At 40.5% G+C, this 288358-nt stretch overlaps 4 protein-coding genes and 2 long non-coding RNA genes across 15 annotated transcripts; 5 read left to right on the top strand and 1 right to left on the bottom strand.

The window, feature by feature from the left end:
- The first annotated feature begins 33861 nt into the window (after positions 1 to 33861).
- KPNA3 (karyopherin subunit alpha 3) lies at positions 33862 to 137010 on the top strand. The gene is made up of 17 exons (XM_058686075.1): positions 33862 to 34033; positions 84967 to 85011; positions 102715 to 102804; positions 102994 to 103023; positions 103110 to 103162; positions 103295 to 103390; positions 106297 to 106382; positions 109650 to 109736; positions 110100 to 110269; positions 111593 to 111637; positions 125584 to 125715; positions 126914 to 127042; positions 129370 to 129474; positions 129571 to 129642; positions 129794 to 129956; positions 131814 to 131908; positions 133629 to 137010. Exons 1-17 carry the CDS (start codon positions 33965 to 33967, stop codon positions 133725 to 133727), a joined length of 1566 nt encoding a protein of 521 aa, XP_058542058.1. The 5' UTR covers positions 33862 to 33964; the 3' UTR covers positions 133728 to 137010.
- A 6553-nt stretch (positions 137011 to 143563) lies between these two features.
- Positions 143564 to 177605, top strand: EBPL (EBP like). Its single transcript, XM_058686088.1, has 4 exons — positions 143564 to 143773; positions 169529 to 169598; positions 175329 to 175467; positions 176970 to 177605. Exons 1-4 carry the CDS (start codon positions 143603 to 143605, stop codon positions 177208 to 177210), a joined length of 621 nt encoding a protein of 206 aa, XP_058542071.1. The 5' UTR covers positions 143564 to 143602; the 3' UTR covers positions 177211 to 177605.
- On the bottom strand, positions 169074 to 210641 carry ARL11 (ADP ribosylation factor like GTPase 11). Of its 3 annotated transcripts, XM_058686119.1 has the most exons (4): positions 210260 to 210641; positions 187923 to 188036; positions 183440 to 183609; positions 169074 to 169675 (listed from the first exon to the last, which is right to left on the bottom strand). In XM_058686119.1, exons 1-4 carry the CDS (start codon positions 210441 to 210443, stop codon positions 169664 to 169666), a joined length of 480 nt encoding a protein of 159 aa, XP_058542102.1. In that variant the 5' UTR covers positions 210444 to 210641; the 3' UTR covers positions 169074 to 169663. The 3 variants fall into 3 exon arrangements, with proteins under 3 accessions (XP_058542102.1, XP_058542092.1, XP_058542084.1); XM_058686109.1 differs by lacking the exon at positions 169074 to 169675 and having other exon boundaries at positions 183425 to 183609; positions 210260 to 210637; XM_058686101.1 differs by lacking the exons at positions 169074 to 169675; positions 183440 to 183609; positions 187923 to 188036 and adding an exon at positions 208055 to 209457 and having other exon boundaries at positions 210260 to 210561.
- Positions 181191 to 183296, top strand: LOC131486029 (uncharacterized). The gene is made up of 2 exons (XR_009249145.1): positions 181191 to 182487; positions 182715 to 183296. It is a non-coding gene; the product is annotated as an uncharacterized LOC131486029 (long non-coding RNA).
- Positions 187892 to 202299, top strand: LOC131486035 (uncharacterized). 2 transcript variants are annotated; one of them, XR_009249154.1, is made up of 4 exons: positions 187892 to 188030; positions 188241 to 188461; positions 199579 to 199613; positions 200033 to 202299. It is a non-coding gene; the product is annotated as an uncharacterized LOC131486035 (long non-coding RNA). The 2 variants fall into 2 exon arrangements; XR_009249150.1 differs by lacking the exon at positions 187892 to 188030 and having other exon boundaries at positions 188032 to 188461.
- An 11625-nt stretch (positions 210642 to 222266) lies between the features above and the next one.
- RCBTB1 (RCC1 and BTB domain containing protein 1) lies at positions 222267 to 286570 on the top strand. 7 transcript variants are annotated; one of them, XM_058686054.1, is made up of 13 exons: positions 222267 to 222375; positions 250440 to 250515; positions 250629 to 250798; positions 251391 to 251541; positions 261531 to 261697; positions 264940 to 265098; positions 267753 to 267860; positions 268948 to 269090; positions 270053 to 270243; positions 274815 to 274941; positions 277175 to 277326; positions 277872 to 278002; positions 284213 to 286570. In XM_058686054.1, exons 3-13 carry the CDS (start codon positions 250673 to 250675, stop codon positions 284351 to 284353), a joined length of 1596 nt encoding a protein of 531 aa, XP_058542037.1. In that variant the 5' UTR covers positions 222267 to 222375; positions 250440 to 250515; positions 250629 to 250672; the 3' UTR covers positions 284354 to 286570. The 7 variants fall into 7 exon arrangements, with proteins under 7 accessions (XP_058542037.1, XP_058542030.1, XP_058542003.1 ...); XM_058686047.1 differs by having other exon boundaries at positions 222268 to 222375; positions 250632 to 250798; XM_058686020.1 differs by lacking the exon at positions 222267 to 222375 and adding an exon at positions 232936 to 233082 and having other exon boundaries at positions 250632 to 250798.
- The last annotated feature ends 1788 nt before the right edge of the window (positions 286571 to 288358 follow it).

The following is a 288358-nucleotide window of genomic DNA, read 5'->3' as shown; positions in this document are numbered from 1 at the left end:
AGAATCTGAAGCAGGCTCCAGGCTCTGAGCTGTCAGCACAGAGCCTGACATGGGGCTCGAACTCACTAACTGTGAGATCATGACCTGAGCCAAAGTTGGATGCTTAACTGACTGAGCCATCCAGGCGCCCCCCACCCCCGAATTATTTTAATGTGGTATATTATGTTGGCCAATTTTTTTATGTTGAACCATCCTTGCATTCTAGGAATAAATCCCACTCTGGCCATGAATAAGCTGCTGAACTTGGTTTGCAAATATTTTGTTGAGGGTTTTTGCATCAATATTCATAAGGGATATTAGTCCGTAGTTTCTTTCTTGTTGTGTCTTTGTCTGACTTTAGTATCAGCGTAAGGCTGGCTTCAGAGAATAAGCTAGGAAGTGTTCCTTCCCTCCTTTCAATTTTTTGGAAAAGTTTGAGAAGGATTGAGTTAGTTCTTCTTTAAATGTTTGGTAAAATTCATCAGCGAAGCCATCAGGCCCTGGGCTTTCTTTATCAGATTTTTTTCATTACTGATTTAATCTTCTTACCATTTAGAGGTCTATTCAGATTTTCTCTTTCTTCATGATTTAGCCTTAGTAGGTTTTGTTTTCCTAAGAAGTTATCCATCTTATCTAAGTTATCCAATTTGTTGGTGTACAATTATTCATAGTATTCTCTTATAACCCTTTTTATTTCTGTAGAATGAGTAATAATGTTCCCACTTTCATTTCTGATTTTGGTAATTCAAGTCTTTTTTTATTCGCCCACTTAGCTAAAGGTATATCAACTTTGTTGATCTTTGCAAAGAACCAACTTTTGGTTTAATTGATTTTCTTTTTTCTATTTCATTTATCTCTGCTATGATCTTTATTATCTCTCCCTTTCTGCTGGTTTTGGGTTTAGTTTGTTGCTTTTCTATTTCCTTAAGTTGTTGATTTAGATCCTTCTTGTTTCCTAAGTAAGCATTTATAGCTATAAATTTCCCTCTTATCACAGCTTTCATTGTATGCCATACATTTTGGCATGTTGTGTTTTAGTTTTCATCCATTTCTAAGTATTTCCTGATTCTTCTTGTGCTCTCTTCTTTGATTTATTGGTCATTTAAAAATGTGTTGTTTAATTTCTGTAAATTTGTGAATTTTCCAATTTTCCTTCTGTTATTGACTTCTAACTTCATCCCATTGTAGTCAGAGGAGATACTTTGTATGATATCTGTCTTTTACAATCTATTGAGATTTAATGTGTAGCCTAAAATACGGCATGGCTGTGGGGACCCACTGAGCTATTCAGACATGTGTGAAAACCTGGAAGTCCTCGTGAGTTGCCTATGTTTGGGCAGCCTTTAAAGAATTGGGACAGCTGGACAATTCTAAGGTCCATTCTCCCAAGCAACTCAAAATCCCCAAGAGGATTAATTCCCCAGTGCCCAGAGCAGCAGCTGGCTTAATAGTACAGCCTTGGATTCGTTCTCCTTCCTTCTTGCCTTTACCCAGACACTAGTCCCATTCCTTGGGGTAATTTCCTAAATAAATACCAATAAGTTCTGTTTCTTTTTTTTTTTTTATGTTTATTTATTTTTGAGAGAGAGAAAAACACAGAGAGAAAGAGGGCATGAGGCGGGAGGGGCAGAGAGAGAGGGAGACACAGCATCTGAAGCAGGCTCCAGGTTCTATGTTGTCAGCACAGAGCCTGATGCAGGGCTGGAACTCACAAACCATTAAGATCATGACCTGAGCTGAAGTCTGATGCTTAACCAACTGAGCCACCCAGGTGCCCTCAGTAAGTTCTGTTTCAAAGTCCAACCAGGGAAGCAGAAAGTACTGAGTATTTTATTTTATTTTACTTTACTTTATTTTATTGAAAACAATTTTTTAATATTTATTTATTTTTGAGAAAGGGACAGAATGCAAGAAGGGAGGAACAGAGAGAGAGGGAGACAGAATCCAAAGCAGGTTCCAGGCTCTGAGCTGTCAGCACAGAGCCCGACACTGGGCTGAAACTCACAAACTGTGAGATCATGACCTGAGCCAAAGTTGGACCCTTAACCAACTGAGCCACCCAGGTGCCCTGAAAGCACTTAGTATTTTAAACAGAGGGACTGTATTCAGAGGAATGGTTATATGTGTGATAGAAGAAGCTGAGAAGCCGACAGGGGGCAGAGAGACCAGTCAGAAGCCATGACCTCAAGGCAGGAGGGACTAAGGACAGAGGTGATGCCAGTAAGGCCTGGAGGATGGAAGAATCACAGTGGACCTGTCCAGCAAGAGCGGTAACCATAGAGGAGACGTCTCTGCTGCTGGAGGTGCTGACCTCCACTCTCTGGTTGGCGGAACCCAGCCCAAAGCCAGCCGATATGGGAGCCTGGGAAATACAGCCCGCAGGGATCAGTTCACTGCAGCAGGGCAGAGAGCAGGGACAGGGTAAGGAAGGGATACAGGACAAACTGGTCTGGACTGACACAAAGGAACAGGCAGGAGATTAGGAAGCAAAAGAGACTGAGACTGAATGGCCAGAGAAGTCTAATGGATCAGAGAGCCTGAGTAACTGACCCAGAATTACTTAGTCAGTGGCAGATAGGATGAGAATCTAAAGTTCTTACTTTTTGGGGCGCCTGGGTGGCGCAGTCGGTTAAGCGTCCGACTTCAGCCAGGTCACGATCTTGCGGTCCGTGAGTTCGAGCCCCGCGTCAGGCTCTGGGCTGATGGCTCAGAGCCTGGAGCCTGTTTCCGATTCTGTGTCTCCCTCTCTCTCTGCCCCTCCCCCGTTCATGCTCTGTCTCTCTCTGTCCCAAAAATAAATAAAAAATGTTGAAAAAATAAAAAAATAAAAAAAATAAAGTTCTTACTTTTTACACTTAAGAAGTATACTTCTTACACTTGAGTGAACTCAAGAACATAATACTGAATATTAATGTTCATAAACTAAACACAGAATTGATTTTATATTAATGAGAAACTCTTGACCTTGGGCACAGTCTCACAGGAGGTTACAATGGATGCTTCAAGCTACAGTATGTAGGGCCCTCCTTCGTGGCTCAGGGTAGGAAATCAGTATAATTTCAGGGAAACAGGGAAGGTTGTTAATACCTTCTAAAGTCTTTTGTTATCTATTGTTTGCTGCCTACTATTCTACCTTCAAAGTATTTTTTTTCTAAAATGTTTTGACTCCTATTTATGCAAATGCTACAGGGAAGGATAATACATTGACATTTTCTAAAAGTTATCTAACACAACTGTTTGTACATAGAAAGCCCTATGGAATAATTAGTGAGTGAACAAATTGTTAAGAGTTCCAGTTTACATCTTGGTGATGAGGTCATACAATAATGGTCCCATGGAGGATGTCTTATGAGACATGGAGAGCTCCAGAATAGTGAGGGACAGTTTGAGGAAGAAGTAGGAGGTACCATCACCTAGTAAAAAGGTGAAGACAAGATACTCTGGGGGTCTGAAATCTAATGTTACTCTTCGATTTTTTTCCTAGTGATAACAGCAACATTTTCTATTGCAATACAACTTTTCTAGGTGCTGCAGACACCCAGGAAGAAGAAGGAGAAGGAATTCATAGATAGAATTCCCAGGCATGAGGAAACTCCCTCCAGTACAGAAGGGAGCAAGAAGTGATGTGAGGAGGCAGTAAGAGACCAAAAGCAGAAGCAGTGAATATCTCAGTCCTACTGACTACTACCAAGGAGAAAAAAATCTTCAACGAGTAGTGGATTGAGTCTGGACAGATTGCAAAGAAACACAGGATTCGGAGGCAGAGGCTTCAGGGAATTTGGGGTAAATGACTTATTTTCCTGATTATGAACTTAAAAATAAGGGTGATGATGAAGAGGAGGAGGAGGAGGAGTTATGTGGATTCAAATCCCCATCCTAATTTTTGGGTTATGTGGATTCAAATCCCCATCCTAATTTTTCTCATCATTAGTTTCCAGTTCAGAATTCCAATTTCCAGTACGGAAACTCACTTTTCTTTGAAGTGTCCTTTCCAAGGGCTACCCTTTGCTGAAATGTGTCTTAGAGTCAACTTGCTGCAAGTAAAGCCTTTTTGTCCTTGGTCCCCAACCCCAGGACTGATGCTGGGGGATTAGGACCATGACACCACTGAGGATACCCACTTTCCCACAGAAAGCTAGAAGTGTTTGGCTAATATTTGGATATTATTTTCATGTCATTTGGTAAGGACTAAAAGGACGTGTGGTTGAGTAAATAAATGGGGGAGAATAGACAAATCTCCTATGTAGAATTCCAACTGATTTATGTAGGTATCCACTCAAGAATGTGGAACATAATTAAGTGTGGGCTGTGCATAGTGACTTTTTTCCAGAGTACATAGAGAAAGTATGGGTGGGAGGGAATAACTTTACTGTGGAGAAACCTGACAAATACCACCTCAGCCAGATGACCAAGGTCAACATCAGTAGTCAAAAATGATGTTGGTAGGGGTGCCTGGCTGGCTCAGTAAGTAGAGCATACAACACTTGATCTTGGGGTTGGGGATTCAAGCCCCATGTTGGGAATAAAAATTACTTAAAAATACTTAAAAATAAAATATTTTTTAACTGATGTTGACAGTATGTACATTTGATATGATGTGATGAAAATAACATTTTGTATCTGTGATCTTACTCCCCAAAACCCACTACCCCACTCTAATTATGAGAAAAATACCCAATCCCAATAGAAGGCCATTCTACAAAATACCTGACCAATACTAATGAGCAAAACTGTCAAGGCCATCAAAATCAAGGAAAGTCTACGAAACTGTCACAGCCAAGAAGAACTTGAGAAGACATGATTACTAAGTGTAGTGTGGTATTCTAGACAGGATCCTGGAATAGAAAAAGGATATTAGGTAAAAAAAAACTAAGGAAATTTGAATAAGGTATAGACTTTAGTTAATAATGTATCAATTTTGATTCATTAAATGTAACAAATGTACAATACTAATGCAAGATGTTAGCTCTAGGGCAAAGTAGGTGGGGAATATATGCAAACCCTGTAATATCTTTGCAATTTTTCTTTAAATATATATTTGCCTAAAAATAAAGGCTTATTTTTTTTAAGTTTATTAAGAAGAGGGGCACCTGGGTGGCTTAGTCAGTTAAGCATCTGACTCTTGATTGCAACTCAGGTCATGATCTCACAGTTTGTGAGGTCGAGCCCTGCATGGGGCTCCACACTGGGCATGGAGGCTGCTTGAGATTCTCATCCTCTCCCTCTGCCCTGCTCGTGTTTCTTTTTTTTCTCTCTCTCTCTCTTTCTGAAAAAAGAAAAAGAAAAAAGAAAACTTAATTGAGAAGAAAAACAAAACAAGCAAGAATAAATAGAAGAGATACCCCAGTGCGGTATACAATTAATTGACGAAGTGTAGAGAAGATAATTGTTCTGGAAGTTCAGTGGAGGGAGAGAAATGATTTCAGACTATAGCTGCTAACAAATGCTTTATGGTAACAGTGGGATGTGAAATGTCTCTTAAAGATTGAGAGGACGTTTACAAGTACAAATTAGACCAACTTTACCTAATGAGTAGAGTTGACCCGTGAACAACAGAGGTTTCAACTGTGCAGGTCCATTTATATATGGATTACTGTACAGTACTAGAAATGTATTTTCTCTTCCTTATGATTTTCATTCTTTTTTTTTTTTTTTACATTTATTCATTTTTGAGAGAGAGAGAGACAGACCACAAGTGGGGAGGGGCAGAAGGGAGGGAGACACAGAATCTGAAGCAGGCTCCAGGCTCTGAGCTGTCAGCACAGAGCCCGACATGGGGCTGGAACTCACAAACAGTGAGATCATGACCTGAGCCTAAGTCGGACACTTAACCGACTGAGCCACCCAGGTGCCCCTTCCTTATGATTTTCTTAAAAACATATTCTTTTCTCTAGCTTAGTTTATTGTAAGAATACAGTCTATAATATGTATAACATACAAAATATGTGTTAATTGACTATGTTATCGGTAAGACTTCAAGTCAACAGTAGGCTACTAGTAGTTAAGTGTTTGGGGAGTCAAAACTTACATGCGGATTTTCGACTGAGCTGGGGGGTCAGTGCCCCTAACCCCCACATTGTTCAAGGGTCAACTATAATTGTAATGTCTTGATTAAGTAATCGATGAATTGTTCTCTAAGTCCAAAATGAAACTGAAAATTATGGATATCAGTTGGTAATACATAAGTGCTGGTGGTACACTATATATCTTAAGGTCAGCCTCTGAATGCAAAAGGAATTTCCTTATTCGTGTCGTTTCTTAAACGTTTTTTTGAATCAAAAAATTTTCTTTTAACAAGACAAATAAGAACATGTGAAAAACCCTTTGATCAGCCTCTACCTAGACTACTCCATAAGCAGAATAGTAATATTTATTTCTTCAAATAGTGACAAGTAATGACATTAATTCAGAATAATTACAAGAGAAAATCTGAAAGCCCCAAGAGCTTGCATATCTTTGCATCTGAGGTAGCTGGCATCATACTCACCTCTCCTGGTTCAAGTCTAATCTTTATGCCCCCTTTTTCTCAATCACTTTTACCACCCCTGCCTCCATCTGCTCGTTAGGAACCAAAACAGATGTGAACAGGTAGGCGCCTGGATGGCTCAGTCAGTTCAGCGGTGGACTCTTTGTTTCAGCTCAGGTAATGATCTCACGGTTTGGTTTATGAGTTTAAGCCCTACCTTGGGCTCGGTGCTGACGGTGCGGAGCCTGCTTGGGATTCTGTCTCTCTCTGCTCCTCCCCTCATCTCTCTCAAAGTAAATAAAGAAACTCAAAAGAAAACGGATATGAACAGGTCTGGAGAACTGTAGGAAAATGTATGCAGCACTCTAGCAATACATTTAAAAATACAGAGGAAATTGAAGCCTTCCTAATAAACTATAATTTACCAAAACTGATCCAAGAAAAGGAAGAAAATCTGAACAGATCAATACCCATAGAAGAGATTAGAAGAGTAATTTAAATATAACCTTTGAAAAAACAGCAGGCTCAGGTGGCTCTGTGACTATGTTCTATCTCCCCTTTAAAGCTACTTGCAGTAGCCAGTTAGGGGGCTGTTGATTACCAGTCTGCCAAGAGATAAGGAGCTTACCCTAGAACATAAATCAACATATTGCTTCCTTCAGAAAGTCTTGCTTAAAAAAAAGAAAAAAAAAAAAAAAACTCAGCTGATTTTATTACTGCTGTCCTGAACTGACCCCTTTGGATTTAGTAAGTCAACCTGAGGGTCCTAGGAAATACCAGAGAAGAGAATCTTTGGAGGAACGTGAACTTTTCATGTACTGGGATACATATTTTCAAATGAATATTTGAGTATTAAATATGTTGTGGTCCTATTTTATCCTAAGCCGATGGGATAGATATATATAGCAGTTGGTTGTGTATTACTGTTATAGGTTGGTGGGAAGGATGTATATTTTTTAACACTGTGAATTTAGACATCCAAAATCAAGCACTGTAGGATATATACTTTCAGAAAATTTTCTTGTGTAAATGTACAAATGTGGATATGAGGCAGAGTTAGGATCCCCCAAATTAAATACTATACAAGCTATTTTATAGTCCGCTTTTTTTTCACTTAAAAACTGTGAATAATTTTCCATATCAAAATTGATCTACATCACGTATAATAACTGAATTATATTCCATTGGATGGAGGTACTATAATTTTTTAATCAGTTCCATGTTAATGAATAATTTGACTGTCTTCAATGTAAGTTAATTTCATTATTTTGAGAGAGAGAGAGAGGAAAAAAAAACAAGCATGAGCCGGGGAGGGGCAGAGAGAGAGGGAGAGAATTTCAAGCAGGCTCCACACTGTCAGCACAGAGCCCGACTCTGGGCTTGAATTCATGAACCAGGAGATCATGACCTGAGTGGAAACCGAGAGTCCGACATTTTACTGACTGAGCCACCCAGGCGCCCCAGAATAGTTTCGATTTTAAAATATTGTAAATATCATAATAGAGAACAACCATGTGCCCATTCCTTGTACTACCACCCTCATAATCTCTTCTAGAACTGTCGCAATGTCTTGATAAATAATGTCATTTTGTCTGGCAAAAAAAAAAAAGAAAGAAACAAAGTCAGCTGAACTAAATGTATATTTAATGACAAAGTTGATTAACATTGTCATGCCTGCAGATCACATTTTGAGTAGCATTGCTTCGATAAGTGGATAATCTCTATGTTATGTAGACTATTTTAGCTCATTAAGACCAAAAAAAAAAAAATCTTAAAAATCCTTTAAACATTTTGTGAGGTTATCATAAGCTTAAAATCCAATCATGGGTGTCACAAAAACAAATAAGCAAAAAGAACAAAAGAAAGGGTAACAGAGAAAAGGAAGAGAGAAACTGCAAGTCTGGAGATCTAGAAGAGAAGGAGACAGAGCCCTGACTCTAGGAGATTCCCTTCTCGTGGAAGGAGATTGCCGGAAGAGTAAAAAGAAAGCACTAGCAAGTCTAAGGGGATAAAATAGGGCACGTGGTGGAGAGGTACGGGAATGGAGATCTGCTTTAACTGCTCAAGAGAAGCTTTTGTGATTCTCTGCAAATTTACCCCCTCTTGTCATCCCCTTGCTATCCCACAGCTCAGCACTGACCTCTCAGATCTCGTTACTGAGGTCCTTTGGCACAAGGACAGGATTATCCCTTTTCCTGTCACAGGATAGGTGTTCAAAAAATGCTTATTGAATTGCACAAAGGCTCTCATCTGGTCCTAACGATAACACTGAAGTGGCCATTAGCATCTCCTGTTTTACCAAGGAGGACGCTGCTTCAGAGTGTATGAATTCCTAAGGCAGTTCCACTAATATGGGAGCTGGGGTGCTAACGTGGGTCTTTCCCACACTGAAACGCCATCTCCAGAAATGCTGCTGATAGGGGAAGCAAATCTAAGGAGGGACGAAGTCAAAGGCAGGTCATAAGCAATCAGTGGCTTTAACCATTGAATACCTTTCCCTCCTTTTTACTTGACCTCTTTTTCCATTCAAATCTCTCCATTGGAAGCCAATGGCAAGCCTGGTCTTTATATGGTTAAAGCAATTCTAGAATGAACAACCAGAAAAGAAAGAACTAGAGGGGAGATTTCTTCCCAAATGAGATTTGTATTAGAACTAAATCCCAAATTCAGGCTGACCTGATACCGTGGGTCAGCTAGGATGTTCCCTGGAGAATACAGCAAACGCGTCTCTATGTCCCACTCCCCACCAAGATAGCAGATACTGGTGATGAGGTGTCACGGATCCCAGGATCCAGTGCCTCCCAAACTCTCCTCACTTGTGCCTGGGCCCTGAACTTTTGAGTCTTCTCCCCACCCCTACCAGGAAGAGACCTACAGCCACTGTTGAACAGGTGCACAGAGCGGACACAACTGTTCAAGACCACAGAGGAGACTCCTGGGACAGCCTCCACAGCCAGAAGGAAACTGCCCTGGGCTTTCTAAACAAGCACATCCTCACATCTAGTAATGGTGTCATAGCTAGGGTGGACTCTTCTAAGTGTCAGGAAACGTAAGTACTTCAGAAGTTCTTTTAAGTACAATTGTCTCTGGGCGTCTGTTGGCACCTTTTCCACTCCCCTCTTCCCCAGCCCCCTCCAGCTTCAAAGCCTTCCCTGGGAGACAAATGTATTCCTCTAAAAGCACTCCCTTCTTCAATTCTTAACTACAAGTCCTCTTTGGAAAGCCAAGATCAAGCAGTTAGATAGTATTGATTTTCTAGGTACTTTCTTTAGTTTTTCTTAGTTAATTTTTTTGAATAGATGATTTAGGTACATTCTGAAAAGCACAAACCGACTAAAAGGTATATAGTGAAATATGTCTCCTTTTTTTTTTAATTTTTTTTTTTAACGTTTATTTATTTTTGAGACAGAGACAGAGCATGAACAGGGGAGGGGCAGAGAGAGAGGGAGACACAGAATCTGAAACAGGCTCCAGGCTCTGAGCTGTCAGCACAGAGCCCGACGCTCGAACTCACGGACCGTGAGATCATGACCTGAGCCGAAGTCGGACGCTTAACCGACCAAGCCACCCAGGCGCCCCTGTCTCCCTTTTATCTTGATACGAATCTGCTACAGATTCAGAAATGTCCTATGCATATTCAAGCTCTCTTTTTCTTCTTTTATGCATATGGTAACATAATAAATACTCTGTTTTTCATCTAAGTATCTAGGAGATGAGTCTATGTATGTTCAGGTGGATCTTTCCAAAGGTTTTTGTGGCTGGAGAGCGTTGCATTTTGCGGATGGACTATTTGGGGTTGAGGTCTAGGCCTTGTGTCAAACCATGACTTCAGATAATATATCCCACTGCCTTATATAGTCTTAGGATAGATTTACGCCTGAGACCTTAGGACAGGGGCACCTGGGTGGCTCAGTTGGTTGAGCGACCAACTTCAGCTCAGGTCGTGATCTCGCAGTTTGTGAGTTCGAGCCCCCCGTCGGGCTCTGTGATGACAGCTCAGAGCCTGGAGCCTGCTTCGGATTCTGTGTCTCCCTCTCTCTACCCCTCCCCTGCTCATGTTCTGTGCCTGTCTCTCAATAATAAATAAATGTTGAAGAAAAAAAATTTTTTAAAATAACTTAGGACAAAAATGCTTAACTGAAGACATCTAATCAAACAATTGTTTGATTATGAGACGCTCAAGAAGACAGTTCTGGTGAAAGAATATGCTCTCCTAGCATTTTATTTTATTATTTTAGAGAGAGAGCACGTGCACGCACACATGCACATGTGTGAGCGGGGGAGGGGCAGAGGGCGAGAGACAATCCTAAGCAGGCTCCATGATGGGCGTGAAGCCCAACTCAGGGCTCAGTCCCACCAACCGTGAGATCATGGCCTAAGCTGAAATCAAGAGTGGGATACTCAACCGAGACACCCGGTGCCCCTCTTCTAGCATTTTATATGCACCTTCATTAGGCTAAGGGGCAGGGCCCCCACCTCCTTGGTTTTGGAGCCTATAGGCATTTATGCCCAGGGAAATGGGGCAAGCTGTCCAAGTGGGGAATTAAATGTGTTCCACTGAAGCAGAGATTTGTCTCAATTTTTACCTGTGTCAAGGTACTAATTGTTTTTATTTATGATGAATTTCCTTTAAACTGTTGTCCATGTGTTCCCTCGTGGAGAGGCAGAGGAAGTCAAGGGTTAGGGAAAATGGGATCAGATGAATATGTGAGGAGGAAGACTCCCAGGTAGGAAGGCTGCCAGCGCTAAGCTGAAGGGGGATGGGAAGGGGGGGTGGAGCAGATACTAAGTGCAGGCAGATTCCAGATGGTGTAGCAAGGGGCCCAGACAGGTACGGCCACACCCCCACCCTAAGGCAGCTGTTCCGCCTCACCTGTCCTCCCGCCCCCAAGCTGCCCTACCTCCCCTTTGCCCCCAGGACTGCCAGTTCCCGGGACTGAAGGCCATCTCTCTGACTCCTGAGGGAACACCCTGGTTTTCTAATGCCTAGGATGGCCTGACCGTGACCCTGAAGAATGGAGAGACCAGGCTGGATGCTCCTCACTCTGGGCCAAGTTGGAGGGGACCATGCTGTTACATGTAAAACCCACAGGAAATACCTTATCATACTGTCTGTGAATCACTTTAAGATAAAGCAGCCTAGGGAGTCAGCTGTATATGCTTGTTGGTTTGGGTCTGTATCCTAGGGATGGTTAACTACTGTCCTGGATCCAGTGGTCATCTGTCTTCTTTGCCCCATCTGCAGTATCTAAGGAAGTTGCTCACCCCTCCTCCTTGGAACACTTTCAGGACCTCAGGCTCCCCAGGGGCTCCTGCTGCCTTCATGCTACTGTTTCTCAGCCTCCTTTGCTGGCTCCTGTTCATCTCTCTGACCTTTAGATATCTAAGGGACCCAGGATCACTCCTTGAACCTCATCTGCTTTCTGTGTCTTCTCATTCGGTTGTTTCACTGCTCTCAATCCCGTCTCCACACTGATGACTCCCAGATTTATCTGTCCAGGCAGGACCTCTTCTCTGAACTTGAAACCCTTCTACTCGCCCACCTAACAGCTCCAGTATCTCACTGGCCTCTCCAAACCAACACCATTTGCCCCTCAAAAGCTGTTTCTCTCACTTTCTTTTCCATTTCATTAAATGGCAACTCCTTTCTAGAAGTTGTGGCTTTGACAAAAAATAATAAAAGATAAGACAAAACAACACGACCCTGGAGAGCCATCCTTCCCTCTCATCTGCCACACTTCCCATCTCTCTCTCAGCCTGAAAAACACTCATCACAGTGACCTATGAGGCTAGCGGCTGGGTATGTGACTGAATTTAGTCCTGATCCAGACTTGGTGCTGAAGCAATGGGGAGTTAGGGGCTTATGTCCCCCCCACAAACTTCTCACTTTGGAGGCTACAAATATTTGCGGCTAGAGTCTAACAATGGAAGGACTGTGGGCTTAGGTCAGTTGCAATTAGTTTTATTCCCTTGCAATTCATTGTTTCAACAGCTGTTTACTGAGGAGTTACTCTGTGCTAGACCCTGTTCTAGGTGTGTGGGACACAGATGCAACAAAATAGACAAAAGCCTCTGCTCTCTTGGAACTTACATTCCAGATGGCAAACAAAATATCATCCAGTAAGTTACATAGTATTTGAGGTTTTAAGGTTCTGCACAGAAAACTAAGGCAGGGGAGAAGGATAGAGAATATTTGGGAGGGAAGGGGGTTCTGTGTTCAGTGTTGGATAGGACTTCCAGGGGTTGTGTCATTGAGCAAGTGACATTTGAATGAAGATGACATGAGGAGTGTGCCAGCAAATGACCCAGACTGTGTGCCACTGTGTGCCAGGCATGGGGTAATGATGTACCCTACTCCCTCGGGCCCTGCAAGAGTTGTCTGCTGTGATCCTAATAGAGGTGCAGAGGAGGAGGGTGTGCCTGGAATGGGATGAATGATGGCAATAGGAGGAATGGGATCAGAAGGGGAGACAGTCTGACTCTGGTCACTGAAAAGGTTTACAAACTGTAGCAATACATACTCCCAGCACCCAGATTCTGGTCTCGAAAATTCAATCTGTCACTAAAGGGAAGCAGGGCTTCTTTGCATAATCGCTGATCCCAGAGCTGGGGCAAGAAATGGACATTTCATCATACTAGAAAGCAAAAGAAGCTTTCAAAGACTATGGGTCATGTCCAAAAGATTAGGTTAGGAACCAATGTAAAGAGACTTCCAAAGTTCAAGGATGGAATAGTTTGAGTCTCTGCAGTGGATTGAAATACATCAAATATGTTAAAATCCTTGAGTTTATAATTATACCAAGGGAAAAAAAAAACTCTCATAGGTCACCTTTACAGGTTGCTAGGGAACCAACTCCTTACTCTGAAAATGGATTTAAAAAGGGAAAGAAGCGAGCATTTGTCTTGTCTTTTCTATATGAACTGTATCTCAGGATAGCTAAATTGTTGTTGAGGAAAAGTTCTTCTTTTAGAAACATTCCAGCTAACAGATGAAGGAGGAGTGGGAGAACTAGGGTACCATGATTTTATAATCCTTAATAAAATAATAGATCTATGATGATTGTCAATGGTTATTAAAAATTATCAAGGGAGAGGCGCCTGGGTGGCTTGGTCGGTTAAGCGTCCGACTTCGGCTCAGGTAATGATCTCACGGTCCGTGAGTTCGAGCCCCGCGTCGGGCTCTGTGCTGACAGCTCAGAGCCTGGAGCCTGTTCCAGATTCTGTGTCTCCCTCTCTCTCTGCCCCTCCCCTGTTCATGCTCTGTCTCTCTCTGTCTCAAAAATAAATAAACGTTAAAAAAAAATTTTTTTTTTTTAATTATCAAGGGAAAAGCTCATGGGGAAATGTTATAAAAAATCTTATTTTTTTTTAATTTTTAAACTACTTTAAATTATTTTTATTGTTTAATTTTATTTTTATTTCTTTACATTTTAATTTTTAATTTTAGCTTATGGGAAACTTTTAAAATGAATGGATCAGGCCATCACTGTCTAAATCCACTAATCAAATCTCAACATCCCCAAAGAAGAGACCACTAGACATCATGCGCTCATGATGTGATGCGAGAGGAAGTTCACAAGCCATCTGTGAAGTATCCTTGTCAAACAATGCAACCTGGATTAATCGAAATCTAAATGATACTTTTTAGGAAATACAGGTCTTAGGGAAATATGCTGGATGATGCCACACAGATGCAATAGCAAAACGCAGAATGTGGGAAACTCTATGGGGCAAATGACCCAGTTTCTCCAACAAATACATTATAAGGGGAAAAGAAAAGGCAGGGGAGCCCTTAAATTAAAAGAGACCTAGAAGATACAGTAACCAGCTGCAAGGTGTGGATCATGTTGGAATACTAACTAAAAAAAGAAAAGAAAGAAAGAAAGAAACTGTGAGAAAATTGAGGAAAGTTGAACACTGATTGACTATTTGACAATATTAATTCATGACTGTTGAAGTTCGGTGATGGTCTATTGCACTATTTTCTCCATTTTGTGTGTGCTTGAAATGTTCCATAATATAAAGCTTAAAAACAGAGTGTGGGGAGGGAGGGATACTCACGTACATAGGAGTCATTAAGAAAGATTTTCTATGATAAATGGGAATAGTAATCACTATTTTCTAAGTACAGGGCCAACAGGTAAGTCACTCTTTGCTGTTTCTTCTTTAGTAACCAATACTGTAATCAGTAACTTACTGTAGACCCTAAAGGACTATTTCAGGGAAGATATGCTGCTCTTCATGAACAAAAGGGCTTAGCTCCAATGTGATTAGTCCTGCAGGCAGGCTTTTTTCAGCTACTTTAGCAATGACCAGGGCCAGTGCTTGGCTGGACGATGAAACCATGAGAGAGGTATAGAATGCTTCTGTACCACCTTCGTACTGCCTCTCTCAGGTCTTCCTGCCTCTTCCATACTCCTTTGCCACAAAGGAGCAGGGCTACTTTGTCCAGTTGAGCAGGCTGTACACTGCACAACTCTAGGGAAATACAGAGCCTGTGTGAATGGTACCCCTTGGACTTAGGCAGCATGGAAACCCTTAGCAGCAGCCTAGTCACTTCATGTCATCTCTGAGTTTGGGACTCCTTAGCCTTAACCAGGGCTATTTCCTCAGGACCCTACTTTCAGTCTCTGCTAAGGTCAATGAGTAATAATGGTGTAAATCATATTAGATTTTTTTTTTTTTAATGTAGGCTTCACGCCCAGCACAGAGGCCAAGGTAGGGCTTGAACTCACAACCGTGAGACCAAGACCTAAGCTGAGATTGAGTCTGACACTTAACTGACTGAGCCACCCAGACACCCCCATATGAGCTTTTTAAGTTGGTATTTTTCTAGTATGTCTACCGATATCTTTCTCCCACCTATAAAATTCCCATATGCACTAGTCAAGATAGGCTGAAAGCTCCCAGATCTTAGTAGTTGAACAAAATGGGTTTTGTTTCTTGCTTCCATCATAGTCCAGTATGAAGGTAGGGGAGAAAGGGATCTGCCTCTTCCTCTTTCAGGCTCCATCATCAGCCATCACCTCCTTCCCTGAGTCTACTGCAAGAGAAGAAAGTGTGACAAGGCATCTCCATCCAAATGGCCTCTGACCGGAGGTGACACATATCCCTTTGACTCACAATCCATCAGCAAGAACATGTGGAGGAACAGAGTGCCAAGGAAGGTGGTGCTGATGTGTCAGAATAACCAGCTAGTCTCAGCTATACCATGGGAGGTGGCCGTGCGTTATTCCAGTTAAATTAACCAGCCTCCACTGCAGGATGCTGACACTGACAGGAGGAGTTCCTGGCCCCCCAGAGAGGTGAGGGAGAGGGAGATTTCTGCTGGGACACCCTTCTGGTGCTTTTATAACTCTGCGGCTACGCTTCGTACTCCACCTGCTAGTGGTAATTGCTCTTTCAGAACAGGAAAACTTGGACAGGGAGGTATTTGGTTCATTCCTTTCCCTAGCTAGAGGCTCAGAGGTTTTTAATTTGAGGAAGGAGGTCCATGATACACTTCAACAGATTGGTGATTCCCTGAAAACCATATGTAAAATTTGTGTCAATGTACGATTTTCTGAGAAAAGTGTCCATGGTTTGGCACATTTAATGAATATTCTTCCTAAAAACTCACAAAGGAAAAAAATTAAAAAATATATACCAAAATTAAAATGCACAAAGAGGTCTGCATTACTTAGTGTTCTCCAGAGAAACAGAACCAATAGGATGTATGTGTATATCTGTGCACACACACACACACACACGCACACACACACACAGAGGGGGAGAGAGAGAGAGAGAGAGAGAGCGAGAGAGAGCACGCTTACAGAATTGGCTCACATAGGCCCGGAATCTGGCTGTCTGGAGACCCAGGAAGAGCCAATGCTGAAATTCAAGTCCAAAGGTTGTTTGGCTGGACAATTCCCTCTTGCTTAGGGGAGGTCAGTCTTTTGTTCTATTCAGGCCTTCAACTGATTGGATGAGGCTCACACACATTATGGAGGGCAATCTGTTTTACTCAAAGTCCACCTATTTAAATGTTAATCTCATTCAAAAGCACCCTCCCAGAAACATCCAGAATAACGTTTGAGCACCTATCTGGGCACCATGACCCAGCCAGTTTGATGAATAAAATTAACCATCACAGGAGTCTTGACCCCCTCCCCCACCACCAAAAGAGGTAGAGACTAGTAACTATATTCTAGTATATTCTAAGAAATTTCCACCATCCTCCTTCCTTCTCTATAGTCAAGCTTCCATGATCACCCAGTTTCTGTGCCTGGCCCTAGAATAGCTTACTTATTTTGGTGACATGTAGAAAATCTGCCTAACAACTCCCTTCTAGCAACTTCCATCTATTCCACACTGAAAGAATTGGGGCAGGCATTCCCAGTCCAGTTTTTTTTTTTAAATTTTTTTTTTTTTTAATGTTTTTAATTTATTTTTGGGACAGAGAGAGACAGAGCATGAACGGGGGAGGGGCAGAGAGAGAGGGAGACACAGAATCGGAAACAGGCTCCAGGCTCCGAGCCATCAGCCCAGAGCCTGACGCGGGGCTCGAACTCACGGACCGCGAGATCGTGACCTGGCTGAAGTCGGACGCTTAACCGACTGCGCCACCCAGGCGCCCCCCCAGTCCAGTTTTAGTAAATGTTAAATAATGTTAAAGAAAGCGTTCGTTTTCTCCTGGAAAAAAGGAAGTTTTGACAAAATCTCCGGAAATGTTGCTTAATGCAAAAATATTTTGGCCTTCCCACCCGGGTATGCCAATGATAGTATGTGATTGCCTAAGGTGTGTCTCTTTAATGTTTCTATCTTCCATCCTTGCCTCTAGTTGTTTGTCTTGAATAAACCCTCCCGCCAGATGAAGTCCTTGAAATCGCAGATTATACTTTATCCCTTTGCCATTCTCTACAGTGTTGAAAATGCTGCTGGTGCAGGCAGGAACGCTGATTAACTGGTGGCGTTGTCACATTCTGTTTTGTTTGACTCCACTAATATTAAGCCACCAGCCAGCCCTCGTATTAAAAATAGCCCAGATTTATCTTTCAAGGTTGTCACCTAGCTTTGACATCTCTACCTTGCTTTTCCAGACAGAGCTTCACATAAAGAAAACTGAGGTGCAGGGTTGGGGCAAGAAACGTCTTCCTTTGTGGCTGTTTCTTCGCATAGGTAAAGTCTGGTGGTTTAATGCAGGTATTCTCTCCCATCCTCCTTACCCTAACTTCATTTTCATCTGAAAGAGTGCAATGAGCTCTGTCTGTGAGGAAAGGGCGCTTAGTGCCCGGTGGATTGGTGTGTATTCTCCGGTGCGCCTACTTGTCCTAGAGTGCACAGTGGCTAAGACTTCCCTTCCTTGCCCTGAGAAAGAAAGGATGCTCTGTTCTATGAAGTCCCGAGGGGCCTCGATGGGTCAACACTGCTCTATTAATACAGAATGGGATGACTCACCAGCTGTTGTTTCATTGCTTTCAGCAGACACATTGAAACATTTGCAAAATAGCAAAGGCTTCTGGATGGGAGGGGCCGTGGCTCACAATCCAGACCACCCAGCAGGCACCTCAGGTAATGGGCTTGCACCTGACCCAGGTAGAAATTCAATAACACATCAAGGGGTTGGCATGATCAGTCTGTGCCATTTGGGAAACCACAACACCCTCGTTTTCCTTCCCTATCACTTCCTTTTCCTCATTATTTTCCCCCTCCTCTTGTACAACCATAGATCTCTCTAAAAACCTATTCAGAAGGAGCTGTTAGATTAAATAAAGTAAAAACAAATCCAGTTAAAAGATAGCAAACGTTGCCTTGATATAAAATTTGCCTTGTAGAGCCCACAGCATGACCTACTTATGTGTTTGATTTTCATAGGCTCATAGAACATTGTCCACGAAGGTGGGAGCAGCACCCTCCTTAAGTTTTAAGCGCATACAAACCACTGGGGACCCTGGTGGAGGCGGGGATCCTGGGGAAGGGCCCAAGAATCTGCATTTTGGAAAAGCAATAAGGGGATGGGCCACTCTCTGAGCAGCAAGTGTCTAGATTCAATGTTGTTCAACCATTTCCATTTCAAAACATATTTGTAAATTTGCCCAAGTTATATAGAAAATACAGTCTGAACAGATGATCAAAGTGGCAAAATTGTTCTCCTTAAAACTGCATTCCTTAATAAATACTTTGTTACAGAAAAGATGTGAAAATAGAGCATTGTACAGTATCCATTTAAAAAACATGATTCTCCTCTCCTTCCTACTGACATATGGTCCAACCTTGATCACTACTTTTGCTGATTTTCTACAGGACACCTACTCTCTATTTGGATCCAGTGTACTAACCTATAATTACCTCTCCTATGAAATGTGTTAACTGGGAGTGAAGTTTCTAGAAGGCAACTTGGCCCTGTGGCAGGGAGGGTCTGAATTGGCCTCTGCCGATTAGGAACTGAGAGACCTTGGACAAGTTGCTTAACCTCTCTCATCCTTAGTTTCTGCACCTAAAAGAGTGGGGTGGAGGAGGCCCCCCCCCCCAATTTTTTTTAATTTTTAAGTGGGAAAATAGGACTATGTAACTTACAGGATTATTGTAAGCTTTAAACAAGATAATGTATGCAAATTACTTACTACATTCATAAAGTAACATACATAAGCCATGTGAAGTGCTCCATAAACCAAGCTTCAAAACAAACAAAACCCTGAAATTTACATTCAGAATTGCTAAAATGTTTTCCAGTAAACCATTTTGAAAGGAAATCTTTCCAAAACATTTCTCACCCACACCTTGTGTAATGGTGTGTACCTAATCCAGTTTAGGTCTTTCCTCATGACTCAGGGTCCTTGTTTTGAACATGAGTGACTGCACTGTCCTGGAACACAAGATGACCTCAGTCAGGGGGATGATGATCTCTGGGGTTTCTAATATCCATCCCCCCGCCCCACCCCCCCCTCCCCCCCCCAGCACTCCCACAGCCTCTGTGCACACTTCCATAATAGCACTTACCACACAGAGGCAAAAATATCTGTTTACCTCCTTTCCCAGGGCAGGGGCCAGGTCCTGAGTAAGTGTTTGCTGTTGAATAAAGATCTCCCCAGGCCCCACTTAAAGGGTTGGGTGTCAGGAACTCAGAAGCAAGGCTTGTGTTCCTTCATTCAGACACTTTAAAATGCCTCTGTATCCTCAGCCAAGGGCTAAAAGCTCGGCTCTATTTTATCTCTTAGAGATAGCCAAGGACAGAAATTGCGTTCCTCCTTAGAACCATGCAATGGTTTTCAATTACTACTGGGGCAAGAGGTTATTTACCCTTCTGGTCAATTGTAGCCCATTCCTTCTTCTTTGGTGCTCTGTTCTGCTTTCATTGGCAGCAAGTACATGGGAGCCAGACAGCCCTGAGTTCAAACTGTGATCTACAATTTGATAGCTGTTTTAATTTGGCTGAGGCACTTCAATTCTCTGCTCAGTTTCCAAATCTGTAAAATGGGGTAATAACACTCAGCATGCAGATTTGCTATGTGTATGGAAATGACAGCAGAGGTATTTCAAGATGTCCTCTTAGGGAAGAGTTTTGATAACATGTGCTTTGATAATTGCACTGGGGTTAGGGGCAGGGGTGGGACTCTAAGAAGCTTCTCTGAGCAGTATTAGATGGCCGTGAACCTGACTTGCAGGGAGCATGACCTATTAACAATCAGGCAGCTTTCTTTGCAGAGCACAGAGGTGAGCAGATACCAAGCTGCTCTGTATGACTGAGACTGGTGGTTACTTTTCAACAACCATTCTCTCCCCATACTTCACCCTTGTGTCCAGAACCCACTTTCCAAATCTATAGAATAAAGAATATTAGCTTTTATTATTAAGGTACAAGTTTGTAACTCAATCCTGGTGGATGAATTTAAAGGTAAATCTTCTGAAATATTTCTGGGAAACGTTTTCATTTCTGATGTTGGGGGGGAGGCAGTTGGGTGGGCAGGGAATGAGGAGAAATGCTCCTCTTTTTATCTTTAATTATAATTGTCTGCAGATAATATTCCTGGAGCTATGGCAGCCATCATGTGACCATGAGGGACAACTCTGACAATGAAAAACCTACAGGCTATGGATGGCAAAGAGGAAAGGCAGAAAGAAAGTGCCTGACTTGGGTGCTTGATGCCACTGTTGTGCCTCTGAATTAACCAAGCCTGAAAATGATACCTCCAGAGATAATAAACACTATTGTTTAAGCCATATTTAGTTACATATTCTGTTACCTGTTTCCTTATTGTATATTCAGCATAAAATTAGGGAGGCTAAACCTTGGAGGTGGGAGGAGGAGGAGGCTTGATGATAGCACAGCAAAAGAGGACATTAGACAAAAGCCACTTCTGTCGAGGATTTTAACTTTTATTGGATGGGCAGCGTAAGCCTCTGCTCCACTCTGGGAAGCTCCAGTAAATTCCACAGTGCTTACAAATACTTTTGGGGCTAGTGGATCGTTCTAGGGGATTTGAACAAAGGTTGAGATCTACATCCAGAATGATGCCTGATGAAAACAGAGACAGACCTGGGAGTAGCAGTACTTCTACGTTATGTAAAGGTTAGAGATCATACGTGTCAGGCATGTACAATGGTGCTTAGAATGTAGGACACATGCAATAAATGATAAATGCTATTATTATTTTATGTCACCAGTATTATTATCTCAGCTCCTGATTGGTAGCCAGCAAGGAGGTAGAAATTAGATGCTTATGGGTAAGCCTGTACTTGGGGGCAGACCCAGCAGTAGGCTTTGAGAAGATGTTCTGTGATGAAGGCTGTAGGAAGACAGCATGGGGCCAAGCATCACTTGGCTGCAGGCCTGGAAGGTGGGCAGTTGGCACCAGGGGCATCTAGCAGAGCTATGATGATCCTGCAGATGGAGCAAATGTTTGGACCAGGGGCTGGAGGGAGAGGGAAATGGGAATTTGTTCCATGGGCATAGAGTTTCAGTTATGCGAGATGAAGACGTTCAGGAGATCTGTTGTACAGCAATGTGCATATAACACTACTGTGCTATAGACTTAAAAATGGCTAAGATGGTAATTTTATGTTTTTTGTTTCTTACTACGAATTACTAGGACTAAGGCCTGCAATCATAACAGGCTCAACAGGAGCCTGACTTGTTTGGGTGGGCCTTCCTGAATTTTCCCTGATTAGAAAAGGATAGGTCCCAGATCCAGATTGAGACTGGTTCTCCACCTTCCATGTATAAGTCAAGTTTTAAACATACTGTGTATATGTGTGTGTGTGTGAGTCTCGAGAGTAGTATACATCCTGTGTGTGTGTGTACACATCTACACATAAAATCTCCTCTTTCTGTTTATGTGTGTACGTGTATCTCCTCATCTTACTTACCCTCTCATGAAGTGCCTTGAGTGCCAACCTAATTTACCCTGACAGCAAAACCAGGGTCTTGCTTTGATCAGTGAGGTGTGACAGGATGGGCCATTGTGTATGTTTCCACCTGCTTCCTTGCTCTTTTCCATTCTGGCCATAGGAATGGAGTGTTTCCAATAGGAGCTACCCCTGCAGGCTTGGTCCCAGAATGTGAAAACACATGGGGAGCAGAAGCAGAGCCTTCACTGATGTGGTGGCGAACATGTAATAGCAGAGTGAAGGACATTGGTTGTTAGAAGCCAACTCACTCAAGGAGTCATGTGTCACTGTGGTAAAACTGACTAATAAATCTGGGCAATCACCCATTGCCAATGCACAGAATCAGGGGAAATCGTAAGTCATTGTTGTTTTAAGCTACTACATTTTAGGGTCTTTGTAAGATAATAATAGATAGCTCGGGCATCCTGTAAGGAAAGAATGTCAACCTGAACCAAGGCAAAGTCAGATGAGAGGAGAAGATGAACTGAGAAGTATTAAAGAGGTGGTTTAGAACTCTTTCAGTCACTAATGGTAGAACTTAACCACAAAGTGGAATTTATTGGGTTCAGGTCCTGAAAAGGATTCAGAACTAAAATGATGTCACAGGGTTCAGTTTCTCTGTATCTCTTGGCTCTACCTTCCCTTAGTTGAGTGATTCCCTGGACTCTGCACAGAGGATTCCAGTGACCTTGGGTATAGTACCTCTCGGTTTATGTCTTCCCTATTTCAAGTCCAGTAGAAGAATCTTCTTTCCTGATCATGCTACAAAAGTTTTGAGATCCACTTTGAATAGACTGGCTTAGGTCATAGGTCCACCCCCAAGAAAATCCCTTTGGATGAGTGGAAATGGTGGGGGCTAGAGAAGAGAGTATATTGGTTATGGCTCCTTCTGTTAAAACTCAGGTTTTAATTTAAAAAAAAATTTTTTTTTTTAGAGACAGAGAATGAGTGAGGGAGAGGGGCCAAGGGAGAGAGAGAGAATCTTAAGCAGACTCCACACTCAGCACAGAGCCAGATGTGGACTCAATCCCATGACCCTGGGATCATGACCTGAGCTGAAATCAAAGAGTCAGATGCTTAACCGACTGAGTCACCCAGGCACCCTTCAAACAGTTTTTTAAGAGGGGAATTTATTCATTCATATAACTAAAAAGAGAGATAGAAAAATTCAGGGACTGTTTCAACTTCAGGTGCAGTTTAATTTAGAGCTAAAAGAACATCACCAGAATTCACCTCTTGACTTTTCAAAATTACCACCAGTCGAGACACTTGTTACTGGGGATTTTGAAAGCCAAGGAAAGGTGGGTTTGATGATCACAGGTTTCAATGGGTTTGAGGATAACAGGTTCCAATCAAATATATGGGGTTCTTCCTTTTAATCACTTTCTGCAAACCAACACAGCTATGATCTTGGTCTTGGTGTATGGTCATAGGTTAACGTGTAGTGAAGAGTTGGTGTTTAAGTTCATCATTGTTCCAACTGTCTGCAGAGACAAGATTGTAAAATGAATTCAGATTGCTTGAGTTTGGATCCTGACTCCCACACTGATTAGCTGTGTCACCTTGGGCAAGTCATTTAACCACTCAGTGTCTCAGTTCACTCATCTGTGAAATGGGAAATGGCATTATCTACATACCTTAAAGGGTTGTTATTAATAACACACGCAAATCACTTATAAGAGTGTTTAGAGCATGCGAAGTGCTTGATAAATGTTCATTATTATTCTCATTTCTACTGTAAACAAATGACCACTAATGTAGACTTTTTTTCAGAATTATGACCATTTTAGATGGCAGGTGTTGACCTGGTTTAGATTTATCTCTTGGCAGTGAGTGACTGGAACTCTACCTGCTCATATTATGCGTCAGAAAACATCCTGACAGAATTTTGCTATGTATTTACACTGGCCCCAGCCATCGTCCCATCAATTACTGGACTGTAGATACCTTCCAAGAGAGATACCTCCCCTTTATTTGTACCTCTTTGGTATGGAAGGAAACCTTTCAAACCTAAGTAAAGTTCAATTAAAGGCCTAAAAGGGGACAAAATAAAGGTTTTTTAAAACTACATTTTGCAATCCAGCGCTGAATAGTAAGGGCAGAATATTGTCCTCTATCTTTTTACCATCTTATTACATCATCTTGATTTTTTTTTTGAGAAGCTTAGAAAATGGACATTTCAAAGTAAGTGTGATATTAGCAATTCATAGGTTACTCAGCTTCTCCTGGCTATTTTTGTTTGGGTTGTTTTGTGTAGTTGCCGTTGATAGAACAATTGTTCTTGAGTCTGGAATTATCTTGGCTCTGGCTGCCTGCATTCCTAACTGCAATGTGTCCCTCTGTGAGAGTAGCAGGGATTAAGCTCTGTGGGCACATTATCCACAGCTTTCTCTCTCTGTTTTGGATGTTGTTACATAAGGCTTCATATTGACCTGAAAGGGGGAGGGGAGAGTAGATAGGGCTGGGGAGACACTTAGATGACTTGAACTACTTCTTTAAATATATATTCAAGTTTATTTATTTTGAGACAGACAGACAGACAGACAGAGAGAGAGAGAGAGCACAAGTGGGGTATGGGCAGAGAGAGAGGGAGAGAGAATTCCAAGCACGCTCTGCACCATCAGTGCAGAACCCGATGCAGAGCTCTAACCCATGAACCGCGAGATCATGACCTGAGCTGAGATCAAGAGTCAGACACTTAATGGACTGAGCCACCCAGGCGCCCCCAACAACTTGGAATACTCTCAAAAGTGTTGGGACATGTAACTTCCATGGGTTTTATCTCTAGGCTAAAGAGTGGTGGGGAGGGGTATGTGCATTTCACCTGATTGTTCTCCAAGTGAGCTTTAGTTAGCCAACAGATTTCTTGTACAAATACAAACATTTGCTGGACATATTCTTGAATCAAATTTCAGGGATGGCTTGGGAATCAGAAACCTCCTGGGTCATACTTTATAGATCTAAATAGCTACCTGAGTCTAAGGTTTCTCCAGGGAAATTCAAGTTGTTTTTTGCCTACAGAAGTTTGATGTCCTAGATGAAGAAATAAAATAATGTTAAGTGTCCTATGATGCTCTGAATTTAATTCAATTTAATATTTTTGGGTAGCCAGCAAGATTTATTGAGTATTCAGAGTATGAAGAAAATATTGATGTCTAATTTGAGTCTCAAAAGCTTGTATTTTGGATCCCTAAATTAATTGTAATACTTAATTATAATAATTATAATAGTTCATTAATTATAATGGTTTTATTAAGCAATTAAAATGTGCTGGGCATTGTACTGCTTACTTTAATGGTGTAGGTATTTGTATCTCTGCTTTATAATTTAACTAACTGAAACTTTGAAAGTTTAAGAAACTCTCCTGTGGTTACAAGTCTAGTGAAATATGGGAATCTGTCTGTTGTTAATCTATGTTCTTTTTTTTGGGGGGGGAGGGAGGGGGAGAGAGAATAAGCAGTGGAGCAGGGCAGAGAGAGAGATGGAGAGAAAGAAACAGAGAGAATCCCAAGCAGGCTCCATGCTCAGCACAGAGCCACAACCCTGGGATCAAGACTTGAGCCAAATTAAGAGTCAGATGCTCAACCAACTGAGCCACCTAAATCTGCCCCTAGATCCGTGTTCTTTCTAAGGCAGTGCTGTCCCATAGAACTTTCTGTGATGATGTTCTATATCTCTGTGGTCCAATGTGACAGCCACATTGTGGCTATTGAGCGTTTGAAGTGAGACTAGTGTAACTGAGGAAATCAATTTTTTATTTTATTCAATTTTAATTAAAACTAAACTTTATTTATTTATTTTAAAGGTTTATTTATTTGTTTTGAGAGAGTGTGTGTGCAAGCGGAGGAAGGGCAGAGAGAGTGAGGGAGACAGAGAATCCCAAGCAGGCTCTCCTCAGCACGGAGCCTGATGCAGGGCTCATTCCCATGACCGCAAGATCACCACCTGAGCTGATATCAAGAGCCGACCGCTTAATCTACTGAGCTACCCAGGGATGCCTAAAATTAAACTTTAGTAGCCACATGTAGTGGCTGCACCAGACATCACATTGGTCTATAAATACTTGAACTACTCTGATCTCATGTGTGGTCCATTTAGATATCAAAGACATCAAATGTAAAGATGTAGTTGGAGAAAAAAAAAATGTCATGGAAATCAAAGTCATTTATTATTATTATTTAAAAATTTTTTATTTGGGTAGAGTTGACCAAAGCAAAGTCACTTAAATTGCAGAATTCAAAGGGATGTGGACCTCAAAGTTAAATGACTCATACAATTTAGGTAGGAAAAACTTCTTTTGGAAAATTTCTATCGTGCTCACTTCAGCAGCGCATATACCAAAATTGGAAAATTTCTATTGTACGTTTTAGTTGGTGATTATTAATATATTGGCAATGTTGATTATAAGGGGCAGAGCAATTTGAAAAAAGGAAAAATTTGTTCCTGGAACTGTACTCTTACTGCAAGATTCAGTTCTCTAGGCATTTTCCAATCTAGGGAATCACAAATTCCCCGAGTAGCAGGGACACAGGAATATGTTTATAATCAAACTAATTAACAAAACTGTTTTGATTTCTACTTTCAGGCGTCTCCTGCCTCCAGTCATCTGGTTTTTCATAAATGGCTTTAGAGCTGAATATTTACAAACTGGAGCCTTTAATGTTCAATATTCATAAACAGACTATACCTCCAACAAACAGTGATATGAAAACAAAACATAAATGCCTACTTAATAGAACTCTAGATGATAGCCCTTCCTTGTCTGACCTCTGGCTTTATGGTTTGTCAGGCTAGGCTGTCTCCCAGACTGGCTAATTTGACTGTAAAGTCTCTTTTCAGTAGAGACCAGTTTTCTTGCACTAGTTTAATTCTTTCTTTCTTAGTCACCAGTCTACCTAAACTTTTCTTCTTTCTCTTTCAATTGATTACAACTTCACTGTCCTGTGGAAATCTCTTTGTTTACTGCTGTGGAAATCCAGGGGGGCCAGAACCGGGAACATGGCTCTCAGCAATGCTGGGTCCTGCAGCAGACGGGTAAACTGACCAGACCTTGCAGATGCCCTAACCTGAGGTTGGAACTACTCCTGCCCCCATCTCTCTGTGTGCTTACCCTCAGAAAAACAGATTACAGATGTGGACACCAGAATCAGATTGCCTGGACCCGATCTCCTCCTGGCCAAGCAAAGGTTACTTAACATTTTTTGGCCTCACACTCTTCATCTATAAAACAGGATAAAAATAGTTTCTATCTGACAATAGTGTTGTGAGAATTAAATGAAAATAATCTGAGTAAGGGCTTAGCATGGTTCCTGGAACATGTGTCCACTCAATGATTATTGATTGTTATAATTATTGGTTATCATTATTCTTTAATGACCGTAATCCCCTTCCTTAAGGTAATGTGACTTTTTTATAACATGAAGAAATAAACTCTTCATTTTTATTACACCAAAGGTTTTATGGATTCCCCTCTAGTTGGTCAGTTTCATGTTTTTTCTCTACTCAAGTTTATGTACTTTTTCATCCATCCAACCTTCATTGAAGCCCCATGATGTGCCAGGTACCATCTTAGAGATGGGGACAGAATGTTGAGGGAGACACATTTCCTCCAGGTGCTCATGTTTACTGGAGAAGATAACACAGAAGCAGATCCCAAATGTGGTATTCATTCAAAGAAGTCACTTTCCAGTAAGTATTGTTTTATCAAAACAACTTCCAGCAGGGATTGGCGCAATTGTTCTTTGTTTTCTGGTGGAGGGAGGGGCTGATGGATGTTAATAATAGGCCAGATATACCAGACATTCCATCCACTGGAGTTCCAGTGGTTTAATAAAGTCACTCATACCCTGACGTGAATGAACTATTTCTTATCTGAGATGATAACTGAGAAAGTGATAATTGTGGCTCGGGGGTGATTTGGTGGCCTAAAGCATTTGAGAGAGAGCAGAGGTGGTGTGCTGAGCAGAGTGGGAGCCTCCAGAAAATCAGAAAGCCTATGAAGAACTGGCTACCCATGGAAAAAGTCAGAACACTCAGCTCCTAGTCCCTCTGCCAATTATGATTATTTACCATCTCTGGATTTCTCATTTGTGAAATAATGAGAAATAGAAATGATGCTGCTAGTCTGGATAGATGATCTCACAGACTCAGAACTATGCCTGTACGAGGACCCTAGAGATCATCCAGTCCAACCTGTTTTTTAATTTTTTAAAAGTTTATTTATTTATTTTGAGAGAGTGCCCAAGTGGGGAAGGAGGAGAGAAAGAGAGAGAGAGAGAGAGAGAGAGAGAGAGAGAGAGAGAGAGAGAGAGAGAGAAAGAGAGAGAAAGAGAGAGAGAGGGGGAGGGAGAGAAAGAGCATGCATGTGTGAGCAGGGGAAGAGAGAATCCCCTCCCACCATCAGTGCAGAGCCAGACAAAGGGCTCAAACTCAGGAACCTTGAGGTCATCACCTGAGCCGAAATCAAGAGTAGGATGCTTAACTGATTGAGCCATCCAGGTCCCCCCAATCTGCTTCTCTTACAGGTAAAGAACTTGTGACTTAAGAGACGTCAAATAACTTGCTCAAGGACACACAGCTTGTTATTTAGAGAATCAGCAAGTCATTAAACTTCCAAGACAGTGCTCATCTCTAGGGTATCATTTGGTTCTATAGGTAGGATACTGTAAACTTATAACTAAGGGCCAGGATCATGACCTTGAGACATGATGAGGTACTTACGTATATTCTGAATCGTTGGGTTACGCTTTTTATAATTACCATATGCTCACTACAATGTTAACATTAAGTTTATTTTATTATATTCTGATGATTTGAGAATGATATTGGAAGTATAGTGTGTCTGTCTTAGGCCTATGGGCCCATTACTATAAAATGAAGTCACTACATTTTCATGTATGAGTGCTCACTGGCCAGACACTAGCCCCCCTCTAGTTGTCCCGGTTGTTTCTGAGAGTTTCTCAAGTTCTTCCTCTCTGACTTCTCAATGTACTGCCACAGTGCTGTGTCTGCTGCTACTGACTTTTGAACCAGAGCCTCAGGCTCCACCTGCCCCAGAAAGAGACGGAGATGATCATTTCAACCATGCAGTGTTCTCAGGGGGATTAGAGATGATTTATGAACATGCCTAGCATGTAGTAGGTGTTCAGTAAATGTAAACTCTTGTTATTATTTTAGATTTCGCTACCACCAGAGTTTTCAAGACCACTGCTAGATGGTTGGGTTGATGAATTTCAATGTCATTTTCTTCAATTTTCTGTATTTGCTCTTTGCTTTAGGTGCTCTTACAGAGTAGTGAAATAGTCACGTGATTATGAGGGAAGGAAGGAGATCATTCACTCATTCATTTACTCGTTTAAAAACATGCATGAAATTCAATTATTCTAGGCTGGGGGACACAGATATGTACAAGCTATTTCAAGGGTTTACAGGTGATTGAGAGAGATAAGACTCTACACAAATCACAGCAATGCAAAACGGCCGGTAAATTCTTCTTTCAGAGAGGAAGAGATCACTCCTGGCTGGAAAGATAGTAACAACTAACATTAATGTAACAATTTTAAAGCACTTCCACATGCATTTTAGAACTTGATTCTCACAAAAACCCTGTGATTCAGAACCCTCATTTGCAGATGAGAAGACAGTTCAGGGAAAATAGAGTGACTTACCTATGCTTGCTCTGGTATGAAGTCAGCCCTAGGGCCTGACTGTTCAGATTCTGAAGATCCCTCCACTGTATCATCCTAGGAAAGCTTCACGGAGAAGGTGACTTTGTGGACTGAGTATTTAAAGGCGGACCAATTTTGACAGGTGGAGACAAGGCAAGGGCTTTCTAGGTTAAATCAAACAGCACAGATATGAAGGTGGGAAAGGTTGAGACATACTTTGGAAAGTGTGAGTAGAATATGTTAGCTGAACCATTAGCTGTTTGTAGGGGAGTCAGAGATTTAAAAAACAAAAAGTGCACTGCACTGTGGCTGGATGACACAATCTGAATCAGCAGACTGAGGAGTTTAGAAATGATTTGACAGAAGTGATGGAGGGGAAGGAGTGTGCTGAATACAGAAAGAATTAAGAAGATCTGGAGAGGTGAGTCAGATTATTGTGGAGAGGATGGAGGGGGCAGGGGGCCAATTAGGAGGCGTTAAGGTAGGCTTATGGGAGGCAAGGCAAGAAGAGCCAGATCCAAGAAGCATTGACTAGTGTATTAACATGATGACTAGGTGTGGGAGTTGAGAGAGACGCAGGGAGGAAAGATGCCTCTTAGCTTTGAATGGAGTCCCTGGAAGAAGGTGATACCTTTATCAGTGGTGGCGTATTTGCAGAAGGAGCTGACTTAGAAGGGAAAACCATGAGCTCCCTTTTGGATTAGCTGTGCTTGTGTTGCAGTCTGTGTATCGCCACCTGACCGTCCACTGAGAAGGTGGGTGGTGAGTCAGAGGAAGAAGGAGAGTGTGAGTGACCACCCAGGCAGAGGGCTCTTCCTTCCTGAGTCTGCTCTGCTCCGCCCTCCCCCCCCCCCCCCCTTATTGTGTCTGATGACAACAATGCCTGCTATGTGGTAAACACTCAAAATGCCTTTGGAAAATAAAATCATTTAAAAGAAGACTTGTCAGGAAAAGTTTTAGGGCAACGGAGAAAACTAGAGTGAAGGAAGAGAGGAGACAGTGCTAGCGAGGGGAAGCACCAAATTTGAGTCACTGGCTCTAGTAATTTCCCAGAGATTAAGTGCTCCAAGGCCTGGTGGGAGCTGTAAGTGGTAAACACCTGGTGGAATTAAGAATATGGAGAGATTCTGGGGCCAGAGCATTGATGTTTAAGTTGCTACGGATAATGGCAAAGAGTAGAAATGACTGAGTTAGACCCAGGCAAGAGAAGCCTCTGCTCTGGACTCTGTCTTTTAGAGGACCTCACTCTGGCTCTCTTCTGCACCCCTCCTTCCACTACCTCGTCCATGGGGCCAAGGGGTCATGCTCACTGGAACCTGTGCTTCTAGATCCAGCCCTGGGTAACAGGTCCCTGGGATTCCCTGCTCAAATGGCCAAACCTGCTTCCAGGGCCTCCCCAGGCCTCTATCCTGGGTCTGCCTTCATGTGGGTACACAATGCCACTACTTTGCACACTCCAGGCCTGAGCAATAGCCAAGGGCCATCTCTCTAGGTAGGTAGGGGGGTGTAAATAAAGCTTTGGGGGTGAGTGGCAGAACTTGAACTTTGTGGGTAGGGGTATGCACAAATGTTCTTAAGGTCTACTCCAGTGTAGGATGGAGCCAGGACATGGAAAAGAAGGGAAACAAAAATGGGGTGGGGGGCTGGCTTCCAGCCAGCCTTGCACCACCACATTCTGAAGCAGAAGTCCAAGAAGTTGAGAAATTTAAGTTTAAACTTTAAATTCAGGCTTCTAGGTTGTAAAGAAAGTGCACATGTCAATATCAAGTGTTAGAATATATTTTATTTTATATAAGTTTGTAAGCTTGACTTATAACTTCTAAATATTTAGATATGTGATATACAGACCCCCATTTGTGATCCTACCCTCATATGTTAGGAGTCTTCAGAATCCACAGTTTATAAAGATCTCTCTGCTGTGAGCCTTGAGCTTCCTTCCCCTTTCTTGACAACCACCACACTTTTTGGGTGAAAACTTGTTTTATTGTCCGTCTCCTCTGATAGACATGAAGCTGTGTAGAGGCAGGAACCAGGCTGTCTTGTTTACAAATATATCCTAGTATTAGTGGAATGACTGACACATAGTATGTGCTCATGACCCATGTTTAAAATTCTAAAATGATGAAAGATTAGGGTGCCTGGGTGGCTCAGTTCGTTAAGCATCTGACTTCAGCTCAGGTCACGATCTTATAGTTTGTGAGTTCGAGCCCCGTTTTGGGCTCTGTGCTGACACCTCAGAGCCTGAAGCCTGCTTCAGATTCTGTAACTCCCTCTCTCTCTGCCCCTCCCCTGCTCACATTCTGCTTCTCTCTCTCTCAAAAATAAATAAACATTTAGGAAAAATAAAATGATGAAAGACTTACACACTTAATGACAGCAAGTAGGGTGAAGAGAAATGATGGAAGGGGGTAAAGTTACCTTTAAAGAAAATGTCTTGATAAATCATAATAGAAATAGAATGGCAGTCTAGATGTTTCTCTTCCAGTCAGGGAGTCTGGCAAGCACACACATCTATTGCCTTAAGAACTAGAGTTGAAGTAGTTTTTTCATTCTAAATTTTAGGTGTTTGTTGTTTCCCTTCGATGAGTAGTTGCATTAGGATCAGATACTATAAAGTGAGGGCCTGGAATTCTCAAGTGATTGATTCACTGAAGTGCATTTAAAAATACAAATTAAAGGGGCGCCTGGGTGGCTCAGTCGGTTAAGCATCCGACTTCGGCTCAGGTCATGGTCTCTCAGTTCATGAGTTCCAGCCCGGCATCAGGCTCTGTGCTGACAGCTCAGAGCCCGAAGCCCGCTTCAGATTCTGTGTCTCCCTCCCTCTCTGCCCCTCCCCCCTTCACACTCTGTCTCTCTCTCAAAAATAAATAAACATTAAAAAAAAAAAATACAGTTTGACATTCTAAAACGAAGGAAAAATTTTAGTTTTCCTTGAAAAACTGAAGCTTTGGCAAGATTGGCCCACAGTGGTCTGAAGCCTTTAAATGGGCCTGTGCTTATCAACAGGCCACATCCCACCACTCAAAGCTCAAATGCCATGGACATTGTAAGGCTTCTGAATTCATGACCTCTGGACCATGGGATCTTTAAGGCCTTTATACTTTCAAAAAAGTCTTTTAATTTCTTTAGGGTTATATATCTACCAACCTTTGAATGGCCTTAGTGTCATTTGAATTGTACTATAATATCGTATATCTGCTTATATCTGCCATTGATTCTGAAACGTATTAATTCACATACAATCAGAGAAACCCAACTGCTCCAGAAAGCAACTTTCTGTTAGAGTTATTGTCCAAATTTCCTTTAATCATTCCTCGGATGACGCTAAGGGGAGATGCTAGCTTGAAGGAGAGTCTGCAGATCAGAATTTGACGGCTCCCTGAGAGCTGAGAAGATTGTCTGTGGCGGTGGAACAAGAGGTGCTGGGTACACGGAAATGCACAAGTGCCAGAGTGAAGGTTGCAGAACTGGGCTTGGGAGGGAGGATGATGAAGAAACCGAAAGACGACGCTAAAGTGCTAATTTGTTCAAGTATTTATTGAGTATTCACGACGTGTCAAGCCCTGTTTTGAAGCGAGGAATTCAGCAGTAAACCAACAAAAGTCCCTGCTCTCATTGAGCTTAATTCCAGTGCGGTAAGCCAGGTAGCACACACGTAAACACATACATCCCATATGTATGTTTCGGATGGAAATAACTGCTATTTATAAAACCAAAGCAGAGCAAAGGGGCAGCAAATGAGAGTGGCTGCTATTCCAGGAGACCCCGAAGAATCAAGGAAGCGAAGCACCAACCATCGATCGGTTTCTAATTTCCTAGGCTGCTGAGTGCGAGGTGCACCTCCCAGGAAACCCCGCCCCCTCCCTCCCATAGGGTGCAAGGTGCCATCTCCTGGCGAGCTCCTCCCACTTGCCCGCCCAGAGGCGGCCTTGCGGGCGGGGCATCACGCCCAGGCGCAAGGAGCGCGCTGCACCGAAAGCCGCGCGGATAGGGTTCCCGGCATTCTTCCCGTTCTGTCAAGGCCAGAAGAATTACCCCCGCTGTACCTGGCATGCTGGGAACTGTAGTTTCCGCCCGCAGCCCGGCGTGTCGGAGGAAGTAAAAGCCGTTCAATCGGCTCCATTGCTGGCACATGACTTGCATCCTCGAGGGGTTGTGGGGAGGCCTTGCTGGGGGTAGGGGCGGGGATCATCCCCAGAACGGTCCGGCAAGCGTCCAGGCTGGTGGCCGCCCCGGTCACGTGACCCCAGCTTGCAGGGCGCGCGCGACTCCTCAGCGCCATTCCCTCCCCGCCCCGCCCGGCAGTCGGCCTGCGCCTCCCCCGGCGCTACTGCCACCTCGCGCCCGGAGGCGTCACGGAACGTGCTCTCCTCTCCCCCTCCCCCTCCCATCCCCTCCCGCCCTCCCCCACCTCCCCCTCCCGCGCCGAGACTCGCCGCCGCCGCCGCAGCCGCAGGAGTAGCCGCCGCCGGAGCCGCGCGCAGCCATGGCCGAGAACCCGGGCTTGGAGAACCACCGCATCAAGAGCTTTAAGAACAAGGGCCGCGATGTGGAAGTGAGTGTGCTTCCGCGGTCTGGGCCCTCCCGGCTCACCCGGCTGGCCGCGCCGGCCCCCCGGCGGCGGGGAGGGGCGGGGGGCCGGCGCCGGGCTGGTTCTCGCCGGCTCGCGGTGGGTCGGAGTTGGCCGCCGCCTCTAGTCACCGCGGCCCCGGCTGGGCGGAGCGGGCGACGGGACCGCGGGCCGGGCTGCACCCGCCCTCTGGAGCTGCCGGCGCGGGGACCGGGAAATGCCGGGGTTTTCGGCCCCGTCACGCGGGCGCGGCCTGCTGTCGGCGAGGAAGGGATGTGGAGCTGAGGCGGGGTCCGCGGGCCGGCGCCTCGCGGGCCGGGGATGCTGCCACCCTGGTCCGTCTACCGCACCGCGGAGGGGGCGGCCGCGACTCGCGCCGGCTGCCCGTGCAGCCTCCCTCCCGGCACGGCCCCCTCGGTGCCTCCCGCGCTGCCGCACATGGAGCCGGCGCTGTGCCGGTCCCCGCGCATATCTTGTGCGAGCGGGGCCCAGGCGGGCGGTGGCGGCCCGCAGAGGGGGGTGGGGACCAGCCGGGTAACTGACTTGTTTGAGGGTGGTGGATGGGGGAGGGTAGGATGCGCCAGGACCATTTTCTCATATTCCAGTGCTGTCCTTTGGACCGGTCGTGCTGAGCTGTTCTAGCTCATACTCCTCTTACTGCTGGCATTTGGAGCAAGCTGGAGGTGGACAATAGTTTACCATCTATTGTGTTGAGGCTTTGGAAGAGACGTTGTTCCGACCTCCGCTCACAGGACCTGTTTTCTTAGCCTTTCTTGTAGTGGGATTGTGCATAGGATAATAATTTCTTTGACATGCTTTACCGAAATAAATCGGATACATAGGTTCATACGGCCTTGTATATCTCTCTTGCTTCAAGCTGGTAGAATTTCCAAGTGGTTGCAAAACTGTAAACATCGTGGTCACTTAGTTCGTTGCTACACAGCATGTTGCCATTGTCTCATTAAGGTGACATTAGCAGGTACTATTTGCAAACTCGGCTTACCGAGGCAGCGCTAGAGGTCTCTCTGCAGCTACTGAAAGCATTGTAGTATACTGCACAAACTTCCCTGGAACTCTGACCTCTGGATTTGTTAGGGAGAACGTGGTTTTAAGTCCACAGCCTCCTTTTCTAATACTAGGTGACATGATTCGCAGTTTTGTAATTCTTGATAAAGGGCCAAGGTGACGAAGATGTGCGCATTTTATCCTGTCTTAGAGAACGTGGTGGGGAAACATTCAGCGTTCTGTTTTGTAGAGAAACACAAAACTCAGGCCATTTTTCAGAGCTACGAAATTAAAACTAATTGGAACAAACCTAAGGAAATTCTGTGGAGTTCCCGTTTGAATAAGACAAATAAAGGTCATCTATCTCTATCCTGGTCATGGTTAAATTTCTTCTGTGGGAAATACTTGTAAGCAAAAGTGAAATTTAGGAATAGCAACAAGAAATTTTGGAACTGCCTCCTTAATTGGTCCACTTGATGATAGGAGTTAATTTTGAACTTTTCCCATCTTTCTTGAAGCTTACCACTATTATAGTTTTAAAAATGACCATGTTGTTTGTACAGAAGAACTAACAACATTGTTTCCTCTCTTGGATATTGGTGCAGGTTTTTGTTTTCTTTTTTGCCTATATTATTATCTGGGAACTCAGTGCTACCTAGTAAGGACTCCTGCACATAATAGGTGCACAGTAAATATTTGCTGATCATCAGAATGTAATTAATGACTTCCAGATGCATGAAAAAGAGGCATGGTTGCTCAGCCTTCAGCCTGAAAATATTGGTCACAATATTACATTTCCCAGGATACGTTAGAGTAACTAAGGCATGACATAGCAGACATTCAAATGATAGGTCTATGCGGCAGACACTATACTGGGAGCTTCATGACACTTAATACCTTATAACGACATATGAACTAGTTATAGCATTATCCCCACTTTCAGGAGGAAAGTACTTTAGATGAGGAAATGTGAGAGTGCTTACGTAGCGCGTACAAGGTCACAAAGTGGGTATGAGCATTCCTTCCCTAACTGTTGGATGTCTGACAATGTTAGGTCTTGGGTATACAAAAGAGAATAAAATTCAGTCTGTACCTCAAGGAGTTTACAGTTCAGTGGGAATAATGGTAAAGTAAACTGATGATTACAATGCAGTACATCAATAAGTATATTTTGAGAAAATTCTAACTTGAGGCTGAGCAGTCAAGGGAGATGTTATGGTTGATTCATAGTGGATGAATTGGAGTAAACTAATCCTGAAAGATGAAGGAAAGTTGGCCTGGCAAAATGCAGGAAAAGGGAGGGCAAAACGAAGGGGCTTTGTAGGCCTGTGGGAGGAATAGTTGGACAGTAGTTGAACAGTCCTGACAGAGTGCAGTAGAATTGCTGGGGATGTGACTGAAGGGTGAACTGATCAGGGATCAAACCTGGTAAGTGCCTTTGTTGTGGACTTAGGTACAACCAAGACTAGACGCTGGTTCTAATTTAGTTTTATCCATTAGAAACTGTGTTAAATCAGAAACTTACACTACAACTGAGCTTTGTGACTAAGTAGTTGTGATTATCAGGCTGTTTCAAAACAGTGAGATGCGCTCTGATGTGATACTCCTACCTTTTCACATATAGGATAGATGAAAGATAAAACTTTGTAAAGTGTACAACCAGCTGATACACAAATAAGATGCTAGGTACAAGTATAAAATACACATTTTCTAAGGGAGTAAGTTATACCTGTTCCACTAACAGGAAGTTGTGAGTGGGGAGAGGGCTGAGGAGGAGAGCAATTTCATAGTCATTCAGTCGGGAGTGGCTTTACAGAAAAGAGGCTGGTGGATTTTATAGGAAGTATGTGCTGAACTTGAACAGGGAGCGAAAGAAATTAGTGAATAAAGACCCAGGTGAGAAAGAAGAGCAATTAGATTAGGGAGTGAAGAGATGAGACTTCCAGATGGCCCATGGTGGTCTGAGACTGTATTTGCGGCAAAGAGTTACTTGGACAGTTCCTGATAGAGAGATCTGAAGGAGTTTATTCCAGAATAAAGTGAGAAGGTACAACATGATTAGAGCAGTGGAATAAGATGACTGGCAGTAATATTTAGAATTAGTTCTGGAGGAATAATGCTCTTATCCTGTATGTCAAGAGGAATTTTCAAAAAAAAAATCAAGATTGGCAGGGGCGCCTGGGTGGCTCAGTCGGTTAAGCGTCCGACTTCGGCTCAGGTTATGATCTCACGGTCCATGAGTTCAGGCCCCTCATCCGGCTCTGTGCTGACAGCTCAGAGTCTGGAGCCTGTTTCAGATTCTGTGTCTCCCTCTCTGTTTGACCCTCCCCTGTTCATGCTCTGTCTCTCTCTGCCTCAAAAATAAATAAAGGTTAAAAAAATAAAAAAAAATAAATTAAAAAAAAAATCAAGATTGGGGATGGAATGAGGATTTGAACTTCCTCCTCCTGTTCCTTTCTCTTCCTCTTCTGTGGAAAGCTCATAGTGGAGAAAGGGGATGAAAGTTATCTTGAGGTCTACAGATACAGATAGGGGAAGAGTAATTATTCCAGATAGCAGTTTGGAGCTTGGGTGGGGGGAATGGATTTTGTAGCTAAAACTAGGGAGTACATTGTGAAGAGGAAACTTAATTTATCCTCATTTGGTCTGGAATGGGTGTTGTTGTTGTTGTTGTTGTTTTTAATTGTTAATGTTTACTTTTTTTTAATTTTTTTTAACGTTTATTTATTTTTGAGACAGAGAGAGACAGAGCATGAATGGGGGAGGGTCAGAGAGACCCAGGCGCCCCGTTAATGTTTACTTTTGAGAGAGAGAGACAGAGCACGAGCAGGGAAGGGGCAGAGAGTGAGGGAGACACAGAATCTGAAGCAGGCTCCAGGCTCTGAGCTGTCAGCACAGAGCCTGATGCAGGGCTGGGACTCACCAACCGTGAGATTATGATCTGAGCCAAAATCAGATGCCCAACCGACTGAGCCATCCAGGCGCCCCTGGAATGGGTATTTTAATACCAGACCTTTTTATAGAAGACATTGTTCTTAGGCTTTTTTTTCCTTTTAAAAAAGTATTTAAAACTTTTCAAATATACTTACAGAAAAGTGCATGAAATGGAAACGTTCCATTTAATGAGTACTTATAAATCACTCTGGTAAATGCCACTCAAGTCAACTTTGCTTTTTCTTGCTCCTGTATACCTCAAGAATGTAATATTTTTATCAGTAACAATAACTAATACCAATTATTTTTAAAATCTTAACACTTACTGTTTGCAGTTTACCTGTACCAAGTATTTTGTATGGATTAGTTTTCACAACGATCCAGTGAAGTATATACTATTATTATCCATATTTACTGCTGAGGAAACTTGAGACGTACAATTCATAAGTAACTAGCCCTAAGTCATCAAGGGTGGCAGGACCTGGACTTACAGTGAAGCAGATGACATGAAAGCCAGAACTCTTGCTCACTGTACTGTCTTCCCACTGCAAGGAGCCTCAGACCTGAATTGTAGGAAATAACCTCTGAAAGTTAATTAATGAGGAAAGTATTTAAGAAATCTTGGCTATATCCTAGAAATTCCTGATTTGGTATTTTAAAACCTTGCTAATAAAAATTTTTGATATCTTATCTATCATTTATTTGCTTTTTTTTCTTTGTACTCTTGCAAAGTTTCCTTATTAGTGAGGAACTAGTTAGTCGGTTTCACCAAAAAATAACCCATATCCTTGGACTTAACACTTAAAACTTATGTTTAAGTTTCTAATACTGAGGATAATATAAATTTTCTCATCCGCAAATTTGACCAGCATTACCAAACTCACTTCTGTCTCTCTGGAGCCTCTATTGGTAAGTGCTACTGCCGAATTGCTCAAGCTTAAAATCTCCCGGACTCCCTTCTCTTCCCTTTTCCTATTAGTCAGTTATCTGAAGAGCCCTCCTACTTTTGCCTTTGATGCCGACCTTACTACAGCTGCCCCAGTTTGGGCCGCTGTTATTCTCACCTGTGTAAGTATGCTCGTGCACCTGGTTTCCCTGTCACCAGTATCTTCCCTTCCCATTGTATCTTGTGAGTTGGTCTTTCTGAAATCCTTTTGTGTTACTTTCTTGGTAAGATCATTGCCATTGCCTTCAGGATAAAATTAAAAGTCCTTAAGATGCCACACATAGTTCCTTAGGTCTCTTTTGTGCCAGCTGTGATCACACGTTTGAGATGGTGGAGTGACCAGTGTGATTTCTTCTCCAGGCCTTTGCACATACCTCCATGCCTTCTGAACATACCTTCTTTTGCTGTTTACTGGGGCTCACTCTGGCAAACTCTTTCCTCACTCAGACTCCTTTCTATATATCTCTGGAACACCAAGATTGTAATTCTGCCGCACATGTCATCCTACTTCAAAAAAAACCTTTCAGAAGTTCTCCATAGGGCCTTTCCTGACTCACCAATAACATGGTAAGTACTATCAGTCCCTAGGGTTTTTCTTCTCTCTAATGCTTTCCTAAGTGAATTTTCCTTTACCTCTTTGGGTTAAATTGCTGTGGCTACAACAAGTTCTCTGTATGTGGGCTCTGTAAGCCCACTGAAGGTAAAGACCTTGGACTGTGAGTTGTCACGTAGTGACCAGTATATAAAATTTAAGGAATATTCTGAGAAGAGAGACTAGATAGCATATCTGAGAAACCTCTATATTTGGGAGTGAAACTAACAATATTATCCTAAGATGCCGATATTCCTTCTGGTGTTGACACCATGGCATTGATACTGTTGCCTAGCCCTCCTTTGCCAGCCTCTTCTGTTATAATGTATTTCTGCAACATGAACTAATTCATACTTGAATTGTAAAGAAGAATGATGTTAGTTAATGCAGAATTCATGTTGGTTCATATTTGATTTCGGAGTTGATTTTTCACCAGCATGTTAACTGTTTCACGCTCCCAAGTAACAGCAATCGAACATAAACACGTGAAGTACAGACACAGTTGAACACAGCAAGTCGGAGACTATGCACATTGCCCCTTCCCCCATATTCTGCCTCTAGACTCCATAGGTTAACTATGTTCTGTCTTAAGGTGCTTATTGCCCTGCCCTTCTTGATGTAGTTCCCTCTTTTTTCTTAATTTTACAGAACATGAAGTTTTTCAGGAATCTACGTATCATAGAGCAGATAGGTTATACTTCTCTTTTCTTGAATTCACTAACGGGGTGTACAGTCTCTCCTTGTCCTTCTGCCTCAATGATTACTCCTTTTTGGTTGATTTTGCCAACTCTTCTTCCTACCTATTGACTGTAGGCACGTCTTGGGATTTTGTCTGTGACTCTCTTCTCTATTGACTGCTTTTCTTGCCCACATCAAGCATCTCCCTTAGTTTTAACTATCACTTCAGTGTGGGGGACTTAAATCTGTTTTAGGCATCTGCTGGAAATTAATCACATGAGCATCACATCAGCTTCTTAAGCTCAGAGTGTTTAAAGCTATGTTCTGCCTTTTTTTTCTTTTCTCTGTTTATGGCATCATCACCCTCACTGTGACCTGAACTTGAAACTTGAGAGGCTTCTTGGACTCCTTCCTCATCTTCCACATTCAGTCAGATGCCAGTCATGTAGCTTGAATCTCTGTGCTGTTTCTGGATTTTGGCCCTGCCTCTGTATTCACTGCCTCCAGCCGACTTTAAGCCTTAATACTTATCATCTGGCAATTTAAGAATTGCCCCCAAAGTGATTGATGTTCTTTCTCCAGTTCATGAGATCTTTCAGTGAGTCTCATACCTGATTATTTTTTCCAGGTTCAGCTTTTCCCTCCTCTCTCCTTCCCTGCCCCTTCAAGCTCTAGCAACACTGGGCGTCTTATATGCTTATACATAATCTGGAATCCCGCCCTCCCCTGCTTGCCAATGCTATTTCTATTCTCAGGGCTATCCTGCTGACTGGAATATCCTTCCCTGCCTCCTGTTGCCTGACTAATTCCTACCCCTCTTTAAATGCTCAGCTCTGGGTTTAGCTCTTATCAGAAATCTTCTGAATCTCCCCCATCTTCCCAGGTTGAGTTAGGTACCATTCTTCACTCCTGAATATATCTTTCTCATATGCAGTTATGGTTAATATATTTCAATTATGTTTTATCTCTTTCTCCAACTAGATCGTGAGCTTTCTGAGCACATAGACTGTATATTTCCTTTGCCTACATCTTAGTGCAGTGGCTGGAACAAAGTAAGCACTAAAACACTTCTTGAATGAATGTATCCATACTAGGTACTACGAACACAATAATTTTCTTAAAATACATTTTTGAACTGAAACTTTTATTTTTTATTTTTTTAATGTTTATTTTTGAGAGAGACAAAGCGTGAGCAGGCAAGGGGCAGAGAGAGAGAGAGACACAGAATCCGAAACAGGCTCCAGGCTCTGAGCTGTCGGCACAGAGCCCTACGTGAGGCTTGAACTCATGAACCACGGGATCATGACCTGAGTTGAAGTCAGATGCTCAACCGACTGAGCCACCCAGGCGCCCCTGAACTGAAACTTTTAATCTTTTGTGCCTTTTCCTGTTGCTTTCTAAATCAAGTTCAAACTTTTTATTATGATAGGTAAAGTGTTGGGAGATTGAGAGACCTGTATAGTTAAATAATTTTTAAATTTTTCTTACTTTAATTATAGAAATGTTCTTTTTTTAATAATTAAAAAAAATTTTTTTTAATGTTTGTTCATTTTTGAGAGACAGAGTGCGAGTGGGGGAGGGGAAGAGAGAGAGAGGGAGACACAGAATCCGAAGCTCGCTCCAGGCTCTGAGCTGTCAGCACAGAGCCTGATGCGGGGCTCGAACCCACAAACCTTGAGATCATGACCTGAGCCAAAGTTGGACGCTTAACCAACTGAGCCACCCAGGTGCCCCAGAAATGTTCTAATAATTAGGAAAGTGGAGAGAATAGTATAATTAATCCCATATGCACATCACTTAGATTTAATAAGTCACAGTTTGCTGTCTTTGTTTCATCTTTTTCCTCTATATAATAGACACCATGACATTTTACTCCTAAAGACTTAAGGCTACTTCTCTAAAAATAATGTATTCTTACATAAACACTGTATCACCCTGACATAATAACATCTAATCTAGTCCACATTTAAATTTCCCTAGTTGTCCCTGATTTTTTTTTTTTTTTTTTAACATTTGGTCATTTGGTCAGGATTAAACAAGATCAGATCATACTTGGTTATGTTTCTTAAATCTCCTTCAATCTACAATAGGCTTCTCCCACCATTTTTTTATAGTAAATAAACATAACATAAAATTTATTATTTTAACTACTTTAAGTGTATAGTTCTGTGACATTAAGTACATTCACATTGTTGTGTAATAATCATCACTGTCCTATATCCAGAACTTTTCATCTTTTGTAACTGAAACTCTGTACCTATTAAATAATAATTTTGCATTCCCTCTTTCTCCAGCCCTTGGCAACCTTCCTTCTATTGTCTTTCTTTATGAATTTGACTACTCTAGGAAGCTCGTATAAGTAGAATCATACAATATTTGTCTGGCTTATTTGACTGGCTTATTTCTCTCAGCATAATGTCTTCGAAGCGCATCTGTGTTGTAGCATGTGTCAGAATTTTGTTTCTTTTTATGGCTGAATAATATTCCGTTGTATGCAGGTACCATATTTTGTCCATTCACCCATTGATGAATGGTAGCTTCTACCTTTTGGCTGTTGTCCCCCACCATTTTATAAATGCTGTTAATTTGTTGAAGAAATCAGGTCAGTTTTCTTGTATTAAGTTGAACCACATGAAATTTTCATTTGGGAGGTTCAAAGTATGAGCCAAGTATCAGCAATTACATATGGTTCAGCCTAATAAAATGTCCTAATTACTGGATTTGTCTGTTTCTTTGTGGTGTTGCTTAACTTGTTCCTCCTATTTCTTGTCACCGTCTGGATTTTCTGTAAACTGGAGGTTAGTTTTAGAAGCATGATTATCTTCAGTTTAAGCATTTTTGATTAAAAAAAAATACTTCCATTGGTGATGCTGTGTACTTAAGAATATATCCCAGTAGTGATGGTAAGATTGATCAGAAGGTTCAGATGATAAAGAATAGATAAAGATAGTTCAGATAAAAAATAGTTTAATGTTACAATGTCAAAGTCACTGCATTTGGTGAAATGAATTTTAGTTATTTGGGTGAAGTGTGATATAGACTGGGTAATATTTGAAGTGATAAAGAATAAACTGACTTCTTGGTATCCAGCAAGGAGTTAGAAGATGTATTTGGAAAATCTAACTTCAAAGTCAGTGGCATTTTCTCTTTCCATGACTGACACTGTTCCTAACTTGACTTTGATATCTCAGCGTAAGGTTTTGCTGTGTTCTCATTTCCAAGCCTCTGTTCCTTTACTTTGAAGATAAAGCAATAGTAAAAATGTAGGGAAGATATAGCTGTACTTTGTGGCAGTTTTGCTATTAAGAAAAATTTGTCACAGCCTGGGATATCACCACTAAGAGTTAAAGTATGGTTGGGGCACCTGGGTGGCTCAGTCGTTTGAGTGTCCGACTTCAGCTCAGGTTATGATCTCATGGTCTGTGAGTTTGAGCCCCGCGTCGGACTCTGTGCTGACAGCTGGGATCCTGGAGCCTGCTTCAGATTCTGTGCCTCCCTCTCTCTCTCTGCCCCTCTCCCCCACCTTATGCTCTGTCTCTGTCTCTGAAAAATGAATAAACCTTAAAAAAAAAAAAAAAAGTTAAAGTATGGTAAAATAAATCATGACTATATTTACTTGGAATTAATCTTTCTAAATGGTTGGGTTTTCTGGGCTTTAAGTTTATTTGTTTACATACCAAACTTTCTTTTATTTGAAATGTCAGTGTTTGGGGTGCTTGTCTGACTCAGTGGGTGGAGCACATGACTCTTGATCTCAGGGTTGTGAGTTCGAGTGCCACTTTGGGCATGGAGCCCCAAAAAAAGGCACTGTTTCTGAAAATGCCTATACATTCTTCTGCCTTCTTAAATAGAATATAATTTAGTTATTTTCTTGTTTCTTGAGAATCACATTTATGCATATGGGTATCCGTTTTTGCTGTTACATAAGTAATGCCTTCAGGTTCTTAGATTTGTCAGAATTTTATCCTTAATTTTTGTGCTTATGGGATTTTTGCTCTTCATAATTCTTTTGCCTACCCTACCCTTGCAGAATTTGTCGGCTTTCTCTTTGATATTGTCAGCTTGTTTACCTGTAGTAACTCCACTCTTCCTTTTTAATTTAATGATTCATATATCCCAGTGACTTGGATAATAGATGTACTAAACACTTATGAAGCATTTGCTATGGGCCGGACAGGCAGTGTTAATACCCCAAATAGTAAATATAAATAACTTTGTCCTTGCTAGTTTAGTGTGAGAGACTGATACCTAAGTATATACAGTGGACTCTTAAGCAACAAGGGGGTTAGGGGTGCCCACATATAACTTTTGATTCCCCAAACACTTAACTACAGATACTGTACTAACTGGAAGCCTGACCAATAACATAAACAGTCAACTAACATGCATTTTGTATATGTATTATATAGTGTGTTCTTACGATAAAGTAAGCTACAGAAAAGATAATGTTATTGATAAAATCACAAAAAATAGAAAATACATTTACAGTACTGTAGTGTAAAAAATTTGTGTATAAGTAGATCTGCATAGTTCAAACCCATGTTATTCAAGGGTCAGCTGTACTTAGTACAGAGCTCATTCTATGAAATAGGTACATAATTTGCAAAGTACTATGAAAGCATGAAGAAAGCGAGTGACTATACCTGGGAAAATTGAATTAAGTTACACGGAAGATCATACTTGAGCTGGGTCTTGAAGAATGAATAGGAGTTTGCCAAGACAAAAAGAAAAATAACATGAATAACAGTGACTGTGTCATAGAGTATTAAAGGTGTGGTGTGTTCAAGCAGCAGTTGATGTGGTGACCTTACATACATTCCCTTCTTTTGGAAACCTCATTCTGATTGACCTTTCTCTGGAAGCTACTCTTCTGCCATTGGATATCTTTTGGTGAGATTTTTGATCTAAGTGCTTCTGCCTCCTTTGGTTAATTAAAGTGCCTTAATCTTTCTGGTTAATAAAAAGAAGGCCATTCAAATGCTGTCCCTGGCATTTAAATCTTAAATGAGCTGACACTGGGACCTAAGTGATTCATTTTGGCAGAAGTACTGTAAAGGAATCTTTCTTTAATTCCTGCCACCTAGATCTGTGGCGTTGCTTTCATCCTGAGTTTTTCATCAGATTCCACAGCTTTTCCTTTGGTTCTGTGAATTGTTCTTTATTCTTCCAGTAAATTCACCTGCACCCCTCCCCTCCCTTTGTTTCTCAGACTAAACTCAAGTCTGTTTTTATGGTTTGCAACATAACTAATTTAAGATGATCAACTATCCTGGTTTGCCCAGAACTGAGGGAGTTCTCAGGACACAGGACTTTGAGTATTCAAACCAGTAAAATCCTAGGCAGACCTTCATAAGTTGGCCGCTTTACTCTAATTGAAACAGTTGGGACTAAAGATAATGAGTTTGGGGAACCAAATGTTGTTCAGATGGAAATATCCAGTATGCAGCTGAAAATAATGTGTGCAGAACTAGCTTGCTTCAGTTATTTCTCTCAACAGTTATCTGAATTCTGAACTAAGTATGAGAGATAAGACAATGAAAGTAATAATAACCAATAATTGTTGAGCACTTACTATGAGCAAGGCACTGTGCTGCTAAGAATAATATTAAGTAATTCTCACAATTGCTGTTATTCAGGTGAAGAAAATGAGTTAAGTAATTTGCTTAAGAACATGCAACGAGGAGGAGGCAGAACTGGAATTCAGTCCTAGATTTCCTACTTTAAAACTCTCTTCCCTTAATAACCATTTTCTACTCTGCCTCAGGGTCCCTGCTCAGGGAGTGTGTAGATTACTAGGGATGTGATTTAAAGCAAATAAATACTACAGTGGAAATACGTTGAGAGAACAGTGGACACATAGGGAAAGAATCCGCATGGGTGAGCATCAGAAGGCTTCATGGAGATTGTGCTTAGGCTGAAACTAGAAAAATGTATAGATATTTCTTTGGTAGTATATCTTAGGTGGACTTAGGGGTAAGAGACAGCATGACTTGTTCTGGGAAATAATGTAAATCAGTATTTCTTATAGGCGGTGTGTTTGGAAAGTTGGATAGGATAGGCAGGGGCCAGATTGTGAAAGACCTCTCCTATGGGGAAAGTTTTAAGTAGGAAGGTGGGTTTTGTGCATTTAAAACTGTTGCTTTGGTTGCACCATAGGAGATTGATGAGGGTGAGAAGGGAGCTTCAAAGGAACAGTTAGAAAACTCAGGCGACTCAGAGATGGATGGTCTAACAGCATTGGGGTCCAACGGCAGGAAAAGTTACCAGGACTGCTTATTTGGCATATGTTACCTTCTAGAACAGAGGTTAGCAAACTTTTTTCTTTTTTGTAAAGGGTCATAATATTCTCAAAAGGTTAAATATTTCACGCTTTGAGGCCCATACTATTTATGTCACAACTGTTCATCTCTGCTGTGAGCATGAAAGCAGCCATAGACACTAGGCAAACAGATGGGTGCCACTGTTCCAATGAAGCTTTATTTATAAAATCAGGTGGCAGGCTGGATTTGGCTCACAGGGTGTAGTTTGCCTAACCTTATCCTAGGATGATATGGCCAGTAGTGAAGATTTGGAAAATAGTTCAAGCAATGATTAGAGTGATTAAGATGATAATATAGATGAGAGTTCCTAGGTATAAGAACAAAAAAGGGGGTCACCTAGGTGACTCAGTCGGTGGAGCTTCTGATTCTTGATTTTGGCTCAGAGTCATAGGATGAAGCCCCTCCATGCTCAGGGGTGGTGCCTGCTTGGATTTCTCTCCCTCCCTCCCTCCCTCCCTCCCCCCATCTCCCTCCCTCCCCCCATCTCCCTCCCTCCCCCCATCTCCCTCCCTCCCCCCATCTCCCTTGCTGTCTCTTTCTCTCTCTCTCTCTTTCTAAAATTAAAAAAGAAGAAAAAAGGACTAGGGGAAGGAAGAACCCAAGGAAGTACATCATTTTAGGGCACTAGTAAAAATGCCACTGAAGAATGAGTCTGTAAGAAGCTTACAACAAAGTAGCGTATTAAAACTTAGGGGAGGGGGGAAAGTTTCCTGAAGGAGAGGCAGTAGTTGCAATATCAGTGCTGCAGAGAAGAGATGTATAAAGACCTGAAGTAAGCCCTTCATTATATTTGGCAATTGGGGGCCAGGCAGAAGTGGAAAACCCAGAGTGGAGGAGGCTGGCAGCTAGATTATGATGGAGTGAGAAGTGAATTGCAGTTCAGGTAGTAGAACTGGTCAGTAGAAACTCAATTTAAAAATTTGACACCCGTGGGAAGGAGGGGCCACAGGTTAGCAGGAGGAGGAAGTAGGGCTAAAAGAAGGCATTTTGTTGTTTTTTATTTGTTTAGAAGAATGGAATTGGCTGTTGTTTGTAGGCTAAATGGAAGGAGCCAGAGCAAAAGAGTTAAGGAGCTGGCTAGAAAAGGAATAAATGATTGTGCCAAGAGTAAGTGGAGAGCTGTTAGGGAGGTGAAGTAAGAGATAGAAGTTGTGGTTAGATTTTGAAGGGCATCGGGTGGAAAGGACTTTGGAGAAGCGACGGGAGTGAGGATGGGCTGAAGTAGTGTAGGGAAACTGGAACAGATTATGGTTAATGGGCCCTATTTTATTTGGCGTCATTAGTTGTAGAGAATAAAGGGGTCTAAGAGAGTACATGAAGAAAAGGTGTTTCTGGAAATGCAGAATATTTGGGGAACATAATGCCTAGGAACACTGGCCCAGCTGAGGTAAGACTATAATGTTATTTTGGTCACAGTTGTAGACAATTTTCAGTTGATTATATATATCAAATTTAGCTGTAAATGCATTTTAGATTATAGTTAGAATTGGTAAACAAAATTCAGAGTGTAGAGGTCATACTCAATTGAATCATAAAAAAAAATTGAACTAGCAGAAATGTTAGGATTTAATGAGTTCAGACTCTTTTTTCCACAGATGTGGAAACTGAGGACATAGAAAAATAATGAATGTTGGCCACTCACCACTTACCAGTTGGTAACCAGTTGTTGTTGTTTTTTGTTTTTTTTTTATTCCAGTACTTGTGTTATTTAACACAGCACATTTAAGATGCCAAACCCTATATTTTAGAAAACTTACAAACATACACAAAAGCACAGAGAATGATATATTGAACTACCATGTACCATTTAAAACCAGTTATAGGGGCGCCTGGGTGGCTCAGTCGGTTAAGCGTCCGACTTCGGCTCAGGTCATGATCTTGCGGTCTGTGGGTTTGAGCCCTGCGTCGGGCTCTGTGCTGACGGCTCAGAGCCTGGAGCCTGTTTCAGATTCTGTGTCTCCCTCTCTCTCTGACCCTCCCCCATTCATGCTCTGTCTCTCTCTGTCTCAAAATAAATAAACGTTAAAAAAATTAAAAAAAAACAGTTATAATTTATGGCTAGTCTTGTTCATTTATATCTCTACCCATTCCCATCTTTCCCTGGATTTTTTTGAAGCAAATTCCAGACATCATCTTTTATATGTGAGTGTTTTAACATGTGCTAAAAGTTAAGTCGATTCTGATACCTATTCTAACTTGTGAGTGTTTGTTTCCCCCACACCAAGCAGTTCTCCCACACGAGCGGGGTGTCCTACATTTCAATTCTGATGTCATATACCTGGAGGTAGCATCAGATTCCATAGGTTAAGGGCTTACTTCTACAAGACCTCTTGCCTCCCACCCTGCTTCTGATCTCCCAGCTATAGATTGGTGGTTCCTACAACCTCTTCCTCCTGTTTAATTTGCTGGAGTGACTCACAAGACCCAGAGAAATGTTTTACTTACTAGATTACCAGTTTATTATAAAAGGATATTTCAGGATCAGCCAGATGGAAGAGATGCTCTCTTTTGGAGAGTACCACTCTACCTGTTACCTCCATGTTTTCACCAGCCAGGAAGTTCTCTGCACTGGTCTTTTTGGGTTTTTATGAGGCATGCTTGATTAAAGCATTGGTCATTGGTTACTGATGTCAATCTCTAGCCCTTCTCCCCTCTCTGAAGGTTGGGGTGGGGATGGTACCAAAAGTTTTAGCCCTTTAATCACATAGTTGTTTCACCTGGCAACCAATTCCCATCCTTAGGTGACCTAGGGGGGGCTTTACAAAAGTCACTTCAGTAATATAATAAAAGACACCTTTATATTTGTCAACCCTTAGTAAAGTCTAAGGGTTTTTGGAGCTGTGTGCCAGGAACACCTAGATGAAGAGTAACTATATATTTATTATAAGTCACAATATCATAGTAAAACATGTAGTATTATACTACTTAAAACCCCCCAAATGATACTTGCATCATTACCCATTAAAAATATACTTTTTAAAATCTTTATTAGCCTGTTTTAATTTAATTCAGTGTATCCAGACTTTTATCAATTCAACATCTAATACATATAAAATGATTATTAATGAAATATTTCACATTCTTTTTTTTTTTTTTTAATTTTTTTAACGTTTATTTATTTTTGAGACAGAGCATGAACGGGGGAGGGTCAGAGAGAGAGACACACACAGAATCGGAAGCAGGCTCCAGGCTCTGAGCCATCAGCCCAGAGCCCGACGCGGGGCTCGAACTCACGGACCATGAGATCGTGACCTGAGCCGAAGTCGGATGCTCAACCGACTGAGCCACCCAGGCGCCCCCACATTCTCTTTTTTATACTAAGTCTTCTAAGTCCATGATTATACTTATCACACATCTCAATTTGTTTTTGTTTTTGTTTTTAATTTACGTCTAAGTTAGCATATATAGTGCAATAATGATTTCAGGAGTAGATTCCAGTGATTCATCCCCTATGTATAACACCCAGTGCTCATTCCAGCAGGTGCCTTCCTTAATGTCCCTTACTCATTTAGCCCATCCCCCCATCCATAACCCTTCCAGCAACCCTTAGTTTCTTCTCTGTATTTGAGTCTCTTATGTTTTGTCCTCCTCCCTGTTTTTATATTATTTTTGTTTCCCTTCCCTTATATTCATCGTTTGTCTTTTAAATTCTACATGAGTGAAGGCATGTGATATTTGTCTTTCTCTGACAAATTTTGCTTAGCATAATACCCTCTAGTTCCATCCATGTAGTTGCGAATGGCAACATTTCATTCTTTTTGATTGCGGAGTAATATACTCCATTGTATGTATGTGTATACACACACACACACACACACACACACACACACATATACCATATCTTCTTTCTTCATTCGTCTGTCATTGGACATTTGGACTCTTTCCATATTTTGGCTATTGTCGATAGTGCTGCTGTAAATATTGGGGTGCATGTGCCCTTTCGAAGCAGCACACATGATCCCTTGGATAAATACCTAGTAGTGCAATTGCTGTGTTATAGGGTAGCTCTATTTTTAATTTCTTGAGGAACCTCATTACTGTTTTCCAGAGTAGCTGCACCAGTTTGCATTCCCATCAGAAGTGCAAAAGAGATACCCTTTCTCGGCATTCTCGCCAACATCTTTTGTTGCCTGAGTTGTTAATTTTAGCCATTCTGACAGGTGTGAGGTGATATCTCATTGTGGTTTTGATTTGCATTTCCGTGATGATGAGTGGTGTTCAACATTTTTTCATGTGTCCGTTAGCCATCTGGATGTCTTCTTTGGAAAAGTGCCTATTCATGTCTTTTGCCTATTTCATCACTGGATAATTTGTTTTTTGGGTGTTGAGTTTGTTAAGTTCTTTATAGATTTTGAATACTAACCCTTTATCTGGTATGTCATTTGCATATATCTTCTCCCATTCCATTGGTTGCCTTTTAGTTTTGCTGATTGTTTCCTTCCCTGTGCAGAATCTTTTTATCTTGATGTGGTCCCAGTAGTTCACTTTTGCTTTTGTTTTTCTTGCCTCTGGAGATGTGTTGAGTAAGAAGTTGCTGCGGCTGAGGTCAAAGTTGGTTTTGCCTGCTTTCTCCTCGAGGATTTTGATGGCTTCCTGTCTTACATTTAGGTCTTTCATCCATTTTGAGTTTATTTTGGGGTATGGTGTAAGAAAGTGGTCCAGGTTCATTTTTCTGCATGTTGCTGTCCAGTTTTCCCAGCACCACTTACTGAAGAGACTGGCTTTATTCCATTGGATATTCTTTCCTGCTTTGTCAAAGATTAGTTGGCCATATGTTTTGTGGGTCCATTTCTGGGTTCTCTATTCCATTCCATTGATCTAAATGTCTGTTTTTGTGCCAGTACCATATTGTCTTGATGATTATAGCTTTGTAATATATCTTGAAATCAGGCATTGTGATGGCTCCAGCTTTGGTTTTCTTTTTCAGGATTACTTTGGCTATTCAGGGTCTTTTCTGGTTCCATACAAATTTTAAGACTGTTTGTTCTAGCTCTGTGAAGGATGCTGGTGTTATTTTGATAGAGATTGCATTGAATATATAGATTGCTTTGGGTAGTATTGAAATTTTAACAATATTTGTTCTTCCAGTCCATGAGCATGGAATATTTTTCCATTTTTTGTGTGTCTTCAATTTCTTCTACAAGCTTTCTATAGTTTTCAGTGTATAGATTTTTCACCTCTTTAGTTAGGTTTATTCCTAGGTATTTTATGGTTTTTGGTGCAATTATAAATGGGATCAATTCCTTGATTTCTCTTTCTGTTGCCTCATTGTTGGTGTATTGAAATGCAACCGATTTCTGTGCATTGATTTTATATCCTGCGACTTTGCTGAATTCATGGATCAGCTCTAGAGGTTTTTTGGCCGCATCTTTTGGGTTTTCCGTAAAGAGTATCATGTCATCTGTGAAGAGTGAAAATTTGACTTCTTCCTTGCCGATTTGGATGCCTTTTATTCCTTTGTGTTGTCTGATTGCTGAGGATAAAAATGTACTTTTGATATGAAATTTCAAAGTAAAAATACCTGCTATTCCACACATTTACAGACCCAAAAGAACCTTCTTGAGCAGTTGTTTGGGGTTGGGTATGACATAGTAAATTAATAAATAATATTTTAAATAATTTTGCCTTCTCTACTCCAGCTAAAAAGAAATAAGAGAATAATCTTACCTTACTCAGAATAGGTTGGTGATAATGTGTAGTTAAGTTTTATAAAAATAGTGTAGAAATTGTTACACTTTATGGAAATAAAGGTGACTCCATATTTGCAATATTTTGATAGTAATTTTTCTTTTCACTTTTTATTTTATTATTATTATTTCTAATGTTTATTTATTTTTTTTTTTAATTTTTTTTTTTTTTAACATTTTTTATTTATTTTTGGGACAGAGAGAGACAGAGCATGAACGGGGGAGGGGCAGAGAGAGAGGGAGACACAGAATCGGAAACAGGCTCCAGGCTCCGAGCCATCAGCCCAGAGCCTGACGCGGGGCTCGAACTCACGGACCGTGAGATCGTGACCTGGCTGAAGTCGGACGCTTAACCGACTGCGCCACCCAGGCGCCCCTCTAATGTTTATTTTTGAAAGAGAGAGAGAGAGAGAGAGAGACAGAGCATGAGCTGGGGTGGGGCAGAGAGAAAGGGCGACACAGAATCTGAAGCAGGCTCCAGGCTCCGAGCTGTCAGCACAGAGTCCAATGTGGGGCTCCAGCTCATGAGCCATGAGATCATGACCAGAGCCAAAGTCAGATCCCAACCTACTGAGCCACCCAGGTGCCCCTCTTTTACTTTTTAAAATGAAAATCACTAATGAATGCTATACATTATTAGAAAGGTATTAAAACACTGTATGTGTCTTTGAAACAGTTTTATGTATTCCAGTTTTTTATACCTTGACTGTTAAGAAAACTTACACAACAGAAAATTTTATTATCAAATGTAGAAGCATTAGAATTATAGAGGGATCAAATGGGACAGCAATGAATTTGTGCGATGGACCTTCCTATGTTGAAACACTATATTCTTTCTTTGCATTCCCTATCTCAGAATAGCAAAGCTGGTAAAGATCCAGCTGATCTGAATGTCTTTATAATGTATACAGAAGGTGTTAAGGTAGACACTGTTGTCATTTTTCTGTATTTAAGGTAACAGTAGAGAGACCAGTAGAAAGCTGAACAGAGTATGGAGGAAGGTAGCTGGACAGGCATTTAAATAATTAGAGGTTGGATAGTATCTGCATCTTCCTCTCAGAATTCAAATGTGCAAGTGAAAAGGAGTTAGGTAGCCTGAGAAGGATGATCACGTTAGCTAGGTATTGGGTTATAGACAGTAGAGATGCAAACACGTGATAAACAACCTACAAACTAAGTGTTATACAGTGTTAATCTCAGCAGAGAGCCACAGACTACACAGTTAGTACCTTTTTTGTAAATTTGAACCTAATTTTGCTAACTTGAATTTAGTTCCATCACTGTCATACAAATGTATCTTGGTTTAAAAAAACCTTTTTTTAATATTCATTTGTTTTTGAGAGAGAGACAGCATGAGCAGGGGAGGGGCAGAGAGAGAGGAGGACACAGAATCCGTAGCAGGCTCCAGGCACTGACCGGTCAGCACAGAGCCCTATGCGGGGCTTGAACTCATGAGCCATGAGATCATGACCTGAGCCAAAATTGGACACTTAACCAACTGAGCCACCCAGGTGCCCTATGTATCTTGATTTTAGAATAAGGTATAATTAGGAACATTTATTGAGGTTTTTTTAAAAAATACTTTGTAAAAACAAAACAAAAAACAAAAAAAATACTTCGTAAAAACAAAATTTTAATGACTTTAGCATTTGGTGTTTTATTTTTTTATTTTTTATTTTTTTTTCCAATATATGAAATTTATTGTCAAATTGGTTTCCATACAACACCCAGTGCTCATCCCAAAAGGTGCCCTCATCAATACCCATCCCCCACCGTCCCCTCCCTGCCACCCCACCCCCACCCCCCATCAACCCTGTTTGTTCTCAGTTTTTATTTATTTATTTATTTATGTATTTATTTATTTATTTATTTATTTTAATATATGAATTTTATTGTCAAATTGGTTTCCATACAACACCCAGTGCTCATCCCAAAAGGTGCCCTCCTCAATACCCATCACCCACCCTCCCCTCCCTCCCACCCCCCATCAACCCTCAGTTTGTTCTCAGTTTTTAACAGTCTCTTATGCTTTGGTTCTCTCCCACTCTAACCTCTTTTTTTTTTTTTTTCTTTCTTCCCCTCCCCTATGGGTTTCTGTTAAGTTTCTCAGGATCCACATAAGAGTGAAACCATATGGTATCTGTCTTTCTCTGTATGGCTTATTTCACTTAGCATCACACTCTCCAGTTCCATCCACATTGCTACAAAAGGCCATATTTCATTCTTTCTCATTGCCACGTAGTATTCCATTGTGTATATAAACCACAATTTCTTTATCCATTCATCAGTTGATGGACATTTAGCTTCTTTCCATACTTTGGCTATTGTTGAGAGTGCTGCTATAAACATTGGGGTACAAGTGCCCCTATGCATCAGTACTCCTGTATCCCTTGGGTAAATTCCTAGCAGTGCTATTGCTGGGTCATAGGGTAGGTCTATTTTTAATTTTCTGAGGAACCTCCACACTGCTTTCCAGAGCGGCTGCACCAATTTGCATTCCCACCAACAGTGCAAGAGGGTTCCCGTTTCTCCACATCCTCTCCAGCATCTATAGTCTCCTGATTTCTTCATTTTGGCCACTCTGACTGGCGTGAGGTGGTATCTGAGTGTGGTTTTGATTTGTATTTCCCTGATGAGGAGCGACGTTGAACATCTTTTCATGTGCCTGTTGGCCATCCGGATGTCTTCTTTAGAGAAGTGTCTATTCATGTTTTCTGCCCATTTCTTCACTGGGTTATTTGTTTTTCGGGTGTGGAGTTTGATGAGCTCTTTATAGATTTTGGATACTAGCCCTTTGTCCGATATGTCATTTGCAAATATCTTTTCCCATTCCGTTGGTTGCCTTTTAGTTTTGTTGGTTGTTTCCTTTGCTGTGCAGAAGCTTTTTATCTTTATAAGGTCCCAGTAATTCGTTTTTGCTTTTAATTCCCTTGCCTTTGGGGATGTGTCGAGTAAGAGATTGCTACGACTGAGGTCAGAGAGGCCTTTTCCTGCTTTCTCCTCTAGGGTTTTGATGGTTTCCTGTCTCACATTCAGGTCCTTTATCCATTTTGAGTTTGCTTTTGTGAATGGTGTAAGAAAGTGGTCTAGGTTCATCCTTCTGCATGTTGCTGTCCAGTTGTCCCAGCACCATTTGTTAAAGAGACTGTCTTTTTTCCATTGGATGTTCTTTCCTGCTTTGTCAAAGATGAGTTGGCCATACGTTTGTGGGTCTAGTTCTAGGGTTTCTATTCTATTCCATTGGTCTATGTGTCTGTTTTTGTGCCAATACCATGCTGTCTTGATGATGACAGCTTTGTAGTAGAGGCTAAAGTCTGGGATTGTGATGCCTCCTGCTTTGGTCTTCTTCTTCAAAATTACTTTGGCTATTCGGGGCCTTTTGTGGTTCCATATGAATTTTAGGATGGCTTGTTCTAGTTTCGAGAAGAATGCTGGTGCAATTTTGATTGGGATTGCATTGAATGTGTAGATAGCTTTGGGTAGTATTGACATTTTGACAATATTTATTCTTCCAATCCATGAGCAGGGAATGTCTTTCCATTTCTTTATATCTTCTTCAATTACCTTCATAAGCTTTCTATAGTTTTCAGCATACAGATCTTTTACATCTTTGGTTAGATTTATTCCTAGGTATTTTATGCTTCTTGGTGCAATTGTGAATGGTATCAGTTTCTTTATTTGTCTTTCTGTTGCTTCATTGTTAGTGTGTAAGAATGCAACGGATTTCTGTACATTGATTTTGTATCCTGCAACTTTGCTGAATTCATGTATCAGTTCTAGCAGACTTTTGGTGGAGTCTATCGGATTTTCCATGTATAATATCATGTCATCTGCAAAAAGCGAAAGCTTGACTTCATCTTTGCCAATTTTGATGCCTTTGATTTCCTTTTGTTGTCTGCTGATGCTAGAACTTCCAACACTATATTAAACAACAGCGGTGAGAGTGGGCATCCCTGTCGTGTTCCTGATCTCAGGGAAAAAGCTCTCAGTTTTTCCCCATTGAGGATGATGTTAGCTGTGGGCTTTTCATAAATGGCTTTTATGATCTTTAAGTATGTTCCTTCTATCCCGACTTTCTCAAGGGTTTTTATTAAGAAAGGGTGCTGGATTTTGTCAAAGGCCTTTTCTGCATCGATTGACAGGATCATATGGTTCTTCTCTTTTTTTTTATTAATGTGATGTATCATGTTGATTGATTTGCGAATGTTGAACCAGCCCTGCATCCCAGGAATGAATCCCACTTGATCATGGTGAATGATTCTTTTTGTATGCTGTTGAATTCGATTTGCTAGTATCTTATTGAGAATTTTTGCATCCATATTCATCAGGGATATTGGCCTGTAGTTCTCTTTTTTTTACTGGGTCTCTGTCTGGTTTAGGAACCGAAGTAATACTGGCTTCATAGAATGAGTCTGGAAGTTTTCCTTCCCTTTCTATTTCTTGGAATAGCTTGAGAAGGATAGGTATTATTGCTGCTTTAAACGTCTGGTAGAACTCCCCTGGGAAGCCATCTGGTCCTGGACTCTTATTTTTTGGGAGATTTTTGATAACCGATTCAATTTCTTCGCTGGTTATGGGTCTGTTCAAGCTTTCTATTTCCTCCTGATTGAGTTTTGGAAGAGTGTGGGTGTTTAGGAATTTGTCCATTTCTTCCAGGTTGTCCAATTTGTTGGCATATGATTTTTCATAGTATTCCCTGATAATTGTTTGTATCTCTGAGGGATTGGTTGTAATAATTCCATTTTCATTCATGATTTTATCTATTTGGGTCATCTCCCTTTTCTTTTTGAGAAGCCTGGCTAGAGGTTTGTCAATTTTGTTTATTTTTTCAAAAAACCAACTCTTGGTTTCGTTGATCTGCTCTACAGTTTTTTTAGATTCTATATTGTTTATTTCTGCTCTGATCTTTATTATTTCTCTTCTTCTGCTGGGTTTAGGCTGCCTTTGCTGTTCTGCTTCTATTTCCTTTAGGTGTGCTGTTAGATTTTGTATTTGGGATTTTTCTTGTTTCTTGAGATAGGCCTGGATTGCAATGTATTTTCCTCTCAGGACTGCCTTCGCTGCGTCCCAAAGCGTTTGGATTGTTGTATTTTCATTTTCGTTTGTTTCCATATATTTTTTAATTTCTTCTCTAATTGCCTGGTTGACCCACTCATTCGTTAGTAGGGTGTTCTTTAACCTCCACGCTTTTGGAGGTTTTCCAGACTTTTTCCTGTGGTTGATTTCAAGCTTCATAGCATTGTGGTCTGAAAGTATGCATGGTATAATTTCAATTCTTGTAAACTTATGAAGGGAGCATTTGGTGTTTTAAACAAAAACATAGGCAGTGGATAGAATATTTTGGGATTAGTGCTGTATAACATTAATTTGTATACTAATTCATATTAGTAGTTAATTATTCACTTATTATACTTCTATTCTGCTTTTATTTAAAAATTAAATATATTTTAAAGAGCAAGAGAAGATGAAAATATAAATCATGGTTCTAATGAGAAAATTTTAGCATTTAGATATATTCACAAATTTTAGGGCAAAAGTTTATAAATTAGTAATTCCCAATTAGTGTTATCACACTCTTTAGTGATAAGATGCAAATTTACTCCCGTATGAAAATATATTCTCATTGGCTGAAATTCAGTAAGAGTGACAATAGTTTAAAATGTTTCCTCATGTATGTTAGCCAATTTGACAATAAATTATATTTAAAAAAATAAATGAAATGCTTCCTTACTCCCTTTGGACTGTTTACAGTTACAGTTAACAGTTTGGACTGTGGCTGGTGGCAGCAGCGTGGTTTTCAGTTATGCATTGAGTTTTGGAAACGTTGTTTTTGCTAGAAATAAAGGAATTCATACTTGATGTTAAAGTTCTGTAAGGGCTGGATGTTTGGTTTTGTTTTCTAAATTTTGTGAATGTAGGACTAATGCAAACATACTTTTCTCTATTTTGAGCGTTTGAAACTGAGAAAGTGGGATATTTGAGAGCATTGGAGCTAAGTTAATCTAGGTTTGGAAGATAGAGGGAGAAAATACATAGACTATATACTGTGATTACAGTAAAGTGCAAACAGCATTGTCATTGGATATGACTCACCCCAAGTTCAGATCTAACATTGGTTGTGCAAACGACCCTTTTTTGATATTGTGGATCAGAGGGAAATAAAAATGAATGAAGCAAGATCCCTGCCTTCAAGGGTCATTTAATCTAGTAGACGAAAGGTAAAGGTAGCTAAAGGTGACTATAAAGCAGAATGCAGTTGTTTAATGAAAATGGGGCGCCTGGGTGGCTCGGTTGGTTGTGTCTGACTTCGACTCAGGTCATGATCTCACAGTTCATGAGTTCAAGCTCCACATTGGGCTCTGTGCTGACAGCTTGGAGCCTGGAGCCTGCTTCGGACTCTGTGTCTCCCTCTCTCTGCCCCTTCTCCGCTCATGCTCTGTCTCATTCTGTCTCTCAAAAAGAAATAAATGTAAATTTAAAAAAAAATTTAAAGAAAGTAAAGATAGGGGCACCTGGGTGGCTCTGTCGGTTAAGTGTCTGACTCTTGATTTTGGCTCAGGTCATGATCTCACAGTTGGTGAGTTTGAGCCCTGCTTTGGGCTCTGGGCTGACGTCATGGAGTCTGCTTGAGATTTCTCTCTCCCTGTCTCTCTGCCCCTCCCCAGCTTGCTCTGTCTCTCTCTCTCTCTCTGTCTGTCTCTCTCTCTCTCAAAATAAACACATATATATATATATATATATATATATATATATATATATATATATATATATATATGAAGTAAACATAGTTTGGGAACATACAGAAGGACAGGTGAATTCCAGCCTTGTAGGTTTGGGAGAGCTTTAAAGCAGAGATGACATGAACTGGGCCTTGAACATTTCATGGTTTGAACAAGATATGTGAATTATAATAGCAGGAAAAACCAAATTTTTTTTTCTTAAGCTAATTTATTATGACTGTGTATAATGAATTTCCCTTTGGTTTGTTGCAGTGCATGCAAATGTCTCAGCATTAGCGTGAGAGTCTGTGTTGCCCATTTGCTGTGGTGTCCTAGGCGCAGCCAACCAAAGACCTGGGTAGTGGAGCCCTTGCAGCGTTGTTCCTTAAGCTCAGTGTGCTGTATAAACATTTTCTTTGTGTGCCATGTTGTGAAGGAGATTGAGAAACACAATTTTATTTATTGTTTTATTAAAATTTTTTTTTAAATGTTATTTTGAGAGAGAGACAGAGTGCAAGCAGGGAGGGGCAGGGGGCGTGGGGAGACCCAGAGTCTGAAGCAGGCTCCAGGCTCCTAGCTGTCAGCACAGAGTCCAGTGTGGGGCTTGAACTCGCCAACCGTGGTGAGATCATGACCTGAGCCGAAGTTGGTGCTTAACCAACTGAGCCACCCAGCTGCCCTGGGAAACACAATTTTAGATTACTTACTACTTCTCTTCTGGTAATAAGTTCTTAAATATAATATATTGTTTAGCTTTTGTCAAAGATATCTAGATAATTTTCGTAATAACAGCACAATCTGAGTAAGTTGTATTAGTTACCAGTTCAGTCTTCCAGTTCTGAACTGGACATTAGCTCCATGCAGTTCATAGGGGTCCCAGCCAGGTTTTTCACTTTCATTCTAAGATTTTGTATTTGTGAACATGATTTTATTTGTATAAGTGAGGATGTGATACTTTTAGAGTCATAACTAAACTTTAAAATAATGTGACCAAAATATCCCTCCTTATGTTTTTTCTCTTGGTAAACATAGTAAGTACTCGACCCATTTCTGAGAGAAATATGTATACTCTTCACAGCAGAACAGGTACTGGGGAGGAAGGGAGGTTGAGCAAATCTGTGCAGGGTAGGGACAGCCTTGAAAGGAAATCTAGAGCTCACACCCTCTTAGGAATAGAAAAGGGAGAAGGAAGCAGAAAAAAAAACTTAGTTTTAAAGTTCTGAATGTACAACCCTGAAGAAATCAGGGAGCCAGACATGCAGGCCTAGGTGTTATAGGAGCACCCTAGTTGTGACTGTTGCCAAGTGTTGAATTCAGGCTATAGCTATAGATTCTGGGGCTAGTGTATTACACCCCCAGTTGTGTTGGAGAGATTGGAGTTCCACCTTCCTTCGATCACTGAAGGGGGCACTAAGATGACTCTAAGAAAGAGACAGTTTTGGTGTTGCAAATTTTCAGAATATGGTTACTGTGTGTGTGTGTGTGTGTGTGTGTGTGTGTGTGATGTGAGGTAAAAGATACCTGGTGTCTGGGTGTGTTTTAGGGGTCTTCAGAAAAGATAGGGCATCTTCTTGCCTTTTTTGTTCACTTCTGCCTAATAGACTTTAATAATGTTAGTTTGGCTACTTAACAGTACTGTAAATAAAATAACTTTTGCATCAAATGAATAAGTATAACATTAAATAACTGTCATGTAAACATCATTGTAGTTTTATTATAACACTGTTAAGGGTTAGTTACTGACTGCCTACAAATTTTTTAAATTATAGGGAATATTTATCAACTGCCAAAGTGGTGATAAGCAACACAGATCCAGTGCATAATACAGTTTTAATAGGAAAAAAAAATAGAATGTTATTGGTAATTGTATATTATAGAAAAATTAATCTTTGAAGCAAATTAATTTAGGAAGGGTTTTAAATAATTTGAGCATTACTCAGTAGGATAATGAGCTTGTTTTAAATTACAGAGGTAATACACATAATTGGTAATATAAATTCGAAGGAGAAAATGAAACATGTCACCCTCACTTGTCACCTCTGTGCAAGTAGAAGCTGCTTTTAATAAACTTTATTGGGATATATTTATCCATTTTTTAAAAAAATTTTTTTTTTAATGTTTTTTATTTATTTTTGGGACAGAGAGAGACAGAGCATGAACGGGGGAGGGGCAGAGAGAGAGGGAGACACAGAATCGGAAACAGGCTCCAGGCTCCGAGCCATCAGCCCAGAGCCTGACGCGGGGCTCGAACTCACGGACCGCGAGATCGTGACCTGGCTGAAGTCGGATGCTTAACCGACTGCGCCACCCAGGCGCCCCTATATTTATCCATTTTAAGTATTTAGCTTGAGTTTTAACAAATGGTTACTTCCTTGTAAGCACCATCACATTCAGGATATAGAATATTTGCCCTTTATAGTCTTTTCCTCCAGCCCCAGGCAAATACTCATCTGCTTTTTGTCATTATAGATGAGTGTGCTTTTTCCACAATTTCATATAAAGGTAATCATAATACATACTCTTTTGTGTCTGTTTTTGTAATACAATATTAATATTTTTTTGTTTACGTAGGAGTTCAGTATTTTTAATTGCTGATGCATATTCCATTGTATGAACATATCACAATTTGCTTATCCTTTCATCTGTTATTGGACATTTGGGTTCTTTCCAGTTTTTGGCAGTTATGAGTAAAACTGCTATGATATTTGTTACAAGTCTGTGTGTGTTTTTTTTTTCTCTTGGATGAATACCTAGGAGTAAAATGGCTGGATTATAATAAGTGTATTTAGCTTTATAAAAAACTTTGAAAGTCTTTTCCAAAACGGTTGTAGTATTTTATATTCCTACCATAAGTATGAGTTCCAGTTATTCCACATCTTAACCAATATTTTGTATTGGCAGTCTTTTTAATTTTTAGCATTTTAGTGAGTATATGGGAGTATCTCATTATGGCTTTAAAATGCATTTTTCTGATGACTAATGATGTCTAGCTTTTTTTGTTTGTTTTGTTTACACACTTACAGGCTAATCATATATCCTCTTTGTGTGGTGTCTGACTCTTTTGCTCATTTTAAAAGTTGGGTTGGTTTATTTTTAATTACTAAATTGAGTTTTTTAATCTAGATACAAGTTTTTTGTCAGATATGTGTGTTGTGAATATTTTTCTCTCAGTCTTTTGTTTGCCTTTTTATTTTCTTAACAGTGTCTTATGAAGAGCAAAAGTTTTAAAGTCTTGAAGCCCAATTTATCGATTGTCTTTTATGGTTGGTTCATGCTTTGTGAAACAGTTATCTACCTCAAAGTTTCATAAGCAAAGATTTTTTTTTTCCCCCTGTTTCCTTCTGGAATTTGTTAGTTTCATTTTTACATTTAGGTTTATGTTTATTTTGAATTACTATTTGTACTGTGAGGTAAAGGTTGATACTCTTCCAGCACTTACAATTACTGTAGCATTTTGTTGAAAATCAGTTGATCATATATGTATGGGTCTCTTTCTGAACTCTGTTCAGTTTTGTTGATTTGTGTATCTATCTTTATGCCATTACCTCACTGTCTATTGCTCTAGCTTTATAGTAAGCCTTTTTTAAAGAGGCAGTATGTTTGGTATAAGCGCATTGTTCTAAGAAAACATTTTTTACAGAAAATACGGGTATAATTAAGTCTTGAAGTTAGCTTATGTAATCTTCCAAATTTGTTCCTACTTTTTGGGATTGTTTTGGCTGCATAACAAACATCTGTAGAACACTTTACCCAACAATGTTAGAATATACATATACATTCTTTTCAGATTTACATGGGACATTCTATAGAGTAGATAATATGTTAGGCCATAAAAGAAGTCTCAATAAATTAGAAGATACTAAAATTACACTAAATATGTTCCTTGACCACAGTGGAATAAAATTAGAAATCAGTAACAGAAAGAAATTGGGAAATTCACAAATTATGTGGAAATTAAATAGCATACTTCTAAATAACCATTGGGTCAAAGATGAAGAAGTTGGAGAAGAAGATTGGAAGAAATTGAAGATGAATAAAAATGAAAACACAAGGAGTGCCTGGGTGGCTCAGTTGGTTAAGCGTCTGACTTCAGCTCAGGTCATGATCTCACAGTCCATGAGTTCGAGCCCTGCGTTGGGCTCTGTGCTTACAGCTCAGAGCCTGGAGCCTGTTTCAGATTCTGTGTCTCCCTCTCTCTCTGCCCCTCCCCTGCTCATGCTCTGTCTCTCTCTGTCTCAAAAAAAAAAAAAAAAAATGAAAACACAGTATGTCAAAACTTACTGGATAAAGCTTCAGCCATGCCTAGGAAAATGTATAGCTGTAAATCCCTACATCAGAAACAAAGCGTAAACTAAATTTATGGCAAACAGAAGGTAAAAGATAATAAAGATTAGAGAAGACAAAAGTGAAATCGAGATTAGAAAAACAATAGAGAAAATCGGTGAAATCAAAATTTGGTTCTTTGAAAATGTCAACAAAATTGACAAACCTTTAGTTAGACTGATGGAAAAAAGAAAAGACTCAAATTATCTTACAGAAATGAAATAGATAGTAAGGGAATACTTGAACAATTATATGCCAACAAATTACATAACCTAGATGAAATGGAAAAATCCCTAAAAAGACACAAACTACCAAAACTGACTCAAGAGGAGATAGAAAATCTTGAATAGATTTGTAACAGGTAAAAAGATTAAATCCATAATCCCGAAACTTCCCACAAAGAAAAGCCCTAGGCTAGAGGGAGGAGGGAACATTTTCCAGCTCATATGTATCACAAGAAAAGAATAACACAAACCAGAGTCTCTTATAGACACACATCCTCAACAAACTGGGAGCAAATTGAATTCAGCAATATTAAAAAAAAAAATGACTATACATCATGACCTAGTAGATTTATTCCTGGAATGCAAAGCTGGTTCAACATATGAAAATCAGTCAACATAGTATATATTAGGACAAAACCACATGATCATCATAATAGATGCAGATATAACATTTGATAAGGTGTAATACCCTCTCATGATAAAAATATTCAAACTAGGAATTGAAGGGAGCCTCCTCAAGCTGATAAAGAGCATCTACAAAATATCTACAGTTGGCTTCATATTAATGGTAAAAGATGGAAAGAAAGCTTTACCCCTGAAATTAGGAATAAGACAAAGATATGTATTCTTGTTCTTCCTATTCAGCATTGTACTAGAGGTTCTAACCAGGATGATTAGGGATAAAAAAGGGAAGGGAAGGAAGACAGATGAGAAAGAGAAAGAAAGAAAGAAAGAAAGAAAGAAAGAAAGAAAGAAAGAAAGAAAGAAAGAAAGAAAGAAAGAAAGAAAGAAAGAAAGAAAAAGAAAGAAAAAGAAAGAAAAGGAGGAAGGGTGGGAAGGAAGGAGGAAGGGAGGGAGGGAAGAAGGAAGGAAGGAAAGACGTTCAGATTGGAAGGGAAGGAAGACAGATGGGAAAGAAAGAAGGGAAGGAAGGAAGGAAGGAAGGAAGGAAAGGAAAGGAAAAAGGAAGGAGGGAGGAAGGAAGGAAGAAAGAAAAAGAAAAGAAAAGAAAAGAAAGAAAGAAAGAAAGAAAGAAAGAAAGAAAGAAAGAAAGAAAGAAAGAGAGGAAGGGCGGGAAGGAAGGAAGGAAAGATGTTCAGATTGGAAGGGAAGGAAGACAGACAGGAAGGAAGGAAGAAAGAAAGAACAGAAAGAGAAAGAAAGATAAGGAGGAAGGGAGGGAGGGAAGAAGGAAGGAAGGAAGGAAAGACATTCAGATTGGAAGTAAATAAAACTATCCTCTATTTGAAAATGACCTAATCTTGTATATGGACAATCCTAAGGAATCCACTTAAAAAACTATTGCAACTCTAATGTGTGAATTCAGCTAGGTTCAGGATATAAGGTCACTACATACATAGCAGTTTTATTTCAGCACACTGTCAATGAACAATCTGAAAATCAAATTAAGAAAACAGTTCCATTACAAAGAATAAATACTGGGAAATAAATTTAACAAAAGTTTAAGACTTTGTTAAAGTCTTGTTAAAGTGCCTGGGGGCACCTGGGTGGCTCAGTTGGTTGAGTATCTGACTTCAGCGCAAGTCGTGATCTCACCCTTCCTGAGTTGGAGCCCTGTGTCTGGCTCTGTGCTGACAGCTCAGAGGCTGGAGTCTGCTTTGGATTCTGTGTCTCCCTGTCTCTCTGCTCCTCCCCAACTCACTCGCTCTCTCTCTCTCTCTCTCTCTCTCTCAAAAATAAACAAACATTAAAAAAATAAAATATAAAAGACTTCTACCCTGAAAACTATTTACTTTATTGAAAGAAATCAAAAAAGACCTGAATAAATGGAAAGACACTGTATGTGCATGGATTAGAAGAGTTAATAAGGGTAAACTGAAATATTCCTTACATGATTTCCAGATTCACTGCAATTCCTATCAGAGTTCAAGCTGGCTTGCTTTTTTTTTTCTTTTTTAACAGATTTTGACAAGTTGATTCTAGAATTTATGTGGATACAAGTGACTCCAAAGTAGTCAAAACAATCTTGAAAAAGAACAGAGTTGGAGGACTCAAACTTAGCAATATCAAAACTTACTGTATACCTGCAGTAGCCAAGACTGCAGTGCTGGTATAAGAATTGGACCTCTGCCTCACAGCATATACAAAATTAATTCAAGGTTGACCAAAGATCTAAATGTAAGAAATAAAACTGTGAAAGTCTCAGGAGAAAACACAGGTGTAGATATTCATAACCTCAGATTAAGCAATGTTTTCTTAGTATGACACTAAAAACACAGTGACGAAAGAAAATATCTAATAGGACTTCATCAAAATTAAAATCTTTTGTGCTTCAAAATATACCAAGAAAGTAAAAAGGCAGCCCACAGATGGGGGAAAATCATATATCTGATAAGGAGTTTTTACCTAGAATTATAAAGAACTCAGTAGTAAAAAGATAATCCAAGTTTTAAATGGGCAAAGGCCTTGAATAGAAAAGTCTCTAAAGAAATTATACAAATGGCCAATAAGCCCATGAAAATATTCTCAACATTATTAGTCATCTGAGAAATACAGATCAAAAGAAAATAAGATATCACTTCATACCCATTAGAATGGCTAAAACAAACAGATAATAGCAGGTGTTGAGGAGGGTATGTAGCAATTGGAAAACTCATACTCGTCTGGTAGGATTGTAAGGTATATACTCAGGAGATATGAAAACATGTACACAGATGTTCTTGGTAGCATTATTTGTGATAGGCAAATGTAGAAACAACCCAGTGTCCCCATCAATTGATGAATGAATAAATAAAATGTGTAATATTCATACAATGGAGTACTATTCAGCAGTAAAGAGAAGTGAAGTACTAATACATGCTACAACCTAGGTGAATCTAAAAACATTGTGCTAGGAATCCAGACAAAAAAAGACCCGCCACATACATGATTCCATTTATATGAAATATCAAGATAGTCAAGTCTATAGATACAGAAAATAGATTAGTGATTGCCAGGGGTTGTGGAGAAGTATAGAGAATGAATGATAAAGGGTATGTGGTTTCTTTTTTTGGTGATGAAATTGTTCTAAAATTAGGTAATGGTGATGGTAGCACAACTCTGTACTAAAACCCACTAAATTTATACTTTAAAGGAGTGAATTTTATGGTATGTGAATTGTATCTGAATAAAACTGTTATTAAAAGAAAAAAGGTAAAGTACACCTAATATTAGCACAAATTATATAATGAAAACATTTTCAGGATGGAAAATTATATGTAATAAGGGTAACGTGGAATTCTGGTATTTAGATTTTAAGTCATCGGGCTGGGTTTTGTTTTGTTTTGTTTTTTTTGAAAGGGCAATGTTGGTTCATATACTATGAATCTTTGAGAAAAAAAATCACTTAGGAAATGTCATCTTTTTCTGGGAAATTCCTCTAATACCCTGAGGCAGAACTAGTTGATGCTTCTAATGATTACACACAATGTAACCCATACTTAAAGGCTAAGAAAAGATTAAAAAACAAATTGCAGCCATCATTGCTTTAAAGTGGAGTATCTTATAGTGAGATAAAATGTGTATCTAGAATTCATGGTTCCTGTTCAAAGCTAAGTAGCCCTTTTAAGTCTTCAGTCCTCCTGGAAGGTGTTCTCAATGTACAGGCAAGGGGCTGTTAATGGTATTCTACCATAAAAGTTCAGTGTTCAGAAATAATAGGATTTAAAATTGAAAATACAGACCACAACCTGTAGAAAAGGGAAATACACATTGATGACTACCTACTCTGTGATTCAAACTGTGCTTTTGTTAATGTTTATCTCATTTAATTCTCAGAACCACTTTTTGAGGTAATTTAATATCCTACTTTTGAAAAGTGCTATTATCTACAGATAGGGTAAAAACAATAGGTGAAGCAAGATCAGTGAGAGACATGATGAGCTCAGTTTTGAATATGTTAAGGGACTTGTGGGGTTTTCTTGAGAGTGATCCAGAGACACTCAGCTCAGGAGAGTTTTAAGCTGCTTACATTCCCAAGGTGTTGGTCTTGCAGAATATGCCCAAACCTGCTTATTTGCAAATCCAGCAGTTTATTTGAAGTATGCTGGCTAAAGGGAGCTGCAGTTGAGGGGATGATTCAAGTCTGGCATATGAAATTTGTGTGGCTACCTTTTCTTCTCAGAAACTAAACTTCCTTACACACCGTCTTCCTGCCCCCATTACATATTTTGTTTTTTTATGAGTAGCCCCATAAACATTTTTTTTTTTTAGTTGTGCACAGTAGCATCTTAAAATTTTTTTTAGTTGTGCACAGATTTTTTTTTTTTTAATCATCTGGTGTGGATAATCTCTTGAATTTTATTTTTAACTAATTTTCTATTTTCTTGGCTTATTCTTGAATGAAGTCTTCAGATGTTAGTAGTACTGTTTTAACAGTTTACCAATCAAAAGCAATGGTTCATAAATCAAGAGTGTATAATACTGGCATAAGGATAGGCATGTAGATCAATGGAATAGAACCGAGAGCCCAGAAATAAACTTTTACATATATAGTAAATTGATTTTCAAGGGTGCCCAAACAGGAAATAACAAAACAGGAATTCAACAGGAAAAAAAAAGTCTTTTCAACAAATGGTATTGGGACAACTGAACTGGATATCCTCATGCAAAGGAATGAAGTTGGACCTCTACCTTACACTATAAGATTAACTCAAAATGTATGTAAGACCTACATGTAAGAGTTAATTCTTAAAAAAAATGGAGGAAAAAAAAACTAGGTGCAAGTCTTTGTGATTTTGGATTAATTAGTAGTTTCTTAGCAACAACATCAAAAAAGCACAAACGATCACATAAAAATGGATAAATTGCACTTCATTAAAGTTAAAAATCTTTGTGTTTCAGAAGACACTATCAAGACAGTAAAAAGAAACCCACAGGATGGAGGAAAGTATTTGCAAATCACATCAGATAGGGATAGAATATTTGAAGGACTCTTAAAACTCAATAATAAAAAGACAACCCAATTCAAAAGTGGACAATGGACTTGAATAGACATTTCTCCAAAGAAGATATACAGTTGACTGATAAGCATGTGGGAAAATGCCAGCTGTCATTGGTCATAGGGAAATACAAATAAAAACCACAAGGAGTTGCCATTTCACAAAACCTACTAGGATGGCTAAATAATAAAAACAGATAATAAGTGTCAGTAAGGATACAGTGAAATTGAAACCTCATCATTGTTGGTAGGATTATAAAAAGGTATAGCCACTTGGGAAAATAGTTTGGCATTCTCAGAAAGTTAAACATTTAGTTACCATATGATCCATTAATTCCATTCCAAGTTATGTATCCAAAAGAAATAAAAGCATATGTCCCCATAAAAACTTATTCATAGCAGCATTATTCATAGTAGTCAAAAAATGGAAGCGATCCAAATGTCTGTCAGCTGATGAATAAATAAATAATATGTGGCATATCTTTATAATGGAATATTATTCAACAATAAAAAGGAATGCAATACTGTTAAAAGCTAACAACATGGATAAATAGGAGAAATTAGTCACAGAAGACACATACTGTAGGATTCCATTTATATGACTGTTCAGAAGATGCAAATCTATGGAGTCAGCATATATTAATCGTTGTGTAGCATTGGGATGGGAGGGTGGGCAGAAGCTGGGGCGGGGATGGGGGATGACTACTAAAGGATACAGGGTTTCTTTTTGTAGTAATGAAAATAACTCCAATTGATTTTGGAAATGTTTACACAACCCTGAATGTCCTAAAAACTATTGTATACTTCAAATGGGTGAAATGTATGGTGTGTAAATTATATCTCAAAGCTGTTATGATACCAAAAAAAAAAGAGTAGTTGTTCCACTGTGATATATTATATTGACTAATTGCAATGTAGACCATATACAGGTAGACAAAACAGTATACAGTATTATTTTAAATACTAGGCATAAATATTTACCTGTATTTAAAGATTAACTAAATGTAACCTGATAACCTTACTGAAAAGTTACACATTATCGCATGTTTCAGAATTCATCAGGAAACAAATCCAGATGGTCCAGTTATTAATAGGTAGTTGGTAATTGAAGCCACGGAAATATATGTGATATCCTAGGTAGAGTGAGTACATGAATAGGCCTGTAGGGCTGTAGACAGAACATAGGGAAGAACTACATGGATAAATGGAGGAAGAAGACCGTAGAGGATGGTATGCAAGTTAAGGGGGTGACAATGAATGGCTAACAGTGTTTTCCTGCAGAGATGCCACATAAGGATTGTGTTCCATGAGTCATCTTGGCAATAGCAGTGCCAATGGAACTTTGGTTGGGAGCAGGCTAAGTGAACGGAAGTGAAGACAGTATAGACCACTCTTTCAAGAATTTGGCTCTAAGGAGTAGAAGAAGATGTAGGGTGAGGAAAGGCTTAAAAAAAAGATGAAAGAGACGTGAGGTTACTCATGATGATGGGAAATAGAGGTTGCACCATGGGAAAGAGGAGATAATTGATGAAGTAAGACCCCTAAGATGAGAGCAAAGACAGACACCTCTTGCTGTGTCATTTGTGTTAGGATGAAAGAAGAGAATGTTGGAGGATGCAGGTTATTGGGGATGGCATTGGAGAGGAGATTTGAGAGAATTGCTACTATCTGTTGATTACTGCCTTTTTAAAATAGGAGGTCTGGTCTTCTGTTAAAAGAAAGGATATAGAGAAGGGGGTTTGAAAGCAGTAACCTTTGGTGCAAAATCTAGCTAGAGCACCCTGGAAAGATTTCCAGACAGCAAGCATAGAGATCTTAGACCTAGAATTGGTAATACCCATAATGCAGGGAGGTTGAGTTTGTTTTTTGTTTTTTGTTTTGTTTTTTTCTCTTACAGCACTTAGCAGCCCAGCTTTTAGAGTGAAAATTGAAGTGACCCAGGGTTAGCTTTTTGCCAGGGCAATAAAGTATAAAGTATGTAAGAAGGAAGCAAAAACCAGAGAGGGTTGATAAATTGGGAGAAATTCAAGGAGTTAAGGGATTAAGGTAATCTTTGTGGATCTAGGTCAATCTGTTCAATGGCTAATTAATGGGAAATTGTTTAATGTCGTAATTGGATCTAGGGAGAGTGTTGCTGCTAGAATCAGAGATTCCTCAAATTAGAGAACACTGTACATACTGTTTAAAATTTCATATTTTCATTTCATATTAAAATGTTGAGCATTTCATGGTTTTGAATGAAATGTAAAACATCCAAAATTTATCCTAATTGGACTGGCAGATCTGTGCTGGCTCTTGATGAAAGGTTTGCTGCAGAGTCTTGAGTCATGGTAAAATTAAAATTTAGGAAAAAGGAAGAGCCTCAGTCTGCCCTGACCAGCCTCTTGAACTGGGTTGTTTGAAGGGTTGTTGAAGGCACCAGGGTTGCCGTCAAGACTCGGTTGGGGGAAGAGTCTTAAGTGAATATAAAGGAGATGGTGACAGAAATGAGAATGGACATGGGGGATATGTGATTAGATGGTATAAACCTTTTCCACAACTGCGTGGAAGCTTTCTTGAAGTAATATAGAGATAGATGAGACATTGGCCGTGACACATGTGGAATATGAAAGCATTATTAATAATGATGGTGAAGATAGCTAACATGTACTAAGGGCTTTCTATGCCAGGCACTGACCCTGTCACAGTCAGCATGAATTGGACTTATTTGTCTCAGTAACCCTTTAAGGCATTGTTATCTTCATTTTATGGATAAAGAAGCTGAGATAGGCCAGTAACATTCCTAAAATATCATAAAGTTTGCATGTGGGGAAGCCAGGATTTAAATGTAGATCGCTGACTCCTGAGCAGAGGTTTCTAACCACCACGTTGTGCCATCAGCAGTGCACTAATGTAATTTGCCTAATATGTATGTATCCAGTGTACATTGATGAATTCACAATATTTATAAGTAGCTTAGAGGAAAATCGTTCAGTAGAATTCTTTGATGCTTTCTCATTGGTGACAATTGAGTTGCTTGCTATGTTTTATTTATTACCCTAGAGTTGTACCCTAAAATTGTGGCTCCTAATATTGTGGTTCTTGAACCAGTAGCATCAACCTGGGATCTTGCTTCAAACAAATTCTTGGCTCTTACTCCAGACCTGCTGCTCAAATTCTGGGAATGGAGTCCAACAGTCTGTTTTAACAAGCTAGGTTAATTCTGACACTGGCTAAACTTTGAGAACTACTAACCTAATCCAGAGTAAAGTAAATACTTTAGATATTTAGATATTTTAGATAAATGAGAGTTTGAAGTAGACACTGGAGTGGTATTGAGATTGTCCGTGTCTTTCGGATCATGTTCTTTGAATTGGAGTCTGATGGGGAATATTTAGCATTAGTTTATACTTTGCGTGGCTGCAGTTTGGTATATCGATGCTACTAGATGCAAGTGAGATGGGAGGCAAAATGTCAGTGGATCACTACTATTGACCACTCAAAATGGTACACATCAGCAGCATTATTTTCTTTCCTTTAAACATTTAAAAATTATGTGATATTCGATATACAAAAATAGGTAATGTACATACAAATTTTGAAGCAATAGGGGCTCCTGGATGGTTCAGTCAGTTGAGTGACTGACTTTGGCTCAGGTCATGATCTCATGGTTCATGAGTTTGAGGCCGTCAGGCTCTGTGCTGACAGCTTTGGATTCTGTGTCTCCCTCTCACTCTGCCCTTCCTCTGCTCATGCCGTCTCTGTCTCTGTCTCTCTCTCTCTCTCTCTCAAAATAAATAGATATTTTTAAAAAAATTTTTTTAACATTTATTTATTTTTGAGACAAAGACAGAACATGAACAGGGGAGGGTCAGAGAGAGAGAGAGAGACCGAATCTGAGGCAGACTCCAGGCTCTGAGCTGTCAGCACAGAGCCCAACGCGGGGCTCGAACTCACGGACTGTGAGATCATGACCTGAGCCGAAGTCGGTCGCTTAACTGACTGAGCCACCCAGGTGCCCCTAATGTTTGGCAATCTTAAGGGTAGGATGGTATCTCATTGTGATCTAAGTTTGCATTTTGACTAATAAGGTTGACTATCCTTTTTTTTAAATATAATTCTTTTTTTTTTTAACATTTATTTATTTTTGAGAAAAACAGAGCACATGAGCAGAGGAGGGGCAGATACAGAAGGAGACAGAGAATCTCAAGTAGGGTCCATGCCGTTAGCACAGAGACTGATGGGGACTCAACCTGAGATCATGACCTGAGTTGAAATCAAGAGTTGGACACTCGACTGAATGAGCCGCCCAGAATACGAATACTTTATATATTCTGGGTAATTATTTTTCACTGTTCATGCTTCAGGTATCCTTCTAGTTTGGCTGGTCTTTTTACGTTCTATGTGGCTTCTTCCAAAAAAAACAAATCCAATTTTTAACAGAGTTGTTCTTTTGGTTTTAGCATTTCTTGTGTTCTCCTTAAGAAATTTTTCTCCACTCAGATTTCTTTAAAAATTTGAAGTGTTGCTTTTATAAGAATTTAAACAATCTGGAATTGATTTTGATACAGTTGGTATCCAGTGTCACTTTCCCCCCAAAGGGATAGTTACTTGGCTCAGAACCAGTTACTGGATAGTATGTTTTCCCCAGTGGCCTGCAGTGCCATCTCCATCATATCAAATTCCTGTATCCATTTGGGTTTACTGGGGGCTCTTTCTTTTTTTAAGTTTATTTATTTCGGGAGAGAGCACGGGGCGTGGGGGACAGAGAGAGAGAGGGAGAGAGGGCAGAGCCCAATGTGGGGCTTGAACCCATGATCCGTGAGATTACGACCTGAGCCAAAACCAAGAGTCAGATGCTTAACTGACATAAGCCACCCAGGAGCCCTGCTGTTATTGAAATTACAACTAAACATGATTAATACTAGTAGTTTACCATTAAAGATCCAGTCAATGTTAAAATTTCCCCAGTTAACTTTTATGTGTAACATATGCATGTGCCTGTGTGTATAAAACACATTAGAGTTTTTTTGGGATTAGTATCCAGATAAGGTCCATTTACTGTGATTGGTTGGTATGACTCTTAAATCTTTTAATCTGTAGGCTCCTACTGTATTTCCCAAACCACTCCTCCCTCTTTTTTGACTTGTTAGCTGTTGCTAGAGAAATGGGGTTATTCTGTATTTGGCTGGTTGCATCCCAATAGTGTGTAGTGTCTTTCTGTTCTCTGTGTTTCCTGTAAATTTGTTGTTAGATATAGAGGTTTAATACGGCTTTTTGTTTGTTCATTTGCTAAGACTGATTTATAGATAGTATCATATACTTAAAAAAAACCATTTTATTGAGATATAATTCACATGCATTTTCATGTGCTGTACAGTTCACTCATTTAAAGTATACTCAGTAGTTTTTAGCGTATTCATAGTCGCACAACTATAACCACAGTCAATTTTATCTATTTATTTATAAAGTTTATTTTTTTTTAAATTTTTAAGTAATCTCTACACCCAGCATGGGGCTCGAACTCACAACCCAGAGATCTAGAGTCACACCCTCCACTGACTGAACCAGCCAGGCACACCATCCACACTTAATTTTAGAATATTTTCGGACACCCTGGGTGGCTTAGTCGGTTATGCATCTGACTGACTTCCCTTCAGGTCATGATCTCGTAGTGTGGGAGTTCGAGCCCTACATCAGGCTCTCTGTTGTCAGCACAGAGCCCACTTGGGATCCTCTGTCTCCTTTTCTCTTTTTCTGTCTGCCCCGCCCCCACTCTCTTTCTCTCAAAAATAAACATTGTAGAAAAAAGAATATTTTCATCACCACAAAAATAAATGTTAGCCCCTTTAGTAGTCACTTCCCATTTCTGTATCCTCCCCAAACAACCCCCTTCCCCAGATGTAAGCAACGATGAATCTGCTTTCTGTCTCCACAGATGTGCCTATTAAAGACATTCATATAAGTCGAACCATATAATAACATGTCCGTGGTCTTTTGCGACTGGCTTCTTTCACTTAGCATGATGTTTTCAAGTTATGTTGAAATGTTATTAGTGCATGTCAGTATTTCCTTCCTTTTTATTGCTGAATGGTATTCCATTGTATGGATATATCACATTGTATTTATCCATTCATCAGTTGAAGGTTTAGGTTGTTCACACTTTTTGGCTATTGTGGATAGGTTGCATCGAACATCCGTGTCCAAGTTTTTGTGCAGACATATGTTTTCATATCTCTTGGGTATTCACCGAGGAGTAGAATTGCTGGATCAAATGGTAGTATGATGTTTAACCTTTTGAGGAGCTGCCAAACTGTTTTCCAGAGTGGCTATGACGTTTTACAGTCTCTCCAGCAGTGTGTGAGTGTGTGAGGGTTCCAATTTCTGCGCATCCTCACCAGTACTTATTTGTCCTTTTAAAATTTTATCCAACCTAGTGAGTGTTTCATTGTAGTTTTTCATTTTTAGAGAGCAAGCGAGCATGTGAGCAAGGGAGTGAGGGAAGCGGGAGAGAGAATCTTAAGCAGGCTCCATGCTCAGTGCGGAGCCCGAAGCAGGGCTCGATCTTACGACCCTGGAATTAGGACCTGAGCCAAAATCAAGAGTGGGATGCTCAACCAACTAAGCCACCCAAGCACCCCTTCATTGTAGTTTTGATTTGCATTTCCTTGATGGATAATTATGTTGAGCATCTTTTCATGTGCTTATTATTAACCATTTGTTTATCATTTTTGGAGAACTGTATTCAGATGCTTTGCCCATTTTTAAAATTTTATTGTCTTATTGAATTGAAAGGGTCAATAAAAATCCCTTATCAGATAATATGATTTTTACAAATCCTTTCTCCCAGGAGATGGCTCTTTGGTTTCTTGGGTATTATATATTTCTATTAGATAATACATAATGTCATGTTACCTCTTGTTATGATATTAGCAAGCTTGATAATCATTGCCTGGATCCATTAATGTATTAACTCTTGTAAAGTGGTAGTATTTGAATTCTATTATTCCTTCTTTATTAGAATTTGGGTTTGAGGTTAATGTTCTTTCGGCACATGAAGATATCATTTTACTGCCTGTGGTTTCCATTGCTTTTCAGAAGCCAGTTTTGTCTTATATTCCTTGAAACATGGATACCCAATTGGTGGCAGTGTAAAGGAGTATCAGCACAATAACCTTTAGGCTTTGTTTTGGTTTTGCTTTTTGGGCTTTTTGTTTGCTTGTTTTTGTTCCAGAGCTATAGTTTTCTAGTTTTCTAGCTCTATCACCTCTTGAGAAGGCAATTTTGTATCCTTATACAGTCTCCTACCTCCTTCTCCTCAAGTAAAATATACATTTGTTTCAGTTGGTATGCATAGAAAAACAGTTTGTAGCCCAGGGAACAATATATAAATATCCATATTATAGAGGATTAAAAAAAAGTTTATTGAGGCGTTGTTTATATATCATCGCAACCATCTCCTCAATCCAGTTGTAAAACACTTCCATCACTGCAAATCCTGCCCTTTTCTGAAATCATTGATGTGGAAATGCTTGGGTTCAAAGCAAATGGTCAAGGAAGAATTCTTGAGACATCTTCAGTGCAAAAAGGTGGTTTTATTAAAGCATAGAGACAAGACCCATGGGCAGAAAGAGCTGCACTGGGGTTGTGAGGGGTGACTGATTACATACTTTCAAGTTGGGAGGGGAGTTGACATAGCGTTAAGTTTCTAAGGAATTTGGAAGCAAGGTTTCCAGGACCTTGAAGGGGCTAGCTATTGTTAGAAAAAGGTCATTTATTACTGTTTAGTAAAAACTCAGGAATGAGACCCTTCAGATATGTATTAGTGAGCCATGTACTTGGAGGATGATTGCTAATACATATTCGGGAGGTAGAGGAAGTTTCCAAAGGAATTTTTACATGTTAAAGTAGACTTGCAGGATCCTGGAGCTGGGGATAATGTTAAGCTAAGATTGCCTTTTGCCCCTTAGTAAAGTATTAACACTGAGGCAGTTGAGTTCCTAGAGGAATGTCACTTTGCCTATTTCAAAGACTTGTCATTGGGCTGTAAGTCGCAAGGAAATTTGATTTTTTTCTTTTTCTTTTGTTTCTCACATCAATTATTTATTTATTATTATAGATTCTTAACCTGGGGTTGACTTAGGTTCTTTTTTTTTTTTTTTTTTTTTTTTTTAAGATTTTATTTTTAAGTAATCTCCACAACTCAATATGGGACTCGAACTCACTGAATGAGGTAGCCAGGCACCCCAACATAGACTTTTCATGGCCCTAGAACCACTTGAAATTGCATGTCAACAATACAACACAGGGCCTGTGTTTTGACAAAGCAGAATTTTTTAGTAAAGTGACAATTATGCAAATACAGTCAAAACCAAAACCATTGAGTGTTTTTTATTAAAGTGATTCTGAAATTGTTCCTATGACTGAGAAGCTTTATGAAGGAAAAATATGGGATATGCTGTTTAAAAATTAAAAACTGTGTACTTTATAATTTCATTATAAAATTACAGACCTGTAAAATGTAACCATTTCTATAAGGGCTCACCTGTAGCAAATAAAATCAATAGAGAATTTTTTTTTTTAAGTCAGTTTTCAGTCTGTTGTGTTTTAAAGATAGTCTGTTTTTCTCTGGCTGTTTTCAGGATTTCTTTGTTTTTCTTTTTCTTTTTCTTTTTCTTTTTTTTTTTTTTTTTTCTGTTTTGAGGATTTCTTTGTTTTTCTTTTTCTTTTTCTTTTTTTTTTTTTTTCTGTTTTGAGGATTTCTTTACTTTCTGTTTTTTCCTTTTGTGTCCTGCAGTTCTACTATGATTTCTTTTTATTTTTCTGCTTACAGTTTGTTTGGCTTCTTAAATGCGTGGTTCGATGTTTTTCATCAATTCTGGAAGGTTCTCAACCAGTATCGCTTCAGATACTGCTTCTGCACAATGCCTCTTATCTTTGTGGAACCCAAATAAACGTTGTTTTGTAACTTCTTACTATATTCTCTATGTTGCTTACCCTTTTCTTCTGTAATTATAAAATTTGTGCTTCTTACATTTCATAATTGATCATTTTTTTTGGCTTGCCTTACAGCTTACTGTATCTGTGTTAAACTGTATCAAATCTACTCTAAAACCCATTTGTTGATACCTTAATTTTGGTTATCATACTGTATTTCAACAATTATTATTCATATCTCAAACTTCTGTATTTTTTTTTCAAATCTGCTCATTTCTGATCATTTCTTCTTGCTTGCTGATAATTTTCATTGCATTTTTCCTTTCCTTGAATATTTGTTGAAGTTATTTTATATTTCATACATTAATTCTAGTATTCTAATTCCAAGGAAGGTGGGCCTTTGTTTTTAACTGTTGTCATTGACTCTAGTTCTGACTCTCTTTAAAGTGATTTATTTCCTTATATATTTGATGGCGTTTACTTAATCCTGAGAACCTGATGGAACTGCTTTTCGACAGAGAAGGTTTGCATCTGTTGATAAACAGTTCATTTTGGCCATCTTGAGCGTCCTGGCTAAATAAGTTTAGTTTTCTAACCCTGCATCAGAGTCTGCACTTAGTTTCAGTTCCTAGTGTGAAATAGATTATTAGCCTCGTACTTTGCCTTTCACACATTTACCTTTGATGACTTGACTTCCCCCATAGGTTTAACTTCACTGGCTCCTCTATCCCCTTATTACTTACATGAGTCTAACAATGCATTAAAAAAGTATTTTTTTCTGCTATAGCTGGGGTCCGGTTTAATGAAACAGATGACCTCTCAAAAGCACGGGGTGTTCCAGAAGAGACATATATTTTTTTAAGTTTATTTATTGTGAGAAAAACAGTGCGAGTGGGGGAGGGGCAGGGAGAGGGGGAGGCACAGAATTCCAAGCTGGCTCCACAGTGTCAGTGTGGAGCCCAACCTGGGGCTCAAACCACACAACGGTGAGATCATGACCTGAGCCGAAACCAAGAGTTGGACGGCTAACCAACTGAGCCACCCAGGCACCCTGACGTATTTTGTTAACTAAGAAAGATGTATGCTATTTAAAATAAATACAGTTACCACATTTCTCTCATTTCACCCCCCCCCCCCCCCCCCCCCCCCCCCCCCCCCCCGTCTCACACACACCTGACCCTAACAGTAACTCCTTTAAAAGTATCAGAGTATAGGGGCGCCTGGGTGGCGCAGTCGGTTAAGCGTCCGACTTCAGCCAGGTCACGATCTCGCGGTCCGTGAGTTCGAGCCCCGCGTCAGGCTCTGGGCTGATGGCTCGGAGCCTGGAGCCTGTTTCCGATTCTGTGTCTCCCTCTCTCTCTGCCCCTCCCCTGTTCATGCTCTGTCTCTCTCTGTCCCAAAAATAAATAAAAAACGTTGAAAAAAAAAAATTAAAAAAAAAAAAAGTATCAGAGTATCCAGTCAGTGTTTAAATTTCCAATTATCTCAAATGTTACATATTTTTGAACAGTTTGGATTAGCATCCAGATAAAGGTCTGTAACCTTACTGTGATTAAGTTTGAAGTCTTTTTTTAATTTCACTATCTTTTTTTTTTTTTTTTTTGCCTCTTACGGTGTCATTTAACATGTTTATCTGTCCTCTGTATTTCCTATAAATTAATAGTTGAATCTGAAGGCTTTATCAGGGTCAGGTTATTTTAGGCAGAGGGGACAAGAGTACATCCTATGTGATGGTTTTCTCCTCCATCAGGACTGCGCTTAGTGTGTGATGTCTCTCTCTGTAATGCTGACAGCCACTGAGGAACATTGCCTAAATTTATTATTTACTAGGAGTTGTAAGTGGTGATACTCTAATTCTGTCCTTTCTTCTTCATTAGTTGGAATAATATTTTCAACAGAAGCTTCCCCTCACTTAGGTTACCCCCATGATAAAATTTGTTTAGGTAAAGGCAAAACGAGTGCTTGATTCTTTCCATTTATCAGTTTTCAGAACAATGAGGTGGTTCATTAGCACCTTCCAGTGATGACCAATTAGTTTTTCTTTCATATTCTGGATTCATGAATTGAATCATGTGTATGTTTCTGTTCATTATAATTATTATTTTTATTAGTACTTGCATTGGCCATCTTTGACCCATTGGAGCCCTTCAAGGTGACTCCTGAGTGTTTTTGACAGATTTAGGAATTTTAAGTGGACACACCGAGGAATGTTTTTAAAAAGATGTATTCTGCATATATTGGTATTTCCAACTCAAGTAGGTAGGGTTTTACTAAGCCTCATCTATCATATAACTTTGACTCCTTTGTCCCAGGTTGAAATTCCTTTGATACCTGGGATGGTAGAATTAGAATATCACATTATTACTCATTTCGTTTATTCCAGATACATACACAACAGGGTAAGAATAATCTCAAGACGATAACCAGTAGTAGAATTGCTGAAAAGAGTGTACAGTTTTCTTTGTGCTTACCTCGTCTTTAGGGTTGACTGCGCATATACAAATTACTGTCTTGAAAAGTTATGTGGGATAGTGTAACTGTGTCGCCATGTGGATACATATTTAGGTTCATTAATTTTTTTAATCTTTTATTTTTAGGAATTGCTTTTCTTTTGAAGATTAATTTTCTCATACATGTGTGTGATTCATTTCCATATGCTTGTGAAGACAAAGGGGAGCCTCGTTTCCTTGAGCTCTTTACCCTATTTCCTCCCTATTCCCTATTTTTCATATTTTTATGAAATGATAAGTATTTGGCTTCCTGTGTTCTGAGATCTGACGGTTTCATTAATCCACTTATATCTGGACCCTCCTTTTCTTTGCTTCATTGTGCCTGTGCTGCTCACTTGGTATTCTGCTCCCAGAAATTCTTTTCAGTTTAGGGCTTCACCCAAGAAGGGGGATTTCAGTCCTTAGTTTTTGAATCTAGAGCCTTACTTTTCCTACTTTATAGTATTGGTATATACAAAAGATCTTTTCCATTTGTAGCTATTCTCAAATTGCCTTTCTAGACTCTAGTGATTTGTGATTTGGGGTTTTTCTGGCTTCAAGTCCTTCATTTACCCTATTATATTACTTCTATCCTTCTGTTTCCTTCTATTTATATGCTGATACCATGTGAGTCCTATAGTTGGTGATTTAACCAGATCCTGCTTGTATTTGAGAATTCAAGGGGATACCCTGTCACCCAATTTTGTAGATTTTGTCCTTGGGATTTTGGTTTGGCTGTCCTGGTAACATTTTTCCCTTTTTTGTGTGAGGTGGGAGATGGCAGGTGATTAAAAACTTCATTGAGAAGTTTTATTCAAGAGAAGGACAACACAAGTACACTAGCTATTGTGGTGAACCAGGTGAGATGATAGTGGCTTAGTCTAGGATAATGGCAGTGGAGCTAGAAGGTTTGAATCCTATTTTGGTGACTTGTTGGATAACAAAGAGTGAGGGACTGCGAAGACATGGATGATCTCCCAAGATAGGGGTTCTTACAACTGTTTGGATGATGGTACTTTTTCCTAATATTGGGAATATTCATGGAAGAGTAATTTTTTAGGGGGAAGGTATTTTTTTGAGAGGTGAGGAGTAAAGGGACAAGAGGGACCAGCTATTATGATATTTGTAAGCATCCTGGATGTGAGGCCTTGCAACAATCTATCCTCTACCCCCAAACACACATATAGACATATTTAATTTCTTCAGGGAGCTTTTTCCTGATTCTCTGATATGTCTCCTTCTGATATAGAACTTTATTTACTTTCCTATCTTAACATTTAACACATTTGTATTACTGCTTATTAATCCTATGTTTTTTACTAGACCAACTGTTCACAAACTTTTTCTTAAAAGGACAGACAGATGGTAAATATTGAAGGTTTTGGGAGCCAAGAGACAAAAAAAAAAAAAGGATATTACGGGGCACCTGGGTGGCTCAGTTGTCAAACATCTGACTTTGGCTCAGGTCATGATCTCAGGGTCCGTGGGCTTGAGCCCCGTGTTGGGGTCTGTGCTGACAGCTCAGAGCCTGGAATCTGCTTTGGATTCTGTGTCTCCCTCTGTCTGCCCCTGCTCATACTCTGTCTCTCGTTCTCTCTCAAAAGTAAATAAACATTACAAAAAATTTAAAAATAAAAAAATAAGGATATTATGTGGATACTTAGTATCATTTATGACATAACCACTTAAAAGTATAAAACCATTCCTGTCGGGCCCTACAAAAAAACAGACAGCAATCAGATTTGGGCCATAGGCTCTAGTTTGCTGACCACTGTACTAGACTGTAAATTCTATACTTGTCCTGGTTGCAGGCATATTGCCTGGTGCATTTTAGATGAATTCAGTAAATTTTTGTTGAGTGAGTGAATATTACTCTTACAGATTGGAGCTCAGGCAAGAGGGTTGAGCTAAAGATAGATATTTTGAGAGTGGTCATCAAACAGAAATTGAAGACATGAGGGTAGATGCCATCAGCTTCAGAAGAATGAAAGAAAGAGGCCCAAAGTGGAGCCTCTTCTGTAATTCAGAGAACGGAACAAGTCATGACTAACTCAATGGTACTTTCATCGTGTACATAGTAGTCAGTACCTGTGGCTAACTGACCTAAGCCATTTGGCTATTTTACATGCATATGGTTCTTTTGGATGAGTAGGAGGCGTTTAACTATTAGAGATAGGTGAGATAATATATGTATTTTCCTTAGAAATTTTACTACCAGTGTGTTACATTATAATAAAACAAGCTTTAGAATTCTGCCACTTACACAAACACGTATTAGCAAGCAGTTACCACCTTGCAGTAAAACTTCATCTTTAAGCATACACCATAAAGAACTGATTAGGGTTAGGTGACAAAATCCTCCTAGAAGGTGTGGGATATAGGATCAAAGGGATTCAAAAACCTCTCTGAAGACAGACTGCAGGGCTTTCCAGATTCTTAAACTGCAAATAAGAATCAAGGCACCTGCACAACATTCCTAACCAGTCTGTATATCTTGAACAATTCCATTTTGGCAATAAAATGCTATTTCCAATATCTCTTTTATACTAATTAACAAACCACTCCCTAAATTCAGATGTTGGTATTCGAAGCACTTATTAACTGGGAGCTAACTTCTGATATGGGTGCTTTAAATGCTAGCTAACCCACTGTGAAGTGTGGATTCTTAATTTAGGGAACTTCAGAAGTTGACTCACTACTCCTATGGATCCTGAAGTATTTTGATGTGAATTACAATATAGCATTAACTTGATCATATTTTTTAAGGGATATGTTGCCTGGATTTTTTTTGTTGTATTCCTATCATAACAGTTCATAAACAAGTATAGTTGTTATTGCAATTAAAATATTTTTTTGGGGGCGCCTGGGTGGCGCAGTCGGTTAAGCGTCCGACTTCAGCCAGGTCACGATCTCGCGGTCCGTGAGTTCGAGCCCCGCGTCGGGCTCTGGGCTGATGGCTCAGAGCCTGGAGCCTGTTTCCGATTCTGTGTCTCCCTCTCTCTCTGCCCTTCCCCCGTTCATGCTCTGTCTCTCTCTGTCCCAAAAATAAATAAAAAACGTTGAAAAAATTAAAAAAAATTTTTTTTTCTAATAAAATAAGATAAAAACAGGGAGGCAAACCATAGACATTCTTGATTATAGACAACAAACCAAGGGTTGCTGGAGAGGAGGTAGGTAGGGGGAAGTAGGCTAATTGGGTGATGGGCATTAAGGCGGGCACTTGTGATAAGCACTAAATTCTACTCCTGAAACCAATTAAAAAAAAAAAAAGATATTTTTTTCTTCTCAGTTCCAGTAACAGTTGAATTAGATATTCATGTAGGCAAATAAATTTTAACAGCAGTATAGTTCTAATCTTCAGTGAATCAAGACAATTTAGAGTTATCAAATTAATATTAGTATTTGAAGATTGCTCAACATTTATTACCATTCTTTATGATGAATATATGAAGCAGTCTGTGTATTAAGCAGTCTCTGTATTAATAGTATTAAAGTCAAAACACAGAAACATAGTATAGAATTAGATTCAAGGCTGTCTTTCTACTGTTGAACCCTAATAGTGATAATAATTTTATCAGTGCATCATTTTATTACATTAAATGAATGCTACTAATTTGAATTTTGTTTGGCAGTTTTGTTTACATTTAATATATATCTATATTTAAGCATAAGTTTAGATTAATATTTCGGTATATTTAGCAAACTTTATAATTTGATTTTCATGGGGTTTCTCCCCAAAGGAGAATTTATCACTGCAATTTAAGAAAACTTGACAGCGATACCATACCATACAAAAGAATTATCAAATAAAATAGTAGCATACTGAGTCTGGCAATATATTAAAATAATAATATACCATGACCATGTAACCTTTATGTAGCCTTTATTCCAAAACTGTAAGGATTTTACATACTTACATATGTAATAAAATAATTCATTGTATCAGCGTATCAAGGGAGAGAGGGGATATCTAATCATTTCAGTCATTCCTGATAAGACATGGCTGATGGAGCCTCTCAGTAAACTTCGAAGGATACTTCTTTGGAGGCACCTGGGTGGCTCAATCCGTTCCGATTCTTGATTTCGTCTCAGGTCATGACCTCATGGTTCTGAGATTGAGCCCCATGTCAGCATGGAGCCTGCTTGGGATTCTCTCTCCCTTTTTCTCTGCCCTTCTCCTGTCTGTGTGCTCTCTCTCTCAAAACAAATAAACATTAAAAAAAAAAAAAAAAAAAGGGCGCCTGGGTGGCGCAGTTGGTTAAGCGTCCGACTTCAGCCAGGTCACGATCTCGCGGTCCGTGAGTTCGAGCCCCGCGTCAGGCTCTGGGCTGATGGCTCAGAGCCTGGAGCCTGTTTCCGATTCTGTGTCTCCCTCTCTCTCTGCCCTTCCCCCGTTCATGCTCTGTCTCTCTCTGTCCCAAAAATAAATAAAAAACGTTGAAAAAAAAAAAAAAAGGATACTTGTTTGCCTTTTGATACAAAATATCTATCCCAAATTTATTTTCCTTTTCATGTGGTTTTAAGGCCATGACAATGAGTTCTTTACTTTTTTAAAACATGAATCATTTGAGATAGATTTCATTGGTTGTAAACAACAAAAACCAACTCTGGCTGATTTAAGGAAAAACAATTTTTTGGAAACATATGGGTAGTTCATAGAATGAGTAGCAACACCTGAGAACTGGGAATAGAACCTACTCTTTTTTTTTTCCTTTCCACTTTGCTCAGGGTTCAGAGTTATGAGGGAGAGAGTTCTGCTGGCATGGTTTTGGTCTCATGCCCTATTCAAAACGAGGACAGAGTGAGATACTTTAATAGGCAGTTCCATCAGGGCAGTCTACAGCAGAGGATATATAATTCCACAGAGAAACCTGGGTGCAGTTAGGAAAGGGGAATGGATTCTAGGCAGCCAAGCCCCACCTCATGTTCCCCCCAAAATTAACCAGCAGATAACCAGTAAAATAGACAGGAGTTTTGGCTTTTTAACCTCCTATAGTTCATTCAGAGTCTAAAACTGACCAATCCTTAACCCTTAAAGAGCAATTACTTCTAAAAATTTTTTAAATATTAAATGCCTAAGACCTTAACGTATCTACTAGCAGTGTCAATATTTAGGTACTTATATATTCTTTATTTTTCTTTTTAGACAATGCGAAGACACCGAAATGAAGTGACGGTTGAACTGCGAAAGGTAAGAAAGTAAAGTAACAGAAACAGAAAGTAAATAGGAGATTTTTCTGATTTTTTAAATTCTGTATGACTTGAATAATGAAAATACTGTGCAAATTAGTGATCAACCCTAAACCACACAGCATATACATCATTAAATAGTTTATAATGGTATATATTGAAAGCTTTCATTTATTGAGGTGCTATGTACTGTGTGAAGTACTTTAATACCAGCATTGAAATTGTCACATCTGATGAAATTAGACACTCTTGTGGGTTTTTCCTTAATATCCTCTTTTTTTTAGGCTATGTGCCAGACAGGATTCCTCCACCTTCTTCGTATAAAAGTTAAACATACTTGTTCAAGATTCTTTAGAAAAATAAAAGTAGAATAACCTTATATCTTACCAATTAAATGCAACTGCTGTTAAACTATATTGTATTTTCATCTATTTTTTTTTTGGAGGACTTTAGAGTTACCTTTATGATACTGTGTTTTCATGCAAGCACATTTTATTTGAAGCAAATATTTCAGTTGCCAATCAAGAAAATACACATAATTGGGCGCCTAGGTAGGTTAGTTGGTTAAGTATCTAACTCTTGGTTTTGGCTCAGGATCATGAGTATGAGCCCCGCATTGGACACTGTGCTGACAATGAGGAGCCTGCTTGGGATTCCCTCCCTCCCTCTCTCTCTCTCTCTCTCTCTCTCTCTCTCTCTCTCTCTCTGCCCCTCCCCCACTTGTGCCATCTCTGTCTCGAAATAAATAAATAAAATAAAAACGTAAAAAAATATATACATAACTAGTTCTCTATATTATGTGTACATTTAAAAAAAATATATTTTGGAATTTATATTCAAATCTTTGTGTTTGTTTTAGGTTAGATCCTTTTCTTCACTCCTGAAATTCCTAAATTAAAATTATCATCTTAAAATTTTTCAGTTTTAAAGAGAAGGAAGGTCTTGATTCTGAGAGTAACACTCTCCCAGTCACTAAAACTAAATAGACCCCGGGGCGCCTGGGTGGCTCAGTCGGTTAAGCCTCCGACTTCGGCTCAGGTCACGATCTCGCGGTCTGCGAGTTCGAGCCCTGCGTTGGGCTCTGGGCTGATGGCTCAGAGCCTGGAGCTTGCTTCCAATTCTGGGTCTCCCTCTCTCTCTCTGCCCCTCCCCCATTCATGCTCTGTCTCTCTCTGTCTCAAAAATAAATAAAACGTTAAAATAAATAAATAAATAAATAAATAGACCTGTGCATTTATGTACTTAATATGTATTTATTTAATACCCATTTTGGGTCATGAATTTTTACCCAGCATCAATGTTTTATGCTCATAAATAGTATATAGTTACTGAAATTCATTCTCCTGCAACCCCTCCCCCCAATCTTTATTACAATTGAAAAATGCTTGCTAAATCCAGTGTTCTTTCAACTCCTTAACCTCTTCAAAGATACTTACCAATTAACAACAGTGATTTGGCAATCATATTTTCAAGTTTTTTCACATCCTTGGTTCATTTGGACCAGAGAAGTCAACTAGCTAAATAAAGAGTGAGGTAGGCTCCTTGCCAGTCTTAACACTTTGTACCTAGCTTCTTTTTTTTTTCTTTTAAACTTTTTATTAGCATATAACATACATAGAAAAAAGTCAGGGGCACCCGGGTGGCTCAGTTGGTTGAGCATCCGACTTCGGCTCAGGTCATGATCTCACAGTTCGTGAGTTTGAGCCCCGCATCGGGCTCTGTGCTGACAGCTCACGGCCTGGAGACTGCTTCCGATTCTGTGTCTCCCTCTCTCTCTGCCCCATCCCCACTCATACTCTGTCTCTCTCTGTCTTAAAAATAAATAAAACATTTAAAAAAATTTTTTTTTAATAAAAAAAAAGTCAACACATCTTAAGCTTGATGAGTTTTCACAAAGTGAACTGTTATACAGTTATCTGTATAATAAGCTTCTAGATCAAGAAAGAACATTACTTGCATTCCAGGGCTCCTTCCCAGTTACTCCTTTTCCCCAAAGGTAACCATTATCCTGATATTTAATATTATAGATTATTTTGCATAGTTTGAACTTTATGTAAATAGAACAGTAAGTGTCCTTTTGTGTCTGGTTTTTCATTCATCATGTGAAGATCATTCTTCTTAATAGAGACAGTAGGAATGGTAGGAATAAAACATCTGTTAACATTATACCAGCTATCCCCAGATGTGGGCCTTTACTTTCCCTTCAATTTTCATGCTTGGAATACAACTCAAAACTTTTATATTTGTCCTGGTATTATTCAGAATCCTCCTCTCGTTTTAAGCTTTTTAGCCCTTCAAATATGCTTATTAATTTAAGCTATTCACTTTTCTTAATATTTGATTGTTTGTTCCTTCTTCTATAGTTGTACTGTCTTCTGTATTTAATTTATAGAATTAAAATTTCTTGCTTGTCACAGTACATCTTTTAATATCCACTTTGTTTGCCTTAGAGTCCTGTTATTCTTTTTATTCCTAAATAACATTATTCCTTTCCGGTTACTAGAATTAGTTCCTAGAAATTCTTATAGAAGGACCAAAAATGAAATTAACTAAGGAAATCTCAAGAAATTTCCTTACTTCACATTTCAGAATTCCCTGAGTAAGCCCCAGAATATGAACAGTTCCTGAAACAAAGCCTAAACTTCAAACAAAGCTTAATTAATTTTGATACCATTCTGTAGAGGTATGGAGAGCCTTTCAAGAGAAGATTCCTTTATTCTTTATGGTCAGAGTGTCTGTCTACTTCTAGCCTTGCTATCTCTATAGCTCCATTAAGGAGAAGATCACAGCATTGTCCTTAATGACATTGAGATTCTTGTTAATACAAGAAAGCTAGTTTCCAGAGTTTCATAGATGAGCTCTATTTTTATTAGATTGTAATCATCTTAAGTGAAGGTAATAACTACTCCCCAACTGCTAGTACTCCCAAATCTCTCTCCCAGCCCATCCCTAAATGCCTAGTCAAATTCTGGACCAATAGTTCGTACTCATTAAATGCTAATTTTCAAGAATGAAATTGATTATGATATCTTAAAATTTTCTGTGTATTTAAATAATTTATTGAATTTTCAAGAAAAAATACGATAGCTACAGAGCAGTGCTACTCAAAAGTCCTAACCTGTGACAAGTTAGGGAGCTTATGTCAAAATACTAAACAAGGGACTGACTGCTTCCTTTTCCAAAAAAATCTTTCTGCCTAAATAAATAAATAATGTAAATAAACAATGTGTATAGTTTGACAATCGATTTCTGACAAAATCTCTGTATTTTGGGGCAGACCTGTAACATAGAGTTTGAGAAAATCTTAGCCAGTCCAAGGACTGTACTTTGTTTTTTTATGTTTATTTATTCTTGAGACAGAGACAGAGCGTGACAGGGGAGGGGCAGAGAGAGAGGGAGACACAGAATCTGAAACGGCTCCAGGCTCTGAGCTGTCAGCACAGAGCCCGATGCAGGGCTCGAACCCGCGAACTGTGAGATCATGACCTGAGCTGAAGTCGGATGCTTAACTGACTGAGCCACCCAGGCTCCCCTAAGGACTGTACTTTGAATAACACTGATACTGCTCTGTCAGCTTACAGATGAATTCTAGTTATTAATATGTACTGGCCTCAAATTTTTTTTGTCTGAACTTTTTTGCCTTTACCTCCTTGATATTTTACTTTCCTATTTAATTAGGTATTTATGCATCAACACTTACACAGAGGTCTGTACTTCTGTTTTAGATCATGTTGTAAACAGAGTCACATAGGAATTAAATAACTTGCCTAAAATCACACAACTGGTAAATGGGAAAGCTCTTAACCATTATGCTGTAATGCCTCTCAATATAAATGTTTGTTCAGTGAATAATGCCTCATGAGTTGAAAATCCATCCAAAGCCTATCAGTGGCATTTTTAACTTTGGCAAATTATATTAAACTTCATATAATCTTCTCTTGGTGATTTGTCAGTTAGATATCCCATAGGATTTTATTGTGATTAGATCTGGGGGTGGGGCACGTTAAGTTCTTAACATAATGAAAACCACCACCAAAATGCCATACTTTGACTAATCAGATACAGTGCAATTGTTTTGTTTGACCTTGTAGTAAAATATCTTTTTAAAAAATACCCTAAGTTCCCTATATTAACAAGATAATAAAGAAAATTTATATTATCATATCAGTTGATACAGAAAAAGCATTTGACAAAATCCAACACTCATTCTTGATAAAACTTTTGACACATTGCAGATAGAACTTGCTTAACTTTTTTTTAATTTTATTTTTTATTTTTAAAAGAGAGCACAAGCTGGGGAAGGGCAGAGAGAGAGGGAGACACAGAATCTGAAGCAGGCTCCAGCCTTCAGGCTGTTGGCAAAGAGCCCAACGTAGAGTTCGAACTCGTGAACCATGAGATCATGACCTGAGCCAAAGTTGGATGCCTAACCAACTGAGCCACCCAGGTGCCCCTAGAACTTGATCAACTTGATATAAAGAACATCTGCAAAAAAACCTACAGCTAACATCATACTTAATGGTGAAAAGACTGAATGGTTTCCCCCTAAGATCTGAGAACAAGGCAGGATGCCTATTCTTACTGCTCTTATTTAATATAGAATCTGCAAAAAAGCTCCTAGAATTAATAATTGAGTTCAGCAAAGTCACAGAAACAAGATTAACACATAAAAGTCTATCACTTATGTATGCTAACAATGAACATGCAGAAACCAAAATTAAAAGCACAATACCATTTATTGCCACTCTGAAGAAAATAAAATACTTTGTTATACATTAACAAAACATGTACAGGATATGTATGCTGAATATTATAAAATGCTGATGGAAGAAATCAAGTAAGACGTAAGTAAATGGAGAGATGTATACTGTGGTCATGAACTGGAAAATTCATCATAGTAAAGATGCCTATTCTCTGATCTGTTGGTTTAATAGAGTTTTTATCAAAATCCCACCAAAGTCTTTTTGTAGACACAGACTGGCTTATTTGGAAATGTATATGGAAAGGCACAGACTCTAGAAACCTAAAATAATCCTGACGAAGAATAACATAGGAGCAATTGCTCTACCCAGTATTAAGGCTCTTGGACACATTTATCAATGGAACAGAAGGTAAAACCCAGAAACAAATCCACACAAATACACTCAAGTTACTTTTGGCAGGTGTGAAACCAATTCAATGGAGGAAGAATATCGTTTTTAGCAAATGGTACTAGAACAGTTGGAAATTCATGAGCAAAAATAAATAAATAAATAAATAACCTCAACCTAATTGTCGTCACACCTATACAAAAACACAAAATGGATCCTAGATTTAAATGTAAAACATGAAACTATAAATGGAGGGAAAATTTCAGGATCCAGAGCCAGGCGAAGAGTTTTTATAGTTGACCACAAGGCATAATCCATAAAAAGAAAGTTGGAGCTTAACAAATTAAAAAATTTTATTCTGGGAAAACCCGTGTGAAGAAGATGAAAATCAAAACTAGAGGCAAGAAGACAACCACACATCCATACAGGACTAGTATCTAGCATATATAATGAACTCTTAAAGGTTAATATTAAAAAAATCAAAAAACAAAACAAAAAAGAATCTAATTAGAAAATGGGCAAAGATGGAAGAGATATTTCAGTGAAGGATATATACAGATGGTACTTACTATGATGATGATTACTAATACATGATTAGCCATCAGAGAACTATGGATTAAAACCAACTATGGATTAAAACCAACCAAGCAAGCATCTATCAGAATGACTAAAATAAACAATAATGACAACATGAAAAGCTAGTGAAGATGCAGATAAATTGGTTAAATCATATGTTGCTGATGAGAATGTGGAATGGTATAATCACTCTGGAAAACATGTAGCTACTATATAACCACCAGTTATACTCCTACTCATTTATTCCAGAGATATGAAAACTGGTATTCATACAAAACCTGTACATGAATGTTTATAACAGCTTTATTTTGGAATAGCCATAACCTGGGACCAACCCAGATGTCTTTAAAGGGTAATTCGTTAAACTTTAGCATGTCTTTGCCATGAAATGCCATTCCGCAATTAAAAGGAACAAGCTGTTAATAGATGCAACAACTTATACAAATATTTAGGGAATTATGCTGGGCAAAAGAAAGCCCATCACAAAAAGGTTATATACTGTGTGATTCAGTTTATATAACATTTTTGAAGTGACAGAATTTTAGGAATGAAGGACAGATTAGTGGTTGCCAAGGGTTACAGGGAGAGGGAGGTTGTTTGCTTATAAAAAGGCAACAGGAGGGGCGCCTGGGTGGCTCAGTCGGTTAAGCATCCGACTTCGGCTCAGGTCATGATTTCACGATCTGTGAGTTCGAGCCCCCGTCAGGCTCTGTGCTGACAGCTCAGAGCCTGGAGCCTGCTTCTGATTCTGTGTCTCCCTCTCTCTCTGACCCTCCCCCGTTCATGCTGTCTCTCCCTGTCTCAAAAATAAAATAAACGTTAAAAAAAAAAAATTAAAAAAAAAGGCAACAGGAGGGCATCTTCTGTTTTTGGAACTGTTCAGTATTTTGACTAAAATCATGGATAGGTGATAAAATCATGTAGGTGATAAAACTGTATAGATTTAATACACTTAAAACATTCATACAGTGAATACAAGTAAGACAGGAAATCTGAATAAGATCAAGGGATTATATCAGTGTCAATGTCTTGGTTGTGTTTTATACTGTAGTTCTGCAAAATGTTAATTAAGAGAACCTGAGCTAGAGATTTCTGCATTATTTCTTACAACTGCATTCAAATTTACAATTATCTCAATCAAAACTTAATGAAATGCTGTTATTGGTTTTAATGCTGAATTAGTTTTTTTCTTTTTTCTTTTAATTCCAGTTAGTTAACATATAGTTAACTTTCAGGTGTATGTACACCTTTCTGTTGTAAAACTGTACAACTTTCAGGTGTATAGTATAGTGGTTCAACACTTCCATACAACTGAATGCTCATCACAAATGCAGTCCTTAATCCCCATCACCTATTTAACCCCTCCACCTCTCCACCTCCCCTCTGGTACCCATCAGTTTGTTCTCTATAATTAAGAGTCTGTTTCTTGGTTTGTCTGTCTCCTTTTTTTCTTCTTGCTCATTTGTTTTATAAATGAAACCATATGAGGGAAATCATATGGTATTTGTCTTTCTCTGAATTATTTCGCTTAGCATAATACTCTCTGGCTCCATCCATGTCATTGTAAATGGGAAGACTTCATTCTTTTTGGGCCTGAATAATATATACATATACTGTATCTTCTTTATCCATTCATCAATCAATGGACATTTGGGCTGTTTCCATATCTTGGCTATTGTAAATAACTCTGTGATAAACGTTGAGTTCCACATATCCCTTTGAATTAGTGTTTTTGTATTCTTTAGGTAAATACCCTCTAGCGTGATTGCTGGATTATAGGGTAGATCTATTTTTAGTTTCTTGAGGAAACTCCATACTGTTTTCCAGAGTGGCTATACCAGTTCTCATTCCCATTGACAGTGCACAAGGGTTCCTTTTTCTCCACCTCCTTACTAACACTTGTTCTTTTTGTGTTTTTTATTTTAGCCATTCCAACAGGGTGAGGTGATATCTCATTGAAGTTTTGATTTGCATTTCCCTGATGATAAATGATGACAAGCACCTTTTCGTGTGTCTGTTGACCATACTTTTGTCTTTGGAGAAATGTCTGTTTATGTCTTCTGCCCATTTTTAAAAAAAAATTTTTTTTAATGTTTATTTTTGACAGAGAAGAGAGAGAGAGAGAGAGAGAGAGAGAGAGAGCAAGCATGAGTGGGGGAGGGGCAGAGAGAAGGAGACCCAGAATTCGAAGTAGGCTCCAGGCTCTGAGCTGTCAGCACAGAGCCCGACACGGGGCCTGAACTCACAGAGTGCGAGATCATGACCTGAGTCGAAGTTGGACGCTCAACCTACTGAGCCACCCAGGCGCCCCTGCCCATTTTTTAATTGGATTATTTATCTTGGGGGTATTGAGTTTTGTAAATTCTTTGTATATTTTGAATATGTCATTTACAAATATCTTCTCCCATTCTGTATGTAAGTTGCCTTTTAGTCTTGATTGTTTTCTTCACTATGTGGAAGTTTTTATTTTGATGTAGGCCCAATAGGTTTATTTTTGCTTTTGTTTCCCTTGCCTCAGGAGACATATTAGAAAAAAGCTTTTATAGCTGATGTCAAAGAGGTTATTGCCTGTGTTCTCTTCTAGGATTCTTATGGTTTCAGTTCTCATATTTAGGTCTTTAACCCATTTTGAATTTATTTTTGTGTTTGGTGAAGAAAGTGATCCAGTTTCTTTTGCATGTTACTGTCCAAGTTTCCCAGCACCATTTGTTGAAGAGACTGTCCTTTTCCCATTGGATATTCTTTCCTGCCTTGTCAAAGATTAATTGACCATATAGTTGTGGGTTTATTACTGGGTTTTCTATTCTCTTCTGTTGACCTATATGTCTATTTTTGTGCCAGTACCATAATGTCTCGATGACTACAGCATTATAATACAACTTGAAGTCTAGAATTGTGATGCCTCCAGCTTTGCTTTTCTTTTTCAAGATTACTTTGACTATTTGGGGTCTTTTGTGGTTCCATACAAATTTTAGAATTGTTTGTTCTAGTTGTGTGAAAGATGCTATTGGCATTTTGTTGTTTTTTTTATGTTTATTTTTGAGAGAAACAGAGCACTAGCAGGTGAGGGGGGAGAGAGAGAGAGAGAGAGGGAGAGAGAGAGAGAAAGAAAAAGAATCCGAAGCAGACTCCAGGCTCTGAACTGTCAGCACGGAGCCTGACGCGGGGCTCGAACTCACAAACTCTGAGATCGTGACCTGAGCCGAAGTCGGACACTCAACCGACTGAGCCACCCAGGTGCCCCACCTTCAGTTTCTTTCTTCAGTGTTTTTACAGTTTTCAGAGTACCAGTGTTTCACCTCTTTCGTTAGGTGTATTCCTCGGTATCTTGTTATTTTGGGTGCAGCTGTAACTGAGAGTTTTTTCTTGATTTCTCTTTCTGCTGCTTCATTGTTCGTATATAGAAATGCAACAGATTTCTGTATGTTGATTATGTATCCTGCCACTTTACTGAGTCATTTGCCAGTTTTCACAGTTTTTTGGTAGAATCTTTCAGATTTTCCATACAGAGTATCATTCATCTGCAAAGAGTGAGAGTTTTACTTCTTCCTCACCAGTTTGGATGCCTTGTATTTCTTTTTGTTGTCTGATTGCTGTGCCTAGGACTTGCAGCACTATGTTGAATGAAAGTGGGTAGAGTGGACACATCCCTGTCTTGTTCCTGACCTTAGAGGAAAAGCTTTCAGTTTTTTCCTATTAAGGATAATGTTAGCTGTAGGTTCTTCATAAATGGACTTTATTATGTTTCCTCTAAACCTACTTTGTTGAGGTTTTTTTTGTCGTGAATGGATGTTGTACTTTCGTTAAATGCTTTTCCAATGTCTGTTGAAATGATCATATGTAAAACTTTGAATTAATAAATGAGAATCCAAAAGAAAGCAGCCGTTGTTTGATAAGATTAGCTAAGTGATCCTTCAGGAAAAATAATTTCTGGTATGTTGTCAGATTTTTACCTGATTGATGAACCAGTAGTGTTTTGGTTTAAAAGAAATTAATCAGGGGCGCCTGGGTGGCGCAGTCGGTTAAGCGTCCGACTTCAGCCAGGTCACGATCTCGCGGTCCGTGAGTTCGAGCCCCGCGTCAGGCTCTGGGCTGATGGCTCGGAGCCTGGAGCCTGTTTCCAATTCTGTGTCTCCCTCTCTCTCTGCCCCTCCCCCGTTCATGCTCTGTCTCTGTCTGTCCCAAAAATAAATAAAAAACATTAAAAAATAAAAAAAAAAATAAAATAATAAAAGAAATTAATCAGAGTATAATACACTGAGCAGAGTGGCCAAAATGTAAATATAACATATAAAACTTGTGGGTGACTATCCTTATGTCTGCACAGCAGTAGTATCATTTCATAAATGTTAATATTGAAGAGAAGGTCTTATCTTGTGAGCATTTTTTCCTATTCTTTAGAAGCCTTTAGATAAAAAATAAATAAATAAATAAATAAATAAATAAATAAATAAATAAAAGCAAGTAGTAAAATATATCTAAGAAACAGCTCTGTAACCAGCCACAACCTGGGTTCAAATCTTATCTGATATTTCCTAGGTATATAATTTAATTTATCCAGGTTCTCTGTATCTTCATTTACTGCTCTGTGAAATAAAAGTAATTTTATTTTTAATTTTACAGGAACTAAAGCTAGATAAGAATTTAACACAATGAATGTATTGCTGGATAAAAACAAATTTAATTCTGTTGCATTCAAAGTAGGGCTGATAGATATTTTTTTCATAACGTGTTTAAGAAGTGATTGCTGGGGATGTCTCAGTCAGTTAAGTGTCTGACTTCGCTTCAGGTCATGATCCAGCAGTTTGAGTTTGAATCCTGCATTGGGCTCTGTACTGACAGTGTGGAGTTTGCTTGGGATTCTCTCTCTCTCTCTCTCTCTCTCTCTCTCTCTCTCTCTCTGAAAATAAACTTAAAAAAAAAAAGTGATTGCTTATTCCACAGATTTAGGTATAGAATTTAGATATAGAATGTACTTTTTCAAGATGAAGAGAGAAATTTGGGAATGAAAAAGAACTTTATATAGACATCAATGTATAGAATTTGTTAACTCAGAAAATACTAGGTGAGTCTTAAGAAATTGCCCATAGGGGCGCCTGGGTGGCGCAGTCGGTTAAGCGTCCGACTTCAGCCAGGTCACGATCTCGCGGTCTGTGAGTTCGAGCCCCGCGTCGGGCTCTGGGCTGATGGCTCGGAGCCTGGAGCCTGTTTCCGATTCTGTGTCTCCCTCTCTCTCTGCCCCTCCCCCGTTCATGCTCTGTCTCTCTCTGTCCCAAAAATAAATAAAAAACGTTGAAAAAGAAAATTAAAAAAAAAAAAAAAGAAATTGCCCATAAATAACCTTTTTAACATACAAAGTGGCCATTCCCTGTAGTTCAACCCTAATAGTCAGAAAACAGAAAGTCTAAATAGGTTAAATATATAGTTGGGTAATAGATTAATAATAGGTTTTTAAAGGAACTTTAAAAATGGATCATGTGTTTGTGTGTGTGTGAGAGAGAGAGAGATTGAACATAAAGTAGGTGTTGAAACTAGGGTTGTTCCCATATCTTTTGAGCTCCCCTCCACTTGATGAAAGAGATGCCTTTTATGGATGCTGAATTTATTGTAGTACAATGTCTTAAGAGGGTAAAAATCTCTAGATTGTCAAGTAAAGGGACAGTTTAAGTTACTGGTTTGATGAAGCTCCCTTTAATGCTTAATTAAATCACCAGAAACCTGCCCAGGGATTATGTTTTCTTGGCTTATACATAGTTTTTTTTTTTTTGTTTTGTTTTTTTTTTTTTTTTTTTTTTTAATTTTTTTTTTTTTTTCAACGTTTTTTATTTATTTTTGGGACAGAGAGAGACAGAGCATGAACGGGGGAGGGGCAGAGAGAGAGGGAGACACAGAATCGGAAACAGGCTCCAGGCTCCGAGCCATCGGCCCAGAGCCTGACGCGGGGCTCGAACTCACGGACCGCGAGATCGTGACCTGGCTGAAGTCGGACGCTTAACCGACTGCGCCACCCAGGCGCCCCGGCTTATACATAGTTTTTATTAAGAGTAATGTATGATTTTCATGCCCTAGGATATTTTGGCTTACTTAGGATGCTTTCAGTTCAAATGTGGGATTCATTACTTTATTTTTGATAAAAGAAACAATTTACTAAGTAACTACAATAACTTTAAAAACAAATTAACTTGCACTTGCCTTTGAAAACCTTCGTGGCTGGTGTGAGGGAGACAGGAGGGTTTGTGTAGATGACTTTCACTATCAAGTAACAGAATCACTACTATCTATTGGCTCAATGGAATATTTTTCTTTTCATGCAACTATAACAAGAAACCTATCCAATGACACTTGCTTTTGCCTCCTTTTCAGGATTTTGTAGAAATGTGACATCGCATGGTTATTAGACAGGTTTTTTGCTCACACTGCTTTATATAGCCTTATTCAGGTGGTGGTTTTCTACAAAATTTTGCACTGTTTCCCACATTTTACACATCTCTACTCTCATTTGAAGTGAGAGTTTCCTCCGCCTTTTTCTCCTCCTCCCCTGCAGACGAGGTGCAGATGCAGACTTCTTATAAAATCTTGCAGTTTCGGCCATTCACATACTTCGTTCGTACTTCTCATTGATTTCATTCTTTTTTTTTTTTTTTTTAACGTTTATTTATTTTTGAGACAGAGAGAGACAGAGCATGAACAGGGGAGGGGCAGAGAGAGAGAGGGAGACACAGAATCTGAAACAGGCTCCAGGCTCTGAGCTGTCAGCACAGAGCCCGACGCGGGGCTCGAACCCACGGACTGCGAGATCGTGACCTGAGCCGAAGTCGGCCGCTTAACCGACTGAGCCACCCAGGCGCCCCATCATTGATTTCATTCTTAACTTCCACTGTAATCATCTCCTTCTTACTGCCTTTCTTTTCAACCTTTTTCTGCATGGGGGCTATAATATATGTTCTCACGGATGTTGACTACAGTACAGTATTAATAAACTCTTGTCATATACTGTACTTAATGTAACTGGCAATAAGCAGCAGAGAGAAGGGTCTATATCTGCAGGCAGTCTGACCTAGAATGAAGCAAAGAATTCCTAAGCTTACTTTTGGGTGGAAAAGCAAAGGACTGTCCATTGGTACTTTGAAGTGACAAAAAATATACTAGTGCCAGTTGTGGGCACCTTGCAATGTTCTGAAAAATCACTGATTTCTGCCAAGCAGCGTGGCCTGAGACCAAGCATCCGAGCATGGGAGATGATCTCCCCACAATCCCACACTGAGAGAGTGAGAAGAGCCATTGGCTCAGTTGTGACCACATGACATTTGGCATCATGCCCTACTCACTTACCAAATTAAAATGTATTAGAAATGTTTGCTTATCTTGTGGAACACTCGCAGAACAAGTTAGTCACAACTCAATGTTGTGCTGTATGTCCAAATACATATAAAGCAAAAATTGACAAAATTACAAGGCAGAATTTCTTAAAGACATAATCATTGTGGTAGATTTTCTTGTCAGTAATAAACACACCAATTAATAGGGGAAAGAAAAGTTAAATAACTTAATTTGCAAGTGTTTTCTAAAAAACATATATAAAACCCCTTGAAAAATGGCTCTGTGATAGTATAAAGCTATAATTTCCAAAGTGCACTGAGGCAACATGGGGCTCCAGAGGGACATTTGGGAAATTGTGAGATTTTAAGGGAAACATCGCAACATTTAACATCTTTTAGATATCACAGAACTGTTAGGGATTGATTGAGGTAGATTATGATTTAAACATTAGATCTCACTGCATTTGTTTAATCACATATTTTGTTTAAGAGTGAAATAAAACTTTTTCCTTTCAATTTATATGCCTCCCTACCCGCCCCCCCCCCACACGCACACAATCTCCAACCCCACAACCCCTCAATCCCCTGCCAATAACTATTAAGTTGTTTGCACCTAACTATTTGAAAAGGACATTTAAGTGCACCCGGGTGGCACAGTCCGTTATGTATTACGTGCTGAACTCTTAGTTTCAGCTCAGGTCATGATCTCAGGGTTGTGAGTTTAAGCCCTATGTTGGGCTCTGCACAGACAGCTACAGAGCCTGCTTGGGATTCTCTGTCTCCCTTTCTCTCATCCCCTCCCCTGCTGTCTCTCTATCTCAAAAATAATAAATAAACATTAAAAAAAAAATTTAGGTATTTCCTTTGGCCTACCCTGTGGACTGAGAAACTTCAAGAACATCTGGTATAAGGCAAATATCAGTTAATTTCAGAGTGTTGTGCAGACTACATTCTCTGATCACCATACAGTTAAATTAGAAATCTGGGAATAAGATAGTTACAAAAACCTCATAGTGTGAAAAGAAAGAAATGAAGGAAGGGAGGGAGGGAGGAAGGAAGAAAGGAAGGAAGGAAGGACTTCTAACCTTGACCATCACAGAAATCCTAGTGGCTATTATGATTACCTAGAAATGAGCGATAGGAAAAATAATTACGTCAGAGCCTGTTGAATACAGTTAAAAAGATACTTCTCAAGAGAAATTTATAGTAAGTGGAGATATAGAACAAATAATAATAGGAATTTAAAAGGCATATTAATGTATATGTGGCATAGGTTTTAAAATATTAGTACATCACTTAGTTTTTGCTGTGTAATAAACCAATCCAAAACCAAGTAGCTTAAAACAATAGCCATCTTATTCAACTAATAATTTTGTGGGTTGGCAGAGTGGTTCTTCTAGTCTGGGCCAGTTCAGCGGATATTTGCTGGGTTCCCTCATTCATTGATGATGGGTTAGCTGGTGATTAGATGATCTAAAGATGGTCTCACACAACTTTCTGGCTATTGGCTGAGACCTTGGTCGCCTTCTACATAGCCTCATCCTGTAGCAGGCTAGCACAGTGTTCACATGGTGGTTTTAGAGTTGTAAGAGCAGCAAGAGAGGACATCCTCAGATGTGTAAGCAGTTTTCAAGTACATTTGAGTAATGTCCCATTGCCAAAGCAAGTCACACAGCCATACCTGGAATCAGTGCGGGGGCAGGATCAGACTATCCAGAGGCATCGGAAGGGGGAATTACAGCCATTTTGCCGACAGTGTGCCACAATTTGATGATGAGTAATTTTTTGCCAATAGATTTGAAAACTTAGCTGAAATGACCAACTTCCTACTGGGGAAAAAAAATTACCCAGCTAACTCAAGAAGAAATGAAAACCTGAATAGTTCTAAAAATAAAGAAATTATTTCAGTAGCTAAAAATGTTTAACCTCTTCTAACCTCCTGAAAAAGAAAAGGTAATCTTGCAGACAGAACTCCAGCAAACATTCAAAGAACAGGTAATTTCTTATTAAATGATTTTAGAGAAGGTAAGGAGGGAACACTGCCCAACTTGTTCTGTGAAGCTAGCAAACCCATGACATTGAGAATGTGACCAAGACAGCATAAGAAAAGGTGCTTATAAGCCAGTTTCACTTATGAACATAGGTTTAAAAATGCGAAATAAAATATTAGTAAATTAAATCCAGTAAAGAATAACTCTTTAAACTTTCAAGAGGGGCTCCTGAGTGGCTCAGTCACTAAGTATCTGACTTCAGCTCAGGTCTTGATCTCACCATCCATGAGTTCGAGCCCCACGCCTAGCTCTGTGCTGACAGCTCAGAACCTGGAACCTGCTTCAGATTCTGTGTGTGTGTCTCTCTCTGCCCCTCCTCTGCCTGCACTCTGTCTCTCTCCTCTCTCAAAAATAACATTAAAAACATTTTTTTAATTAAAAAAAATTTCAAGAACAGTTTATCCCAGGTCTTGCAAACTTGTAAATTTTACATTGCAAGGTTCTAAGTTTAACATTAGAAAGTCAATTAATTTACCCCATTACAGATGAAAGGGGAAAATTGTATGCAATATCAATAGATGCAAAAGAAGCACAGTTTAATAAAATGAAGCACCTATTTGTGGCTGAAAAGGTAAAAGAAAAAAAATCTTAGCAAATTAGGTATAGAAATGAGCTTCCTTACCCCTCCCCCCAAAAAAAGACTGCAAACATCATATGTCATGATAAAATGCTATCCCTGCTTTAGGCATTGTTGTTTATAAGAGGCTTTAGCTACATTTATGCTTTGTATTGCTTTTATGCCTGAAATACCTGTTGGAGTTGGAGAAATGGAGAGAGTATGATTCCTGAAAGGCCTTTGGAGGCTTCATTATTCAGACTGGAAAATAATTAGAAGAAAACAATAAAAATAGAATGGGATGAACTTAGGGAAACTTTTAAATAAATTCCAAGAGATGTTAAAATTGCCATATAAAAGATTTTAAAATTAACCATGTTACAAATCACGAAGTACAATGCATAGATGCTTTTAAGTTTTGAAACAATGTCAAACTTAAATTGTGAAATTCAAATTTGCAGTAGTACAAAAAACACTGTGCACTCTTCACTCAACATCCAGCTTCCTTGTTTGTTAGCTTTTTTCTATATTTGCCTTATTCTCTCTCTCTCTCTCTCTCTCTCTCTCTCTCTCTCTCTCTCTGATTTCCACACACATACACACACTTTTTCTTAAACCAGTTAAGTTGCAGGCATAATGCCCCATTACCCTTAATATGTCAGTTCATATTTCATAAAAACATATACTTTCCTATGTAACCACATTGCATTTGTCAAATGAACACAGATAAATATTTACTGATTCATAGATCTAATTCATATTTTGCTAATTCCTAATAATGTGCTTATGAATCTAAGATCCAGTCCAGGATTAGACGTTGCACTTGTCACGTTTCCTCAATCTCATCCAATCTGGTAGTTCTTCAGTTTTTATCTTTCATGACACGTTTTTTAAGAGTACAGACTAGTTTTTGTAGAATGGCAGGTTTAGGTTTGTCTCATTTTCCTCCAGTGGTGGTGGTGGTTGTGGTGGGGATTTTGGTCAGGAATACCATACAAGTGGTGTTTTCTCAGTGCATCAGACATGTGGATTTGTTCTTTACTCATGCTAACCCTTGCCACTTGGTTAAGATGCTGTCTGCCAAGTTTTTCCACTATAAATTAATAAGTATTTTGTGGAGAGCCACTTGAGACTATAAAATATCAGTGCATGGATTTTAATATTTGTGAAATACATTAATTTAAAAATGATGTAGAATTGATTGAGTAGTTGCTAAAGAAGTATGCTGTGATATAAATAGAAGTTGGTAGGTAATCTAATATTAGCATATGTATAAGCCTCAGTTTGTTTAAGATGCTTGCTTTTACATTGGACAAAAGTAGATGTACAGATAATCCAGAAAACTTCAGATATACATATATTTCCAGTTTTACCCTTCTATTTGATCTGAATTTTAACATCAATATTAATACCTCTTCAGTAACTTTCTGTTATAATCAAACACTTCTGTAAATATTGTATTGAAGACTAGGTGGTACAGCCTTTGAAATTATAAATTGAAAAGGATTTTAGAAGTCATTCAGACTTTAATTTATTTAGACTTAATTGTATAAACAAACTAAAAACTTAAAAGAAGATTGATTTATCCAGAGTGATATGTGAAATGGCGTATGTTGCTGCCATTACAAACAATTGAAATCCCATAAAATGTAGAAATACATTTGCTAGAAGAGAATTTTTGTTTGTAAAAGCCAGATAGCAAGAATTTAAATATGAGATGTTGGCAAGTAGGCGGCATTTATGCTAATGAATTCCCTTTCCCCACATTCCCAACAAGCATACAGACCTTAACATTTGAGCATTAAACTCTTTCCCATCTAGGCAACTTCTTGCTTTAGTAAGTAGATGAATGCTAGCATGCTAGTTGAAATGTATTTGCTAGACTGTTACAGTAATACTGCATTCCCAAATGTGAATCTTTACTAAAGATGGGGAGGCATGATATTGGTCAAAACTATCATGTTTAATAAGTGTGTGTGTGTGTGTGTGTGTGTGTGTGTGTGTGTGTGTGTGAAAGCTGTACTGTTACCAGTTAATTTCGTTACCAAGTCCAGAATGTGGCCCGTCAGTGGTTTGTAGTATGCACATTTAATTCATGTTATCCTTATCCAGAACAAAAGAGATGAACACTTACTGAAAAAAAGAAATGTTCCCCAAGAAGAAAGCTTAGAAGATTCAGATGTTGATGCTGATTTTAAAGCAGTAAGTTACTTTGGTGTTCTAAAGTGTTTTTACAATAATTTTATAATCAGAGAACTTCATTTTGACTCTAAGATCAATTTTATGATGATAATTAATGTATATTAACTCATAACTTTAGTAAATAGATTATTTAATAAATGTGATTTTGCTAATAAACTCTTCCCTGAACTGTCTTTTTTTTCTTTTAAGCAAAATGTAACACTAGAAGCTATATTGCAGGTATGTTATTAATTTAATATTTGCATTTTGAAGTATTTGGAAATTGATATTTTTTAAATTTCTAAAATTTACATTTGATGTTACAGAATGCCACAAGTGATAACCCAGTGGTCCAGTTAAGTGCTGTCCAAGCTGCAAGGTAAATACTAATTTGTCTAGAGGAAGTATTATTATAGGTGTCTTAGTAATACATTGCTCGAAGTAATACATTGCTGTGTCTGTTCATAGTTTGAAAATTATAGCAATTAATTTCTTATATTTCTTTTTCTAGAAAGCTGTTATCCAGTGACAGAAACCCACCAATTGATGACCTAATAAAATCTGGGATTTTACCAATTCTAGTCAAATGTCTAGAAAGGGATGATAAGTAAGTATGGATTTGAGTCCCTGTTCACTTTTTTCACTTACCAGAAAATTTAGGATTATTATTTAACAAATGGCTTCATTTAGGTTTTGCATTTATTACGTTTTTCATTTGTTATATATTTTTATGTAATTTTCTAATTCTGTGATCATATTCACTAGACCTAGAGTACTTCTTTTTTTACTATTTGAAGTGTGTGTATATTTTTTAGGAAAATATTAGCTTCTGTTTATTGCCTCTTCTAACTTACCTCAAATATTTTATTTATAGTCTTTATTTATTTTGTTTTTGTTTTTAGTAATATTTTAAAACAACCCAAATAGTGTTTGAGTCACTCTTTGCTTATGAGTCTATATATAGATTAACCTCATGACTGAGTCAACATGAATGGTTTCCAGAACCGAGTGGCTCTTAACCTGGGAATATTCCAGCTAATCCACTGATCTTCTGTGAAGTCTTTAACAGAACTCCAACCATGATTAATTGTCTAATGTCATGCTTTTTATTTGCAGTAGATTAAAAATCAGGTTATACTTTTCCAGAATAGAAAGGAAAAAACACTACTTTGTACCTTATAAGGTACAGCCCCATTTCTGTTAGTGTTCAGAGATATCTTGGTGTGTTGTATCTTACACCTCTTCAGTTTGAATTAAGTGCGAAGAATGTGAGTTTTAACTTCACAAAGTATTTTAAAACAAATGCTAGTTTTGCATTTGAGAGTATTTAGACTAAAATTTGGTGTGTTTTGCTAAATGTTGTCTTAAGGAATTTTCAGTTGACTAGATAAATGTAGCCACTAAGGATTTTTATTTAAAAATACTTCTTTGTCCTTTCATTATATGCTGCAACCGTTCCTCCAAAAATGCTTAACACTCACTTTATACATACATATTTTCTGTAACAAGATTTATCTAAGTAAGTTTTATATCAGCTATTTAAAAAACAATCTGTTCTACCTCTACTTTTAGGGACACCTTTTTTCCCTTTGATCTTCTCTTTCTTCATTTTTTTTTTTTTTTTTTAACTTTATATTCCAGCCTTTGGCATAGCCTCATTGTGTGGATGTGTCTGTGAATAGCATATATACAAAAAATTATGCTAAAATATATACAGACCTCTGTAACTACTACCTGAAGCAAAAGCAGAAAATTGTCAGTAGTTTGGATCTGATTTTATGGATTTGTCATAGGAAATAGTGTTATCATATAAAAGCCCATAGACTTGGAGCCAAATAGGCATTGATTTAAATCCAGGGTTTGCTACTGACCCAAACTCAGGTGGCTTTTGAGCCTCAGATACCTCATCTACAAAAATCAGGTGATTGTGAGGAATGGAAATGATATACACAAAACACTACACAGTATCAAACTTACAATAAACGCTCATTTATTGTTTACTTATTGGACTCATTCTTTTTCTATGTCTTCTCTTCCTTTTTTTAAAATGAGATCTTAGAACATTCCCTGCTTTGTAATTTTATTTTTTTATATCTCACTGTTTTCTCATTTAAGGCCCTCATTTCTAGTATTTTGCCAAGCTACCAGGGCTGGCTTAATATAATAACCCCTTCTTCTTCTGGCCTAGAATGACATAAATTCATCATCTTTGATCTTATTGTCCATTTGCTTCTTCTCTGCCTCCAATATCCTCTTTATCCCCTGCCTTTTGCCAAAATTCATCATAGTTCTTATCTGCTCCTCCATTTTCTTATCTGGCCCGTCTTTGTGACCTCACTGCTTGTTCTATCTCTGACATTTATTCTCCTTAAAACCTTTTTCCTTCTTGGATTTTTCTAACCTTTGGTACTACAACCTTACTCTCTTTCTTCGATACTTACAGAGCTTTCTTCTAAGTCCCTGACCTTTGGCTCTCCTCAGTTTTTGCTCACCTCCTCCCACCTTGGTATTCTATTTAAAGGAATTTATATTCTTACAGCCATCTATCCTAACTTGATGTACATAATTTACTTTCAACAGGTCTGTCCACCAGCCTTTAACTTTTTTATCCTAATTCTATATACCATGCACGCACCGCATTATTTTCTATACTCTGTAGGAGCCCTCTATACTTAGTATGTCTATAGAATAAATTCCAAGTGTTGAAGCTTGGGATTTGAGTTCTACTCCTCTCTGTCCACTGACACACACTTGGATAACCTACCCTTCCAGTTTCATCCCCTGTTACATGTTTTTACATATTTTCTTAGCTTCCACTCTCTGGATCTGCTCCTTGTCCTCCATACACGTTGTGGTCATTCCACCCGTGATACTTTTTTTGTATTTCCAGCTGACAGTGCCTTTCTTTCTTTATCTGTCTTTGGAAAGCTAGGTTAGTTTTTACTTTCTTTGTGAGGTGTTCTGTCACAATTCTAAATTGTAATGATCTCATCTTTTCAGTAAAATTATGCAGCCTTGTAATAATATCTCCAGTGTGTAAAGCAGATCATGTAGTAGAGTCAGATGGGGACCCAGCTTTAAGACAGAAGGTGTGGCAGTGATTCAAGTGAAGTGGGTGAGGGCCTCAACTAGTACAGTGGTCTTAAGAGGGGTACTATAAATATAAGAAATACTTAGAGGGTAAAATTGGCATGACTTTTATATTAGATGTTTATGGGAGAGGAAGGAGTCAAGGACAATAATGACTGGCCAAATGTTGCAGCTATCAGTCACTGGACTTAAAGAAGTAGGTTTACAATTTGACAATAAACTTCATATATTGAAAAAAAAAAAAAAAAGAAGTAGGTTTATATTGACTGACTTTGGGAGCCAGTGACAGTCAGGTGGAGATATCCAAGGTGGATATAACAAGGTGAAATTAAGGGACAGGGTAAAGGATAACTGTATAGATCTGCGGGTCATAAATTTAAGTGATAGTTATATGTCTAAAGATTTTTTTATTGTGTTTTACAGTCCTTCATTACAGTTTGAAGCTGCTTGGGCATTAACTAATATAGCATCAGGAACTTCTGCACAGACTCAAGCTGTTGTACAGTCTAGTAAGTAAATTAACACCCTTACTTGCTGGGATTAAAAAAATAAATAAATAAAGGCAAGGTGGGGCACCTGGGTGGCTCAGTTGGTTAAGTGTCAGACTTCTACTCAGGCCATGATCTCACGGTTCGTGAGTTCGAGCCCCATGTTGGGCTCTGTGCTGACAGCTCAGAGCCTGGAGCCTGCTTCGGATTCTGTGTCTCCCTCTCTGCCCCTCCCCTGCTCACGCTCTATTTCTCTCTCTCTCTCTCTCCCTCTCTCTCTCTCTCCAAAAATAAACTTTTAAAAAAAAATTTTAAAGGCAAAGATGTGGAGTTTATTGTAAAGACTGAATTTTACCTTCCAATATGTTTAAACTAGTGAATTTTAGGAGTTAATTTTGATGGTTGATATCTTTCCCATAGCTATCATTAATCTATCATTAAATAATTTTAATTGTGGTTACTAAAAAGTGAATAGTTTTATCTTTTTGGGTAGAGACTATCTGCTAACAACAGGTTTTAAAATTTCTATTTCTAGTACCTCCAGTGTATTGAGTAGCTTGTGCCTTTTAACTTGGAACATCTATATTTTTAAAATTTTGCCCACCTCAGGATGGGCTATTATTAGTGTGTTGACCCAAACAGACAAAACAGCACTTTGAAAAAAACTAGATGTCACCAAGTACTCTTAATACGTGTAACACTTAACTGGCTTTAGGTGGCACTGAAAATGATTTTAAGTAGTATACGATATAGCAATAAGTTACATTGTGTCAATTAGTGAGAATACTACTCTCTTTCAGGTATTTTGGTAATACCAAAGGAGAAAGTTCCCAGTTAGATGTTAGTTGTACCAAAAAGGTAGCAGATTTTAGACTAGGGCTTTCAGTAGAGACTAGTAGGTACCTACTAGTTACCAATCTACCTATTAATTGGTACCTACAATTTAGTAACAGTATTTTGTTTGCGTTTTTAATCTTTTGGTTACTTTCTATTTGTGATACTGGTAAGTGATACTGGTCTTCTGTTTGCAGAAGTGATAACTAAAATCAGTTAAATTACAAATGTGAGTCAGTTGAAACCCTCACACACTGCTGGTGGGAATGTAGAATGGTGTAGCCTCTTTGGAAAATAGTTTATCAGAAGGTTAATCATAGAGTTATCATATGACCTAGCAGTTCTACTACTAGGTGGAACCAAGAGATATGAAAACATGTCCACACAAAGACTTGTACACAGATGTTGTACATTTACTCACAATGGCCCAAACATGGAAATAATCTGAATATCCATTAACTGACATAAGTAGATAAACAAAATGTGTTATATAATAGAATACTATTCAGCAATAAAAAAAGAATGAACTACTCACTATCAACAATCGCCAGATTATGGAAAAAGCCCAAATGTCCATCGACTGACGAATGGATAAAGAAGATGTGGGGTGTGTGTGTGTGTGTGTGTGTGTGTGTGTGTATGTAATGGATTATTCATCGATGAAAAAGAATGAAATTTTACCATTTGCAACAACGTGGATGGAACTAGAATGAAGCTAGCATAATTGCTAAGCTAAATAAGTCAGAGAAAGACAAATGCCATATGATTTCACTCATATGTGGAATTTAAGAAATACAACAGGTGAACATAGGGAAAGGGAAGGAAAAGTAAGATAAAAACAGAGACGGAGACAAACCATAAGAGACTCTTAAATACAGAGAACAAACTGAGGGTTGGGGGAGAGAAGAGGGGGTGAGGGGGATGGGCTAAATGAATGATGGACATTAATAAGGAGGGCACTTGTTGGAATGAGTGCTGTGTGTTATATGTAAGTGGTGAATCACTAAATTCTATTCTTGAAAAGATTATTACACTATGTGTTAACTAACTTGGATTTAAATAAATAATTTTTTTTAAAAAGGATGAACTACTGGTATGTGCTATATAAGGATGAACCTCAAAAACATTATGCTAATTGAAAAAAGCCAAACACAAAAAAACCCCACTTATTATACAATTTCATTTGTATAAAATACCCAGGGTATGAAAATCTATAGAAATAGAAAGCAAATGACTGCCTAAAGCTGAGTGGGCAGTAGGACTGCTATGTGGGTGTGGCATTCTTTAGGGGGTAATGGAAATGTAAAATTAAATTGTGATGGTAACTATACAACTTTGTGTAAATGCTAAAAAACGTTGAATTGTGTACTTAAGCAGGTAAGTTATATCTTAATAAAGCTGTTAAAAGTGTGAGTTGGTTTTAATTTAAGTGTTGGTAGTGCAGAGAGATACAGCAAAAAATACTGTAAGTAGTACACAATTGTCTGAAATTTAAGAAAAAATGATCCAGCTTATTTTAGCTTCCCACCTGGAATGGGTATGATACCATTGTTTCAGAACTTAAGTTAACATGTAAATTATGTAAGCATAAGGATTATAATGATAAATCTCTTTTATTATTCAAGGTAAGCCAGATACGGGAATAATCAGTTCTTTAATTAATCCCATATCAGCGATTGGGATCATATTGACTAAAGTATTATATTCTAAGTTTATGTGTTTAGGGTTTTTTTTTTTTAATGCATTACAGGAAAAGTTTCATGGTTTTTTTTTTTTAGTTAATAACAACTTTTAAATATTGTCAATAGGTGTGTTAATGAATATTATTAAGGGAAAATAATAAATTTTTTTAGGGTAAGGGTATATGCCACATTTATTCATTCATTGAACTATAATTGGGTAACTATAGTGTGCCAGGCTCTCTCTCCCTCTCCCTCTCCCTCTCCCTCTCCCTCTCCCTCTCCCTCTCCCTCCCTCTCCCGCCCCCTCCCTCCCTCTCTCCCTCTCTCCCTCTCTCCCTCTCTCTCTCTCTCTCTCCCTCCCTCCCTCTCTCCCTCTCTCTCCCTCCCTCCCTCTCTCTCCCTCTCCCTCCCTCTCTCCCTCCCTCTCTCTCTCTCTCTCTCTCTCTCTCTCTCTCTCTCGCTATATATATATATATATATATATGTTTATTTATTTATTTATTTTGGGAGAGAGAAAGAGAGCGCAGGACAGAGGCAAATAGAGACAGAGAGAATCCCAAGCAGGCTCTGCTGTGCCAGTGCAGAGCCCAATGCGAGGATTGAACTCAGCAAACCATGAGATCATGACCTGAGCCAAAATCGAGTTGGTTGCCTAATGAGCAGAGTCACACAGGCACCCCCAAGCTCTGTATATTTTGTCAATGTATTTAGTCTGAAATCTATAAACTCTTTGACATTTTATAATACCAGTATTTATTTTTCTTTATTGTAGATGCCGTACCTCTTTTTTTGAGACTTCTCCATTCACCACATCAGAATGTTTGTGAACAAGCAGTATGGGCTTTGGGAAACATTATAGGTAAGTTGGATTTAGGTTTAAAAAGACTCCAATTAAGAATCTTAATTAACTTTTTTCCTACATTGGCATAGCCATTACATCCTATGTTTCCTCTAATTTTAACGTGGGTTGACTATCTTCTTGCCTTATAAGTACAAACTTAAGATGGTACTTCTTGAAACAGATATGCAATTTGCTGTCAGGATTTTTAGGTTAAATTTGTGTTCTCCAAATCAAAATCTGGAGAAACAGCAACACTTGATGCCCTTGACTAATGGTGAGGAAACATAGAACATCAGTGTCCCAACATGAGCCATTGCATACATTTCAGACTTTCTCATCCTGAATGTAATTTTTTTTTAAATACAATTTTCATTTCTGTAGGTGATGGTCCTCAATGTAGAGATTATGTCATATCACTGGGAGTTGTCAAACCTCTTCTGTCCTTCATCAATCCCTCCATTCCCATCACCTTCCTTCGGAACGTCACATGGGTCATTGTCAATCTCTGCAGGAATAAGGATCCCCCACCGCCTATGGAGACAGTTCAGGAGGTAAATGAAGAATTGCAAAGCCCAGATGGTATATTTTCCCTATGTTATGCTTTAGAGTTTCATGCACAGGGAATGAAATAATGCATATACTGATTTCATTGCAGGTATGAGATTTTTTAAGTAACATATCATATTTAATTTTTGACTCCTGTGAAATGGAAGTTGAGTATCTTATGGCACCTGAAAGAATATTAGTCCACCCTAATTCTTATTTTTTAATGACCGTTTTCACGAAAAGGAAACAAACTTTCAAAAAGAAAAATACAAAAGGAGAAAATCAAATCTCAGAAATTTTGTTACTACATTGCATTGTTGGTTTACTGCTAAAAAAATTAAAGGATCGCTGCAGATAAAACCTGGTGTACTTAAATTCATATGTTCTTGAATGAATTTACATTAAATCCAATTGAAATTTCCCTAGATTTCTGATAAAATTAGTGTTCTTAAATGTGTGACATGCTTTGTATTAAATTTATTAATTAAAACAAAGTAGAAAATTTTTAATTTACATTTAATCTATAAATGAATCTGAATATTTTAAGTTTTCAAAAATTCTATGCAGCCTTTAATCACTTAACTGTGTCAAAAAATGTTAACTCTGAATCTTTATAATTGATATCTTTCACCAGCTTCTACTGCGTTTTGCTGTTATGGAAAGGGTACTTAGTGTGATTCTACCTCTTCCCTCTCAGATTAAAAAAAAAAAAAAAAAAGGATCTGTAAGGCCCGAATTCAACAAACTGTATACTTTGTACTGGTCGTTATTTTCTTGACTAAATCTGGAGCCAGAAACTTTAATTTGACTCAAGTAGCTTATTAAACATAGGCAGGTAAGTGAGACGACAGTTTTCAGAATAGCTTTCTTTAGGCGTGCCTGGCTGGCTGAGTCGGTGGAGCATGCAACTCTTCATCTTGGGGTTGTAAGTTTGAGCCCCACATTGGGTATAGAGATTACTTAAAAATAAAATCCTTAAAAAGTAGATTTTTTTTTAGAGAGCTATACTGCATAGTTTCATCTCCATTCTTTCCACTTGACATTATATGTCATAAAGAAAGTTACTGAAGACAACTGTTTTTTCTTTTAAGGTACATTAATCTCTGCCAGGTTTATTTGGAAGTTTTAATCAGATATCTGAAGAATGTTTTAGGTTTTTCAGATTGAATTTATCAGATTTTCATTTTCCTAATAGAGATTCAAGCAAATTTAACGTTGTCTTTTCTTGTTCTGCAAATAGTATTTATTGTTTTTTGTATCAGTTATTCATTTTTACAAAGACATATTCATCAACTCTGTGTTATTTATTGTTTATCTTCTTTCCTCAGATTTTGCCAGCATTATGTGTCCTCATATACCATACGGATATAAATGTAAGTAAAGCAGAAGCTTAGATTTGGGATTTTGTTCTTGATGGAACTGGAAAGGTTATTTATTTTTTTAGACTTTTGTAAGTGTCAGCATATATTTTATTAACTTGTGAAGCTTCCACAATGTGTAACTATTTTTCAGAAACAGGGTTAAGGTTATATTAAATTCATATCTTAAATCATCCAGACAGCAATAATGCTAACTTTGGAGAAGATTCGCATGTGTAATGTATCTGTATTATCAGTGTATTTTAAAGTATCAGTATTTATAAAGAGGTAAAATCTTTAGAAAGCACCTTCATGGGGTGCCTAGGTGGCTTAGTCGGTTGAGCGTCTGACTTCGGCTCAGGTCATGGTCTTGCAGTTTGTGAGTTTGAACCCTGCAGCAGGCTCTGTGCTGACAGCTCAGAGCCTGGAGCCTGCTTCAAATTCTGTGTGTCCCTCTCTCTCTGCCCCTCCCCCACTTGCGCTCTCTCTCAACAATAAATAAACATTTAAAAAAATTTAGAGAGCACCTCCATATTTCTTTAAATCTCATTTGGTTCTTTTTGTTTTGTTTTTGTTAATGTTTGTTTGTCTATTTATTTATTTAGAGAGCGTGAGCCAGGGAGGGGCAGAGAGAGGAAGAGAGAGAATCCCAAGCAGGCTCCTCACTGTTAGCACAGAGCTTGACATGGGGCTCGATCCCACAGACCATGAGATCATGCCCTGAGCTGAAATCCAAGAGTCAGACCTTTAACCCACTGAGCTACCCAGGCGCCCTTCGTTTAATCTTATAATAGAATAGATATTGTCACCATTTTACTGAGTAAAAAACTGGGCCTCAGGGAAAGATTAAGTGACTTATCCAAAGTTGCAGGGCTAATAAGGATCAAAGTTGATATACACAACTGAGATCTTCTGATGGCAGATCTTGTGTGGTTTCTGTGAAACCACACTGTCTCCCAGGAGACCGTTGGAGGTACAGTGTTGAAGACCCAAACCTTTGGAGGTATAGTATTGAAGGATATCAAGTATAATTTTAAATGCAAAGGTATTTTTAGATGATTTGGTCATTACTGAGATTTACTTAAGAATTTCCTGTATATATTCTGGCAGGTTTTTTTATTAGATAATCTGAAAACTCTCCCTAATGTAGTAATGCAAAATGTTACTCTTCCATGGGGTAATATAATGAATAAATTTCAATGAATCTGGTATTGATTCTAGTGTTCATCTAGCATCGATTTGACATCTCTTGTTTCAGCTAAGATCTCTTTCTGATTTGTTACATGTTTGTGTTTTTATAATTCTGTGTTTGTTTACATACATACATAATATGAATGTGTGTATGCCAGAATTATGTGTGTAATTTGTCATTGGGGTGAAGAAGATACATCTATGCTAATGTTGCACCACATTTCTCTAGTTCATTTTAGAACTTTAAGCTCTTAGGATGGAATACTTTTGCAACTAAAGTAACTGTCCATTTGTGACATAGTCCAAAATATCATAAAAATTAAGTGAAACTTCTCTCTCTTACAAATGTGGTAGGAGGCAGATATCTAAGTAATCTGTCTAATGATATACAGATGGAAAATGAGTAGTATTTTGTCAAGTTGAAAAGTCATTTCAGGTATATGAGGAGAAAAATATTAAAGACTCAAGAGAATACTTAGGACGTTTGGAGAACACAGGTAATTAATAACCCAGCACATTTGCTGGGGAGTTAAGTTGCAGGGTTTTGAATCCTGTGTTAAGGAGTTTTGACTTTATCTTGTAATCAGTGCAGAGTCCTTGAAGATTTTTTTTTTTTTTAACCTTTATTTATTTTTGAGACAGAGAGAGACAGAGCATGAACAGGGGAGGGGCAGAGAGAGAGGGAGACACAGAATCTGAAGCAGGCTCCAGGCTCTGAGCTGTCAGCACAGAGCCCAATGTGGGGCTTGAACCACAAACCATGAGAACATGACCTGAGCCAAAGTTGGACGCCCACCCGACTGAACCACCCAGGCGTGCCTTAAATTTTTTTTTTTTTTTTTTTTGAGTCCTTGAAGATTTTTAAACAGAAATGATGTGCTTATATCTGTTATGGTCAAATAACTTAGAAAAGTTATGCCGGGTTTGGACTGGGGAAGGTATGAATGTTATGTAGGCCTATTTTGCTATCATAGTAAGTCTAAAGAAGTTGATGAAGGCCTGAACTAGAGACAGTAATGGCTAAGAGAGGGGAAATTTGAGCGTTAAGAGATGAAATAAGTAGGACTTCGAGAGGAAAGGATCAGAGTGAAGGAAAAGTAAAAACTACTTTGTTTTCTAATTTAGCAACCTCACGGATAATAATGCCATAACCATCAGAAGGAATAAAAAGCGAAAGGATGAGACTGGTAGAGGAAGGCAATGCGTTTATTGTGGGGCAGACACGTTGCTTCTGGTTTACTTGAACCATGTTGTTTATCCTTAGCAGTAGTCCAAGTAGGAAAACGCAACACAGATTTGAGATCTGTCCGTATTTAAGGGATTCATGAAAATATGGAAAAGGGGCTAAAAATTGAATTCTAAGAAACTCTCTGCATTCAAGCAATGGCAGCAAGAGAAAAAGAGCCAGGAAAGGAGTTGTTAAAACTAGAGAGATCGAAGAATAAGCTAGAAAGCAAAGATTGGGGGGAAATATGGCAGAAATCTAGCAGTTTCTGGATCACACAGCATCTTGTATACCACCTTAAGAGCCATATATCCTTTTTATGTAGCTGATGGCAGACCAAAGAATAATGGTCTAATTTGTGTTCTGGATTGATGATTCATACCATTAAGTGGAGTGTAGAGTTAAGGGGAAAGTAAGGTTGGAAAGACAAATCAATGGTGATTTTGTAGTATGGATGACAGAAAATTAGCACCAGTGTTAGAGCTCAGACATTAGGAAGACAAGAGAAGACTTGAAAATTTTTTCGATGATAACTTGCTGGGTTTGATGTGGGTGGTAAGAAAAGAGGAAGTCAGGGATAATATCCAGCTTTCTAATTTGGGTTTTAGGGTATAGGGCACAACAGAAAACAAGAATAGTAGCAGGCAGAGGAATGAAACAGCCAGAATGACTTAATTTATTAGTGAGAATGCTGGAGAAGCTGGGTTGGGGTGTGGACATTAGAAGAAAAGCTAAATATTGACCCTTAGGACTACAGAAGAAATCTGGACTGATTCAGGTTAGTCTGTGTTTATTGCTTTCTGGCTATTATGCTTCTTAAAGTTAATTTGCAGTTGCAGTGATTCTGTAGCATTTGGTTTTCCTGCCCTTTTTGAAGTTGTCCATGGCTTGACATGCCTAGACAATTTTTAGTGTTACCTAACATTTGATATAAATCTAGCTTATTTTACTGCTAGTACAAATAAAATTAATCAGTTGTAGCAGATGGGTTATGTGTAGAGACTTGATTGTTAGTGACACTTGATGATAAGTGTGTCAGGGATCCCAGAGACCACCCTCAGGCTCAGTGAATCTCCGGAAAGAATCACTGAAAAGCGGTTATGCTTATAGTTTATTACCACAAAAGGATACAGATCCATTTAGGAAAAACTCAGTTCTTTCCTTCCTACATAGGGAACGACTTAGTTCTTCCTGGCCCTGTGTTTATCTTCTGTGTGTCTCCTTTATTACTCACACAGAACACTTTACTTCTTGACACTTCCGGTCAGCAGATGTGTGGGAGTTTTCCCCACAACAACAGGCAAGTCTCTGACACCAAATGGGTTTCCTGCAATTTAATTTGAATGTGACATGGTCTATCTGGAGAGAGTGTCAGGTCCCAGGTTAAGTGCTCAGTTCTTCCAGATGACCCCAACACACGCACCCTTCAGATGCCAGTTGCAAGCCCAGGTTATCACCTGTGCTTATGACGGCTGGCTATAGATTGGAAGTTCCGACAAGTCCCCTTCCTTGGGTTCAATTAGATAAATTTGTCAAAGTGGCTCACAGAAGCCAGGGTAACACTTTAATTGCCAGTTTATTAAAGGAGATGATAAAGGATACAGATGAACAGCCAGATAAAGAGATACATAGGGCAAGGTCTAGGAGGGCCCTGAGGGTAGGAGCTCTGTCCTCGTGGAGGTAGGGTCCACCACCCTTCTGGTGGGGACATTTTTACCTACCTGGAAGCTCACTGAACTCTGTCCTATTGGAATTTTTATGGAGGTTTCCTCATGTAGGCATGATCAATTATTAACTCTATTTCCAGCCCTTCTCCCCTCTCCGGAGGATGAGGCATGGAGTTGAAAACTCCAAAACTTCTGATTAGGGCTTGGTCTTTCTGGCAACCAGCACCCACCCAGAGTCGCCTCAGTAGAACAAAAGATGTTTCTAGTGCTCTTACCACTTAGGAGCTTATAAGAGTTTAGGAGCTCTATGTTAGGGACAGGGTCAAAGGCAAATACTAGAACAAGAGAAGCTCCTAGCACTCTTACCACTTTAAAAACTACCGGGTTTTAGGACTTCTGTGCCAGGAATCACAGACAGACACCTATATATAAATACGCTACTCATATCATATATATGTGTGTGTGTGTGTGTGTTCATATCATATATATATGCGTGTGTGTGTGTGTATATGTATATGTATATGTATATATATACACATATATATGTGTATATAAATACATATTTCCTATTATTTCACAAGATTAAAATCAACAAAGGCAAAAGGCACAGAGGGCAGAGTTTGGGAGAAACCAGATGCAAGCTTCCAGTTATTCTCTCCCAGTAGAGTTATAAGGACAGTGCTTTATTTTCCCAGCAGTCATGTGTGACACATATGAACACATGAAATACTGCTAACCAGGAACCTCCTGAACTTTGGTGTGCAGGTATTTATTGGGAGTCAGTCCCAAAGGCATGGACATCCCGCATGATGGCCCTTACCTCAGGCTTCACCCTCTTCCGGAGGTCAAACTGATACAAGTGTGTCCCACAACCTCAAGCAAACTAAAAGAGGTACTCACATAAAATCAAATTGTTACATAGCTATTTATTTGCCCAAGATCTGAGGTACACAACATCATTAGGCAGTATAATCCAAGAACTCAGAGGTTATCTCAAAGTTGCTGATCAAGGGCCAGTCCTTTCTTTGGAACGTATAGAATATGAGTACCTCGGGCCTCCTAAGTTACCCTTTATTGCATATAAGGATTAAATGTAAGTATATTCTTGTAACTCGACTCAGCTCTAGTTGTCTCTGAAGCATGTGTCAAGTTGACATTTCATAGATATTCCACAGATGTCTAATCTTCTAGGAAATGCTATACATGTTAATAGCATTTTTAGTAACAGTACCTAGCAGGACATGATTTGTTAGCACATTTATTGGAGTGGAGACCATTGAAGGTCTTTGAGCTGAACATAGTCTTGTTGGAAGACTTTGTGTTGCAAGAGATTGCCCTTTGACTCATATACTAGTTTTCAAGAAGATTGTTTCTGTTTCTTCAAAACATTAACCATGTAGAGTTGTCAGTCTTTTGCATGGGTGCATTTGTGCTTTCTGTTGTGTGTCTAGAGATGAGCTTTCCTGGAAGTCTTTAAGTACCTGAAATATTGGCTGAAGTAAAAAACTTTTAAAGCTTTGTAGCAGAGAAAAACAGAAATGAATAGTGGAAAATAATTAAAGTAGACCAGGGTTGCTGAAGACTTTGTTGGAGCATCATTAATCAGATTATTAGCTAGAAGGAAAAGAGTACACTCATTGACTATTAATAGCTGTAAGATCCAGGTAGCCTGACATAGAAATCAAGAAAAGGGGAAACCCAAGAAAAAAGAATAAAAGAATAGCAGAAGGAGAAGGTATAAAAGAGCAGAAGCAGTTCAAATGGGAAGAGTTAACAAAAGGTAAAATTATAAACATCAGAGACATAGAGCAGCTGTTAGCCTGATAATGGAGATGAGAAAAGCAAATTTTTTTTTTAACATTTATTGCAAATTTTGATGAAAACAGAAGAAGCTAGAGTGAGTGGCCTGATAATCGTGTGCTATGAGTTTAAAAGTTTTTAGAGCTTTTTTCAAATGAAATTTTCGGTGAAGAACCAGTATATTCCTAAACAAAATTAAAGAGAGACTAGAGCCTGCAGTTTCAGGAGGCCTAAGACTTAGCTGAACCCACCAGTTTTTAAGATACTGTCATGGAGATCCACTGAAAATTATTCACTGACCTCAGCTTCGAAGCTTTAAATATTTCATTTTTCTAAACCTCTGTATAGTAGAAAAAGGTGGTTTTCTGCTAGTAGTGGGTGCCACATGAGGTGGGGGGGGGGGGGGAGGTTACATTTTATTTAGCAGCCTCCTAAAACACAGGCCAACTCAACTAGTACTGTTTTGTGAACATGGTTTATTCAGACACACTATTATGGATAGGTATTTAGGCTGTTTCCTGAATTTTCAAATATAAATAATGTAGCAGTAAATATTCTTGTGTATTTTCATATTATTGGAATACCCTTGAGTAAATCCCTAGAAGCAGGATTGCTAGGCCAAAGAATGAATGCATTGTAATTTTCTTATATACTGCCCAAACTCCTTGTCTTAGAGACTGTGCCATTTTATATTTCCAGCAGCACCCATATGAAAGTGACTTTCTCCATAGCCTTGCCAATAGCATATGTTATCACATTAAAAAATTTTGCCTATCTGATGGGTAAAAAAACTGTATGTCAGGTTTTTTTTTAATTATTTTTTATTTTTTAAAATTTACATCCAAATTAGTTAGCATATAGTGCAACAATGATTTCAGGAGTAGATATCTTAGTGCCCCTTACCCATTTAGCCCATCCCCCCTCCCACAACCCCTCCAGTAACCTTCAGTTTGTTCTCCATATTTAAGAAAAATATGTTTTGTCCCCCTCTCTGTTTTTATATTATTTTTGTTTCCCTTCCCTTACATTCATCTGTTTTGTCTCTTAAAGTCCTCATGAGTGAAGTCATATGATTTTTGTCTTTCTCTAATTTCACTTAGTGTAATACCCTCCAGTTCCATCCACGTAGTTGCAGGTGGCAAGATTTCATTCTTTTTGATTGCCGAGTAATACTCCATTGTGTGTGTGTATATATGTGTGTGTGTGTGTGTGTGTGTGTATGTATATATATATATATATATATATATATATATACATACACACCACAATATATACATACACACCACATCTTCTTTATCCATTCATCCCTCGATGGACATTTGGGCTCTTTCCATACTTTGGCTATTTTTTTTTTAATAGATGAAATTTATTGTCGAATTGGTTTCCATACAACACCCAGTGCTCATCCCAAAAGATGCCCTCTTCAATACCCGTCACTCACCCTCATCTCCCTCCCACCCCCCATCAACCCTCAGTTTGTTCTCAGTTTTTAAGAGTCTCTTATGCTTTGGCTGTCTCCTGCTCTAACCCTTTTTTTTCCCCTTCCCCTCCCCCATGGGTTTCTGTTAAGTTTCTCAGGATCCACATAAGAGTGAAACCATATGGTATCTGTCTTTCTCTGTATGGCTTATTTCACTTAGCATCACACTCTCCAGTTCCATCCACGTTGCTACAAAAGGCCATATTTCGTTCTTTTTCATTGCCATGTAGTACTCCATTGCGTATATAAACCACAATTTCTTTATCCATTCATCAGTTGATGGACATTTAGGCTCTTTCCATACTTCGGCTATTGTTGATAGTGCTGCTATAAACATGGGGGTGCATGTGTCCCTTCGAAACAGCACACCTGTATCCCTTGGATAAATGCCTAGTAGAGCAATTGCTGGGTCGTAGGGTAGTTCTATTTTTAGTTTTTTGAGGAACCTCCATACTGTTTTCCAGAGTGGCTGCACCAGCTTGCATTCCCATGTATGTCAGTTTTAATTTGCATTTCTTTTTTTAAAAAAAATTTTTAATGCTTATTTTTGAGAGACAGACAGACAGAATGGGTGCAGGGGAGGTGCAGAGAGAGAGGGAGACAGGGAATCTGAAGCAGGCTCCAGGTTTTGAGCAGGCTCCAGGTTTTGAGCTATCAGCACAGAGCTTAATGTGGGGCCCAAACTCACAAAATGTGAGATCGTGACCTGAGCTGAAGTTGGATGCTTAACCAGCTGAGCCACCCAGGTGCCCCTAATTTGCACTTGTTTCTTTCTTTCTTTTTTTTAATTAGTGAAGTTGGACATTATGTTGTATATATAAGGGCCATTTTTATATCTTTGTAAGTAGCCTGTTTGTATTTATTGCCTGCTTTTCTATCAGATTTTTGGTCTTTTTCTCTTAGGTTTTAAAAGTTCTGTATATATTAAGGATATTAGCTCTTTGTGATACATTATTTCAGATATTCTCCTAATTTGTCTTTTGTCTTTGATACATTTTGCCATGCAGACTTATTTTTTACGTAATCAGATTTATCAATCTTTTGTTGAATCTAAATCCTTTTCCTGAGTTAATAAATTTTTTATTATGTTAAGGAAATATCCATAAAATCCTATTTTGAGTGTTGACATCAAGAATGAGTGTTTAGGGGCACCTGCGTGGCTCAGTCGGTTGGGCGACTGACTTCGGCTCAGGTCATGATCTCACACTTCGTGAGTTTGAGCCCCACTTTGAGCTCAGAACCTGGAGCCTGCTTCAGATTCTCCAGCTCTCTCTCTACCCCTCCCCCACTCACATGTACATGCGTAGTCTCTCTTCTCTCTCTCTCAAAAATAAACATTAAATAAAAATTTAAGAATGGGTGTTTAATTTTTCAGTGACTGTGGAGATAATCAGGATTTTTCTTAAATCTATTAATCTAACATCTAAATGATATTTCTAAAATTGAACCTTCTTTGTATTTCTTAAATAATTCCACTTGATTATCATATATTGTTTTCTTAGTGTAGTATTGGATCGTATTCGCTAATGTTTTATTGAGAATTTTTGTACCAGTATTCACATAAGTGATACTGGGTCTGTGGTTTTACTTTATGCTATCTTTATTAGGTATTAATATTATATTTTTATTGCTTTTTTAAAGTTTAGGGATTAACATTGTGCTTCCTTTATTTTTTATGCTCTGAAACAATATATATAGCATTGGGGCTCTCCCATCTTTGAAGATTTGGTAGTTTTGCCCTTGAAATTTTTGGGTCTTGGTACTTTGTGAGGTTAGTTCCTTGATAATTTTCTCTATCTTTGCTATGGAAATTGACTTGCTTAAGCTCTCTGTGTCTTCTGAGATCAGTTTTTATTAACTATTGCCCTAAGAAGTTGCTCATTTCATCTAGATTTCAACTCTACTTCCATGTACTATTTACTGTTCTTTTTCTAGCTCTTGATTTGGGATTTATTTATTTGCATCCTTTTAGTTGTGTTGTGTAAATTTGTAGGAATATGAAGTTTCCTTTGATCGCTGCTTTACATACATCCATTATTTTCTAGTATGTGGTGTTTTCCTTGTAATTTTTTCAAAATTTAGTTTTTTTGGTATTTTCTCTTTCATCCAAGAGTTGTTTGTTATATGGCTCTTAAATTTCCATAACAGAAGTCTTTTTGGTTTTTATTTTATTAATGTCTATCTAACTTTTTGTATTGGAATAGTTTTATAGTATTTCTGCTTTATGTAATTTATTGATGTTTTCTTTGGACCTAACATGATTTTTATGCTCCATATGCAAGTTATATTATCTATTAGCAAGGTATAAATTTCAATATATATTCATAAGATCTGTGTCCTCATTTTTTATCTACTTCTCTCATACTGAAAATCTGTCGTGTGTGAAAATACATTACTCGTTTATTTTTATATTTTTGTCTCGCATCCTTTTAGTTTCTGCTTTGTAATTGTGTTTGCAGCGTTATTTGGTGGGTAGATTTTATAACAGTCTTTACTGTAAATTGTAGGATTTAGCTTTATAAAGCAGCATTATTTGTTCTTTGTAATGCTTTTTAGCCTAAGTTCTGGTCTACTAACAGGATTATAGTCTCTGTTTTCTGAATGTTTACTTGGTGTACCTTAGTTCATTCTTTTAATTTTTAGCCTTTTTGAATTACTTAATTTTAGATGTGTCTCTCGTATACAGCAGAGAGTTGGGTTCTGTTTTGGGAGCCAATTTAAGAACATTTTTCTGGTTTATAGGTGAGTTAAGCTTGTTCACATTGTTTGATATGTTTGGTTTTAGCTCAGTCACATTTTGTATATTTTGTGTGTGTTTTTTATTTGGTGTGCTTTTTTTTCATTTATTTTGTTATTTAAGAAGGTTCATTTTGTTCTAATATTACCTTTTTATTTATGCCTTTTATAATGCCCTTTTCTTTTACTATCTGGTTTGGCAGATAGTATTTTTTGACTAGTATCTAATACCTATACAATAATTGATGAGCTTATTCTGTTTTCTCTTTTGTCTTGCCTCATCCTCCCATTTTTGAATCTTTAGGCTCATGTCTTTTGCCAAATTTAGGATATTTTCTGCCATTATTTCTTAAAATATTTTTTCAGCTTCACTCTCCTTCTGCGACTCTGATGACAGAAATGTTAGATCTTCTGTTATTGTTCTACAGATCTCTGAAACTCTCTGTATTTCTTTGTGATTTTTAAAAATTTTTTTTAACATTTATTTTTGAGACAGAGAGAGACAGAGCATGAACGGGGGAGGATCAGAGAGAGGGAGACACAGAATCTGAAACAGGCTCCAGGCTCTGAGCTGTCAGCACAGAGCCCAACATGGGGCTCAAACTCACAGACTGCGAGATCATGACCTGAACTGAAGTCGGATTCTTAACCAACTGAGCCACCCATGCACCCCTGTGATTTTTTTTTTTATTTACATTATCGTCAAGTTAACTAACATAGAGTATATACATTATGCTCTTGGTTTCAGGAATCAATTCCCGTGATTCACTGATTACATACAACACCTAGTGCTCATCCCAACAGGTGCCCTCCTCAATGCCCATCACCCGTTTTTCCCTCTCCCCCACCATCGACCTTTATGGTTTGTTTTCTGTATTAAAGAGTCTCTTATGGTTTGCCTCCCTCTCTGTTTGAAACTGTTTTTTCTCCCTCCCTTCCCCCATGGTCTTCTGTTAAGTTTCTCAAGTTCCACATGAGTGAAAACATATGATACTTGTCTTTCTTTGACTGACATATTTCACTTAGCATAATACCCTCCATTTCCATTCACACTGTTGCAAATGGCAAGATTTCATTCTTTCTCATTGCCAAGTAGTATTCCATTGTCTATATAAACTGCATCTTCTTTATCCATTCATCAGTTGATGGACATATGGGCTCTTTCCATGATTTGTTGTTGAAAGTACTGCTATAAACATTTGGGTACATGGGCCCCTGTGAATCAGCACTCCTGTATCCTTTGGATAAATTCCTAGTAGTACTATTGCTGGGTCATAGGGTAGTTCTATTTTTAATTTTTTGAGGAACCTCTATAATGTTTTCCAGAGCAGCTGCACCAGTTTGCATTCCCACCAACAGTGCAAGGGGGTTCCCCTTTCTCCGCATCCTCGCCAACGTCTGTTGTTTCCTGAGTTGTAAATTTTAACCACTGTGACTGGTGTGAGGTGGTATCTCAATTGGTTTTGTGCAATCTTTTTTTAAATATTTATTTATTTTGAGAAAGACAGAGCACTACTGGGGGAAGGGCAGAGACAGAGAGGCTGACGCTGGACTCGATTCCACAGTGACCACCCGACCACCCCTGAGATCATGACCTGAGCTGAAACAAAGACTCAGATGCTTAGGCTTAGCTGACTGAGCCACCCAGGAGCCCCCTCTTTGCAATCTTTTTTGATGTTTATTTTCCTGTTATCCAAATTGGATGATTTGTATTGATCTTTGGATTTGTTGATTGTTTTTTTCTTTCTCCATTTTACTAGGGAGTATTTCCAGTGAGTTTTAAATTTGGATTACTGAATTTTTTAGTTTAAAATGTTCTGTTCGGGGCACACGCGGGTGGATCAGTTGGTTAAGTCTGACTGTGGCTCAAGTCATGATCTCGGGAGTTTGAACCTCATGTTGGGCTCTGCACTAGAGAGGCAGAGCCTGCTTGGGATTCTCACTCTCTCCTCTTTTTCTGTCCTCCCCTGCTCGTACTTTCTCTCTTTTCTCTCAAAATAAACAGAAACTTTTTTTAAAAATTTGTTTGGTTCTTCTTTATGTTGTGTTTCTTTGCTGAGATTTCCTATATTTAGTTGTTTTAAATATGTTCACAATTGTTTGCTGAAGTATTTTTATGATAGTTACTTTAAAATCTTTGTCAGAGAATTTCAATATCTCTGTCATCTCAGCATTGACATCTGTTGACTGTCTTTTCCCTTTTGAGTTTGAGATGTTCCTGGTATGACAAGTTGTTTTCATTTGTAAGCCTGCACATTTTGGGTGTTCTGTTATGTGACTACAATTTCTATTTTAAGTCTTGTTACCTGCTACTGCCACACTGGGTAGTAGACAGGCTTTGTTCACACACACCACATCTGCAGATACCCTTTAGTAGGGAGGCCTTAGTGCTGGGGTGGAATGGTAGGTGGGCTCAGCTCTCATGCACAGCTTCCTTCTGTCCCATTCTTGAAGTTGCAGTATTTCTGTTTTTTCAGGATAAATACCATTTATAAATTTTTGTTCTACTCTTACTTCCACTTTTGTTTGTGATCTGTAATGATCTATTTCCTCAAGCATCTCTTAGTTGAATGAAGCTCGTCATCTAATGAAGAAGGTGTCAGCAGCTTTTTCTGAAAAGGACAGATAGTATATATTGTAGGCTTTTGGGGCTACATGGTCTCTGTCCCACTAATATGGGGTAGTTTTAAACACTTAACTCTCCTTACCACTCCTCTTCTTTGAAATCTTACACAGGCCTGGGGCAGGAGGAGGTCCAGACAAAAGCTAGACTTTAATTTTTTCTCTTCTTACAGGTAATTTGAAATGTGTAGTCCCTGACTTCTAGTAATGCTAAAGGTGTGGGTTAAATGTGGTTTTATTTTCTCTTTTTATTGATCTCTATACTTCTTGAAAGATATGTAGATGGACTTAATTCAGATGGCATTATTTTATTTTTAGTTTTTATTTTAGAGTATGAGTGTGAGTGGTGGAGGGTGTGGGGTGGGGGAGGACAGGGGAGGGGAGAGAGAGAATCTTAAGCAGGCTCCATGCTCAGTGCAGAGCCCTACTCAGGGCTTGATCTCACGACCCTGGGGATCAGAAATTGAGCTGGATGCATAACCACCTGAGCCATCCAGGTGCCCCTGGTGGCATTATTTTAAAAGCAACAGAATGTCTTTAATTTGCATACCTTAGTAAGAAACATCTCTGGATTTCACATGAGATAAGATCTATGCTTACATATAACCTCTTTGACTTTGAGAGAGTCAATAAACCTGAGTCTTTTGTTTTTTGTTATTTGCAAAATCAGATGGCTATGGGTCATGGTTTATGTTCTGTGCTCTTCATTTGGGGACCTTTTTCAAGGGCTTTGCAAATAATTTCCTAAGGTTAAAATGCCAACTTAATTCTTTTATCTGTTTATTTTAATAGCCTAAACAAGTAATTATATTGCTAAACATGTATGAAAAACACTGGTATAGACAGGTGATCTTTTTGGGCTCTTCTAGACTTGAAGCAGCTTGGTATATGGTCTTGTTCTGTATATAAAGTGTTTCCTTGTGATTATTAGGTACTCAGTTTGCGGGGCAGAGAGAACAACTTTTCTGCCTGTTTTTAAATTCATCTATCTGATATATAAATGCATAAGTTGGGGTAGAAGTTGTCTCACACTTCCATGTCTCATTTTTGTAAAGAGTGATTGATCTGAGGTAGGCATTGAGAGAGTACTCTGCTGCTTAGTAGATTTATCAAGTAAGCAGATACTTTTGCCACCAAGCTAAAACATAGTTTAATTACTTTTTACGTTACCACCTCTGAGTTATGTATTTTAAGCATTCAAAAAAATAACTGAATTGTAATTCTTTTTTACTTCCTGTAGATTCTCGTAGATACTGTTTGGGCTCTGTCATACCTGACAGATGGAGGTAATGAGCAGATACAGATGGTTATTGATTCAGGGGTTGTGCCATTTCTTGTGCCCCTTTTGAGCCACCAGGAAGTGAAAGTCCAAGTAAGTATTTAAAAATTTTTTCTAACTTGTTTAAAATTGTGTTTGCTATAACCTGTTAACTTGAACAACCAGGGTTCAGTTCGGTCAATATGTACATATCTTCCATATTTCTCCTCTGTTTTACTGAACCTGATTTTGTTGGTCTCCAAATCTTTATCTCACCCAGATTCTTCACAGTTTCAGACTCCTAGTACCCAGTTGTCCTTGAGCCCTTAGACGTCTCCTCTGAGAACTCCTTTAAAGCATTCTATTGCCATTTTAACCAGACAAAAAGTGTATCGTGTTCTTCCACAAATCTGCTCCACAAACCTGCTCCTCTCCTTTCAGTAGACCACATGGTCCAAGCTTCAAACCTTGATTCCTCCTTTCTTTTCCCCTCCATTACAAAGTTGTGTTAACTCTTATTATATAGCTTATGAATCTGTCTACTCCTTAAGTATCTAGAGCCACTGATTTAGTTCAAGACTCTTTTTTTTCTGTCCAAATAATTAGAACAGCATCCTAACTGCATTTTTTTCCTCTCTCATTTCTCCTCACTTTAGTTAGGTGTGGGTGGCTGATAGATGTTTATTCCACTTCTACCAAAGTGACTTTCTAGATGGAAATGTGTGCCCATTCCAGGCCTTTATTAAAATATTTCTGTGCGGGGCACCTGGGTGGCGCAGTCGGTTAAGCGTCCGACTTCAGCCAGGCCACGATCTCGCGGTCCGTGAGTTCGAGCCCCGCGTCAGGCTCTGGGCTGATGGCTCGGAGCCTGGAGCCTGTTTCCGATTCTGTGTCTCCCTCTCTCTCTGCCCCTCCCCCGTTCGTGCTCTGTCTCTCTCTGTCCCAAAAATAAACAAAAAACGTTGAAAAAAAAAAATTTAAAAAAATATTTCTGTGCTACTCATTTAGTAATAGATTAGAAATAGCTGCTGTTAAAATGAACCTTTACCTGTTAATTTTTCTTTTTTTTTAATTTTTTGAAAAATTTTTTCGATAGTTTTTCACACATTTTTTTGTGTAGCTCCATTTTTTATGACTATTGTTTAAAATTCAAAATTGCCTCTCAGTTCTACATAGTACTTTGCCTAAGAATACAGTAAGTGCTAATCATTCACCCCTTGGATTTTTACGTTTTCTCAGGATTATGAAAAATATAGAGTCAGTTTCCTCATAAACAAATAAATGTATAGAAAGTATTTTATCCCCACCCCAGACAGCAGCACTCAGAGCAGTTGGCAACATAGTGACTGGCACCGATGAGCAGACCCAGGTTGTTCTCAACTGTGATGTCCTGTCACACTTCCCCAATCTCTTATCACACCCCAAAGAGAAGATAAATAAGGTAAGGCACATAATAGCCTCATTGGTGCATTTCTTTCTGTCTGTATAAACTGTCCCCTTGTTTTCTGCTGCTGTTTGTTTGATCATAATTTTCTTCACAAGCACTGTAGTTATGATGAGAATTATTTCAGATCACCTCTGCAGTTACTTTGTTACAAGTGTTATTTTGTTATAACCAGTGTTTTTTATTTAAATAAATTGGGCAGTAGCAAGGATCGGTAAATTAGTAGCCATGAAGTGAGCATCCATACAAAATCTCTCGCTGGATGGCTGGTATCTTTTATAAACAGATCATAATTTAATCTCCCTATGAAATTAGATTGGACCAAAAGATGCAGTGCCTAAATTGAAGGATCAAAAAAGACTTTTTTAAAATTTCAACTTTAGATACAAACTTATTATTAATTGTTAAATATACTTAAGTGCTTCAGTCTCTTTGTATCTGCCTTATTTCACATTGCATACAATATTTAAGGTTCATCCATGTTGGAGCATGTGTCAGAACTTCATTTCTTTTTATAGCTGAATAAATATTCCATAGTACATATATACCACATTTTGTTTATCCAGTCATTTGTTGGTGGACACTTGGAGTTTTTCTACTGGTTGGCTGTTGTGAATAATGTTGCAGTGAACATCGGCATGCAGATGTCTATTTGAGTCCCTGCTTTCAGTTCCTTTGGGCATATATCTAGGAGTAGAACTGCCCAGTCATATGGTAATTCTGTGTTTAGCTGTTTGAGGAGCTGCCAAATTGTTTTCCATAGTGGCTGTACCACTTTACGTTCCCACAAGCACTGTATGAGGGTTCCAGTTCCTTTTTTTAAATTATTATAGCCACTCTAGTAGGTGTGAAATGATGTCTCATGGATTTGATTCGCATTTAGTTTAATGTAGTTTTATCTGCCTGAAATGCCACCATCCCCCAAACCAGCAGAACTGATCATTTCTTCTCTGTCATAGCTGTATTTATATAGTTGCTCGACTATAATTTGACAGTTGGATTGTTACAGAAAAGTATGTTGTGGAAAAAGTGCATTTTATGAATGCATTTGCTCCAATGAAGGGAAAGAAGCCAGAGTCTTTTAGCCTCTGGGCCAGTTATTTTTACTGTAGAAATTTCAATAATTTGGGATTTTTATAGCTAAATGTATTCCATAATTGGAAACAGAGCTGAGAAGTGAGGAAGCTGGACAGAAGTGGGTGTAGAGAAGTTCTGGCATGTGATCAATATGCTCTGAGTGAAGGTATCATGGGGGACAAAGGGTTCACATAGATGTTTACTCAGCCTCAGCAGCCATTTAGTCTCCTTAGAAGTTTTTCACCTTGAGCATTTGTGTTATTTGGACTTGGGATCATCATGGGACCCTCAAGGTAGAATCAAACTACTATCAAACTGCTGGGTTTATTCCCTCAGCATATTAGTTTAAAATGTTTCAAACCTACAAGAAATTTGTAAGAATGGTAGAGTGAACACTGACTTACCAGCTGTTAACCTCTTCCCGCAATTGGGCAAAATAAATTTACAGTTAACTCTTTTCACTGTAAAAGAGGAAGAAGAGACAGCACTTGACCCTAAAACTCCAGTAGACCTGCGTGTTTGTGACTTGTAAATCCTTAAAGGATACAGTAAAATTTTTTATATAAACCCATCCCAGACTAATTGGACACTTAATTTCTAAATATATCTTGCAAGTAAATATTTTTACAGGAAAGCAATTCTCCTTTCGTAGAAGTAGTTTTAACAAACTTTTAGGAAATTGAGTCTCTTATTTATTTATATCATTATCTTTTAGAGGGAGCTTAAGCACCAAAAAATGTAAGCTGCATGAGTAAAGCTTTTTTTGTCTGTTTTGTTCACTGCTATATTACCATTGTCTACAATGGTGCCTAGGGACATCTGGGTGGCTTGATTAAGGACCTGACTCTTGATTTTGGCTCAAGTTATGATCTCACAGTTTGTATGACCAAGCCCCGTGTTGGGCTGTGTGCTGACAGCACAGAGCCTGCTTGGGATTCTCACTCTCAAAATAAATAAATAAACATTAAAAAATAAATAAAATAAAGTAGTTCCTGGGTGATGTAGGCATATATTTTATTGGATGGATCAATGCAAGGTTAGTGGGCCCACATGTTATGGATGGAAGTTTCCTTATAACGTGTTTAAAATGAGACATTCTGTGCCATCTCATTGCTTTTTAGATGCATTTCCCTAATGCAACTCAAGTGATTTTGTTATAGTTTATGTAAACTACATAAAAATAAAAATATAAATGCATTAAAACTAATCTTTCAAACAAAGGTACGCTGTATTTTGTTCAATTATAGGAAGCAGTATGGTTCCTTTCCAACATAACAGCAGGCAACCAGCAACAAGTTCAAGCTGTAATAGACGCCGGGTTAATTCCTATGATTATTCATCAGCTTGCTAAGGTCAGTCATATTGTGAGTTTATCGTGTACATTAACATATTATAACCAAGATTTTTTAATAAAGAATTCATACAATCATTTCTTTTTTAACCTTCAGGGAGACTTTGGAACACAAAAAGAAGCTGCCTGGGCAATTAGCAACTTAACGATAAGTGGCAGAAAAGATCAAGTAAGTTTGGAAAAACTGTTAGGATTGTTAATGTTGGAAAGTACACTACTCTTTTATGTTTAGGAGCTGCTGGTTGTTCATAAGCCCTGTAGTGTGTTCTTTTTGGGTAAAAGATAATTATATAAATAAACATTTTTCTCTTGTTGCCTAGGTTGAGTACCTTGTACAGCAGAATGTAATACCACCATTCTGTAATTTACTGTCTGTAAAAGATTCTCAAGTTGTTCAGGTGGTTCTAGATGGTCTGAAAAACATTCTGATCATGGCTGGTGATGAAGCAAGCACAATAGCTGAAATAATAGAAGAATGTGGAGGTAAGAGTGCATTGAAGAAAAATAGTTGATCAGTGGAATGCTGAAAGATCAGTTCCTTTCAAGGCAACTAAGTAGAAAGAAAACTGTCAGGAAACACTGCTCCATCATCAAAGTATGCTGCTGTCCTGTATTCACCAGTTAGCATTACACGAGGGTTTTCCAGCAGGCATCAGTCCATACTTGGGGAAAACTGGTTGTGAAGGTCATTCTGTGACCTTCCCAGAGGGTCACATTGCTTTTTAGGTAACATGAACACTCCTCTCGAAGTCACAGTGCGCGAGAGCAAAAGCTTGGGAACTGCTATGATAGAGAAAGTTATAAGCTTTATTTAATCCAGAATTTCTTAGAATCCTTGACAGTGAAACACTTTCTTCACATTATACCTGATACGTGATTCTATAGACCTTACTTTGTGAAATACTATTCCATTTTGGAACCAAAATCATTGGTTAATGATTTTGGAGTCATCTAGGTATTTCAGTCTTGTGATTGCTAGAGCTGTCTGCTGAAGTTATTACCACAGAAGTTACTTTGAAATTTTAATGAAAAAACTTATTTGAAATATTAAATATTTCTCTGATAATGATATATGAGGCATATTTTAAGGATACCTGTTCAATATGTACTAAGTTGCCCAAACCTTAATTTATTCTATTGTCATGTTTTATTTTGTATATTTTATTGACTATTATGTATAGTAATATTACCCCTTTCATTTTTTTTTTTTTTTAAGAGAAAGTAAATGTAGTCACATCATAAAATATTCAGACTGGAAGTATCTTCTTAATAACAAGAAGAAATTATCCTAGAGATGTTAAGTTTTGTCTATGGCCATGGAAGTAGATCTTCATACTCTTAATTCACTGCTCATTCTGGTTTTAAGATATTTTGAGATAATTTGAAATTAGCATTGTAGTCTAATTCAGAACTTACCCCAGAAAGTTTGAGCTGCAGAATTGTTATTCTTCAGCTTTAATCAATATAGTTGCTTCGGTCTCTGGGAAGTATACTCACAATTAGGATACACGTTTACTTAGTATTTTATAATTTTGTAAAGAACTTTACATCCATTATCTGTGACACTTATATTCCCATTTTTCTGATTTTTTATATTGCTGTTAAAAGGAAAAAAAATGCAACTATTTCAAAATAACCTAGCTAAAAAGATATTTCAAGGAAGAATATTGTTAAGGATTTAAATTTATAGACTTGTGCATCTGATGCATGGAGTAAATATATTGGGAATGTAAATGAAGACATTCTACAGTTCTGAAAACTTATTTTTCAATTTCATTGTGGCTATACGATATAAGCACCCTCTTTGTTTTTTTCTTCAAAGAAATTATTTCAAAATTTAAAGCTTTGTCTTCTATTTATATCAGTTAATCATGAAGTTTCTGAAAGCATGTTTTTCTTGTTATATAAAAGTAATAGCATTTTGAAAACAAAAGGAAAGATAAAAATTACTATATGAGATAGTATGATTCCACTAAAGCAGCCTGGGGAGATCTCAGTTCAAGTTCTGTCACTAACTTGCCACTCAACCTAAAATAAACCCCTTTACATCTCTATACGATAGCTTCCTCATCTGTCAGATGGAGTATTTAGGTGTTTTTTAAACTGTCTGCCTCAGATACCAGATAATCCTTGGGGTCAAGGGTTTCTAGAGAGGAAGAAATTAGTGGGATGCTGGTCCTCCAATCAGAGCAGCTCAGAGTTTTATCTGTATTTTAGACAAACTGTCATTTTCGGGGTGTGGTGGGAGGGTGTTGTGAGTTCTTTAGGATTTTCCATGGCTAGAATGAACACAGTTTTTATTCATGTCCACTTGATTATTTGATTTTTTGTTTTTATCAGGTTTGGAGAAAATCGAAGTTTTACAGCAACATGAAAATGAAGACATATATAAATTAGCATTTGAAATCATAGATCAATATTTCTCTGGTGATGATGTAAGTATCCATTAAAGTATGGTATGCCTACATGTACGTTAAAACCTACATATACTGTTAAGTTCACTAAGAATTTTTTTTATCATTAATAGGACAAGTATATACTGTATTTGGTTGTTTTTTTTGTTTATTTTTGAGAGAGAGAGAATGTGAGCACATGCGCAAACTGAGGAGGGGCAGAGAGAGAGTGGGACACAGAGAATCCCAAGCAGGCTCTGCACCATCCGATGCGCAGAGCCCAGTGCAGGGCTTGAACTGATGAACCGTGAGATCATGACCTGAGCTGAAATCTAGAGTTGGTTGCTCAACCAACCGAGCCACCCAGACACTTCTCTATTTCTATCAGATACTTTTGAGGTGGCATTTTCCACTTATTTTTAATAATCTAAATTTTAAAAAATTAATGATTGTTTTCCATCAATCAGTTTCTTTTATTTTTTTCTTTTATTTTTTTTTTTTAAGTTTTTTTATTTTGAGAGAGCAGGGGAGGGGGAGAGAGAGAGAATCCCAACGGATCTTAGTCTTGCAAATTTGTGAGACCATGACCTGAACCAAAATTGAGAGTTGGATGCTTAACCTACTGAGCCACCCAAGCACCCCTCAATCAGTGTTTTTAAATACTATGTTTGAAACTTCATTATAAGGTAAAAAATGTAAAAACAGTTCTTTGAGGGGTACCTGGCTGGCTTAGTCGGTGTAAAGCATGTGACTCTTGATCTTGGGCTTAGGAGTTTGAGCCCCACATTGGGTATAGAGATTACTTAATAAATAAATAAACAAACAAACAAACAAACAAAAACCCACTTTTTGTTATATTTGTAATCTGTTAAATGGGAAAAAATAGTACAGTTGACTCTTGAACAAGGGTTTGAACCACATGGGTCCACTTATATGCAGATTTTTTTCAATACAGTATAGTACTATAAATGTATTTTCTCTTCCTTATGATTTTCTTAGTAACATTTTCATTTCTCTAGCTTACTTCATTGTAATAATATAGTATATAATACGTATGACATACAAAATATGTGCTAATCAACTGTTTATGTAATTGGTAAGGCTTCCAGTCAATGGTAAGTTACTAGTAAAGTTTTTGGGAGTCAGAAGTTGTACTCAGATTTTTGACTCTGCAGGGGGTGGGGGGTTGGTGCCCCTAGCTCGTGTTGTTCAAGGGTCAACTGCAGTTACAGAAATGATGTGTGTTCAGGGGCACCTGGGTAGCTCAGTCAGTTGGGCAGCCAACTCTTGATTTTGGCTCAGGTCATGATCTCATGGTTCGTGAGTTCAAGCCCCACATCAAGCTCTGTGCTGACAGTGCGGAGCCTGCTTGGGATTCTTTCTCTTCCCTCTCTGCCCCTCCACAGCTCATCCACACACGTGATCTCTCTCTCAAAATAAACATCACAAAACGAAAGAAAGTACGTGTATTCAAATAGGTAAAATAAATCTACAGATACAGAAACTTAAGAATGAGGCAGGGACAGGGGAGGGGGTTAAAAAAAAAAAAAAGAAAAGAACTTAAAACAATTTTGAAATGTGTGTTCAGTTTAATTAAATTGTTAAGTTTCTAATGTTACTGATTTACTTATTTTATCGATTAAAACATCATATAGAACGATTACAACATCCGTACAGAATTCTCTCGTAAGAAGTAAGTTCTGCTTATATCATAACAAGTAGTATCTTAACAAAGGCCTTTTTTTTGTTTTGCTTTTTATAGATTGATGAAGATCCTAGCCTGATTCCTGAAGCAACACAAGGAGGTACTTACAATTTTGACCCAACAGCCAACCTTCAAACAAAAGAATTTAATTTTTAAGTTCAGTTGAGTGCAGCATCTTCCCCAATTCAATACGAAGCACCACCAGATGGCTACCAAATGACAAGAAGAAGAACAACAACAAAAGGCTCCAAAACACACATGCCTCTTCGTTTTGATGCTTCTAAAAGCAAGCCATGTCTCAGTCACTTTGCAGTTGCCAAAAGTTACTATCACATGGACTGTAAATGCATATGCATGATTTCCTAAACTGTTTTAGAATTCTCCTTAACAATCTCGACTACCCTATTTTTCCCTGTTCCCTGGTGCCACACGCTGACAACTGCAGTTCCAGTTTAGAATATTCCATAGTGGTGGCATGTCAGCTGCCCACTTGATACTCCTTTGGAAAATGGTGCGCTGTGGATCAAGACACTTCGGTATGATGCATATACACGTTGGAAGACTTTAAAGAGGTGCAGTCTGATCTGAGCCTCCATCATTGTCCTCCACAAACATATTTTCATATTCTTTATGTGGAAGAATAGATTTTAAAGTACAAGCCAAATGATTTTCATTGGTGGAACTGACACACAAAAAAAGGAACTTAAAAAAAGAAACTTGGTTATCGATTAAACAGTTAAGTTTTAAAAAACTGTGCTTCATCTACCAGTAATTGATGTGTTTATTATCTGCCTCAGAAGCCAGGGTTGGAGGAAGAACTTTCGCTATGGATGGTAATGCTTTCGCCATTATACCTAATTTTTGAGAACAGCAAGCCCTATTTGACCACTCACTTCAGCCTGTGTGTTCCTGCTGTTTTGAAGTAATCAAATGCTGTGCATGGTATTTTACCTGAGCTGCAACCTGTTATGGACTTGAACTTCTGTTTAAGTTGAAAGCAAGAGTCCCTGACTACAAAGAAAAAACAAATAAAAAACAACAACAAAAAGCAAAGGTCTAACGTACCGATTGGTGATGTTTAAAAAAAAAAAAAAAAAAAATCTTGCTTTCAGCTTTCAGGAGTTAATATTTTTTGTTTTAAATTGATAATTGGATATGGTTGATTTATATTGGGTTTAAACTGTGGAGCCTTCATGTTTACTGTAATTTAGTCTTAAAATATTTTTTACTTAGTAACCAGTGCTTTTGATAATGTGGTTGGCAACAAACCAGCAACTATTTAGAAGTGTTATACAACTTCATTCTTTGAGTATTGGGAAAGTTAATTCAGATCCTACTCTAAAAGCATATTCACATATTAAAAGATTCAGTCAAGGATCTGTGTAGAGGAATAATCTGCAGTTATTTGACATAAACCTGATTTGCAGTGATCTTGAAGCAAAATCTGGTATTACTATGTAAAGTCATTGCTTTTGGTAAATTGTCATCTGACCCAGTTATTAATGAAAGAATATGGATTTGAAAATGTTTAAACTGAATGATTTGTGCTGTCACAGAAATGGTTTTGTTGCTGTTGTTTACTGGGTATAATTTCCCAATGCGTTGATGTGAAGGGATAGAAAATCTAAACTAACGTAGTTATCCGATGGGGGTGTATTTACTGTGATGAAGATGAGACCGATGCCATCAGAGCTTTGTGAATCAGCTGGGGTGTTTTCACTGATAAACAACACATAGCAGGTGTGCATTCATTACAAATACATGTATCTGCCAAGGTGGAGCCACTTTAAAGAGTGAGTTTTGTCTTGTATCCAAAATGGATACAAGCGTATGTTTAAACTGCAAGATTTTTACTTGCTAGAGAATCTGTTTTAATATAGTGGTTTGGCCTCTGATTATTTATAGGTTTTATAAATTTTAGAATCAATTTCTCTTTAAGGTGGCTCAGATTTTTCAACTCTTGTGCACATAAAATTGAGTTGAAGTTCATTGTGCCTTTTTTTCTTTATCCAAATTTTGAGTTAAAGCTTCATATGGTAACTGCATCCTGTTCAGACACTGTAGTCTAAATTTTTGAAACTGTGTGGTGTTCACTAAAAGTAGGAATAACAAAGTCAAAGCCAATTAAGGTCACAAACTTCAGTGAAACCCTTAAAGTCCAAATCTTCTTGATATTGTGAATTGTACCCCTCCTGGTTTAGTTTCTTCTGGACTCTCCATCCTACTTACTGACAGTTACCTTTTAAATTTTGCACACATTGAGATTAAATCAGGCCTCTACTGTGCCGATTCCGATTTCCTCTTGTGTTTTAAGTGCAAACTAACATAAGTGAACATTAGCATCAAGTAGTGCAGACATATGTATGCATTTGCTTGATTCAATTTGTTGTGACCTTATCAGTTTGGAATTGGAATTGCACCATTTCTTAGACAAAGGAAACTAAGTATATTGCTGCACTTTTAAGTTTTCAGAACAGTGTTGAAAATTGCATTGTTTTTATTTTTTTTAAACTCAGTTAAAAAAGACTAAAACGTTCTTTCAAAAGAGGCATCTAAATGTGTTCCTAATTTTGTATATGGGCTTAGGTTTTGTAACCAATAAAAAAAAGCTGCTATCAAATCCGATAAAACATTGAAGAACTTATTTCTAAAAGTTTCTTAATTTCCTAGTTTTGTTTTCTGCGTGGTTAAATTTAAATTTGGAACTATTTTTCAAACATCAACCACAGTGGAGGCAAATCATGAATTACTCTTTCGTTGTATTTTAATATCTCTCTTCCACTCTAACAAACTAGGACAATAGCAGTGCTCGATTTAAGAGTATTTTATGACAAATAAGAAATACCTAAATCTTTATTAATTTCCAGAGCTTCCACACGGTACAGCAGAACAGGTGGCTTAAAACAACAGAAACCTATGGTTGCACGGTTTCAGAGGCCGGAAGTCGGAAATCAAGCTGCCGGGTGCGACGCGACGCGCTGTGTCTGTGGGCTCCTGGGAGGCCCCTCTTTGTCTCTGCCTGGCTTCTGGTGTCCCCGGCAGTGCTTGGCGTCCCTCGAGCCTCTGCTTTCATCATCGTCCTGTGGCGTTCTCTGCGCATACCTCAGGTTCAAATACCATGACTTAGAAAGGCCTGGTGAGAAAATGGTGTGCTTGTGACTCTCGTGAAACCACAACGACAAAATCACACTTTATGGCCTGTCTAATCCTTGAAAACAAGTAACTGTGGAAGATAGTAATTGAAGTAAACTGGAAAAATTTAACCTGTGAGATCAAGGTGGTGGCTCTAAGTGAAATCTTGGATTAATTAAAAGAACAAAAAAAGAGCAACCGAACTTTTGAGTATACAAATATTTTTACTTTAGTATAATGCCACTTCAAATTATTTTTGAAAGAAGTCAGTGTACAAGTAAATAAATGTGATAGTACTTCTATGTAACCGTGCCAAGATTTCCTTCAGAACAGTTGTCCTTTTTCGGGGATTCATCATTTAATTATTGCAAGTGAAAATTCATGAATGTCAGTTGTCTTACAGTGATGGTTATGAATTTTTGTTGACGCTAGTTGTACTGGGGGATCTTCATCTATTCGGAGAAAGGAAATATAATTTCTGTACATTAGGCTGTAAGTCTTAAGGTCTATAACCCAGCGAGTGCTCTGTGTAACCCACCACTCGTATGTCTAGAGGAACTCTTTGTATAAATTTTGTACTTCGTTACATAGCTAAAAATCAGTGGTAGAATGATTCTCAAAAACGTCTATATCGCAATAGGGGTGTATGTGTTTATCTACCTAGATGTATAGATGGCGCTCAGTACTATACTGAAAGGAAGTGTTTGGGAAAAGGGACGTGAGAATGTAGCCTATTCACCTCCTTAGCCTCCTTATTTGCCCATGAAACCCCTCACTCACTCACTTTGACCTAAATTAGGGTTTCTCAAACCCTGCAGTATTGACATCGTAGGTTGGCTAATGCTGTATTGGGGGCTGTCCTGTGCGTTACAGGATGTTTACCAGCATCTTTAGGCTCTACCCACTAAGTACCTCTATACTACCCAGTCATGACAACCAAAAGTGCCTCCAGGAATGGCCGCATGTTCCCTGGAGGCCAAATTTGCCCAGGTGCAAACCACTGCTCTAAATTAATGTAGAAATAATGTAGAAAACTTCCCCACTCAAGGGAGACAGCCTAAAGCATGCTTTTTGTTGTATAAACAGTCCTAGACTTTGCTCAGGTGTGTCAGATGGGGAGACAAATACATGCCTTTTCTTCATTCTCCATTTTAGGAGAGATCAGAGTCAGCACTGTCACCCATCTGTAGGAACTCCTGGTAATACTAAGCCCCATCTGTTGCAAAGGACTTAGGAGAGAAATGGGAAGATGGAGGAACTACTAACCTTGAATTTATCCTGTGGCTAAAAAAACAAGGTGTGTGAAATAAGCAAATGTGTTGATTGCCCACAGTTTTCTCAACACTGCTCTGTAGCAGTGTTTTTCAGACATTTTTAGTTGAGATAGTTAAGTCCTCTAGGAAAGCTGAGGTTGGACCAGAAAATCACAGCATACATAATTCTGAAAAGCATTTCTTTGAAGCATTGTGAGAGACTGGCCCCATCAGGAAGCTTACAAGTTTATTAAAAATGATCAAAGCAGTGGAACTATCGTTGAGTCATGCTACAAAGGATGTATTCCCTGCAGGGAACTTCTACAACATCCCTCTTCCATACCCTAACAAAACTGCTATCTACCTTCCCGAGTAAATCTCTTTTTTCAAACTCTGGTGCCCAAATAAATGTGGCCTTCTGCCAGGTAATGTGTGATTGCACAAGACAAACAAGGCATATCTTCACGGGACAGCAGTTTTACTTGATGATAAGTAGAGCAGTTTTATGGTAATACAAGCCTAAGCGTTACAGAGTGAAGGACACATTTTGCATAACGTTTTAAAGATAAAATCAGATTTTTGAGGCAGGCCATTTTATGGAAACATTCCGTCAAGAGTAGGAATCGGAGAGTTGGAGAAGCATTGATGAAACACTAAGCGAGCCTGTCTACTCTGTCGAGTAGCATTACTTGTTACCAACTCTTTTCTTAATACTGAACCAAAGGCGCCTCTCGTAAATGACCATCTTTATAAATAAACTTTCTGTTATTCCTAGTTAGCAGAAGAGGCAGCTCTGCTCTCAACAGTTGCCTTCCTCAACCTGAACACCCCATGCATTTCAAGCAACAGCTTACAGAGCCACTCTGGGAACTGGTTCCTGTCACATGGTGCATCCCAAAGACCCCAATAATACAGTGTGATGTGACTAGTTTGTGGGTACAGTGGAATAGGAACATTCCATTATCTGCACATAACTTAATTCTATTCTAAATTTTTTTGAGTTTATTTATTTTGAGAGAGAGAGAGAGAGCACAAGCAGAAGAGCAGAGAGAAGGAGAGACAGAATCCCAAGCAGGGTCCGCACCATTAGCACAGAGCTGAGGCGGGACTTGAACTCACAAACCGCAAGATCATGACCTGAGCTGAACTCAAGAGTCCGACGCTCAACTGACAGAGACACCCAGGTGCCCCTGGATACTTAATTCTATTATTGTGGAGATATTCTCTATTTTGCCAGCTTCATCATAATTAGACATCATCAAGTAACAGCCTCAGCTCCCCTTGTCATCAGCTCTCTTTGACTCAGTAGGTTGGCATTTATACTTCCAAACCTAAATATAAGAATTTGTAAGTGCTGGGGCACCTGGGTGGCTCATTCAGTTAAGTGTCCAACTCTTGATTTCAACTCAGGTCATGATCTCACAGTCGTGAGATCGAGCCCCACGTTGGGCTCTGCACTGATAGCACAGAGCCTGCTTAGGTTTCTCTCTCTCCCCCTCTGCACCCCCACCTGCTCATGCTCTTTCTCTCTCTCAAAATAAGTAAACTTTAAAAAAAATGTGTAAGTGCCATATTTCCAACTTCAGCCCAGTTTTTCCTCATCGGACTGTATTTCTATGTGTCCTTTCAATGTCTTCAGGCATAGAGGAAGCACCATGGCGAGTTAAAGGGAGTGAAAGAAAGCAGGTGTAACTAGGACAAAAATAAGGATGGGGAGCAGGATTACTAGGGGCATGGGAGAGGCTAAAGAGATAGGTAGGGGCCGGTCCCCACAGCTGGTAAGTCATTATAAGAGAAATGGGAAATCACTACTCATTATCGTTATTATCACACATTATCATTACAGAGTGATGACAGAAGAATCGTGTGTAATAATCATTGCCTAGTAAGGTAAGGACAGGAAACACACTCGGGGTTAGTGATGTGTAGAGGTCACATTAGTGAGTGTGAAGCACTGAGGCAAGAGAGGCTCAACAACTTGGTCCATCAAGTGGATGGGATCAAGAGATACTCAGCAGCTAAAATAGACAGGAGTTGGTGATGCCTTAGATCTGGAGTTTGGGGAGCAGGAAGTGTCAAGGATGATTTCTAGGCTTCTGAGTTGCAATAACTGATGAGTGGAAGTTAACACAAGATAGGGAGCACTCAGACATAGCAAACAGAGGGTGATGAGTTCAGTCTGGGTTATGTTGAGACATCTAAATGACTGTCAAGTAGGGCAATTGGAAATACTGGTCTGGAGCTTAGAGGAGAGAGCTCAGCTAGAGATTTGAACCCTCTGCCTGTTTGGGTGGTTCTTAGTGCAGGGGGTGAGGATTAGACTGCCTGGGTCCAGCATTTGGAGGGAAAACAGGGCTCAGGGCAGTGCTGTGGAGTTAATGGGCACGTAGTGGACGATGAGCTTGCAAAAGGAACAGAAGGTATGGATAGGGAGGTAAAAAGAAAATGCTGTGTGTTTCCTCAGAAAATGGAGGGAAAAGAGATTCTGGTGCCCACTGATGCTGTTGAGAAGTCAAGTAAAGCAAGGACAGGAAATGTCCTTTGGGTTAGTGATAAGGGAGGTCACCAGTCACCTTAGAGCTGGATCACTGAGGCAATGAGGGTGGAAACTAGGAAGGACTGAGGAGTGGAGACACAGTATGGAGACATTGATCAGGTTTTTATTTTGCTCTGAAGGGGAGGTCAGGGTCACTGAAGGATGAGTGGGGAAATTGGTAGGGGAAATCCAATTGAGAAAGTTGCTGAATATACATGAGAAGAGTGATCGTCAGTTTTCTAGGTTACAAGAGAGAATCCAAACCATAGGTGACAGGATGGACCATACTCTCTTCTTCAGTCAGCACTTACTTAATTGAGCAGCTATTATATCCCAGACTCTGACAGGTGCCAGGGATACCTGCAGTCAACAAGCCAGACACAGTCCCTGGCCATGTGGAGCTTATACTTCAGTGGCAAGAGACTAGCAATAAGTGTGTAAATAAATTAGATAATTTATCTGGTGTTAGCTGCTATATGAAATATTATACAAGGAATGACTAGGGAGAAAGGTGCTCAGTGCCAGAAATCATATTTTTAAATTGTGGTAAAATACACACAACATAAAATTTACCATCTTAACCATTTTTTTGAGAAAGAGAGACAGAGTCTGAGCGGGGGAGGGGCAGAGACAGAGGGAGACTCAGAATCTGAAGCAGCCTCCAGGCTCTGAACTGTCAGCACAGAGCCCCATGCGGGGCTTGAACCCACAAACTGCGAGATCGTGACCTGAGCCCAAGTCAGATGTTTAACTGACTGAGCCACCCGGGTGCCCCTACCGTCTTAACCATTTTTAAGTCTACAGTTCAGTAGTGCTAAGTGTATTCACATCTTTGTGCAACCATACTCCGTAACTTTTTCATCTTGCAAAACTGAACTCTAGCCATTAAACAACTCCCCTTTTTCATTCTCCCCCAAGCCTCTGGCAACTTCTATTTTCTGTATCTAGGAATATGACTACTTTAGATACCAGATATAAATGAAATCATAACACTAGTCCTGTTTTTGTGACTGACTTATCTCACTGAGCATAATGTCCTCTTTGAAAACAAGAATAATTTTTTAGCATAAGTACCCTAGTGATACTTTAAGTATTTAAACATTTTTTTTTTTTTTTAATCTGAAACTCAAGTTTATCTGGTCATCTGCATTTTATCTGGCTATCCAAAAGTGAAAAGACAGGGTTGGTCAACAGGAGTTACAGTCTTTTTAAACTCTGACACCTTTCTCCAGTGCTAAGTCTCTAAGTAACAGAGGCCTAAGGAAGGGAGAGGGGAGAAGGTTAAAAGCAAACAAGATGCTAGCAAAAGCAGAGAGAAAAGGTTAATGTGATCAGGGCAAAGTGGCACTTCATTAGAGGAGGGCTATAATTGCCTTCTAAGAAGTCAGCGTGCAGGGTCAGAACATAAAGGCCTCAGATGCAGTCATAGGTTCTGGCTTCTGCTATCACTGAGAGTCCTTAGACAAGTTACTTTGTATGAGGCTGTTTTCCTATTTGTTAACTAGGAAAACATTGACCTCCTAGGATTGTAGTGACGTCAGATAAGATAATGTTAAAAGAATCTAGTGTCAAGCCAATATGACCTATTGCTCTTCTGCCCCATACTTTTGCTGCTAAAGCTTCTGCACAGTGAAGGAAAAAATCAGCAAAACTAAAAGGCAACCGATGGAATGGGAGAAGATATTTGCAAATGACATATCAGATAAAGGGTTAGTATCCAAAATCTATGGAGAACTTATCAAACTCAACACCCAAATAACAAATAATCCAGTGAAGAAATGGGCAAAAGGCATGAATAGGCACTTTTCCAAAGAAGAAATCCAGATGGCCAACCAACCCATGAAAAAATGCTCAACATCACTCATCATCAGGGAAATACAAATCAAAATCACAATGAGATATCACCTCATACTTGTCAGAATGGCTAACATTAACAACTCAGGCAACAACAGATGTTGGCAAAGATGCAGAGAAAGAGGATCTCTTTTGCACTGTTGGTGGGAATGCAAACTGGTGCAGCCACTCTGGAAAACAGTATGGAGGTTCCTCAAAAAATTAAAAATAGACCTACCCTATGACCCAGCAATTGCACTACTAGGTATTTACCCAAGGGATACAGGTGTGCTGTTTTGAAGGGGCACATGCTCCCCAATGTTTATAGCAGTACTATCAACAATAGTATTTTCCAAAGTATGGAAAGAGCCCAAATGCCCATCAATGGATGAACGGATAAAGAAGATGTGGTATATATACAATGAAGTATTACTCGACAATCAAAAAGAATGAAATCTTGCCATTTGCAACTATGTGGAGGGAACTAGAGGGTAAGCAAAATTAGACAAATATATGATTTCACTCACATGAGGACTTCAAGATACAAAACAGATGAATATAAGGGAATCAAAATTGGTGTAAAAACAGAGGGGACAAAACATAAGACACTTAAACACAGAGAATAAACAGGGTTGCTGAAGGGGTTGTGGGAGGGGGGATGTGCTAAATGGGTAAGCGGCTTAAGGAATCTACTCCTGAAACCATTATTGCACCATATGCTAACTAACTAGGATGTAAATTATAAAAAATAAATAAATTAAGAGAAAAAAATTTAAAATGCCTTGGAAGAGAGAAAAAAAAAATAGGGTCAGAGTAAGCCACAACAGCTTTAAAACGCCTTCCGGTGGCTGAAAATGCCCTTGGCCCTCACCTCTCCTGCAAGACTTGCAGGATCCTAATTAGACCCTTTCCTCCCTAAAATTCTTCCCAGTCCATGGGCAAAATTTCTAACATTTTGGACTTCACTTTGTTGCTTAAGGTTTTGAACCTTGTGGAAAATCAAACCGCATCAGAAAATGTGGCTCTACTACCAGTCCCTTGGTGTTGGGCTGGGAACAGGTTTCGTTCTGGCAGTTGGGCGACTTCGCGAGCAAGATCCTCACTCTTCCGAAAAGCTCCAGGCGCAGCTGGGTGGCCGGGACGCCAGACGGGAAGGGAAGCCGTTCACCCGCCTGCCCAGACCGAGCGGCCCCGCCCCTCCCCGGCGGCCCCGCCCCGTCCCTTCTCGGCATCCCCCCCCCCCCCCTTTCCTGGCTCTCCCGGCCGCCGCCGGAAGCATGGGCGCGGGCTGGGAGCTGGGGGCTGCGGCGGGGCGCTCGCTGCTGCTGTGCGTCGCGCTGCTGGTCGGGGGCTGCGCGCTGGGCCTGCGCCTGGGCCGCGGGCGGGCGGCGGCGGACCGCGGCGTGCTCGCCTGGCTGTGCTATGACGCCCTGGTGCACTTCGCCCTGGTAAGTGCGGACGCCGCCGCTCTCGGGACCCTCCCCTCCCCGGTAGCGGGAGTTTCCGGTAGAGGACCGGGACCCTTTGGCCGCCCCAAGCGCTGGAGCGCGAAGTCTGCGGAGACCCCGAAGGTGCTTGGAGGCCGCGATGCTTGCACCACCTCTCGGTTCCCTAGTCCGTAGAAAGCGCATCTTCCCAGGGGGCGCAGCCGTTCCTCTACCAAATTAAAAACAAGCGAACAAAAAATCTCTGAAAATTATTTCTGTACTGTGTTATGTTAGATTGTAAGCAGCCCAAAGGCCTTGGCTTTCTTGACTTGTAACCTGCACATTTGAACTGAAACTAATGGAGAGCGAGAGAGTTTTTGAATGCTCCAAAGAGAGCAAGGAGAGACGAGGAGGCGCACTGCGCAAAGTCCGCGAGCCTGTACCAAAACAAAAAAGCCCGGTGCCCTAAAAGTAATCACCATGTTTTGGGTAATAACTGTATGCCAGGCACAGCGCTGTGTTTAATATTTCTGATCTTTACGATACCCTGTAACTTATTTATTTAAAAAAAAAATTTTTTTTTTAACGTTTATTTATTTTTGAGACAGAGAGAGAGACAGAGCATGAACGGGGGAGGGGCAGAGAGAGAGGGAGACACAGAACCGGAAGCAGGCTCTAGGCTCTGAGCCATCAGCCCAGAGCCGGACGCGGGGCTCGAACTCACAGACCGCGAGATCGTGACCTGAGCTGAAGTCGGACGCTTAACCGACTGAGCCACCCAGGCGCCCCCCTGTAACTTATTTATTGACCCTATTTTACAGAGGAAAAAGCAAGCCCTGGGAAGTTAGGTGACTTCACCGTGCCACCCACCTTGAGTTCTGACTTGAGTCTGGCTCCAAAGCTTGCACCCTTTGTATCAAACCGGGCTTTGAGAATCGTGTCCCTCAAAATTCAAACCACTTTATAAATAGTGAGGAGGTTAGTATTTAAGGGAATTCTATTGAAATGCCCCCTTCCACTATGCACACACTTTTTTTAAGTTTTTTTTTTTTTAATAACGATGCCAGAATAGCTTTTTTGCAAATTTGACCTTGCTTAAATCTAGACAGACCTGTAGTTGATGTGAAACCAGAGTCTGTAGTATTAAGAAAGGAGAAAGCAAGATCTTTCATAATTATTTAGGTTTCTGAATGTTTATCAATTGGATACGTGCACATACCAGATGTTACTGGAATGCGAAATTCTTTCTTTCCTAATAGTTTACAAGTGGAAATAAGAGACAGCGAATAGTTCCTTCAACTCTTTTGTTTATGGAATTGACTTTCTAAGCTCTCGTTGGACACAGGGTCTCCCAAAGAACAGGGGCAGCAAAACAGGTGGCTAGGCCCGCTTAAAGAAAATGTATTATAACATATTTTAGACGTACAAAAATGTATAATAATACTAAGACATATACCCATATGTCCATCACCTAGTTTAATAAAATCAAGTCTGCCTTTCAAGCACAGCCTTTTACAGGTAACACCAGGTACATCTCCATTTGTGGCAACTTGAGGTATATGACCCAATGCATGGAGTCGTTGCTCTGGTTTCCTCCCACCCTCTGTCCTGAAGGAAATGTCCCTCCCACAGCTCTTACTTTACCTGTCCCAACTGCAGAAGAGTCCACTGTATGAATGCACCGTACCTTAGTTTTTTAAAAAGTGCATATTTTCCCCCCATATTAGAATGACCAATGACATAAAACCACTGTGGGCTATTTTATTGATATTTTATGTCTGTGAAATTGGGATGTATCTTTTTTTTTTCTTTTAATGTATATTTATTTTTGAGGGAGTGACAGAGTGAGCAGGGGAGGAGCAGAGAAAGAGGGAGACATAGAATTGGAAGCAGGCTCCAGGCTTTGAGCTGTCAGCATGGAACCTGACATGGGGCTCAAACTCATGAACTGTGAGATCATGACCTGAGCTGAAGTCGGACGCTTAACCAACTGAGCCACCCAGGTGCCCCAAAATTGGGATGTATCTTATAATTCATGATGAAATACGATAATTGAACCAGCTCATATTAATGGGTATGTTTCTATTTTGCAGTTTACACACAGTTCTTTGACTAGCATCTGTGTATACTTACCTTAGGGATCGGTGAGGGGGGCACTTGGATTAAGGTTGAGGCCTGCAAGAAAAACACATGCCCGTATTCTCTTTGGTCGGGAGTTTGCTGCACGAATACCGAGAAATGTGGCAGAGGCTAGGATTGGACAATAGAGCCTCACGGAGAACTGAAACTACAACTCACTTATTCACACTGGAACCTGAGCTGCCTCTTCTTACCCCTTTAACTTTCTCAGAGGGGAGGAAATGTTTGGATTTGTTGGACACCATCAAATGCAGAGCTCCCGGTTCAACAGTGTTTCAAGCTAAGCATTCCCAGAGGGCACTTCAGCTCCCCGATGTCCAACTGGACTGTGGTCACCAGGGGCTGCCGCACTGGTCTTCAGTTCAGTTGGTTATGGCCAGGCTGATTTCCCACCAGTGCACCTGGAAGGAACCATGGCAACATACATAAAGAAATCGGTGGTCTGGCTCACTGTTTCTCAGAGTTGGCCATGGCATGTTGTGCATTGGTGCCTCCTGGTTTTTCCCCCTCATCTGCAATCTAAGTATAGCATTCTAGGCATGGCCAGGGCACGGAGGAAGGATATGTATGCCTGTGTTTTGGGAAACACATCCTGATTGACTAGAACACAGGGTCTACCTGGGAAAGAAGTAAATTGTCCTGATTGATTCCCCCACGTGCCACAGGGCAACACAGTGAGGAGGGCCCGTTGGTACCTGCCCATGCAATGGGTGCATTACTGGTGAGGAACTGCACACTTAGGCTCCCATCTCATATGGAGTTGCTGGTGACCTGTTCCTACCTCTCTGCGGAGAGTGTTTATCTTTACTCAGAATATAAACAGATCTCTGGGGAGGAAAGGCAGGGTCTTTATCTTTACCACCCTGGAACATCTTGGGAGGGAGAGGTCTCTCCAGGCTTTACTACCTTGGAATGTCTCCTTATGTAAATATTCTTAAATTGGTGTAAATGCCTGTGCTCAGGGACCTCAGTCAGTGCAGGAATACGAGATATACATGGAGAATGCTCTCCCAGTGCAGTGCATGCTGGATTGCAAAGGATAGTTGAGGGGCAAGAAGATCAGCTAAAAACAATTGCAGTATTTTAGGAGATGAAAGAGGGCTGAGCTAAGGTGGTATTGGAAGTTAAAATGGGGAGGAGAGATAAATACGAGAGACCTTCCAGGGGAGAATGTTATAGGTCACAGTGACCACTTATACATCAGGGATGGAGATGATGTTGGAGTTTAGAATCTGGCTAACACGGATAATGTTGACAAGGTTAACGAAGACAGGAAGATCAGATATTAGAACTATGAATCTGGGGTTCTGGTGTGTAGTTGAGGAGAAATGGTCAGAAGGCAGTTGAAAACCCAAGACAAGCTGGTGAGCTGGATTCAGGGCAGAATGGAGAGAGTTGGACATTTTTACTGCGTTGGAGGAGACAGCAGGAAGCTCTGGGAGTGAGTGATTTCTGAGGAGAGAATAGAAAGGTGAAAACGCTGAGGAATGAGAGCAGAATCTTTAAGTGTCTAAAAATGTATATATATTTAACGAGTAGGAAGGGGAGACAGTGGACCGGACCAGTGGACCAGACCAAGAACCAGGATAGTGTTGGGCCCTGGGACGCAAGGGAAGGAATTTCAACATCACTGTTAATTGTTGTAGCACCATTAAAAGAAAAAAAAAAACGGTGAGGGCTGAGCCAGAGCCTCTGGGTCCAGTGATTAAGAAGCTATTGGTAGGGGGCACCTGGGTGGCTCAGTCGGTTAAGGGACTGACTCTCGGTTTCAGCATGATCTCATGGTTCTTGAGTTTGGGCCCCGCATTGGGCTCTGTGCTGTTAACGCAGAGCCTGCTTGGGATCCTCTCTCTCCCTCTCTCTCTCTGCCCTTCCCCAGCTCTCTCTCTCTCTCTCTCTCTCTCTCTCTCTCTCTCTCAAAATAAATAAACTTGAAGAAGAAACCATTTGTAGGGGCATCTGGCTGGCTCAGTTGGTGGAGCCTTTGACTTTTTGATTTTAGGTCATGAGTTCAAGCCCTGCATTGGGTGTAAAGTTTACTTAAAAAAAAAAAAAAGTCATTGGTAAAAGTGGTATTGTTTGAGAAGCTAAAGACAAGGGCTTAGCAGGTGGGGTAGCAAAGACGTGGAGGCAGCCTATGAAGACCTCCAAGAGATTTGGTGGGAGGAGGAGGTGGGGGGTGTAGGCAGGGAGCTCAAGAGACATCGAGGGACCAGGCAGGAATCTTGGGTTCTGTCTGAGAGGGGAAGGTCTGGGAGCATCTGTGAGCAAGAACATGGTCGAAGGAAGAGTGAAGGGGCAGAGAAGTGGGCTGTGTAGCACATGCTGTCTGGTGCGGTGCCTGCCTGCGTGAATTAACGCACAGCAGAGCTGAACCTGCCTCAGTCTACCACATGTCCTCGCAACAAACCCGTCTGACTAGTTCCTCCCACACTTCTGTCACTGAGAGCCTGACCGAGGCTTGTCCATCAGGGTGAGGGGCAGTTGTCACTGAAAACACGGGCTTCAGTTGTCTCCATTCATTCTACCTTAACCCCCATGAGTCATTCTTTAACAAGTCCTGAGTCCCAGTGGCTGCTCAAGTCCCTATTAATTTGTGTATTTTGGACATTACTCTTTTCCATTTAGCATCTCCATCTGTTCCCACCTTCCACCACAATCACTTCAGCCTCCGACTCTTGGGATTCTAAAAATTTCTTCCTCCTCCTACTTGCTTTATCATTAGGTCTCAAGTTGCCTTTTAGCTCACAGTCTGTTACTGTCTCTGTTTTCCTTTTCCTCTTCGTTGGTTTTGTTCTAAGATAGATACCCTCTCTGGTGAATGCATTTATAGCCTCCGTGCCGTTTGGCAGATCTGGTGAGTCACAGTTGGTCTTGCTGAATATTAGTGGTAAAGCTTTGTGGTGGTTAATTTTCTGTGTCAACCTGGCTGAGCCGTGGCATGGCCAGTTATTCGCCCACGTGTTATCCTGAATGTTCTGTGAGGGTGTTTTGGATAAGATGAACATTTATGGGGCGCCTGGCTGGCTCAGTCGGTAGAGCATGTGACTCTTGATTTCAGGGTCGCGAGTTCAAGCCCTATGTTGGGTGTGGAGCCTACTTTAAAATAAATACATTAATTAAATTAAATGACATTTAAATTGGTAGACTGAGCAAGGCAGATTGCCCTCCCTAAATGTGAGGAGATTTAGGCAGATTGCCCTCCCTAAATCCACTCAGCTGAAGGTCTGAATACAACAAAAAGGCTGACCTTCCGTAGAAGGAGCTAGAATGCCTCCTGGCTGACTGCCTTCGCACCGGTGCATTGGCCTTTTCCTCCTTCAGTCTCAAACTGACACAGTGGCTTTTTCTGGCTCTCAAGCCTGTATGTAGCCTTTGGACTAAAGCTACGTTGTCAGTTCTCCTGGGCCTCAGGCCTCCGGCCTCAGACTAAAACTACATCATCAACTTTCCTGGGTCTCCAGCTTGCACTCACCCTGTGGGTTATGGCACTTGTCAGCCTTCATAATCCTATAAACCACTTCCTCAGACTCAGTCTCTTCGTGTGTGTGTGTCTATGTGTATGCCCATCCACTGTTCTGTGTCTTGGGAGAACCCTAACACAAGCTTAGAAATGATGCCAAGTTGCAAGTCCAAAGAACAGCACCCATAGTGACCTGCTGGCCTTTTTCAGGGTGTGGGTGCACGGCCCTTGCAGTTCTGCAGACCAGAACTCAGTCTGTTTTCTAACGTCATTGCATAAGACGTGCCACCTAGCAATAGGGACAGATGTCTGTGTAGCCACACCTCAGAATGAAATCCTGTTCTGGTGCTCCTCATGTCCACGAGATTGGAGTCCACCTGGGTGCCTGGTGCTGTGCTGGACACAGAGAGAACGGATGGCCTGTGTCCTCTCAGAACTTCGAGAGCAGCAGAGAATTTTTCCCTAGGTGTTTCATACGGAGAATAACAGTTATTAATGTCACTCTCAGCGTAACCCATGTGAGAAATTTCTTTTGCAGGTAGTGCTGGGAGAAGCTTAGTTTCTCCTTAAAAAATTGGTCTATTGCTGGGGCGCCTGGGTGGCTCAGTCAGTTAAGCGTCCGACTTCGGCTCAGGTCACGATCTCACAGTTCGTGAGTTCAAGCCCCGCGTCGGGCTCTGTGCTGACAGCTCAGAGCCTGGAGCCTGCTTCACATTCCATGTCTCCCTCTCTCTCTACCCCTTCCCTGCTCATGCTGTGTCTCTGTCTCAAAAATAAATAAACATTAAAAAATTTTTTTTTTAAAAATTGGTCTATTGCTTTCTCACAGCAAGAACAATGTTAATGTTTTTCCCCTTTCACTTGGCTGCTCAGAAGCTCAGAACCGCATTAAACTCTATAATAACAGGGGCGCCTGGGTGGCTTGGTCGGTTGAGCGTCCAACTTCGGCTCAGGTCATGATCTCACGGTCCGTGAGTTCGAGCCCCACGTCGGGCTCTGTGCTGACAGCTCAGAGCCTGGAGCCTGTTTCAGATTCTGTGACTCCCTCTCTCTCTGCCCCTCCCCTGTTCATGCTCTGTCTCTCTCTGTCTCAAAAATAAATAAACGTTTAAAAAAAAATAAACTCTATAATAACAAAAGAAGGTCTATGTATGTATCTTCTTACTGGCCTCCTGATCTGGATTCTCAATTTGTTTTTTGTATTTTTTATGACTGATATTTAGAAACTTTTAAGTACATTTTACCATTTAATTGAATGTCTTTTTGTAATTGACCTAAAATATAAGATGAAGTGTATAAATACTTCAAAAAATTTTAATGCAGCTAAAATTGATTTCCTTTGAAATGGAAGAGATGTTCTAGGGAAATACCATGTTGATTTTTTTTTTTCCTTTTGTAACATGAAACACAGTTTGTAACTATTTGGTCTTCCTCTATCCCCAGTACCTGGCGTGGTGCCTGGTTTGTACCAGCCGTTCTAGAGAATTTGTTAATATTCAATGAATGGAAGAATGATTCTATCATTTTAATTTATAGTAGTTATCAGTCACATGTTAAGCCTCAAATAGCTCAAATATCTAAAAGGTTAGAATGTTTCTTCTGCGTCAGTCAGTCTTTTTAAAACAAAATTGGTGTAAATCATTTTTTAAATTACTGTATTTTATTTTTATAAGGAGAGATAGAGAGTGCACACAAGTGTGATAAGGGAGAGAGAGAGAGAGAGAGAGAGGGAGAGAGAGAGAGAGAGAGAGAAAGAGGGAGAGGGAAACAATTCCAAACAGGCTCCACGCCTAGCACGGAGCCCAACTCAGAGCTCAGTCCCACAAACCATGAGATTCATGACCTGAGCTGAAGTCAAGAGTCAGATACTTAACCAACTGAGCCACCCAGTGCCCATTTTTTAAAAATTTATTATTTTATTTTATTTTATTTTATTTTATTTTATTTTATTTTATTTTATTTTATTTTTAGAGAGAGAACAAGAGTGGTAGAGGGAACATTAGTTTAAATTGTGTATTCCCAGGATCGTTGCAAAACATATAACATTTACATATCCAAAAGGAAGAAGCTAAAACTAGCTAGAGATAATTACGGTTAGTATTCTTAAGAATAGTCTTCCAGAATTTATATGAAAATATATATCCAGATAAATGTTTTTCAGAGTTCTTTTTTATAAAAATGGGGTCATACTAATCATTCTCTGTTGCTTTTTTCACTTAACTGTGTTCAGTGACCATCCATATCACTATCTCTTGAACTGCCTCATAATTTTAAATAACTCCAGAGGACTATATTGTATTTTATTATAATCTATTTAACCAATCCTTAATTGTGGGACTTAAGGCTCTTTTCAGTTGCCGGCAATTATATAGAAGGCACTCTGTGCATTTTTCTGAACTTGTATAATTGTTTACCCAGGATAAATCCTGAAAATAGGGTTGATGGGTCTAAAGGAAAAGAGTTTTTAAAAACTCCAGAAAGATCGTGACCATTTATATTCCCATCAGCAACTTTCTCACACCTGGGCCAGTGCTAGGTGTCATTATTGAATCAGATACCTCTTTTGCCCTGGCTCAAGTCAGTTCTTGGTCTCATTTCACCCTTGACAAAATGTTCTGTCCAGCCACCACCATGGCAGCCAACTCTAACTTTGACTTCATTCGCCTCCCGGAGCAGGCAGCACCTGCTCTCGCCTCCTGCCCCAGGTCCCTTGGACGCAGCTGAGGTGTGAGATCCTTGAGACCCACTCACCTTCCACACACCTGCCATGGAATGAACCTTTGGCAGTGACATTTGGGAGCCCCGGGATCAATTCTTCTTCCTCCCTTCCCCAGAGAAGGACTCCCTAGAGAAGCAGTAGTTCATACAGTCTCTGGAAAAATTCAAGATTGAGACAGCTAGCCTGTTACTGAGTGCTGCTACTAAGTTACTAAGCTCAGTAATGCTGCCTCAGACCTGGTTTGTCCATCTCTGTTTCATTCCCCGCCCCCCCCCCCCACCTGCTTCCACCTTCCAGTCTCCCTGGGAGAACAATTCCCATAAAAGTAGTGGAACACAGTATAATGCTTTCCAGGGGACCAAAGCCAAGATATCCCTTCTCTCTTTTTTTTTAAGTAATCTCTTCACCCTATGTGGGGCTCAAACTCATGGCCCCATGATCAAGAGTTATGTGCTCTACTGACTAAGCCAGCCAGGTGCCCTGATATCCTTTTTCTTAACAGTTGTGTACTGTTCCTTAGCATGGATAATTGAACCGACTGTGCAACCTCAGGTTATATCTAATTGCTTTTGCCACTAAAACCAGCCAAAAATCTATAATAAATTCCTAGAGCAGGTATCTTTACTTCTGTAGGATGTTTAATAGAACTGAAAACAATCAAAATAAATTGAATTGGCAAGCTCGCATCTTGTCCAGCAGTTGGAAATTCAACCTCAGGTAGTAGGGGTTTTCCTTTTTTTTGTAGGGTCTCATGAGATCCCAGGAGACTTACGTGATTCCCAGAAAAAAAGGAGTGTGTAACCTTTGCTCCGTCCTGATCACAGCTGATATCCTCACTGACGGAGCCCCATGCTTTCTAGAAGGCCAGCAAGCCTGCTGTTCTGTGCCAGGCTTAAAGTAAGAATTTGAGGCTTAGATCCGTAGAGTCCACCTCCTAATAGCCTGTTTTTCTGTAGGGCTCATCTTTCCTTATTGATCTGAAAGGGATGTCACATGATAGTACAGATGATGTCACTCACATTGCCTTATGCATGCTCTTCTGTTTGGCCGAGAAGGTGTCTCAGCTGCATTTGTGGACTAATCCATCCTTTTCCCACATATTATGCATAGATAAGTTGGGAGATTTTTAAAATGTGGTTACAGAGGCGACTGGGTGGCTCAGTTGGTTAAGCATCCAACTCTTGATTTCTTAGATCATGATCCTAGGGTCATGGATCAAGCCCCATGTCAGGCTCCATGCTGAGTGTGGAGCCTGCTTAAGATTCTCTCTCTCTCTCTCTCTCTCTCTCTTTCTCTCTCCCTCTCCCTCTCCCCCTCTCTCCCCCTCCCTCCCTCCCTCTGCCTCTCTCTCTCTCTCTCTCTCTCTCTCTCTCTCAGATAAAAAAAAAATAAGAAAATAAAAAATAAAATTTGGTTGTTTCATGAATCTTTTAGTTTCTGTTCTGTCCATACAGTTTCTATTACTTTAGCCTTATCCTGAATTGTATTTCTTTTTTTTTTTAAGTTTACTTATTTATAATCTTTATACCCAATGTGGGGCTCAAATTCACTACACTGAGATCAGGAGTCCCTTACCCTACCAACTGCACTAACGAGTCACCCCAAAGGATAATCTCTTTTTTCCCTTTTTTTTATTGAAAAAAAAATTTTTTAGTGTTTTTCTTTATTTTTGAGAGAGAGAGAGACTGAGCGTGAGCAGGGGAGGGGCAGAGAGAGAGAGGGAGACACAGAATCCAAAGCAGGCTCCAGGCTCCAAGCTGTCAGCACAGAGCCATTAGCACTGAGCCCAATGCAGGGCTCAGACTCAGAAACTGCGAGATCATGACCTGAGCCAAAGTCAGACACTTAACCAACTGAGCCACCCAGGCATCCCTTCTTATTTTTTTAAGTAGGCTTCATGCCCAATATGGGGCTCGAACTCATGACCCCAAGATCAGGAGGCATACTCTGCCTACTGAGCCGGCCAGGTGCCTTCCTTATAGTGAACTTTAGTATCTATCTGACAAAGCAAACTTCTTACCACTCATTTTTAAACACTTTAAAATGAATTCTTCCACATGAATTTCAGATGAATTTGCCAGGTTCTGAAACTTGGTATTTTGGTTTGGGATTTTCTTTCTTTCTTTTTTTTTTTTTTTTCAATATATGAAATTTATTGTCAAATTGGTTTCCATACAACACCCAGTGCTCATCCCAAAAGGTGCCCTCCTCAATACCCATCACCCACCCTCCCCTCCCTCCCACCCCCCATCAACCCTCAGTTTGTTCTCAGTTTTTAAGAGTCCCTTATGCTTTGGCTCTCTCCCACTCTAACCTCTTTTTTTCTTTTCCTTCCCCTCCCCCATGGGTTTCTGTTAAGTTTCTCAGGATCCACATAAGAGTGAAACCATATGGTATCTGTCTTTCTCTGTATGGCTTATTTCACTTAGCATCACATTCTCCAGTTCCATCCATGTTGCTACAAAGGGCCATATTTCGTTCTTTCTCATTGCCATGTAGTACTCCATTGTGTATATAAACCACAATTTCTTTATCCATTCATCAGTTGATGGACATTTAGGCTCTTTCCATAATTTGGCTATTGTTGAGAGTGCTGCTATAAACATTGGGGTACAAGTGCCCCTATGCATCAGTACTCCTGTGTCCCTTGGGTAAATTCCTAGCAGTGCTATTGCTGGGTCATAGGGTAGGTCTATTTTTAATTTTCTGAGGAACCTCCACACTGTTTTCCAGAGTGGCTGCACCAATTTGCATTCGGTTTGGGATTTTCTTAAACCCATACATTAATTTGAGATTAAGTGATATCTTTACAATGCTGAGTCTCCTCTAAGAACTAAGTGGATCTCAATTTATTTAAATCTTTTGTTATAGTCTCTTAACATTCTTTTTTTTTAAATTTTATTTTAGAGAGAGCATGATCAGGAGAGGGACAGAGAGAGAGAGGGAGGGAGAATCCCAAGCAGACTCCATGCTCTCTGAGGAGCCCCACATGGGTCTTGATCTCATGATCCTGGGATCATGACCTGAGCCGAATCAAGAGTCAGATGCTCAACCAACTGAGGCACCCCATCTTAATATTTGCTTCTAGGGGTTTCTGGGTACCTCATTCAGTTAAGCGTCTGACTTCAGTTCAGGTCATGATCTCATGGTTTGTAAGATTGAGCCCCGAATTGGGCTCTCCACTAACAGTGTGGAGCCTGCTTGGGATTCTCTCCCTCTCCCTCTCTGTCCGTCCCCCACTTGCTCTCTCTCAAATAAACTTAAAAAAATTACTTCTAAGTATTCTTAGAGTTTTATTGCTACTATGAGATATTTTTCCTTTGTATTTTAACTGATTATTGCTATAAGTGAAAACTATTGAGTTATATCTATATCTATATAGTAACCAGCCACTTTTCTAAATTCTTGTTCTCCCCATTCCAGCTTTATTGAGTGATAATTTGCACACAATAAAACCCACCCATTAGGAGTACAGTTTGATGAGTTTAGTGAGTGTGCAGAGCTATGTGAGCACCATTACAGTCACCATATAGGACATTTCTGTCACTTTTTACGGAGGTTTCTCCCATCCCTTTGCAGATGTTCCCCGCCCCGACCTCTGGCACCAGGAAACACTGATCTACTTTCTTAGCATTAACGTTTTACTCTTTCTAGAATTTCCTATAAATGAAATCACACAATAGGTAGTCTTTTATTTAGCTTAAGCTACTGAATATTGTCCCACTACATGGATATATCCCAATTTATGTATCTATTTACCAGTTAATGAAAAATGGTGCTGTTTCTAGTTTTAAATTTTTTTAAGTTTACTTATTTATTTTGAGAGAGAGAGAGAGAGAGAGAGAGAACATGAACCGAGGAAGGGCAGAGACAGAGGGGGAGAGCAAGAATCCCAAGGAGGCTCTGCACCATCAATGCAAAGCCACCATCAACGCAGAGCCCAACGTGGGGCTCAAACTCACAAACCGCGAGATCGTGACCTGAGCTGAAACCAAGAGTTGGATGCTTAACCAATGAGCCACCCAGCCCCTAAGCTAAACAGCCCCTAAACAGCCCCTAGGCGCTGTTTCCAGTTTTAGACTTTTATAAATAATGCTGCTATGAGTGTCTGTGTACAAGTCGTTGTGTGGGCATGTGTTTTCATTTCTCCTGGGTAAATGCCTGGGAGTGTGATTCTTTAACCAGAGTAGCAACTGCCAAACATTTTCCGAAGGGCTCTACGATGTCCATTCCCACCAGCAATGTTTCATTGTTCTAACTGGTCCACATCCTCACCAGCACTTGGTGTCTTAGTCTGCTGCAGCTGTTGCAACAAAAATATCATAGACTGGTGGCTTATAGAACAGACGTTTATTTCTCATGTTTGAGACGCTTGAAAGTTCAAGATCATGCTGCTACCATGGTCGGGTTCTGGTGAGACACTTCGTGGCTTGCAGATGGCTGCCTGTTGCTGAGTCCTGACATGGCTCAGACAGAGCCTTTGTCTCTCTTCCTCTTCTTATGAGGATGCTAATCCCATCATGGGGGCTGTACCCTCATGACCTCATTTAAACTCAATCATCTCTACAGGCCCCACCCCTAAATACCATCACATTGGGGGTTAGGGCTTCAGCAGATATATTTGAGGAGACACATTTGGTACATAACACTTGGTATTGTTAATAATATAGAGAGATCCCATGTGCATTTTATCCAGTTTCTCTAATGATAACACCTTGCAAAATTACAGTATCACAGTGAGGATATTGACAGGGACACAATCGGAAGGAAGAACAAGGGGCACATGCTCAGACATTTATGGAATTACAAATGTCAGCAACCCCCAGCTCATCGCCCCCAGGTTCTCCTATGATTGGTCCAGCAATCAGTGTCTCCCCTTCACTCGTACCCTGTGTTTGAGCGGCCGCTGCCATCACGGCAGCCCTGATCCCGCGGGGCTGAGGAAACTCCATGCCCCAAACCCAACCTGCTGGCAATGGCCAAGACCCAAAAGAATTCCCTTACACCTCACAGTCCATCTTGAGGAAGCTTAGTGATAGCAGCCAAGGGCTCCAACAAGGAGGTGGCATCAAAGGTTTGATAGCCCCATATGCTCCCACACCGGAAGAGCTGTGGCCGTTTAAATGCTTTGCACAGCCTAGCTGAGTGGGTGGGCACCTTCTCAAAAGAGGGAGCCAGCGGCAGGATGCACATGACTCTCCTTCCCGATGCAGAGAGCTGCTCTGGAGCTGTAGGCACCTCTCCACGTTCTCGCTGGGCCACCCCCTCACCCTGCCACCTTTTGTACCCCATGGTGGGGTGACCAACAGTCCCCGTTTCCCAGGGACTGAAGGCGTTCCTGAGATGGGGGGGAGGGGTCCACCCTACCTGCTGTCTCTTTCACTTTTGACCTCCAGACCTTTCCTGTGTCTCCTTGTCTTCCTGTTCTAGCTCTTTGTCCTGCCTTCTCCCTCCAGAAAATCTGACTCCAGAAAGTTTTATGTCATCTATCCAAAACTGCCAAGGGTAAAGAAATAGCGATTTGAAGATATCTAACAGCATTGTTTATATTTAAACTGAGGCAGAACAGCCATTTTTTTTTTTAATAATACAAAAAGAAGGGAATTAGAAGAAAGAAGAAAGCTGGTTTATCCCAAGTCTTGGAATGATTAGTTCCTTGTGGGAAAAGAGCTTTTTACATAATCTGGGTTTGTGCGTGCAAACACACGCACACACGCACACATGCACACACACACACACCCCTCTGAGAGAAACCTCTAAGGCAGATTTCATCACTATTTTCTGACTATCATTATATTCAGTATTGCCCCAACTCTTTGTGAGCTCTCTATCACGATGGACCACAGGCTTTTTCTGGAGGGGTGTCAGGGAGTTACTGCCTCTCTTGCAGAAGCTGTGAGTCCCTTGGGGACAAAAACTATTACTTTCCCACCTTTGCATCTTCAAAGATGCACTGCCTGGCTGCATAGTTCATTTGCAAAACTGATTTCATCCCAAAGACCTCAAGATGTTTTATGACCATCAGCTCCATTAGCCAAATGAAAAGCAAGTTGGCTAGAGTGATGCTTTCTTTACACTGGAGAATTTGTTTCTGCCCTTCCAAAATCACGGCCCCAAATCACAACCACTTTGTGGAAGAGATTCAGAGAAGCTTTTGTGTTATTCGAGATTTTACTTGCATGGTATTCCTGTTAGTGAAGCTCTTTGGGGCAAGAACCTCTGCATTTATTTACTCAAGCTAGTTCAAGTGATGGATGGGCACACAGGGCAACTCATGGAAATGCAGCAGAAACTGAGATGTAGCTGGGCCACTGGAGGTTGGTTCTGATTCACAGGCAGCTCTGCGTTAAGGTAACTTAACTGCCTCATGGCTCCCCTCTAGGTTTGCTTCTCTTTCTGTTACTTGCTGGCTTTCTCGCCTTTTATTCTTTTTTTTTTTTTTAATTTTTTTTTTTTAACGTTTATTTATTTTTGAGACAGAGAGAGACAGAGCATGAACGGGGGAGGGTCACAGAGAGGGAGACACAGAATCGGAAGCAGGCTCCAGGCTCTGAGCTGTCAGCACAGAGCCCGACGCGGGGCTCGAACTCACGGACCGTGAGATCATGACCTGAGCCGAAGTTGGACGCTTAACCGACTGAGCCACCCAGGCGCCCCATCACCCTTTATTCTTTTTGTGTATCCCATAGCATCTACTCATATGCATGTATTTTTGGTTGAATTGTGCCCTCCCCTCAACAGAACATGTTGGAGTCCTAACCCTCAGTACATCAGAATGTGGCCCTGCTTAGAGATGAGGTCTTTACACAGGTAGTTAAATGAGGCCATTAAAGGTGGGCCTTCATGCAATATGACTGGTGTCCTTTTAAAAAGGGAAATTGAGGGGCACCTGGGTGGCTCAGTCAGTTGAGTGTCAGACCTTTGATTTTGGCTCCAGTCATGATCTCACGGTTTGTGGGTTCGAGCCCCACATCAGGCTCTGCTCTGACACCTTGGGGCCTGTTTGGGATTCTCTTCTGCACCTCCCCCTCTCTTGCACGTGTGCACTTGCATTCTCTCTCTCAAAACAAATAAATAAACTTTAAAACAAAAACAAAAAGGGGAAGTCAGGACCCAGAGACACAAACACGTTCCATGTAAAGATGAAGGCAAAGATCAGGGTGATGCTTCTACAAGCCACAGAACACCAAGGATTGCAGGCAAACCCCTAGCATCTTGGAGAAGTTCTGGAATGGGAAGTTCTGGAATACGCTGTCCCTCAAAACCCTCAGAACGAACTAGCCGTGCTGACACGTTGATCCTGCACAGCCGGCTTCCAGAACTGTGAGGTGGTAAGCATTGTTCTAAGCCACGCAGCTTGTGGTACCTTATTATAGCAGCCCTAGCAAATACTACACCTTCCTTCCTCATCCATGCTTCCTTGTAACTTGAGTTTATTCATAATGTCAAGTTGCTGTCCGCCTCTCATGACCTCTCCTACATACTTGCCTTCAGAATCAGTTTGGATTCACTCCCCTGTTTGTCAGTTTCTGTTTCAGAGAGTTAAGAATGTCACTGGCCCAGCCTGTCCCTGTTTGAATGTGGCTTTTTGGATAGGCCGCTTCGTAGGCCAGCAGCCAGCTTGTGAGTTGTCTGCTCTGGAGTCCTGTCATCCCTCCTTGTCCTCTGGCTCAGTCACCTCTAGCCAAAGCAGTGCCTGTCACTGTGTAAACCACAATTTCCCACGGCTGTCCACTCTCTGGGGACTGGGGGTAGCCTGGGCATGGCACGCATCATGATGAACACATCTAAAGAAATGCCCAGTACCATGTGTGGAGAACAAGAAAGCCACCTCGGTCTAGGAAGGGGCTCAAGGGGCCAATAAGTCCCATATCCCCCTTGAAATAGGTATTTTACCAATAACCCAGACAGATATAGGTTGAAAACTTTCAGCCAATACCAGCTTTCCAGAATTAAATGGCTCTGGTGATAAGAAAATTCTTCCTTATGGTGAGGTGAAATTAGTCTCCTTAGGACTTCTCTTCATCTGTCCTAGTTCTGCCCTATGCAACCCAAAAGGAAGTAGAATCCCCTGTCCACACTGCAGCGCCCCCTAGTGTCAGTGCATTCCACCATTTCTCCTGACCTGGTTTCCTGGCGCTTTTCTGTCCTCATTACTCAACACTGTTCCAGAGGGATCTGACTGTTACTCAGGAAGCCTGGGTCCAGGAGGGAAGGTAGAAAGGTTATGGGTTTAGAGGTCTAACAGATGCACTCTTGAATGCTGGCTCTGCCGTTTACCAGCTGTGAAATTCTGAACAGTACCTTTTCCCTACCACAAATCCTTTCTGTAAGGAGGAAGGGGAAGAAGGAAAGAAATTCTGTCTGTGTTTCCTTATTGTCTTCATATGTTTGGGCTGCTATGACAAAATACCACCGATTGAGTGGCTTATAAACAAAAATTTTTTTTTCTCAGTTCAGGAAGCTGGCAGTCTGAGATGAGGCTGCTGTCATGGCAGGTGAGGGCCCTCTCTCTGGTGTCTGGATGGTGCCTTCTTGCTGTGTCCTCTTGGTGGAAAGGCTAGGGATCTCCCTGGAGCCTCTTTCATAGAGTCATTAATCGCATTCAGGAAGGCTCTACTCTCATGACCTGAGCAGCTCCCAAAGGCCCCAACTTCTAATATCATCATCTTTGGGAATTAGAATTTCAACACATGCATTTGGGTGGGACACATTCACACCCTAGCATTTACCTATAAAGTATGGAAATATTTTCTTCAAAGCATTGTCATGAGGATTAAATAGAGCTTTGTAATGGGGCAGTGTTTCTCAAACTTGAATGTGCATAGGAATCACCCCAGGGATCTTTTCACAGTGCAGATTCTGATTCCATAAATCTAGGTCTGAAATTCTGCATTTCTAACAAGCTCTTGGGAGATGCCCAAGTTGGGATTCACGAGCCACATTTGAATTGCAAGGATGTAGGACACTTGGCATGATGCCTGGCACTTAGCAGAGTTCAGCAAAGGTTGATTCTGTCTTCTTCTGTCCTTTTCGTGACCCCTCTCGCCATACTCTGTCCTAGGATTAACTTTTAATTTTCATCCTGTCCCTGTGTAATAAAGTAACAATGCACTTGTCCAATTGAGATAAGCCTTGGAAAGTTTCCTTTCAAATCCTTAATCTGAGGAATAACTGTGTTGGCAGGGAAGGGCATATTCTTAAAAGATGTTTTCAAGTTCTAAATGAAACACTAAGCTGCCTCGATGTGGGCACAATAGAACTTTCGCGGGTTCTGAAAAGGCCAGCGCTGTCCTCCATTAATACCAGGCGGCAGTGCGTCTGCACCGGCAGGTTCCATCAAACAGAAGTCATCATGTCATTAAGGGGACGACAGCTGGGCAGCATAGATTTATGAAGTCACCAAAGCCTTGTCATCCAGGTCCATAGGAGGCTGAGCAGCTGATCCTTCCAGAAACAATGATGGGTGCTGTTGCCGTGACATGGAAAAATCAAGTCTGATTAGGCTGAGATTTTGTGAATCTGAATAGGAAATGCTAATAAATTTTGACAGGATTTACATAGTGATTCTATTCTGTTCCACTTTAGTCTCCCACCCTTAATAATGAATGTTGTTGTTTTCTCTGGCTCTTCATTCAAACAAGCTAAAAACAAAAAGCTTGCAAATACATTAGAATACGAATTTAGCCTTTACAAATACTAGTACAAATTACACAAAAAAAGAAATTTGGATTCTTTTTCTTTCTTCTTTCTTTTTTTTTTAATGTTTATTTTGGGGAGAGAGAGAGAGAGCAAGCGCACTAGTGGGGGAAGGGCAGAGAGAGAGGGGGACAGAGGACCTGAAGTGGGCTCTGTGTTGACAGCAGCAAGCCCAATGTAGGACTCGAACTCCCGAGCCAACCGTGAGATCATGACCTAAGTCAAAGTCAGAGGCACAACTAACTAAGCCACCAGGTGCCCCTCTTTTTTTTTTTTTTTTAATTTCTGTGAAGCCTTTTTTTTCCCCCACTAAATTTTCTTTTAAATATTGAAATAGTAAATTGAGTATTTTCTCTAAAGTGGTCATTGAATTACAGAGAGCAATAACTTGCAGAGCCCAAACTTTTTTTGTTTTTATCTGAGCTTTGACTTGTAGTAGTTGTCTGAAAGCCTACAAAATACCGTGGTTATAATCACATGTCTGTAACACCTTAAATGAAAATTGACACTGGCTGTGGTTACTTTTATTTGCCATGATACGTCTTAGCTTTTAAGTTGATTTTGTTAGCAGCACAATTAGATTTATAGTTCCAATCATGTTTTAGAGCATCTAATAGGAACTTTTGCATGTTTTGGAACCAGAAATCCTGATCCACAGAACTTGAACATTTAAATAAACAAACATTGGGGCGCCTGGGGGCCTCAGTCGGTTAAGCGTCCGACTTCGGCTCAGGTCACGATCTCACGGTCCGTGGGTTCGAGCCCCGCGTCTGGCTCTGTGCTGACAGCTCAGAGCCTGGAGCCTGCTTCAGATTCTGTGTCTCCCCCTCTCTCTGACCCTTCCCCGTTCATGCTCTGTCTCTCTCTGTCTCAAAAATAAATAAACATTAAAAAAAAAATTTTTTAAATAAACAAACATTGTGGAATTTTCCTCATCGCTATAGTTTCACTATAGTTGAAATTTTCAATTGTATGGTTGGAATTTTCACCATAGTTGAAAAATTAATAGCAGGAAGAAGATATTTTCAACATTTATTGCTTTATGGTAACCTACACATGGAAAGGCTCCTGAACACTGCCATGAAACTCAGCAATGGTGTCTCAGGGGAATGAGATTGGGGGTCAGGAGGGAAAGAGTTGTACCGTTCACTTTATACCTTTTTATTTAGTTCTTTTTTTAAACTTTCATTATGTATGCCTTTAATAATAATTTTTAGTAATTAAAATAGTAAAGGTGCACCACCAGAAGAAATGTCATAGAATTAGCATGTGATCCAGTAAGCCCACTTTTACATAAATATCCAAAGAAATCGAAACCAGGGGCTTAGATACGTGCACATAGCAGTATTATTCACCGTAGCCAAAAGGTGGAAGCAACCTAAATGTCCATCAGCAGATGAGCAGACCAACAAAATGTGGTGTATGCATACAGTGGAATGTTATTCAGCCTTAAAAAGACTTGCAATTCTGGTACATGCCACAACACAGGGAAGCTTGTGGACATTATGCCAGGTGAAATAAGGCAGTCACAAAAAGATAAATATTGGGTGATTCCACTTATATGAGGTACTTAGAGAAAAAGTAGAGTGAAGGTTGCCAGGGGCCAGGGATAGGGGGAGAATGAGGAGTTATTCAGAGTTTTACAGAGTTACACAGAGTTTCAGTTCGGGAAGACTCAGTTATGGAGGGAGATAAATGGTGATGGTTGCACAAGAATGTGAATGTACTCAACACCACTGAATTGTATACTTAAAATGGTTAAAATGGTAAATTTTATGTCTATTTAACTACAGTAAAAAAAAATTTTTTTTTTGTTTTATTTACATTCTTTTTAGGGGAAAGAAAGCCAGGCCTGGGTACTCAAGACAGAGGAGCTGTGCATGCTCAGGCCTGGAGGAGTAAAAACCAGCCTGAGGCCTTCTGAGAACACAAGTATAAGTGCCCTCAGCCCTGGCAAGGGAGCCCAAGGGGAGGGTTGGGGGCTCATCACTGTTTGGCTACAGTGCTGGGCAGGGCAGAGTCTGGACCCACCAGGCCTCACAACAGCCTGCCCTTCGTACCCCTGGGCTACTATCCCTATCCTTCCTTCCATCTCTAAGCCTGCCTGCCAAGGCACAGCTCTAGGACTACCTCCTCCTGGAAGTCTTCCCTGATTGTCCCAACCATAGGTCCCCTCATCTTTTCCCAGTCTATATTGAATTAGAAGTTGGTGTTACTCAGCTAGATAAGCTCTCTGAGGCCAGGGCCCAGGCTATTCTAAATTAAAAAAAAAAAAAAAAAAAAATTAAATTAAATTTTAAAAAGTCCTGGCAATTGATTAAAAAATATTATTCAATTAGTAATGTTATTCTTTCTTCCATGTCTCTTGTTCTACCTGTCTGATTTTTTTAATTAAATTTTTTTTGGCGGGGGGAGGTAATTGTAGATTCACATGTGATTATAAGAAATAATACAGAGAAAGCCCATGTACACTTGGCTTAGCTTTCCCCAGTGGTAACATTTTTCAAAACTATAGTGTAGGGGTACCTGGGTGGCTCATTCGGTTAAGCATCTGCCTCTTGATTTCGGCTCAGGTCATGATCTTGAGGTTCGTGACATTGAGCCCTGCATCCAGCTCTGCACTGACAGTGAAGAGCCTGCTTGGGATTCTCTCTCTCTTCTCTCTCTGCCCCTCCCCCCACTCTCTCTCTTTCAAAATAAATACACTTTAAAAAATGTTAAAAAAAAAAAAAACCCGATAACATGTATAATATCGGTCATTGACGTTGGTGCCGTCCACTCATTCAGATTTCCCTAGATCCACTGGCACATGTGTGTGTATTAAGTTCTGTATCATTTTATCAACTGGTTAGTTTCAAGTGTCTACCACAACAGGATATCAAGCAGTTGCAACACCACAAGGATACCTAGTGTTTTCCTTTTGTATCAACTATCAACTCCCCCCACCTCCTCCAGCCACTAACCCCTGGCAACCACCAATATGTCCTCCATTTCTAAAATTTATCATTTCAAAAAGCATTATATAAATGGAGTGAAAGGGGCACCTGGATGGCTCAGTCGGTTAAGCGTCCGATTCTTGGTTTCAGCTCAGGTCACGATCTCACAATTTGTGAGTCTGAGGCCCGCATCAGGCTCTGCCCTGGCAGTGCTGAGCTTGCTTGGGGTTCTCTGTCTCCCTCTCTCTCTCTCTGCCCCTCCCCCACTCTCACTGTCTCTGTCTCAAAATAAATAAATTTTGAATGGATGAATGAATGAATGAATGAATGAATGGAATCAGAGAGTATATAGTCTTTTGGAGTTGGCTTTCTTCGCTCAGCAAATCCCCTGGAGATCCATCCAGGTTGTTGAGTGTATGTATCAATAGTTGATTCCTTGTTACTTCTTGGGAGTGCTCCAGTATGAATGGACTGAGGTTTGTGTAACATTCACCTGTTGAAGGACATCCAGCGTTAAGCTATTACAGATAAAGCTGCTGTGGACATTTGTGTGCTTGTTTTTGTGTGAACATAAGTTTTTGTTTTTCTGGGATAAGTGCCCAAGAAAGTTGTTGGGTCCTATAGTAACTGCGTACTTCATTTTAGAAGAAACTTCCAGACTCTGGTTTTCCAGAATGGTATCATTTTCATCCCACCAGAAATGTGATCCACATCCTTGTCAGTATTTGGTGTGGTCACTATTTTTTATTTTGCCATCCTGATAGGTGAGTAATACTAACTTGTTGTGGTTTTAATTGGCATTTCCCTGTCCGCTAATGATGTGGAACATCTTTTCATGTGTTTGCTGTCTGTATATCCTCTTTGGGGAAATGTGTCTTCATTTCTTTTGCCCATTTTCCAAATGGATTGTTTGGGTGATAGTGATGGTTTAACTGTTACTCCCCCCCCCCCCCCCTTTATTTCTTATTCTTTTAGTAAACATTTGTCAGCATGTACATCTATCAGGCTATTGGGATACAGAGATAAAAGACAAAGACTTTTCCCTAAAGGAACTGACAGTTTTGAGGAAGAGATAAGCAAGCAGGTTTCTATGTAGGAGAGGCACCCACTTCCCACCAAGAGAATCAGGGAAGCCTTGCTTCCTGGAAGAGGCAGCATCCAATCAGTATGTGGAGGCATGAATATATTTTTTATACTTTACATATATTACAGCTGACCCTTGAAGTCATGAGTTGTACTGCACAGGTCCACTTACATGTGGGTTGTTTTGATAAATACGGTACAATACTGTAAGTGTTTTTTCCTTATGGTTGTCTTAATAATTAATTTTCTCTGGCTCACTTTATTGTCAAAATATAGTATATAATACATATGGCATGCAAAATATGTGTTAATCAATTGTTTATGTTAGGGCTTCCAGTTATCAGTAGGCTGTTGGTAGTTAAGTTTTTGGAGAGTTAAAAATTACATATGGATTTTTGACTGCACAAGGATTGGTGCCCCTAACCTGTGTTGTTAAACAGTCAGCTGCATACTGCCATTACATTTGAGACATTAATATAGTAAGAAATATACAGTGCCTTCTAAAAGCCCCTCAAGGTATCTTTCTAAGTAATTCGTTATATGAACTTGTCATTAATTCAAGATTAGCAAACGCTGGACACAAAATATCATCCTGGGTTCTTAACGATTCTAAGATAAGACAACATCCCAGACCCTAAAGATGTCTGATCCAATGAGGACGGGAGATCCATAACCAGCAGACAGTTGACTATAGAAGCACAAACTTAGGAACACAGGAGATTGAGAAATTCATCACTAAGAGGTTTGGGAAGATCTCTTGGAGAGGAAGGATTTGAGCTGGCATTTGAAAAAGTAATAGAACTTAAACAGGTAGATATAAAAGGGAGAAATTTTGTTAAACACTCATAGGTCCCTGCTTGTTATAGATTGCCAGATCCCCATCTTGTTCTTACTCACAGAGTTGCTTCTGAGGAAAGGTCCTGGACCTAATGCCAGAGTCTGTGTTTTACTAATGCTCCAGTTAAAGAGATTGTGACTGGAAGTCATGTCTAGTTTTAGGATGAGATCCACAATCTAATTTTAGGAGGTCCTTTATCTTATAGATAGATGGACTGAGCCCTATAGAGGGTCAAATTCAGCCCAGCCTTATTGCTCCCACTGGGCAGACCAGTGGCTGTATTTTATCTAGAAAGTCCCCAGGCCAAGCCAGGGAAGTGGTGTGTATTTCCTGCTATGTTTCTGCTAAAAAAAAAAAAAAAAAAAAAAAAAAAAAAATTGATTGGTGAAAATAAAGTGTTTCAAAGTGGATGGGGAGTACTTCTTATTTTTAAACATTGCTGTTTATCTCCTATGTAATTTTTTAAAATCTCCTTTAAAGAATATAATGTTTACATATACTCTGAGGTAAACCCCATTTACCAAGTAAGTAACGTAACAAAACAAACCAACTTTAAAGCTTCTGTTTGGCAGGGATTAGCATGGGTAAGAAAATGGAAGATATTAATGAGATGGGGAGAAAATCAGATTTCTTCTCTCAGTCAGAGAAAAGAAAGGCAATTACAAACTGTAATGTAAACAAAAATATAAGAAAGTCAGGGCCCAAATATGTAGCAAACTAAAATATAGCATGATTTTGAGAAATTTGTGAGTGTAATAAGGGATATTCCAGCTGCCACATTCTTCTTAAATGACAAGTCAAAATACTCAATCTGGAGAGAGAGAAGTTGCAGCCCTTTGCAGTGAATGACGTTTACATAATCACCATGTTGTAAATGCTGTTGATTTTCAGCCTTTAGAATCTACATATAAATAAAATAGGAAGACAAAAAACGTTTACAGAACAAGAATGGAAATGTAATCAATCTCAGCAATGTACAAAGTAGACAGGAGTGGGGCACTGGAAATGGGGAGAAAAGAAGAAAGCATGGTGGGGGCTAGCATTCTCCTCCCAGATGCTGTGCAACACTGATGAGTAAGTTGAGGTTTTAAGTTTACTACTTAAGTGACAAATTTGGGTAACTAATGGAAGAATTAAAGAGAATAATATAGCTATTTGAAAGGTTTAGGACATGCCACTCTAAGCTATGCCACTTTGGCATATTGATTATTTTGAGTGGAAGGCAATTGGAAAGCAGCAGATGTGGGAAGTCTTTCTACCTTAGGCTTTCTGGCCTCCTCCTTTCTACCTAAATCAGATCGTTAAATTTCCCATGAGAAAGGTGCCCTCTCTGTACCAGGAAGAGAAGAATGTTCTTGTCACCGGAGACTGGGAGTCGATGCTGAACCAGGCCTCTACAAACAAACCTACTAAAATAACCCTTATCTTCCATTAGTTTCCCTCATATATTTCTTAGTCACTTTCCCACAATTTACTGTCCCTAGTCCAAGCCCCTTTGTCTTGTCACATCTCCATAATTTATTGTTCTTTGTGTAAAAAAGTATATAAACCTTTTGGCCTAATAGCTTCTTTGGGTCTTTGTTTTCCTTTTAAGGACTTCCATGTTCATGTAAAAATATTAAATAAAACTTGCATGCTTTCCTCCTGTTAGTCCATCATGTCAGTTAATTCTTAGGCCAGCTCCTGGGTCTAAGAGCGCAGAAGGAAGGTTTTCCACCCCTATGCTGTCCAAAAACCTGTAGAGTGTGGGGAAGCAGAGGGTAGACATCTATTAAATCATAGTTTTTCAGGATTGGCAGTTAATTGAGAATGTCTAAAGAAATAGCAGTGTCAAGTATATTGTGAGTTAGGACAATAATCCCCAGAACTAAATACAGAAGTGGCTCTAAATGGTAAACTCTGGGAAGCAGCACTATAAGTGAGCAGGGAATAGGGAAAGATATGATTTTAATGTCATATAAGCAGTTGCGTTGATAAAAAGAAATGGGAAAAAAAAGTTGTATTGACCAGCGATAAAATTTGTTCAAAGGAGGGACCCCTGGGTGGCTCAGTCAGTTAAGTGTCTGACTTCAGCCCAGGTCATGATCTCCTGGTTTGTGAGTTTGAGCCCCACATCGGGCTCTGTGCTGACAGCATGGAGCCTGCTTCAGATCTCCTGCCTTGCTCTCTCTGCTCCTCCTCTGCTTGTGCTCTCTCTCTCAAAAATAAATAAACTTAAAAAACATTTTTTTAAATTTGTTCAAAGGAGCAGCATGCCAGTCAGATTCCCCAGTGAATTCTAATTAATTAGTTTTGAAATATTAAGCAAAGAAACATTTCGGTGATAGAAAAACACTAAGTGTGATTGCAGGTATTTTATTACCTAAAATTTAAAATGTAGCCTGTAAGTGTTTTAATTTTCCTAAATTTGCCCTATGTGCAGGAAAAAGAATTATTTCAGGTCTGATACAGATAGGTGAATACCACTTTTGTTAAGAAAGATCTTGGATTTTTTTGTTTGTTTGAGGCAAGACAAAATGAACTGCTGTGAGGTACCTCTCAAAGGTACAAAATTTTTGGAATCATCCAGAATTTAGCCTGTTTAATATAACATTTAAGCTCTTTCCTTGTGCAAAATTTTCAATTTATTTTTTCCCATAAGAACACACCTCTAAATTTATAATGCCAATCATTGAAAAACAGCATTTATTATATAAACATTCCCTCTGTCTTCAAGGCCTCGGCATCAGTCTCTAGGATCACACCCCACCGGCTTGTGTAGGTGCTTGCAGGTATGATGTTCAGAGGGAGCAGACCAGGAGGTGGGCTCCTGGGGAGGTGGCCATGTGAAGCCATGTATCTCCGGTGCCATCCTGTGGTTGTGATGCTGAATTAGAGCATGTTTTCATTTTCTCTCCAGGAAGGCCCTTTTGTCTACTTGTCTTTCGTAGGAAACATCGCAGATTCCGAAGGCTTGATTGCTTCATTGTGTGAGTAATTTAAAATGTTTGCATTTGAAACGTTTGAGGAGATTAATTGCAAGTGTGGCTGTCCATTAAATGAGTACCTGTAGCACAAATTGTATGATTTCATTTATGTGAAATGTCCAGAATAGGTGAATCTAAAGACACAGATTATAGGTTGGTGGTTGCCTAGAACCATGTGGAGAAGGGGTGCCAGAGGAGGAGGGTGAAGAATGAATGACTGATAATGGGTATGGGTTTCTTTGCGGGGGGAGGGGTTAATGAAATGTTTGAAAAATTTCATTGTGATGATTCAAATCTGTGAGTGTACCGAAACCCATTGAATTGGACACTTTAAATGGGTGCCTTGTATGACATGTGAATCATATCTCAATAAAGCTGTATACTAAAAAATATTCTTAGTGCAGATTGAAGAGTTTGCAGTATTTAAACTGGGTGTTTCCCATACTTTTAATATCAGCTCTCAGTTTATTATATATATGTATCTGTAGTCTTGTAGATAATTTCCAAAACTCCTGCTGCTCTGCAGGGCTATTAACTGATTTTCCCTATCTTCTTCATGCTTACTGTAAATCAGTTGACGTTCCATCAGTTAGTATCGACTTCCTCTCTTGTACTGTGTCAATTTTGACAAGTGAGCCATGTAACAACAGAGTCCTTTGCCGCTATTACAGAACTGGCTTGTGCAAGGTAACTTCTTTCAGATTTTGCTTCTGAAATTCTGTGTCATTTATCTCATTTCTTCCCTGATTCTGAAATCAGATCCTCCAGCCAGGATCTGTGTTGGGACTCCGGTTTGTCACTAGTGTTAGGAAACTTCTGGAGAATTGAGAGAGCTATAGTTAGTGCTTCTCAAAGCAAACCATGTGTCATCTTTGATGCCTGCCAGGTCCTAGCCAATGGTAGCTCAGGGAGCCTGATCCCCACTTTAGGAGTGAAATGCTGCTTGTGCACCTTTGTGTGTGTAATGTGATGAGTTGGCCAGATTAAACTGTGTTTGGGAATTGCCGGGGAGGCCCGAAGGCTGAAAGACCCCAGCCTAAGTCATTGTCCTCCACCCTGGCTGCCTGGCCTGGCATCAGAGCAAATGAACAGCCCAGATTTGACTTAGTCCCATGAAATGCAAATGTCTAACATGATTTTTTTTTTATATAAAGATTTTATTTTTAAGTAATCTCTACAACCAATATGGGGCTCGAACTCACGACCCCAAGATCAAGAGTCACACATTCCTCCAACTGAGCCAGCCAGGCACCCCGCTTCCCACTTAACATGATTTTTATCAGTCATCTTCAGTTTACATTTTTTGCCTTAAAAAAAGTGAAAGCCCATTTAATGGTGGGGTCCTTTATTCTTGAGAAAAGGAAAATCCAATAGATTAAAGTAGTACTTCTCAGACATTAAAGTGCACCAGATTGCCTTGGGCTCTTGTTAAAATACAGATTCTGATTCAGAGGGTCTAGGGTAAGGCCTCCCAGATGTTGATCAGTAGACTATCCTTAGATTCACAAGGATGTAGAGCTGGCTTATAAGCATTATGTGGACCCTGTTAAAGGAGAATTATTTATGCCACTGGTTAAAGATGATAAAGAAGAATTTATTTAGGAGGTACTACTACAGTGGGGGCTTGTAGCAGGGGAGAAAGATTGGGCTCAACTCCAAATACAGCAAGGAAGGTGGACCTTTTTTTTAATGTTTATTTATTTTTGAGAGAGACAGAGACAGAGTGTGAGTGGGGCAGGGGCAGAGAGAGAGGGAGACAGAATCTGGAGCAGGCTCCAGGCTCTGAGCAAGCTGTCAGCACAGAGCCTGACACAGGGTTCGAACTTACAAACTGTGAGATCATGACCTGAGCTGAAGTTGGACGCCCAAACAACTGAGCCACCCAGGCGCCCCAGGAAGGTGGAGCTTTATAGCCAAGAAGCAGGTGGGGTCAGTGGATGGAAAATTACTAAGAAGAAACATTGAGGTTTGGAGGGTTCTTAATACACTGACTCAACAGGATTCTTGCTGCAGGCAGGCCAGGGTGATATGACATACAGGGTGTGGATGAGGAATTAGATCAGTTATCAAGAGTGATCAAGTATCTGCACCCCCATGTTCACGGTAGCATTATTCACAGTAGCAAAGGCATGGAAACAACCTAAGTATCCATTGATGAATGAATGGATAAAGTGTGTGTGTGTGTGTGTGTGTACGCACGTGTGCATGCAGTGGAATACTATTTAGCCATAAAAAATCAAGAAATTCTGCCATTGTGACAACATGGTTGTACCTTGAGGGCATGGTGCTAAGTGAAACAAGCCAGACAGAGAGAGACAAATACTATATGATCTCACTTATATGTGGAATCCTAATTTAAAAAAAAAAAGGCAAAAACAAAACTGAAACTCATAGAAAAAGAGATCAGATTTGTGGGGTGTGGTGATTGAGGGACTTGGATAAAGGTGATTAAGAAGTGCAAACCTCTAGTTACAAGATAGAGGAGTACTGAGGATGTAATGTACCACATAATGACTCTAGTTACCACTGCTATAAGTTTTCAAGAGAGCTCTCATCATCAGGAAGAAAGCACCTCTTTTTCTCATTTTTTTTTGTATCTGTGTAAAGTAATGGATGTTCACTAAACTCATTGCAGTCATTTCACAACAGATGTAAACCAAGTCAATGTGTTGCACACCTTATACCTACCCAGTGCTGCTTGTCAGTTACATCTCAACAAAACTGGTGGTGGGGGAAGCGAGCAGATACCAAGAAAGGGGGATTTTTGCTGTCGTGACCTAGTAGGATTCTTGGCTAAAACTGGACTAAGCAAGCCGAGGACAGAGCCCTGGACGGGGGGCCTTGTTGAGGAGAGGGCTCAGAGGACCCCGACTCAAACTTGGTCAAGAAGACAGTCTTTGTCACCCCTCACCCTCTCCTAATCACTCTGGGGTGAAGGGCCCAGCTGTGGCTCAGGGACTGGGATCCTACTCCAGCCCCAGCGTGTCTTTCCCTCTAAACTTCTGCCTGAGCCTGGCAGTCAGTCACAGAATAAATGATACTAATCACATCATCAGGCTTACTAACACTCTGTTTGCCCTTTGCTATCTAGGTGTTTAACCAGCAGAAAAAATGACCAGAGTTAGGTGGCAGAGGAGGAGATGCCAGAGGCTTGATGCGCTGGGACCACCTTCCTCTCCAACAGTGACCCCGGGCCCCATCCACGCGCATGCAGACATGCACGCACACACACACACACACACACACACACACACACACACACACAGTCTCCTTCAGCTCTGCTGAACTAAATGTGATTTCAGACATACCGTGTTCCCTCCGTTCCAGGCCTTTGTGATGCGCGTGCTCCTCCCTGAAGCACCCTCTCCTTCACCCAGTTCATGGGTCACCTCTTGTGGTGTAAGGCCAGAGATTAAAATCCGATATTATGTGTGCCTTGACGTCTGATAAAATCTGGAGGGACTCACATGGCCTAACCATAAGAGGAACCCCACTCTGCTTCCTCATGTGAGGTCCCCTAGCCAAGTGACCCTCCTTGTCACAGGGACCAGGCATGGTGCCTATGGGTCCCTGAGGAGCAAGTGGGCTTCAGTTCCTTGCCAGCCCCCCAAATTATTGGAGGAAGCCAATCCCATCTTGCCTCAGGAACCAGGGGCCACCCCATTGTCGTTACTGCAGAGCTGGCTCCTGTGGCCCCTCCTAGTTCACTCCGTCTCTAAGTGCACCCCCCACCCCACCCAGTGCGGCCCTGTGTGGTGCAGTGTCATCTCTCCCCAGGCTGTGAGTGTGTGTGACTACTAAATTGCCATCAACCTCATCTATCCAGTGCCACCTGTCTTGTGTGGCCATCCCTATAACCCGAGGGTGGGACTCCTTCTCTCACCAACAGGGGGAAGAGGAAGTGATCAAAACACCTCACCTCCCTCATCTGGCTTAAAGTGTCACTTCCTCCATGTCCCATGCTCAGTTGCCATCACTTCTGACAGGGTCCAACCTCATGGAACGGGAGCTCCCAGCAGGCCACCTGTGCCCTAGGCCCTAGCTGATGCTACATTCCCCAGGCCCAGCACAGAACCTTCCATATGCTCCAGAAGATTTGTTGAATTAAAGAATGAATGAATGGTGTTATTTTTGAGTGTCTAAACAACTACTAATCTCTTAGTTCCTAAAGCACTGACATTTTTCTTAAGTGACACTTCCTTAGACTTGGGGTGCACTAGAGGGAACACTTCAGGTATTGTGTATGTGTTTAGATTTACAGGAAAAGCTTCCTTTCACTAGTATGTTGTTTTTCAGTTCATTCCTGGGCTGGCGGTCGGCTAAGGACTAGCAGGAGAGCTCTGCCTGTCCTGCTGGCCCTGTCTGGCCTTTCAGAGTCTCTGCTCAGCTTGAGTCTGTGTGTTGTTATCTCATTAAATGACTAATCCTGTTTATTGGCCTTTCTTTCTGCCAAGACAGCCTTTCATTAGAACCTGTTGTCCCTAGCCCTGAGGGATCCTACCTTGGGCCATTAATAGAGACTAGAGCTTTGTCCTGCTGCTTCACCAATCCCGATTATGTAGCTAATATTTGATGATTCATACCTTGTCTAAATAATGTGAGAATAATATTGAAAGGAGAGAAGAGGTGAGACTTTCATTTAAAAATATTTTTTTTAATGTTTATTTTTGAGAGAGAGAGACAGAGTGTGAGCTGGGGAAGGGGCAGAGAGAGAATCCAAAGCAGGCTCCAGGTTCTGAGCTGTCAGCACAGAGCCTGATGTGGGACTCGAACCCACCAACTGTGGGATTGGATCATGACCTGAGCTGATGTCAGATGCTTAACCAGCTGAGCCACCCAGGTGCCCCGAGACTTTGATTTTTTTTACTCTGATCATTTGAGATCTTAGGACTGGCATGTATTAGTTTGATAAATTAAAAAAAGGGAAGAGGGAGAGAGGGAAGGAGGGAGAGAGGGAAATAGAGAGGAAGGAAGGAAGGGTGGGTTGGCTCTCCCAGTGCATGGCTCTCAGTCCTGCTCTAAAAAGACTTTCTCACCTCATTCTTTCTAGAAGAAACAATCCTGATAATGGGGTCTGGAAAGATCTTTTAGGGCATGCCCACACCCTGGTGAACACATTTGAGGCCTTTGTGGTGGCTGTTGTTAGTGACTCCTGTCTGGACTGAAACATCCCCTTTGTCCATGTGGGATTCATTCTCTGTGTCATTACCATTCCACCCTCCTCCCCCTGAACCTCCCCACTGCCAGTACAGGGCTCAATTTCTCTTCAATTATTAATAAACACATGTTTTTTTTAATAAACATTTCCTTAATAATAATTTTCCCACTTCTAGATTATACCTACAGACTTTATATGGGAATTTTGAAGTAAGGAACTGTAACACAGTTAACAAGCTAATTATTAGAGATGGTCTTTGCAAAATCTGGCTGTGTTGAGTTAATTCAGAATTCTGTTGCTTATAATAATGAGAGCAGGGGTGAAAAGGGCACATGTATGCAAGCACTTTGGGAATGAAATCCTTTTACAAATATACCAAGATATTGTTATTAGTACTTGTGCGGTAAATGTGTTTTCAGCCTCCGTTCTCCTCTTGCCTTCCACTAAGGCATTATGGGCAGCGTAGGGAGTGACAGTTTCTCTTTTTGTCTCCTCGTTAGGGGAAAAAAGGTCATTTTCACTGACTGTCATAAAAATAGTTGCCAGATGAGTAACAAAATGTATTTCACTTTTAGGGAAAGAATATGGCAAAGCTGATGCAAGATGGCTTTATTTTGACCCAACCATTGTGTCTTTGGAAATTCTGACTGTTGTCTTGGATGGGTCTCTGGCATTGGTCCTCATTTATGCCATAGTCAAAGAGAAATATTATCGGTAAGTGCTCTTCTCCTGGCCTGCTGAAGAGAGGAGAAACATTAGCTGTCTTGATGCCTACATGGCATTTGGAGTAGATTAGGACCACATTCATTTGTTAGATTAGAAATGAAAATTGTTCAATATTAGATAGGAAGCGTGGTGCCACCAGGATAATTTCAGATGATTCAAAATAAAAACTAGGAAATAGGATTGTAGGGACCACCTAGTCACTCTACGAGGAAGGAAGTGTGAAGAGCATTGGATGATTTTTCACCAATACTTTGGAAAGTAAAGGGTAATGCCTCCAACCCTTTCCCAATCGCCCCCCAAATCTTGAAAACTCCTATTCCAGGGGCGCCTGGTTGGCTCAGTCGGTTGAGCATCCGACTTCAGCTCAGGTCATGATCTTGCCATTCGTGAGCTTGGGCAGCATCCAGAATCCACTTCAGATCTTCTGTCCCTCCCCTCTTTCTCTGCCCCTCCCCCACTTGCACTGTCTCTCTCAAAAATAAAAAAACCTTAAAAAAAAAAAAAGAAAACTCCTATTTCACTTTACACCAAGTAAATTCTCTTAATTTGGAATTAGACATGCAGGATAAATCTTTTCAGAAACAGGTTGTGGAGGGTGTGAGGAAGGCAGGAGAGAGGAAAGGGAGGAGAAAGGTGGAAGATTAACCACTGTCAGTCAGACTCTGAGACTTTGAACTCTCTTCCCTCCCTCCTACCCTTTCCCTTCCTTTCCTTCTTTCATACAAAGTGACGTAGGGCAAATAGGATGCTATCCTGGGGATGATTCCCAGAACAATGTCAAATAGGCACAATTGCATTCAACTTTTTAGCGTCTTGGATCAAAGAAGTATTTTTTAAAGCTTCGTCACAAAATTTCAGTTTTGAACGAAACCTCTAAGGTCATTTAGTCCACTTTCCTCCCACCCAATTTTACTTAGATAGTTGGCAGGAAAAATGAAATTTCTTCCTGGTGTCTTGATATATCTTTGTCTCTATGATCTTGGTTGTAGATTTACTACATGCACCCATTTGTTTAGTACTTGAACCATCTATAATATCTGCATTGTTGAGTACTTACATATCCACGTATCTCATTTACTCTCCACCATATTCTTTGAGGAAGGAGCTGTTATTACTGTCCCCTTTTACAGCCAGTAAAATTGTGGCTTGTAGCAAGATTCGCATCTAGGTCTCTCTTTGCTGGGTGAGATGTGACCTCCATAAATCTTCCTAAGAGTGGAACAGGATACCTGAGAGACTTTATTTAACTCTGAGGATAATCTTCTAGGGAGGGCAGTATTGCTTCTCCAGAGAAAGCATGGATCTCCCATGGATTAGATTGACTTGCCCCATTGAAGGAGCACTGTGGGAAACCTGAGGTCCAACTTCAGAGAGGTCTTCTGCTGTGGAAGACGGTGTTAACGCTGCCATTTAAGAAAAGATGTCAGGATTCAGGGTGACAGGCTGGGCTGACCTGGCAGCTTCATCCCTTGTTTCTTTCTCTCTAACAGGCATTTCCTACAGATTACCCTGTGCGTGTGTGAATTATATGGCGGGTGGATGACCTTCTTCCCAGACTGGCTTATGGGAAGCCCCAACCTCAACACCGACAGTTGGCTCTACTTTGGGGTCTATCTGGTATTTTTCAATAGTGTGTGGGTTCTGATCCCAGGACTGTTACTGTGTCAGTCATGGGTAGAACTCAAGAAAATGTATTACAAAGGAACCAGTTCAGGGAAAAAGTTTCAGTGACTTTTCAAAATCACAAACACTGATTTCTTGCTTTATAAGCCAGAATGGATCAAACCTTCTTGTTTGGCCAAAATGTAATGCATTCCAGTGTATACTTTCCTTTTATAGTGTTGTTCCTCAGCAGCTTATTTCAAATTGATTGCAAGGTGGCAAGTCTTTGTTTTTGTTTTTGTTTTTGTTTTTCAATTAAATGACAATATGGGGAACAGAGAGTAAATTTTAACTTGTAATAATAACATGTTTAATTATACACTTTTATGGCTCTATTAATTGGTCCACATTATTAAAGCCAATTATCATAAAATGCTATAGAGCATATTATATTAATTTTTTATTCCAAGAACATGTTGTTGCCTCAGCTTTTTTAAAAATGTAAATAAATCCAAGTTAGTTAACATATAGTGTAATAATAATTTCAGAAATAGAATTTAGTGACTCATCACTTGCCTCAGCGTTTAATCATCTCACTTATCTTTCGGTTACCAAAGTGAGACCAGACATGAAATGAATGCTTCTATTTTACATTTGTCCTTTATCAAATTTGTGAAGCCAACAGATATGATAGTAGCAGAACCCTGTGAGTAGATTAGAAATGGACCAAGTTTCCCACAGACAGGTGACACAAAAGGATACAAAAAGCTGCAATAAGTTTGACTGCACTAAAAGTACTCTGTTCATCAAGTCACCACTAAGAGAGTGGAAAAGGAACCCAGAAGGTAGAAGGTATTTGCAGTACATATTACTGACAAAGGACCCATCCTGAATAGTTAAAGAACTCCTGTAAGTCGATTAGAAAATCAAATTGAAAGTTAACAAAATATTTATGTTTTTTGTGGTTTTTTTGTTTTTTAATTTTTTTAATATTTATTCATTTTTGAGAGAGAGAGACGGAGCTCAAGCAGGGGTGGGCAGAGAGAGAAGGAGACAGAATCCCAAGCAAGCTTCAGGCTCTGAGCTGTAAGCACAGAGCCGGATGCAGGGCTCGAACCCACGAGCCATAAGATCATGACCTGAGCCGAAGTCAGACACTTAACCGACTGAGCCACCCAGGCGCCCCTTAACAAAATATTTCAATAACTACTTCATGAAAGAGAATATACAGATGAGAATTTAGGAAACCACAATAAGTTGTTCCTCCACACCTATCAAAATGGTAAAAGTGGGGCACCTAGGTGGCTCAGTTGGTTAAGCATTCGACTTCAGCTCAGGTCATGATCTCACAGTTTGTGGGTTCAAGCCCTGTGTTGGGCTCTGTGCATCAGGCTCTGTTCTGAGAGTTCAGAGCCTGGATCCTGCTTCAGATTCTGTGTCTGTCTCTCTCTCTCTCTGCCCTTCCCCCACTCATGCTCTTGTCTCTCTCTTAAAAATAAACAAAATGCTAAAAGTAAAAAGACTGACAATGAGGAGTGTTGGTGACAAGGTGGAACAAGAACTCTCATGCAGCGCCGGTGGGAATGTAAAGTGGAAAACTGTTTAGAAATAACTATTAAAACTGGATGTGTACGTGCTTAGAACCCAGTAATCTGACTCTTAGGTATACACCTCCCAGAAGTGCTTACTATATGCACCAGAATGGCAGCATTATTCATTTAATAACCCCAAACTGGAAACACCTTAAATGAATATATTGTAATACAGACACACAGCAGACTAGAAACCAATGCAAATTAACAACTAGTGTTACGACAATGCAGATGAATTTTACCAATGATGAACAAAAGAAGCCAGACTAAAAGAATATGTATTGTATGATTTTGTTTACATAAGGTCCCAAACCAGGTAAAACTGTGGTGTTAGAAAACAGGATAGTCTCAGTCAGTTAAGCATCAGACTCTTGATTTCTGCTCAGGTCACAATCTCACGGTTCTGTGCTGACACCACAAGGAACCTGCCTGGTATTCTCTGTGTCCCTCTACTAAGTACACTTAAAACAAAAAAGAAAAAGGAAAAAGAAAACAGGATAAAGGTTGCCCTTGGGGAAGACAGTTGGATATACTGATAGGGAGAAGTCATGAGAGGATTTCTGAGATGTTGTTAGTCTATTTATTTTTCATTTGCATGGTGGTTATAATCTGATCATTCAGCTGTACACTTACAAATGGTACACTTTTCTCTATATATGTTCTGCTTCGATTTTAAAAGCCTATTTTTAGAAACTTTTTATTTTAGAGAGAGACAGAGACTATGAGTGGGGGAGAGGGACAGAGGGAGAGAGAGAGAATCCGAAGCAGGCTCCACGCTTGGTGCAAAGCCCAGTGTGGGGCTTAATCCCACGTTCTTGGGATCATGACCTGAGCTGAAATCGAGAGTCAGACACTCAACCGACTGAACCACCCAGGCACTCCTTAAAAGTTTATTTTTAAAAATCCCTGGTATGAAGACCTGGAAAATGTCTTCAGTGGACCCTCATGAAGAGGACACTGTGTCCTTGACAACAGATTCAGCGTAACAGGCTGTTTCTAACAGTGTCCCCGATGTGGGCAGAAGGCAGGATGCCAGAGGGAGAGTCTGTAAAAGCCTTTCCATGAGGGATTACCTAGTTGTTTCCGGAACTTTGCTCTCTGCTGATCTGGCTCAATCCAAGGGTGAACAGAGTGGGGAAAAATGGATGGGCCGCAACCCTGCAGGCAGTCCTGAAAACATGATGTCTCTCAACAGTTTTTGCTGAGTGCTGAATGGGAGAGAAATGGGGATTACAGACTTTGACAGGAACTTGGAGTACAGATACACGCTGCTGCCAAAGAAGGACAGATCTCAATGTTTTAGCAGTTAAGTGAGTTGGCGAGAAACGGTGTCCCAGTGTGAAAGTCTAACATATCCTGATAGAAGCCCTTCTCCCCATCAGAGAGAGGTGGGGGCAAGGTGCCAAGGCAATACTGTGTTTCACTGGTGCTAAGATAGATTTTTTCCTCCATATTTTAATATTTTAAAAATTAGAATGCATTTTATGGTTGCCGTGCCTCAGTTCGTTGGCTGTGGGGTTTTTTTTCTATCAAAGTATGAGGCATCTTATAATTAATGGTATCTTAGATTCAATTAAAGAAGTCACTATCTTCAGTGTTGTTCCTTCAAGCCTCAGTATCTCCAACTACTTGGAGGTGATAGTTCAAATTTACTTTAAAAGTCTAAATTTTGGAGGCGCCTGGGTGGCTCCGTTGGTTGAGCAACCCACTCTTGATTTCAGCTCAGGTCATGATCCCAGGGTCGTTGGATCGAGCCCTGTGCCGGGCTCCATGCTGAGCATGGAGTCTTCTTTGGATTTTCTCGCTCCCCCTCCCCTCCCTAAATAAATAAACAAATGTCTAAATTTTGCTTGGGGCCTTAGGGATCACTTACTTGCATACTCCCCTCCACCCCTCCTTCCATCCCTTCACATTTGTTCCCTGGGAGCCAAGCACACAAGACAGGCTTGGAGGAATACATAAAATGATTTGCGGTAGGTTATTAATTGCTTATATTGTAGGTAACCAGATTCCTGCAAACAGGCTGTCCCGTCCCCAGTATTATTTACACTGTAAATTTCCTTTGCAGATTCTTCCTTTCCAGGTAACATTGAGGCAGATGATCAGCATAACCAATCTAAATTCACAGTGTAAGTGATCGTTTCCTTGCATTTAATTATGTCAACTCTATAACTCCTGGAGTCCTAGCACCAGGACTCTGGGAAAGGTCCACAGATTGCAGAGTATGAAATTGTAAAATAATACTTTGTGTTTTGGGGTTTTTTTTAATTTTTTTTTTTTAACGTTTATTTATTTTTTGAGACAGAGAGAGACAGAGCATGAATGGGGCAGGGTCAGAGAGAGGGAGACACAGAATCCGAAACAGGCTCCAGGCTCTGACCCATCAGCCCACAGGCTCCAGCCTCTGAGCCAACAGCCCAGAGCCCGACGCGGGGCTCGAACTCACGGACCGCGAGATCATGACCTGAGCCAAAGTCGGCCGCTTAACCAACTCAGCCACCCAGGTGCCCCTGTAAAATAATACTTTGTCAGAGACAGGTTTGATTGAAGACAAAATGCAAAAAGTTTGGGGAAGAATCCTTTGTTTATTTTAAAATTATTACTGGGGGCACCTGGGTGGCTCAGTCGGTTTAGCGTCTGACTTCGCTCAGGTCATGATCTCGCGGTCCGTGAGTTCGAGCCCCACTTCGGGCTCTGTGCTGACGGCTCGGAGCCTGGAGCCTGCTTGGGATTCTGTGTTTCCCTCTCTCCCTGCCCCTCCCCTGCTCACTCTCTGTCTCTCTCTGTCTCTCAAACATAAATAAACATTAAAAAAAAATTTCTTTTTAATTATTAAAATCCACGAACCTTTTCTTGTTTGTTATGGAAGCTAGAGTTTGAATCTAAGGATAAATCATATATAAAGAGAATAATTGGGCAAGGCTTGCATGAACAAGGTAAACTGTTGCTATCTTTAATTTTAGTTAAATGCCTGTGAGGTAACAGGGAGGGCCTGGCAGGCCTAAGCATAATGTGAGCTAACGGTGAGGCTTCTCCACCTACTGCCCTTTTAGAATCTCTACACCTTCCCTTCCCCCTTTCCATTGCTTGACACAGACCCCAGACCTAACAAAATCCATTTCCCATCACCACTTCATTGTAGGAAACAAATCGCATCCATTAATTAATCTTAAGGTATCAATAATTGATCCTAGTGTGATGTATTACCCTTCCCAAATGTATTTGCATAAAAAATGTATTACACAACTGATAACATTTTCATTGCTGAGAAATGGAAAATTCAGATAAGCAAAAAGAAAACAAACATGCCCAGTATCATCAGGAAGAACCATTATTACAAATTTAGTTTCTGTTTCTCAAGCTCTTGTCTGTGCGTGTATTAACATTTTGGGGAGACTTCAACCTTTGAAGTAGGGCGTTCACACCCCTTCCTTCCTCTCTCTCCCTTGCCCTCAGCTGATCATCAAGAAGCAGCGGTCCTACAGAACCAGCTGTGGATAGTATTACAGAACATGGCCCCATTCTTGAGAAATCCATGCACTTACAGAGGTTGATAGGTAGCAGTTATCATTTATTTTTGGAAACTAGTTTCCGTTGATGCTTATGTTGACACAGATCAAGTTGACATCTTAAAATATTTGATTGGCCACATCCCAGCTCTTCAAGGGAGGGATCAACTGTGCTGAGCCTGCTGCAGTATTACGTCCTACGTGTTTAATCCCTGCCCTTCCAGAAGCCTTCCTCAGTCCCTTTAGAGTCAGAGGCAAAGACTGAATTCTTGCAGCCCTTGTCTGTGTCCCTTAAATGGCCCTGGGTGGCCTTGTATTGTTATTTTTTTTTTTCAACGTTTTTTTTATTTATTTTTGGGACAGAGAGAGACAGAGCATGAACAGGGGAGGTGCAGAGAGAGGGAGACACAGAATCGGAAACAGGCTCCAGGCTCCGAGCCATCAGCCCAGAGCCTGACGCGGGGCTCAAACTCACGGACCGCGAGATCGTGACCTGGCTGAAGTCGGACGCTTAACCGACTGCGCCACCCAGGCGCCCCTGTATTGTTATTTTTGACATCCACCTTCACAACTGCACAGGGGCCTCGAGGCCACACTTAGAATCCTAGATTCTTATACTGCTTAGGGGAGCCTCAGAGAGGTCCACCCAAGGAGGCTCAAGAGGGCTTAGATAACTGCCCAAGGCCACACAGCTTTTAAGTGAGGTAGGACCCAGTGTTCTTTCTATTCCAGCAGTGTTAGACATATTCCCAGAGCTTATAAGTTATGAAGTTATTCAACTTTGCTTATTTTTTTATGATCTAAAAAATTTGGCCTAAAATGCCTTTCTGATCATCTGAGTCTATTCATTAAACTTGAGTCGTCTCTCAATTTCATTATTTGGCTTTGTGTTTTGTATTGTCCTGTTAGTACTTCTCACTTGTTGGACCAAGAGGTCAGGTGACAGCAATTAACTTATATAATGCAGTGTGTTTTTTAGGGAGAGGGGTGACAAAGTAGAAGACACTCGGGGGTCCCCACTTTTCCAAATTTGAGCAACACCACAGAATAGCACACTACTTGTTCCCTGCAAATGTGTTTGTTGATGATGCATTTCAGTAAAAAGTAAATTAAACATTTTGTTTGGCTTCTCATTTTTGATTCATGGTACTGTACTGACAGTAAAAGGCGAACAAATTTTTGGCATTTTTTTATTACATTTTGGGGATTGGACTGATAGTGGTACCTGCAGACATGATCTCATTAGTGAGAACTTACAAACTGGAAGCAAGACATGGATGTCACTGGTGTCCCCATGAGCGCCCACGATTTAAACTGTCTTCGTAAATTCAGTGCCTGTCCCAGGACCGGACCACAAATATTCATGCTCCCTGTAACAGTGACATCTGGTGGCCCCAGAGTAATAGGACAGCAGTTGAGGCCGTGATCTGTGGATTTGGGGGAGAGAAGTTTATTTTATGTCATATAGCAGCTGCCACTCACCACAGGAGCTGCTCCCCTTTCCCTGGGAGCCCCTCCCCATGACACACTTCTCCCTGATCACCGCACATCCAGTTAGCACCTCTGGCCCAAGAACCCTTCAACATCATCCCCACTTCCTCGGGGCACTGTCCTCCCAACTGAGCAGTGGACAAGCTAATGATAACAGCCTGCGTGGGAAGAAGTGCACTTACCTGTGGGGCCTTGTCAGCTGCCATTGGTCATGTTAGGCCGGGCCTGGCCTGGATTCTGGTGCTCGAGGACCTGTGATTTACTGCCTCCCTGGGCAGCAGGTGGCCAGGGTATTTTTAGTGTCTGGGGCCTTTAGCAGGTTTGGGTGGGGGTAGGAAGCAAAGGTGAGGCCTCGGGGATTCAGCTCTTCCAAGGTTTAAGTTCAAAGCCTCCCACTTGTGGGGTCTCTTCCTTAACTTCCTGTGGGCTTTCAGGCTCCTGGTACAGGGGTCTTCACTTCAGAAACCATGTATGTTTTCTTGCATGTCTTTGCCTTTTTCCTTTTCCTAGCCAGTCAGGAAGCACAAGCTGGAGACTGCGATACCTTTGGGATGCCCAGGTTGTTTGGTATCTAGGAAAGCGACTGGATATTATTAATGCCCTGAGTGCATACTCATTCCATTTCAAAGCACTTCTCCGTGCACTGTGTTATTGGATCCTCACGATGATCCCATGAACTCTGTGGTCAGCAACTATCATCTATCTTCCTTGTACGGGAGAACCTGGTGGAGAAAGGTGAGCGATCGCCCGATGCCACAGGACGTGCACACGGTGGAACCTGAAGCTGGGCTGTCCTGGCTTTGCCACCAGCCGTGCTGAGTTAGAACCCACTTGTGTTGCTCACCAGTGTTGGGATTCAGGGGAAGATGTTTAACTTCTCTCCTTATCCCCAAACTGAGAATCGTGGTCCTTGGCACATACAGCTGTGAGGATGTCTAATAAAATACGCAATAAGCTGTTCTCATCCAAATGAAAGCTCACACGGTCAGGAGCCTGGCTGGCCCAGTCGGTCAAGCATCTGACTTCGGCTCATGTTCTCACGGTTCGTGAGTTTGAGTCCTGCTTCAGGTGAGCTTGAGCCCTGCTTTGGGTGAGCCCTGGCTTCTCTCTCTCTCCCCCCCTCTCTCTCTCTCCCACTCCCCCCTCACTCAGCTGTGCCCTCTCTCTCAAAAAAAAAAAAAAAAAAAAATCTCACACATTTATTTGGCTTTGTATGTGTCCAGGGCCAGGCCCTAAATATATGACACTGCCGCTGCCCTCACACGAGAGACAATCTCCGAACCAACTATTAAACTCACCAGGTGCTCAAACCTGGGGCTTCCGAGCAGGCACATCAGAGAGAGAAAAAAAGGTAAAAATGGAAAAGGCTGTCTGCCCAGATGCTTTGTCAATCGGACCCTCCGAACCTGGATTTGAGTTCCCTGGTACAACTATTTGGTGCTGCAAATGCTTTTGTGATGCCTTGTCCTTGGCATCTGTTTCCTTTCCAAGGAAAGATTCTGTCTGCGCTTCAGGGAAGAGCTGGACCCCCTGGGCTTGTCCTCTCCACAGCTGCCCCAGCATCCCTGGAGCCCAGCATGCCTCCGTGAGCCTCGAGGTCTCCAGCTGATGGGGAGGGGCTGCTGTCAGTGTGATCCTGGTGTTTGACACTATGGATCTGTGGGCCCACTGGGTTCCAGCCTCCCGGCTGGGTGCCTACATACCTTTTCACTGGATCACTCCCTGCTTTTCTTTGTTTAGTGAGCCATTTCCCTGGGGGGTGGGCAGAATCTGTCTCGAGCCTCAGCTCATTTGCCTGTTGACCCTGAAAGCCTAAGTAGACCTAGCCAGTGAAGAGGACCTTGGCGGTCAATGGTGGTGTTGGTGCCGACATATAAGGAACCGGGTCCTTTCCCTGTGAGTACTGGCCCCCGGTTCCCTCCCGGCCCCCATGCTGAAAGTGGTTGTTGTCCATAACTCAGTAGTTCAATGTCATATTCTGTGTAGAAAGAGTTCCATGGGTGTGATCAGTCTCTAAGATCGGTGATTCCCATCATCATATTAAGAGCTCTGAGATGTCCTCTAGTGGAAAAACCTGTTTAATTTCATCGAACCCAGGATTTCCCAAGTTTGTTGGACCATGGAGGCCTCTTTTCAAGTCAACAGCACTTCCTGTCCTTCAGATTAGAGCTCCACAGAACCCACTTTGGGAAGCATAGCCACCTCCTGAGGGCTGTCAGCTGCCTTGACTCATGGCCGCATTCCACCCCAGATGGCATCTCCTAGGATACCGATCCCTCCCCAAAGTGGACCTGAGCTCATCCCATCATGAGCCAGCCCCGGTTGGCCCATCTCCCCAGTCCTAATCCCACTCAGCCCTGGCATTCTGCCACATTCCTGTTTGCCTAATAGCCATCCTAGGGCAACAGGAGAGGAGAGAGGATTCTCCTGTGTCTTCCCATCTTCACTGTCCACTCAGATCGACACCCAGAGGGTACAGTTCACCTTCGAGCTGGGATCCCATTGGAGAGTGATCTGCTTGTTTTTCCTGCTTTCTTCCCTTCTGGTTCCTTATCCTGTGCTCCCTGACTTCTGCTTGGAATGCCCTGGGTCTGGCAGGAGCCTTTTATTAGGTGAACAGGTCTCATACAGCTTCATTCCTGATTTGGAAGACTTTAGCCCTGGCTATCCTGGCTGGCAGTCTGAAAATGTCTTACTCCATTTTTGTTTTTTCTTAAATCCAAACCAGTTGTAGACCACAGCCCTCAAATATACCTGTCCTTCCTCTCTGGTTTTCCTCCTGTCCATAGTCCCACACAGGATTCTCACCACCCAGTCTCTCCCACCTGTCAGCCCTGGTCCAAGAAGAGCCAACACTGCTGCCTGGATGGGGATGCTTGTTATGGGCCTGGGTGTGATTAGGTCCCAGTGGGTCCTGTCCAACCAAGGTGCATTTCCCCCTCTGCTTCATGATGGTTTCTTCCTCTCTGCTTTGTGATCATCATACTGGAGCCTCTGCTTTGAGTCCATCCCAGGATTTCTGGCCTCTGAATTCCATTGCCTGCTCTTCGCCTCTTTCTAAAACCTGCTCTCAGCACACCATCTAATCCTTGGGTTCACGTTGGATCAACGAAACATCGCCAGGATGGGAAAGAGTTTTGTGGCCAGGGACACCCCAAGAACATGTGAAATTGGAAGACCAAGGAATGTCAGAATTTTAAAGTGCAATTTCACACAACTTAAAACTGAGAAGTAGCCAATGTCACTGTGCTGTCCCCCTCCACATCCAGGGGGGCATATTCCCTTGACATGACTGCATTTATGTTGGACTCTCTTGGGCTTAAAGGGTAAAGCATACGCTTAAGTAAGGTAGGATATCTTTGCCATCTGCCATACCTTTCTGAAGCTATAACTCCTTTCCTTAGCTCATAAATGATTTAAGCTGTTTTCCTGACTCATACTTGGAATACCATCCCTGAGCATTATTTAAAAAGTTTTTTTTTTTCAACGTTTTTTATTTATTTTTGGGACAGAGAGAGACAGAGCATGAACGGGGGAGGGGCAGAGAGAGAGGGAGACACAGAATCGGAAACAGGCTCCAGGCTCCGAGCCATCAGCCCAGAGCCTGACGCGGGGCTCGAACTCACGGACCGCGAGGTCGTGACCTGGCTGAAGTCGGACGCTTAACCGACTGCGCCATCCAGGCGCCCCTGAGCATTATTTTATAAGCTTGTGAAATCTTGATATAAAACAATTCAGTGCCTGTGTTAGTCAGCTAGTGCCAAGGGGGTAAAAAAAAAAAAAAAAGAAAAGAAAAAAACCCCACAAAAGTCTCCTCAGTTCAATGCAACAATAAGCATTTGTCTTCAGAGCTCTGTGTGTTGTCTGGGATTTGGCTGATCTGAATTGGGCTCAGCTGGTCAACTCTGCTCCGGCTGCAATGGCTGAGTGGCTCTCCCCTCACATCAGGTCTCTGGACCACGTTGGTGGCTTTGCTCTACATGTCTCTCATCCTGTCCTCCTTAGACAGCAGACTAACCAAAGCTTGTTCTTCTGATGGCGCCGGCAGAAGCAGAAGAGAGAAGTCCCAGTGTGCAACACACTTCCATCCCTGCTGTGTCACGTCTGCTACCACCCATTGGCCAAAGAAAGTCACATGGCCAAGCTCAAAGTCCCCGCGAAAGGACACTCCATCCATGATGAGGCTATAGTAAGGGAGTGGGTGGAGAAAGGAGTGAAGAACTGGGGCCGATAGTACCACCATGCTCACCTGTGGTACATAGGAAAGAGCTAAAGGGTTTCTTCTGCCCATTGCTACAGCAGCATTTTGTTGCAGAGATGCTCCAGGGAACCCAGAAGTCCTGGGAAACTCCTGAAGGTAAGTCTGAAAGGAAAAAAAAAGTGTGTGTGTGGGTGGGGGGAACAGCCCCGGTTGGCCCATCTTCCCAGTCCTAATTCCATTCAGCCCTGGCTTTCTGCTACATTCCCGTCTGCCTAGTAGCTGAGCCACCCTAGGGCAACAGGTGAGGAGAGAGGATTCTCCTGTGTCTTCACATCTTCACTGTCTAGTGATTGTTTTTCACAACAGTTCTCTCCTGGGAAGCTCTTCAAGATCCTCACAGGCTCCCTGAGCCAGAGAACCAGGACGCCACCCAGAGTGTTCCCGAGGAGTGTGGAGGGAGCAGGCAGCAGAAGGGCAACATGGCGACCAAGTAACTCTTCCATGGCTAAGGGTGGTGAACCTTTATGCTCTGACAAATGTGCACCAACGAAAGCACTGAGGGAGTGAGAGCCCCTGGAGCCAGCCAGGTGAGGATGTGCCTTACCCAAGACAACAACTGTTTTAGTTATGTGTTCTGATGTTTTCCCTACTTTCTTCCCCCGTGTTTCTGTTGCTGTTTCTTGATTTTTCAACTTTAGACACAACCTATTTTTTTCTTACCTTGGAAGATAAGAATTTAACTCTCTTGCACTCTCCCCCATTTCCACCCCACACATATATCCCTTCCCCCATATTCCCAATATAGATAGTTTGGTTAAATGAATAGTTGGTATGCACATTGTTAATGAATATGAAAAAAAAATTGTTCACAACTGGGCCATTTAATATACTATGGTTACATTTCTTTTCAATGCAACCTTTTGATAATTGCCCTTCTTTGCATATTTGTTTGCTTGGTTTTCCACATACTTATCAATAAGACAACCTAAACTGTCAATACTGAAAACTTCACTGACACAATCAAACATAAGTTCAACTATCCGTTTCTTTTGTCTGATGGCTTGAGACAGCCTGCTGGGAACCATTTGTTCTCTTGCTTCCAGCTTATACAGGTTGCTATGGACGCCTCTGCATAGCTGTTGTTCTGGAAACTCCTTTGCTACCCTCTAGTGTTGAATTCCATGCTACCTGCATCCTGTGTCTTCATTTTGGTCTATCCTCTTGAGGGAGCACAACTACTCATAGCCTCCTGACAAAAGGTTCATGAGACCTTACTTGTCTGAAAATGTCATTATTCCATCTGCATGATTGATTGATAGTTTGCTTAGGTATAACATTCTAGGTTGGCAGGAATTTTCCCTCAGAATGTCTCTTTTCTTACTTTTTATTTTGAATTTAATTTTAGACTTTCAGAAATGTTGCAAAAACATTAACATTCTATGTAATGCCTTTACCGAGCTTCCCCTCATGCTAACATCTAACATAGCCATGGTACAATGATAAAAACGAAGACATTAATTTGGACACTCTAGTATTAAGTGAATTACAGACTATGGATTTCATCAGTTTTCCCAATAATGTCATTTTATTTTTCCAGGGTCCATTCTAGGATCCCACATTACATCTAGTTGTGGAGTCTACTTAGTCTCTTCCAATCTGGAACAGTTCCTTAGTTTTACTTTGTCTTTCATGATCTTAACAGTTTTGAAGAATAGTGGTTAGTTATTTGGTAGAACATCCCACAATTTATATTTTTCTGATTTCTCATAATTAGACTGAGGTGACGGAATTTTGGCAAGAAATTTTTTTGCAAGAATGCCCTTCTTAGTGCATCCGATCAGGGGTGTGTGAAGGTGGTATAACTTATTACTGACGATGTTAATATTGACCACTTGGCTATATGGCTTGGGCCAGTTTTCTCCACTGTAAGTGGAGGTTTTTCTTTTCATAATTAATAAATATAGTGGTGGGCATAGTTTTTTTTTTATTATTTTACTTTAATTTCATTATAGTTAACATACAATGCTACGTTAGTTTCAGGTGTACAATATAGTGATTCAGCATTTCATTACATCACCCGGTGCTCATCACAAGTGCACTTCTTTTTTTTTTTTTTTTTTTTTTTATTTTTTAATATATGAAATTTACTGTCAAATTGGTTTCCATACAACACCCAGTGCTCATCCCAAAAGGTGCCCTCCTCAATACCCATCACCTACCCTGCCCTCCCTCCCACCCCCCATCAACCCTCAGTTTGTTCTCAGTTTTTAACAGTCTCTTATGCTTTGGCTCTCTCCCACTCTAACCTCTTTTTTTTTTTTTTCCCTTCCCCTCCCCCATGGGTTTCTGTTAAGTTTCTCAGGATCCACATAAGAGTGAAACCATATGGTATCTGTCTTTCTCTGTATGGCTTATTTCACTTAGCATCACACTCTCCAGTTCCATCCACGTTGCTACAAAAGGCCATATTTCATTCTTTCTCATTGCCACGTAGTATTCCATTGTGTATATAAACCACAATTTCTTTATCCATTCATCAGTTGATGGACATTTAGGCTCTTTCCATATTTTGGCTATTGTTGAGAGTGCTGCTATAAACATTGGGGTACAAGTGCCCCTATGCATCAGTACTCCTGTATCCCTTGGGTAAATTCCTAGCAGTGCTATTGCTGGGTCATAGGGTAGGTCTATTTTTAGTTTTTTGAGGACCCTCCACACTGTTTTCCAGAGTAGCTGCACCAATTTGCATTCCCACCAACAGTGCAAGAGGGTTCCCGTTTCTCCACATCCTCACCAGCATCTATAGTCTCCTGATTTGTTCATTTTGGCCACTCTGACTGGCGTGAGGTGGTATCTGAGTGTGGTTTTGATTTGTATTTCCCTGATGAGGAGCGACGTTGAGCATCTTTTCATGTGCCTGTTGGCCATCCGGATGTCTTCTTTAGAGAAGTGTCTATTCATGTTTTCTGCCCATTTCTTCACTGGGTTATTTGTTTTTCACAAGTGCACTTCTTAATCCACATCACCTCTTTCACCCATCCCCCTCCCCCACCTTGTAACCATCTGTCTGTTCTTTGTAAGAGTCTGTTTTTTTGGTTTATCTCTCTGTTTTCCCTTTTGTTCATTTGTTTTGTTTCTTAAATTCCACATATGAGTGAAATTATATGGTATTTGTCTTTCTCTGACTGACTTATTTCACTTAGCATTATACTCTCTAGCTCCTTCCATGTTGTTGCAAATGGCAAGATTTCATTCATTTCTCTGAATGATATTCCACCACCTCTTCTTTATCCATTCATTTTTTGATGAACACTTGGACTGCTTCCATTAATTTGGCTATTGTAAACAATGCTGTGATAAACATAGGGGTGCATATATCCTTTCAAATTAGTGTTTTCATATTCTTTGAGTAAATACTCGATAATGTGATTACTGGATCATATGGTGGTTCTTTTTTAATTTTTTGAGGAACCTCTGGTGAATATACTTTAAAACTATGCAGTATCCTGTTTATCTTCAAACTTTCACACACTAATTTTAGCCTCAATTGGTGAATCTTGCCTACAACAATTATTACTGTAATGTTCTTAATGGTAATTTTCTGTTTTCCTCCTTTTACATTTGTTAATGGAATTTTTGTAAGGTAGAGCTGTCCCTTCTCTTCCATTTATTTAGTCATCCATTTATTCTTCACATCAGCATGGAATCATAGATATTTATTTTATTCTAGGGGGTATAGTCCAGTTTCATTGCTAAAATTGCTCTCGGGCATCTGAGTGCCTTAGTCAGTTAAGCATCTGACTCTCTCCCCTTTCTCTGCCCCTCTCCCTATCTCTCTCTCTCAAAATGAATAAATACACATTTTAATTAATTAATTTAATTGCTCTCAGAACTTTGAAGGCCTTGCTCCATTATTCTTTAAGATTTCAGTATAGTTATTAAGAAGTTTAATGCGAAGGAACATACTTAAATATCATAAAAGCCATTTATGAAAAGCCCACAGCTAACACCATCCTCAACGGGGAAAAACTGAGAGCTTTTTCCCTGAGATCAAGAACACGACAGGGATGTCCACTCTCACCGCTGTTGTTTAACATAGTGCTGGAAGTTCTAGCATCAGCAATCAGACAACAAAAGGAAATCAAAGGCATCAAAATTGGCAAAGATGAAGTCAAGCTTTCGCTTTTTGCAGATGATGTGATATTATACATGGAAAATCCGATAGACTCCACCAAAAGTCTGCTAGAACTGATACATGAATTCAGCAAAGTTGCAGGATACAAAATCAATGTACAGAAATCCGTTGCATTCTTATACACTAACAATGAAGCAACAGAAAGACAAATAAAGAAACTGATACCATTCACAATTGCACCAAGAAGCATAAAATACCTAGGAATAAATCTAACCAAAGATGTAAAAGATCTGTATGCTGAAAACTATAGAAAGCTTATGAAGGTAATTGAAGAAGATATAAAGAAATGGAAAGACATTCCCTGCTCATGGATTGGAAGAATAAATATTGTCAAAATGTCAATACTACCCAAAGCTATCTACACATTCAATGCAATCCCAATCAAAATTGCACCAGCATTCTTCTCAAAACTAGAACAAGCAATTCTAAAATTCATATGGAACCACAAAAGGCCCCGAATAGCCAAAGTAATTTTGAAGAAGAAGACCAAAGCAGGAGGCATCACAATCCCAGACTTTAGCCTCTACTACAAAGCTGTCATCATCAAGACAGCATGGTATTGGCACAAAAACAGACACATAGACCAACGGAATAGAATAGAAACCCCAGAACTAGACCCACAAACGTATGGCCAACTCATCTTTGACAAAGCAGGAAAGAACATCCAATGGAAAAAAGACAGTCTCTTTAACAAATGGTGCTGGGACAACTGGACAGCAACATGCAGAAGGTTGAAACTAGACCACTTTCTCACACCATTCACAAAAATAAACTCAAAATGGATAAAGGACCTGAATGTGAGACAGGAAACCATCAAAACCCTAGAGGAGAAAGCAGGAAAAGGCCTCTCTGACCTCAGCCGTAGCAATCTCTTAGTCGACACATCCCCAAAGGCAAGGGAATTAAAAGCAAAAGTGAATTACTGGGACCTTATGAAGATAAAAAGCTTCTGCACAGCAAAGGAAACAAGCAACAAAACGAAAAGGCAACCAACGGAATGGGAAAAGATATTTGCAAATGACATATCAGACAAAGGGCTAGTATCCAAAATCTATAAAGAGCTCATCAAACTCCACACCCGAAAAACAAATAACCCAGTGAAGAAATGGGCAGAAAACATGAATAGACACTTCTCTAAAGAAGACATCCGGATGGCCAACAGGCACATGAAAAGATGTTCAACGTCGCTCCTCATCAGGGAAATACAAATCAAAACCACACTCAGATACCACCTCACGCCAGTCAGAGTGGCCAAAATGAACAAATCAGGAGACTATAGATGCTGGTGAGGATGTGGAGAAACGGGAACCCTCTTGCACTGTTGGTGGGAATGCAAATAGGTGCAGCCGCTCTGGAAAGCAGTGTGGAGGTTCCTCAGAAAATTAAAAATAGACCTACCCTATGACCCAGCAATAGCACTGCTAGGAATTGACCCAAGGGAAACAGGAGTACTGATGCATAGGGGCACTTGTACCCCAATGTTTATAGCAGCACTCTCAACAATAGCCAAAATATGGAAAGAGCCTAAATGTCCATCAACTGATGAATGGATAAAGAAATTGTGGTTTATATACACAATGGAATACTACGTGGCAATGAGAAAGAATGAAATATGGCCTTTTGTAGCAACGTGGATGGAACTGGAGAGTGTGATGCTAAGTGAAATAAGCCGTACAGAGAAAGACAGATACCATATGGTTTCACTCTTATGTGGATCCTGAGAAACTTAACAGAAACCCATGGGGGAGGGGAAGAAAAAAAAAAAAAGAGGTTAGAGTGGGAGAGAACCAAAGCATAAGAGACTGTTAAAAACTGAGAACAAACTGAGGGTTGATGGGGGGTGGGAGGGAGGGGAGGGTAGGTGATGGGCATTGGAGAGGGCATCTTTTGGGATGAGCACTGGGTGTTGTATGGAAACCAATTTGACAATAAAATTCATATATTAAAAAAAAAAAGTTTAATGCTATTCTGGGGCACTGGGGTGGCTCAGTCGGTTAAGCATCTGACTTTGGCTTAGGTCATGATCTCATGGTTTGTGGGTTCAATCCCCGAGTCGGGCTCTGTGCTGACAGCTCAGAACTTGGAGCCTGCTCTGGATTCTGTGTCTCCTTCTCTCTCTACCCCTCCCCCACTCTCACTATGTCTCTCTCTCTCTCTCTCTCAAAAAAAATAAGCATTGGGCACCTGGGTGGCTCAGTCAGTTGAGCGACTGACTTCAGCTCAAGTCATGATCTCATATGAGTTCGAGCCCCGTGTCGGGCTCTGTGCTGACAGCTCTGAGCCTGGAGCCTGCTTCTAATTCTGTCTCCCTCCCTCTCTGCCCCTCCCCCACTCATGCTCTCTTTTTCTCTTTCTGTCTCAGAAATAAATAAACACAAAAAAATTTTTTTAAAATAAGCATTAAAAAATTTTTTTTTAAAAAGAAGTTTAATGCTATTCTGATTCTTGATCTGTTGTATGTGACCTGTTTTTCTCTTTTAGGATGTTCTGAAATTTCCCAGTATTAAGTTTTTGTATTTATCTTTATAAAATGTATTTGTATTGGGCCCTCTATAGACCCTTTCAAGGTAGAAATTCCTATGTTCTGGGAAATGTTCATGTTTTATTTATCTGATAATTCATCCCCTTCACTTTTTTGTATTTCTGGCATACCCATTATTCTGATGCCAAACTTTTGGACTAGTTCTCTAGTGTTCTTATGTTTTAATTTCCTGTTCTATATCCCTTATATTTTATTCTATTTTTTAGGGGATTTTTATTTCTACTTCGTCTTCCAACTTTGTGTTAGATTTTTCCATGTAGATTCCAAGAACTCTTTCTTGTTATCTAAATATTTTTTATAGCAATCTTGCCTCATGGGTGTGATATCTTTTCTTATTTCCAAGGACATATATATTTTTAAGTTCATCTTATTTTTAAGAGAGAGAGAAAGAGAGAGTGTGATCAGGGGAGGGACAGAGGGAGAGGGACAGAGAGAATCCCAAACAGGCTCCGCACTGTCAGTGTGGAGCCTTACGCAGGGCTCAATCTCATGAACTGTGAGATCATGAACTGAGCTGAAATCAAGAGTCAGTCACTTAACCAGCTGAGCCACCCAGGTGCCCCTACTATTTCTAAGGATATTTATTGTTTGTGGGAAGTTTTCTTTTGTTTCCTGCAGTGATCTCTTTTTCCTGAGTTACTTTTGTTTTGTCTCTCTCATGTTGGAGGCTCTTTGTCACAAGTTCTGTCAGCCTTTATTGTCTGTTTTCATTTGAGTAATGCCTTGCCCAGGACATCCACACTGTGCCAGGCATTATCCATGGCCCTCATGAAGGGCAAAGTGTGGCTTTACAGTGGACAGATCTAGCAGTCCCTGCCTTCACCAAACTTGGCTTCACCACTAGTAAGATATGCAGGTGTTATCTCCTGATGGGATGCAATATGAGGTAGAAAGCTTCACCTATAGGACTTGCCAAAAACACCTTATCTGAATGTATTCAGGCCTTTAGATCTAAATTCCAGTTGACAGGATTTACAAGAGATACAGGGACAAGTTAAATGATACCACAAGGAAACAATCAGGACCCTCCTTCAGTTAAGTGGCCTGGTCCCTTCAAAAAAGATAACACTGTGGGGCAAATAAAAGGAAGAGGACTGTTCTAGGAAGGAGAATAAAGAGACATAATAACCAAATGCAGTGACATTCTAAGAACGATGGGGGAAATTTGAATATGGATTGAATATTAGAATATATTAGGGAATTATTTTAAATTTTCTTAAGCCTGACCATGGATTATGTGTGGATTTTAATTATGTATGATGATGTCCTTATACTGAAATATGCAGGGGTGAAATATCATAATGTCTGCAGCTCATTTTCAAATGGTTCAGAGAAACAATGTATGTACACACTTCTACCTAAAGATACAGATAAAGCAAAGGGGCACTTGGGTGGCTCAGTCACTTAAGTGTCTGACTTCAGCTCAGGTCATGATCTCATGGTTCATGAGTTCAAGCCCCTCATCGGGCTCTGCACTGGTGTCATGGAGCCTGCTTGGGATTCTCTCTCCCTGTCTCTCTCTGCCCCATCCACTGCTCATGCTCTCTCAAACGTGAATAAACATTTATTAAAAAAAATAAATAAAGATAAAGCAAATATGTTAAGATGCTAACTATTGTAGAACTTAAGAGGTAGGTATATGGGTGTTCATTATATTTGGAATTTGTTCACCTTTTTCCATAATAAAAATGGAGGTGGAAAAAAAAGAAGAAGATACCAAAAAGCTGCTAGAAGCTTGTGCGAACCCTGGGTCTGTGGGCAGGGCCCATCATTTGGTGAGCCCACTGTTTCATCAGAGGACCTTCAAATGTCAATGTCATGTTCCTTCTCTCTAGTTCTGTCTAGAACTCCTACAGAGCCCCCAGTCCCTGCCTGAGGTGTGTAAACCTCACTGCCAGCACACGGGAATTAAATGGGGAAGGGATCTGCGCAGTCTCACCAGTCAATTCACAATCTTTCACTGAATTCTCCTGTTTTCATAGGTGTCTCACACCATCCTCAACTGGGTAATGCCTCCAGAAAATAAACCAACGGCATCCTACCAGGGAGCACAGGGACAGTTGCCTGGCGTGAGTAAAATAGTGAAGGAGTCTAAGGGTCTGTCTCTGCATATGGGCTTCCTAGCAATTCCATTTTCAGCCCCGTTTTGAAGCTCCCTGGTATTTCAGGTCTGGAGATCGCTTGGGGTTTGGTGCAGCTAATCACTTGCTAATCACTGTGAGGCTATAGAGCATGGTCTCTGGGCCACACCTCTGCAGCTTCTGCTGTGTGACCTGGGCAAGTTATCTAACCGGTCTGTGCTTCATCTCCAAAATCAGGGCACAAATTCTAGCATTGTTGGGGGATTATATGACTTAATGCACCTTCAACACTTAGACTAGAGCTTAGCACAGAGGAAGTCCTTTGAGCTACACACACACCCTCCAAAGCCCAGCCAACTTAGGTTTCCACTTTGTCTGGTCTATGAGATCACTTTCCATCTTCCATAATAGTATTGCTATCTCAAGCCTGCTACTACCCTCTCTTCCATTTTCTTTGTCCTTGTGGGGTTTGGCCTTTTTTTTTTTTTTTTTTTTTCTTTTTTTTAAATCCCTTTGCCCTCCTGCTGATGAGGTTTGGGCAGATAGTAGAGTTACGTGTATGTTGTATTTCAAAACCTTAAACCACAAGTCTCCACAGCTTTCTTTCTTTGTCCCTGCTAATGACCCCCTTCAGGTAGTATATTAATCATATTCTAGGCTGAATTCACTGGAGTGTTTCAAGCAGAGCCTGGGGAGTGAGTGTCCAGGCTTTTCAATCAGGTCTGGAACTAGCTCTTAATGTTAATCTAGAAAATGGCTGAGAAGTGCCCCAAGATGAATCTACTGGTTGAACTCCTTTCTGAAATCTGAGTCATCACCACTGGCTGAGGGGAAGGAAGGGCTCGTGGCATGACAGGCCACCTCAAAGCTTGTGTAAGAACCTTGTGACCCACGGCTGTGTCAGAACAAAAACAACCAGCGGTCTTCTCACCCCCGCAGCCCAGAGCTCTTGATTCCTAGGGATCATCTGATCCCTGGAGAACTTAATCTTATCCCTGAGTGGTAGAAGGGTGGATCTTTGTGAATGTCTTACTTGAAGAGTTTGGAATGCTGGTTTAAAAGAATGAACTCCCTCCCCAGCTAAGATCAGGCCCATGGAATTCTGTGAGCTTCAGTTCTTCCGCCTGGGTCATGGTGTTGGCTGCACTTGGAGAAGCCCTGCTCAAAGCGCAGGATACAACTGAGGAAAAAGTGGCTTTTCCAATTAAAGAATGACGCTACCTTCTGGCTACTTGTCTCTTTTACTTTAGCACACTCTACTGACAGAAGTAAAAGCGTTTGGACTACTTATTTTCCATTTTCCATCCCCCACCCTTGTCTACTCTGCTCTACACCCTGGGAGGCCAAACTCTGATGGAGATCATGGGAGGGTGGGAGGAAGGAGAATCCAGATTGTTAATCCCCTGCTCACTCCCCATTCCAGAGGGATGTTCCCAGGCTAACCAGTCAGCTCTTCACTCCTGGGCTCAGGGCCATCTTTTCTAAGTAAGAAAAGGTGAGAAGGTGGCAGTCCCACGCACCCAGACCTTCCCTCGGGGGCCTTCTTTCTGCACACAGTAGGTCCTTGCTGTGGGAACAATGAGAGGCATGTGGCCCACATTCACATGGCCTCAAGCAAAGTTGTGAAGTTCCAGCTTTTTCCTTTCTGGGAGCACTTCTTATGTTTTTCAGCTGTTCTCAACTTTAAGCTTTGCTTTCTTAGCAAAACCTCTCCTGCAAAGATCTTGAGAATTCATTCCCATTAAAGTGCAGATAACTAACTATCCTTGCTGCCCTTCTCCTGGTAAATTTTCTTTTAAAAACTAAGTCCAAAGGATGAACCTGTAAACATAGAATTTCAAAGACTAGTGGAATTGAGTGTGGGATTCAATTTCCAGTCTTCTGAAATCATTCCTATGCATTCAACCTACTAGCCTTTATAAGAGGAGGGTGCATTTAAATGTGGTGAACAAAGCATAATGCATAAACTTGTCCAATAACTATGTTGTACACCTGAAAAAATGTAGCAGTGTGTGTCAGCTATACTCAAGTAATAAAAAAATAAAGTGCATGGAGGAGATACTAATTCTAGGCTTCCAGTGCTCATAGTGAAAGTGCTCTGGGCCAGGAAGGGGCAGAAGAGAAGCACTGAAATAGAGATGTTAGTAGATGTGGTAAGAAGGCAGATGGAGGCTAAGTGTCCAGAGTTTCAGAATTCAGAAGAGCTATCTTGCTGTCTTTTGACCTCAGTCCCATTCCTTCCCCCCATCCCCCAGCCACTCTCTCACCAGCAGTGACACCCTCTTTACTCCAGAACAAGTCTGGGTCTGGAAAATCCTAAGGGTGGCAGAAGGGATCTGCAAGAAAAGTCTGGGCCCCCAGAACTCTGTGTTTCATATGCATTTTAGCATGACTTCATTGTTGTCCCACATCGAAAGCTAGACTACATGTTAGAGGCCAGGGACCACGTGTCTCCTTCGTCCTGTAGCTCTTGTACATAGTTCAGTGTTTTGCACATAGTGGGTGCTCAAGAGATGCGAGTTGACTACATGGACGCATTACCACACTGAATTCTCACAAGAACTTTGTGAGGTACCCCCTATTATCATTCCCATTCTGTAGATGAGGCAGCTGGAACTTCATCGGGTTAAAAAATCCGCCCCAGGTTACGCAGTTGGTGAGGCACAGAGCTGGTGTACTAGTCAGTTCTGACTGACTTTATGGCCAGACTCCAAGCCAGCGCACTTGACTGCATTTAGACAATACCGATTTGAGCAAAGTTGGGGGGGGGGGGGCGCGGTGCTGTAGCCCCATCTTGGTAGTGATTCTCTCATGGAAGAATTTTTGTAACCCTGAAAATCTTTATGTACATTTCTTTATATTCTTTATATTTTCCCTCCTGGTTAGGTTAACATTTAATGAAGTTTGTGGAATTCAAAAAGGTAGGTAAAAATGGCAAAATGACATAGTGTCAATGTTCATAATCTGGAGATAATTTATAATCACGATGCCTCCTTTTATTTGAAGAATTGGAAATGCTTTTATGAGAATTAATTTGTTTAGATTTGTGATTTCATGCTTGAAGTAGGTTGCAAAAATATCCACATGGATGTTTCCAGGCTCCAAATTGTGGCGGGGGTGGGGGGAGGGGGGTCAGGGGAGGGAGAAGGATTCATTATGAGGTCCTAGCTTGAAATCTGAGGCAGAACAATGCCATTTCTTCATGGAAAAGTTTTAAATACTTATGCTCTGTAGCTACATAGCCAAATTTCCTTGGGGGTGAATGTGTCAGAGGAGTGGAAATCAAGACAATGAAAGACTCCTTTTTTTTCCTTTCTAAAATTATTTTGTTTTTCCTCAGCTGCTGCTTTTACGAGCCGTGTGGGAAAGGGATGCAGGGGTCACGCCTCACCACACCAAGAAATCCTTCTCTCAGTAAGTTGAAGGCAGTCACAGGTTTCCATGATCTTGTGAGAGGAGAATGCCATGGGTCATACTGAACTCATGTTCCTCATTCCTGATTAAGTGTCCTCTAGAAACCTTCTAGCATGCATTCCGGTTGATTACCCCTTACCAATGTTATTGTACTCATCATGGGTGCAACCAGAAGTTCACAGAGCCAAACCAATGGGAGCTGTTGGGGAAATATAATTAAAATCAAATCTCCTGCCAACCCAGAAAACCTCTCCACAAAGGTAGTAGAGAAAGAAAACAGTTTCCTTTTTTAAAAAAAGGTTTTTTTAATGTTTATTTTTTAGAGAGAGAGACAGACAGACAGAATGTGAGTGGTGGAGGGGGTAGAGAGAGAGGGAGACACAGAATCTGAAGCAGACTCCAGGCTCTGAACTGTCAGCACAGAGCCCGACGCGGGGCTGGAACTCACGGACTGCAAGACCATGGCCTGAGGAGAAGTCAGATGCTTAACCAACTGAGCCACCCGGGCACCCCAAGAAAACAGTTTTCTTACTGAATAAGCATTCAACCAGAATGTGATGTGCATCATAGGCAATTGGCTAGAGATTGCAAAGACAAGAAGGAATCTCACTCTTTTAGACGGCTAGGCAGTCACACAACCTATTACCGACATAATAACCAGTCCTCAAGTTAGAGGACTTAACAGCACCATTTGTCACTCAAGGTTCATCCTAGATTTACCTGGTAATTGGGGTCACCATCTGTTAGGTAATTGGCTTTAACCTAAAGAGAAACAAACTTCTCAGATCTTTATGACAGGAGGTGGTTTTGCAACTTGGAGGGAGGCACCTGCCCAGTTAGGCTTCTACCCTCCTACAGAGACTGAGAGATAGGCCCCGTCTCCCTTGATGATGACATTTCAAAGGGATTGGTCCCAGATCATGCAGAAAGACGTTCCTGAGTCCTAAAGCTGGCAACAGCCTTAGCTTTTTAAAAGGATTTACATACATTTCACAGGGTACCTGGGTGGCTCAGTCAGTTAAGCGTCTGCTCAGGTCATGATCTCGTGGGTTCAAACCCCGTGTCGGGCTTTGTGCTGACAGCTCAGAGCCTGGAGCCTGCTTTGGATTCTGTGTCTCCCTCTCTCTCTCTGCCCCTCCCCTGTTCCCGCTCTCTCTCTCGCTCTCAAAAATAAATAAACATTAATAAAAAATTTTGAAAAGGATTTACATACATTTCAAAGAGATGGAGGAAAGAACTTACAAATTGTCTGAAGTAAATGCTCTAAGAAAAGGGATGCAGGGAGACATCTCTTATTTTCAACAGGGACAGTTAAGCTTCCTATTTTGAATTTGTATTTGCCCTCACAGGCAGCATAGCTTGGCCTCTCTACCTCCTGTTCATTCAGGGACTCTCCCATCTTGTGCCAGGCTCTGCAGAAAGAGGCACACGCTCATCATTCATAGCTCATTCATAGCTCATCATTGCTTTTTGACTTCCATCTGTCTGAAGGTTGGGCCTGGGGCTTCTGGAAGGGAGTGCCCCACCCCCATTCTCCACTCACTCTGCCAAGTTGTGTCATTTTGGTTCTGAGGAAGATGCAAGTCTTGTGTGAGGGGACCTCACCACCCCACCTGAGGTTGGGGCAGGGACACTTGAAGTGTCGATGTGTGTTTTAAATCCTTGAGGACAAGAAGGAAAGACAGGGTCCTGGATCACCCACATGCGGGGCATGGGTGCCTGGTCCACACAGAGGCACACAACTACCCCACCTCAGCAGTAGGAGGCACATGTTGTAGACCAGTGAGGACGGACCACTGAAAACCACAACGTAGCAGAACCAAGTCAAAACCAAACCCTGCAGCTCACTTGGCAAAGGATGGATTCTGACCAAGGGAGGGAGGAGAAAACCCTTCCAAATCAGTGAGCCAGAAAGGGAGAAACTCAGCCTCACGTTCAGATGGGTAAGCAGCTCTCCAAACTAGAACAGTTCTCCCTGTACACAGTGTTACAGAAAGAGAAAGACCAGAGTCATTTTAATATAAGAAAATAGACACCTGCTGTTCTGCATATAGAGCTACATCCGCTGGCACACGTTCCTGCTCCTTCACTCGCTCTTGGGGACTAGTGGGAGGCTGCCGGATCTGAAAGGTGCGGGGCAATTGGAACAGGCCAGACACCTCTCAGGTAAGGACAGCACCATTCAAAACAAAAGAAAACATATATATGTATATATATATATACACATATGTGTGTGTATATATATATACATATATATGTAATGAATATGTATGTGTATCTCTGAGCAGAAGAGCAGGAGGGAAAACCTTCCACCTGCCCCCCTGCCTCCCGCTTCTGTGGCCCTGGAGGGCGCTGGCCTGTCTCAGGCGGGGAAGCAAGGGCTGAGGCTCCCCTCCTGACTACTGACTGACCTGCTTTTCAGTTGCCAGTAAGAAAGGGAGTGTGATTCCCAGTAGTAAGGGCTCTCCTGGACCTAGTGTCACTTTTGCTTCTGGACAGGCAAGACTCTCTCCCCCATGGTCCTCAGGGAAGGCCCTGAGAAAGGATGGAGTCCCACCCTCCCTCCAGCACCACCAGTGTTAACAGGTGGAAGCAGAAGGAAGGATGGGCGCCCCCTGGCACCCTCCTTTCAGGCACTGGCTCTGGGCGCCATGGCTGCTCTCAACGGCTGCCTTCGGGGGCTTGGCCTCTCCCGAGGTCCCCTAGCACACCCTGCTACGTCCTCACTTAGCCTTCTCTCTCCTGCTAGGACTAAAATGCAGGTGGTTCTGAGCATGACATGTTCCAGAAACAGCACAGATGACTTTTTCCTGTTGTTTGTACTACAGAGGATGCCTGACGTGCAGGTTTGTCCTGGCGTTTTGGCTCCCGAGCTGACGAACCTCCTGGAGCTCTCATTTTGGGGATTTCATTCTGGACAGTTCAGAGGGCCTGAGGACTCCCTGCCAGCTCATCCAGTTCAGTAGCTTCAGTCAGCTATTCATTTCTCACCCAGATGCTTAATGAGCAGCCCTCAGTACCTAATATCGTTACAGGCTTCCAAGAGGATCAAAGGCTGTAAGGCATCCCCTGATCTCTAGGAACTTAGACCATACTTGTGGAGGCCACATGCCCACACATGGAACAGCCCCACTTCAGGCACTGAGAAGGGGGTCGGCACCATGAGAGTTCAGGAAGGGGGGTGAACATGGGCTGAGGTATCCAGGCAGAGCTTCCTGCAGAGGTGGGACCTGAGGGTCCTCAAAATCATGGGCCAGGTTCAAACAGGAAGATATCCTATGCCTAAAAAACAGCAGGGGTTTGGGAGGCTTCCCTAAGGTTGTGTGACCCTGGAGGACCCTGCCACGCTAGCATCCCTCATGTAAGTACAAGGACCGCCCGTTGACACGGAAACTTGAAGGGCTGGAGAACATGCACAGAGGGGCATCGGAAAGCCAAGGAAGGTGCTGCGGGACCTTGCGTCCTGTGGGATTCCCATGCTCACGTGAGGCGAACGTCTCAGAAGCTGGTGAGGTAGAAGGCTGGCAGAACTGCCCTTGCTCTCTGAGGCTCTCAACCTCACCTTCCAGCCAGAGGATTGTATAGTGAACATTCCAGAACTCACCTGCTGGGTAATCGTCTGTGACATTCCTTCCTTCCAAGCAGAGACCAGCAGGGAGTTACAGTCAACGCTACCTGGGCATGGTTCTTAACAATATTTTGCTTTGTTATCCTTCTTCCCAAATCTTATCCAAGGTGGGGTGATGAGAGGAGTTCTCCTGGGGCTTGTTAAGAGCACATCTGCCTTCAAGGATTTGGGACTGTCAGCATGTACCACCTGCTGGCCCCTTGTCCACTCTTTTTGACCTAAGCAGGGAACATACACTTGGAGCTGGACAAGAGCATGGTGCATCCTGGTGTCAGAAAGGAGACTGGCGATTGTCAAGAGAAGAGAGACAAATGCCATAGTCTGATGGCCGCTGTGGTGACGGGATGTCTGTTTGCACCAGCAGGGCCAAGCGTGTGCGTGTCAGGCAAAAGAACCCCGGTCTCCCTCTGTAACTTGCCTTCCTGCCTCAGGATGCTGTCTCCACCCAAAGTCAGCTACCCAAGCTATTTTCCTAAGTACAGATCTCCCTGCCATATATCAAAACAGTTCAAGAGACAGTTCATGGCTGATGGACACTTGCCCATTACAGAGATACAGAAATATTGGGTAAACTATTACCAAAACCATTGTATTTTTTTTTTTTTAATTTTTTTTTTCAACGTTTTTTATTTATTTTTGGGACAGAGAGAGACACAGCATGAACGGGGGAGGGGCAGAGAGAGAGGGAGACACAGAATCGGAAACAGGCTCCAGGCTCCGAGCCATCAGCCCAGAGCCTGACGCGGGGCTCAAACTCACGGACCGCGAGATCGTGACCTGGCTGAAGTCGGACACTTAACCGACTGCGCCACCCAGGCGCCCAAAACCATTGTATTTTAACACACACTGTCCTTGAACAAAAGAAGGGATATCCTCAAGTGGCAGAAATGAAGACAAATCACAGCCAAAGCAGTTAAGTGTAAGCTGGGAGCCTGGAGTCCATGGAGATATGAAGGAAGCCAAGTTTAGGCTCTAGGAACTGGGCTAGTTGTAACACCTACATGGGAACAGGAGGTATGGCCTTAGGCTTGCTTGGAAAAGAGAAAATGTTGATCTGAGCTCAGTAGAAAAGCAAGATTATCAAAGAGACACCCCTTCCTTAAAAGGAGATTGGGAAATGCTACCCACTAAAAGAAGTATGAGGAAGCAAATGATCTATCTTGGGACAGGAGTACAAAAAAAAGAAAAGAAAAGAAAAGAAAAGAAAAGAAAGAAAGAAAGAAAGAAAGAAAGAAAGAAAGAAAGAAAGAAAGAAAGAAAGAAAGAAAGAAAGAAAGAAAAAGAAAAGAAAAGAAAGAAAAAGAGGGGCGCCTGGGTGGCTCAGTCGGTTGAATGGTTGAATGTCTGACTTCGGCTCAGGTCATGATCTCGCAGTTCATGAGTTTGAGCCCCGCATCCAGCTCTGTGCTGACAGCTTGGAGCCTGGAGCCTGCTTTGGATTCTTTGTCTCCCTCTCTCTCTGCCCCTTCCCCATTTATGTTCTGTCTCTCTCTCTCTCTCTCTCTCTCTCTCTCAAAAATAAATAAACATTAAAAAAACTTTTAAAAAAAAGAAAGAAAAAGAAGAGAGAAAGAAGAAAGAAGGAAAGAGTCACCTGTCAGAAATTGAATCACTAGGGCCTATGCCATGCATGGGCACAGAATCCAGATCGATGCCACCCATGAGGCCCATAGGCCCCGAAGCAGAGAAACTAACATAATGTTTGATCTAAAACAGGTGAAACCTCCAGGAGCCTAGTAGATACTAAGGTGAAACCACTCTGTGTAGAAACACTGTCACAACCCAGGGCACATGGGAGTCACACAGGAAAAACAAATCCTCCCGAAGATGAGCTCACAATACAAAGTGACAAATCACATGAGGAAAGGAGGCTTTGTGCGTGGGAACCAGCAATTGCATCCAGCAGGGCATTCACCATCTCAAGGACTGTAGGTCATAGAACCATCTGGAAGAAACTATAAACACATCCACACCCAGTGCTTCAAGAGCAGAACCCAGCAGTTCTGGCCCCATCCCAACTTGTTCCTCTTGTGTCCATCTTCTCAGATCATTCGGATCCCTCCTGTCACATACACTCAAAATCTTGAGCCGTTTTCAAATTCTTCTTCTCTCAGCTTTTACCCTTAAAACTGGCTTTCAATTTCCCATCTCTTTCCCTCCTCTCCAGTGTTACTGTGAAGGCCACCTAGTGGGTCTTCCTGCCTGCCTGCCTCCAGTGTCTCCCTTCTGTTTATTCCACCGTCGCACTACCACTAAGTTATCTTCCTAAATGGCAAGTCCAGTGGTTTCACTTCCCTGAGCCAGATTACAAAAGTCCAGACCTTCCCCAACTTGGACTTGAGTTCCTTCCAGTTTTGTTTCCTATTATAATACACCCACCCCTCACCCCAGCCTCCTGCTGGGGCCACTCCAGCTTACTTGTTCTTCCTTCACTCCCCCTTACGCCTCCAAGCAGCCTCCTCCCTTTGACTAGGCTGCTCCTCTCGTAAATCTGCTGAAGGCCAACCTTGGCTTAAACCTTCTAGAAACATGTCCTGGAAGAATACAAGTATCATTTGGGCTAGACTTATCTGGTTTCAAATTCCAGGTCTGTCACTTAATAGCTCTGTGCCTCAAGCAAGTCGCAACCTCTCCCAACCTCAGTCTCTAATTATGCCAAATGAGAATGATTCCTACTTTGCAGAGTTGAGAGAATGTCAGATAATCTATGGAAAGCCCCGAGCACAGAACTTGGCCCCAGTGAGTGTTCAATCAACAGTTGCTGAATTGAGACTCTATCTGCATTTTTATGGGAGTTTTGTCTTATTGCTTTCTTAGCCAGAGCTCCATGAGGGCCAAGGCCTTGTCCAATCTGTCTTTGCATCTTTGCACTTTCCTGTGTCTGACACAGGAAAACCGTCTACTGACAAGTACTGGAAAGAACTCGGCATGACTAACCTGATGTTAGAAGGGAAGAATTTGAGTAGGAGGACCGGGTGGATCTCAGATGTTGGAGAGGTATTGAGGGCCCATTTATACTGCGTCACTCCAGACAGGGAGCTATAAGGAGCATAGTTGTAGCCCAGGGTAGCTCCAAGTAGAGCTGTTTAACATGAGAGCACGTGTCAAATATAAGCTGCTGGCCATTAAAAACTCAGATTATAGGGGTGCCTGGGTGGCTCAGGCGGTTAAGCGTCCGACTTCAGCTCAGGTCATGATCTCACGCTTTGTGAGTTCGAGCCCCATGTCTGGCTCTGTGCTGACAGCTTAGAGCCTGAAGCCTGCTTTGGTTTCTATGTCTCCCTCTCTCTCTCTCTGCCCTCCCCTTCTTACGCTCTGTCTCTCTCTCTCTCTCTCAAAAAATAATAAATAAAACCCTCAGATTATAGAAACTATTCCTGGGTTGGATGATGGATAAGACCAGATCAGTGATTCTTAACTTTTATGAGTCACAAAATGGATCTTCTTCCCCACCCCACCCCCAAAACAGGTTCCAAGCATAATATTTTGCAAATAATTTCAGGAGCTTTGTGGTCCTAGGTTAAGATCACCTGAAAACCCTTGTAGGATGCTGTGTTCAACTTTCTTTTTTACTATTAATAATGAGAAAGAAGCATTTCTTTTTTTTTTTTTTAATTTTTTTTTTCCAACGTTTTTTATTTATTTTTGGGACAGAGAGAGACAGACAGAGCATGAACGGGGGAGGGGCAGAGAGAGGGAGACACAGAATCGGAAACAGGCTCCAGGCTCCGAGCCATCAGCCCAGAGCCCGACGCGGGGCTCGAACTCACGGACCGCAAGATCGTGACCTGGCTGAAGTCGGACGCTTAACCGACTGCGCCACCCAGGCGCCCCGAGAAAGAAGCATTTCTGTTGCATGTGTTTTCAAAATTCACACTTGACATCTAAAGGGCCTGGCTCATAACTAAAAACTCAGTGCCTTTTGTCCAAATTCAATATTCTATACATTTTTTTTAATTAAATGAATGAATTAATGAAATCTTTGATTAATCTGATCTTTAAGGGAAAATGTGTGCTGTAAGAAGAAAAGAAGGAAAAAAAAGACAAAAATGAAATGCTTTAGACAAAGACCAATATAGGATGATAAAAGGTAGAGAAGAGGGGTGCATGGGTGGCTCAGTCGGTTAAGTGACTGACTCCTGATTTTGGTTCAGATCATGATCTCATGGTTTGTGGGTTTGAACCCTGTGTCAGTCTCCACACTGACAGTGTGGAGCCGGCTTAGGATTCTGTCTCTCCTTCTCTCTCTGCCTCTCCTTTGCCCTCTCTCTCTCTCTCAAAATAAATAAATAAACTTAAAAAAAAAAAAAAGGTAGAGAAGAATTAATCAGCGTCAGAGAAAAGGATAAATTTTGGAAGGTCTTAACTCCAGCCTCTTGCCCAGGGCTCAGTGCCCCTGTGAACTTCTAAACCCAAGACTCTGTGGGGGCAGAGTCGCCTACTCAATTCTGCTGGTCCTGGCTGCTGGCACTCAGAGTGATCTCGGCATATACCCAGAGGCTCCCAGGGAAAAATCACTCATAAGATTGTGACCATGTCCAGAAGATATTCTAATCTGATTTTGAAACCTCATTCCCTCTGTGAATTTAGATCTTAATTACCATGCAACCATTCATTGTTCTATTGTTACAATTCCTCGGTTCACCCTTGGTCATGAGTTATTAAATGAAGTGTGTGGAGGCATTTTTTGCCCCTTAGGGTATTATTATTCAAAGAAGAGTTGATTTTCTTATTTTTTCTTTGTAATTAAAAAAATTTTTTAATGTTTATTTTTGAGACAAGTATGAGCAGGGGAGGGGCAGAGAGAGGGAGAAACAGAATCTGAAGCAGCGTCCGGGCTCTGAGCTGTCAGCACGGAGCCTGACATGGGGCTTGAACCCACAAACCATGAGATCATGACCTGAGCTGAAGTTGGACGCTCAACCAACTGAGCCACCCAGGTGCCCCATAGTTGATTTTCAACATAAACACTAGTGACAACAAGCTTCAAGAGGAAAATACCCTGTCCAAGCACAGAAGGACTTCTCGTCTGATAAACTGAGCTTAAGATTCTTAAGGCCCAGCTGATTCTTTCAGGTCGTATCAGCAAAGATATGCTGCTGTGCCCGGATCGGATCGCGTCTTCCTGTTCTCCCCACTCCCTGCCCCGCCTGTGCTCACGTAGACACGCAGTGGCTGCGGGATTTCAGGAGGCTCCTCAGGCTCTGTAGGGCCTCTGGCAGCCCAGCGCCAGTGAGGGCACTGCAGGCCCGAAGCTCCCAGCTGCGGTCCTGGAACCTCTCCAGGCCCAGCCTCTCTCGGATCTCCAGCAGCGGCAGGGCATCTGGCGCCTCCTGCTTGTTGGCCAGTACCAAGAAAGGGACGCTGGCCACGTGTGGGTCGTCCAGGACTTCCATGAGCTCAGCCACTGCCTCGGGTAAGCGGGCTTCATCGGTGCTATCCAGCACATACACGAGGACATCCGTGCCTTCCAGGTGGTCCTTCCAGCTGGCCCGGAGCTGGGTCTGCCCCCCCACATCCCAGAGAGTCAGAGACACGTGCCCCGGTGCTTCCAGAGGCTCCACATTGAAACCAACAGTGGGCAGAGTCTCCACCATCTGGTGGCCCTTCAGTTTGTACAGGAGCGTGGTCTTGCCTGCTGAGTCGAGGCCTATCATCACCACCTGGGCCTCTGCCTTGTGATCTCGGGAATTCACAGAACCCATGGTGGCCACTGCTAACCCCTAGGGGAGAAAGGCCAGGTGCGTACATAAGCCATTCTTTTCTCAGGGAACACACATGCATCCAGGCAAATGGAAGAAGAGGCTCTACTCCAAAAGTAGGAAGTGTTTATACAAGGTCAGGTTTCAAACACAGGCCTGGGCTCTGAAAGGGCCAGGAAGTAAGGGCATATGAGTCACCATGAGCTGACCTATCTCGGGAAGGTGGGGAGGGAGCTGAGTCAGAGAAGAGGGTAGGGCCCCCTGGAAGACTCCTGCGGGCTCACTTTCCTTGGTAGTTAAAGCAAAGAGGCAAAAGGAAGTTCTAGTTAGACATAACCTAGTTCGATAGAAATGACCAAAAGATGGCTTCAGCTCTTGCTCGTCTGTGGCTTCCAGGCTCTATTTTCCTCCTGTAAGCCTAAACCCTGAAACGGAAGCTAGCTTGAGTTCAGTGCACGCAGTGAAGAGTCCAATCGGCTCATATAAGCTTCTGCCTCTGGAACTCTCCTCAGGACCAGCACCGTGTCCGGTAAACAGTGGCTATTTATAAATACTGTCGCCTGGGGACAAATTTACAAGTTGGGGCAAAGTGGTTTCCTCCATTGCCTCATCAAGGTAAATTACCTCTAGAGCACGACTCACGTTCCTCAAGAATCCGTTTCTAAAACCAAGACCTGTTCCCGACTTAGGGGAAACCTGGCTGGGACAGGGGAAGGGACATCTGTCCCCCAGGGGTATATTCGGGCTGCCCCTTCAGAAAAATAAGACAGGTTCTGTTCCTTCCTTATGCCGGGGTGGGGGGTACGAGGAAAATGAAAGTTACCTCTGTTACTAGACTGTGGCTGAAAAAGCTCCTCCTCTGTGGCCGTCTGCCCGCATCCAGCTGCAGCTGCTCTGTCCTTGTCCTGTTGTGTCCCAAGAGTGAGATGTGAAGGAAATGCAGTGACCGTTGCTGGTTCTCCTTTCCCACTTCCTTTCCCAGGTGGTCGGGGGCGGGGCAGGCTCATCAGCCCCTCCCTTAGTCCCCCCTGGACTCCCCTGGCGGTCCTGCTGGGGACGCGCCACAGAGATTTCCCCAGTTCCTCAGCTCTTGATAGAGCAAAGTCTAACACTAACCCCGTTTCTTAGCTCAGAACACATGCCTTGATGTTTTTTCTGGAGCCTGGAGATTCTTTTTTTTTTTTTTTTTTTTTTTTTTAACCATTTATTTATTTTTGAGAGAGAAAGAGAGAGAGACAGAGCACGAGTGCTGGAGGGGCAGAGAGAGAGGGAGACACAGAATTGAAGCAGGCTCCAGGCTCTGAACTGTCAGCACAGAGCCCCATGCGGGGCTGGAACTCGAGAACAGCCAGATCATGAACTGAGCGGAAGTCAGAGACTTAACCGACTGAGCCACCCAGGCGCCCCTGGAAAACATAATTTTTAAAACACTGGCCAATCAGAAGCCATTGATTCTTTCTGTAACTCTCTAATTTGCATCTGCAGTTGCAGTGCTCTGGCTCTTGTAACAGGTAGCATTTGTGCTTTCTGCCTTCCCACGCGTTTCATTAAAAAGTCAAGAAGCAAATTAGGAGCTATGACTCTCCCATTTTACAAATAAAGAACAAGGCTCAGAGTAAATGATTTACTTGAGATCTTGCTGGGATTTATTCATCTCTTCCTCTTTCATGGTGCCTGCTACCCACTGAGAAAGTGCTTTGCAAAGAGCAAACATCCTGTTGTAATTGTAGGGTATTTTAACAGGAGGAAGTGGTTAGGAAAAGTCAGAAACACAGAGTGTATTATGTATTATGTGGTATTTATTATCGACGTGACTGTTGTTTAGTTCTTTGGGGTGCCCGTGGCTGTAAGCTATAGTCACTTTGCAGCCAGCCTGGGCAAGTGGAAATTTATAGCCAAGGATCAGGGTGGGGGTCAGCAGATAGAAAATTACTAAGAGGTTCTGGGGAGATTCTGGCTAAGCTGACCTAACAGGATTCTTGCTGAAGTCATGCCACGTGACCAGACGTCACGTGGGCGGGGCATGAGGAACCCGATCAGATATTGAGGGCAGGGCATTCTGGTGAACACTTAGGAGGGTTGTTGCTAAAACTGGATTTTACAAGGAAATAAATGTACAGATGGGCCGAGAAGAAGTTTCAGAAGCCTGACTAAAGTTTGGTCAAGCAAAGAATCTTTGTCGTTATGCCGAAGCAGGCTCAAAGCATTAAAGACCTGTGTGAAAGAAGGCTTGTTTGTCTTATTGTGGTGGAGGGCGATTAGATCAAGCTGAGACTTAGTCCTGTCCAGTTGATGAATCCTTGGGGAACCTGCCAGGATTTGATTTGCAGGACGATTGGAATGGGCAGATGGTAAGGACACAGGGGCTAAGGTTAAGGTGTGCCTGGGGCTTGGGAGCAAAGGGAGCAACATTGCCTTCACTCTGACCCCAGTTCCTTCTGTGTGGTCCTGGGGAGGGAGGAGAGGTGGACAGAAGCTGAAGAAGCCATTGATTTGCGAAGAAAGGTTGGACTAGATACTGTTAGGTTTCCTTCAGCTCAAATATCTTATGGATACAATGGAATTTTTTTTAAGTTTATTTATTTATTTTGAGAGAGAGAACAAGCTGGTGGGGGGGGGGGGGGGCAGAGGACCCAAAGCAGCTCTGTGCTACAGTAGAGAGCCCAATGTGGGCTTGAATTCACAAACTGTGAGATCATGACGTGAGCCGAAGTCGGTCACTTAACTGACTGAGCCACCTAGGTGCTCCAGTATAATGGAATTTTTATTGAGCAGCTATAAGCAAAGCTCTGTATAGTCTATCACATGAGTGAAAAAAACAAAAACAAAAAACTTTTCAAAGTGCAACTGCATGCCATATGAATGGGAGAAATCAGCATCACTCTTGTATATGAAGACTAGGGCACCATATATCAGAATTAGATATAGGATACATTGCAGACTCTTAAACTGTCTTTATTTTGCATTTTGAGTTGTACTTAGAATTGTTATCACTTTTAGTGGCCTGTGAGTGTTTTACATTTACAGCACAACTTAACTCCCCTTTCTGCCATTCCTAGTTTCCATTTTATTGGTGAAACCATCTCTTTATAACCAAATGAGGAACCTGGCAAAGTTAGAGGGAACTTCTGTGCCTCTCTCTTTGCTCTGTCTCCCTCCCAACAGAAACAGTATCTTGACAGTCAATCTCTCTCTCTCTCTGAAAACAAAACAAAACAAAAAAATAGGAAAAGGAAATAGCAGTGGGTGATCTACTTTCTGAAATAGTGAGTGCGAGAAAGATCTAAAGGATGTGGGGAGCCTGGGTGGCTCAGTTGGTTAAGCATCTGACAATCAGTCATGATCTCGTGGCTTGTGGGTTTGAGCTCTGCATCGGGCTTTGTGCTAACGGTGTGGAGCCTGCTTGGGATTCTCTCTCTTCCTCTCTCTCTGACCCTCTCCCTCTCATGCTCTGTCTCTCAAAATAAATAAACTTAAAAAAAAAAAAAAGTCTAAAGGGTATTAGACTTGCACTGAAGCAGCTTCAACTTCTGCTTCAAAAATTTGCAGGAAATTTCCTGACACTAAAAGGGAAAACAAAACAAAACAGTGGCCAGGGACTGTCTCTTGAAAATGCGCAGGAAGGACAATGTGGAGGCCAAGACAAAAGTGTGATGTGCTCCAGCCGCGCCTCAGAACAGGAGCTGATGACAGGGAGCTGTTGCTTTTTATCTTCCAAGGTTGTTTCAATATGCAAAGTTGGTCTTCAGTAGCAGCTGCTATTCAATCAGCCACATTTCCTGAACTGGATAGTGTATTTTTAGTTGGCAGGGGGAAAAACAAACAAAAACAAACTTGATTAGAAAGGAGGTTGGAAGGTCGCTTAGTAGCTAGAAACTCAAATCAGCACTTAAGACTTCTTAACATTTCCCGTATGAGTTACTGTCACTCTGGGCAGCAACGAGCAGTGTTTACTTCACTTCTTTTCATAAAAAAAAAAAAAAAAAAAAAAAAAAAAATCACATAAATAATGATGAATATATTGTTTTTTGAGTGTCAAACAATATAAATGCCTACAGGACAAAATTCTTAAGTTCACTCTTTACATCACTATTCCCCTCCTCTGAGGTAATCAGGATTAGTAGTTTGATGCATAGTTTTGCAACTATCTTTCTGTATATGTACTTACATATTTTGAAGCACATGCATATGTTTTACTGTTTATTTTTTATTTTTTATTTATTTTTAAGTTTTTAATTTTATTTAAATCCAAGTTAGTTAATATATAGTGAAATAATGATTTCAGGAGTAGAAACTACCAATTCATCACTTACATATAACACCCAGTGCTCATCCCAACAAATGTCCTCCTGAATGCCCATCACCCATCTAGCCCATTCCCCTCACCCAACACCCCACCAGCAACCCTCAGTTTGTTCTCTGTATTTGAGAGTCTCTTATGGCTTGCCTCCCTCTCTGTTTTTATCTTATTTTATCTTATTCCCTTCCCCTATACTGTTTATTTTTTGGTTAGGTCTTTTTAAATGTAATTGTGATATCTGTAACTTCTTTATTACATTGAACAATAATACATTTATGAGATCTTTCCATGTTAGTGTATATACTAACTCATATACACTTATATTTTTGTTATTATTTTTTAAAGGATTTATTAAATGATGAGAAGGCCACAGGAAAATACAAAAAGCATAATACTAAAATATTCACAGATGAAATTACGTGATTCTGAGATTTGTTTATAAAGCATCTGGTAATGGAGAAGAAGTAGCTTGGGATATAATATAACAAGACTGGCCATGAATTGATAGTTGTTGAAGCCAGGTAGACAGGGTATATTATATTAGTCTCCTTATCTTGCATGCCTTTGAAATTTTCCATAGCAAAATCTAAGAAGCATGTGTAAGAGGCATAAACTATTCCAGTTTACCAAATCTTTGATTCTGCCACAGCTCACAGGCCTACAGGGCTCCTGGCACTTGTCACACTCCATATTTTTGGCCTTCTCCAGAATCTGCTGTTACCCCTGGAGGTGTGGGTCACTCCTACTTCACCCTTACGACACTTTGTATATATGCAAACACACACCACACAGTCACACTCACACACATACTCCCACATTAAAGGAACTATCTTACTAAATTGAGAGCTTAAAAAATAGTTATCACCGATTGAGCCTCTAATCTGCATCATATACATTGTCTGTGTTTGTTTAGTTACTCCTCCCAACAGCTGAATGGTAAGACTATTTCTGTCCCCTTTTATAGATATGGAAACTGAGGCTAAAAATATTAAGTAACTTGCCTAGTCTTTTCTTTTTTATTCTCATTTAATTTTATATCATTGTGTCAACTATGTTCATATAAATATGCGTAAAAAGGGATCAGTACAGACACTGAGAAGCAAGCACAAATCTTACCGAACAGGAACATTGCCATTATTAGATGACAGGAGATAAACTGAAGATAGTCTCTGGGTCATAGTCTGCATTTTGCTTCCTTGAGTTCTATAAGAGCCCCTTCTGGGCAGTTAGTGTGTTAGTGTGCAAGGCCATGACGGAGTCTTAGGAAGCATAGGGCTTACCATAGTTGAGGCCACAGGCAGGCCTTTCTGGTGGGATAGTGGGAAGATAGTAGGAGTGGACTGTGCTGTATATTCTATGTCAAAGCCCACTTTCAGCTGTCAGGAATGAGCAAATCAGAATACTTCTTGGGGTAAAGGAGTATCAGCTGGTCCTGGCTGTAGGGCATGGAGAGGAGGGGACTCTTGATTTCTCATTAGCATAAGATCAAGGCCTGCCAAATACAGGTAAGAATCAGACCCAGGCTTGCCTGGGAATTTTTTCTTCCAGGTGAAGAGAATATAACAACTGCAGATAGTTTGGTGATAAGTCTTTATTGTGTCTGTCTCTTAAGAATTAGTTGTTCTCCACGACATCATATGCACTTCTTTGAGATTCCCTTGACCTTTGGGATCCTCTTCTTCTTCTTTTTTTTTTTTTTTAAGTTTATTTATTTATTTTGACAGAGAGAGGGAGTGAGAGAGCCAGCATGTGCACGTGCAAGGGGATGGGCAGAGAGGGAGGGAGAGAGAGTATCCCAGCCTGTTGCAGGGCTCCAACTCACAATGAGATCATGACCTGAGCTGATGTCAGATGCTTAACCAACTGAGCCACCCAGGAGCCCCAGATCCTCCTTTTATATCCCAGATTTTCCCCTTTCTTGGTTCACTTGGTTGTCTTGGTGGAGCACACATTCAGTAGCCTCTTGGATCCATGGGAGGTAAGGCTTTACACCTTGAATCTCTGAAAATGTCTTTTTTTTTTTAATGTTTATTTTTGAGAGAGAGAGAGAGAGAGACACACCAAGCATGAGCAGGGAGGGGCAGAGAGAGAGGGAGACACAGAATCCGAAGCAGTCTCCAGGCTCTGAGCTGTCAGCACAGAGGCTGATGCAGGGCTAAAACACAAGAGCTGTGACATCATGACCTGAGCCAAAGTCGGACACTTAACCGACTGACCTACCCAGGGGCCCCTGAAAATGTCATTTTTTAACTCTAACAATTTATTAATAGTTTATCTTTTATGGGATTCTAGGATGGAAATCATTTCCTTTTAGAACTTTGAAGGCATTGCTTCTGTGTGCTGTGGCTTCCTTTGCTGCTGTTGAGGATCTAAAACCAGACTGACTCTTGATCCTTCATTTGTGACTTTTTTCTCTTTGGAAGATTATAAAATCTTAACTTTGTTCCAGGAATTCTGAAGTTTTGTAATCATGTATCTTGGACTGAGTCTATTTTCGTCCATTATATTGGAAACTTAGTGGGCCCTTTCCTCTGCCTCTTCCTGCTGGAAGTAAATTACTTTGAATTTTGGGATATCTTGAATTTTCTCCTCCATTTTTTATGTTCCTTCTTTTTGGAATTCCTGTTATTTGGTTGCTGAACTTTGAGTTATTCTCTAATTTAAAAAAATAAAAATCTTTTTCTGGGGCACCTGACTGGCTCAGTCAGGGGAGCATGCGACTCCTGATCTTGGGGTTGTAAGTTTGAGCCCCACATTGGGTGTAGAGATTACTTACAAAAATAAAATCTTTGAGGTGCTTGGGTGGCTCAGTCAGTTAAGTGCCTGACTCTTGATTTCGGCTCAGGTCAGGATCTCACAGTTTGTGAGTTCGAGCCCCACAACGGGCTCTGCTCCTGACGGGGAGGAGCCTACTTGGAATTCTCTCTCTCCCTCCCTCACTGCCCCTCCCCAGCTCTCTCTCTCTCAAAATAAATAAATAAACATTTAAAAAGTTAAAAAATAAAATCTTTAAAAATATTTTTTTCTTTCCCTTCTTACACCTTTCCCATGTTTATTCCCTTTTCTGGGAGATTTCTTCAACATTATCTTTCAACCCTTCCATTATATTTTCATTTCATCGATTATATCTCCCCCCCCCCCTCCCCGCCAAGGGCTCTTTTTTTGTTCTCTAAATTTTTAAAAGCAGGATGCTTAGTTTAAAGTATCTCTCTGAGGTTCCATGGAACCAAGTAGAATAATGATAGAAGACCCTGAAGTGGAGGATGTATGGTAACAACCAGAAGGTTCTTGTTCCATTTTCTGAGTTAGTCAAATCTGCCTTCTTCAAGGTAACAGGCAGTCTGTTTCCCAGCGTGGAGCTCGCCAGCCTGCCTGCTTCTACCTGGCTCCTGTTTGCCACCTTGGGATAGAATGCTATTTCATCAGTGTGTGCAATGATTCCACTGGGGACAGATGAAGGAGCATAGAGCATTCACCAACATAGATCATGTGGTGGGCTACAAGTCTCAATAATTATAAAAGAATTGAAATCACACTGAATATATTCCTCTGTGTGACCACAGTGGAATTAAAGTAGCAATAAATACTGGAAAGATATCTGGAAAACCCCCAAATTTGGGAGGAAATTAACCTGCTTCTAAATAGTCCAAAAGTCAAAGGAGAAATTGCAACGGAAATTATAAAATATTTTGAGCTGAATAAAAAGGAAAATATGACATGTAAAAATTTGTGAGTTACAGCAAAAGCACTGGGAAATTTAGACACTTAAGTGCTTATATAATAAAAGAAGAAAGATGTAAAATCAATTATCTAAGTGGCAGAAAAAAAAGAAAAGCAAACTAAATACAAAATAAGCAGAAGAAATAAAGTAATCAAAATGAAAATGAAAAGCAACTAAATAGAAAAAAATAGAGAAAATGAACACAGTCAAAAGTTGGTTCTTTGAAAAGATTAATAAGATCAATAAACTACTGATAAAGTTGATTAAGAAGAAAAGAAAATCATGAAGAATAAAAAAGGTACATCACTATCAATTTTAGATAAAAAAAAAAAAAAACCCTGAGAAAGAGGATATTATGGATAGTCTTATGCCAAGAGAACCAATAACAGATGAAGTGATTAAATACTATTTATTGAAAAAGCTATCTTTTGTTCTGGGCCAGCTTGAAATATCATCTTTATTGTACACTAATTTATATATTGACACGCAGGTGTGGGTTTGGATGCTTTTACTATCTATATCACATTCTACTACTATATTTGCTCTAAAAGTAAGTATTACAGTCAACCAGTGGGAAGTTGTATCAGCTTTTCTGACCCAGCCTCAGAAGTCACAAAGGGCCATTTCTGCTGCATTTGATTGGTTACAAGCAAGCAAATGATAAGTCCACTTGGAATCCAGGAGAGGATACATAGACTCCATCTCTCAGTGGGAGAAGTACCAAAGACTTTGTGGCTATTAAAAAAAAAAGTACATGCTGTCTTTACTGATAATGCTTCTAATGTTTTTGTTAAGTGTAACAGTATTATACAATATAACAATATAACAAATAATATTTCTACAGGTTTTGGACAATTTGAGGACCTTTCAGATTTCTAAATTTGAGGACCTTTCAGATTAGGTTATAGAGAAATAGAATCAGCAGTTGTCATTTGTTTTTCTCATAGACAAGTAGTATAATTCGTGGAGAATAAGTTTAGTGTTGTTTGTTTGTTTGTTTTTGAAGTATAACTGACACACAATGTTATATTAGTTTCGGGTACACAACAGTGATTTCACAATACTGTACATGACTCATTGTTCACTGTAATTAGTATAGTCCCCATCTGTCACCATACATTATTACAATATTATTGATTGTATTCTCTATGCTGTACTTTTCGTCTCGATGACTTAATTTATTTTACAACTGGAAGTTTGTACCTCTTCATCCTCTTTATTTTACCCACCACTTCATCCATCTCCACTCTGGCAACTACCTACCAGTTTGTTCTCTGTATTTAAGAGTCTGTTTTTTGTTTGTTCATTTGTTTTTGTTTTTGTTTTTCAAGATTCTACATATGAGTGAAATCACATGGTATTTGTCTTTCTCTGTCTGACGTATTTCACTTAGCCAAATATTCTCTAGATCCATCCAGGCTGTCTTAAACGACAAGATCTCATTTTCTTTTATGGCTGAGTAATATTCATGGAGAATTGTATTTAAGGGTAAATTTATATTGCCAGATTTGTGAAATCTGGCTACACAGATGAAATTTACTACACAATACAAACTACTATTTAGATTCTAAACTTTGGGCATTAAATCTTCGGAATATTTTACAACGTAAGTGGGACAGTATTCTTTATGAATTGTAATTTGACTGATAGTATTTGGCAATATCCAGCACATACCTCAAAGAGATTCATAGAAAAAGAATGTTTTTTTTAAATGTGAAAATTTTCTTATGTAAACTCTACATTCATTTTTCATGCACAGGAGCATGAATAGGGAACATAGATAATGGTGGACTAAATAACACATTTAATTTCTCTGAAGCTTCAAATCCCACTATAGAATCCTGCTGAGCTAGATTAAATTAGACCACATAGTGAGCTCTTTGAGCAAAGTTAAGTGACCTCGTTCCTAAGCCCACATTTATCACTTCAGTTATAAGGAAGCGCTGATCCGGAGCATTTAGACCAAAGAAGAAAATGGACAAGAACCAGAATATATGCCCCAATGTCTAAGCTGATTTAGACCATTTGTGGGAGAACTTTCTAGAATAGGGAGTGGTACAGCCTCCCCTGAGTCAATTTTACCTAGTTGCACAGGTAGTGATAAGAAGGGGATTAATGGCTACTCTAGAGGGAAGGCAGAGAACCCCTTCAAAGAATGGGTATTTACACAATCTAGGATTATTTGTATACTGTTGTCCTCTAAAAAAATACAGCCCAAATGGTGTTCTTGAGCTTGGTATAGACCCATGCTTGGGAAAGATGTGGAGGCTGGGGGAAGTGAGGAGGTGAGGGGAAACCTGGAGTGTAAAGGAGCTTGGATTTCCATTGGCACCCCTTTTTTTCCCCAGAGAGATACTGGCACAGTCACAGGATTAAGTTAACGTTCCCATCTCAGTTAACCCATTAGGTGGGAATAATATATTTACACACCAATGTGTGAGCTTATCCTCGTGAACCTTCCATCCAAAAAAGGTGGGGGTGGGGGAAAGAAAGAGAAAAGGATACTAAGGGTTTTCTAATGTACTCTCAAACGTTAAAAAAACTTTTCTTCCTTTTAATTGCTTTTCCCAGTTATATGTGAAATAGGTATTTCTGTTTGCAGTGGTAGGAAAAGAATAATGGAACTAAAGAAAAGGAGAGACATTTTAAAACTGCATCAGCATATGGCCTGTCCCCAATCATTTGTAACAAGTGTTAGAAGAAGCAGAAATACCAGATTTCCATTTAGCCACCTGCTGGATCTATTGCCTTTAAAAAAAATTTTTTTTTAATATTTATTTATTTTTGAGACAATGCGAGAGACAGAGCACAAGTAGGGGAGGGGCAGAGAGAGAGGGAGACACAGAATCTGAAGCAGGCTCCAGGCTCTGAGCTGTCAGCACAGAGCCTGATGTGGGCCCGAACTCACGAACTGTGAGATCATGACCTGAGCCAAAGTTGGCCGCTTAACCAACTGAGCCACTCAGGTGCCCCTGGACCTATTGCCTTTTAAACAATTTTAGAGGTTATTCCTGTTTTGCCAAATGCAGGAAGAGGTCTGGGAAATATCTGCCTGGCATGTTAAGCTTACGTATCGTTAAAACTCTAGGAAATGTTGAACCTTATATAAATTCTGACTCTCCTTCATATGGCTGTTATATTCATATTTGAACAGGCATTATATATGGCGTTTGCACAATTGGGAAATCTGCCTTCTAATATGCCTGAGATGGCTGGCTCACTGATTAACTTCTGAGTGCACTGAGCTAAACCCCACTAATTGCTGAGTTTGTTTCCTCGTTTGTGAAGCACTGAAGTGACCCTCTTGTGAATGTGACTGGGCCACATTTTAAAAGTTGGCCCTCCCTGTAGCAGGTTTGGAAATACTGCAATAATTTTAGAATTGGATGAAGAAATATATCTTGAAATAAAAAATCCTATATAATTTGAGGTAGGTATGAATTTCCTATCAGGCAGGATCAAATCTAGGTTGGTGAGTAAATAAACTAGAAGCAAACAAAATGAAAGGGAAGAAGACATTTAACAGACTCCAGGTTTGGGCCCATGCCACACGGTGGCAGGCTTACTCTGTGTTGTGCTCCCTCTTCAGGGCCAAAAACATCAAAGGTGGAGAGAGGAGGGAGTGGAGACAAACTTCTGGGAAACAAATCTTAACGCTTGAATTTAACTACCTTAAACCACGTACTTCAGGAAGTTAATTTTAGAAAGGATGACATATGTTATTAGTTTGTCAAGACTATATGTTCATATTAAAATGTTTTAGGGGCACGTGGGTGGCTCAGTCGGTTGAATGTCCAGCTTCGGCCCATTCGGCTCAGGTCATGATCTCAAGGTTTTTAGGTTCAGACCCTGCATCAGGCTTGGCTTGCTGCTGTCAGGGCAGAGCACCCTTGGGATCTTCTGTCCTCCTTCTCTCTGCCCCTCTCCTGCTTGCATGTGTGTTCTCTCTCTCGCTCTCTCTCAAAAATAAATAAACATTTAAAAAAATGTTTTTGGGGCACCTGGATGCCTCAGTTGGTTAAGCGTCCGACTTCAGCTCAGGTCATGATCTCACACCCCGTGTCAGGCTCTGTGCTGACAGCTCGGAGCCTGGAGCCTGCTTTGGATTCTGTGTCTCCCTCGCTCTCTGCCCCTCCCCTGCTCATGCTCTGTCTCTGTCTCAAAAATAAATACAACATTTTTTTAATTAAAAAAAAATGTTCTTTCCAGTGGATGTACCTGAGCAGCAATGATCTGACCTCCCATAGGACATTTTCCCTCTAGATCTCAATTTTGTCATCACTACAATGATGGCTTAGGATGACTTAAAGTTCTAAAATTGTCATACCTCTCTTATAACTAGAAGAAAGATATTCTTTTTCAGTAACAAGCATGTCAGTCATATTGCAGTGAAGTTGATAAGGAATATGGTTTTTTTTATTTAGATTGCCTAGGTTTGAGTTTGATTCTGTCATTCTTTAACTGTGAGGTACTAGGTAAGCTACTTAACCTATAAAAAGTTTCAGTTTCCTCATCTGTAAAGTGTTACAAATTACAGTACATATCTCATGGGGTTGTTAGGATTAAATGGAAAAAGAATATATGTGTGGCAGAGACTGGAACACTGTTCACCAAACCATTTCTTTTTCTTCTAGAGCAAACAGCTAAACCACATTTCCCCTCTTCACTTGTAGTTATCTGTGGCCATTTGACTGAATTTTAGCCAATGAATGAAATGTGAGAAGAAGATATTCATAAACCTATTTGTAGGCTCAGCTCACAAAAATCTCCCGTTGTGATCTTCCTTATTCTTTCCCCTTCTGCAGGTTTCTCATGTGTTAAAGATAGTGGGGCCACAAAACAGAAGGAAACTTGGTCCCTGAATCATGTCTTGGAGGACAGCTTTGTGCCTGTTAAGAACTGTCCTTCTGGATTTTCTGTGAGTGAGAAATAAACTTCTATTTTGTTAAGCCACTGAGATTCTGGGGCTTATCTGTTATGGCAGCTAGCATTAACTAAAATAGCATGTAGGGCACTTAACACGATACCTACTTAATAAATGTTAGGTGTTATCAATATCATGACTCTAAATAAAAACCAAAAGCCTAAAATTCTGAGCTTCAAACACAGCACTGATATGGAGATTCCTTCTGCAGTATACAAGATCTGGCTTAAAAAACAAACCAAACAAACAAACTAGAGAAGGTCTAGGAAACAAAGTTGTGTATAGAGATAGTAAAAATCTAAGCTATTCATGTATGTAATATGCAGAAAGTCATTACCAATATTTTGTATTTATATTTGCTACTTTTTTGAAAAAATTAACATTATATAAAAGGAAAGAAACCAAATTAAAAGTTCAAGTTAGTACCATCATTGAAATAATATTTAAAATTTTTCTTCCTTGTAATAACATTAGTGTTATGATTCAATGATTTCTCTTAGTATTTCACGTTATGCCCACCCTTTTTTTCTTAAAAATGTCTTCTTTCTTGACTCCAACACTTTTTGATATTTTAGTGCTTTTATTTATTTTTTTAAGATTTTATTTGTTTATTATTTTTTTTATCTTTATTTACTTTTGAGAGAGAGACAGAGTGCAAGCGGGGGAGGAACAGAGAGAGAGGCAGACACAGAATCTGAAGCAGGCTCCAGGCTCTGAGCTGTCAGCATGGAGCCCTACGTGGGGCTCAAACTCATGAACCGTGAGATCATGACTTGAGCAAAAGTCGGACGCTTAACCGACTGAGCCACTCAGGCGCCCCTAAGATTTTATTTTTAAGTCATCTCTACACCCAACCTGGGGCTCAAACTCACAACCCTGAGATCAAGTCACATGCTATACCAACTGGGCCAGACAGGCATTCCTTTAGTGCTTTTATTAATACCTCTTCTCAGTTTTCTCTAATGAGATTCTTTTTTTTCTTTTTCATGTTTATTTATTTTTGACAGAGAGAGAGAGAGACATAGAATGAGCGGGGCAGGGGCAGAGAGAGAGGGAAACACAGAATCTGAAGCAGGCTCCAGGCTCTGAGCTGTCAGCACAGAGCCCGACGCAGGGCTCGAACTCACGGACTGTGAGATCATGACCTGAGCTGAAGTCGGACGGTTAACCAACTGAGCCACCCAGGCGCCCCTGAGATTCTACCTCTCTTAAAGCCAAGATCAAATTTCATGTATTCAGACAAAGCCTTCCAGGATATCCTGGTTGGAAGGGATCCTACCTGCACTGAATTGTAACATTTACACAATCCAAGGCTCTTCCCATTTGCTGTCTTCTGTGCTAGAGTTTATTTTCAGTTGGGTTTGTATAGATTGTTTCTCCCTAATCAGATTGCAAGCTATTTGATGACAAGGACTGTGCTTTTTTGATTTTACATTGCCCTCAGAAAATAGTAGAGTCTGTGCAAACAGTTATTGATACTTGACTCATTGGTTTGAAAGCCCCAAGTTTATAAGATTTCCCCTAATGTTTTAAAATCTCTCTTTCATGGAGTTTCATAAGAATAAAGAACAACAGCTCTCATACAGTTTTCTTCATAGATAAATAAAAATAGAGGCAGAGGTGGTATTTTATGGTCAGTGGTTTGGGTGAGTAGAAATTTACAAAGAATAAATTAGTGCCTCATTTTCTATATTGAAATGAGGACAATTTTATATGTATTACCAGTTAAGCTTATTTTGCTTTTTTCTGTCCTTCCTCCTAACTATTCACTTAAAAACTTTTTTAATGTTTATTTTTGAGAGAGAGAGAGAGAGAGAGACAGAGTGTGAGCAGGGGTGGGGGGCAGAGAGAGAGGGAGACACAGAATCTGAAACAGGCTCCAGGCTCTGAGCTGTCAGCACACAACCCGAAGTGGGGCTCGAATTCACGGACTGTGAGATCATGACCTGAGCTGAAGCTGGATGCTTAACCGACTGAGCCAACCAGGCGCCCCTAACTATTCACTTTTTAAATTTCTTTCTGTTTTGCATATTCGCTTAAGATGTTTACCTTAAAAATATTAAAAGTTCTAGCTTAAAAGTGTTTCACAGTGTATATTCAACATCATAAGGACTGTAGAATGTTTTAACTCTGAATCTTGCCTCTCATTTTCAATTTGATCGCTAGTTTCATCCTGTTTTAACTTCTAAAAGTTGGCTATTTTCTATAGTCAGTGTTTCCTTGGAGTTACCAATGTTCTATTAATATCTTTGCTCATCATTGATTCTTTGAATGCTCCTTTAACTGGATGGAGAATTTTAGATTAACAGATATTTCCCTCCACCATTTTGAGGATACTGTTCCATTGTCCTCCAGCATCTACTGCTTGCGATAAGAAACCAGCTTTGTTTATATATCATTCTTTGTAGGTAGTGCGACTTTCAGGCTCATCCCAAACATTCATAGAAACTAGGGAAAGTTACGAATGAAGGCCCCATACAATATGTCTAAAACATTTTTAAGTTAAAAAACAAGCTAACAACTTGTTAAATGAAATATATTCTATCCTCTTATCTTGATAAACATACCTTTTTAAGGAACTGGATGACCAAGCCTTGAATTTAGGACTCTTAGAATCCTTCAGAGAGTACAGAGATTTCACAGTCTTGGTCCCGCCTCACAGCTCACCCTCCATGTTTTCCAGTCTTGGCTTCATCCCACACTGCAAGGGGCTTCACACGCTTACTTGTGGACACTCCAATTCCAAGCCCTACAGCCAGTTCCCAAACACCCCACGGCCCTAAGTGTGTGCAGTCTGTTCTTGGGGGTTGGACATAGGGAAGAGGCCCATGAAGGTCCTGAAAGTGGGTTGGAGCTGTATGGGCAGGAAATGCTAGGGTCTTGTGCCCCTGGAACATGGTTTGGAGGGAAAGGGCAAGCTTTGGGTTATGTTTTCTTGACATTGCAATAACCTTCATGGTTTCCTCCCATCCAACCTGTTCTCTACACTGTATCAGAGAGATTTTTTTTTAATGTAAACCACAGCATTATATTATCTCCTAAAAAATCCTTTAAAGGCTTCCTATTGCATTTGAAATAAAATCCTTTAAAAGGCTGCAAAGCTCTAAGTGGCACTTCAATGTGCCAAGCTCTTTGGGAAGAGCTTTCATCCAAGATGTTTCTCTTTCTGAAATGCACTTTGCTACCCGCTCCTCGCATGGCTGACTTCAGTCTATTGTATAGCTCCTGGCTTAAATGCCACCTCCTCTCCAGGTACAGCTTCCCTGTTATTTGCTATCACTGCATCTTGTTTATTTCCTTCAGAGTACAAATAACAAATGTAGTCACCTATTTGTCTCTCCACACTGTCATCTACACAAGGGAGAGTGTCACATATGAGTCAATTCTGAGATGGAGATTAGCACATGGGAAGTTATTAGGGAGTACTATACTCAACCCCTGTTGAGCAAAAGAAAGCAGGATGGGCCATCAATCAGGCAGTGGATGCTGGCTTCCCAGAAAGGGGACTGACTTTGGGCAAAGCAATTCTCTTTAGCTGAAGCCCTTCCTTAAGAGGGCTGACAGCTTTGGTCTGGATTGGGCAGTGTAGCACCCAAATGGTCCATGTCTTGTGAAGATCTACTTTCCTTACATGAGTTCTGGAAGTAGCTTCTTCAGAGCTCTGGCAGGCTTGTTCCCTGGGGGAAACTTGTAAAAGGAGGGTTAGTAAGGGGAACCACACCCCCTGCTGTCGCAGCTGGTATTAGGCTGCAACCAATACTCACCCTTTCTCTCTTCTGTGGTTCATACTGGATGCTCTTCACTCTTGATTAGCACCTCTGAAGGCCTAGGTGACTCACCCAGTGGAGTGACAGATTCTTAAAACTGATGAGTTCCAGTTAACTGTTTATCATGTGCTTCTCAGGCTGCACCTGCTACATCTGTCCATTTACCATCAAAATTGCACAAGTACTAAAAGATGTCCTAGTTGATTACCTGGATGCCAAACATATGCCTACCTGATTCCACTGTGTAATAGTAGTTCTACTGCCTCTTGATAATGAGAGTCAATTACCCCCATGAAGATCTTTTTCTTGCCTGCTGGTCCTTGCCATGAAGGGCTCAGAGTACTGGGTGGTGGTATAGTTTAAAATTCATTGAAGACTCTTGTTGTGTTCCCTGTTAGAAATGTTTTGCCTTTGGGAACTAAGACCTTTAAAACTGTGGTTATATTTGTGAGGATGAAAAGCACAAATTCCCCAAGTGGGTCACTGGGATTGATGGTACATAGGAACACTCCTGCTTCCGTACCTTTGACTCCACTCCCAGTTATTCTCCTACGAGGGATACAGCATCAAATAATGGTGATTGATTTAGAGCATGACTGCATCCTAGAAGGTAGCACTTTATCCTCACAGGGTATCATCTCCAAGCTGGTACTTCAGCCAAGAGTTCTGCCATGTGATAGGTCCAATGGATTCCATGGTCATATGCCCACTGCTACATTTCCTTTGCTATGTAGTGGGTTCCTTGGTCAGATGCATTGATATATGGGATGCCATAATGGTGGATCAAATAGAGTATAATCCCTTGGATAGTCACGTTGGCTGAGACTCAGAAGACAGGTAAGGCAAACCCATAGAATATGTGTCTATTCATGTTAAAATGAATGACTACCTCATCCAGGGTGGAAGGAGTCCAATATGGTCGCCTTTTCACCAAGTGGCTGTTTGCTATCTTCAAGAGATAGTGCAGTATTGAGTCTCAGCAATAGTTCCTGTTACTGGCAGGTTGATCATTTGGCTACGGGATTAACCTTGGTGAGTAGGAGATCCTACTGGTGGGCCCAGTTACAGCCTTCCTCCTTGTTACCATGTTTTCTCTATTCATGAATCTATTGTGCCAGTACTGGGGTGGCTAATAGAAAAGCTGGCTGGTGCCAACTGGTTAAGTCATTCTACTTGGGTGTTTAATGCCTCTTCAATGGTAGATGCTCTCAGAACCTGTGGAGGAAAGGGACAGAAGCAAGACTGCGCAGAAAGAGGAAACGGGCTTCAGTAAGTACGTCACAACCAGGCCCCAGCCAACCCTGTGGGAAGTTCGGAAGCTGGGATGATTCTTTAGAATTTTCCCTTGTTGAGGTGAGAGAGTCTGGTCTTCACAACCCCTCATTGACCAGTCATTTGTTGCAGGCTGCTCCTAATAGGGGCATGACCTTGGGTAGGGTAGCATTTTTTAGTTAAGAAAATGACAAAAGAGGTTCGTCAGTGCACAGCCTTCCCAGAAGCTGGGAGAGTAAGTCCTTCAGTCTTAAAGGAGACATAGACTGGCATAGCATAGACTCCACGAAAGAGACCATTACCATTACCATTTTTTTTTTTTAAACTATGCTCCACTCCCAGCATGCAGCTCAGTGCAAGGCTTGAACTCATGACCCTGAGATCAAGAGCTGAGTTGAGACAAAGAGTCAGATGCTTAACTGACTGAGCCATCCAGGCACCCAGAGACTATTATTATTTTTTTCACCAGTATATATTCAAGCTTAATATAGTGTTTAGCACATAGTGGAAATTCAAAAGATCTTTTTGAATAAATAAATTACTGAAATGTCCTGCTTTCTTAATTTGGAGTAAAAAGGTCACACCTCACCCCACCCTCCAACATTTTACTATGAGAATTTCAAAATTTAAAGGAGAGTGCAAAAGGGACATCTGTGTGGCTCAGTTGGTTGAGCATACAACTCTTGATTTTGACTCAGGTCATGATCTCATGGTTGTGGGATCAAGCCCTGTGAGGGGCATCGGGCATGCATAGCATGGAACCTGCTCAAGATTCTCTCTCTCTCCCTCTGCCCCTCCCCTGCCATGCTCCCCCCTCTTTCTCTCTAAAATAAATAAAAATAAAGAAATAAAATAGAGTACAAAAAACATTTCCCAGATATAACATTTTGTCATATTTGCTCTCTTTTTTCATGGATAAGTACATGTATAGTATTGGTTTTTTTTTTGTTTGTTTTTGTTTTGTTTTGTTTTTGCTAAACCTCATAACACTCTGTCCTTAAATACTCTGGTATGTATCTCCTAACAATAAGGACATTCTCAATACTACTATGATCATATCTGAAAAAATAACACAAAAAATTTTAAAATCATTTAGTATCTAATATCGAGCCATATTAAATTTCTATGATTCTCCACCAAATATCTTCTATAGCTTTAAAAAAAATTTGCAACTATGATTCCACCCAAGGTTCATGCATTACATTTGAATGTCATTTTTCTTTACTATCTTTTAAACTGGGAACAGTCTCTCTCCCCTTTTCCCCCCAGAGACTTAACTGTTTGAAGAGACCAAGGCTAGGAGTGTTCTTGTCCCCCATTCTGGATTTGTCTCTTTCCTCATAGTGTCATTTTGTTTGTTCCAGGTAACATCACCTTCAATATTCTAAACCAATGAGAATATTCTTACTATCCTCCTCAGCACCCTGGTGTCATTCCAAGAAGTCACTGAGATACATTCTAATATCCAGAGGACCAATCCTGCTTCACAGTCAATCGCAGCCAAAATTCTAGCTCCCTAGAAGACGAAAGACCTCATAATTCCTACCAGAAGCTGGTGGCTTCCTAAACGAACCATGTTGCTCCTGGTGGTGTTGCCATTGCTAACAATAAAAGTGTATTTTATGCAGAAGGTGATCTTATGGAGGAGTGACATAGACACTCACGAGAGGTGCTGTGCTTGGAAGGGTCTCATGCTGGTCTAGGGAGCAGAGTGGGTTTATCTCTTTATGCCATCTGTTCAGCGTAGCATCTGCCTGAATGCAGGGGAAGAAATCAATCAGCAGAGTACTTTTCTACTTTAGTCAGGACCAAGATACTTGTTTGCTTATTTATGTGTTCTTGGGGTGATGGAAAAAAGGAATTAGAACAAAAATTATTTTCCAATTCTCCATTGCCACTTCTCTCAATCTTCCCTCCTCCTTGTTTATGCCATGTTTATTTATCCCAGCCACAAGAACAGAAATTATCTCCAAAGTAGGTGGCTCAATAATAATTGAGGTTGTAAAACTCATTGTGACTGATCATGTTTACCTGTTTGGTTATCTAACTAAACTGAAGGTGGACTCTCTCTTTAGGTAGATTCTATATTTTATTACATTTGTAAAATCCTAAGACACTTATGCAATCCTCAATTCTCAAAAATGATTATATTGTTTTTGCAGCTGTCAGAACAGATAGATGTCTGAGTATTACTATTACATAAACAGGTAAACAATCTTATAGAGTGATCTAAATGTTCCCATTCTATGAGTTGGTGGTTCTCCGGGTTATTTCTCTCCATCTTGACTGGCTACAAGAAAAGAAAAGGTGGATGCAATCTGGGTGCTCCCATCTGTTTTTATTCTCTCAGAAGAACTAATATTCAAGTCTTTGAGGAAGTAACTGAAATCTCTTTTAATTTTGCTCGTCCAGTATCAAGAACGTTCCCGTGGCCTATGAAAAACAAATGTCTGCCTAAGGGACCTTTGGACATTTTCTTAGCAAAGAAAATCGTGTTAAGAGGTGGACTCCATCAGGCGTTAGCTAGCCTAGCTGAAGGAAGTGGTACTGAATTGGCTGACCCATACCTGGCCAAATTGAAACTCACAGAAGAGCACAGTGGAGGAAAAGGGAGCAAACAAAAGACAGTGTTCTCCTCTCCTAATTTTCCATTTCCTGAGAGATTACTTTTAAAATGAAATTCCGAAGCCCCCAAGAGTGATTAGAATTGTTCTCCTGTGGCCCACATTCTTGACAGATACTTTTTACCAGCATAGTCATCTGTTAGCATGAACATGAAGGGGAGTCCTCCCTCCGCCCTGGAGGTAGAGTCCAGTTTCTTCCTTAAAGTAGCACTTGTAAATTGAGGTTTTTTGCCCAGTAGAAAAAGTTTAGGGTGCTCTAAAATAATCTTGTTTGGAACAAGTCATTTTGCTGTTTTTAGATAACAATTATAGAGAGCTTTTGAAACTGGAAAAAAAAAAAAGTTAAAAGATCATCTAGCACTAGTCCACAGGCCAATTTTAGGTGAAGACCCTATGATTTGTCTGAGGGAAGATTACTCAATCCAATGAATAATACTAATATACCAACATATGTGTCAGTCTTGCAAGTACCTCACTGTTAACCTAATTAGGTTTCCTTTGTCCCAGAGGTAAAAAGAGGTCACCAAGTCCAACCATATAGGGTTATTTGGAAATGCTTTTCCAAATAAATAATGCTGTTTCATGCCTCCCTACCTTTGAAGGTACTGCTCTGTCTTCTGAAAGGTCTTTCCCTTCCTTCCATCTGTTACTTGTTCTCCAAATTCACTTTCCCAGGAAGTTTTTTCCTAACCTTCCTTTGTGCTCACTTGATACCCTGTATCATAATACTTTTCACCCTGTGCTGGAATAGTGAAACAAACTACATATTCCTTGAGATCAGCAACCATGTCTTATCCAACCTTTTATCCTCCAAGATGTTCCAAGTATGGCATCTGGCACATGGTAAGCAATGAGTGCTCAGGAAATATTTGAGGACTCAAACCCAAAACCTCAATTTTTTTCTCAAACACATGTTTTCCAGAAGCCCTTTTGATCAGATTGTAGCCTAAAGAAACTGACTTTTTTCCCCCTTTAAACAGAGTAGGCTCAAAGAATTTTTAGTAAATTCAATGAAATGCTACAACCTTGGTTGAGCCACTTCACTCAGTGCATATTGAAGGCACTGTAGTAAGCCCAGATGTCTCATTTCAAAGACTTTACAACCTAGGGAAGAAGATAGCAATAGACAATTTACCTCTTATAGGAAATGTACAGTACATTTCTGGGCAGTCTGAGATTAGTTTATCAGAATCTGTAGTTGCCAGGAAATTAGGAAAGAAGTTACATCAGACACTGTCTGAATGAATTTCAGTTGATGGAGCTGTTGAATCAGGGAGGAAGATGAAGAGAAGGAAGACCAGAGTGGGTGGTATTTGACCAGGATTTTAAAAGATAAGCTTAGGAGACTGATGTGTATCTTGGGCGTATGGTTAAAGATAACCAGAGCCCCACAGTACTTAAAGCAGTAAAAGCAGATTTTATTCAGGAACTATTACTGCAATAGGAGAAAAGAGACCTCATTCTAGAACTAGGCTTACTTGCACTGTTGCAGTAGTCTCTGAATAAAATCTAGTTTTAATGCTTTAAGTACTGTCTGACTCTGGTTTTTTTTTTTTTTTTCAACGTTTTTTATTTATTTTTGGGACAGAGAGAGACAGAGCATAAACGGGGGAGGGGCAGAGAGAGAGGGAGACACAGAAGCGGAAACAGGCTCCAGGCTCTGAGCCATCAGCCCAGAGCCTGACGCGGGGCTCGAACTCACGGACCGCGAGATCATGACCTGGCTGAAGTCGGACGCTTAACCGACTGCGCCACCCAGGCGTCCCTGTCTGACTCTGGTTTTGTGTAAGTGGGGAGAGGGTAGTGATTCAGGGCATTTCAGATAGAGGCAAAAGAATGAACGAATGCAAAGGCGAGAAAAACAACTTAGGGAAAAAGTTAGTAATCCAAAGAAAGCTGAGTAGTCAAGGAAAACAGGAAATCTCCGGAGCCAGAGGCTAGAGTACTGTTGAGTAAGTGCTGGAAGATGTGGAAAAGCAGCCTTCTAGTAGATTAACGGAGTTGTTTGGTGATACTTAGAAAATGTTTTTCTGTTTATTCAACAGAGCTCAAGTGGGAAAGCTTAAGTTTCAACAAGATTGCTTAGAAAGTTATGCCAAGACGTTTGGACTTTATTCTGTGGAGCGAACTGGAGTTTTCAAAGAGCCGTGCAATACCTAACCAAGAAGATTGTGGTCTCCATAGATGACAGGCTAGAGCAGCATGAAGCTCTCCCGGCCTCAGTTTACTCATTTATAATAAGAAACGGGTTGTGTCATTTGCTGTCTTAGGTCCTTTCCAATCCTGACAGCCTGCTTCCGAGGTATCTGTGTCTTCCTTTCATCATCTGGGCCCCGTGCCTCACTTTTCCTTCTGATCGTGGTCCAGCTGCCACCTTCTCTCCCCACCCTCAGGTCCTGCGCAGGTGTCCTTTGACCGGTCGGTCAGGGCGCGGGGGCGGGGAGGTCATCCCTGAAATATAAGGAGTATTTCCTCCGACGACCTTTGTCCCGGGTAGCACCATCAGGGTAGTGTCTAGAGGAAGTAGGGCGCGGTACGGGGCAGGGAAAGGAGTTTCGCGTCGCTTTTCCGTCCTAGGTCCCTCGGGGTGGCTGGCCGGCCGCCCCCACGGCCAAGCCCTCGGGCTCCCTGAGACAAAAGCCTGTGAGCCTCGGCAGCCACCAAGTTCCACCAAGACTCTCCGCAAAGCTTCGGGGGCAGGACTAGGACAGCCAATCGGCTTCCAGAGAAGCCCCGGGCCGCCTGGCCTAGAGCCCCAAAATACTGACTCGCAGCCACCGCGGGGCGGGCGGATAAACCCCGAGTCCGCCCAGCGCGCGTGGCGTCGGCGTCACGTGAGGCGGCCCGGCCACGTGACCCGGCGGCCCGGCCCCTGGCGCCCTCTTACCCCACCCCCCTCACTCCGCTCCACCCCTTCGCCGGCCGTCCGCACCGCTGTTCTCTGGCGACTCTCCGGGCCGCCGAGCTTCCGAGATCCCCGCGGCGCTCCCCGCGGCAGGGCCCGGCCGGACGGCGCGAAGCAGCAGCTGGCTGCCCAGGTAGCCGGTGGGGCGCGGGCCCGCGCTCGCGGGGGGCGCTTCCGCCCCTGCCCTTCTCCTTGCTCCCCCTTCCCCCCGGGCCGGTCTGGTGTGCCCCGTTCTCCCACCTCCTCCCTCCCTCCGGCTGCGGGCCTGGGCTTCCCGGCCCCCGGTCCGCGGGGCGCTGCGACCCGGCGGGTGGCGGGGCCACCGGCGCGGCACCGTTAGCAGCTCTGCTGGCGTTTTCTCCGAGGAGGAGGAGGGAGAGGGTGCAGGGAGGCTAGGGAAAGTTTTCCCTGCTCCCTCTCTTTTTTGAGCTGCTAGGACGCGGCTTTGCTCACAGCTGCAGCCTGTTACCGCTCTGGGCGCTGTTTTGCTGAGAAGAGACCTCCCCTCCGACTCTCCTCCCCATCCTCTTTCGGCCTTTCCCAAGATCTTAGCATCTTCTCCTTCATCTCCGGGGAGGGTGGTGGTATCACAGACCATATTCTCCACCGTCTCCCTTTCCCCCACAACACGGCCTTCCACAACGGGGCATTCGCTTAGGGACCTTTATCCAGGAGTGCGGCGAAATGAGTGAAATATTTCTCTTGTCCTGCCTTGGGTGCACTAACCGCTCTATTTTATGTGAGATGACCATCTAGGCACGCTCTGTTCCGCTCCCGTAAGTGGCTTTTTGTGTATGTTTGTTTGCATGCGAGACCTTCCGAAGCCCTCTTTGCAGCTGGGAATTGCAGTTTTTAAAGCAATATTGTAATGTTGCTTTAAAAAAAAAAAAAAAAACAGGTTCAGAGTCTTATTTGACTTTGGCCTATTTATTTTTGGGGGAGGAGGATTATAGTTCTTGGAGGCAAAAATTGTGAGTTTCTAATACTGTTGTGCATTGTGGGATAGTAACATCAAAACACCAAGGTATATATCATGCAAAAAAGAATGGAAAAATGAGCTAACCCTGAGGGAGGTTTATAGTGTGTTTTAAACTTTAGAAATATCTATTTGAAGTGACCACTGGGTGAATTTCTCCGCTTCGAAGTGCTTTCAGGGTTGAGTAGGTAACTGTATGTTTTCATTCTATTAATCCGTGGCATGGATATCTTTTATACCATTGTGTGAATCCCGTCTATTTATTAAGTACTTATAGACAGGTCCCATTTCTTCTTCACTCTAGAAGAAGAAGGGTATTAATCATTAACGAGATTTCTTCCACAGTGATTTTTATGTGTGTGACCCAAATGATAAAGTTCTGGGAACTTCAGAAAGCAAATGGCTTTAAAAAGCTATCAAGTTTGCAGCTTAAAAAAAAAAAAATCTTAAAAAATTTTAAAGTAAAGAGTGCTTATATGTTGCAGCAAGAGCTTGGCTTCATCTTAATAATCAGCAGCTCAGGGGCACCTGGTTGGCTGGGTCCGTTAGGCTTCCGACTTCAGCTCAGGTCATGATCTCATGATTTGTGGGTTCGAGCCTGGTGTCGGGCTCTGTGCTGACAGCTCAGAGCCTGGAGCCTGTTTCCGGTTCTGTTTTCCTCTCTCTCTGCCCTTCCCCAGCTCTCTCTCTATCACTCTCTCTGTCACTCTCTCTCTCACTCTCTCTCTCAAAAATGAATAAATGTTAAAAAAAAATTTAATCAGCTCAAGCTGGGAAGTCTGAGACCATGTCCTCTTTTATCTGAAAGTCAGAGTGGGGAAGATGAAACTGAAGGGAAGTCAAAGACCATCATCATCATCATCATCATCATCATCCTGTTTTTCTATGTACTGCATTAAATAGTCAAACATGGCAAACAACGTTTGGGCCCTAATGGAGTCTAGAGTCCAGGCAGGTCCTTACTACACATTTTAAAAATATTCTGTGGTTTAAAAAAAAAAACAACTAAAAATGTTATATATTGTATACATGTTGAGCAGTGAACAGGAGGCATATGATGAATGTTGTTTGACTTTAACCAGAATAGATGTCACAGAAGAGGTCAGTTAATCAAGTCGGTTATCTAAATCAATTACGTGTTTGACCTACAACATTTTAAAATTAAAAAAAATTTTTTTTTAATATTTCCAAGTATATTAAGTCACAATATAGACTTTTTAGATTTTGAAAGGAAACAGAGAATTTAGAAACTAAAGCAAAAAGAAGAATGTACATCACCTGTAATTATACCATCTAAAGATAACAGTTAATATTTTTGGGCATATATCCTTTTTACTGTATGAGTTTATGGGGTTGCTGTGTTCAGATAGTGAGATTTCAGGTTGTAAGGGATACTGTGATATCCAAATCTACTTCATACCTGAGTCTAGGAGAGCCAGTAGCAAAAGTTTCAGTATTAAAGAACTTAGTCAGGGGCGCCTGGGTGGCTCAGTCGGTTAAGCGGCCGACTTCAGCTCAGGTCACGATCTCGCGGTCTGTGAGTTCGAGCCCCGCGTCGGGCTCTGGGCTGATGGCTCAGAGCCTGGAGCCTGCTTCCAATTCTGTGTCTCCCTCTCTCTCTCTGCCCCTCCCCCATTCATGCTCTGTCTCTCTCTGTCCCAAAAATAAATAAAATGTTAAAAAAAAATTTTTTTTTAATTAAAAAAAAAAGAACTTTGTCAAATCTATTTGATTTTGAGTTTAGATAGATTTGGATAGCAAGAGTTCAAATAGCTAGGGATACCTTTATTTTTTTTAGTATTAGATTTTACTAAATGATATCATACTCATGCATACCTAATAAATTGTAAGGCATGAAAGGACTTCAGGAGATAATGAATTTCATTTGGGAAAGAAAGACTGTACTCCGAGCATTCCTGAAAGATGGTGTCTATCCTCCTCACAACCCCAGAAACGAAGATTCCATGGCTTTCCTGAGACTAGCATTCTATGGGGGCAAAAGCGTATGTTTGCAGAGATGTTCTTTTCAATACTTATACAAGTGTTTTAGTTTTGGAGATAGTCTGACCCCCTTCTGTTGCTTCAGTCATGAACTCAAATTGTGTAGTGGAAACATCTAGTAATATTGTTTACAGCTGTGGTGGTAGAGTGTTTTCAGCCATTACTGCCAGCAGTTCCTCCCATCCCTAGGCTTGACTGCTGCACCTCCCATTAAGAGATGGAGTCTGTGTCTGCTCCATTTGAATCTAGGAGAGACCACCTGCAGTGGCTCAGCTGTGTGAGTGAGGCCTGTGTCAGCCTTAGTTAAGTTCCCAGTGCCCATGGCCTCATGAGCAACCTCAGCCGAGTTACTCAAAACACAGAATTGAGAGAAATAGCAAGTTGCTCTTGCTTTAAGCCACTGAGTTTGGGGATGGTATGTTACTCAGCAAAAGATGATTGAAGCAGCAGCATAGCACCCTTGGTGTAAAACTAGTTCACTTATAAGTCAGTCCCAGGATGTGATCCCTGAGCGAAAATTGTGGTCAGCGTGCCTTAGTGATAAATCTCTAAATTAAGTCTTTACTTCATGTTTACATAAGGATATACTTATCAAATTAGTTTAACCGAATACTGTGGCTATATCTTGTGCTCTGCAAGCCAACTGGGTAAGTCAAAAATCATTTTGTGTAATTGCTTATTATCATTTTTTTAATGTTTATTTTTTATTTTTGAGAGAGGGCGTGCTAGCGGGGGAGGGCTGGATAGAGAGGGGGGTACAGAGGATCTGAAGCGGGCTCTGTGCTGACAGCAGTGAGCCCGATGCGGGGCTTCAACTCCTGAACCCTGAAATGATGACCTGAGCCGAAGTCAGACACTTAGTCGGCTGAGCCATCCAGGCGCCCCTGGTTATTATCCTTCTTAAGTTAACATGTTTTAAAGGAATTATCCATTATTGAGATGATGGGTGTGTGGTGTTTTCTTACAGTTTGTCATTTGATGAATTTAGTACCATGATTGTAGTTGTGAGTACTTACAGTACACATGCAAGGTCTGCAGTGAACTCATGTATGAGAGGTGCTTTGTTCTCAAGGAGGGTGAATCTTAGGCAAACTGTTGTTTCAAATGTGGATATTACCGGACTTTCAACAGATAATGTATTGTTCAGGGGCACTTCTCTCATCGTGTTTAAATGAGCAACTGCCCATTCCAATTCTGGTTAGATCAGTTTAAGAAAAAGACCCACTTCACTGGAGAAGAAAAACTTGGAGGAGATCAGAGGGGTACTTGTACAGACTTCTGGTTTCTAGCTTCCACTGGGCTCATATCACCTTTATTGGTTTCTCTGTCAGTACTCTTCCTGCTTTAGATGTTAGACCTTTTCCATTTTTTTCCCTCCACTCCACGTTCTATTGCTACCTTTCCTCTTACTCTCAACAGAAAGCCTTCTCTCTTTCTTCACAGGGAGAAATAGATGACTTCAGAAGAGAATGACCCAAAATGCAAATCAAACCCACAATGAGATATTACCTCACATGCACTAGGATGTCTATAATAAGAAAGACCATAGTAAGTGTTGGCAAGGATATGGGGCAGTTGGAACCCTCATAAGTTGCTGGTAGAAATGAAAAATGCAGAGAGAGGGGGAGAGAAAGGGAAGAGAAAGAAATTGTTTCCAACTTCTGGTGCCTCAACCATGAAATTCACTTCCATCTGTATCCATCCTTCTTCTCTTTTGTTTTCACAGAAGAAGCTCCCCCTTTCTATAGCTTCTCTTGCACCTCTGCCTCAGATTCCACTTCCTGTTACTTATTTAGTGCTTATGTCCTGCCCTTATCTTTCTCTCTTACTGGGTCCTTCCTGTGAACATTTAAACATTTTAAGTTTCTTGGGGCACCTGGCTCGCTCCGTTGGGAGAGCATGTGACTCTTGATCTCAGGGTTGTGAGTTTGAGCCCAACATTTGGTATAGAGATTACTTAAAATCTTAAAAACAAATTAATAAGTAAACCTTTTTAAGGCTCTAATATGTTTAAAATAAAAAGGTGACCCAAAATACATCCTTCACTTTCAGCCAATTTTACGTTTACTCCTAGCTAATTTTCTTTTCCTTCACAGTCAGACTTCATGAGCAAGTTGTTTATAGTCATTGTTTTCACTTCTTCACCTTTCACATGCTCCTCAGCCCGCTGCAGTCTGGTCTTGTCCACCCACAGCTTCACCGAAATTCATCTCATGAAGGTCATCAATAATTCTTGCCAAATCCAGTGGGCATTTCTTAGTCCTTACCTTGTTTTGGTCTCAACAGCATTAGACCTTGACCTGCCTCCTTTGTGTGATGCTCATGTCCCTAGGCTTCCATGACTCTATTCTCCTGGTTTGCTTCCTACTCTGCCTGTTCCTTCACAGTCTCCTCCGCAGGGGTGTTCCTTGTCTCTCTGCTGTCCGACTTTCTTAGAGTTCTTTCCGACATCCTCTTCTCTTCTTACTCCACACACTTTTCCCTGGGTGATCTCATGCCAGATTTCCACATCTTCAATCCAGATCTCTTTCTTGATCTTCAGATTTACAAATCTATCTATTGGACATATCCACTTTGATATCCCACAGGTGGCTAAACTTAAAATGTCCAGGGTGGAATTCGTCATCGACCCTGAAATTTGCTGTGTTCTGGGTCCTAGTGAGTGACACCAGCGTTCACTCAGTTACTTAAGCTGAGCAGCTGGGTGTAATCCTTCGCTCTCCCTTTTCCCTTATCCAGCTCCTCTTCTTCCATTCAGTCAGTTGCAGAATCCTCTTGAGTTTGTCTCCTGTCCAGGTTTCTCCATTTCCACTTCCTTGGTACAGGCTTCTTTTCTTTCTTTCCTGGCTTGCTGTAGCCACCTTAGGCTCCCTCTGAGTTTTCTTCATCAGCATCTGGTCCATACGTTCAGCCAAAGTAATCTTTAACGGACGTACATCTGATCATACCACTTCCCTGCTTAAGGTCTTTCAGTGATTGAATGTTGTTCATAGGATAAAGGCTAAGCTTTTTGGCTACAGCCATGCTAAATTTCTTTCAGTTCTTCCACCTGGCATATACATTCACTGTTCCGGGTGCCTGTCTTCTCACAGGTAGTTGACGCTTCCCAATTCTGGTGTTTCCGTGGCATTCACAACTATCCACGAGAGCAATGGCCACTCTGGTGTACATCTGTTTATGTGCCCAGACCTCTCTGACCCCATGTAAGTTCTGCCAGGGTCAGGGAAGGGTGTCGTGGTGTTGGCTTTGTGTCCTTTTTACTTGGAGGACATTCAGTAAACTTTCATTGAAGGACTACAGTACGGTTCTGCCTGTCCATTGCTGGAATTTTAGTTTGGCACTAGGCCATTGCAGGGTATGGTTGATACTACTCCTATGGCAGAGGATAGTAGGTAAAATCACATTAGAGCTATTCACGTGGGACGGGTTATGATACCGTAAATAGATTTGAGCTTAGGTCCCTGTATTCCAGCTTTGAACACATTAGAAAAATAAAGTATAACTGTGTTCTATCCATTTCTTTAGGCTTTTGGCCTATCTGTATTTATGTAATTTATTTTACAAAACCTTGAATGTTTGGGGAAACAAAGAACAAAACTATAGAAATTACTGCAAATCATGGAAGTTTTTTGTTTTAAAAATGAAAGTATCTCATGGAAGCAATACTTGTATAAGATTACAGTCAGCTTCACAACCCTGGATATCTTTTTTTTTTTTTTTCCTGCTAATACTATTGCCACTGGGGTTGTTTGCTTTTAACCTGAGCACATGGCTTCATTGGAATTATTTCTTCATTTACAATGAGCTGTCAGATTCCCTATGTCCTAGAATTGCCTAAAGTTTCTGTGCAATGAAATGAAAGTGGGCTTTTGGATGATGAGGATAAAGAATTGCTTCCAGAAGCCGTAATTGCAAATTGTGTTTCAAGTAAAGTAACTTCCTGGCAGTTGGGAAATGATGTATGTCTTCTCCAGTGAGTAACACATTTGAACAAAAGTGATGAGACCAGAGGGTGGTCACTGTGTTAGCAAATTCTAAAACAGTCTGTTTTTATTTTTATTTATTTTTAAATGTTTGTTTCTGAGAGAGAAGGAGAGTGTGAGGAGGAGGGAGAGAGGGAGAGAGAACACCAAACTGGCAGGGCAGAGCCCAATGTGGGGCTCGATCTCACAAGCAGTGAGATCATGACCTGAGCTGAACTCAACAGTTGGACCCTTGACCACCTGAGCCACCCTGGTGCCCCAACAGCAGTCTGTTTTTAAATAAAGGTAGGAGGATGACCTTGTCACCTGTTCATACGCATCTTCATGAAGGACGCCATAAACTCTTTTGGAGAATGCCTCATTTTCAAAGCCCCTCTATCTTTGTGGATTTTGTCAGGTGTTCAGGGCATTCTCTTGCATTCTTGTAATAAGATAAGCTTGCAGAAAAGAGAAGTGGATGACAGCTGTCCTAGCAGCTGGAGCACTAAGAGCATCATGTGTCTGAGCAGATCTCCAGAACTTTGTTTCTTTGCAGTACTTATACCACAGAATGGGTGCAGTAGTTAAAAGTGGTTTTTTTGTTTTATTTATTTATTTGTTTGTTTTGAGAGAGAGTTCAGGGAAGGGTCAGAGAGAGGGAGAAAGAGAATCCGAAGCAGGCTCTGCTCTGTGAGTGTAGAGCCTGACATGGGGCTTGATCCCATGAACTGTTAGATCATGACCTGAGCTGAAATCAAGAGTCAGATGCTCAACCAACTGAGCCACTCAGGTGCCCCTAAAGTCTAATCTTTAAAAAAAAATTTTTTTAATGTTTATTTATTTTTGAGAGAGAGAGTGAGTGGGGGAGGGGCAGAAAGCGAGGGAGACACAGAATCTGAAGCAGGCTCCAGGCTCTGAGCTAACAGCACAGAGCCCAATGCGGCACTCGAACTCACAGACCATGAGATCAGGACCTGAGCCGAAGTGGACACTTAACCGACTGAGCCACCCAGACGCCCCCTAAGTGTAATCTTACTTATAAAATTTTGAGGGTGAGTCTGTCTTAGAGTAGAGGCTCGTCTGGACCTGGGAAATACATTTGGTGTCTAAGTCCTAGTTGTAGCATCTGCTCAGTCTCAAAAAGCCCATCAGAATAAGTATGGAAGTGGGGCCGCCTGGGTAGCCCCTTCTGTTGAGTGTCCGACTCTTGATTTCGGTTCACGTCATGATCCCAGGGTCGTGGGATTGAGCTCCACATTGGGGTCTGTGCTGAGTGTGGAGCCTGCTTAAGATTCTGTCTTTCTTTCCTCCTCTGCCCTTCTCCCCCGCTTGTGCGCACACACTGTCTCTCTTAAATGAACAAAAAATAAGTATGGAAGAAATTGATGAGAGTAATATTTGGCTCTTCTGTAACTTGAAAGGTCTTTTTGAATTTCTTTTGCTGTAGTATAGATGTATGACATGACAAGTTGTAAAGTTGCACCCCGGAAGTTTACCTAAGACTTTAGAGCTTATCTTTGGAAGGCTTACTAGCATTGTAATATAATACTCAAAAACAGAGAAAGATGGCTACACACTTAAGTCTTTTGTGCTCAGACAGGAACTTCCATTGGTAAAAAAGGAAGAAAGCTATAAAAAACCCTCATTCCTGCAGGAAACTGGGTAATCTTCACTGAGGAAATGCTTACATTTTATCATCTGCTAGAACACTAAGAATTTGGTTTCTGGGATTTCATGTAGCAGTTTTCTGGGATATGTAATTTTCATATAGTTGTAACCTTTGTGCACATATTTTTTTCCATATATACATTAACGTGTATCACATAGACTATAGATTTGTATGTTGTATTCCGTTGTTTGCTTAGTTACTCTACTTGTATTTGTATTCTAGGCTTCTACTTCTTAGGATTGGACTTTCTATTAGACCATAATCTCCTCAAAGGCAGGGACGTAAACGTATTGCTCTTGATGATTTCCCCCAGCCTTCTTGGTGTGTGGGGTCATTGTCAGAAGAAGTAATATATGCTATTACTTTGTTCACGTTGTCATACAGTAGTGCTTATTTTGCAAAGCATCTTAGACTTTATTAATGGCTCATTAGCTATAAATAAATTCCTATTATAAGGCAGCTTAGCAATTTAAACTGATAACAAATAACTGATAACAAATAAACCCATCGAGTTTATGAAAACAGAAAAACCCTATTAGAGATCTTCAGTGAACATGTCAGTGCTTTAATTGAAATAAATTTTTTTTGCAGTTAAATATTTTTTCATATTTGACATAGCTGTTTCAAATAGTCTACACCAGGCAGTATCTTGTAAAGAACGCAGAGCCCATTTTTAAACAGATTGATTCGCCATTCAGAGTCTTTTAGGTTTACTGTGAGAAAATCCGCTTCCACGGTAAAAGATCATACAGGCTCGCTCCCTGCCCTAAGAATGACACCAGAAGAAGAGAGAGAATCTTGGTGCCAACCAGTTCTGCAGGGCTGTTCACACTATTCAGACCTCTTTTCCTCAGCAAGCTTGTAGGTCAGCAGAAGACAGGTTCTGAGGTGTGCAGTCCCATTGGTTGTGTCCATCTCCTTTGTGCCAGCTACCTCTAGTTGGAACGAGGGTTGAGATCTGTGTGGAAGCCACATGCTTGTAAGTCATAACTCTTAATTTCTAGTGTTGTTTAATATTGAGAGCATTATGTTATCAAAAACAAAGTTTTCCTGTACTGTTTTCTCCATTTCCTGTTTTTTTGAATTCTGTAAATGTATTCAAATATATTTTTGCTATATCAGTAAAGCAAAACATTCCCCACCTTCCTTTAGCACTAGGGGAATGGAAAATAAATATGCTCTTAGAGGGATCAAAAGATTGGTCGCTACATTACTCCTTTAGTCTTCCAGTTCTAAATGTAGATTTCTAAAATTGGAAGATCTGTGTTTGTCCTCTTGACTAAATTTGCTTTCAGAGTGTAAAATAAAATAACCTTTTCCTCTCCATGCTCTAGCTCTCTGAGGGGCAGTGCTGGTTGCTAGGAAAAGCCATCCCAGGGAATGGGAATTGGATCTACACTACCAGTGGACGCAGAAAAAGTCTATGGGAATATAGGATATATTTTCAAGTGTCAAAGAAAATAGGGAGATCCAAGTGGGTTGGCATGTTATCCTCTCAGAACGTTACAACTCTTTTCCATCCTCTGCTTGCATTTCTCATTTCTGTTCTTCTACTCTTGCTTTATCTCCATAAAACAACAAAAAATTATTGATTCACCTATTAATGCACAGTGAGTGATAACTGAGGCTGAGCATATCAATGCTTTTTACAAGAAAGTACTTCCTAAATAATGGGCAGAAAAAATGTTGCAAAAAGAAAAAAAGATTATTTTATTGAAGTTCTTCAGAGGTTATTAATATAATTGACTAATTACAACTCATTTTTATGATTAACAGTAAGTCATGGGAGGACTGGTCATCATAACAATTAGTTGGTTTAGTTTGAATTGGTGTATATGCTGGAAAGTCCTAAGAAGGCTATATATCTTTTAGAAGGGTTCACTCAGGATTTCTCTAATCTGAACTTGCCTTACCAAGCCAGATTTCATGAATTGTGATTGTACTTTTCCAAAAATAGTTTTTAGGACTGAACCACTTTTATATTTAATTAAAAAACTATATCTTTGAGTTTACTGTGGGTTTGTTGTAAACCCATGGTATCATAATTTGATTTTTTAAAAATGTAAAATATACATAAAATTTCTTATTTTACCCATTTCTAAATATACAGTTTAGTGACAAATATATTCATATTATTGTGCAGCTGTTACCACTGTCTCCATAGAACTTTTTCATCATCCCAAACCAGTACTCTGTATCCATTGAACAGTAACTCCCCATTATCTTCTCCCCCCGGGTCCCTGGCAGCTATTACTGTCCTTTCTGCCTCTAATGAATTTGATGAGGCTAGGTGCCTCGTGTAAGTGGAATCGTACAATTGTGTTCTCTTGTGTCTGGCTTGTTTCACTTAGCATGATGTCTTCAGTGTTCTTCCCTGTGATAGCATGTATCAGTCATTTCTTTTTAAGGCTAAATAATATTCCATTGTATGTAGATAACCACTTTTGTTTATCTGGGTATCTGTTGGTGGATATTTGGCTTTTCACCTTTTGGCTATTGTGAGTAATGTTGCTCTGAACAGCTATCTGTTCCAGGGCCCTGCTTTCAGTTCTTTTGTGTGTATACTAGAAGTGGAATTGCTAGACCACATGGTAATTCTGTCTAATTTTTGAGGAACTGACATAATGTTTTCTACATTGGCTGTAGCATTTTACATTCCCACTTTCTACATGTAATTTTATGTTAATAATTCATTTTACAGATTTGCCTGAATACTCTGCTGCCCTAGGTTGTAAACTTAAGGCAAGAATACTTATTTAAACTTTTAAAGGGGTAAATATAATTCAAATTTAGTTATTTGAATTATGAAATTATAGTTATAATTAGCATTACAATTATAAATGGTTTTTTTTTTTTGGTCACTAAATGTTTGTTATAGAAATTTGAAATATATTTGAACAAATATACAAAGAAAATGTCACCTCTAATCTCTCCAGAGAAATACATTTGGTGTGTATATATCCTTCTATCTGTATATATTACACTTTAAAAAATTGTAATCATATAGTACATATTGTTTTTTAACATAGCTAAGCTGTACAGGGTATGCTTGTTTTTTTGCAGGGTGTTGTGTTTGTTTTGTGTTTAACATGGGAATAAGCTCATAGTTTAGCTTTTTGTTAGCATATCCCTTGGGATGCTTCATTTAAGGAATGCCTAGTACTGTGGAGGGAAGGGCATTGGGTTGCCTTTCTTAAGACACTTATATCACTGTTGAATACTTACCAAAGTATGTGCCTATCCAGGGTGGCCTAGGTTGATTAGGCCTTTTGAAGATTCTTCCCTGTTAGCAGTACCTCCTTAGTACATTAATAGAATAACTCCACATATTACTGTTTGAAACATTTAAATTATTTTGCAACCTCCGGAGTGATGATTTAAATGAAATGTAATTGAACTATATTTATATTCCTTTAAAGTGAAATCCATACAATTAGAACCAATATGTTAATACTACTTCATGTTTAGGCAAATTTAGTAGATGTTATAAGACATCAGAGCTGTCATAATACTACCCTCCTTGTGACAGATCCTTATATTTGTTTTCTTTTTTTAATGTTTGTTTATTTTTGAGAGAGAGAGAGGTGAAAGAGAGCATGCGTGAGGAGGGGTAGAGAGAGAGGGAGACAGAAGATCTAAAACGGGCTCTGCACTGAAAGCAGAGAGCCTGACCTGACCCTACAAATCTCGAGATCATGAACTGAGCCAAAGTCAGACACTTAACCAACTGAGCCACCCAGGTGCCCCAGATCCTTATATTTCTGAGTCGTTGATAGCCACAGGGTTCATACGTCTGATATAGTTTTCATAACAGATTAAATGTTAATTAATTTCTAGTGATTCCACCTGCTTTAGCTTTTTGGATTAATATACTATATTAATACACACTGTAATTTTGTGGTAGAGGGTCAAACATGAAGTTGATAGAATGATCCTTAGTATGATTTTCTTAATATTAGCAAAGGTGCCACTATCCCCAGGAAAATAGAGAAATTAAACCTCTCACCACAGTAATCTAATTGGAATGATAATGATGGTAATTTTGAGTCAATTAGAAAATGTTGGTGGTATTTGCATTCGCATTAAACTGCCTTAGTAAAAGATATACCACGTGCCCAAGTTCAGGACTGATCTGTACAGCACATAGCACATCCTGAGTTTTAATACCTCCATAAAACCTCTTGGAGAACCTTGTCTGAATTCTGAGGATACCCTGTTCCTGTTATCAGCTGCACAGATTGAGCACTAATGAAGACGTGCTTTGTCCCTTAGCAGTCTGTAGCCCAAGGAGGCACCTTGTGCTCATCCACTCTTGTGAACTCCTTGAGGACAGAGGAGCATTTGGTCTCCAGGGCCTGCCTCCTAGTGGTTTTGGAAGAAGAAAGGAATGAGTGACATTCACAAGGTTTAACCAGGCAAATCTAGATAGATGCATATTGGTGACACATTTTTGGGGGGAGGGATGGGGGGAGTACTTTTTGTATTTGAAGCATTTTAAAAAGCAGATGCTGGTATACATTATTAGACAAAATAAAGTCAGAAGGAAGTAATGTTGAAGAAGTTGAGACACTGAAGGGGCAGAACTGATGTTCTCTGATGTAAGAAGTATCAGAGGGGTGGGGGTTGAGTCCTGACTATGTCACTTACTGCTCTGTGACCTTGGGAAGTCATTTCACCTCCAAGCCTCATTCCTCATCTGCTAGGAATGGATTCTGACCTTTCTTCCTTCCAAGACTATGGTGGAGATTAAATGAAACAGTGTATGGGGTGCCTGCCTAGGTGGCTCAGTCAGTTAAACGTCCGACTTTGGCCCAAGTCATGATCTCACAGTTTGTGAGTTCGAGCCCTGCATCAGGCTCTGTGCTGACAGCTTGGAACCTGGAGCCTGCTTTGGATTCTATGTCCTCGTCTCTCTCTGCCCCTCCCCTGCTTGTACTCACTCACTCTCACTCTCTCTCTCTCTCTCTCTCTCTCTAAAATAAACATAAAATTTTTTTTAAGGAAATAGTGTATGTGAAGCTGCCTAGCATAGTGTCTCTGAAGTTCTTGGTCACTGTTCGTTTCTTCCTTCCTGGTCTTTATTTACTTCACTGGATTGTGTTGCTAGGAGTACTTACTTGCTTGGGCAGCATTACTGCACATGTTCTCATGCGTTCAGAAATCCCCTGTAGCTTGCTCACTACATCTTGAACATCACATTATTGAATTTTATGGGACAGATTTTTAAGAAACCCAGGCTCAGAAAGGTAGGTGGCATGTCACACTGATTGATTAAAAGCCAACCTGGGAATAAAACACATGCCTCAGGATTCTCAGTGCTTTCCACCATGCCAAGGCTATTGGTGATGCTTTCTGCTTTCGTGATGGGTGTGGACGTGTATATGACCTGGTTTTATATTAACTTCTAAATTACAAGTCTTTGGGAAGATATCTTGTAAAGTAAAGACTCACGTAATTTAGCGGTGGGTAAATTCCGTTCATATAATAAGCCATCATTATGAAAGGTGATTTTTGAGTAGATTACCATACCCTTGGGGCAGAGTTGCCTGTGACTGATTAATGACTTCAGAATAATTGTACGGTTGTCAGGAAATTACAGAAGGTTTTTTTTTTTAATGTTTATTTTTGAGAAGGAGAGACACAGAGCGCAAGTGGAGGGCAGAGAGAGGGAGACAGAATCCGAAGCAGGCTCTGAGCTGTCAGCACAGAACCCAGTGTGGGGCTTGAATCCATGAACTGCGAGATCATGACCTGAGCTGAAGTCAGACGCTTAACCGACTGACCTACCCAGGCACCCCAGGAAATTGTAGAAGTTTGAATGGTACTATCCTTCCGTGTTGTAATTTTAAATGTGGTGAATCACATTTTTTGGCAAATTTAATTCCCCTCTCCCCTTTTCTCTATTTAAAATTCTATATTCCATACAATATTAAATTTTGAGAACTAGCTAGGAAATTTCATATTCTAGGATTTTCATATTCTAGGAAAATTAAAGTTCTGGATTTTGGGGGGGCATTTATCTATCTGCTTATAGACATTTGCACTGTTTCATTTCTGGTGACTCCTTTCCCTGTCTGCTTTGTAAGAGGCACAAGGCAGGCCATTTGGGCATGGCAGGGCATTTAAAACCATCATCCCCAGGGCACCTGGCCTGGTGGCCAGGTTGAGCATCCAACATCACTTAGGTCCATGATCTTGTGGGGTTGGGGGTGGGGAGGGGTTCGTAAGTTTGAGCCCTGCATAGTGCTTGCTGCTCTCAGCCTGATCAGGGCAGAGCTTGCTTCGGATCCTCTGTCCCCTTCTCTCACAGCCCTTCCCTGGCTTGTGCTCATTCTCTCTCTCTCTCTCTTTCTCAAAACAAAACGATCCTCTTGCCATACAAAGAACACAAAAATCAGGAACAAAGCAAAGAACAATAGTCCAGTAGAAAAAATAGGGACTTTATGTAAAAGGATGACGCATGGGCTCTGAACCATGAGGTGAACAGTTCATGTGCAAATTCCGGATTGTATTGGCTTCAGGCCCTGACTCAGCTACTTACTGGGTTGGGCAAAATCTTAAAATCTCTATGCTTCCATTTCCTTGTCTGTAAAGTGAGGATTATATGAATTAATACATGTAAAATATTAAGAACAGTACTTGGCATGTAGTGCTCAAGAAATGTCAGTTATTATTATTGCTGTTATTGTGATTATTTTTTTTTTAAATGATGCCCAGCCTCACTCATCATAAGAGAGAATCAAGTTTAAAGAAAACTTAGACACCATGATAATACGCTGTGTGGTAAGGATGTGGGTAACCAGGTGCTGCCATACATTGTGGGTTATTTCAGTAGAGGACAATTTGAAATAGCTGTTAAAGGTAAAATAGCAATTAGATGTTGACCCAGCAGTTCCGTTTTTAGGAGTTTTTCTTATAGATGTGTGTATTAAAAAAAAAGACATGTATTAAAAAATAGTATGTGTAGACAATAATTGCAGTATTGTTTATGTTAGGAAAAGACTAGCAGTGACTTAAATAGTCTCTGAGTAGAAGCAGGTAAATTGTTAACTTGATATAATGGAATATCATATAGTACCATTGAAAAGAAATAAAATGTCTACATATGCTCATATCGAATGGTTTCCAAGATGTACTGTTAAGAAGGGAAAAAAAGAGTTCTACACATACATACATATAATGATTTTGTAAGCATACACTATCCCTAGAAGGAATTAGAAACAACTGTTAACAGTAGGGCCTAACTCTTAGGGCCTTTGAGGAGGGGGGTCAGAGAGGGATGATAGGGAAACTTACTTTCCTTTACCTCTTGGTACCAGTTGAAACACATTTTTTCAACATGCTTATTAGTTTTTGTAAAAAAATTTATTTATTTATTTTGAGAGAGAGAGAGCTGGGGAGGGGCAGAGAGAGAGAGAGACAGAGAGAGAGAGAGAGAATCCCAAGCACGCTCCCAGCTATCAGTGTGGAGCCCAACACGGGGCTTGAACCCATGAACCATGAGATCATGATCCTAGCCAAAATCAAGAATCAGACGCTCAACCAACTGAGTCACCAAGGCACCCCTATGTATTTGTTTTTTGCCCTTCCCCAAATCTTTTACCTGTTCCCACCAGCATGTGCATGCTCACACACATGCGCACACACACACACTTTTCAGAACATTCAAATGTTCCAGGAGTCTGGCTCTGTAATGGTGGGGTTTGGCCTGTCCTGATCGTGTTTAATGCTTATTGAATATGTGTGTGTGACTCTTCGGGCTTAGCAGTTATCTGGTCCTTGTCATCCAAATTGGTGCTGATGTGAAAAATCTCCCTGGATGGTGGAAACTGAGGCCTTGGCTAAGTATACCTAAGCCCCATAGGCTCAGTCTCTAGGTGCTATCAGAGGTGCTAGAGCCTGGAACGCCTTGGTCTTGAGCCTGGTTCTCTTGGCTATTTTTAGAGGTCTGAGAAGAGAGTGAATAGGAAGGAACTTCAAGAGTTCTGTACCTCATTAGGAAACCCTGGTTGTATTTATAAACTGTTTGGTTCTATTTCAGTTTCCAGAGGTGAGAGCCAGAATGGAAACTCACTTGGCATGGTAGGGTTTTGTGACTGTGCCCCTCCCTGGAATTTCTAGAAGTACTTTTTAACCCTAGAAGAAATTGGGGCCATGACCAGGATTCTTTGTGTAAAACTCCTTAAACAGGTCAAGTTTAGAATTTTATGGAAACATACGTAATATATGTCTACTTTTTATAGGATACTATTTAAGCTAATTGCTACTTGCATGAAGGCTATAGTCATTAGTTCGAACATGAAGATTAGGGTGAATTGTCTTCCCTTGTTCATATAATAACTTTTTTTAATGTGAAATACAATCTGTAATTATGTAGAAAATGTAATCATAGAAATTAGGATCAGAATATAATACTTATGTTTCATTCAGTATATCTTAGTCTAGTGCTTCTTAATATTTTTGCCACTCTAGACTTAGTGAGGGATGCCCCATTCCCATCATTAAACAGTGGCTTTGTGTGGCAGTGATTTTCTACAAGAGATGGGGGTCTTTGAGTGTAATTTGGGGGTGGTGGTGGGAGAGTGGGGAGGTAGAGGTAACGATTCTGATTTGTAGAACATTCACGGGTGCACACACACACACTTTCCCTCTCCCTCTCTCTCAGGCAAGAATTCACCGTCTTAGACAAACTAGTATTGTAACTTTCATCTCATTCTAAGGAAAAAAATCCTGATGAGAGACTCTGGTTCTATCCAGTTAGCATGGTTTCTCTCCATTATCTGCTATCTGGTTGCAAATAAGCATGTATGTAACAGATAAGCACCGACTTTAAGTGGGCAAGACAAACAACTGGTTCTAGCAAGTTGTACCTGTCATTGCAGGGAAGGGCCCAGGTTTGACCGTGGAGGAAGGATTGGACAGGTTGCCGGGGAAAGTGAGTGATCCATTCAACCAGAGGTAACAGTTTCTTTTGGAATTAGCTTTTATTTCCTTTTATTAACAGTGTCTTTTTTTTTTTTTTTTAAGTTAGCATAGTGGTTGATTTTCCCTTGGTATTCTTTTTGTTGTAGCAGAGATGTCAGCTTATTTATAGGAATTACTTGAAGTCAGAGTCATGGTGGATGTAGGAAAGTGGCCAATCTTCACTCTGCTCTCACCTCAAGAAATTGCATCTATTCGGAAAGCATGTGTCTTTGGCACCTCAGCCAATGAAGCACTGTACGTTACTGACAATGATGAGGTAAGAATCTCTCAAAACCCAGAGTGTAATTTTAGGGGGTGAGCTTTAAAATGTGCAGTTTGAAGACCAAGAAAAGGTTGTGGCCAGTTGATCTTTCCAAAATGCAAGCTTACTCATATCAGTCTCTGTTTTGAAATATTTTCAGTGGAAGATCCATAGACACATTCATTTCACTTTCCCTGGTATGTTTTTTGGTTCTTTATTCCCTTAGCCCTTACCTTTCCCACCAGTCTTTCTCCTACCAGTATCCTAGATGTATCCAGCAAGGCCCCCCTCCTTGTCTTCTGAAAAGGTTGTGGATAAAAGAACCTGAAATTCTAGAAGACCGTGTCTTTGATATAATTTCTCTCTTCTTGAAGTTTCTTGATTTCATACCCCTCAACCCTGTACTAGTCTGAATTTCATAGTACAGCCAAACATTCTGCAACTGAAGTAATGTCAGCACAGGTTGAATTTTTCTTCATCTGATCAGTCTCTTCCTACCTACTGAGCTGTCACACTGAACTTGAGTGTGTCTTATTTTCAGGGTGGAGAGGGGAGCCTTTGTGTAACTTTAGTCCAAGTGATTCAGACAAAACTATTTGTTTTCTAGGTCTTTGTATTTGGACTGAACTATAGTAACTGTCTAGGAACTGGAGATAACCAGAGTACGCTTGTACCCAAAAAGCTGGAAGCCTTATGTGGAAAGAAGATTAAAAGCCTTAGTTATGGGAGTGGACCACATGTTCTTCTCAGCACTGAAGGTAAAGAGGGAATAAAGTCAGCTTTTCAGTTTGTGAGAAATCAAATATTGATTCTAAGCTAAGGGGAGATGGGGCCGTATGAAATAATCTTGAATGGTTTATTTCTTAATTTCTGAGAACTGTACCAAACTGGTAAAAGTTAAACATTTCAGTCTAACTCTGGAACAGAGTACGGCTTGCAAATTAGGCAAATGTTAGAATACTTACGTGAAGTTGTGGAAGATTAGATACAGCAAATGAAGTGGGCCTTCAGCCTAGTTTTTCACTGGTTTTATATTAGCAAGGGCAACTTTCAGGTTTTTCTTGGTACATTTTTATAAACACAACATACTGCTGATTTCCCTTTCAGTGTGTAGTTTCTGAATCTCAAATTTAAGAAATCTTAGTTTATTCCCTGACATTCATGTGTGTGCCATATGGAAAGAATGTAGGCTAGATTCTTTTCCTTTTACTCTCTGCTTCCCCAAGATTAAGACTATACATTTCTTCTTTGGTAATTTATCCCCACTGTGGGCAACCAAAACTCTCTGAAAATAGGTTATTATATATAACCTATATCTTTCCTTTGAATTTTAAGCACATTAACTCTTGTGGTCTCTCTAGCAGAGGCCCTCTGCTTTTTGTGGGGAAGTTTTCTGTTTGTTTCTCTGCCGGTCTCCAGACTGAGGAATCACAGCTTTCACAGCTTCCTCGGGTGTTGCCAGAGGTCTTAGTATTGAGCTTTTTAATTACCTCTAACTCCTATCTGAATGCACTCCAAGTTGTCTGGATCTGTCTCAAGCTGTGAGATCCAGATCTGAGAGTGATTGTCTAGTGAGAATATAACTGGTATTGAGCATAATGAGGTGATGATCTCACTTCCGAGTTGTGTAACCGTGCTTTCTGGCATCACACTGGCTCTTTCAAGCAGTTACTACTTTGCCGACTGGTTCTGCTTGTCATCTGTTATGACCTAATGATTTGATTTTTTTCCTAACAAATATCAATCTTAACTAGTCATTGATTTCTGACTGTAAAAAACTGGGGCAGTTTTTTAGAGCAAACACACTAAAACATATGCATTTAAATTCTTGGTTTTCTACAAAGTGGTGACCTTAGGAAATTACAACTCTTGGAATTATTTTCAGAGTCAGAGCATACATACAGAATTAACCATCTTGAGTGTTACAATAAAGATAAGCATAAATAAACATAAAACATAAAAATATAAATATAATAACTGATTTTCTTGTGGGAATACTTTTCTTTTTTGTTAATTTTGATATGCCACTTATATATTTTAAACATGCTCTACATTCAGATGTATATATAGTACATATATTGTGCATGTTATATAATCAAATAGTTTTAATTTGACTATATAGTCAAATAGTTTTAAAACAAGTGAACGCTTTAAACCATCAAATATTTTATGGCTTTTAGTAAAACGCAGAAGGACCTCTGCCTCACCCCTCTTCAGCGTAGAAACTGTTCTTCAGAAGGAACCACTTTTAACTCCTTCAGATGTTTAATCTCGTATTTTTAACATGCTTACAACTGTTCTTTCTGAATTTTCAATTTTAGATATTATCCTTCCACTTTTTATAATGGCAGATAGCAGTTAGCTTTATTTCCCCTTCCTTCCTTCCCCTGATCCTTTCAATATAGTGATATCACCATTTTAGTTAAATCGATATTTACATTAGTAGGACTCTGTAAGTGTGGTTTATAGCTGAGCCATCGCCTTTCTGTACCACTGTTTGTTTTCCTGAGGTTCATTCACCCATTTTTCTAAAGGTCTGTCATTATGCGCAAACTGGTCTATACAGCAGTGTTGTGTCTCAGCACATCTGAGCTCATCCAGATATTTCTGGAGCCCTCCGTCCCCGTGTTCCAGCCTGCCACACGGCTGTCAGCCTAGAACTTCATTCACCATCATCGTGGAGGTCCCTTCACCTTTGTCCTTTCTGGATGCCCTATTTCTTGTGTCCTGTGTCTTCCTCCTGGGATTATACCTTTATTTGAGTGAAACACTTTCTCTAGTAGCTTCCCAAGGAAGAGGGTGTGAGAGAAATCTTTGAGACGCTCCTAAAATGTCTTTATTTTACTCACGCAGATTGCCCATTGGTTTGGCTGGGCTTAAAATTCCTGATTGAAAATCCTATTTCCTCAGAATTTTGAAATTATTGTGCCTCTTGAGTTTCAGGTTTCTTTTGAGATTCTGATGCCATTCTGACTTTAGCTGGGGTTGTTTATTTTTTGTTTTTTAAATTTTTTTTAATGTTTTTATTTATTTTTGAGACAGAGACAGAGCATGAGCAGGGGAGGGGCAGAGAGAGGGGGAGACACAGAATCTGAAACAGGCTTCAGGCTCTGAGCTGTCAGCACAGAGCCCGATGCGGGGCTCAAACTCATGGACTGTGAGATCATGACCTGAGCTGAAGTCGGGTGCTTCACCTACTGAGCCACCCAGACGCCCCCACTTTAGCTGTTTTTGCATATGACTGTTTTTTCCTCTTTGGAAGCTTTAGAGGTCTTTTCTTTGTTCCCAGTTTTCTGAAAAAATCATGGTTATGTATTCATGTAGATGATTTTTAATTTATTGATCATTCTGTTGACTTTCAGTCTGGAAATTCCTTCATTTCTATAGAATATTTTCTTGTCATATTTCATGGGTAATTCCCCTTCTTTGTTTTCTCTGTTGTCTTCTTGGAATTTTTCTTAGAAGGAAGTTAGAGGATTCTGCACTGACCCTCTTAACTTTCTTATATTTTTGCTCTAATCTACTTTTTGGGAAATTTCTTCAGCTTTATCTTACACCTCTTCTCTCACATTTTTCACATTTCTGCTATTACATTCCCCCATTCTCTTTCTTGTTCTCTGAATGTGCCTTTCTAGAGCTTCCTGTCCTGCTTCATGGCCTCACTATATTCTCTGAGCTGGTATAGGTTACTTTCAAGTCATCCTCTGCTCTCTGATTTCTTTTTTCCTCCCAGATTGCTTCTTTCTCTTTTGTTTTGGTCTCTGACATTTCTTGTTAGAGGCTTTCTTTATGGGGCACTCAGTCAAGTGTCCAACTTGGGCTCAGGTCATGATCTCACGATTCGTGGGTTCTATCCCCACATTGGGCTCTGTGCTGACAGCTCAGAGCCTGGAGCCTGCTTCACATTCTGTCTGTCTGTCTGTCTGTCTCTCTCTCTCTCTCTCTCTCTCTCTCTGCCCCTTTCCCACTTGCACTCTCTCTCTCTTTCTCTCAAAAGTAAATAAACATTAAAAAAAAAAAAAAAAGCAAAAATTTGTGATCCTTGGCTGGCTATCCAGATGGGACATAGGCCCTGATCTACATGCTGGGAATACTGGATTCATGGGTGCGGCTTGTCAAGCACTGAGCTTCACTTTAGGGAGATAATAACTGCTGCATTAGGGATGCTTCCAGTGTCACTCCCAATGTCAGTATATGAGCTTCCGTAGGGTGGAATCTTCCAGATTCCGGACCTGGATATGGGTTTTTTTTTGCCAGCTTTCCATTAGCAGAGGAAGGGCAAGGATGTATCTCACTGTTCAGTACTGGACTTCCGCTTCTGCTTTCCTCACTACAGTGCCTCACAGCTGTCTTCAGGGCCTCTTTAGATTATTCTCCTATCTCATTTTTGTGTGTGTGTGTGTGTGTGTGTTATGTGGGAGAAGGGAGGGAAGGAGGTTTGGGCAGAGGGAGAAGTTGGGCTGTAGTGCAGTTACAGTAAGAAATTCACAGCTAGTAAGTGCTGTAGGCCTCTTGTCTTATACAAGCTTCCTGACCCCACAGGAAGAGGATGAGGATTTGGGGTCTGACTGCTTCTGTTCTTAGTTACACTGGCCCTTAAATCATTTCCTATGTTGCCTGCTTTCTCAAGTCCCTGGGCCTTCCCGAGATTCCAGGGCTGTGATTGGCTTCTTCTTTTGCAGATGTACGTGTCACCTTATCTGGTTGGCTGTGTTACCACACCCACCTGCTTCCTATCTTCCAAAGTTTTGTTGACCTCTCTCCAGTTGTATTTTCTTCTTTATTCTCTCTCTTTTTTTAATTTTAATGTTTTATTTATTCTTGAGAGAGAGAGAGCATGAGTGAGGCAGGGGCAGAGAGAGAGAGAGACACAGAATCTGAAGCAGGCTCCAGGCTCCGAGCTGTCAGCATAGAGCCTGACGCGGGGCTCAAACTCACAAGCAGTGTGAGATCATGACCTGAGCTGAAGTCGGATGCTTAACTGACTGAGCCACCCAGGCACCCCCCTTCTTTATTGTTCTTTTTGTCCTCAACTGTTTATGCCTTTTTTTTTTTCCCCTTCATTATCATTTCAGTAGGATTTGGGGACAGAATAAATTCAATTCTCCATGCTTTACTGACTTGTGAGCTATTTCTAAAAGACATTTTAGGAATGTTTTGATCAATACTATATTATTACATTGAAAATCTAGGATGTGAGAGCAATCTGGCTGTGACGTCTGTCACTGCATTGATTGCCAGAGTTGATACGGCTGATCTGGCTGGGTAGGCGGGCGTCCCCTTTTTCCCTTACCTGCTCCATGTGTGTGTCCCTCCCAAAGCTGGCACTTGGTGGAAGAGGACGACCCTCCCCGATGGAGGAGGTCCTTTCTTCAGTCAAGGGTATACAGGTAGCTGTGCTCCCCTGCTAGAGCCTCCAGACAAGCTCTCAAGGTCCATTTGTAGGAGAACGTAGGGTAGTCAGGCTTCCAAGACTCCATACATACCCAGATGAGGCGCTGCATGCGGCACCTTTAAAAAATAAAATCTACTCCCATCTGGTGACTACTCTGAAGATCTATATTCACTTAGTATTATTGCTTTACATACAGACCTAGGGCTTGGGGATTTCTTTTTTGTCTTCTAAAGTAAGTTAAATTAGGTTACCTATAAAATTAGTTGTTTGTGATCACTTCTCCAATCCGTGTCCGGTCTCTGAAGGCCAGCTGCGTTCTCTTGAAGGCCAGAACCTCATGGGGTGCTTCTCTGTGCTCTCCCTTTCCCATGCTCTCCCCACTCCCCACTCTCCCTTCTAGCCTGGTATGATTTCACTCTCGTTGTTTGGTCATTTTGTTCACCTCTTGAACCTCAAGTGATCCTGAAGCTTCATCCCTTGTTTGCCAGAGACGGTATGGCAAGAGTAGGGCTGGGCAAAGTGGGTGCTGGTGCCCAGTTGAATGGGGTTGCTTTGAAAGCTTCCCCGGGAAATTGGAACTAAGAGCCATCTCAAGAAGCTCACTTTTCCTATGCTTTATCAAGTGAAAAGGGAAGAAATATCTTCATATACTATTTTAAAATAGTAAAATAATACATTAAAGAGAAGGTGATTGCCAGGTGCAAATCTGGAGAGGACTGATGGCTGAGAACAAGCAGCTGGCAGCAGTCCCAGCATCTGGGGAATAAGGTCCTTGATCCTGAGGCTCATCTGGGTGACCCTGCACAACGTTCACTCATTCTCTCCCATGCAGTGTTCAGATCCGTGGCTTCCTGTATGTTTGGGGTGTAGCTCCTCCAGGATTCTAGTGGGCCTCTTTTCCTAGGAGAGACTTCCTGGAAGACTGTTAGTGGGATGAATTACAGCCTCTGTGCTGCATGCAGCTGGTCTCATGGCCACAACTAATACTCATTGCCTCCCTCCTCCAGCACTCCTTTTAGAATCTCTTCACATTTGGCTAGCATGTGGCTCAGGGGGCTAACCTGATTGTGTGATCCAGACTCTCATCCTTGAGGGCTACAGGCCCTTAACCATGCTGTACTCTGGCCATGGCTGCTGTACATTTCTGTTTACCAGTACTGTTGGGCAAATGTGCACCAAAAGCACCGAGTTTCACCTCCTTGCCAAGCATTCCTCTCTTGCCTCCATTATATAATAGCAGTTCTACCTCTTTCTGCCCACTAGGTCAGACAGTTGCCCCTGTCAGGAGGGGACTCCTCTTTTTTCCTGTTCGTTCTTTGACTGGAGGAAAGAACAGTCAGGCCCCTACAGAGGGCCTATGGCAGCCGTAACTTAAAGTTCAGTGGGATTCCTGCTGTGTTCCTAGTGGAAGTGTTTCTGCTTAGGAAACCGGGACTTCAAAACCTATAGAACCTACAATTGCAGGGGCAGGAAGCTCAGATTCCCCAAGTTGGTCGCTGGGAATGTTGGTCAGTAGGGTCACTCATATAATCCACTTTGGTTCCTGGATGCAGGTATTCCACCTGTTAGGGACACAGCACCACATAGTGGTCACTGAGTTAGAATCTGTGCCTGGAGCTTAGCATCCCATCCTCACACCATCTCATCTCCAGGCTGATGCATCAGCTGTGCCTTCAGCCAGCTTGTCATTGTTGTGTCAAGCTGGCATCTTTTAGATGTTGCAGTGTATGGCATAGGACCAGGAGCCCCGTGGCCATGTGAGCACTGCTACATCTCTTTTGCTATAAAGTGGATCCCTTGGTCTGAGGAGATATTTTGTGTAATCAAATACTCTGTGGATTAAATACCTCCTATTGTTGTGCTAGCTGAGGCCTTGTGGGCAGGAAACGTGTACCCCGGTTATATGTTGATTTCTGTTAATGTGAACAGCTGCTCTTTCCAGGATGAAACGGTCTGTCGGAGTCACCTTGATACCAAATACCTAGTTAGTTTCTGTAAAAAGGCGATGCTATTTCAGGGACTCTGCATTGGTTTTTTTTAATGGCACAGCAGGCATTTGGCGATGGTAGTAGCCGGGTTGAGTAGGAGTCCCTTCTTCTGAATTTGCATTTTCTTCCTAGGAGTGAAGTTGAGTGTCTTTTCATGTGGTTGAGTCATTCACATTTTTTTCCATTGTGCACCATCATCAATTCATATTTCTAGCAGGTTCTTGGTCTTTTTCTTTTGTACTTTTAAAAGCTCTTTTTGTAATAGAGATCTTGTCTCTTAGTAATATAAAGTAGAAATATTTCTCCTAATATTTAATTTTTTTCTTTGCCCATGTTTTTTCCATGTAAAATTTAGAAAATATGTAGCTAGATTTATCACTCCTTTTGTTGCTTCTGATTTTGAATCATAGGAAAGTTTTCCCTATGCCCAGGTTATGGAGGAATTGACTAATTTTTTTCCTCCTAATTCTTATATGGTTTTATTTTCCACATTTAATTTTTTTTAATGTTTATTTTATTATTATTATTTTTTAATGTTTATTTATTTTTGAGACAGAGAAAGACAGAGCATGAACAGGGGAGGGTCAGAGAGAGGGAGACACAGAATCTGAAGCAGGCTCCAGGCTCGGAGCTGTCAGCACAGAGCCCGACGCGGGGCTCAAACCCACGGACCGGGAGATCATGACCCAGCTGAAGTCAGATGCTTAACCGACTGAGCTACCCAGGCGCCCCTAATGTTTATTTAATTTTGACAGACAGAGAGAGAGAGAGAGAGCGCGAGAGAGCACGCGAGTGGGGGAGGGGCAGAGAGAGAGGGAGACAAAGAATCAGAAGCAGGCTCCAGGCTCTGAGCAAGCTGTCAGCACAGAGCCCCACGCGGGGCTTGAACCCACAGACTGGGAGATCATGACCTGAGCCGAAGTCGGACGTTCAACCGACTGAGCCACCCAGGCGCCCCTATTTTCCACATTTAAATTTTTGACTCATTAGGAAGTTACTATGTGATGAATGAATCTAATTTTTCAATCTGACAGAAGTATCTCAACCCAATTTGTAAAAAGTCCTTTCTCCCGCAAATGACATAGCTTTTTTTTTTTTTTTAACTTTATTTTTTAAAATTTACATCCAAATTAGTATATAGTGAAGCAATGATTTTGGGAGTAGATTCCTTCATTCCCCTTACCCATTTAGCCCATCCCCCCTCCCACAACCCCTCCAGCAACCATCAGTTTGTTCTCCATATTTAGGAGTCTCTTGTTTTGTCCCCCTCCCTGTTTTTATATTATTTTTGTTTCCTTTCCCTTATGTTGATCTCTTTTGTCTCTTAAAGTCCTCATATGAGTGAAGTCATATGATTTTTGTCTTTGACTGACTAATTTCACTTAGCATAATACCCTCCAGTTCTATCCATGTAGTTGCAAATGGCAAGATTTCATTCTTTTTGATTGCTGAGTAATACTCCATTGTGTATATATATATACCATATCTTCTTTATCCATTCATCCATCGATGGACATTTGGGCTCTTTCCTTACTTTGGCTATTATTGATAGTGCTGCTATAAATGTGGGGTGCATGTGTCCCTTCGAAACAGCACACCTGTATCCCTTGGATGAATGCCTAGTAGTGCAATTGCTGGGTCGTAGGATAGTTCTGTTTTTAGTTTTTTAAGGAACCTCCATACTGTTTTCCAGAGTGGCTGCACCAGCTTGCATTCCCACCAACGATGCAAAAGAGATCCTCTTTCTCTACATCCTTGCCAACATCTTTTGTTGCCTGAGTTGTTCATGTTAGCCATTCTGACAGGTGTGAGGTGGTATCGCATTGTGGTTTTGATTTGTATTTCCCTGATGATGAGTGATGTTGAGCATTTTTCATGTGTCACTTGGCCATCTGGATGTCTTCTTTGGAGAAGTGTCTCATCACCAAATGACATAGCTTTTATTTCTTTATGCAATTGGTTTATTCTAGAACTCCAGTTTCATTCCACGGGTTTTTCTGTCTTTGACCTAGTATTAATCTTTGTTTTAGGCATTTTTTATAGGTTTTAATAACTGGTAGAGCTGTCTTCTTGCTTCTTTTCTTGGAGTTTTTCTGTTCTCATTTGTTCTTCCCAATGAACTTTCTAATCAGTTTGTTTAGCTCCAAAAAGTAACTTATCATTTCATTCCTTTTATTTTAAATTTACCAATTTACACAGGGAAAGCTAGTACCTTTATGATACTGAGTTTTATTATCCGAGAACAAGGTATGTATTTCTATTTGTTCAAGTCTATTTTCCTGTCTCTTAGGAATGAAAACACTCCTAGGTTTGGACATTTCTATCGCCTGATATAACTTTACCGTGATATTGTGGATCTTCTTTAGGTATTACGCTTTTTCAATCTATGGCCTCATCCTTCTTAGGATGAAATTTCCCATTTATGGTTTCTGTCTTAATTTCTGTAATAGGGAAGACCTCTTGTGAGCCACACATAATCAAATTCTAGATTAGATAATCAGAAACCTCCTTAATTATGAGTACCTTTCCCCTGGTTGCTCAGGGACCATTTCAGTGAGTTAGCAGCCTCATGGTAACACTTGGATTCCTGCTGTTGCTCTCAGATACCATTATTTCCAGGTCTAGATTGTCCTTAACAGGTCAGGATGTTTTACTACCATGGGAAAGACATGAAAAGAGTGTATAACTTGGGGGTATCTACTCTTGATACTTAGGCATGCTATGTGAGGAAATGCATGAAACATTGGTACTTCTACAGAGGACACAAAACCGAAAAGTTACTTCTGTCAGAATCCCAAAAAGATAAAGTCATTAGAGAGAAATTGAGCCAGATTTGATGCCAGTAATAGTCTGTTTGAGAGAAGCTTTTGGATTTTTGTATGTAGTATATACAAAAAGTAGACCTCTTTTCCTCTGTACTTTGTGAGGGAGAGTCTCTCTCACTCTCTCACAGACACACACACGAATGGTTCCCTGATTTTTGGCAAAATGATAGTGAAGATTAGTGTTAAGCTTTCTTATGTCTTCTACTTTTTGCTTGGTACCTGACACAGAAACCACTGAGATGAATCAGTGTGTTCAGAAAGCCTAATTTTTGTATATGTAAACTGACTTTTGACCATAAAGCTGATCTTATTTCTTTGCTTGTATTAAGTCCTTGCTTGAATGATTTTACATTTGTCTATCCTGTTTTCTCATTTGTCCTTCTTTCCTTTACCCCCCATCAGTGGTTACTCTATAGGGAGAAGGAGGCAATGGAAGGAAACGAAGGTTGGAGAATGAGTTGTGTAAAGTCTGGGAAAGAAAGTACAGGGGTTACCATTCCTTCTTGAGTTGATTCTTTGTGTGTGGCCGTCTTGTATAGATGGAGTTGTTTATGCCTGGGGCCACAATGGATATAGCCAGCTTGGGAATGGGACGACCAACCAAGGCATTGCTCCCATCCAAGTCTGTACCAATCTCTTGATCAAGCAAGTGGTTGAAGTAGCTTGTGGCTCACACCATTCAATGGCTCTGGCAGCTGATGGAGAGGTAAGTGCCCTGCTTTTATTCTTTTTTTTTTTTTTAAACATTTATTCATTTTTTGATAGAGACAGAGCGTGAGTGGCGGAGGGGCAGAGAGAGAGGGAGACACAGAATCTGAAGCAGGCTCCCGGCTCTGAGCCATCATCACAGAGCCCAACTCAGGGTTCAAACTCACGGACTGTGAGATCATGACCTGAGCTGAAGTCGGACGCTTAACCGACTGAGCCACCCAGGCGCCCCTATTCTTTATTTTTAAATTGTGGTAAAATACACATAATATAAAATTTGCTGTCCTAGCCATTTTTAAGAATTGTGGAAACCAGACCTCAGGATTTGTGAGGACTGCTTTCTGCGGTGGCTCTGTCATCTGCCTGGATTATTGCCATGGTCTCTTTAACCACTTAAATGGTTAGGATGGCAAATTATATATGTATATATTTTTATATCCATTGTGATTTATTGAATGTCAGTTCAGTAACATTAAGTACATTGTTATGTAGCCCTCACCACCAGCCATCTTCAGAACTCTTTATTTTGCAAAGCTGAAGCTGTACCTCCTGAATGGTGACTCTCGACTCCCAGCACCTTGTGACCACCGTTCTGTCTTCTGTCTCCATGAGTGACTACTCTAGGGACTTCATATGAGTGGAATCATACGGTGTTTGTCTGGTTATGACTGCCTTTATTTCACTGGGCATAATGTCCTCAGGGTTCATCCATGTTGTAGCACGTGACAGAACTTCCTTCATTCTTAAGACTGAATAATAATCCCATTGTGTGTATATGCCATATTTTGTTTGTTCATCCGTTGGATATTTGGGTTGTTACCAACTTCTGGCTATTGTGAAAGTGCCTTGCTTTTAAAAAAATAAAATCATGACCATATTTGTATTTGGTATAGTGTAAACTTAGCAGCCCTGTGCACAGCTAAAAACATGTGGGGACACACTCTTTTTCTGTGTGATCAGGGCCACTCTTTCGATAACAGATTTCAGCCTCAAGGCAGTTGAGTCCCCTGCTCTTCGCTAAGACGACAAATCAGATGTGTATGACAGTGTTCTGTACTTTTGTTTTTTTTAATGACCCCCATCAGTTAAGGTCTGTTTTGTTTTCAGTAATAGTAATGATGTCATAGAAAATAACTTTACCAACATTCCAGTAGGTGCTGTACCCCACCAAGTTAAGGTTGCTCATCTTATTGATTCTACCTTCTAATCTTTCATCTCATTTTGTTTCTATTCATCTATGTAACCATAGGTCAGATCTTGCTATCTGCCTGGGCTATTGCCATGGTCTCTTTTGTTCCATAGCATTTTATTTTTATCTTATTTTATTTTATATTTTAGTTCATTTCATTTCATTTATTTTTAGAGAAAGAGAGCATGAGCGGGGGAGAGGGGCAGAGGGAGAGGGAGAGAGAGAGAGAGAATGAACGAATGAATGAATCTTAAGCAGGCTCCACGTTTAGCATGGAGCCCAATGTGGGGCTTGATCCCATGAACCATGAGATCATGACCTGAGCCAAAATCAAGAGCTGGACACTCAACCGACTGAGCCACCCAGGCACACCATCTGTTTTATTCCATAGCTTTTTGATTGGTCTACCTGTCAAGTATCACCTCTGTGCCCCCTGTGATTTCTGAAACAGAGATCATATTGTTCTCTTGTTTAGAATCCCTCAGTGTTAACAGTGATTTTACTATGTAGGACAGGGTATGGGTGAAGAAACCAGAGAAGCGGAGGGAGATAAAGGTTTCATGGCTAGGCTAGGATGTGCTAGACCTATGCCTAGCACCCAGGTCTTAGGCCCCAAATCCACTGTTTGCTAGTCTGTTTTTAGTTAGTGGAACCCCAGTCCCCGTTTTTAAAATGAAAGGCAGCTGCATTACAAGGGAGCTTGGGATATTTGAGAAGTGCCAGAAGAATGGTTGGTTAAAATTAGAATTCCCTAATTTGTACAGCCTGGATTCCTTGTTTATTTTAACTGTAAGTATATGTTACTTTGGATAATTGTGCTAAATATTTGCATTATTGTTCTAGATATTCCTGTGAATCCACTTTGAGGAAGTTTTGCAGTTATTTCTTTGTTATTTCTTTGTGAAATGAACCTATAGTGCATATGCTTTTAAACCCCAGCTGTAGGTTTTATTATTGTCGCCTGGGGCAGTATCAGACAGGTGAGGGGAGACAGGAAGTGAGACACAAGAAAGAATCATGGAAGCCACACCTCATGATGTGTGAGGACCACTTCCTGCAGACAAATGAAAGGGATGGGTCCTTAGAAATTCTTCTAGTCTTGGAGGAAGTAATTGCCTGGGCTGCCAGCATCCCCTCCCCTAATTCTCTCTGGTCACACTTTTGTTTGATAGGGTCAGTTGGTAATTAACTTGAGGTGGTTTTTTGTTTTTCATCTCTGTTACTAGATTTTAAGAAGCTCAAAGCTCTATTTGTGTCTCTAGAATTCTGGTTTTCACACCATGGCAAATCACAGGCAGGATGCATTTGAGGAGGGGAGCTGCTTGGAGCTGACAGGCATCAAATGAGAACTGAGAGACAATAGAACCAAGAATAAGCTAACAACCTGGTGTCATCTCCATAGGGACAAACATCTCTTTAGTACTTGTGAGCCTTACCGTATTATGACAGACACGTAACTGTGATTGATAATTTTAATTGTGATGGTTGTGACTCATCAGGAAAGGTTATATAATGTTCAGTATTGATGATTAGTGAGACAGGGAAAAAGCATCTTACAATTTTGAAAGCTTTTTGTGGAGGAAAAGAAAAAAAAGAACATCTGTGCCCAAAGAGTTAGGCACATTTTTCATATCACTGCTGCTTTGTGGTATGTACTTTATTTCCTGTTGATGGCAGATTACAAAATCATGTATGGCTGCTATAATTACAGAGGCAGTGTAGCATAGTGGTTAAGAGCACAGCTAGACCTTCTTGGGTTCGGATTCCACGTTTACTACTTATTGGTTGTAGAACCTGAAGCAAGTCACTTAACCTCTGTTTCTATTTCCATATATAAAATGGGGGTGAAATAGTATCTACCTCAGGGTCACCCTACAGGATTACTATAGGAATTAAATAAGCTAACACATGGAAAGCATTTAGAGCCATGTAGCACATTGTAAATATTCATTAAGTGGGTTTATTTTTATTTCATGATTACTTACGTGCGTCACAGCTAGAATTTTCACCCTAATGCTAATAATTCTTTCTTTTTCCCATGTCTTGTATAGGTATTTGCTTGGGGGTATAACAACTGTGGCCAGGTCGGATCAGGATCTACAACAAATCAACCAACTCCTCGAAAAGTTACAAACTGTTTACATATTAAGAGGGTGGTTGGCATTGCCTGTGGTCAGACCTCATCCATGGCTGTTCTGGACAATGGGGAGGTGAGCTGTCTCTGTACTCTCCCTTCTCCTCACCTCACCTGTCTCACTGAAGTACCTTTTCCTTCTTGAGCATGTATGAGATCATGGAAGGAAGAGTGCTTTGTTTCTAGAGTTTCACTGATAGTTAACTGGTTTCTGATGGAGGAATATCTGGAGGGTGTTTGCTCCTCACTGTGAATTTTCAGATGCCAAGATTGATCTGCAAGTAAGGATTCCAATGTGTCTAAAATTTATTTATTTTTTTTTGTGAGATCCAAATAGTCTAATGTTCGTAGGTATTTGTGATTTAATGTAATAAAGAGTTTGACACTAGTTCTTTCATCCAATGAAAAAATCAGGTGTGCAGTCTTTAAAGGTAACTGATGATTTTTAAAAAGTTTACATATTTTGAGAGAGAGCGCATCGCAGGAGGGGCAAAGAGAGGGAAAGAGAATCCGAGTTTTTTCTTGTGATGAGAACTTTTGAGATTATTAGGAACTTTCAGATATGGAATACAGTATTACAACTGTAGTCATCATGCTGTACATTATGTCCCCATGACTTACTTATTTTATAACTGGAAGTCTGTACCTTTTGAGCCCTTTTACCCATTTTGTTCAACCCCCAGCCCCCACCTCTGGAAATCAATCCATTCTCTGTATGTATGAGCTTGGTGTGTGTGTGTGTGTGTGTGTGTGTGTGTGTGTGTGTGTGTGTGTGTGTGTGTGTAATTGAAATACAGGATGCACAGTGTTCCATTAGTTTCAGTCATGTTTGTCATGCCATGTTTACCAGAGTGTTAACTGGCTTTTTTCATCAATCCTGTTGTCATCTTTGATGACTTTAGAATTTCTTGGGCTAGTCATCAGACTGCTCCATCCTGGTATTCTTTACTTGTTTATTTTTAAAAATATACTTAATCCTAAAATTATTATCATGTGGTTATTTTCACAAAGGAAAGCAAATGAAGCATGTAAAATAAAAAGTGAATACCTTTTCTCCAGCCTTGTTAATAGTTGGATGTATATCCTTTTGAACTTTTCTCTATAAAACAATTATATATGGGTGAATATAATTATCCTTTATAAAAAATAGGATTATTATAGGTACTGCTTTTTTCCGCTATTCTGCACCTTTCCTGCTTAACAACACATACGGTTACCTGAATCTATTATCAGACCATTTATAGCTGTTCTCCATTATAATGGCTCCTTACTTTTCCTTGTCTGGATCACCCACAGCTGAAACTCTACTGATGGAAATTTCAGTTGTTTCTAAATTTTTGCTGTTATAAACATTGCAGCACTGAGTTTCTGTGTTACTGTGTGTGTGTGTGTGTGTGTGTATCTTTTGTACATTTATGTAAGTAATCTATAGAATAAGTTCCCAAGAATAAGATTTCTGGGTTAGGGTGTACGCCATTAACTTTTTTGATAGCTGTGGTCAAATTTCTCTGCAGAAAGTTAAAACCTTTTGCACTTAACGACATGGAAAGTGCATTTCACCGTCTCTTGCTAGTACCCTAAATTCTATATCCCTCTTTCCCCTCTGTCACATTGCTCTGAAAAACCCCATCTTTGACTCCATGAGACACCTCAGGTTTCTCGTTTGACCAGACCTTTAGTCTGTTCCTGCTCAGTGCTTTTTCCTGTGTCCCACACTTGCTTGTTCTAAACCTTCACCACCGCTGGCAAACCTCTGTCCAGCTCGACTACTTTCAGCTGATGACTCCCCTCTCCAGATATCTAAGACATTGTGTTATGTCTTCTTAACCTCTTTCCTGTCCATTCCCTCTCTCTTGGTCCCACTGTCACTGCCTTAGTTTCGACCCTTGTCTGAGCTCATTTGCTACTGAATGGCTGTCCTGCCTGTAGTCTCATCTAATCTGTTCACCTTTATGTGCCGCCAGCAGGATCTTTCCAAGATGTGAATATGAATCTGTTTTGAAATATTTCTGTGGGAGACCCTTACATGCATTCTACTTTTCCCTCGTGTGTGTTTTGGCACTTTATCCCTTTAGCCCTTACTTTTCCTTCTAGTCTTTTGTCCTGCCACTGTGCTGGATGTGTCCCAGCAGACCACCTCCTCATTTTCAGAACCTGCTTCCAGCGCATTCTCTGCCCTCTCCTTGGAATACTTTACTCCCATTTATTATCCTTCAGCCATGCTCAAATCTCTGCTCTCTGAAAAGTCTTTCCTAAATTTTCTTCCTGTAGCTAAGTCCTTTCTCTTCTCTGCTCCTGTAGTGCCTTGATTGTATCTCTAGAATAGCACTCGCCTCCTGGCTGCAAAAAGTTTGCACGTGTCCATCTTTCCTGTTAAACTGCGACCAAAAACTTACTCCTAGTGCCTTTTATCATGTCCTGACATACAAAGGGTGCTTAATAATTGTTAAGCAGCATCAACTTCCTCGTGTGTAAAGCAAGAATAAATGACTTGCCCAAGGCTATCCAACCAATAAGGTATGGAGGAGGAACTGATGCCAAATTCTGTTATCCCCCCCCCCCCCCCCCCCGCAAATAATCTTCCATTTGGAGATCCCCAGTAGGATCACATAGAGTAGGAATATGGGCGTTTGGAAGTGAAAAATTACTTGATTTGTTTTGGTGGACGGCATTTTTGTATCTTCCTTCTTACTGTTTTAAAAGCCTCTTGTCTCCCTTTCTCTCTCTAAGGTGTATGGCTGGGGTTACAATGGCAATGGTCAGCTAGGCTTGGGAAACAATGGCAATCAGTTGACCCCTGTGAGAGTGGCAGCTTTGCACAGCGTGTGTGTGAACCAGGTACGTGTGGTGGGCTTCACTGCTGCTCCCGTGTAGCTCCCCTGCTCCGACTCGGAGAAACACTGGACGTTTACCCTTTAGTAGATGCTTTCAGACAATGCCGTATGCCTTCATCCTTCACATTTGAAATTCTGTCTTTCCTAAATTCTCATGATGAGAAGGAACACCATGCTGGTGACACATCAGTCTTGGCAAGTAAAAAAAAAAAAAAACTATTGGGGCTCCTGGGGGGCTCAGTCGGTTAAGCATCCGACTTCGGCTCAGGTCATGATCTCGCGGTCCGTGAGTTCGAGCCCCGCGTCAGGCTCTGTGCTGACGGCTCAGAGCCTGGAGCCTGCTTCAGATTCTGTGTCTCCCTCTCTCTCTGACCCTCCCCCTTCATGCTCTCTCTCTCTCTTAAAAAAAAAAAAAAAATTAAGAAAAAAACTATTGGAAAAGTCCAATAGTCTCAATATTTGTTTTTGTTTTTGTTTTTGTTTTTTTAATGTTTTGTTTATTTTATTTTTTTAAATTTTTTTTAACGTTTTTTAATTTATTTTGAGACAGGGAGAGACAGAGCATGAACAGGGGAGGGTCAGAGAGAGGGAGACACAGAATCCGAAACAGGCTCCAGGCTCTGAGCGGTCAGCACAGAGCCCGACGCGGGGCTCGAACTCACGGACTGCGAGATCATGACCTGAGCCAAAGTCGGCTGCTTAACCGACTGAGCCACCCAGGCGCCCCTGTTTTGTTTATTTTAGAGAGAGAGACATAGTGTGAGCAGGGGAGGAGCAAAGAGAGAGAGAGGGAGACACAGAATCCGAAGCAGGCTCCGGGCTCTGAGCTGTCAGCCCAGAGCCTGACGCAGGGCTCGAACTCACGGACCGTGAGATCATGAGCTGAGCCGAAGTCAGATGCTTAACCAACTGAGTCACCCAGATGCCTCAATTTTTGGCTCTTCTAATGCTTTTTTAATGTTCCAGAGAATGTCAGTCCACACCTGATGATGAGTTGACATTCTGCAGAAGCTGGCTGTAATCTTTAAGTAGATGTTTTCCCTGCCCTTCCTGTTTTCCTGTTTATGGTAACCATTTAAATTTACTTGCAGATTGTCTGCGGCTATGCACACACTCTAGCACTAACAGATGAGGGCTTGCTCTATGCCTGGGGAGCTAACACGTATGGGCAGCTGGGAACTGGCAATAAAAATAACCTGCTAAGCCCAGCACACATCATGGTGGAGAAAGAAAGGTAACTTGGCTGTACCATGTGTCGGGACTATGTGTGTGTTTTTGGATTTGGGATTCTGTGTGCTGGAGCTACGGTGTTTGGCTTTGTCACGCTTCTGTTTATTAATATTGTCATTTTGAACAAATGGACATGCGGTTGATAGGATTCTCATGTGGCTTCCTAAAATAACCTCCTGTGATTGATAGGCATTAATGCATCTTGATATAATTCTCACATTTCCTGTGGCTCATTTAGTAGGGAAGTAAAATGGGGTCTGTCGCCATGTAGAAATTGAGTGTAGTGTAGACTTTTCCTTTGAGCCAACTAAAACAACTTTTAAATCTGCTTTTGAAAGGAGATTTTCTGTTTAAATATTGATTTGATTTAATGTGTCTCACTAGAATAGATGCTTTGTTTGTTCAGCCAAATCTTGAGGTCTTACCCACCAAGCTTTAGAGTGTTGACTTGTGATTGCAGGACTGTGCCTAAGAAGCCTACTGAGAAATGTGTTTGGCTTGATGTCCATTTGGATAAGGGTGTGTAGAGTCCATTACCCCAAGGCCATCGCTTATTTAGAGGCTGTGAGAAGAAGTTGTGTCAAGGAGGTTGTTATATTGAAGGCAGTGTTTTGTTCTTATTTTTTTCATACTGTCTAAGCCCCCAGAACTGTCAAGACAGTTTCTCTCTGTCCACTTTCCTCATTTACTTTGGTTTCGAGTCCCTTTTTCCAAGTTTTCCTAAACAGTATGTATTATTTATCCTAATTCAGATTGAGGTCAGGATGAGAAGTGGGTTGATAAGCAAGGGAAAAACACAATACCCTTGCTGTGATCTTTTGGTTCTGTCCATATGACTTGAAGCTAATGTCCCTCAGTCCTGGGCTGTTTTTTGCAGCGTTGTAAGCATGGCCTTTTTATCTGCCTTGTGTCCTGTGCTGTAGGCTTCTATGATAAATTACATGCATTTTTCTTAAAACATTTCAGGGTAGTAGAGATTGCGGCCTGCCACTCGGCCCACACGTCAGCTGCCAAGACCCAGGGCGGGCACGTGTACATGTGGGGCCAGTGCCGGGGCCAGTCCGTGATCCTGCCTCACCTCACGCACTTCTCCTGCACCGACGACGTGTTCGCCTGCTTCGCCACTCCTGCTGTCTCTTGGCGCCTCCTGTCTGTAGGTAAGAAAGCTCAGGGCTACTTTTTTTTCTTTTTTTTATGTTTATTTATTTGAAAGAGAACGTGTGCAGGGGTAGGGCAGAGAGAGAGAGGGAGAGAGAGAATCCTCTGACAGCACAGAGCCCGATGCGGGGCTTGAACTCAAACCACGAGATCATGACCTGAGCTGAAGTCAAGAGTCAGACGCTTAACCAACTGAGCCACCCAGGTGCCCCTTTCATTTTAATCGAGGTGAAATTTATGTTCATAAAATTCACCATTTGAGGGTGTACAATTCAGAGGCATTTAGTACGTTCATAGTGTTGTGCAGCCACCATTTGTATCAAGTTCTGGAATGTTTTCATCACTCTGAAAGAAAACCCTGTACCTGTTTTGCAGTCACTCCCCATTCTCCTTTCTCCAGCCCTGGCAATCACATACTTTGCTTTTAGTTTCTATGGATTTACCTATCCTGGATATTTCATATAAAGGAAATCAGTGTGTCACCTTTTGTGTCTAGCTGCTTTTATGTAATGTTTTTGAGGCTTAACCATGTTGTAGTATATATATTAGTACTCCATTCCTTTTTATGGCTGAATAATATTCTGTTGTATGTATAGACCGCATTTTTTTAATCCATGCATCTGTTGATGGATGTTTGGATGGTTTCCACCTTTAGGCTATTAAGAATAGTGCCATAATAAACATTTGTGTACAGATATTTGAGTAACCTGTTTTTAAGTGCTTTTGTTATACTAAATTTATTACATAATTGAATATGAACCAGAATGAACTTAAAAAAATTAAAAACTCGTAATTTATTTATTTATTTATTTTCAATATATGAAGTTTATTGTCAAATTGGTTTCCATTCAACACCCAGTGCTCATCCCAAAAGGTGCCCTCCTCAATACCCATCACCCACCCTCCCCTCCTTCCCACCCCCTTCCCACCCCCCATCAACCCTCAGTTTGTTTGTTTGTTTTTTTTTTTTTTTTTTTTTATTTATTTTTGGGACAGAGAGAGACAGAGCATGAACGGGGGAGGGGCAGAGAGAGAGGGAGACACAGAATCGGAAACAGGCTCCAGGCTCCGAGCCGTCAGCCCAGAGCCTGACGCGGGGCTCGAACTCACGGACCGCGAGATCGTGACCTGGCTGAAGTCGGACGCTTAACCGACTGCGCCACCCAGGCGCCCCTGTTCTCAGTTTTTAAGAGTCTCTTATGCTTTGGCTGTCTTCCACTCTAGCCTCTTTTTTTTTTTTTTTTTTCCTTTTTTTCCTTCCCCTCCTCCATGGGTAAAAACTCGTAATTTAAAGGGTGACATGTTAACTCCACTTTCTTTCTCACTTTGTCTTTCAACCAGTCTCAAATACTTTTATTTCAGAAGGGCACAAAAACCGAGCTATTGCAAAGGGTACTGGAATTTAGGGTGATCTTTGGTTACATAATCTGTCCCTTTTCTAAATATTGTCTTCAGGCGTCCATTGATGGAAAAATGGTAAGGTGTCAGAAGGCTGAGTAGCCATTAACAAGATGGGTTTAATCTCTTTTTCTTTTATCTTGTTCATTTCTGCATTTTTTGGGATGTATTTCTTCTAAGTTATTCTTCGTATGCAGAGGAAATAAGTGGATCATGATGGCCCCTGTGCTTGGAAATTAATGTAGCTCTTGTCAACTGTGGGGTGTGGGTTGCTTAGCAGTTGATATTAAAGACCAGTCTTGTAGTATGTGTCATGCTCGGGTGTATTAGCCAGCTGGCCGGGGCTGTCCCATCATCAGGTGACCAGTGTTTGTGCTCACGGGGGCAAAGAGTATGTTTAGAAAGAGTTAAGCTGCTGCTCAATTTAATGTGAAATAAACATTTCCAGTTTTTTAACTATAATACAATATTTTTTTGCAGTGAATGTTGTGATTAGAAAATATTTAATTCACAGAATGGGACTGTTTAGCCAGAACTACACATAGGTATAGCATGGACAGCCAAACACTATGTACATCTTCAGATTCCCAAGTGCTACTTAACCTGGACCCGTTCATAAAAGGCTTCTCCAGGTACTTGCCTCTCAGAAGTCTAATCCCGAGAAGACATCCTTTTCAGAAGAAAAGTTGTAACGTTTTTTAATGTTAAGTTTGGAAAAAATAAGATTCAGAATATCTCGTAGAGGACTTCTTACCACCTGCTAAAAGTCAGAAGGGTTTTCTCTTTCAGTTTATGATCTCAGCTGAGCGTTAGGAAGAAAGATGGTGAAATCACACCTCGGAAGAATACTTCTTCTCTAAAGGGAGTTGTTATACTTGTCAGAAACCAAAATGGGGAAAAGGGTTACTTCAACCCTCAGGACTGATGGCAGAAGTGGAGGCACCAATCAAAGCTGTTTTGCGGACGGGTGGGGTAGCAGTCTGGGTTCCTGGACTCCTTACCCATCTGAGTCATTTCCTTTCTTCTGTTTGCCAGAGATCCAGGTTACAGGGTGAGGGGAAAGCCTGACTTTTGAGAGATTGCCCACTTTCTGCCAGAGCCAAGAGAGCTCTGTGTTATGGGAGTTCCAGGGAGGGCTTGGGTGAATGCTATTTCCTGGGGAGGTTCTCATAATAAAGCTCAGGGATGAGCTTACTTGTTAAGTTTCAGCCTAGGTTTTAACAGGTGTCCCTCTAAGAGCAGCAGGCTGCTGAGAGACACAGCTCAGTTCTTTGATGGAGTCCCGTTCTCATCTCATGGTAGAAACCTGTCTCCTGTGTTGACAGCATCTGCGTTCAGTGCCAGTGACCTCTGGAATTTTCTTTGTTTTCCTGTTAGCTGCCTTTTACTGGTTTTCCTTTGTCCACACATAGCACAGGAAGGTGTTACATAATTTGTACAAGTGCCTTTACTTTTCTTCATAAGGACGTAGTTCTTCTTACATATAACAGTTCTTATCAGGCAATGTGATCATGTTTTTGTAAAACTGTTCCCTTTGAGTATACATTGTTACTAAGTAAATTTGCTCTGTTTTTAGATAGCGTGTAAGGATTATTTGTACATTAATATTTAGGGCTAATAGGGATGTTTAGATTCCACATACCTAGGAAAAAGGGTTTTTCTGCATAAGAACATGACTGCTTAGCATTACTACTTTAGTGGTAAGTTTGTTTCTTGACGCTCCTGGAGTTGAATTTACCAACCCCTTGAAACTACCCCAAAGCAGAGCAAAGGTGTTTTCAGTGTTTCAGTCAAGGAGAATTGATAAATTCTTAGCCCTGGAAGAGAACCACTCAAGTTTTTTTCTTTTCTTTTTTTTTTTTTAATTAATTTTTAAATTTACATCCAAGTTACTTGGCATATAGTGCAACAATGATTTCAGGAGTAGCTTTCAGGGATTCATCCCCTACATGTTAATACCCAGTGCTCATCCCAACAAGTGTCTTCCTTAATGCCCCTTGCCCATTTAGCTCATCCCCCAATCCACAACCCTCCAGCAAACCCTCTGTTCTCTGTATTTAAGAGTCTCTTATATTTTATCCCACTCCCTGTTTTTGTATTACTTTTGCCTCCCTTCCCTTAATGTTCATCTGTTTTGTATCTTAAATTCCACATGAGTGAAGTTACATATTTGTCTTTCTTTGACTAATTTCGCTTAGCATAATACCCTCCAGTTCCATCCACGTAGTTGCAAATGACAGTATTTCATTCTTTTTGATTGTTGAGTAATACTCCATTGTGTATATATACACCACATCCTCTTTATCCATTCATCCATCAATAGACATTTGGGCTTTTTCCAGTTTGGCGATGCTATAAACATTGGGAGAACCAATCAAGTTTTAAGTGAGCAGTGATACAATCATGGACTGCCTATAAATTTTTCTTTTCTTTTTTAAAATATACATTTAAAAGGTTTTAAATGTTTTATTTTTGAGAGAGAGAGAGGGAGAGATTGGGGGAGGGGCAGAGAGAGAGAGAGAGACAGAATCTGAAGCAGGCTCCCACCTCCAAGCTGGCTCTCCCCGATGTGGGGCCTGAGCTCACAAACTGTGAGATCATGACCTGAGCCAAAGTCGGTCACTCAGCTGACCAAGTCACCCAGGCACCCCTAAAAAATATACATTTTTAAATGTCTAACTTCATATATAAGACTGGTAATTGGCCTTTTCAACTACATACATATTTTTTGGTAGTTTATAGACTTAAGATACGTATTTTCTTTTTTTTTTTTTTTTTTTTTTTTTTTAATTTTTTTTTTTTTATGTTTTTTATTTTATTTTTGGGACAGAGAGGGACAGAGCATGAACGGGGGAGGGGCAGAGAGAGAGGGAGACACAGAATCGGAAACAGGCTCCAGGCTCCGAGCCATCAGCCCAGAGCCTGACGCGGGGCTCGAACTCACGGACCGCGAGATCGTGACCTGGCTGAAGTCGGACGCTTAACCGACTGCGCCATCCAGGCGCCCCAAGATACGTATTTTCATATGGTGAAATTGATTTGTCAAATAAGGCACAAACTTGAAAAAAATCTGAATTATTCACCTTGCTAATGGTTATCTTTTAGAAGTCTTTTCTTATCTCTGGCACATTTCTTCAGATTTATGTACTAATAATGGGTTTGTTGCTTTCAGAGCATGAAGACTTTTTAACAGTTGCTGAATCACTGAAGAAAGAATTTGATAGTCCGGAAACTGCTGATCTGAAGTTTAGAATTGATGGGAAATATATCCATGTCCATAAAGCTGTTTTGAAAATCAGGTATTTTTGCATGAGCTTAGAGACATCGATAACCTTACTTTCTTTTTGCAGTCTCCTTTTGGTGACCGCTAAGAAATAGCCTTGGTAGTAGAGAGAAATGGCGCTACTTACTATATTTGTGGATAGTATCCATGCATTATCTGTGTGTGTGTGAGTGTGCACTCATGTGCCTTTTTGAAAAAGCATAATGTGGTAGTAGAAGTATTTGTCTCTCTATATATATATTTTTAATATATATATGTATATTATATACATATAAATATATATGTATACATATATATGTGTACATATATACATATAAATATACATAATATATATTTAATAAAATATATGTGTATTTATTTTTGAGAGGGAGAGAGAGAGATGAAAAACACGAGAGGGAGAGGGGCAGAGAGAGAGGGAGACACAGAATCCGAAGCAGGCTCCAGGCTCTGAGCTGTCAGCACAGAGCCTGATGTGGGGCTTGAATTCATGAACCGCGAGATCATGACCTGAGCTGAAGTTGGACATTTAACCGATGGAGCCACTCAGGCTCCCTGTCTATATTGTTTTTTTAAATGAGGTTCTTATGAATTCTTATTTCTATCGACAAATTTACTTACGTGATTAAAAAAATACAAGAGATTAGTTAGTGAAAAATGTGTATGTCCTCTTAAAGATTGATTCCCCCCCCCCATCAAGAAACTCTCATGGTCAGGAGTGATGGACCTCTGGCCCTGAGGGACATGTGATTCCCAATTAAAGGAATGATCTTTAGGGGCGCCTGGGTGGCTCAGTCGGTTAAGCAGCCGACTTCGGCTCAGGTCATGATCTCACAGCCCATGAGTTCAAGCCCCACGTTGGGCTCTGTGCTGACAGCTCAGAGCCTGGAGCCTGTTTCGGATTCTGTGTCTCCCTCTCTCTGACCCTCCCCCGTTCATGCTCTGTCTCTGTCTGTCTCAAAAATAAATGAACATTAAAAAAAATTTTTTTTTAATAAATAAAGGAACGATCTTTAGATATAGTAAATGGTGGGAGTTATTTGTATAAATGTGAGGGAACTTTGTATTTATTAATAACAGTTTGGACTCTTGCCCCCTAAGGCTGCCATCACTGAGAAGGAGGCACATGAAGTGAGACCATAGAGAGTTAAACTGGTCCTTTTTGAAATGTAGTTAAAAACCTCTTTACAAAATAACACATTTTAAGGGAACCTAAAAGCCATATATATCATTCATTACTAAGAGAGTAAATATCTGAACCAAAGGAATGAAATTATAGACTGGAAATGTTCCTTCTGGGAACCTGTGGTCAACTAGTCTGTTCCTTTCATGCATAGTTTTCTGACCCATTTGTCATTCCTTGCCTAGACAACTATTTCTTTTAACTTCTCAGATGAAGTAATTTCTTATGTAGATGGAGCCATTCTTTTGGTTGTGAATGGATTTTGAAAATATTCTGTTTATTTATACCGTATCTCATTTTAAAAGGATTTGAAAAGATGATTTTTTAAAACAAATATGTAGAAAACCCAGTTTTAGAAATCAATTTTGCATGTAGGTGGCTTTTTACATGCAAATATAACCTAAAAAGACTCACTTAGATTTTTTAAAAAATCTGTGACTTTCCTAGTGAATGTTTTTTCTGAGTAAGTTAGTAACAGACTTGGGTGTATTGGAGAGGGAGCAGGTCAAAGCAGAGGAACAAAATAGGACTGATGGCTGTTTTGGAGATGAGTCAGAAAAGGAGGAAAATTGTCATGTGAGGTAATGTGATAATCATCAGCCTAAATGTGATCCAGTTAACATTGAAAGTGGTTTTAAGAATATGCTGATTACTTGAAAATTAAAAACCAAATGAGTTATTTGAATGATGCTGATGTATCGTCAAAGATTTGAACTCTCATTTCTGAATTTCCTTTAATTTCGTTGTTTAAAATGCATTTCTGTATAATCTTTTTAAGAAAAACGAGGGAGCAAAATCCTTGATCTGGATGAGGACTATCAAAGGCAAACAGTGGTGCACCTGAAGGGCTGGGTACTTCTAGGCCCTACTTAGAATCCTTAGTATTTAATAGGAGATGCCCATCAGAAAATGCAAGTGAATTGATTCAGAAGGTGAATGTGAAAGCCTGTGCTAGCTGAAGATTCCTAAGCCTGTGAGTGTGGGCCTGAATATAGTAGTAGGTAGGGAGACCTATAAGAGTTGTTGGATTTCGTCAACTTCGTTAGATAACTTTGCTTGTTCTGTTTAGGTGTGAGCACTTTCGATCCATGTTCCAGTCTTACTGGAATGAGGATATGAAGGAGGTGATAGAAATAGACCAGTTTTCTTACCCAGTGTACCGTGCCTTCCTCCAGTACCTCTACACAGACACAGTGGACCTGCCACCTGAAGATGCCATAGGTACCTCAGCCACCGGGACGGGCCAGGCCTCACGAGCAAAAGTCTCTCCCTCCACGTTCTCACAGTACTGAAGTGTAAAGAGTTTCAGCTCAATTGGCTTTTACATGGTTTTTAGAAAATATTTGAAGTAAATGTCTTTAAAAATAGTACTGTATAAGTTGTTACGGTTCACAGTTATAGACCTAGTTTATTTATGGCTATGGACTTATTTTAATTTTAATAATTTTTAATTTTGTAATATTTTAATTTTTAATACGTTGCTAATGCATTTCGTGTATCCTCTTGGAAACAAAAGAAGGGGGGCAATTCCGTTTATTCCCCTTCTTTTGTACTGTAGAGGAAGTTGTATAAAGCGAGTGTAGGAGAGGTCTGTTCCGGGGTGGGGAGGGGAGTGAGAAAGGGGATCTATTTAATAACCTTTAGGGTAGCGTTCATTAAGAAACTTTTGATTCATCTCCATAACTCTTTTCACCAAAATGAAATATATATGTTTATAAATTAGGGGAAAGTATCATAAACTTGGTGAAATTCTTTTTTGTTTTTAGGTCTTTTGGACCTAGCCACGTCTTACTGTGAAAACCGGCTGAAAAAGCTCTGTCAGCACATTATCAAGCGTGGAATTACGGTGGAGAATGCCTTTTCATTATTCTCTGCTGCAGTCAGATACGATGCAGAGGTAACATAAACAGCAAAGTGAAGCCAACCCCTCCAGCTCCCTGTGCTCTGCCTCCCACCCTTTTCTTGCATGAGACAAGGAACATGAATAATTTCGTATCGGTGTATGCTCTGAAATTCTATCATTGTCTAATTGTAACTCATCATGATTCATGTGTGAAGAGCTTGCTCTGGACTCCTTTTTATTTGTGTGTTTGTTGTGGATGGTTGATTTTGCACTGGATTGAATTCTTAATCTGGGATTCATGGGTCTCTAAAGAATCTATGAATGAATGGCCTTTTGAGAGTCTGAAATTTTGCATTTGGTATGTTTTCTTGAAGTTAAGAATCAGAGCGTCATCATATTGTAGGCTTCTTGTGAGCGGGACTGTTTCTTATTCTCTATTCTGTAGTGCCTGGCACATAGTAGGCACTGGATGATAAATGTTTGTTGAACTGAATGAATATGGTACCACCTGAAGGATACATTAAGGATAATCAGTGAACTAAAGTCTGGTACGGTGGTTTTATAAATTTATAGAGAATATAAGGTAGGGAACAACAGCCTTGGAGTCCAGCTAAGGCAGACACCTTTAATGACACAATTAGCCCGTTCTTAGAGGTAGTATTTTGTCATCATTTGACAAGGCAGAGTACGCGGTATTGCGATTTACCAAACACCTGCAGGGATCTTCTCCTTTATCAAACTTAGGGATCCAAATGGACCATTATGTTTTGTATTTTCAACGTGCATCCTATTTTTATTTGAAATTATATTATCATAAATATTTGCTAAGGTCAAATATAGTTGACTTTGTCTGTGGCCTGACAGCAGATTTGGTGATTAAATTATTTCTAAAAGGAAATGGATGTCTAGATTTTTTTCTTGCCTTTTCTGTGACACCATGAACTTGTTTATTAGAAGTGCCCTTTTCTTTAGGTTGCATTTCTACCTAGTGATGTAACTTTAAATTGGTCAGTGCCCTTTCTGTCCATTTGGTAATTCACTTTTAGCATCTTCTCTGGATCTCTCCCTTCTCCTTACTACTAACGAGTTCCATATTCTAGGGGTTAGGATATTGCTGATTAAAACCAGTTAGAACCACCTGGGCAGAGGCAAACATCTCAGCTCTAGTTGCTGGAAATTTCTCATTTCAAGTTAAAACCTATCCCATCAAGTTTCCAGGAAAAAACCTTATGGCACTTCTGCCTGTGCCAGCTGATCACTTTTTTAAATTAGCTTTCATTTTTCTCATGCTGAGTATAGACATTAGATACCATCTCTTCCTTGAGACTGCAAACGTGTTTCCTTGAGTCTGGCACAGTGTGGGCATATGGTTGGCACTCAAGAATGTATGCTGAGTTTAATGAATGAGTGAATATATGTGAGACACCTTGCCATGAAGGTGTCCTTTAAAAAATGAAGAAAACAATAAAACTCCAAACCCCCCAAATATTAATACATTCAATGTAGAAAACTTGGAACGTAGAAGACAAAAACAGAAAGAATCACTTCTTCCTTTCTAGGCTGTATTTTTTTGGGGCGGGGGGGGGATTCTTCTAGGAGTTACCTTGTATTTCCCTTAATGCAATAGAATGTAGTAAGTAAATAAATGAAGTGTTTAGAATGTAAAAATAAAACCTACTAGCCGTATCTATAAGTTGATGGGAAGCTACCACTAAGATTGGAAATTTACCACCAAAATATTGACTTTCAGAAGCTCCGCTTAGGGAGACTAGATGACTTTGCCTTCATTCTGTGGTTGAAATGCTAGGAAGATGGAGACAACCTTCTCACATTTTTTCTGTTTCTTGTAAGTTCTTGTGGTTCCTCCATACCCCCTTTTGACAAGGTAATTTTGCAGCAAATGACACACATAAAAGCAACAAAAATGTATTGGCTCAGTAGTTAGGAAGATTTTTCTGGTTGTTGTGGAGCCCCGGCATTCTGAATGCACTGTCAGTCTTCCTCCAAGTTTTAAGTGAAGAACAGCCCGGCAGAGGAGCACTTCAGAATTCCTCCAGTACAAACCCAAATAAATGTTGCCATCAAGGGAGTAGATGTGAAAAAAACATTGTATCGAGATAGTTTGTATCTTATTACACAAATTTTGAAATGTTTCTATTTATACTGGTTCTTTTCAGGAAATATTTGTTTTCTGTGTATTTTGGGGTTTGTTGGAAAGAGAACGCGAGCTGGGAGAGGGGCAGAGGGAGGGAATCTTAAGCAGGCTCCACGCTCAGCACAGAGCCCAACGCGGGGCTTGATGCCACAACACTGGGATCATGACCTGATATGATCTGTTCAACCCACTGAGCCACTCAGGCACCCCCTAGTGTATCTGAACATCAGGAGAAATAGCTGGGAGGGAAGTATTATTTGTTGAACCAGAGTGGAGAGTTTTCCAGAAAATCCTCCTTGCTTAGCAATTTAAGTCCTAAGATTTTGCTCTTGGAAGCAATAAATATAAGGCCAGGAATCTAATTCCAGAATTAGTTTGGGATATGGGTGTTGAAAGTTTTGCGCTAAAACCAAATGGTCAGCATTTTTTCTTCTTTCCAAAATTAAAAGTTTTCTGTGATCAGTAAAGTATTTTTTGGTTAGTGAGAGTGCCTTTTCTTTATTTTGTCCTATTAAGACTTTAAGTACATTGTAGGGGCGCCTGGGTGGCTCAGTCAGTTGAGGGACCGACTTCCGCTCAGGTCATGATCACACGGTTTGTGAGTTCGAGCCCCGCGTTGGGCTCTGTGCTGACAGCTCGGAACCTGGAGCCTGCTTCTGATTCTGTGTCTCCCTCTCTCTGCCCCTCCCCTACTCATGCTCTCGCGCGCTCTCTCTCTCTCTGTGTCTCAGAAATAAACATTAAAAAAAAATTAAAAAAAAAAGACTTTAAGTACATTAAAGAGACCAGAGACCACTTTGATATGGAATATTTTGTACCTGATATACTAGGAAACAAATTCTAAACTTACAGTTTTGGGGTTTTGTTTTATTACTACTTTAACAATAATTTTGGGCAAAGTTAGGTGTGGTTCCCAATTTCTTGCCATCCAGAATATGTCTCAAGGGGGGCTTGTGACGCATAGGTAGCCTGTCTCATCCTGGCCAAGTAGCCTTCCATAGAAAAATTAGCATTCGACTATTTTAGCTTTGGAGGACTTAAGACTGGATAAGAACTCCATTTAGGCTGCAATAGCATTTTTTAAAATGTGGATATTTAGACCATCGATTGTGTTTTAAGAAGATCTGTGGAAAGGAAAAATGACTTATTCTCGGAATATATAAATTATTGGAATAATTTAATTTAAACATTGAAAAATTTGGAATGAGTTTATAAATTAGAGTAGCAATTTATTTTGATCTTCCTTGCTAATTACAACAAATCTGACATTTTATCTGATTTGCCTCAGAGCCACTTTATAATAATTTCACCACAAAATGTCATGAATATGGAATTACTTCTGATATACCAAAAATATTGTATTAGAGCCCCTGATTTTACACTCTTTCCCACTTTTATATTCCGTCGGCCTTAAGAAGATGCTTTCATTCTATTATGAACGTTTTTCATCTACGGGTCAAGTAATCCTTTTTATTCTTCTTGGAAATGTTTTATATAAACAGTTAAACATATATAAGCTTTTATACAAAGCCCAGCAGTTCTGTTACAGTTAACTTACAGTTGGGTAAGTGTTGTATTTTCTTTTCTGGATAATTGAAGATGTGATACATTTGCAGAGTGAGGTGAACAGATCATGTAGGTTCTCAAAACATTCAAGAATTATCAGGAAAATATTGGTCTCGTTCACACATCAGAGGCAGGCTGGCTCAGGGCATTGGCTGCTAAGTGAGTTGCATGACTGTGCCGCTCTGTTCATGCGGGTGAGCTTGCATATCCAGTTTCTCTCTTCAAGGGCACTCAGTGCTTCCTTTTCCATAGATCTGCCTTAAGCAAGAGTCAGTTATTAAATAAGTTCTTTAAACAGCCCAGCTTTAGGTTATTTTCAGGATTCTCTAGTTAGATTTGTAATGTTTGAAACTGCTAAACATTTTTTGAATACTGAGCTATCTTACCAATTCAGACTCATTGGAGGGGAAGGGAAGACAGTTTGCTAGAGCTGTTTTCATAAATGTATGAAGTGATTTATAACTAGAGGTGCCGTCTGTGTACCTGTGCTATATAAAAAGTTCTTCAGAGTTTGTACTCAAGATAGTCTTTGGATATACTCATTGTTTGACCTCTGAAGATCTTGAATTCCGGATCTGTAGACACTATAATAAGGTTTTACAGTGCCAGAATTTAGTGCAATCTTCTTTGAATTTGAAATTGTATAATTAAGAGTCAATATTTAAAGATCCTCATCTGATACATTAGATGGTTTGAGGGACTTTGTGTGCTTATGACTGGTTATTTCTTCCTAAAATATGTGTAGATAAACTAGCTGTCTCTTTTTGATAAATAAGATAAAAATGACTTTTCTCTCCTTGTGGAATATAATTTAGTCCCAAAGCTGTGTATTAATCATTGGGTTATTATACCAGGAGTAGGACTTGTTCTTCAATAATTGAGAGGGAATGTTTAATATAGTTTAACATTATAGTTTATTACAACACACAGAACATTCAGCTGTACTTCAGCCCACTGGGAATCTCTTATTTAAAAACGTGGATGTGGAGATTGTGCTGATATTTTAAATGCATTGTGAATTGTCTAGAAAGCAAAACTCTGTCAGCAGCTGGCTGATACACATTAGATGTGGTTTATCTCTTACTGGTTATATGACTGGAAGGGGACATCATTCAGCTAGGGACAGAGGCACCCTCAGAATAGGGAAGTATTTGTTCGCAGGGGTCTGCAATGAGAGAGTAGAAAGGAGACGTGTCTCTGTGTTTGTGTGGGTCCTTCCCCATTCTGCCTGACATTCTCATTTCACGGTGGCTGGAAACATGAAGCCAAGACGCTGCAGTTTAAATGTTGTCCAGTTCCTGGTTTGATAGAACCCTGAGTATTGACCTTCAGTGTAGCTGGCAAATTTACAAGAATCAAGGTGTTGGTGATAAGAGCTTTTAGTGTGATTTGCTGTTACATAGTTAGTCTTTGTATACATTCCAGTACCTAATGGATTTAATAAATACGTGTTCCGGCGTTTCAAGGAACAAACATGGTAGTGTTTTGCTGGGGATGAAAGGCTCTGTTAGCATTGGCAGAAATGTTTAAGTTGTTCAGGTTTACCACTTGTATATGTTACTTCTGAATGTCGGTAGCTGATGACTTCTTTTCCTGAGTGAAAACTCCAGACTGAATATTTTCCTCTGGACCGACTATCTGAGAAATTAGTGTGTGGGAGTGGGAGTGTGTCTTCCTTTGTGGCTTTAACAATGAAGGCATTTTTATCTCGGAGAGCGTGAAAGTGAATTTAAGGTCTGTGGATTTTTTTTTTTTAATGTGTCTCCTTAGGACATCTCTTCATCACTTTTGTATTTCTTAAGGTCTTCCTTAAGCTAAATAACCCACATCTTAATTCTTTTCTCTGACTTGACTGTGGTCAAACATACGTTGGAGTAAAGTTGCTTTCAGCTTTGTTTTTAATTATTATTGAAGAAGAATTGACGTATAATACTGTATTAGTTTCAGGTGTATGCGTTCAGCTCGTTAAAGTCTTTGCATGTGACCAGACTGTGTGACAGCCATGCGGAGGCTGCCCCCCCCCCCCCCCCATAGGCTCTGTGAATGGGTGTACGTTCTAGAGAGTCAGACTTGAGGTAGGGGAGCTGTTGGACTTACTGTGTTGTGACTAAATAGTACGTGCTTTTCTTTTTTTATTTAAAAGATTTTTTTAATGTTTATTTCTGTGTGTGTGAGAGACAGAGCATGAGCGGGGAAGGGGCAGAGACAGAGGGAGACACAGAATCCAAGGCAGGCTCCAGGCTCCGAGCTGTCAGCACAGAGCCCGGCGCAGAGCTCGAACTCACTCTCAGTGAGATCATGACCTGAGCTGAAGTCGGACACTCAGCCGACTACTGAGCCACTCAGGCGCCTCAATAGTACGTGCTTTTCTGATGCCTACCTATGTACAGTCACTTGTTTGCTTAGTTTGAGGTTTCTGGCCTCAAATATCTTTCCTAGGGGAGGGTGAGAGATTTGGGATGAGGGGTTTGGATAGAAGTAATTTGATGAAAGTTAATAAAAAAAAGCCTCTTTTTGTTTTTATTTTTGTTGTGTGTGTCCAGGATTTAGAAGAATTCTGCTTTAAGTTTTGCATCAATCATTTGACAGAAGTTACACAGACTGCAGCATTTTGGCAAATGGATGGCCCTCTGCTAAAGGAATTCATTGCTAAAGCCAGTAAATGTGGAGCCTTTAAGAACTGAAGCCCCAGGCTGCTGGGTTTTGTGAATGCTCTGGGGCACTGGCCATGGTGGCTGCTTTGTGCTCTGCGGGTGATGTAATTTTGCAGGTAAAAAACCCGTCAGCTTGTTTGTTTTTCACATCTTGAGACACCATTCTCCATGTAGGAATGTATGAAGGATGTACAGCTTTTCCTGAACCCGTTCTAAACAAGTCTTGTTTCCAGATATGTGCATTTTAAATGTGACCTTAATTTGGCTAGAACATTGTAAAGGGGTGAAAGTTTAGCTGGTCGTTTGTGTTTTGTTTTGTTTTGTTTTGTTTTGTTTTTGATTAGAGGAACTGCTGAACTTGGAAAGGAGAAGTTTGCGGTAATTCTCCTGGCTCACATAGTAACAACCCTTTCGACCCCAGGAACTGGGATGGTTTGTGGATTGTGAGATAGACATAAGAGGCCCCACCTTGAATTAAAGATGCTGACTTTGGGGCTTGTTGAAATGCTGCATCAGTTGCTAGTTCACTAGCCGTACTGTGAAGGAGTAGTGAAGATAGTTTGAGGTTTTTGTGTGTGTTTGTACTACTGAGGACCTTTTTTAACTTCATTGCGTATCAAAAAACAATATTCAGTTTAATATGAGTTAAACCTATTACGATGATGATTATGCAAAGATAAACTTGTAGGCTAGCCAAGGTTTCTCTTAAGAATTAAGTCCATAAAGAGTAGTAATTTAGGACTACCTGTAAAAAGTTGATATTGAAAGAAACTTTGGACAGAGGTCAATATAGAGTATCCACTACTCTCCAACAGTGTTTTGTTTTATTAAGATACAGTCTAAGAGCTGAAGTTTAAATTTGATTCCCCACCGTTTCCCCCATAAATGCTAATCATGAGAAGAAAGTAATGGCATATTCAGCATACTCTTGCCTTCCTAAATTATGGCTACTAGACGATCAGATCCACTACATCTGACTCACAAGGTGTTCTTAAAACCAGCTTTCTGGCAGGACTTCATAGAATTTCTCTCTTTTATCTATAGGCCAAGTGTCACACCTTTGCTTGTTTGCAACTTCAGCTTTCGTTTTTTATTTCCTCGTCTTTTGATTGTGTTAGGTATAATATTTAGCACAATATAACTTTGAAAAAGGATCACAATTATGATTTCCCTGAAAAGATCCTTTTAAATAGGGTCCTTTTAAGTTCAAGTTTGTTTTTTTTTTTTTTTCCCGTTTCTTTTTTGGTCTGGTTATGAACATGACTTTTGGAGGAAGAGTGTTCAACTCTGAGTTTTATCGTGTGTGTCTGTTGAGCTTGCTGTAAGAACAAATCTTTGTTCTCTCTGGCTCACAGACTCATTTCCATTTGTGGGCATTCCCTTAGTGAACGGTTTCCTGTTTGGAAGGTCCCTCATCTGAACTTGGAGGCCAAATACATTTTCAGAGTCAAATTAACAAGAGAGTGAAGATATGCTGCAGCTACTATTTTTAGCAGTGTTTCTAAGTGTGTCTGAGGGTTTGGATGGGAGTGAGGGCCCAAAGATAGGAATTCATTGATAAGTGAGGTAAATTCAAACCTAGAAGTCCCAGCTCCCTTTTCTTGACCATGTTGCAAGTGATTGAAGCCCAGTCAGTTATTAATTAGGATTAGTTCTGCAACATGATAGAATTTTTCTTACTAGGTTGATGAATGCACATTAATTTGATTATTAGCTATGATGGGTAGTGTTCATAACAATCACTGTTCTATAGGCTTATGATCTGGACAAAACAAGAACTGCGGTATGTTTACTATTGCTCTTACTTGAAAAAAACTTAAAGCACAAATTAAAGTAGTAGATCCATTTCCATAGATTGTTCATTCATTCAACAAATATTTACTGAGGTTCCTTATATAGGTAAAGAACCACTTCTCAGATTACCGAGTAATTTGTATGAGTGTGTATGTAGTGAAGAAAATGGAAATATGTTCTTTGAGAAGTACTTGAGTATCTTTTTTTTTTTTTTAATACACTCTTATTTTTCTACTTGGTTTCATTGTTAATCATAGCAGGAAATGAAAACTGTTCTTTGAGTTGTTTTTTTCATCTGATGTGATAATGAAAGCCAAAGTATTCATATTTCTTAAGATAACCCTAAATGTACTCTTGAACTTCTTACTGGAATAATATTTGATACTCTAGTATATAGGCTGTATTTATGTAATGTTTAGAATGACATATTAATAAATAATCTGTCAAGACATACATGCAGAGTTGTTTTTCCCTCTCAAAAATCAGTAATGTGCAGCCTTAAAACGGAAGGAAGTTCTAACACATGCTGCAACCTGGATGAACCCCAAGGACATTATGCTGGGCAAAATATGCCAGTCACAGAAGGACAAATACTGCATGATCCCACCCACACAAGGTAACTAACATAATCAAATTCACAGAGACAGAAAGCAGAATGCTAGTTGCCAGAGGTTGGAGGTGGGGAGAGAGGACTTAGGAGCTAATGTTTAATGGATACAGTTTCAGTTTTGCAAAATGTAAAGAATTATGGAGATGGATGGTGGTGGTGACAACACAGCAGTGTTGAATGTATGTAATGCACTGAACTGCACACGTAAAGGTGGTTAGCTTGATAAATTTCATGTTCTATATATTTTTCCACCATTAAAAAAAACTGGTACTATGATTCTTAGCAGGTATCAGGCTGAAAACAGGTACCACAGTGAACAGGTCACCTGTTTCTCAGTTGTATCCCCTACTCCCATAGAAATCTTTTGGTTTTGGGGCACCTGGGTGGCTCAGTCAGTTGAGCATCCGACTTCGGCTCAGGTCATGATCTCACAGCTTGTGAGTTTGAGCCCCGCGTCGGGCTCTGTGCTGACAGCTCAGAGCCTGGAGCCTGCTTTGGATTCTGTGTCTCCCTCTCTCTCTGCCCCTAACCCACTCGCATTCTGTCTCTGTCTCTCTCTCTCTCAAAAATAAACATTAAGAAAAAAATTTAAAAAAAAAATCTTTTGGTTTTATTCCTACTGAAAGATAGTACAATTGAACTGTCACAGCAGAAAAATGCATCTGGATCCTTGTACCTATAAATGAAGGGAAGGACAGTCCCTATCCTCAAGGAACGTGTAAGTTATTAGGAGAGGGGAGAGAGAAGTTGAGGAATTAATGTAAAAACATATTTATAAACAACTTTTCACAATAGGTGGTGCGAGAAAACTTGATAGCTTATTATGAGAAATAGATGCTCTGAAGATAATGTCCTTCTCACTCATTCCAAAACAGCAGGTAAGTGGCATAAGCAAAGGCTTAGAGGTGGTGGCTGATAAGCCTTCCAGAACTTACCATTAGCAAGTTTGGTTAGAATGGAGAACATAAGCCAGGGCCCATTAGGAGGAAACGTGGGCAAGGAGAGGGTGTGTGTGTGTGTGTGTGTGTGTGTGTTTGAGAACATTTGTTTCCCATGGTGCCAGACATTATGCCCTATGCTTCACATATTTTCTTCTTTAGTGTCCACGTTTTGTACCGTAAGGCATAAGGTAGGTAGAGTTAAGCTCAGATAGATTAAGTAATTTGATTGAAGTTTTTCGGTAGTGAATGACATAGCACAAGTACAAACCCAGGTTTAATAGTTTGCCTAATATTTGCTTACTTAGTGACTGTCAAACACATGTTGCTCCATTGTGCCAAGTTGCCTCCCATGGTAGGAATGACAGATTAAATTTGAAGGTAAAGTGGGGGACAAAGGTTTTCTCTTAAGTAAAGATCATGACATCAAAACTCAGATAAGCTTTGCTATGGGATATAATAGCAGGAGAGGAAGTTACAGTCATCACCTGGACCAGGAGAAGTCTTTGTTCAGTGCATCTGGACGGAGTCTTCTGTAGTTTTTTTTTATATTCAGAATTCTTATTTATTGTGGTAAAACATAAATGAATTTACCATTTTAACCATTTTTTATTTTAGAGCACGTTCAAGGAGAGGGACAGAGGGAAAGAGAGAGAATCTCAAGCAGGTTCCACATTCATCATGGAGCCAGAT

Source organism: Neofelis nebulosa, chromosome 1 (assembly GCF_028018385.1).
Source record: "Neofelis nebulosa isolate mNeoNeb1 chromosome 1, mNeoNeb1.pri, whole genome shotgun sequence".
In the NCBI taxonomy this organism is placed as follows: domain Eukaryota; kingdom Metazoa; phylum Chordata; class Mammalia; order Carnivora; family Felidae; genus Neofelis; species Neofelis nebulosa.
This window is presented reverse-complemented; position numbering and strand designations above follow the sequence as displayed.

Excerpts from the sequence above, each read along its gene's own strand:
- KPNA3 (XM_058686075.1), top strand. The coding sequence starts at position 33,965 with ATGGCCGAGAACCCGGGCTTGGAGAACCACCGCATCAAGAGCTTTAAG. Across the intron at positions 34,034-84,966 it reads ACAAGGGCCGCGATGTGGAA|ACAATGCGAAGACACCGAAA; the intron begins GTGAGTGTGCTT and ends TTTTCTTTTTAG. Across the intron at positions 103,163-103,294 it reads AGTGCTGTCCAAGCTGCAAG|AAAGCTGTTATCCAGTGACA; the intron begins GTAAATACTAAT and ends TTCTTTTTCTAG.
- EBPL (XM_058686088.1), top strand. The coding sequence starts at position 143,603 with ATGGGCGCGGGCTGGGAGCTGGGGGCTGCGGCGGGGCGCTCGCTGCTG. Across the intron at positions 143,774-169,528 it reads CCCTGGTGCACTTCGCCCTG|GAAGGCCCTTTTGTCTACTT; the intron begins GTAAGTGCGGAC and ends TTTTCTCTCCAG. Across the intron at positions 175,468-176,969 it reads GTCAAAGAGAAATATTATCG|GCATTTCCTACAGATTACCC; the intron begins GTAAGTGCTCTT and ends TCTCTCTAACAG.
- ARL11 (XM_058686101.1), bottom strand. The coding sequence starts at position 209,439 with ATGGGTTCTGTGAATTCCCGAGATCACAAGGCAGAGGCCCAGGTGGTG.
- RCBTB1 (XM_058686054.1), top strand. The coding sequence starts at position 250,673 with ATGGTGGATGTAGGAAAGTGGCCAATCTTCACTCTGCTCTCACCTCAA. Across the intron at positions 251,542-261,530 it reads TGTTCTTCTCAGCACTGAAG|ATGGAGTTGTTTATGCCTGG; the intron begins GTAAAGAGGGAA and ends CGTCTTGTATAG. Across the intron at positions 269,091-270,052 it reads ATCATGGTGGAGAAAGAAAG|GGTAGTAGAGATTGCGGCCT; the intron begins GTAACTTGGCTG and ends AAAACATTTCAG.